Below are 264,950 nucleotides of genomic sequence, written 5' to 3'. Positions count from 1 at the left end.
TTATTATTTGGATCCGACTTCCGGAATTATGGGGTAAAATGTGCAAGAAATTGTGAAAATAAGTGCACTAACTTTTCTCAGAGATGGCTGGACCGATTTTCACAAACTTAGATTCAAATGAAAGGTCTTAAGGTCCCATAAAAATTTCTGAATATTATTTGGATCCAACTTCCGGTTCGGGAGTTATGGGGTAAAATGTGCAAAAAAAATAAAATATGTGTTTTATTTTTTCTCATAGATGGCGCGACCGATTTTCACAAACTTGGGTTCAAATGAAAGGTCCTGTGGGCGAATACGTAATTCCTGAATTTCATGCGGATCCGACATCCGGATCCGGAAATATAGGATAAAGTGGTTTAAAAATTTTATACCATCACTGAAAGTGGGGAAAAACCTTTAAAAAATTTCTAAATCGACCTCAAATCTTTTCCAACTGATAGTTTTTATCAGTAGACGGTCGAACAAACCGATTTCGGTTATTCTTTTAAGAATCGAAGAACATTGTTTTGAAAAATACCACAGTATTATACATGATAGTATGATTGATATGAGAAAGGCATCATTACACCACTAGGTGGATTAAAACAGGTTTTTTATAGTATCATGAATTGAAAAGCATCCATCGGAAAGGTGAGTGGATTGAATTTTTAAGAGGTGAAATCGATCGCGAAGTCGAAAACTGAAACGCGCGAAGTCAAAAACTAACCCGCGCGAAATTCGCACGGAGTTGAAAACCAAAACGCGCGATATTCAAGCGAAGCGTTAGACAACTATTTATATGCAGGTGATACTTTCCGCAAAACTTGAAAATTCACTTAAATATAATTTTAAAATCTGACATAAGTTTGTCATACAAACACAATAAATAAACCCGCATACAACACGTCAGTTTGAGAAACCCCATGAAAATGATTTAATTTTTATTCTCCATCTTTTTCGATGTCCTTAGTGAATTTATACTCTCTGATGTATGGAAAATGTTACAGTAAAAATAAAAATGTTTGCAATTGTGATTTTGAAAGAAGTTAAACAGATTTCAGCGAAGACATTTTTTTTGCTTCAACATGTGCTTGCACGGAAAGCAATTTTCTTCTTGACAAGAAGGATTTCAAGGTAGATCACATCGCATGATCTAATTTACTCTTTTAACTTCAGTTTCAATTATAATAGCGCCTTCTGCTGTTGTCAGATTTTACTGTGAATGTCGTTCTTTTCCTCCTAATCTTTTATTCTTTTATTTGGATCAGGGAAAAGCCTACTGGAACTAGTTTCTGTCAAACTTACTCTCCAGCAGGCATAAAACCTCCTCATCTTTTGCATCAATAGATTAAAATCATCCAAATAATACATTTATTTAAATCTAGTGCTTCTATAGTATCAACTAAATCTAATGAGACAGTAACATGAGAAACGAGTTCTTTATAAAATTACGTGATAAATGAATTTCGAAAGAATTGAAACAGTTGTTAAATATACGGCACATACTAGCAATGGGCTCATTATATCCATAATTAGTTTTAACATAGGGAATTCGAAAAAATAGGGTTGAAGATTACGATGTCGAATGTCAAATTGTAAAAATTGCAATTGCTCGGAGCAATCGATCTGCGACAGAAGTAGGTTTGCCATAAAACTAGCCTTACAAACATCGCGACGGACAAATAATAAATCGAGACTAATCTGTTTGCAGCGGTCATGGTAACTCGGTAAGTTCAAAGGATATCTCCATGGAAGACGTTGGAGAACTCGTTGGACAAATTTGCGTTGAATCGTTTCAACTCGTTGGATTTCGTTTTGATAAAAAGGTGACCAGATAACCGCAGCATATTCGAGAGTTAATTCATTTATTTATTTTTAATTCATCCGACAATAAAAGGTCTTGATGAATATGATGTAGTCAAGTTATGAAAATGTGGATCGTAACACTTTCTGTGCAAATTTATGTGTAGATTCGCCGAAATAGAAGAGGTGTTCAACAGTGCCAAATGTTCTGATGCATGCAATTATCGGTTCATAGAATCCAAACGTCGTTCGGTGAAATCTCAGTTGAAGTAAACCAGAAGAACGTAGCGATCGTTGTGAGGCACGGAAGTCAAGACTAGACAAGAGCTTCGAAGAATCAATATCGCCGTTGAGTATTTTCGCAACAAAAATTGTTTGTTGAATTTTTCTGCGCGGTTCCAGTGAATCCAGACCAATCAGGAAGGTTTCTTAGAGCAAGCCGAACAAATCTTTTCTGCACGCGTTCAATTCGTAAAGTCCAAGCTAGCTGATACGGACTCCAAACTATGCTAGCATTTTCAAGTACAGGCCGAACTAGCGAACAATATAATGCCTTCAAACAGTGAGGATCTTTAAAATCACATCTGATTTTAGCTATAAAACCTAATTATCGAGTCGCTTTTGTAATTAGTGCAGAACGATGCATATTAAAATTAAGTTTAGAAGCAAACAAAACACCAAGGTCATTAACACGATCAACTCTTTGAAGCGTTTGTGCATCAATTTTATAGTCGAAATGTAATGGATTCAATATTCGGTGGAATGTTATGATCAGGTAACGAATGCATCCAGAAGCTTTTGAAGCCGGACGCAGTAGTTAATAGAACGTACCTCAAGGTCCAGTGTCAAATCGTCGGCGTAGACTAATCGCAGCCTCCACTGAGCAACAAAGTAGCGTCATTAAAAAACAGCGAGAACAGAAGTGGACCCATGTTGCTACCTTGCGGTACACCAGATATGTTCGTGAACGAAGATGACACACAGGAATCTAACTTACAAAGTTGAGCTAACTAAAGCGCAATACAGAGCTTACAAGCAATGTACATCAGAGAATTTTTTAGTAACGCGAAAAATAATTCCTAATGGCGTAGATACTTGGGACATAGTAAGCTCTATGTGCTCTTTAAAATTTAACTTGGATTCCAGAAGAACACCCAGGTCCTTAACAGTTTGTGGAATATTTTCGTCGAACTTGAACACAGACCATTTTGAAATATGAAATATGAAAGTCATCGGCGAACAATAGTTTCATACACTTGATCGAAAAATTTAGATCGTTATATATGTTACAATAAACTAAACACCAGAGGTTGTACAGACACTTTTTTAAATGGCCAAAACTTATCACTTTAATAAATTGATACTAAAGTTTCTTCAATCGTTTCTTAGTCATTTGTTAGCTAGGGACTTTAGCTTTCCATTGATGTATATATGTCCGCATAATGTGCACTTATGTCAGAAGTTATAAGCTTAAGAGAAAAGGGTGCCAGTAACCGAACACTCTCCACTAATAGATTGCTAACCAAGATTTAATTAGCCACATGCACAGACGAGTGTGATTAACAACACGTCCGGTTTTTTTCTATCCCATTAAATTTGATTATTATTATTATATCTATCTCTCGACTAACCTGTTCGCTATGCACACCAAGAATGCCATTATTACCGAAGTATATTTCTATTTATGAGCTGTCCCAGAAATTAATAAAAACCATTTGTTTTGCATGGATGGAATGATTAATTCGACTCAAACTGATTTCAAAATAAGGCGCCTGTAAAATCCATAACAAATTCAGGGATTCCGTATGAAATTGTAAATCTTGAAAAAAAGTGAGTAAGATCCTTTTTGTAGTTTTTGGCCACTATTTCCAATACTTCTGAAATCGAATTTCGAAGACCGGAAGCCGAAGTTGGTTCGTATGACCAGCAACAAATATGACCCACCAATTGGAACAGTTTCGAATCAAGTTGAAAAGGATTTATCTCCCTTTCACTTCGTCGCTTTAGGTGGCGGTATAAATTTTTTTACGCTTAACCATCTCTGAGAAAATAGTCTGAGTTTCATTTCGGAGTATTTGAACACTATATTTTCGGTATTTCCAGAATTGGAAATCGGGTGCAAAGATAGCCGTATTTAATTTGATAGGTCGTCTACTCACAATGACTAACGGTTGAAATAGTTTCGAGCTCCGTTTAGAGATCCTTTTAAGTTTTTTGCTTCGCCACTGAAATTCTAAAGCTTTGTATGGGACCATCAAGGCTTTGATTTGAACCATAGTTTGTGGAAATCGGTCACACTATATCTCGGAAATCGGATCCAGATGAAATTGCACAGTAGCTTTTGAGACAATATGAGCTGTAATTTTAATCAAGATTTATGAAAATCGATTCAAGGATTGCTGAGAAATGGAAGTGAGTTCTACTTTTGGAGTTGTTCTTCACCACTTTCGGTGCAGCTCTAGTTCCGAAACCGGAAGTCGGATCCGGATGATATTTTCTAGAAATTTTTAAATAACTTCAATACCTTTCGTTTGAGTGTTAGTTTGTAAAAATCGGTAAAGCCATTTCCGCGAAAATTGAGTACACATTTTCCCTTAATTTTCACATACTGCCCTATATCTCTGGAACCGGAAGTTTAATCGGGATTACATTCAATAGTATGCTATGGGACCATTAGACATTTCAGTCTAAGTTTGTGAAAATCGGGTCAACCATCTCCGAGAAAAGTGAGTGCGTATTTTTGTTACATACATACACACACATACATGGTCATTTCCTTAGTACGTCGAACTGAATCGAATGGTATATGATATTCGGCGCTCCGAGCCTCGGATAAAAGTCGGGTTTCACATTGATCGCGTAGTCTATCTATATGAGAAAGGCAAAAACCTCTTCTTAAGGGGCATCCCGATAAGGGGCGATATCAGACCCCCTCTTAAATCACCTAGTGGTGCGATGATGCCTTTTTCTTGCCATTCGAACAGTCTCATTATTGGATATGTTTTTCAATAAGATAGTTTCTGTTACGAATTTTGACTGATTTTTTACACCAATCTAATTGTTTTGGTTTTTCACAAAATCGTAATTCTGAATGAATTATTGGGATAAAATTAAAATTCGTTTACGTCTGTGACGTCAGAAATAACCTGTGCATCCGTGCAATATTATTTAAGGGTTGCATAAATAATGCAAACTTTGTGTCTGTGACTTAACGGTTTAAATTGAACTGCTAGGCGCGAGATGGCAGTTCAATTTGAGCTGCTTTAAGCACTGATGAACAGAACGTAAAAAAATAGAATCAAAATATGTGCTTATTGAACAAACCAACAAACCATAATGTTCATGCGTTTTGTCGGTTACGTCACTTATATCATTATATCTCCGGAACCGAAAGTTACAGCGAACTGATCTTCAAACTTGATTTACAGTCTAAGAGTAGCTTCTAATTAAGTCCAGGTTTGTTGAAATCGGTTCAGCCAACTCCGAGCAAATTGAGCGGAGAAAGCACACACATAATCAGAATCAGAACTAATTGGGAACGTGTCACTTGAGCCAATTAGTTCTGATTCTGATATTTTATTTTTTGGTAAACCTAAGGTTGAAAATAAATCAATAAGGAACAACTATCCTGAAACCATCAGATGAATTTTCATGCTCTGATTGGGATGGGAACCATAACTCCAATAATTGACAAGTAATTCTCATCAAAAAAAAATCATTAAAAATCATCATACATCACCTAAAATCTAGCAACTCGTTTCACAATTTCAATCCGTTGATTAGCAAATAAATTTGAAATACACACAGAAGGTCGATCTTTTTTTCTCAATAGGGTTCTAAGTGCTAAGAACCACTCGTGGTCTAAGATTTTCTAAATCGGTTCCGATATCCTCGAGAAACTTTTTGCGTATTGAAAGAATTACAGGGTTGTGCACAAAACACGACTGATCATGATGACATTAAAAATGCACAAGAAACCTTCTCTAGGACATTGTCGAACCGCACCGAAGGCAAGTCGGTTCGACATTGATTCTAATTCTGTAGGAGCGTTTTTCTTACACGCGAACACACACATTGAAATGAATTTACGAAGTTACGCAGTCCCAAATTCCCAGTCGATTGAAAAAAAATCAGATTACATCAAATCTCAACGTTTCTAAGGCGAGCAAAAAGGTATGTAAGGTAACACCAGATCTGGACATTTCGTGCATTTCTAAGACAATTGGCATCAGAAGAAAATTTTTTTAGTATTGCGAAATATGATAAATCGACCGTACAGGTTTTCAACAATACCTTTAGCGGCTCTGTTAAATAAGAACAGCTGTTTTATACTGCTCGACGTTTCGAACACGTGGTTATGGTCAATTTCAAGGGAAGCATCTTATCGTTCCTCGTCTGGAAATCGTATGCCAACGAACGGTTTTTTTTAACAAAAGCTGTTTTTTATTCAAATATTATTTTTTATTCAGTGTCTTTTTAACAAAAACAAAACTAAACTGTCAGTTCGCTTTCACAACTCATCCAAGTCAGTCGATAAAACAAAACCGCTTACGTTCGGAACAGAAGAAACCAAGTACAGTATTGTGTAGTGAACAATCGAACGACCTCGAAATGAGTGAACCAAACGAACAAAAGCTACCACCGACACGAAAGAATACAATTGTTGTTGACTTCAGGTAGTGCAAAATTTGACCTTCGATACGAGAACTTGAAGGTTTGCTTAAGGAGCAAATGCATCTTGACATTAATTTGCATTTACTTCAATGCAATAAGACAAATAATGTTATTTATATCCAGTTTTATAAAGAGTTGGATGCAATTCAATTCGCAAAAGACAATAACAATGTGCACTATGTGGAGCACGATAACATTAAGTACAACATTCCGGTATATATGGAAGATAGTGCTATAGAAGTGCGTGTGCATGATCTTCCCTCAAGCGTCACCGATTCATATATTCGCAAAACTATGTCCCAATACGGAGAGATTCTCTCTATCGAAAAAGAAAAGTGGAAGAATTTATTCCCCGGTATTCTAAATGGCGTACGTTTGCTACGCATACGCTTGAAGAGGCCTATACATTCTTGTGTGTCACTTGTTACCTATGACAATCAGATGGCCACATGTCATATTACCAAAAAGCTGTTCACTACGGTAACCCATGTGATAAACTGGACAAGGAGACAACTACACCAAAGGACAACGGTGCTTCCTTCACACCAACCCCAAACAACCCCTGTACACCTGTGACAGCCACTGACAACAATGAAGCATCCCCTTCAATGAATCCATCATCATCCCCTATAGAACAAATTACACCAGCTGCAGTTAACAACTTACCCTCCAACCAACCAGCAATTGCAACCAATGTACAACAAGGTGCATCTACAGCAACTAGCAACGAAAAGAAGACGGAAATCGACTACAAAACCATCGATGCGGCAATGGATGACGAGACGAACCACGAACGAAGTGTCCCTCAATCCTCGCAGGAGGGAAAAGGAAGCTCCTCTCTCCATGGAAAAAGAGTGACAATGAGAGCCAACTCAAAAAAAAAATTATTTAAAAAATCGGCTCAATCGGCCACGTAAAACTTGTACGCAAATAGGCCTGAATAAAAATATCTTTTTAAATAAAAAAAAACTAAACTGAATGAAGGTAATTATCAACCAGCAAAACATTCGTCTTTTCGAATCCTTCATTGAGAAAATAAACCATTTAAAGTCGATTTACAAAACAAAAAAAACATTTTCGAATTCAATGAAATTTTGTCCCAACATACAAGATGGCGAGATGGGCATTTGTAAAGGAAAATAGTTTTTTCTAATGAAAACTTTTTCTTATCCATGAGTTATAATTTTTGCTCATATCAAGCAACTAGCAATAGAGTTTGAACAAGAAATAGTGCCCATCTTGCAAATGTGCCCATTTTGTAATGGGACAAAATTGTATCAAAATCAATTTTTTTTTATAAATTTGAAGTAAATTTTTTTCAGTGTAGGACTCGATAAGGATTGTTATTAGAGTTTTAATTTCGAAAATTTGACTGATTTTGCGAAAATCACTAGTACAATACTTTTTTGCAGGATTTGTAGTTTTTCCACTACAACAAATTGTAAACAATAGATTAAAAAAATAAGACCCTTTTCAAAAGACAGCCTAGATTAATTTTGGAAATGCAAAGTATGCAAAGCGGGTTTTTGTGACGAAGTGTCCAGACAATTTCATTCACATCTGAGAAGGTGTTGCCAATATTTGTTAGAGTTGACTCGAAATTCGTCACATGCGTCGTAGCTATGACAAAACCTGTTTATTATTTAAATAGCGTCAAGTTACAATATGAACGATATTGAGAACTTTCTCTCCTTATACAGTGATTCTCAAACTAAAAGAAAGTAAAAAGTACTTAGAATTAATGCTTCGATTTTTTTCAGTTTGTCATTCTTTCATCCCAGAAAGGATCAACGTCAACGGAAGCCACAACAAATACAAATTATAATACGGAATACTTCGACAAATTTTCTAGGACACATTTTGCATCGTGCGGTACACTGTCATGATACACTGTCAGAGTGACAATGTACTTTAACGAGTTTTCTATAAAACTAGCAACACTGAAGGGTAAGAACAAGTTCACCATAGTTACTGTTTATTATAGTGAAAAATAAATAAACAAACAGTTTTTATCTCATTATTTTTACGTTTCGTCTTTGACTCATCAGTGCAGAGCAGTTCAAATTGAACTGCTTAGTGCTAAACTCGGCAGTTCAATTTGAACCGCTAAGCAGACGTAAAGTTTCTGCTACTCACAGAACACTTTTTGTTTTGCAACGAAGTGCAATGTCTTTTCTGACGTGCCGAACGAAAACGTGTTTTCGACTATTTCTGGCCGATGCAGGTATGGTCATTTAGGGGTTAGCCAAATTTTGTGCTAGGGCACATAACCGTTTTCATTATTTTTACGTTTCGTCTTTGACTCATCAGTGCAGAGCAGTTCAAATTGAACTGCTTAGTGCTAAACTCGGCAGTTCAATTTGAACCGCTAAGCAGACGTAAAGTTTCTGCTACTTACAGAACACTTTTTGTTTTGCAACGAAGTGCAATGTCTTTTCTGACGTGCCGAACGAAAACGTGTTTTCGACTATTTCTGGCCGATGCAGGTATGGTCATTTAGGGGTTAGCCAAATTTTGTGCTAGGGCACATAACCGTTTTCATTATTTTTACGTTTCGTCTTTGACTCATCAGTGCAGAGCAGTTCAAATTGAACTGCTTAGTGCTAAACTCGGCAGTTCAATTTGAACCGCTAAGCAGACGTAAAGTTTCTGCTACTTACAGAACACTTTTTGTTTTGCAACGAAGTGCAATGTCTTTTCTGACGTGCCGAACGAAAACGTGTTTTCGACTATTTCTGGCCGATGCAGGTATGGTCATTTAGGGGTTAGCCAAATTTTGTGCTAGGGCACATAACCGTTTTCATTATTTTTACGTTTCGTCTTTGACTCATCAGTGCAGAGCAGTTCAAATTGAGCTGCTTAGTGCTAAACTCGGCAGTTCAATTTGAACCGCTAAGCAGACGTAAAGTTTCTGCTACTTACAGAACACTTTATGTAGCAGAAACTTTACGTCTGCTTAGCGGTTCAAATTGAACTGCCGAGTTTAGCACTAAGCAGTTCAATTTGAACTGCTCTGCACTGATGAGTCAAAGACGAAACGTAAAAATAATGAAAACGGTTATGTGCCCTAGCACAAAATTTGGCTAACCCCTAAATGACCATACCTGCATCGGCCAGAAATAGTCGAAAACACGTTTTCGTTCGGCACGTCAGAAAAGACATTGCACTTCGTTGCAAAACAAAAAGTGTTCTGTAAGTAGCAGAAACTTTACGTCTGCTTAGCGGTTCAAATTGAACTGCCGAGTTTAGCACTAAGCAGTTCAATTTGAACTGCTCTGCACTGATGAGTCAAAGACGAAACGTAAAAATAATGAAAACGGTTATGTGCCCTAGCACAAAATTTGGCTAACCCCTAAATGAGTTTTTATCTGATAATCAAGATCATAAGCGAAATGTAAGTTAAACAATAATCTAGAATGGTTAAGCCACCATGAATATACTACTAGCTGTATTGATATTTGTAGATTCGTGGGTGTTTGTGTTCATTTTTCATCTTTTGTGCTAGTGCCGGTGATATTTAGACTGATTGTTGCAGTTTAATACAGCAACGATAAACATAAACAAACAAGTTTGTTCTGCACCGTAGCAACTAGCATAAAGCGTTGCCAGAAACGATCTCCTTCCACATTTTCAAACTATCTCAATGAAAGGGAGTAATTTGCTAGGCTTACTTGTTCAGGCTGTGAACCAAACATTGGCGGTTCATGGCATTGTATAGGACTTAGGGGTATTATTATTTGTATTTGGCCACAAAACATGCTGCGCAAAATTTCTACACATGTTCACTTCCTTCCAAACTTGTATTGTTGTCATGGAATTTTACTAGCGCATGTCAACGCTACTTAAATTCTGTATAAAATGTTCAAAACGACGAATGTATCAATGAGAGATTCTCTTTGTTTACTTTCTTTTTGGATTATTACGGCACTCTTAGCAATCCTTCCCTCCAATTATTTACCGATAATAATAACTAAAGCTATCATCTTTTAATCTGCACTGAAGAAACTACCGAGCAAAGCAGGAATATTTTGCAATAACCGAAAGAGAGAATAAACAAAGAGTATCTCTCATTGTTAAATTCGTCGTTTTGAACCTTTTATATAGAATTATTAATTATTAATAAAGCTGCATAGTCTCTAAGTAACCGGAAATTTTAAATCAAAAATTGTTTCCTTGTTTGCATTTTTGTCAATAATAAATGCAAAAGACAAAATTACTACAATTTCACATAACTCGCTTGTGATGAATTCTATGAGGCGAAACATAGATAATAGTTAACAGAATCATAAGACTGATTATGCAGCTTTTGAAACTAGCAAGTGCTTTTTCTTCAGTGTATGTAGCCCACCAGCCGACATAGAACATGTCGCGCAGCAAGAATGTGTTTCACTGCGTAATGAAATTCTCACTTTCTGTCAGTACATGTGCGGCAAAGCTAACACTGTTTTGCCGAATGCTTCGATATTAAATAATTTTCTTAAATCCTCAAACATTACTTACCTGAAAATCTTGCACTGTTCGAATCAGCTGAGAAATTTATCACAAACACCTATCGCTAATCTTTAATCCACTTGTCGATAAAGGAGTGAAGTGAATTTTCGATCGCTGGTGTCACCTTAAGAGGCCGAAAGTGTACGGTAGTAATTGGCACACCTAATTTGCATTGATTTTCACACGTATAAAAGCGAATAACAAAAATCAGATGTTGCTACAGAAACTCGATCAAGATATGGCACGAATAATCGAAACGATAATGCTTATTTTATTGCCAGGCACTATCACAAGGCAGTTGCCTAATTTGGCGACAGCCGCAATCGCACGAAAAAAAACTGCTTCTCTTTGCTAAAAACAATCACTGAAAATCGTTTCGCTCTGGGTGAAACTAAATTTCGCACGAATGTTGGTACGCTTTCCTTCCGAACAAAGTACACGATCACACTGCATGCCAAAATTAACCGTTCGATCGTCAGTTGAACGAATTAATTGTTTTTGTTTGGTTCCGATGGATATTCTCTTGCACCCTGCCTGCACCAGATTGTGTTACACTTTTTTGTCTGTTGTCCACAAGAACCGCATGCAGAACTTTTATTGAAGTAAATGAACTCTGAAGGAACATAATATATGTAGCAAGCAGCGGTAGCAACACTTTTCGCTGTGGTGGTGTGCAATTGTTATACACCGGAATGTTGCGCGACACACACCAGGTGATACGATAGAAGGCTATCGTAAATCCTCTGATTAACAAATCAGTCACTACTTTTTTTTTTCTTTGCTCTGTCATTAGATGACTGGCTAAGGCCACAATGGGCCCATCTCGCCCAGCCACTACTTTTACTAAAAATAAGTTATATACCCTTCAAGAAAAAAACGTCCAACGGAAGTCCTCCGTTGGTACGATGAATGTCCAATAAATTTCCGATTCGGGACTTTCGTTTGCCGATTTTTAAACAGACCATTGTACCGGGATTATTTTTGAGTCATTTTCAATATGATAAGTTGGAGCCCCATTGGGCTAGTTTCATTGAAGAATTTTGGAAGTTTCCAATAACCTATTTTTTAAATTAACTCTACATACCTGTACAATACATCTATTTCGCAATTAATAACAACACATGCATTTTCTTCTTATATAAAGAAAACACTCAATTTCCACACTATTTTTGTTGGAAGGAAAACAACAACAAACCGTTCCAACAAACTGAACGAGTATTTCGCACTTTTATCGAATATGCGATATAAGTCATTTGCATTCAATATGCATTTTGTGTAGGATATAGAATTACTGAAACCTCCGACTTTTGATCGGACCCCCTAAGACGTTAATCGATTATTATTCGACTCAGCTCGAAGAGATCAGAAAACGTGCGTGTACCTTTCAAAGATATAATGGTAAATTCGACAGAATGATTTTTTCCCTTTAAGCAATTTCATCGGAGATAGTTAAACAACAGATATCTGCTATCTACTTCGAGTAATTATATCAGGAATGACTCGTTATTTTTACATAAAACAAACACTGTAGCAGATTCTAATGAAAAATAAGAATTACATATATTTATTTTTTTCAATAAGTTAGGAAACTGCCCATTTTCTTGTAAGAGAGCCAGTTTCATTAGCGTCCAGTGGGACTTGGGGTGCTATTGGTTCACAAATAGCGCATTCTTCCATCTTCGTTATAGCTATCGATGCTTTTGTTTTTGTATTATTTTCATCTTTATTATTTTTTAGAATGTTGATGACGTTATAGCATTTTATTGTTGTCAACTTTGTTTCCGAAATGATGGGATAGTATGTAGTCGGTATAAAACTGTTATCAATGTCCTTGGATGCAGAATCGCAGATCTCACCGAAATGGAACGGATTTTGACAGTATTAACATGTGACCCGTTTACCTTTGTATGTGATCAGCGATTTGTATTGGATACTTTCGCTTCTGAAAATCAACTAAGAAGGAATAGAATTCTCCAAACGCAAACGTAATACAATCCGTAAACCTGAAGAAAATTTCCTCAAAACTATCCTATCGTATAGAAAAAAACCTCACCGTACTGTTTCACGTGTTTTTGAATAAGGAATAAGCTTTGAAGGTCGAAGGAAGGTCATACACGCGCACATCTACGGCATTGACAGCCTTCTTCTTCTGCCACAGCAACTTAGGCTAAAGTGCCTGTTAATTTTCGTTCATAATCCAACGGATCTCACTATGTGACAGCATCGAGTCGCCAAAATACGGTTCAAAATTCATTCTTTCTCGCGAAATACTCGCATTTTCGAAGTGTGCTCACTCGTTGAGAGTTTCACCGGAAGTGACATTGACATCCATTGCTTTATCTAGTGAGTTTTGTCCGTTTTCCTCGCAAATTTGGTTACTCCCGCTTCGTATTTTACCAAGAACATTATGGCGTTATTAGACTTTTTCAACTGCACCTCCTGCACCTTTTTATGTCGAGGTGAATTTCATGCTTCAGCAAGGTTTCAATTTCGCTTATAGAAAGCTGCATACGGCTTTTACTAAAGTCAGTAACAATTGACTTTGGTCGCTTATTGTTCTTTATTTACATCACAGAAATCGTAGCGGCACGTCTATTTTGATCAAGGCACGTAAACGAACTGGAAGAATTCAAACAAAGAGCTTAATACACTTAAGAATTATGCAAATAACACTAGATCAACGAAGAGAGTATATTCCAGTTACTACCATTGACCAATGTTCGTTTGAAAGGAAAAAGCACACGATTACTTCTCATATACTTTATTAAATAAATCTAGGTAAGGTGGCATTTACTACAAAGTTTAAAAACTCTGGACATACGTTTGTCGAAACTAATAAAAAGGTTGAACGGAAAAACAGAACGGAAATATAAATTAGGCATTCCGGCCAAAAATTTAATCAACTTGATATTCCAAAACTTGTGTTTAAAATTCCATTATTAAAATCGAAAACTTTTTTTTTAATTAGCTTCTGGTGTAAGTTGACTATCAGGAAGAAAAGTACGTACGCTCTTTTAGGACAGCAATCCCTCAGTTGTCGGACTGCGAGAATTTGTAAGTGAGGTGTCTACGTTTGTTTGATTATATGCTTTGATATGAGCTCGGTCGCCTCGCTGGCATTCGGAATCAGAAACCGGTCCATATCGGTAATGACAAGATTTTCCTCTTCAGGATAACCGTACTTAAAGGTGATCAAATCTCTGTGCCGTTTCTTGGCCGTTATTTTTACGATGCTATGTAGTGCACGTCGGACCGTGATTCGTGCTTTGTCCTTGCGATCTAGTTCCCGTAGGACAATAATATGCGAAGCAGTCACTAGTAGAAAGCTGTCGTACATGTAACCGTTGGTGTGAACTTCTTGGCACTTGAAATGACGAATGACGTCAGGCCCTTTCAAGTAGGCTTGAATAGAAACAACGTCTTCAGGAGTTTCCGGTGTTCCTGCTTGCGAGCTGACCGAATCGTTGAATGATGAAGGCCCCAGGTCATCTTCGTCTTGTTCTTCGCCAATACTGAACACTGGAGGAACATTACGGTACCGTTTGCCATTCCGTTCATTTCGAGAAACATGTTTTTCTGTTACTGGCACCGACGGATTCGGGTTTGAAATGTAGTCAAATAACTTTCCTTTTACTTCGGCTGATTTTGATTTCATAACCAAAGACAGTTTACTGAATAAGTCAATGGTAGATTTCCGTTCTGGTATCTGTTCCGGGTGATTGTTATTCCGTCGATTTTCTGTTCGCTTTAGGCTGCCATCGGAGCCGCTGTTGTTATTGAAACGTTTTCCGTACGTGACCTGATCTTGATTGCACACGAGACATTTCAAAGGATCATGGTCTTCCAAACAATCGATCATGTGATCTCCAAAGTACTCGTGTATTGCCTCGTACCCACCTGTGAGCAATGATACATATTTGGTACTTTTTTGCAAGAAAGAAGCCACTACCATGTGGGTGTACTGATCTTCTTCAAGCCGACCGGATCCCAAGAAACATAGATGTTCTCCTCCGGCATTTGAATTAGCTTCAATCGCATTCTTTTGTGACCTTAATAGGCCCTGGACAGCAGTTTGAAAAGCAACCGGTTCTTGCAGCATTAGATTGCTGTCTAGATGGAAAGCCGTCGAGAGATGGCCCGAATTATACTGGTCAGCTGGTCGGCAATCGACTAGAAAGAATCTTACCGCATCCGGATGGATATTTTCGCTTGAGGCATTCTCGACTAATTCGTTAACGGAAACCGGGAGACAAAGTGCTTGTGAGGCAACATTTTTATCCGAAGCACTGCTTTGAGCCCCAAAAAGAACTTTCAGCAAGTCGCGTTTAAACGAAAGGGGCGTTTTCATTGAATAGTACTGCGCCAGGGAACAGAAGTCCATAACATCATCCGCTTCAATGTTGCACGGCATATTGACTAGAAAGTTTACCAAATCATCCTTCGAGGCACTCTTCATTTCAAGGATCTGTTCTCGGCCATTAATCAAGACGATTAAGCTCAGGAAGAATACTAAAAATGGGTCCGATTGCTGCAGATACAGATCCCACATAGCTAGTACGACTGGAAGGGTACAAGTCGAAGCAAAAAGCGTTTGGAACCAACACATCGAATACATATCTGGAGTTACCCGTTTCGTGTCTAATATGGAACACAGCTCTGGATCGTGGTACTGTAGTAACAATCGGAAAATGTGGAACACATTTCCGCTTTTGACACAACCTTTCGGAACATATGTGTCCCGAATCGCTTCAAACATGTTGTAGATTTCCGATCGTGGTAGCTTCAGCGATAACAACGGCAGCAGTAGTTCAATCCATCCGTTATTAGCATCGTATACTAAGTTTCTATTTTTACAGTAGAACGTTAAAATCGATTCCAAATCAGCAACAACTGCCACTTTGTCTTCCTCGTCATTTCCCAGTTTGTCTACAACATTTTGACATTCTTGTCGAAGTAATTCTTGGAACGGCAAGTCGAATATTTCATTGAACTGGGACAGCTGGTCTATTTTATTCCTTACATCGAGACAAACTTGCCAAACATCTGGCCTTAGCGACTCTGGGATGGCTTTACCTTGACAAATTGTGTAGATGTCATCGACTGTACAATCATCCAAAAGAGCTGATTCAAGTTCTATCAACCTATAACATATCACTTCGTTATCAATAACAATCTCTTATCAATCAAATCATCGCATTACTCACCATAAATCATCCATTCTTCCCAAAATATGTCTTATTCCAGCGAAGCAAATTTCAACAAAATCTCGCAATAGCTAGTTGAAGTCTACCAGTAGAAAAATACGATCGACATTTCTTTTTACAAAATATCTGCGAAGGACGAAAATTTATCATACAATACGTTAACCATCTGACTGTTTCTGCAATATTGCTAGATAGAGCTTTATTTACTTTTTGCTTATTCGAAATCGTTCTGCCAGCTACGCAAAAATATTTTTTTCTCGAATATTGACTGTGTGATGATGATGGGTGATGTGATGACAGTTTATTCTTTGACGCAGTCAGCTGACAGCTTTCGGAACACGGAACCGCAAAACTACTTACTTTTAAGTATTCTACAACTGATTTCGGGGTTCCGTTCACTAACTTAATTTTAGGTAAAATGGTTCTAAGTAGAGTTCCTATAACCATCAATTAATGCCGTTTTTGTTTTTAGCGCTACACCGGTGTAGTGTAGCAGTGACTATATTCGTTCCAATTTGGGTGTAATCAAGGCATCCTTTTCTTCCTTACACCGGTGTAGTGCCACCGCTAAAAACGAAAATGCCATAAGTAAATCTAGATTTCCCACTGTACGTGACACGCACAGCGCTCCAAGTGAGAAACGGGTGTACTTTTTTCCATTAGTTACTGTGGTTGTGTTAAATGCGAAGTATATCCAATATGTATAAATAAACTCATCAAGTAACACCCTTTTAAAATGTTATAGTAAATTATAATCATGTGACAGAGCCAGAGATCCGAAAATTTTGGTTACATTAACAATCCGGAATGAATTTCGCCGAAAACTGATCTTCGGAAATCCTCGAAATTAAGTGAAACAAAGCAAACTAAATTGTCGATTCATTTTTTTTCTTATTATTCATTTATTTTTCATGATTTCGTGCTGATTTCCTAGTTTTTCAGATTCATATGTAAACAGCACTTCCATTTAATATGCTTTTTCATTTCAATACATAACCAAAGCGATTTGTTTTAAGATTTCATGTGCCAGTTAACTAAGATTATTTTTTACTTAGCTTCGATGTGTTTTTCCTTCAGATGTGATGTGTTCGAATAGAGCTATATGTGTTAAACACTTCATTTTCTAGTGGAAATGAGTACAGTACAAATATATGTTCAAAATACTTAATTCGGTAAAATGTGTTCCAATTGAAATCTATGTGTTAAACAATGTGACATTCATATAAAATTCATATAGAATCTAGAGGTAACGATATATCTTAACGTTTTGATGTGCATTTTAGATAAATGTAGTATGATTTCCACTAGATATCAACAGTTTTTACACTCATTTCATGAGTTAAGTATATATTTTCATGAATTTCATGTGTTCTACAAGTAGTGATAGTTTAAATGCTTTGCACATGATGCTGGCGTCCAAATTATTTTCAGTGTATATTATTTAAGTCTGCACACTCACAATAATAATCAAGACACCAGAGACAACCTATTTTAAATATTTGTTGAAGAGAGGTTTTTTCAAATTTTCATATACCATGAAAAATAAAACATTTATTTCATAAAATTTGCATAGAATTTCAATGACTGAAAAACCAACCAGCAACTGATAACGCCGTTGAAGCATGAACGGATATATAAACTAGCCACTAACGATCTTTGTTTGATACCGAAGGGAATGACAGTAATTCATTTCGTTATTACTGACAAAATATTTATTCCACTTTGCAATACTTGAAACGCATATGTCTAATTTATCTACATATACCAATACCAAATACAAATTATAATACGGAATACTTCGACAAATTTTCAAGGACACTTTTTGCATACACTGTCATGATACACTGTCAGAGTGACAATGTACTTTAACGAGTTTTCTATAAAACTAGCAACACTGAAGGGTAAGAACAAGTTTACCATAGTTACTGTTTATTATAGTGAAAAATAAATAAACAAACAGTTTTTATCTGATAATCAAGATCACAAGCGAAATGTTAGTTAAACAATAATCTAGAATGGCTAAGCCACCATGAATATACTACTAGCTGTATTGATATTTGTAGATTCGTGGGTGTTTGTGTTCATTTTTCATCTTTTGTGTTAGTGCCGGTGATATTTAAACTGATTTTTGCAGTTTAATACAGCAACGATAAACATAAACAAACAAGTTTGTTTTGCACCGTAGCAACTAGCATAAAGCGTTGCCAGAAACAATCTCCTTCCACATTTTCAAACTATCGCAATGAAAGGGAGTAATTTGCTAGGCTTACTTGTTCAGGCTGTGAACCAAACATTGGCTGTTCGTTTGTATGGGACTTAGGGGTATTATTATTTGTATTTGCCAATACTATGATAAGTAAGCTTCCCTTTTCCAATTACATTGGGATTATTATTCATTTATCTAGAATTTTCATGAATAGTTTGTCAATTTATCGCTTGGTTACCATGATTACTGCTATGACAACTCATATAACAATATCGTTGTTGTAATGGACAAGGTAATTCCATGTTCATGTTCGAAAATATCTTGAAGCTGCTGGCTAGTTGGATTAATTTATAGTGAGAAAAATGATTAATTAATCAACTTATACTTGATTTTTCTCATATATTTTGTAGGAGTTGATTTATTGAATTAACTGTACAGTTACTAAAGTTATAAGTTCGGCTAATGCGACCATATATTAATATATTAGTAATTCCTGAAGTTTTTTGTGTGCAGTAACTGCAGGAGCATTTGGAATTTTATGAAGAACAAACATGGACGCTCAGTCTCTGATTAGAATACGTTTGATATAATGAAATTTAGTCCCATTCTGAAGACCACAGAAACATACATCATCAATTTAATGCGCGATAAGCTTCCCGAAGCTAAAAGGACTGTCGTTAATTTGGACAAAATTATATTAGATCACATTATGATCGCTTTCATGCATCTGCATACCTCTCAAAGAACATTTGCTCAAAACTTGGTAAACTGTTAATACAATATAACAATGTAATTTTTTTATTTGAAAACACTTCCTTTGTAGGATTGTTAGTTAAAACATGTAAAATTTTATTGTTACCATGTTTGACAATACAGGACATAGTGTTACAACTGTTATTACAATATACAATAAAAAAATGCGCATGTGATCATCATACACGTCGTGAATTACAATGATTGTAATATTCCGTTATAAATTAACTATCTGTTTAAATAAAATGAATACATTAACGGAAATGCCGGCTGTTTGATGGTTTCGAATAACTTGTTCTTGAAAACATGAAGACTACAAGGTCCCTTATTTACCAAATTGTACAGAAATCTAGAAACATTACATTAAACTACGATTTCATTCATTGTAGTCAAAATCATATGCTTTTGCAAAATCGTCTCTCTACACTTTGAAGTGCCAATCCGGGTTTGTTCCTACTATGTAACTATGCAATATAAGATATTTTAAAACTTATAAATCTGTCCTTTTTGTTTTGATTAAAATTTCTAGAAATCTCAAGACGCACCCGATCAAGATTAAAAGAGTTACGTGTCATCTGTAAAAATTATTCGGCGTTTAAATCATTCCATCATAAACGAGCAATCGACTTGATCACATATTTATAAACAACGTCATTAGTTAGAATTTTAATTGCGAATTATGAAACAGAGAAAAAAATCTCATGAAAACTCCACAGGTACCAATTTGTTGCTAAGCTGTCGAACATTTCTCTTGATAAAGATGTGTGCCGTAAATATATCTTTCGTTTGCATTAAGGAAGAATAATATACATTCTCAAGAATTATTACATTGTTTCAATTCATTGAAGTGAATTTTGCGTCTCAAAATTAGCTTCTTACTCGAAACCAGAATTATTTCAATACTGTCATCCCCCTTGTTTGATACACATCACGGTCCTCCATTAAACTGGCAACAAAGATGTTAAACTGGCAGCGCTGCTGAGTTTCCATATTTACAACTCATATGTCAAAGTAATTGAACTCTTTCAAGTTGCATGTATAACGTCTACAAATAGCTGACGATGATATAAGTTTCATTGTATCGAAAACAGCTTCTATTAAGACCCGCAGTTTTATCAGAACGATTGTTACTTTTACGAAGATCAACAATGTGCTATTCAGTGATGAAACTAACAGTAGAGAAACGGGGAAGCCAGCTCGTTTAATGAAACCGAAAAGCAACCGATTTACCGAATACGATTTAAATATTATTTTATTTTATATAAACTGTCTGGTCCTGATCAATTGGGAAGGAGTAACAAATTCGACTGTGAATCCGGGTTTGATGGACAAGTTTCCCTTTTTCATTGTTTTAAAAAATGTTTTGCATGTTCGACATTTGAAAACACTTTCATTAAATGTGCACGTGACTAGGACCAGGTGGTGGTTACGCCTAAGTATGCGAATATCCCACTGGCAGGTTCCCAACTGAACGAGGAGAGCTCAGGATTACCCTATTAAGACGTTACATCGAGCGAACAATCGAAAATTACATGTACGATGAGTGAGCGGTAGTAGTAAATCGCTGAACTAGACATAATAAACAAACATTATTGAAATACAAAACGGCAAATTTGAATAAACGTTAACGAATAAGAATAAGCGCAATGTTCACAATAGTGTTCTGCAAAGAAAGTCGATATAATTACAGTATCTATAGCAGATATTTAAATCAGAGGTGGAAATAAGCCCATTTTGCGCATGAAAAAGTGAATCAAAATTTCCGATTGTGAATCAAAAAACCGAACATCTTTCCAATTCGGTTTCGTTTTAAAATTGAAAGAAAGAAAGAAAAGTTAAAGATTTTCTACAGTTTTTTTTCAACATGCAGAGCTTCCCCATCTTTAATTTAAACACTTTGTTACCATAAGCGACAACGTTAACGTTCGTTTATTTTCACTCACGGTACACTCCCAATCGAAATGGTGTCAACGCAATTTTTCTTGAGCGCCGCCTAATGGTGAGTGCTGTAATTTTATAAGGTACCGAAAGAGCTCTACAATGAATCGCAATTGTTTCAATTGTTTTTTTGCTCCCTCATATCTTATTATATGTCTTTGGTTGAAGTTCGAATCAACAAGCAGCCAGAAATCGTTTTTGTTGTTACTCCCTAGTAATCGGCAGGCGCGGGCACACTTCCGAACTCAAGCAGGCACTCGGTCCAGTCGAACACATGGACTATTATATACTGAAATGGTCGGGTCAATGTAGTAAAAAACATTTCCCGCTTAAAAATACGAGTACTTAAAAACTAGCAGTCGACTAAGAATTTTAAGGGTAAGATAAACATGGGTGCTTTCGCTTGGCTATAATATCAGCATCGCACAAATGTTGAGACATTTTTTCAGCGGTGGAGCCGAAACGAATACATTATATTCGATTACATGAAGTTCGAGTACTCCGCAAAATAATATGGCGACAGTACTATTTAGATGACTATTGAAACAATAACTCTAATGGCCACCTATCAACATGCACTTCTGAGAAGAATTGCAGATGAACCATTGCCAGTAGAGTATAACTCTTAACACTAGACGAAAGAGAAAACTTTTCTTTTCCGCTTACTGTCATATTAAACTCTCATCAAGTATTGACGATATTATTAGAAAGCTAGACAAATTTTAAAATATTCATGATGACTTTCATGAATATTTTAAAATTTGTTCTGAACATTCTGAAACTTTATCAGATTGGGAGTTGAATGACCTAACTTTAGCTTACACACTAAGCGCTAAAACACCTTGTCAACTTACGAGTTCAACAGTTTTAAACTAGATAAGTATATGGAATGGTCGGCATTATGTTTTCCAATTGTTGAAGAAAAATTACAAGTAATTACAAAATTACTGCTGTGTATCTAACCAATTATTGTATGTATCATTCTAAAACCATAACATGTTGGAATAACGAAAAATGACGAAATAGTAACAGGTACAGATACTAGTATTTCAGTATGCTATTTGCAAACCTCATCAGAGTAATTTTTACTATTTCGTAACATAAGTGAGGAGATAGTAAAGACATTCTAGTGTAATGGAATTAAAAGGAATTTATTTGCTTTAAAAATGGTCTTTTCGTTGTAATTTTTTTTTAATTTTTAGTGTATATCGATAAATGCAGATTTTTTATTTAGGGTAATACAGATTTTATATGAAAATACCTGGCATCTCTGATCTGGACGAATTGAACTTGCATGCAGCTAAAGCTTATCTTGAACGAAACCTAAAGCTCGAAGTTTCCGAATGTCCGAATTCAATGCTACCAAATGGGAAAGCATGCACTTTTGTTGGATTTATGCTGTCAATCTCGTTTTGGGATAAGCTTTCCATGATACGACAACGACGGTGGCTCCAGGATTTGACATGCGGACTTCTTAGTGCATGCTCTGATGCAGAAGGATAAAACGCCTTGGAAGGGGATTGCCATTACTGACGGGGGGAGGTGACACGGGTGGCAAGTTGATTTCAGTTCGGGGTAGGCGCGCTATAGAAAAGGAAAACTCGCCGTGGAAAATGATTCAGTTGTGCGGTGCATTTCCACCAGTTGACATCTAGCGGATGTGAACTCGGAAACAGAAATTCGGGCTTAATTTTGAAACGGTTTGACCAAGCAAAGTAACGGTAGTTGGTAGTTCTAAAGAAAAAAACTTTTGGTTGTGCTGCTTTGCGGAAATAGTGGAAGTGAATTTACATGTGAGAATCGTTTTGTTTTGCTTTTTGGAAGAAATATGGAAACGGATCGCCCTCAGTGAAAGCACGATACTTAATTGAATCGTTTGATAGTTAACATCGTTTCAACAGTATCTGGTCCGGGCGATTTGCTGGCGGCACATATTTAATTAAATCTGCGTCGATTTTGATTTATTAGATATTTAGGTAGAAGTGTTCGCTTTGTGGCGGTTTAAATTTTCTGAAAGGATAATCTCCAGATGTTATTTATTACTTTCAACTTTTATATTAGCACATGTTGGCATTGTAGAAAACTAAACACCGTTTGAAGTTTTAAAATTGAATTACAGTGAAATTTGTATAGGAATTCAAAATATCGATAAAGATGAATGAGAAAACTTTTCAAAAATTATTTAATTTTTATAAATACCGAGCGTATTTTTACGGAATTTCCGAAACACAGAAAAAAAAGGAAAATCAATTTTAATATGAATTAAGCATCTTTCGAATCAAAAGTTTAATTGAAAATCACTATCGATCAAAAACTAAATGGAAATGTGTTGAATGTTTAATGTTTTCCGTGTCTGGGCATGATACAGAAGACTAAAAAGCATAGTTTTGGTGCTATATTGCGATGCGGAACATGAACTGTTGATTTATGAAGGTTTGTCAGCATACAATTGCTTCAAACTGCTACTAAGCGATATTCGTGGTGGAGACATGAACAATAACTGACCTTCAAGATCATACTATTCTACTTTGTCCTCTGAATCACAAACCCATAGACTTGATAATTTGTTATCCAGTTAATACGAGTTTACTAGACATTCATATAATTCGACATTATCGCTTCTTGTAAAAACTAAGCGTAATGAAGTGATGCATGATTTTTTCCCTTATTGAAAAGATATGTTTTGCTTAGTTCATCACTGGTTTTGTGGATTTCATGCAATCGTTTTATAGTAATTTGAATAAGATAGTTTAATATGATTGTGTTAACATTAGTTATACGTGACTTCGCGTGGAGTTGGAAATACACTATGAATAAAAGTCCTTCTACATTGAGGGGCCATTTGTAAACCACATAAACTCTCTGTGGTGAGGGAGGAGGTACATAAAAATCTACGTTTGTCTACGAGGTGGAGAGGGGGAATGGTTTAAGATTCACGTAGTCTCATATTTTTGTTTATTAAAAAAAAATCATCTTCGAAAAAAAACCAGCTTAGCTTTACTCAACGAAAAACGGATCTAAAACTAGCTACGGCACTAAGTCTTAACAAAGACTTAAATAAAAAGCGTTGAAAGTTTATATGGGCATCAACTGACAAACCTTATGTATTTGAACAGTTATAAAGAACATACGTTTTTTGTCATTACAAGGTTCGAAATTTGTAACACTGATCATCCTATAATAAAACCGTAAGCCGGATCCGGATACAATTCAATAGATACCTATGGGACTGTAAGTCGTTTTATTTTATTCTAAATTTATGAATCACAGTGAGTTCAGTTTTGGAAATTTTGACCATCGCAACCGGAAGCAGGATCCGTATACAATTTATTAGCAACCTATGAGAATAGAAGACCTTTTTCTGATGCTAATTTAAAAAAAAAAGGGGAAAACTGCTTTTCATTTATTTCTTTGGAAACCGAAAGTGAATTGAAATTGAGAACTATCCAATAATTTTTGAGTGTCAAATTGAAGAAAACTGTTCCTCCCCAGTTTTGCTTATCATGAATCTACAGACTAGTTAATACCGGTATTTAAATTTCGATAGACTGCATTCCCCGCTTAGAAATAAGTAGTACACGATGAGCCATTTTGTTAAGCTGTATTTTCCGGGTATATTTCAATTCAACACAACTTGACCTTAGGAAAAACTAGTATCACTGACGCTGTACGATATTTATTAATTCTACTTCTTTTTAAATTTTAGTTAGTCGTCAAACTATAATAGACCATTACATTACATTGATTACATTCTTTATTACATGTGATACTTTTTAAAATAAAATTCACATTAATCTAGTACCTAGATCGTATTGAATTAACATATTGTTTGAGCTGGGTTTTCGTCATTGTCAAGTAAATTGCTCCGCAATGCTTATTTTAAATTGACATCATTTGATTTAATGGGCCAAATTTTGCATAGTTGGTACGATAATGGTTCATATAGAATACAGCTCGGTTTCGTAATTGCCGGGAGGATATATAAAAATTATGCTTAGACAGAAGTCCTGATGAATCAACCTGATGTGTAACGACGTTATGCTCAAGGCAATGATTAGATTTAAATTTATTTTTTACGTAATTCAAGAAATACTTTGGGCAAGATTTGAGGTCACTCTCCATTTTTGAATTGGGGAAAACTACACTGAGCATAAAATATGTGTTTCCTCTGCCAGACGAGTTTTCACTCATGCGTGCTCGAATTCTTTGATTTTCCTAGTGGTTATGATCCTAATATTAAGGGGTTACACCACTATAGAAAAAAAGAGAAGTACTTTCTTTTAGAATTATTTTGGGATCCAAAAAAATGGAGTAATCCTAATTTTGTATGAAGTACTATCTAATATGTACAAAAAAAATTAACAGTTTTAAAAATTGAAAAACAAAATGGCAGCTAGGCGGCATTTCCGCGAAAGTGCTGCATTTTGACGGCCGGAAACATTAGTCAAGTAAATCTTGACCAATCGATTCAAAAATTTTACAGAATATTTTCGATAGTTATCTCCACAGAGGTACGTACGGGTTTTTGAAAATTGTAATTTTTTTTAACAATTTTGTGATGGTAAAATGTGGTTTTATTTTCAAAGAGGTGCCATTAACAGAAAATCAATTAATTGGTGCAATCTCTTAAGTTTTGTAGAAATAGCTACGAACGATCAAACAAAAGCCTTTTGAAACTAATCGCACAGATAACAGATATACAGGCTCACATATGAACTGTGTGTAAAATTTGCTCAATCAGCGTGGCGAACACTTGCAGATGTCACCACGATCGACACGAGGTGCCACCACTATTTGGGTGCCGCTTTCACATGAGCCACAATTTTGGGTGTAACATTCACTTTACGCTAAATTTTTGTTTTGCTGTTGGTTAAAATGACAAGTTTATTTTTGTTTTATTCCGATCGAATTCTCGTGTGATTTATGCGACATGGAAAAAAATTGTCTTCAACACTTAGGGAAATCGTGTGATAAGTGCTAAAATTGTTATAGTTGGAATTTTTCTACAACATGCAGGAGAATTTTGTTATCGTTCCGGAACGCAGTGGAATGTTTTGAAAGATCGCGGCGAACAGTCGAGTAGGTGGCAGTAGTGTTTCCAACGTACAGCAAATTTGAAATTTACACAGGATTTTGAAAAATTTTGTTCGAGCCTGTATATCTGTTATCTGTGCTTTTATATAAGTTTTATCCTCTTTTTAGAATTTAAACACAATCAGGATAATGTTTTCATTTTGAAAAAAAAAATCAATACCATTATTTAATACATTTTAACACGATCATTATAAAATTTTTAATCCACGCTATAAAAATCTTGGTCACAAATTTATCTGAAAAATCTGTAAAATGCAGATTAATCTGTATATGTGGCAACCCTGGCTACACCACCCGATCTCTTATCAGCCATTTGGAAATCACCTCTGATCACACTGTAATTATTGCCGAAAACTTCTTCACACCTAAAACTTTCATCCCCGCTTGTTTCTGTAACTATGATAATTGCATAAGAACTATTCAATATTTTATTACAAATTTCATTCATTTTCAGTGCACTTTTCATTTTATTAAAATGTTGGCCATAAACTATGACCTCTAATGGTGTCATTAAATTGTGCAGCAGTTGGAAGATATGCATTATATGCAACAGAGTTGTCATAGCTTTCTTCTCCTAAGGGGTGTGTCAATGACGCCAATGAAAATAAGAGAATTGTAAATCATTTTCAGAATTTTATCTTTGTTTATAATTTAATAATTTGTTCTTTGGACAGAGCCTAGAATTTCTGTTTATAAGAGGATATAAATATTCAATATATTTATTACACTTTGCCTGAATTCCTTCAATGTGATCCTTGAAAGTGAGTTTTTGTCATACGTTAAACCTAAGTATTTTGCTTGATAAGACCATGTCAATTCCAAGCTATTCAATTTGATGATGTGATTATTGTTTGGTGCGAGAATTGAGAATTGAGCACGTCGTACAAAGTAGCTGACGCACGTTCAGGAGTCATCGGGTTGCTTCGTAGTGGCGAACGTCGTGAGTCGTTTGCTGTATATGGATTCAATGCCTCACCTCTTTGGAACTAATTTTCTAACGGCCTTAAAAAATCTATAATTTTCTAACGGCCTTAAAAAAGGTCTTTCGCGATAAGCAGTCTGTATGGTGGCAGGAAGCTGTTGGATTGTCTTCTTATTAGCTAATCATTGTTAGGATAACAAGAGACACGATTATTGAAATTCACATTGTGATCACTATGATTTGTTGAATTGTTGTTGTTTATAGTTTGGTTGATTTCTAAATTCTGTATAAAATGTTCAAAACGACGAATGTAACAATGAGGGATTCTCTTTGTTTACTTTCTCTTTCGAATATTACGATAATCTTAGCAATCCTTCTCTCCAATTTTTATCAATGATAATAACTAAAGCTATCATCTTTTAATCTGCACTGAAGAAATTACCGAAAAAAGCAGAAATATTTCGCAATAATCGAAAGAGAAAGTAAAGAAAGATTACAAATACAAAGAGAAAGTAAACTATTGTTACATTCGTCGTTTTGATTATTTTATACAGAACTCTTACGTAATCTTTTTGCTTATTGCGACTTTTTGCTTTTGCATCTTGTGGCTGCTGATGTAAACCAAAGGTCTTGCCGAGTGGACTTCGTTTTGCAAACTGGTAGAATTTTAGGACAAAAATCATGGATTTTGTTAGCTTTCGTGTAAGAACTTCCATATTTTCTCCAAATAGAAAAACGAATGATCTGGAGAAAAGAATACTACTTAGTGGCATGAAATCAACAGAATTTTTGTTGCTGCTTTAGTTAAGTTTCATGTTTTGAAATTTAAAAACTAAAACGAGAGGAAATATTGAGATTTTGTTGTGCTATTAAAAGCAACAAAATGCTTTTTGAGAGTGATATAATTAAACAACAAAACTAATTATAAATTTTGTTACATCTTATTAGAAAAAAGATTATGCTTTGCAGATACTTTTCAAGATTTTCGATCAATTCATGCTGAAGGACTAGAAAGCGAATACTTGCAGATGTCACCGCGGTCGACACTATTTTGGGTGCAGCATTCACTTAACGCTGAACTTTTGTTTTGCTCTTGGTTAAAATGACAAGTTTAGTTTTGTTCTCGTGTGGTTTAAACGACATAGATATAAATTTGTCCTTGACACTTAGGGAAATCGTGTGGGAAGTGTTCGAATTGTTGCAGTTGGAAAATTTCTATAATAGACAGGAGTTTTGAAAGATCGCGGCGAAGAGTCGAGTAGAGTAGGTTGCAGTGTTTCCAACGTATAGCAATTTCGAAATTTGCACAAGATTCCGAAAAAAAATTGTTCGAGTCTGTATATCTGTCATCTGTGCTACTAATGAGCACTCATTGACTAAAAGATTTTTATTAACCGAAGAATCAGCTCGTTCAGTTTCCGGTAATGAGATCAATAATAAGTGTGTATAACTAAAAAGTACATGTGTTAGTACCAGGCGCGTAGCCAGAGAAAATTTTCGGGGGGGGTTTTAGAACATGGTGATAAATCAACACATGTACAATTTATATCACAATGTTTCCCATGGGTTATAATTTTTTGTTTCGTTGGGGGGGGGGGGGGGGTTGAACCCCTAAACTCCCCCCCCCCCTGTGTACGCTCCTGGTTAGTACTCAAATACGTCTCTAGAATCGGGCATTACAGCACAATTTATGTATGATTTGAAATGCCGAAAAGCCAAATGTAATTTTTTTCCAATTTCAACTCTACGGAAGACCAAAAATCGATAGTTTCAATTTTTATCATTAGCTTCCGATAAGTTTCTATCACGTATATTTGAAAATATCTATATTTTAGTGATATGATGCTAATTCAAGCGACACATTTTTTTCCTGTTGATAAAATCCTAAAACATTCAAACGCTCGAATTCAAATGTGCTTATTTTATGTTTTAATCAATTCCACCGATTGCTACGAGTTGAAACGAACGTGATTGGGTTGGTTTCAAGTTGTTCTTTACACAGCATTCAGTTCAATGATTTGTATCTTAGTTCTCATTAATGTGGCAAAACTAGGTCGATAAATTATACTCAAATGTCTATTGACTTGAAATTTGAAACACGGCCCGAGTTATGTGTGCCTATGAGTGTTTGTGATTCCGCGGCGAAAAAGTTTTACCGTTTTGGGAGAAGTTTGATTTCTTCGAATCGGAAGAAAACTTAGCAAGAAAAACAATCGTGCCTGTTCTGTACGTTTTAGTGAACTTTATCGAGTCGACGAGCACCAGTTTGTTTCTACAGTTTCTACCCCTCCGGAATAATTAGCATTAAAATTTGGCCGAAGACATCTCATTTTCAATTATTTATTAATTCTAGCACTCTACGAGTGAATGTAAGGTGCGCAGGGTGATTTGGGTATGTAGCTATAATTAAAAAAGGGTACCTTCCGGCAATTTGGTTTGTTTGTGCAAAAAGGCTCTGTTTATATAATTTTCCATCATTGCAAGTGACTGTTTCTGATCATTAAACAACATAAATTTGTTTTGTCTTGGGCAGGTCGTGCAATGTTTGGAAACAAGAATTCTATTGAATGGTTTATCTCTTTCTAGATGTAATATGCAAAACCAGCTTTTTGAGTGCGTTCTAAAATAGATGAAAATATTATGCAAAGCACAAAATCCTTAAAGAAAATTGAATAATTGCATTGCGGTACCCATTCCACTATTACTAACCTTTATATCATAAGTAACGCTCGCATATTTTTTTTGACAAAAAACAGTAAATTTTACAGTACGCATTTTTCTAAAAATAGTGAATAAAAACAAAAGCAAATAAATTTGATCAGCATTTTACAAGAAAAACAGATTGAAAAAATGACATGCGAATACTACTATGTAATGAAAACCATGAGAAAGCCACCACAAAGACGCGACTCGAACACGTAGTTAGCTCATATCCGGGTAAATCGTTTTGCCAATTAAACTATCCTGCATGTAAAAGACACGAAGAAACAGTCTAACTGAACCAACGAAGCGAGCTTGTTTAGCTGTACTCGGGCGCCACGGCGTTCATTTGTAGTCATTTTTCTATACCAACCTCTCCGCCAGTTGTTTCATCCCTCAATTTGTCTGTTTTTTCGTGAGTTTCACATGCAGGGTTCGAGTCTCGTCTCTGCGCTAGCTTTTTTTGCAGCTTTTTTTTAATACAGTTGTAGTCGTATATCAAATGCAAAACTAGCTCAATACGCCTCTACGCCTTAACAAGACAGATCGATAAAAGCAAATTATTATCAAATGATTAATTTTCATAATCTCGTTTTTTTTATTTCCTTTCTGGGACAATTCTAAGCTCGACAAAAACTTATAAAAACGCACGAATTATTCATCAAACACTTTTTGAGAAGCGTATGATTCTTCTTGGTTGGAACATTTTTCTTTTTTTAATCATCAAAATTTCGCTAAATTGTTGTGACGCGCTCTGAACAAGAATGATTAATTAATTAATTGTTGTTTGTATGTACTTACATTCACATTCACATCCACTACGTGTTGTCACTGTCCTTTCTGACGTTTTGTATTACCACAAATCGAAATTCGATGCATTGAAGATTTGGTGCATGTTGGCGGCTCGGTGCATATGGCGCTGGTCTTATAAGCCAACTGTCGTTCGAGCTCTGACCTGGAAGGATTCTAAGTGTCAATACGATCTTAGTACCAGTCATGCGAAGTCTGTTGAAACAGAAGGTCAAATTCCACACATGGAATGTAATACCAAGGCTATGGATTCTATCCAAGATGCAATTTTTATTCATTCAACTGTGCATTATTAGACGACTTGAAACTAATTACAATTACGTAATTAGGCTGCATGAAAAATTATAAACTTTTGAGTTTACTCCAGCTATTAGGGTATGTACCTCTCTGCAACCGATTTATCTTCTTTTATCCAAGATTTTCTAACTTTTTCTATAGTTGTACCTTGTTGTTTTTATTGAGAGAGTTCTCACCACGCGAAAGTCCAATACCGCTCAATAGGTTGCAATTCCGGGCAGTTAGGAGGATTCGTCCATTCGACATTCGCTTTATGACATTCCAAAACAGTTTTGGCTTAGTGACAAGATGCCAAATCAGGCCAGCATAGCGAGGGAGCGTTATGGCTGCGTAGGAATGGTAATAATCGTTCATTAGGCATTCTTCACGGTATACTTTCTTGTACACCGTTCTGGTAGTGATGAAGCCTGCCAAACTAAATATTTTCGGGTAACTTGGCCTTTTTATTCACCCTGAAATGTTCTTTTATGCCGTTTCGTTGCATGGCAGTATAAAAAAACATTCCAGGAAACTGTTCAAAATCTCGTGATACAACTTGCGAGTCAAGGTTTCACAGTACGTACCAAAAAAAACGATTTCTTCTGAAATATTTGCTTAACCTTCGCGTCCTTCTGGTGGTCCTGAGATCCGCTTTTGTTCTGCTCCCAGCCCTTCCTGGGTGTTACCAAAAGTGTATCAAAAGATTCAAGAATAGGAAAACAAAGTTTTCTTACCGACAGATCCAAATTCCAAACATTTTCATTTATGTTTCACGCGTTGTTGGAATATTTCCAGAGATATGAATACTTAGGGGTGTCCAGATTTTTTTGCTGTCCAGATCATGCCTTAAATAATTTAGTAATTATTTCACTTACTCCTAGAGTCCCAACAAAAACATACAATACTGGCTTGTTTTTATTTTTTATCGAACGATGACTTATTGGGCTACTAGCTACTATAATAATTACGATTAAAGTAATTTCTGTATTTTTCTAGATGTCTCCATAAATAAAATACATCTAGAGTGTAATAGTGATGTAATTGAGGCGTCCGTCACACCAAAAGCACCATATGGTGAAAAATGAGAGCGTAAATGCTCCTAAAATGCCTGTGTATTTCATACAACCACTGTAGCTATTGGTACAAAGTAAAAAGTATTCGAGATTTACTCAGCAATACTGTGGTGGTGGAGTAACATTATCAAAAAGCAGCAACTGCTGTGATTAATAACAGGTATACAAAATGATAGTGGAAACAATCACAGAGCATGTTATGCTGCTGATTAAAAATATTACCCAAGTTAACTTGAATATCATACGCAGAAGTAACAGGAGCGCAGGTTATGGCTTCGTCAATTCAAACGCACCAGATGCAGGCGCAGCGTTTGAGTGTTTCAGTCATGCTGACACTGCTGCGCTCCTGTTACTTCTATGAATCAAATTCATGCTAAAAGTGTTTTTGGGCTTAATCCAAATAGTGCAATGTAATCAGTCAACTGGAATTAAAACAGCCTTCCGTCGCTATAATCACTGTTTGGAATGTTACAAAAAATTGTGGTTTATATTGACCACCCCACGTGCATCGAAAATATTGCAGTAATTATTTCTTTGTATTTATTCAGTAGAGATTTTATTATCGCTGATAATATAATAATTAAAACTTGCACGAATCACTTCGGTGTCGAACTGAAGCAATCACTATGAAAACCGACTTTTGAACCGAGGCACAGAGGGATGAATGTTACATACCATTCGGCTCAGTTCGCCAAGTACGTAAAATGTACTTGTGTATGTGTGAATGTATGTGCACTTGATTTTCTCGGAGATGGCTGAATCGGTTTTACGAACTTCAAATGTAAGGTCTATTGGTTTCATAGCCTACTATTGAATTTTATTGGGATCGAGCTTCCGGTTCAAGAGTAACGGGGTAAAATGTGTAAAAAAAAAGAAAAAATCTACACACGATTTCCTCAGAGGTCGCTCAACCAAGTTTCACAAGCTCGAATTGAAGGTCTTACAACCGCATAAAATTCTACCGAATTTCACTAGGATTCGTCTTCCGGTTCCCGAATTACAAGTAGATAATTATAAAATTTTCATTTTCAAGAGCGTGCCTTTATACATAACATGGAAAAATCGCACCAAATACTTTGAACTAATAGGGTAAGGGCTCCCTATTTCATCTGAGCTCCTATTTCCATCTCATCCCTTCACCTCATTGCTTTGAACATGAATAATATCTTACAACGTACCTGAACCAAACTGGGAAATGTTTAAAAAAGAATATTTAAGCTATTGTCACACTTTTCCATTGGAAGAAATGGGTTTAAATTCTTCGTTGATTTATTTTTTATTTAAAACAAACTCGTTTTTCGATTTAGGACACGTTTTCGTCTCAAGATTTACAGTTCGCCATGTTTCTGAATATCTACTAAACAATTCGTCTCAAAACATGATCCCTGTTTCGCACAATTACACTACTATTGAACGCTGGATGACTTCATAATTAGTAATGTCCACTTGTCACTTGTTTAATTAACGATTAAAATTTCAAAAACTACCCGACAAGCATTAAAAGTCTTCAAAAATATGAGATGAATGTTTTTCACTTAGTTCACTTGATTGCGCTTTGTTTTCATCTCATTTTGTTTCGCAAAGTTGCCAGGTTTCCTCATAATGTAACAGAACAAAATTGTTTTTCTTTTTCAAATTATCATCAACAAGTTTTTTTTTGGTATCCGTGACATTAGTTTAATTATATTATTGATATTTATATTAAAAAAAAACTATTTCGGCTTTGAATATTACCAGAAAGAGCGTGTTAAATACTAATGAAATAACCATTGTGGAAAATTCAGCAGCACTGGTTTCTTTCCGCTATATGTCAACATAACGCTGTTAAGTGTGAGTGTTTCATCGGCTGTGCAGAGAGATGCCAGATATTTTCATAGAAAATATGTATTACTTTGCATAAAAAGTCTATATCTGCTCTATCTGTTTTCACTGATAAAATGATGTTAAAAGATAATTCTTCATATCTGCGAAGATTTCCATTTGAACATGCGATTTGTCCGTTGATTAATTAACTTTCAAAGAATCACTGCAATCAATTAGTAATAGATGCTCACAGAGAAAAGTCTAATTTTTGTCGTGAACACGACTTACTTTACTATGGGGCGCCTTTTCAAAATTTACCCTCTGAGAGAGTGATAAGTTTTTGATAATTTTTGCTACATGCCATCGGAAATATGATCACAATTTTATGATAAAATTTGCAGTTGTGTGACATAATCTCATACAATTCAAAATTAATTTTTTCTGAAATGTTAGGTATAAACGAATATCAAAGAGGATAATTCATAAGGCGCGTTTGCCTTTCTCGTATTTTTAAAGCTCATAGCTCAGTGATCTGTGAAAGGATTTATATAATCTAACTACCAATAGAATCGAGCTTTTACAACTTAAACGTGTATAGCAACATCATTGAAGTATTTCAATAGTACACTATTGAAAAACCTGTCTCATTTGACCCATGTCAAACCAGCCAATCAGAACGCGTTCTGAGTTAGAGAACAAAATATCTGCTGCTGTACAACAAATCGTTCAAGAAAAATGTTCAGAACAGTGCTTAATATCGTAGTGAGTTCCATAATTTGGTCCTTCTGGAAGGCAGGAATAAATCCCGTACAGCATCCTAATAGTTTCTTTCAATGAAATGCAAATCCGAAATGAAATGATCGATATTAAAATTCTATATGCTGCTATTTGTATAGCTGTTAGGACCGCCCATTAGTGAAAAAGCTGCAAACAAAATCACGTAAAAAGAAACCTCTTAACAAAAATTGGATCAGCCACTGCGAGCAGATGTATTCTGTGTCGTTTGCAAAGCTAGTTTCGCTTCCGACAAGAGCGATTACGTCACAGCTGCTAGTCGTTTGCATTGCTGAAAAACAACGAAAAGAGTACAACGGTGGGAAGCATCACACAAAATCAGCTGTTCTAATGGCTCTAAACGTTTCCTAAAGAACTATTTGGATTTCTTCTTCGTAAATCGAAGGCAAAAAACCTCAGTTTAGTGCAAATCTAGAACTGTTTGATTAGATTTGTGCACTTTTCGCTGTGTGAAATTCACAGTAATCAAGATCAAGTAAAGCCTTCTTTGTTTTTGCGATAAATGTGAAAAATAGGAATGCTTGAATAATTCATACGATTGATCAACTAATTGATATTCGGAAGTGTTAAGGAAAATGTCAGTTGTTTTCGTATTCACGACATCCAGTTATGTCTCTGACATTAAAAACGACCCAAAAATTTTTAAATGTCGAAATGATTCAAAACTGGTTCTAAAAACATCGTGTGTTGTCTTATAGTTGGCATCAGGCTATTTTTAAGAAAAAATCGGACATTTTGAACCTGAGAGTGTTATAGTGCAATGTTTTGTTTTGATTGCTGTCGCCATTACTAATTAATAGAATGAATAAAAAACCAACGATAGGATGAATAAAAATCCTTTGAGATGGAATGAGGAGCAGAGTAGAGAACATGTTTTTAGCTGTGTTTTGAACAGAAGTGTTTTTAGCTGATGTTTTGAACATTATTTGAATTTCGAAGGAATGTGAATCAATTCTCCATGTGGAGCAAGGCGAATTAAGCAGAAATATTAAAAAATCATAGTGATTTTAGTGGCTAAATCAGGTTTTTAAGGTAACGTTCTCACAAATGAGATGAAATAGGAAGCCCCTACCCTAGTATAATTGGGCAGGTCTGGCTAGTTGATGATCAAATACATTGATTTTGGTATATCGGATAATCGTTCCCTGTTCCGAAAAAACCAGAAAAGTGATCACTCAAATCCGGCAGATTTTTACAAACTTAGATTGTAATGAAAAGTAGTATGTTGCCTTTAGTTGATGTAGTATTTTGTCCGGATCCGGTTTTTGGTTCCGGAAATAGAGGTTGAAGTGTGTAAGTAATTGCAATTCGTTATTAAGAGCGATAAAACAAAGATTGGAAAAAAATCTAAATGTAGATGAAAACAGTCTCAATTTATAGAACATAGCGAAACGAACCGATTTCAGTTATACCGGTTGCCAGTTCCCGGTTCAAGAAGTATCAGAAATATTTCTCAAACACTCAAAAGACGGAACTCTCTTCATTTTCTCAAAGACGGCTGTGTAATTTTTCACAAACTTAGACTCAAATCAAAGTTTTTGCGGTCTCAGAGACTGCTATTGACTTTTGTTAGGATCTAACTTCCGGTTCCGGGACAACAACGTGAAGTTTCGAATATATTTTAAAGTGTAAAAGTATGTTATCTGGAATATCTGGAACATTACAACCTTCTACAAAAGAGCAGGGTCACTGTTCTATAATCATAAAAGGATGTTTTTAATTTTCAGATTTGTTGTTTGATGGGCCGCAATTTTTACAACACAACTACTTTACTAACAAGTCGCATCTCGTCCTGCATCATTTTTATTCTGACACTGTCGAGGCAGATTTAGCATGAAGTTTTCGACATACATCTTTTTTTAATAGACTCTCAAATTTTTTAAATTAATCAAGGAAGTTTCTCAACATTTCACAGCTTACATTTGCGAAGTTGCAGTTTTGTTGGAGCCCTCAAAATAATGAATCTAAATCATTTTCTCTTAAATTTGTTTTCAGTTTCTGGTGACATCCCCATTTAACCCTTTCACTCTGTAAGCGTTTGTTCCCCAAGGATCCAGCATTAATTTTTATTCATAAACCGATGCTTGACAGATGGTAACGTAGCCTTTTGATAGATTTCGAACTTTATTTTTATTTACAAACAATTTTATCGCCAGTTAAAGTGTTTGAAAATAAAAATAAAGTTCCGAAACCCTTTTCTGGGAATCTTATCCAATCATAGATTTCGACGGAGTGTTTAACAGTCTTTTGGAGCAGTCCGCAGTCACTACCCTGTTGTCCTGTAGTGTTTGATGCTAGAGAATGTCCGAAATGGAGATATCACGAATCTTCAATCCAAGTTGTCCTTTGATAAGCTACATGTATTTTAACGTGTTTTCATTTAGCATATAGTTTTCCAAAGTACTAAAATATTGCACATTATTTGCCAGTAAGTTTCTATGAATCCTCCCGTATGATCTTTCACATCTTTGTTTGTTTCACTGCACCTTCATGTAGAGTGAATACTGAATTCTACTGATGTGTCTTTTTTCATCCTTTGTATGTAGAAGTTGTGAATAGCAAATCTTACGTCAATTGTATTCTGAAGAGATGTATAGGAAACGAAAACACTTTTTGAACCTAATGCAACATTTTTGCTTTTAATAAATCAAGTTCTAGTAAATAAGACATTGTTTCAATAAGCTTAATTCCAAAACGTCATAAACACAAACTCTTAGATTAGAGCCTTGATAAGAAAAAATAAAAGGAGACGTAGGACGTGCCGCAACGATCTAATTAGGCCTGTAAATGCTCCAACCGGAAAATATGAAACTTGAACAAACGGTGTGTAATATCTTGATAATAGTCAATTGAAATGCAATCCCAATGCCACACAGACAATTCTTTACCACAGTTATGCACACTAATATTGTGATTCGCATATAGCATTGTAGTACAGGGACCAAAACAAATCCGTTTCCAATTTCATACTTCAACTATCTCCGCTTGCGATGAAAACAAACTGGTAAACCCATCCCGCAAGTACTGAATAAACCGTTGTCATCTTTTTGCGATTCAACAGGGTGAAGTGGAAATCTGCGAAGGGCACACGTGACTCCACAGGCCAACAGTGAAAATGAAACCCGCCCACACAGCGTATCCGGATGGGGTGACACGCGGCACTGGACCGGGACTAGTTCTGGTGGGACTGTTGCTGTCCATTACCGTAGTAACCGTCGTTGGTGGCATTCCGACGTCGGTTCTCGCCAACGTGAAGGATTCCAATGGTAAGTGCTCTAATTAGGGTGAAACAAAGATGGGGTCATTTTTTTCCTAATGAATCCACCGTGATCAAATGAGTGTCAAAGTGGCAAAAGCTGCTGTTATGGTCACTGGTTGTTTGTCGGCTATAACTACAGGGTGTCCCATGAATATATGAAAAATGGATGGTTATGATAATTTACATTTAGTTATAGTAATAGCATCGATTTGTAATAAAACATAAAAAAATCTTGCATAAATTAATTCTATTCAGTTGACACTTTTTTTGGTGAAATCACCTCAAAATCCAACAGCTTTTCAAGTTGACTTGATTGTTTTCGTCCGATATTGGAAACAGAGGATTTGAAAGAAACATTATTCCACTTGAAGCAATCGTATTGTTTACTGTTTTAGATGGCAAATAAGAATCCGATCATACTGACTACTAAAGGGTGATTTTTCTGCTGGTATCTTTTTGGCAACACTGTTTTTTAAGATCACGTATGAATCGTGTCTTGTATTTTTGTCAAACTTGTTCTGTTTGGTCTATGATTTATTCATGAATCGACTTACGAACGAACAACGCTTGCAAATAATTGAATTTTACAATCAAAATTCATGCTCGCTTAAGAGAGTGTTTATCGAAAAAGTGTGTTCAGCGACGAAACTCATTTCTGGTTAAATGGATACGTCAACAAGCAAAATGTCCGCATCTGGCGTGAAGACCAGCTAGAAGCATTGCTAGAGCTACTAATGAATCTTAAAAAAGTCACTGTTTGGTGTGGATTATGGGCCGGTGGCATTATCGGGCCGTACTTCTTCAAAGGCGACGATGGGCGGAACGTTACTGGAAATGGCGAGCTCTGCCGTGTTTGCCCAAAATGGATGAATTGGAAATGGCTGACATGTTGCAACAAGACGGTGCCACATCGTACGTGGCACGCGAAACAATGATCAAATTTTGAGTCGCCTTTGGTGAACAGTTTATCTCACGTTTTGAGCCCGTCAATTGGGCGCATAGATCGTGTGATTTAATGCATTTGGACTATTTCTTGTAGGGCCATGTTAGGGCTCATGTCTACAAGGATAAACCAGTAACGAATGACGTAATGGAAGCCAATATTGAAGCATTTGTTCATGAAACATCAACCGATATGTTGGAGAGAGTGTTCCAAAATTGGACCTTGTTTTGTGTTCTATACCTCTTAAAAAATTACCCTTTATTAAGGCTAATCTTGTTTCTGAAAATCATCACATAGACGATTGATGCAAACAAATTTATTTTAGATGCATTTTGAATTTTTACTTTCTTAAACGTGATTAGAAAGGTTAGTTGAAACAAATGAGTATCATTTCTTTCGAAGCAGAACTTCATATGAACGACTGTTTGCAGAAAATTGTATAAGCACAGCTTAGTTTGGCAACCCCGCTGAAGTATTTTTCAATGCAATAGGAACATTTAAAATGCAAAAACCGGATAAAACTTAACCAGTTCTTCAAAAAAAAATGTTTTTATTCGTTTTTTTTTGCATTCAGAACTTTTTTGGTCAGTTCTTACAAAAAGACGTTTTAAACTGTTTGTGCATTGCAAAGTCCGTATCCGGATGTTTTAACCGGTTCGTGCATTTAAAATACTTTGGCGGGTTTTTCAAACTAAGCTGCTTTTATTTGATAATTGCATTAAGTTCATTTACATTGGGTCATCCGATTTTCGAAATAGTAGACTTGGAAGGAGCATTATGATTTCGGCAGGAATATTTGTAGTATTGGCAGATTTAGATGACAACTCCGGATCCGATCATACAGACAATATATTTTTCTCATAGTTCAAAAGCCCCGTTGAAAATTTCAGTACGAAAAGACCTTCATATATTGTTTATTGGGTCACGAGTTGATTTTAGTTGATTGAATGAAGATTTCTACCCGAGATCAAATGACTTGTATCATTACTTAATAGAGTGTTCTGGCACCAAACGGATAGATTCGGAAGATCAGAGATAACAAAATTGTATAAGATTGGTGGTTGAGGAATATTGCTTGATTAGGATAGCTTATCTGAAGAGCACGATCAATTCAATTGTGTTGTATCATGTTATGGCAAAATGTCGAGATACTTTTCCTATGTCAAGTAGAACAAAGGCACATTCGCACATTTCACTTCTTCTTCTTGGTATCCCCTCACTTGAAATGACCCCGATTTATGGCATAGCAACATAACTTAGCTTGCCAGCGATTCATGTTTCATAGTCCAATGGACTTTTATTTCACTGGACTTCCAGTGAAAACCTCACTGTGTTGCAACATCGAGTTGCCAAAGTACGGATAAAAATTCTCTCTTTCTGTATTTTGAATTACTGTCTGATACTGATAAAGATATCGCGTTCGATTTCTGATTTGTTCAAGGATCTTCCCGGATAGGAAATTTTCTTAAATAACACTGAATAGTAAATCGGAAACATTTGAATATTTTCTTGTTCTTCAGAAGGAGAATCTGTACCTGCTGGATTAGTTAGATCGTTTTTTATTTAGTTTGCCGGTTGAAATATTTGAAGCAATATTTATTATCATTTAAATAAATCGTCCAGTTCACACACAGTTCGAAAAAACCTTGTGATTTTACATCTTATAAGAGGCACATAAATGGAGCGTCGTATTTCACACAAATTTATATACAAGAACATGTAAAATTGTGTGATATGAAAATTACATGGCTTGAATTCGAATGAAATAAAAAACAAAAGATCGACAACAACAGCGCGCGACTTGAACCGAGAAACATTAGATCACAAGCACATCGATAACTCGAACGAACCACAGAAGAACATATCTGTTCGTTGAATAATTGATACATATAAATCCATACAGCGGTAGTGGTAGCCAAGTGCAAATTACGCTCGGAACGTGTAAAATTCTGTGCGAGTGGAATATTGCGTCATTTGAAAAATTAAATAGTAGTGAATTGTATCGTTTGTAGAAATATGTCACCAGTAAAATTCATAATTTTTTTCTGTGCACCTTTGTAGGGGTATGAGACCAGAAAGACTTCAGCCAACTAAGAAGAGCTCAAAATGTTATGTCGTTTTCGCTGCTGTCAGACCGTTTGTTTGTTGTTGAACTGAAAATCGAGTTATGTCGTTTTCGCTTGAGAAAACTGAAACTGACCCAGGGTAGTTTCATCAAACAAACACTTTTCACGAAACTGTGTTGATTTCGTACTTAGCAACGGGGTTTTGGGCAAACCTGATATAAAAATCAGGTTTGAAACTGACTTTATTATTAGTTCAACAACGTTAAAACTAGGTTCGAAATTAGCTTCAAACAAACAAACAAACGGTTTGACAGTTAGTTTCGAATCTGGGTTTTATATCAGGTTTTCTCAAATCCCCGTTGCTAAGTGCGAAACCAAGACAGTTTCATGAAAAGTGTTTTTTATGTAAATACCTAGGGTCAGTTTTAGTTTTCTCAAGCGAAAACGACATTAGTTTCGTTACCGACACATCTCAATTAGTTCGCTTTAGAATTAGTAGTAGAGGCTGAAACATAGGGTCTAACCTTTCGAAAAACACAACCGAAACATTACAATAAATAACAACTCATCTAGATTGTTCAACAACGGATATATTCTAGCGCCTCGTTTTATTCAGTAATAACAAAAAAAATAAAACAGATCGTAGAGGAGAAAAACATCATGATGTTACAGTACATCGTTTCACTATTAACTATTAACTTAATAAACACTTTTTTCTTTTTGCGATATTCACCTAACCAGGGGCCATTTTGTAGAAACAGGAAATGAAAAATATAGAATGATAGTACTCAAGGAAGAGCAAGGATGTGAATATATAGAACGCAATGGTGATACATGACAAAAGATCATTTAAGCAAGCAGAAATCTTTTAGTAAATTAATTTTTATCTACTACCAGAGGAGTCGGGCTTAGACATCTGATCAATGCGAATCACCCGAGTCTTTGGCTTGTTAAAGTGTTAAAGGTGTTCGTAAAAGAACGTCAGAGAATAGTGATAAAGGTCTTGGTAAAAGATGGTTTTCACAGTGATAGTATGGTCCTTCTGTATGAGTAAGGTAAAAATTTAAAGGTGTGGTTTTGTTTTAATTTCGTTTTTCCTGCTAGTTTTAGAAAAAGTTAGTTTTAGAAATTTTGTTTTAGTGCATGTTTTTCTAAAGTGCAAAAGTACACCCGATGTTTTTTCATTTTTTTTGAGTGAAGTATTTACACACAATGATTTTAAAGATATCCACATGTTTGCTGCGTACAAAATGTTGGAAACCCAATGTAGTAGCAAACGCCTTTGGAACATCAAAAATCACTTGATTATCACATAGAGCACAAAATTTGAAGAAAAAAAAAAATGAAACAGAAATAATACAATCACACAGGTGTCCTATAGATCAAAGCCGGTTAATGAACCCAGTGGTTCGAAATACCCCATAATTTGATTTTATGTACTTTCCCCTAAAAATAATGTTTTTCTGAAAATGTGTACAAAGTTTCATCCAGATCGGTGGTTGTGAAGTTGGATAACTCGTTACTCATTCATGGAATTACTCTATATGAGAGAGGCAAATGTCAATATAACTTTTAATTACGATTTTTAGTGAAATTTGAGCAAAATTCGAGTAACGTAGACTAGTTTTCTTCATTCGAATCATTTGCTTTGCGAAAAAAAGTTAATTTTAATTGATGTCAAAAAATGTTTATAATGTTTGAACTTCTTCGGGGACACACTGTGCCACTTGTATCTTCGGTTCGAAAAATTTTCCCATTATCTTTGCCGTTATCCATTAAAAGCAGCACGTTGTCTCGGAAAAATGTCGAAGAGCTCTTGTTTCTTCATAGTTGTATTGTGCGTGATGGAGTGACAGCATTCAATTTTCCAGATCAATGAATGATATCGAACAGAGACATTATGCGACAGAAGTATGGATGTTACCAAAGTCCTACTGATCTGCAATAATTAAACTGTCCACCTGGGATTAGTTGTTTTATTATTATTTCATTGGAACATTGGAACTTATGTAGTTTAAAGTTTTATTTATTTGGACCGTCGTTAAAGAATTAAAGACACGTTTGTGTTTCCAACTTATGTCGGATGTAACGCTTAAACAAAAACAATCCCACAATGTGCTTTAGGGGATAGAATACCTATCCATATGTGTAAAAGTTAAGATTTATCGTGTTTTGAAAACATCTGTTATTATTGTTGCTTCATATTGGATATTTTTCAAGCAAGACTCAGAGGTTTGCTCCGGATGGATAGTGCTTATCTCAACTTGAGTCGCATTGAGGTTCATAGAACAAACATAGCCAGAGTTTGCTCAATCATCCATTGGGAATAAATTTAATTTCGCATTGGTTTACTTCAATCGTTGAGTTTGTTTGTTTCAGTGCATGTGGATGGTGTTCATGTCGTTTTCGGGTTATTGTCTTTTCTGATTGAGTATAGACACTTTTTTTATTGAACTCGACCCAGTCCATCTTTTTTATCTCATAATTTTTGACCAATGCATTGAACTGGACTTTAGCGCGAACAACAAATTGATTTAATGAATTTTGTGACCTTGATACGTTAGATTTGTCTCCTAAGGGGTTACACCACTGTAGAAAAAAAAAGATAAAGACTTTTTTGGGGAATTATTTTGGGATTAAAAAAATGGAGTAATCCGAATTGTGTATAAAGCACTTTTTAATATGTATATTTAAGTACAAAAAAATGATCAGTTTTAAAAATTGGAAAACAAAATGACGGCTTGCCGGCATTCCCGCGAAAGTGCTGCATTTTGACGGCCGGAAATTCAGCTCCCACAATTTTAGATCTAGAAACAAAAAACAAAACATTTTCTAATTTCATATTACAGTGTGCATAGAGGTAGGTAGGGTTTTTTTTTGTAATTAATTGATTTTCTGTAACCGCATTTTTTCATCACAAAATTGTTCATAAAAAAATATTCACAATTTTCAAAAACCCCTACGTACCTCTGTGGAGATAACTATCGAGAATATTCTGTAAAATGTTTTAATCGATTGGCTAAGATTTACTTGACTTATGTTTCCGGCTAGCTCAAAAACGTGGTTCTGAGATAAACGCGTTTGAAGTTTTCGGTGCCGTAAGATCGTATCTCATACTCGAAATTAAGACGTCCAGAAATTTTTCCCGCTTTTCATCTTTTGGAATATTATTTTTAAGATCATACATGACAATTTGCAATGATAAAAAAATTTCCGATTTTTTTTAAATTCTACAGTGGAGTAACCCCTCAAAGGAGTTTCTATTTTCTGGGATAAAAATTCACCATTTATTGGGGGAACGGGTATAGTGTGACGGGTTAGTCGATGCCTTACATGCAGCCCACCTGGGTTCGATTCCCAACCCCGAACATAGAGTCAGAAAGTTGATCTGCCCCGAAGAAGCGAATGACCGTAAGGTTAAAACCTCTATAATGGCTACAAAAAATCACCATTTATAATGTTTAGAAACAGTATGAGAAGAGAATAAATGAGATAAACACATTTGTTTTGTCTAATTTGCAAATCGTTTTTACAAAGGCCTTCCCTAGGAGGACATACCTTTCGGCGTGAGAAAAAAAGTTCACATCTCTTTTCTTTCTAACTTTTTTTATCTGTTCTGCGAGAAACAGAAATGTTTTTAATATAAGCTACCACTAAAAAATTATGATTGTTTTTTAATCGAAAACTAGTCATCATTCAATTATCAATGTTCAATAGATGCCAGATCGATAAAAAAGTCATAAAAAAGGGAACATCGCAGAAGAAATTTCGTAACTCATTTGAATTAGTATTAAAAATGGCTTAAATAAATAAAAAAATTACCTAACATTCAAACGCCATCATGTAACCTTCAATAAAACGATGGTTTCAAATGAGTCCTACAAGTTTCTCATACATAACTTTTTTAAAAAAATTATACGTAAAATACTCCTGCCGAATACAGATTTTTCTGCTAAGCAATTTGAATCAATTTATTATTTGATCAAATTGGTACACCGAAAATCTTTTATAACTATGAAACGTATGAGTAAAACTACCCGAAAATTTGAGTTAAATCTTATTCATAATGATTTGTTTTTATTTGTCATGTTTCATGGTTATTTATACAGTAGTTCCGGATATTTAAACAAGAAATTGTCCGTGAAAAAGTTTTGTACATTCAAAATCCAGAGGCGCCTCACCGATGTATCGCTAAAAGGCTTGGAATTGCAAACACAATTATTTCTCGTGTGATAAGAATGATGATGACCAGAACCGTTCAAATATATCGATTTGAGATTTCATTAGAAAGGCAACAGTGTCAGTAGGTTTTGAGCAGCAAACCATGAAACGTACAGGGTTTCATGTTTATAAGGTGCGCAAAATCCCAAACTTTTACACGAAGTATGATTCGTTGTCAAGTATAAGTTCTACCATTCGGAGGACGATTGAAAGAAGAAATTATCGAAATTCACAAAAAAAATTTTGATCTAGCAGGCGATTTGTGGATTTGTGTATGTATCTAAAACGTTTTTGAGCAAGCATGGTAAGACCGTCAACATCTTTTATTTAAGTCTATTGTTTTATCTATCTAGATATAGTTTTCATGGAGTAAAATTGGTGAAGGAGCTAATTTTTATTTCGACCATTGTTTACTGCAAAGTTTTAACATTTTTAACATAGCATATATAAAAATTTTTTAACATATTTTAGAAAAAAGAGCATTTTTTAACTATTGTTTATTGGAAAGTTTAGCTAAGTATTTTTCTTTTTTAGTAATATTCAGAAAGTGTATTCTGTTATAAGCAAATTAATATATCATTTGTTAAAGTTGGACAACAATTGCGGAAGTTAAGCTATTATTTCGCAAGTAAATTTGGCTTAGCATGTAAATAAAATTGCCATCCGAGGTATTCATCATTTGGGTATTACCCCTCAACTAAATTAAAGGTCCCTTTATTTTTATTCAATAATATAATGTTTAAGGCACACTGCTTAAGCTCTTAGATGCCAAGGGCTTTTACTAATTTCAATTTACGACTAATTTAAAACTAGGGTTGTATCATTAGGTAATGTCATATTGGGGTCGCAGTGGTCGACTTTGGCAGATCCAGCCTTCAGCTGGCGATCGGCACCGGCCGGTGGATTGAATATATCATGAGAGTCTTCCAGATGACGTTAGTATGTATCGATGTTGGCCGCATTCTTCGGTCCATGCGGGTCCGCGGGAAACTAGAGAGGCCTTCAGTGGGCGATAATGGAGTTGTTACGGAAGAAAATGAAAAAAAAAATATAGCGAAGTAAATATTGCGAAAAACGGAGTAAAAAGGGGATATGGGAATGAAATGACTAGGAACGACAGAGATCTAATTAGTTGACATCGAGATGGTGAAGAGACGGGAAGGGGGGAAGCGAAAAGGATAGTGACAGCAAAAAGATCTTGTTAGTTCCGATGAAGATGGTGGACAGATGAGAAATCGGGAGAATCGGCGGAAGTTAGTGTCGAACCTGCAAGTGAAGATTATTCTTAGCCACAGTTGAAACAACGTCGATAAATAGGAGGAACTTTCAAAGCAAGATGTAACAGATTACACTTGTATATTAATGTGTTTAAGGCATATGATATATGAGGAGCATATAAAAGGTGATTTTTTAAGAGCTTGAGAACTTTTTTAAACAATAAAACGCATAAAATTTGCAAAATCTCATCGGTTCTTTTTTTTAAACGTTAGATTGGTACATGACATTTACTTTTTGAAGATAATTTCATTTAAATGTTGACCGCGGCTGCGTCTTAGGTGGTCCATTCGAAAAGTCCCATTTTGGGCAACTTTTTCGAGCATTTCGGCCGGAATAGCCCGAATTTCTTCGGAAATGTTGTCTTCCAAAGCTGGAATAGTTACTGGCTTATTTCTGTAGACTTTAGACTTGACGTAGCCCCACAAAAAATAGTCTAAAGGCGTCAAATCGCATGATCTTGGTGGCCAACTTACCGGTCCATTTCTTGAGATGAATTGTTCTCCGAAGTTTTCCCTCAAAATGGCCATAGAATCGCGAGCTGTGTGGCATGTAGCGCCATCTTGTTGAAACCACATGTCAACCAAGTTCAGTTCTTCCATTTTTGGCAACAAAAAGTTTGTTAGCATCGAACGATAGCGATCGCCATTCACTGTAACGTTGCGTCCAACAGCATCTTTGAAAAAATACGGTCCAATGATTCCACCAGCGTACAAACAACACCAAACAGTGCATTTTTCGGGATGCATGGGCAGTTCTTGAACGGCTTCTGGTTGCTCTTCACTCCAAATGCGGCAATTTTGCTTATTTACGTAGCCATTCAACCAGAAATGAGCCTCATCGCTGAACAAAATTTGTCGATAAAAAAGCGGATTTTCCGAATGGACCACCTAAGACGCAGCCGCGGTCAACATTTAAATGAAATTATCTTCAAAAAGTAAATGTCATGTACCAATCTAACGTTTAAAATAAAGAACCGATGAGATTTTGCAAATTTTATGCGTTTTATTGTTTAAAAAAGTTCTCAAGCTCTTAAAAAATCACCCTTTATGAACTATCCCGGCTCGCCAACACATCCCGAACCGGAACCTCAGGGGGTCTACCTCGGGCCCTGAGGGATTCCAGTAGCTTCGACCTGGCGTCGCGATACACTATGCACGACCACAGGACATGCTCGATGTCCTGATAACCGTCGCCACAGGAGCAGAGCCCGTTCTCGGGAGCGGGTCATTGCGCCGAAAGCCATTTCGCCGAAAGTCGTTTCGCCGCTTTGATGATTAGTAATCAAAAAGTTTCTTTGGGTACTTCGTACTGAATTTGTCTTTATTTTAAATCGATTCCCATTACGATTTTAAGACAATTTCCGGAATCGGCGAAAAGACCCTTAAGAGAAACGGCTTTCGGCGAAATGACATTCGGCGAAATGACATTCGGCGAAATGACTTTCGGCGAAACGGCTTTCGGCGAAATAGCTTTCGTCGACATGACCCTGATCCCCCGTTTTCCACGATCCCGATACACCGGTGGTGTGCGGTGTATGTATAGTGATTTGACATGAGCCGTGACATAACGCGAATGAAATCACGACTTACGTTCATCCCCTTGAACCAAAGTTTCGTCGATACCTTTGGGATAATGGAGTGTAGCCATCGTCCCAGTTCGTCATTGCTCCATGAAGTTTGCCAACTTTGGAGAGTTTTTTGACGAGAGATACTGAAGAATTCATTGAAGCAGATTGGTCTTTCATAAATATCACCTTCTAATGCGGCCACCTTAGCCAATGAGTCTGCCGTTTCATTGCCCAGACTAAGGATATTAAATAAGACCGTCCAGATAAAGTTCTCAAGTGTTCCCGTATTTTTACTAGGGAATATCGGGGATACTTTCCTGGCTTCACTGCGCGGAGAGCTTCTATTGAACTTAGACTGTCCGTGACAATGAAGTAATGGTCTTTGGCAAGGTTTCAATGATCTCAATGGTGTACTGAATAGCAGCTAATTCTGCGACGTAAACTGAAGCCGGATCACTGAGTTTGTACGAAGCGGTGATGTTCTGATTGAAGATACCGAAGCCTGTGAACCTGGTGATGTTTGATCCGTTAGTATAAAACATCTTTTCACAGTTGACTGTTCTAAATTTGTGATTAAAGATAGTAGGGGCCAGTTGAGGGCGTACGTGATCCGGAATTCTATGAATCTCTTCTTTCATGGATGTATCGAAAAACACAGCAGAATCAAAAGTATCCAAGAAAAGAGCACGGTTGGGAGCAAACGAAGAAGGATTAATATTCTGAGCCATGTAATCAAAATACAAGGACATAAAACGGGTTTGAGAATTGAGCTCAACTAACCTTTCGAAGTTTTCAATCACCAGAGGATTCAAATTGTCGCATCGAATGAGCAAACGATATGAGAGATCCCAGAATCGGTTTTTCAGTGGAAGAACGTCCGCCAGCACTTCGAGGCTCATCGTATGAGTCGACTGCATGCAACCTAAGGCAATACGCAAACAACGATACTGAAATCTTTCCAGTTTAATGAAATGAGTGTTCGCCACGAATCGGAAGCAGAAGCATCCAAATTCCATTACGGACAATATCGTTGTTCGATACAACCTGATCAGGTCTTCTGGGTGGGCACCCCACCATGATCCGGTTATTGTACGAAGAAAGTTGATTCTCTGCTGGCATTTTTGTATCAGATATCTAACGTGACATCCCCAGGTGCCTTTGGAGTCGAACCAGACCCCGAGATATTTGAATGTGAAGCCCTGAGCTATGGTTTTACCCCTTAGTTGAAGCTGTAATTGTGCTGGTTCTCGCTTTCTCAAAAATACAACCAGCACAGTTTTCTCGGTACAGAACACGATACCCGTTTGAAGAGCCTATGTGGATAAGTTGACAAGAGTATCTTGTAACGGCCCTTGCAGATCGCCAGCTTTGGGTCCTATAATAGAAACAACGCTGTCGTCGGTAAGTTGTCTTAGCGTGCAAGATGTGTTGATACATTTATTTTGTTGATACATTTATACAGTAAGCCATTAGTCTCGGCCCAATTATCTAGACGAAACAGAATCATTTTTTCGAACAATTTCCGGATACAGGAAAGCATAGCAATCGGCCGATACGAATTGTGATCGGTGGCTGATTTTCCTGGTTTTTGAATGGCGATCACTTTCACTTGTCTCCAGTCATGTGGAACAATATTGTCCTCAAGGAACTTATTGAATAAACTCAACAAGCGCCTTTTGGTGGGGTCAGGCAGATTTTTCAACAAGTTGAATTTTATTGTGTCTAATCCCGGGGCTTTATTGTTACATGACAAGAGTGCAAGTGAGAGTTCTAGCATCGAAAAAGGTATTTCGTTTGCATTTGACGTCGCAGCGCGGGAGATCCTCTGGTCCGGAGCAGAGTCTGGGCATACTTTTTTAGCGAAATCGAATATCCAGCGGTTAGAATATTCCTCGCTTTCGTTCGTTGTGTTTTTGTTGCGCATTCGTCGGGCTGTGTCCCAAAGAGTGCTCATTGATGTTTCTCTCGATAATCCGTCTACGAATTGACGCCAATAACCGCTTTTCTTCGCTTTAATCAAGCGTCTAATGCCGCGTAGTTTCTAAAATTATCAGGTGTTCCGTTTTTCCTAAACTCGATAAATGATGAAGCTCTCTCCGCGTTTAATTTTGAGCACTCTTTGTCCCACCACGGGTTGGGAGGACGGATGTTAGTTTTCGCGCCGGGTACACGTTTCGTCTGAGCTTGAATCGCGGTGCCGAGAATCAAGCCAGCCAAAAACGTGTACTTCCTCCGGAGGAAGTTCTTGTGTTGTTTCTAGTTTCTCAGATATCGAATTTGCGTAGCATTTCCGATCAAATCATATTTCGTGTGAGGTCATACGAAACATTGATTGTCTCTGATGGTCCTAATCCGCAGGCGATCACCTTGATTTAATTAATTCGATAAAAAGAATAGCACTTTTTGATCCCCAAAAGTACTCCTCCGTAGGGATCATCTCGATCCAGGCGAAGCGATAATGTTAAAATCGTGGAAGTTTAGGGATATTTCAGAAGTTAGCCAAGTTTCGAACAATGCAAATGCGTCACATTCCAGATTATTTACTAGAAATTTAAAAGAATCTATTTTTGGGATGATACTTCTGCAATTCCATTGTAAAACAGTGATTAGATCCGTGACCTCGGTGGATGATTTACCCATCGAAGGTAGCTCTTTTTACAGTTTTACTCGACGAACAGGAACTTCTAGATAGTTTTAATAATAGACAAAAATACATAACTTTAAAGGCCGAAAACGCGTTATCCATATATTAACGTATGATTTTTTATAAATGTAATTTGAATTACTCATCTGTATATAAAACCTCCACCATATCATTTCTCGGGTGTATAAAAAACATTTTTTTTCATGGCACCGTGTTATTTTGGATTATTATCTCTAACGCATTTGAAACATGCATATAAGATACTTTATATGCCCAGCAGAAATCGTAAATGCAAATCAATGGAATCAACTTTAAAACTTATTCCGAAGATCGTCTGGTTAGTGGAGTTAAAGTTTCCGATATACTCCAAATCATCAAACTATGCTTTGCAAAACTAAATGCAAGCGGAAAATTTTATTCTCCCTTAGAGTGATACTAGAAAACTTTGCCATCAAATTGAAACTTTTTTCGATGTATGGATAAAAATTGCACGGTACAGTAATCGAATTTAACAGATTCGCTTTGCCTTTGAGGTTCTATAAATATCATATTTAAAATCGAATCGATTGCCCCAGTTTAGGAGGATGGATTCACTTTACTGTCCCGTACGAAGTTTGTGCCATATCGTGAAAATTAGGTGAATTCAATAAAAGCCTGAAGGACACTTAGTCTGTAGGCTGTATTGCCTTTACGCAACGGTTAGTGTTTTGGTTCACTCTACTGGAATGAGCCAATTTCAAAAATGGTATTGCTTCTCCCCCCTCCCCCGTAATTGGAAAAAGTCCGTATCGAATGCTTAATCAAGCTAACGATGTTCTTTTGAGGATGAGCACCGTTAACTTCGAGTGGTAACAGAAGCTGCCCGAATGGGGGTTGGTGAAAATATTTCGATTGGGCTTGGTTTGGGCTGGAAGAAATCGTATATCCTTAATATGTTCAGTCAAAAGTATGGTTACAAATTCTTTCGTTGCTGTGACTGAATTTTTTTGATTCATTGGAATGCGATACATTTATTTCGGGACTGTCGTACTGGAAGGAGGACATGTGTGTAAAGATATTGCTGCGAATAGAATACCTGTTTTTCTTCTGCAATTTTTTAACGAACCGATTACATGTTTATTTTCGAAGTATCCTGTGGCCGTTCACATTCTTTTGTTTCATTACCTTTGATCAAAGCAGAATTTTTCGGGTGGATATTTAATGTTTTAGAATCAAGTTTTTTTGCACTCCAATGGGCACAACTACTCCTAAGACTGTTGTTCTTTATTTTAAAAAGATTGCAGTCTCCTTTTCAAATATATATACACCCTCAGAATACTGTATGGAAAAGTTTCTAAGTATCAAACTGGCAACGTAATAAAAATAATTACGCGAGAAATTCAACTAAACTTTATTGCATAACATCTTTGTAGTTCAGTTTGCAGTTCATTGCATACCTTTTCGAAGGGTTTTCTAGTAGCCTTATTTGGACGACATGAACAGGATGTATAATCGGTATTTGCACGACCACGTTCAAATTCAGCACTGAGCCCGGATAATTTTTACCAAGCCATTTGTTTTCTTGAAAAGCATATTTTAATTCTCATTCATCCAATCAGTGTTTTATCAAACGATTTTTTTTTCTCAACTGGTTCTAATTTTACAAAAATAGCTTCACTGAAGGAAAATAACTACTACACTATCGATTTTCAAGATTACATCTGACGGATGTCTCTGTTGAGCGCAAGATGGATTTTTAACTAAGGCCTGAGGACAGTGGATCGCGTATAGATTTTGAATCTCCCTCCCTGACTCCCTCAATGTTCTCTGCGTCGGTGTCTTTAAGAACATTGTTGAGTAGATTTTATTTCTCTCCTCTCCTCTTCTATTCCCGAACACTGTCAGGAAATTGAAGCGAATAAAATGGCGGACGCATTGAAACTGACTGTGTTTCACAACAAAATATAAGACTTCATTTTAATCGCGACAACATATATGTTTTTATGTACTAATCGTATCTAAACTAAATTATCTAGACTTTACCACGGTAGATTTAAGATATTACCCTTCAAACAAGTATAAGTATGTCATTCCCAGTGTTGCATTTTTCAGCAGTTCTTCAGTCAGAATCGGTAGCCTCAATGAATCTTTTTGAAAATTTCACAGAATATTCTCAACTAAATTTCGAAGACATCGTCAGATGGGTTTTTTAATATTCTTCACCTTTTCCAAGGAAATGTAATTTGAAACAGGAAAATAGCCAAAATTCTTAGCCCAAGGCCATTTGAATATGAGTCAATTGCCTTACGTAATCAGAACCTTGTACTTTAAACCAGAGATGGCATTTCACCAGAGTTATACACGCTAGAGTCAGATTTTTGCCACACCGAGGATGAAAAAAACGAAGCACCGCACAAAGAGGAAGGCGCACTTCTTCTCAGTGTCGAATAGACAGCATTTGAGTGTGTGCTTGAAATTAAAGCAGCTGGCGCGAGTGAAACACATTCTCTTCGCATGAATCGCTCACACGCGCTCTCGTCTAAATACACCCAAGTGACCACTGGCGCGTGATTGTGAGCGAACACTTCTGTGAACTTCAATTAATAGAGAGTAGATCTGGCCTTGCTATGAAAAATTTGCAAGGAAAACCGAAAATTTTACGATAAATTGTTTTATTTTGCTGATTTTGCGTGTCCACGCTTCATCTACGAAAACCATACAGCAGAGTGCTCACCGGCGTGTACACCTCTGTGAAAGTATCTGCATCCTCCTCAGAGAATTTATTAGCTAATGCTCTAGCACTTTGGTGCGATTCAGTGGAAGAGGTAAAAGGAAATAAACAAACGCACTCATGATGCGTGCACACTTACACAACAGTGGTGTATAAATGTGAAAGAGAAGAGCTCTCGTTGAAGTTGTCAGTGCGAGGGAGAAATTTTGCTTGCTCTTCGTCACACAGAGGAGATAGACATCTCTGCTTTAAACTATCGACCATGGGCATTTTTTGTTGCATTTTCATAAAAATATCAACAGTCTTACACCGTTTTATTTTCCATGGCAAGACGAAATTTTCTTCAAGTATCTGTGATCATCTTTTGAGCACTCTGTTCATTAGCTTTGTGCTTCGAGTTGGCTCCTCAATACCTAGGGTCTGACACTCCGGTTGTCATATGTTCGAGGCCAAACCAGGAAGGATTTCGCTTGAAGTTTGTAACCAAACGTTACAGGAATCAAACTTATTTTTATTTGTGCTATACAAATGTGAAAACACGTTCACTCACGTCACTAACAAACACTACATCCTATTCAATTACACACTACTGGGTCAAAACTATTATACTGGTAAGCAGCCATTTTCCGATGATTATTCGCGGGGAATTGGAAAACCCCGCGAAGAAGGCAACCGCAGATCAAACAGTGAACTTTGAAACAGGCGAGCGAGTGTGTAAGACGCGTCTTTTTAGTAGTGTAAAAAAAGGTGAAGTGAATTCAAAACTACCCATTCAGATAAATAGAGTGGAAAACCATTTTGGTAATATCTATGATTGGTAAATTCAGCATTGGTAACGGAAGAATGATTATCTTCACTTCACATTGCTTTAACCGCAGTAATCGGCATACCCGGTAGTTGCGAACTCCGGTAGACGTATGCGGGGTACGCATCGGTCTAGACGACTTAACAATTAATCCTCTGGTCAACCGCGACCATAACCGCTAAGGAGAGTATCGCTTCTCGGCAAAAACAGTACCGTCCGTCGCCAACCGATCCCGCCAACGAAGGAAGCACCTGTGAACGATTCGCTCATAACGCCTTTCTGAGCAAGCCACTTCATCACCCACACCAAACCAAATAGTCTGCTCCCAGCCACAATCATTTTTCACCTAAATTCATTGGTACCATCTACAGCCAGTTCTCGCCAGTCCAGTCCACCGTTTGGTATGTACCAATGACATGTAGTGTTATGTACCGAAAACAAATATGACGAATATTCAAGAAACTTGAGTCTTTTAATGAAGCAATAGATCCGCGAAATTCCTCTAGTTTGCCCAGTAGCACGCCAATCCTGTGACTAAGTTCGAGTCACGTGCTGCTGAAACTTGTCGAGTAAATTGAAAAGTTACAAGTTATCAGTAGGATCGTAGCACCAGTCTTGGAATGATTCTGAGCTCTAAAAATCGAATGCAAAGTCTGTTGGAAAAGGAAGATGAAATTTCCCTAAAGGAATATAACACACTTTGACTGGTTTTGTCAACGTTTATTCCACCAGCTTTTCACATATAAAGTATCTCGAGTTATTTTTAAATTTTTCCCAGTTTCCATTTCTAGATTAGGCATATTTTTTCCAGAACGAAGCTTATGACAATTTGGTGCGCTATGTTCACCGACTGTACAGGTAATGGGAGATAACCATATCTTTACAGGTTCTTCGTTGATGAGTTTCGAGCCCATGGACTTATTTTCGTTCTAAACTGCAAATCGCTTATCAAGTCTCAATATTTATATTGAACGTATCAGAAAAAAAACTCGATTTTAATTCTCATGGAGATATCTTCTCAAGTCATGGCCAAATAAAACATACGCCTTTGGTGTATCCAAGATAATGTTTACATACGTTTCGTATTGTCCCATGCATCTTAGTGAACACCTCTCTATGTCCTATGTTTTAACCATTCTAATATGTTTAAGTGCCCAGTTTGACTGCTTGCTGTCTTCGCGTAGATGAATCTTCAGGACAGTGCTTTGGTTGGAACTGTATTCTACGGAAATGTATGAATTTGTGTTCATGGTAAATTTGGATTGAAACTCTTTCCATTAGTTGATTGTGTTGATTGATAGCTAAACGAATTAACTTTGAAGGAAGAAGGAAAAATAAAAAATTACGGCTCTAATCTACAAGTTGGAACTCCTATTGTTTTGTCTCATTTTCGAATCTTTCGGGGAATACATAAACACATACAAGTTATGTTTGTGCAAAATTGGTTTATCCAAACTCCTCTTCTGAGCTAACTGCCTGCAGTTTTGACTTGAGGATACTCATCAAATTTTATACAAAACTTGCACTATCTCTCTTACACACTTCAGTTCAGACTTTCTTCAAGTCCTTAGCGTTTTTTTCCTTGATTTCCGAAGCTTTCCATTTAAAACTGTCCAGAATTTTTCTGTTGAGCATTCATGTATTTGGTCGTTTATGGTGCCGGTCGTTATGTACGGCTTGCTAAAGTTGTTGCACTTACAAATCACCTGCCACATCAAGTACCTCTTGGCAAATTGAACGACTTCCATCTTCCAAAACTTTTTCGAAACATCTAGGTAGGACTAGCCGAAAAAAACTCCAGTCTGGGATTATTCTAGGTGTCCGCTTTAATGTCTTGTCGTCCATTTCGACGCGTTAGGGTTGCACCAACCACTCCTCCTGGTGCGTTTTGTTGATTTGATTGAACAAGAGAATGCTATGAAGATATGACGTCCGTCCCGCTGGACGAACCAGACAGAAGAATTGACCTTTTAGGCCACGTTCTGAATCGAAAGGTTGCGTTTGGAGTAATCTTTAATCTTCTTTGCGTTTATGGGATTACATTTTTTCGCTTTTATCTCGACGACCCGTCTTAGTGTCGTTGAACGATTTTACCGCATGGAATACAGCCGAATTCTCCATTTCCAACTGTTTCACAACCCATCTGTGTAACGTGCCTGGATTTTCCATAACCACACTTTTTGCATGGATTACATATCGATAATCACTTGACAGATTGTGACGGAATTGTGCACTTAGAAAACATTACACTCTAATCTAGTTTCACCAAGATTTGATGAATGTTTGCCCCTGCGACAAAAAAAAGTGTTTCGTTTTAATCGAGTAGTGATGTCAATTGTAACAATAATAATAATAATAATAATCCTACTACATGTTTTATACTGCTGATTCATGTTGTTTAGCTCGACTTACATATGCAGAAGTAACAGAAACGCAAGTTCGTTTCGTTTGTTAGATTTCGTTTAATTGGTTTAATCGTAATAGAGCATGAGACAGCAAGGATAAGTTTTAACTACGTTCTAAACTGTTCCAATTTGTATGTCATATTTGTTACTGGCAAATGAACCCTCTTCGGCTATTCCGGTCATCTGAATCCGGTTTCGGAAGTATTGAAAATAGTGATCAAAAAGAGCAAAAAAGATTTCACTCACTTTCCTTTGAGGGGCGGGTAGGGTCTAACACTTTTAAAAAATCATTTATTATTTTCTTTATATTTTCGTATAGTAAAACATTTTAAGAATTTTCTGTAAATTTCCCTCCCCCCTTAATCGATTTTCACAAACTTATAGGTACAAAGGAAAAGTCACTTTCATACGGAATTTCTAAATTATGGATACTACTTCCAGTTTCGGACCCACATTTGTAGATTTTGTTAGATTAAGTTCAAACAAGCTCTCCTATTTCTATTCCATAAACAGTTGTTTTTGCGAATTCCACAGTAATATTTATGATGTTATGAGTATTATGGGTAAGTCATCATTACACTAGGAAGATTAAAACATGTTTTCGATCTCTATTGTCAGTACTTTCGGAACTGGGATTAGAGATCGAAAGCATAGTTAACAAATTGAAACATCGATGAGGCAAATAATTTGTTCGTTTTTTTTTGCAGCGTCGCTCTAAATTACGGCTTAAAGTTGTAAACACATTTCACCCTGCGATCTCGGAACCGGAAGTCGAATCCGGATGAAATTCAATAGCAGCCTATAGGATTATCGTACCTTATATTTGAATCTAAGTTTGCTGCGTAAATCGGTTTAGCCTTCTCGAAAAAAAATGAAAGACAATAATGGACAAATACACACTCAGATATTGCTCAACCCGACGATTGGAGTGGAATGGTATATGTCACGCTAGTTTTAGTTTTCGCTAGTCGAATTTTAAAGTGATTGCAAAGCCTTAATATATTAGAAAGGCAATAAACATGAATCAATCAAAATTTCTATTGGCACAATATTCATTGAAATTAGAAATGATCAGATCACAACAATTTTTTTAGCTCATATCTGTGTACCATACAATCTAAAAGTGTTTGTGTGTAAGAAACTTAATACTTAAGTGTAGTGTGGTAAAATGGAAGGGTAAAATATTTTTCGAGGTGATGTTTCACCTCATTTCGAACAATATTTTGCTTACACAAAAGAACGATCAGTTTAATAGTTTGTTATGGCTAAAAACCGCCATGAACCTAGTCAAACTCAACGAAAAACAAACTGGAATATCGATGAATGAAGTAGCAGCAATGTCAACTCGCGAAAAAAATTCATTAAAATTACTTAGAAGAAGCTGCAGTCTAGTTTTTCATTGGGTACTGAAGTTTTATAAAAACCTGTCTCAATCCACCTAAAAGTGCGATTTCTTCATAAATATTGCAAAGGGGTTTAAAAAAATATCATAGAATCTTGAATTAAATCAAGAATGAAATTTGTTCCATTTTCGAAGTTTTTGGTCTCTATTTTCGATACTTCCGGAATGGAAAACTAGGAATCGATACAGCTAAAATCGGTTCGGTTAGCCAGCAACTCAATAAAATACAATTAGTAACTAGTTTTGAGCAGAATTTAGAAGAATTTTCCATTCCATTTTTCTTGCTTCGTCGCTCTAAATGACGGTTTGAGATTTTAAACACACATCGACCTATAATTCTTGAACCGGAAGTCGGATATGAATGAAATTTAACATTGACCGCCACAGCCTTATTTTGAGCCAAAGTTTACGAAATCCGGTTATGGTATCTCTGAGAAAATGAAGTGAGTTCCGTTTTAGAGTTTTTGACCACCATTTCCGAGACTTCCGGAAACGAGAACTGGTAACCGACAAGAGTTGTATAGCTAGTTCAAAGGTTTTCATTCGTTTTGTCGTGAATACGACTTACTTTACTATGGGGTGCCTTTTCAAAATTTACCCTTTGAGAGAGTGATAAGTTTTTGATCGTGAATATCTCTTGTTGTATCTAACGAATCAACATAATTTTTGCTACATGCCATCGGAAATATGATCACAATTTTATGATAAAATATTCAGTTGTGTGACATAATCTCAAACAATTCAAAATTAAACTTTTCTGAAATGTTTGGTATAAACGAGTATCAAAGAGGATAATTCATAAGGCGCGTTTGCCTTTCTCGTATTTTTAAAGCTCATAGCTCAGTGATCTGTGAAAGGATTTATATAATCTAACTACCAATAGAATCGAAATTTTTCAACTTAAACGTGTAAAGAAAAAGCATTGAAGTATTTCAATATTACACTATTGAAAATCCTGTCTTATTTGACCCATGTCAACACCAGCCAATCAGAACGCGTTCTGAGGAAGAGAACAAAATATCTGCTGCTGTACAACAAATCGTTCGAGAAAATGTTCCGAACAGTGTTTAATATCGTAGTGAGTTCCACAATTGGATCCTTCTGAAAGGCAGGAATGAATCACGTACAGCATCCGGATAGTTTCTTTCAATAAATTATGCAAATCCGAAATGAAATAATCGACATTAAAATTCTGTATGCGACTATTTTTATAGCCGTTAGGACCACCCATTAGTGAAAAAGCTACAAACGAAATCAGGTAAAAACAAGCCTCTCAACAAAAATTGGATCAGTTTGGATTCTATCGTCACTGTGAGCAGATGTATTTTGTGTCGTTTGCAAAGCTAGTTTCGCTTTCGACAAGAGCGATTACGTTACATCTGCCATTGGTGAAAAAGCAACGGTGGAGAGCATTACACAAAATCAGCCGTTCTAATGGCTCTAAAAGATCGAAGGGAAATATCCTCAATTTAGTGCAAATCTAGAACTGTTTGATTTGAATTGTGCACTTTTCGCTGTGTGAAATTCACAGTAATCTAGATCAAGTGAAGCCTTATTTGTTTTTTCGAAAAATGTGGAAAAGGGGAATGCTTGCATAGTTCATACAATTGATCAACTAATTGTTATTCGGAAGTGTTAAGGAACATGTCAGTTGTTTCCGTATTCACGACATCCAGTTATGTTTCTGACATTACCTACCCGCCTTTTTTTGCAACCATGTATATAAAAATATTTGCGAAAACTAGGTTCGAAACTGATTCGATTTTCAGTTCAACAACGTTAAAACTAGGTTCAAAACTGGCTTCTAACAAACGGTTCGACAGCAGTTAGAGTGGAAACTGGGTTAGGTTTGACATCAAGCGAAAACGACATAAGTTTGCGTTTACCGCAACTATAGCAATGTCACATCGAAAAACGAAAATAAAAATCGGTGTAGCCTAGTGAAGACATGCAGAGAGGTAAAAATCGTTACGACAATGGATTGACACTCTCAGTTTACAGATGCCAATCTTATTGAAAATGCGTTGAGGTCCCAAATCGCGGGGAAACCATTGCACGATTAAAAGTAGTTGCACAGTAACGGAAAATTCGAGAAAATTGACGGCGTCTGTCCATAGGCTAAGAAAAAATCCAGTAGAGAGAAACCACTAAGCTAAAAAAAAATTAAGGCGATCACACTCATACACACTCACAGACACTTTGCTATCTCGACGAACTGATTCGAATGGAATATGACACTGTACCATCCGGGAATCGGATCAAAAGATGGTTTTCACAGTGATTGCATTTTCTATATGAGAAATGATAAAATGGTTACTTGTCCAAACCTGTCGCAGCTCGCTTCAATCACACCGACGACATCGCACCCTACCGAACCCTGCCGCATCATACCGATTCCCTCGCTCGGTGCACTTTGCATACAGCGCGCGTATACAAAAAATCAAATATTTCAAAAACCCTATTTGAGCACAAATTTTTTGTTGTTGATTATGAAAACCAATAATATATGCAACATTTTAGTATTTAACAGAGACAAAAATCGCGTGAAGAAGGTACTTTAATATCGATTTCTTTGGAAAGTTTAAGCAGAAATTTTAGTAAAATTGAACATTTTTAAACAATTTCTTCTTCATTCTATGCCAAAAATAGTTGTTTATCCATTTGCAAAGTTTCGTATAATTCGAAAGAAAACTTGAGTTTCAGGAAGCATTACAATGAAAAGGTATATAAATGTTAATGTAACTAAAAATAGTATGAAAAATACGAATATCGACGAAATATTTCACGAACATGTTCTTAGATACTAATACTACAAAACAATAACACTTATTGTAAAATCGGTTACCTCGTGAAAAAGGGGGGGGGGGGGGGGGTGTTCACTTCAGAAATTTTTACTTATAAATTAACAAAAGTATTTGGTTGGAATTGATGAAACATTTAAATCATCTGTTTTATTCCTCCTAGGGGTACACAGATATATTATTGTTTTAGGTAAAGATTAATATTTCCTTAGTGTAGCATACAGGGCTGAGAAAATAAAGACCAAAACCTCATCAAAATGAGATCACTGCCGGAGAATCTTTTCATGATCAGTTGATCAGTGTATTTTAAATCACATCGATCAATATCGGTACTGATCTTCCGTCATACAATGGGTAGTTATTTTGAGCTAAAATGATTCTTGATTTATGTAAGTTCAATCATTGGATGATTCGATAAGCTTTGATGTTGGTGGAGGAAAATCACATATGATCAAGATAAGACATGACATGATCTTTGATCTCCCGCCGGTTTTCAAATGGAGTACAATTGAATAAACTGCATTAGAATCAGATAAGAGAAATTCTTATGATATACTATTATCAATGCTAGAAAATCAAATTACTAAAAAAATTGTCAGTGTATAACTTAAGTTAAACCGTTTGAAGGCATCTTTTTCTTTTTTTACTCATATTAGGCAAAATTTCTTAATTTCGCTATTTACTCGCTCCTCCGTGCACTTTTGCTGATTATAACAGAAATGATTTCCTGCATCACTCATTTCCGAATTTACGAATAGAAGCTATGGAATGTAAACGTTTATTGTGGAGATTTTTTCAGGAAATAGGGCAAAACAGCAATATAATTAGGTATTTCAAAAATGCGCTCATTGAAAATATTGGACGTCATATTCCAAAAACTTGTAGTGTTATTCTAGTCACTCAGATTACATATTTCCAATACTTTCAGAGATGGATTTCCTAAGACTGTCCATCTTGAAGCAGTGACAATGCCATTTTTTTCTGCTAAACCAATTTACTCCTCACTATCTGATGATCGCTGTCCAATCGGCAATTCCCACAAGTTGGTAATACATTAGTGTCCAGTGGAAAACACAGTCCTCCCCAGTCCAGAGGGCGTCACATCGCTCGCAGAAGTTCAAGCACTCAGGTGGCCAGGTGGGTGTGTTGTGTTGTTTTGTACATAGGTATCACCGGCGCAAGGATGAGGCATGACGTTGTTAATGGGCAGCTACTGGATATCAACAGGTTGGCGAGTGTTGGTCGTTATTATCCGCATGGGAAAACTAGAAAATGGGAAAATGAAATAATAAAATTTAATTTACGCTAGAGTTTTTTATCATTTGTCGTGTGTCTGTCCAGTGCGGGCATCTGGTGTCCTTATATTCCGGTCCGGTGACTGGGTGTTCATAAGTAAATGGCACTCTTTGTACCTACGTCCATATGCCATGGAAACTGATTGCATAAATCGGTAAGGAGGGATTTCTCGTCGTATGAATGATCATGCTAGAGAAAAAAAAAATGACTTAGGAGATTAGCCACTGAAGAGGCTCGAGTCACAACCAATATCAGGTTTAGCAACGGGTCGTACAGTTTGAAATAGATAGTCATTCCATTTCATATTGATTTTTTGTAGTGGTTAATACTTGCTGCCAGCTCGTGGAAAATGTAATGTCGGTTATATTTCGTTTAATTTGTGGACAAAACTACAAAACTAGTAGAAGTGCAATGTAAAAGTGCAGATTCTAAAGACAACCTCTGCGGTAATGATTAAAATTTGTTATGTGGAGAGAATCCATCGTTTCAAATGAGAATAATTTCAGCCACGTGACAGTCAATTTGCGCAATAAGTCAACATTCCTAGAGATTCCATTGCTACTGAGCGTGGTCATAATATTTATATAACGTAACGAACAAGGAAGCTTGATTCTGAAGGATAAATCTGAAGCGAAGGGAAATGTGACCTGGCGGACAATCAGAGATTTACACCATTTTCATTAGCTTCTAGACAAACGTGACTTCAATGTTTTGCGCAACGGTCACCACATTCCCAATCCCACAAGGCCAGGATTGCTTGCTGCACAATGATGAAGTTTTATTCTCGGATGAAATAAAATCATTTGTAATTTGTTATTTGATGGGTTTCAGGTTGTTGAGCGTGAGACACGATCCTTGCACTTAATAAGTGGAGAACATTTTCAATTGATTATATAAATTTTTCTCTGGACATTTGTTGTATTGATGGGTGCTTTGACAAACCAAGCTGTTCTTTTGATTTGCCAATTGCCCTCCGTTAGAAATTGAAATAAGTGCTAAGTACGCAAAGATTCATGAGGCTGTATAGAGCAGAGTGTTATAATATGCCCCCTTAAGGTAATATTGAGATATTTCTAAATGTATTAATATATTTTCTTCGAGAACGTAGGTATTTCATTGCAATACGACTGAGAGACATAATTTTAAGAATTCTGGAAGAAGTGATGTAAATTGGTTGATAAAAATACATTTTTAAAAACGACCACATTCTTAGATTTTTCATTTGCCTTGGACATAATGCCCCAGCAGTCGTATAAAATGCCCCACAACAAAATACATTATGCCCCACAGCGATGATGCATTATGCTTCTTAAAATATCGATATAGAAGAAAAGCAGGAAAAAGAAGAACAAAAAAGGAAGATGAAATTATTTGCGTAATCAATTAATTGCAATTGGGAACCAACATTTTCGATTCTCCCATTGTGACCTTTTGCCTTAAGAATTGTTATAAATCTATAAAATAATATTTTAAAACGGAGCTCACTGCTGAATCCAGAGTGGAGTATTATGTCTATAGAGAGACTATTACAAAAAAATGATATATCAAAGTGGCTTAGTTTTACCTTTTCCTATATATATAAAAAATAGATATAGAATTCGCTCAAACTTTAGAAACATTTTTCAAGGCCCTGAGGGCCGAATGTCACATACCAATCGATTCAGCTCGACTAACTGAGCAAATATCCGTGTGGGTTTGTATGTGTGTTGTCAACTAAAAGGTCGAGATCTCAGAGATGGCTGAACCGATTTTAATCAAACTAGTTGCAAATGAAAGGTCTCCCTGTCACCCAGAACGCTATTGAATGGTTTTGAGATAGGATGTTTACTTTTTGAGTTTTATGTCAAAATTTACAGTTTTTTGACAATATCTGCCACAACTAACTGTGAAAACAGAATATGTTTTTAGACTTAGATTTCGCACGGTAATTGCTATCCAACAAGCCATAGATTGTCAAAATTCGTTAAATTTTTAACGGAGATATCGATATTTTTGTGTAAACGACTTTTCGCCTTATTCCAGTAGTAGGAGTTTTACGCGTTTGATGATAAAGCGCTGTTTCGGAGCCAAATGAAAAACGATTTTTTATACTGTTACATACAATTGTTTCTATGTACCAAAAAGACTGTGTACAGCAACCTTTTTCATGACATTTTGCCTCGAACCGATTTTAGCACGGTTCGTTTTTGGCAACATAATCGCTCGAATATGGCATATGTAAACCAAATGATGGCAACATTTTTGAGTTGAAATCAATTTCATAATTAAATTGATTTTAACTACTTACAGCAATAAATGCTGGAAGAGCATAACACCCATATACCATTCGAATCAGTTCGTCGAGATCAGCAAATGCGTGTGTGACAAATAATTTCACTCATTTTTTTCGGAGATGACTCAACCGTTTTCTACAAATTCAGATTCATATAAAAAGTCGTATGCTCCCAAACAAGGTTCCTTAATTATGTTTGGTTCCGACCTCTGGTTCCGGAACTACAGGATGATATGTGAAACGAAATTAAAATTGTGTAACTAATTTTTCTCGTAGATGGCTGAACCGATCTAAGATTCAAAAGAAAAGTTTCAAGATCCTATAAAACATCTTGCTTTTCAGTCAGATCTAACTTCCGGTTTAGGGGATACATGGTGATTAGTTTAAAAATGTCCATTCCACATACATTAATCGGGTTTATCGGGTTTGCAGATTTGGATAGTCGATAATCATTAAACTAGATATGTTTACGTTTCGTCTTTGACTCATCAGTGCATAGCAGTTCAAATTGAACTGCTTTATGCAAAATTCGTCAGTTCAATTTGAACCGCTAAGCAGACGTAAAGTTTCTGCTATTTGCAGAAAACATTTTTTCTTTGCATCGAAATACAATGTCAATACTGACGTGCCGAACGAAAACGTGTTTTCGACTTTTTCTGGCCGATGCAGGTTTGGTCATTCAGGGGTTAGCCTAATTTTGTGCTAGGGCACATAACCGATTTTGATATGTTTACGTTTCGTCTTTGATTCATCAGTGCATAGCAGTTCAAATTAAACTGCTTTATGCAAAACTCGGTGTAAATAGACGTAAACTTATTTCAGTTTTAGTGGTATTCAGGATTTAATTCGCACTACGATTTCTCAAAGATGTCTACACTGATTTTCAAACATTTTGAAACAAATGTAAACTATAAAACTACCAAAGTGAAAATATCTGACTTCGGCTAAACCGATTTTCGGATTCCGGTTCCAGTATCGAATCGTTTCTCAAAGCTAAATCGTTTTCTCAAGAAAATTTAAATCGACAAAGACATGTCCATGCAGTGAGCACTCTGGTGTACGGTTCGCATAAAAGAAGCGTACCGCACGCATATTCAGAAAAAATACAGTTTATTTAGTGAAATATAGTTTTCTTTGCTGCGAAAAGATTGTCATTGCAAGGCCATCGTTACCTTCTATAAATTGAAAAATTAAATCACAAAAGTGTTCGCTCACCAGCACGCACCAGTGGTCACTTGGATGTGTTTAGGCGAGAGCGCGTGAGAGCGATTAATGCGAAGAGAATGTGTTTCCCTCGCACCAACTTCTTTAACCACAAGTACACACACACACACTCAAATTTTGTCTATTCGACACTGAGAAGAAGTGCGCTTTCCTTTTTGTGCGATGTTCGTTAACGGCCTCCCCTGTGTTGAAATGGAACTTACTCGATGGTGTGTCACTCTAGTGAAATGCCATCACTGTCTACCAGATATTTCTAATCATTCTTACCTACATTAAATTGTAGAGCATATGATTCTCAGAACGCTGGTCTTACCCCTTAAGCAAATTTAAGCATTAGAGACCACCCGTGTGTTGCTACTCCGTCATTGATCAGAACCAATTAAGCTAGCAAAATGTTTTTCTGAAACAACTTGCTTGGGAGTAGCACGTAGTTTCACATTGTGTACGCTGCATTGATCCCTGTATGCTAATTAATATCGATGCCGAACATGTCCGAAAGCAGATCTACTTGGAAAGGAAGGATTATTAGTTCAATGCATGTTGTTACTAGAAACCGAGGAATCCTTTGCATCTTTCCATACATCACAGGAAGGGGGTGTTTGTTAGTAAAGTTTCGAATAATATTATCATGTGTTTATTGCTCTGGGTAGCCGGCTACCGAGAATACGTTGCAATTTTATCGCGTGTGGTAATAACATGTGCCGCCTATTTATTTCGAAACTCGAAAAACTCCGGACAGCCGGCTGTCGGGAGGATCGCAATCAATTCGTTCCCCGAAAAATCGATGGAGTTTAGTCTTGCCCGATTTTTAGTAAGGAGAAATATTTCAAATTTCACATTAATAAAAATGTGAAATATCTGACACACTACAACTAAAAAAAATAAAATAAAATATATTTAATGTTAGATTCAATAAAAAAAACTTCCAACGCTTTTCACTAATCAACACACACTTTCCACGGCCGCACTACCACATAAAATAACTGTTTCGACCAATTACTTCACTATAAGTTGTTTGATATACATTGAAATTAGACTTTCTTGAAAACAACACTTAGGCACCGAATCGTACTTCCAGTGATGCCAACTCTCCCATGACCCCTTTAAAAAATTTAAGTGAATGGGGAGAAACTCGTATTTTCGCGATCGACAATAAAAGGATAAAACCATTGCCAAAAAAATCTCTTGTTACCTAGACCCAAGCACCTGAAATTTTGAAAGGAATTGCAATAGACTTAAATCCGGGTTTTGTACAACAACTTAAACAGAACCAAAAGTCACTGACCCTTCATTTCTGATGAAAATAGTCTGAGCCGTTTGTAGTTGAATTAATTTTTTGCGACGAAAAGTTTTGAATCATCGAACGCTAGTTCATTTGATTTCTCTGTTCGGAATCTTTTTGACGAACAATTTTCAGTGTCTTACAAAATTTTTGACAGCATTATTCTTGATGTAGTCATGTAGTCGGAAAAGAGAAGTGGCACGTCAGACTAAAAAATAATAGAGTGGCCAAAACACCTCCGTTCCCTTAACTTTTCTTACAGAATATTTTTACAAGTGACTTGTGGAAACTATTTTGAGACATTTTACCTAGAATGAGATTACTGAACGGAACTCCAAAGTTAGGTGAAAAGTAGCTGCTTAGTTCCGCTTAGTTCAATAATGTTGCTTCACTTTATTGTTCGTAATAACATCATCGTAATATGAAGAAAAGCAATTAACTCCATTACTGAAATGAAGAATGTAGTTTCATGGGTATTCCACGACCAATTTAAAACAATGACCAGTTTACATATAGTTCATCAACCCCTCAATTACTCACGAAGTTGAACTTTTCTCATGCGTGTTTGATCCATTCGTTACGGGAACCTCCAATTCAACAATATCGAAATCAAACAGTTCAAAAGAATTCGCGAGTCAACAAAAAGAAGGCAAATATGTTGCATAGAACTGACGCGGTGCCAGGTAAACATGCATCGAATATTGAAGTGCAAGAACGATATACGTTCTTTGGTGCAGTATGCTAATTTTCAGAAGTACTTTATTGAAATGTTGACAATCTCTTTTGTTCGGGTTTTAAAATCCGGCAATGCTATCTGAAACACGATATTTCCATTTGATGCTGGGCTTTCAGGATAAACATATATAAATGAGAGAAATTATTAAACCCGCATTCAGTTGAAATCTAAATCTTCACTCAATAACTTCAAGAATCACGTGTTTGAAATGAAGAATCTCGGAATTTTAGTAGCTCTGTTTGGTGTAGCGATCGCCCAGAGGCAACCATCAAAAGAAGTCATCAACAAGTTTAAGGAGATTTCCCCCCAATACATGAGTTTTCTGGAAACAGGAGAAACTCAACTAGCTAAGGTTCGCAACGATTCTCTGAGCATCGTCATTAAGTTCCACGATGAAATAATTCTAGTCAAGGAAAACTACGTGTTGAACGCCATCGAGAAGGAGAGTGAGTTGCACTCTCAAATCACAAGTCAGCAAGAATCAGTAGACTCAAATTGTGTAAGCTTCCTGAATACCACCCTTGATATGAACATGAACTTGGTCGGTGTGGGATTTACCAACTGTATCAATAACGCTGATGAATCCTTCGAGAAGCTAAGTTCCGAATACTACCGGAAACTCGGAATGCAGGAAGCGTTAATCGCCGAGATACGTCTTCTAGATGTATTTCGTGGAAATAACGTATTTTATTCCCCGGAGAAGATCATAGAAAACTTGAACAAAAAACTATCCGATTTGAACATCAGCCCGAATGAGATTCAAGGGGCGCTCGAGGAAGCTAAAGAAATTCTCGTGAAAGATCTGGACGCAATTCGCTCAACTTACGTTGAATGTATGACGCAAGGAGAGCGGTTATTCGATCGAAGTCTCGAGGTGATAGTGCAGCAACTGACTATAGTATGTTTGGCGCAGACCAAGGAACTCACTACGGAACCTGGTACACCGAGGCCTATAACTATTGAGAGTGACGAGATAGTCAATAGGAACTCCTCTTCGATTATAGAATTACCGGTACCGAACACGGTACCAAATAGGTTCTTCAATCCAGCAATGAAACATTTAATTGCTCGTTCTCCGAAGTAATGAGCAATAATTGGAATAAAGCTCGATTCATTTAATATCCGCACGTCATAAATAAACTTAAAAGTTTTGTTGAAATAAATCACTTGAACAATCAAAATGAAGGTTTTTATTGCAATCCTAATGGTTATTAACTTGAATGATTCATAAATTTGATAAGTTTTTAATTCAATTCTGAACATATTTTTTACGTCTTTTGAATCGTTGCTTTAGTTGATCGTTTGAAAGTTAAAGTTCCCGTCACCTTGAAATTTCGGAACTGGAAGTCGATTCTGGATTAAATTCTGGAGAATTTTGAGATATGACATTTTAATACTTTCCATATAAGTTCATGGAGATATCTGCGAAATCGGAGTTAGCTTCGTTTGGGAATATTAGACTATAATTTTCGGTACTTTCTGAACTGAAAACTGGAAACCGGTATGGCAAAAGTAAGTTTTTTAGCACAGTCCTGAAGAGTTCTTAGGTTCTTTGCATCGTCACTTTGAATTACGGTATGAAATTTGAAACAATCATCACATGGAACCGGAAGTCGGATCCAGATAAAATTTAGAACGTATTCAAAATGTTTTAAGACCTTTTAGTTGAGTCTTAGTTTATGTACACTTTTTTTATTTCCGTTTTTGAGTATTTGACCGCTATTTTTATATTAACTGAAATGAGATTATTACCATGGTCATTTATGAAAAACAACCTTTCAATCGATATTTTCACTAATCACCATTTAATGCCAGAACCGGAAGTCGATTTTGGTTCTTCTTAAGGTCTTCTATTTAACCCTAACTTTGTGAAAATCGGCTCAGCGATCTCTGAGGAAAGTTAGTGCACATATTTTCATTTTTTTTTTGCACTCTCACTCTGTAATTCCCGAGCTGAAAGTCATATTTAAATAAAAGTGAGGAATTTTGTATGGGACAACAAAACCATTTATCGCAATCTAAGAAAATCGATTAAAGCATCTCAGAGTAAAGTGAGTGCACAGAAATTTCACTTACATATATACACACATAAACGCACACACGTACACACACATACAGACATTTTGAATCCTCGACGAGCTGTCTTGAATGCTATGACACCCGGCCTTCCCTTCGGGCCATGGTTAAAAAGTCGATTTTCGTAGTGATTACATAACCTTTCTATACCATAAAGGCAGGAACAAAAAATTCGAAATAACTAAAACCACGTCTTGAACCGAGAATCATTAGATCACAAAGTACATCTGTTAATTCGTACATATGAATTTACTAGCAGAGTTCGAATTACAGTCGGAGCTTGTAAAATTTATTCAAATACGACCTAAATTTATTAGGAATGAAATTTTCCGTCATTGGACAAGTTAGGCTTTTACGAATAGCATAGTATGTGGAATTACGTTTCCTGTAATATTTATAACTTTTTTGTGAGTATGCCCAACGTGTTGGACCAAAGAATAGGATTAAAATGGAAGTATTCGTTTTGAATTTTCGCTTCGCTATAAAAGAGGTACTAGGCATTTTTGACTTAAGCTTTTCTGTGATACTGTTTAATCGTTAATTTTTGTCGTGAATACGACTTACTTTACTACATATGGGGTGCCTTTTCAAAATTTACCCTCTGAGAGAATGATAAGTTTTTGATCGTGAATATCTCTTGTTGTATCTACATGCCATCGGAAATATGATCACAATTTTATGATAAAATATTCAGTTGCGTGACATAATCTCAAACAATTCAAAATTAAACTTTTCTGAAATGTTTGGTATAAACGAGTATCAAAGAGGATAATTTATAAGGCGCGTTTGCCTTTCTCGTATTTTCAAAGCTCACAGCTCAGTGATCTGTAAAAGGAATTATATAATCTAACTACCAATAGAATCGAAATTTTTCAACTTAAACGTGTAAAGAAAAAGCATTGAAGTATTTCAAAAGTACACTATTGAAAAACCAGTCTCATTTGACCCATGTCAACACCAGCCAATAAGAACGCGTTCTGAGGAAGAGAACAAAATATCTGCTGCTGTACAACAAATCGTTCGAGAAAATGTTCCGAACAGTGTTTAATATAATGAATAATGAGTTCCACAATTTGGTCCTTCTGAAAGGCAGGAATGAATCCCGTACAGCATCCGGATAGTTTCTTTCAATGAAATGCAAATCCGAAATGAAATATCGAAATTCAAATTCTATATGCGGCTATTTTTATAGCCGTTAGGACCGCCCATTAGTGAAAAAGCTACAAACGAAATCAGGTAAAAACAAGCCTCTCAACAAAAATTGGATCAGTTTGGATTCTATCGTCACTGTGAGCAGATGTATTTTGTGTCGTTTGCAAAGCTAGTTTCGCTTCCGACAAGAGCGATTACGTCACAGCTGCCATTCGTGAAAAAGCAACGGTGGAGAGCATTACACAAAATCAGCCGTTCTAATGGCTCTAAAAGTTCGAAGGGAAATATCCTCAGTTTAGTGCAAATCTAGAACTGTTTGATTTGAATTGTACACTTTTCGCTGTGTGGAATTCACAGTAATCTAGATCAAGTGAAGCCATTTTTGTTTTTTCGAAAAATGTGGAAAAGGGGAATGCTTGCATAATTCATACAATTGATCAATTAATTGATATTCGGAAGTGCTAAGGAACATGTCAGTTGTTTTCGTATTCACGACATCCAGTTATGTCTCTGACATTACCCACCCGCCTTTTTCTGCACCCCTCGAGCCAGTAGGCTAGCTCGCGCAGGTTGCAACATTGTCCTTACGTTCCAAAAGATTTCAAAAAGATTTCTTCAAACGTAGCCGTGTCGGTTGATGATTAATTCGTCTTGTATCCCTGTTCTCGTTGTCCTTTGTTATCAGTCATTTTTGTACACTGCTTTACCATTGATGCGATCCCTTCACGGATAGAATTCTGATTCTAAGAATGAGTAAAATGAGTCATGATTTCCGAAAATGAGTGTATTTTCATCCTATTTCGACACACCATGGATAAAAGTTTTCGGATCATGCATTATTGTAATTAATGCGTACCGTTCTTCACATCGGATATCACTTCAAGAGTATTTCTTTTATCGTGGTCTTTCTTCCAGTATAAATTCAGGCGTTATGTATTACAACAACGCTTGCATTAAAAAAAATGCACTTTTTCCAGATGGTGATAAAAAAATTGCTTTTCATAATTATTTCCATGGAAAGTAATCACTTCCTCCACAGTTTTCGCGAAAAAATGGTTGGAGTAGATCTTACGCTAGAGGTTGGCCCAGAAATTCTCGATGGAATGCAGCTGTGGAACTTTGGACGGGTTCGCTGACTTGGGTACCACTCCCGACAGTCGATTCGAGTAGTGGGCAGACACCAGATCCCGCCAGAACACCGTGTTTTCACTCTTTTGGTATTTTATGATGAACGACGCAACTTCCGGCAGACATTTCATACTATGAATTTCCCTGTTTACAGCAAGTCCGGAGCGAAAGCAGAGCGGCTCCAACATTTTCTAATTGTCAGCCACAGCAGCACCTTCTTGGGAAACTTGATTTACGAAATGAGCTTCACCTCGGAGTTTACTTCCTTCGAGGGGGAAGTAAAATGTGAAGTGCTTTCCCAGTCGTAGTCATTCAGGGATAGATAGGTCTCGTCGTCCATTACTACCGCCTCATTGCGATTCGCCGGATAAATCGAGCTGACCATCTTATTCAGGCGCTGCCGCTGCGTCATTGCCTGCAGCTTTGAAACCACTGGACGTGACTTCTGCTTCCAGACATGCATGTTCCTGTTCGCCAGGTACTAATTCGCTGTTTGGCCGGTTGCATCGACCTCCCGGCCAAGCACACGCAGCGATGTAGCAACTTTTTCCTTGGTCTTCCTCTTCAGCTTCCTTTGAAGCTGCTTGTCACTCAGGGTCGTCGGCCGTCCGGAACCGAGCTCTGATTGTTGTCTAATAGTGCCAAGATATTGTAGATGCCAAAACGGGCGTATCCGACGTCCACAAATTGCCGCACGATGTTCGTTCTGAACGGAGTTGCTTCACTGTTTATGCCATCACGGTTAGAGTTCGACTGATAGAGCTGTCAATTTTTGTGTGCTGATTCGTGAATTATTAACAGTTCGGCTGAAAAGTTCGTATCGTTTAATAGAAACACACATTTTTTTGCCAAAATTCGTTTTTATTATTCAACATAATTGCCATCAGAGGCGATACAGCGATTATAGCGATCTTCCGACTTTTCGATACCATTTTTGTAGTACGATTTGTCCTTTGCCTCAAAATAGGCCTCAGTTTCAGCGATTACCTCTTCATTGCTTCTAAATTTTTTACCAGCGAGCATTCTCTTGAGGTCTGAGAACAGGAAAAAGTCACTAGGGGCCAAATCTGGAGAATACGGTGGATGAGGGAGCAATTCGAAGCTCAATTCGTTCAATTTCAGCATGGTTTTCATCGACTTGTGACACGGTGCATCTGTCTTGATGAAACAAAACTTTTTTCTTCTTCAAATGAGGCCGTTTTTTGAAATTTCGTCCTTAAAACGCTCTAATAACGCTATATAATAGTCACTGTTGATGGTTTTTCCCTTTTCAAGGTAATCGATGAAAATTATACCATGCGAATCCCAAAATACAGACGCCATAACCTTACCGGACGATTGTTGAGTCTTTCCACGCTTTGGGTTCGGTTCATCGCGTGCAGTCCACTCAGCTGACTGTCGATTGGACTCCGGAGTGAAGTTATGGAGCCATGTTTCGTCCATTGTTATATATCGACGAAAAAAATCGGTTTTATTTCGATATAACAGCTCCAAACACTGCTCAGAATCATCAATTCGTTGTAGTTTTTGATCGATTGTGAGCTCACGCGGCACCCATTTTGCACAAAGCTTTCTCATATCCATAAATTCGTGAATAATATGTCCAACACGTTCTTTTGATATCTTTAGGGTGTCAGCTATCTCGATCAACTTCACTTTACGGTCATTGAAAATCATTTTGTGGATTTGTTTCACGTTTTCATCGGTAACAGCCTCTTTTGGACGTCCACTGCGTTCATCGTCTTCGGTGCTCATATGACCAGTACGAAATTTTGCAAACCACTTACGAATTGTTACTTCGCCCGGTGCAGAGTCTGGATAACACTCATCAAACCATTTTTTGGTATCGGCGGCACTTTTTTTCATCAAAAAGTAGTGTTTCATCAACACACGAAATTCCTTTTTTTCCATTTTTTTTCACAATAACAATAGTAGCTTCACTCAAAATGCAATATCTCACAAACTAATAATCAGACAGCTGTCAAATTTATACGCGTATCTTTTGAAGGTTGGTACTAACTGAAAATGGTATGGATTTAATTCTAGTGGCGCCCTCTCATAGAAACGATACGAACTTTTCAGCCGATCTGTTATGATTGATGCTGCATGGGTAGTTTCGTAAGTGCGGGTGAAGTTAAACCCATAAAAAATCGGCAATGTTTGTCCATTTTTTTAAATGCAAACGTTAGGAAGGAAATGAGTTCGAATATGAAACGAAATGGTATTATGGATATATTATTTTACGTGTGATTCTAACACTTTTTAGAGTTCTTGACACTTAAAGCTTGTGTTCTCTATATAGTTTATAGCTACGAGTATGAATGTGTGTATGTATTTTTTCAAATTATCGTTTGGAAAATCGTCTTAATCATACATAAAAAAATACAACGCTCAAATATAAATCGATTATGATTGAATCATACAGATGTACACAGAAAACTAGATAGGTCAATCAATACAGCCTGTGCTATTTTTATGAACATTGAACAACATGATCAGCCAAGGTATTTCCTTCTAACTTTTATTAGATGTTCTAATATTTTTGGTCGAATGTACTCTCAGATGTATTCATTTAAAGCATTACTTTAATGTATGTCGTGCTTGATCCGTTCATGAACTTATATGATGTTAATTTTCTATCAGTCAGTGAATCGATAAACACAATTATGAAATTAATATTTCTGATAGTCAAGGATTTTGACAATTTTGGGAGTGCTTTTATTGCAATGACTACTTTTAGCCCATAAATTATTCACACAATATATCACATTATCATTCGATTAAAGTGGTTCAAAATGGCAAAAAAATTAAGTTACAAGTTTCAAATGAAATATATTCCTCAGGTAACTCATTTTACGATTATGATGGATTTTCATGGGAGAGGAGTTATTGTGAATAATTGTCATAATTTCCTAGGAAGATAAGATTTCTTTCCATGTAGTCTTGTTTCGTTTTCCTCCGCCATCCTTCATGCGATTCCGTCTTTAAGATCCGAAGTCCTTATATCTTATCAGTACTCATAAGGCGGTAGAATTACAGATTTGTTATATTTTCCCAAAACGTGATAGAGCAGGCACGGATTTTCCATGTAAGCATAATAATTTTCTCCCGCGTCTCCACTTGATACAATTCAATATTGACTCCAACTAGCCACAATTCTATGTACGCAATTACCTGTATGTAAATAATACAAAGAGAAACTGCAAAAGTTCAATTTCTGTTCAGTAGGAAAAAATTACAGCCGGTTGTGTTTCGTTTCGCAATAATTTCGTATTCGCCAATTACTTTTCCCGTGAAATTCACACCCTCGCCCCCTCGATGTACATTTCGTTGTACATCGGTATGCATACTGGGAATATTGCAAGAACCTCTGTATGTAACTCATGAGTTGGTCACTCGGCTCTGTTACGGTTTCCGGTGAAAAGAAACGATAGTATTCGCGTGGGTTTGATTCTGAGGACGGCGTAGTTCAACTACGAGACTTGCGAACAATAGTTTTCCTGCACAGAAACTGCAACGTTGAATTTTCAACGTGGATATTCAATGTTGTTCGGCTTCTATATTACACCACTTTTTGAATGCTGAATAAATCTCAACGAAACATTGAGCACTGAAAGAGAAGAATCGCCCAAACAAAATACTGTCTAAACAGTACCAGAACTAGCCCATAGAAGCGCTCTAAGTTTAGTTGTGTCCCCAGATATTGAGAGAATTGAACATTATGGCAGTACAGACTCGCATTAGGGTTGGAAAAAAATTAAGATTTCAGCTCCACCAAACTTTTCGTGTATCTTTTGGGTTCCATATAATAACCCGAACCCGACCCGTACCCGATAAAAAAATAAAATTCTTTACTCGTACCCGAACCGAATCCGAAAAAAGTCCCGAAACCCAAAAAAAAACAAAACCCGATCAACATTTTTTAACCTGAACCCGACCCGTACTCGTTGAAAATGAAAAATCGGCATCCGGAACCCGACAAATACATATATCTTTTTCTGTACCGGAATCTGACCAATTCAATTATCAACTACGCATATAGAATCTGGTCTGCGAATAGAGAATAAGCGACCGTGTGTTGCTTCAGAGAGAATCCCCACAGCAGCGTGCTAACTCGTGATGCTCAGACAGGTCATCGAGAGAAATTCGCTCTCGCACTGGTGTCCATTCTATGTTAAGGGCTGAGGCTAGTAGATCGCGTTAAAACCACGTGGCTATGCGTATTATATTTCTCTCCATGCTGTCTCGCAAATGTGCAAAATGACTCTCGATGTGGCCAAGAAAGTTTTGATATTTTCCGTTACAAGTAAGACTACATCACATAAAATACAATAAAGCTACCGCTTGTTTGGCAGCCTTTTTGAGCCGATTTTATTTCTCTTTCATGTTTCGTTACGTTACTAGTGAACTGGAGCAGAAAACAATGGCGCCGCCATAGAAATCGACTTACCTTCACAAAAATAACATTCACTTCATTTTTATCGCGACAACATAAATGTTTTTATGCACTAAACGCATATAAATTAAATTATCTAGACATTGTCAGGATAGATTTTTGATCCATGCTTTTGAAGGCGATATGTTCAATGAACAAGTTGAAAGACGGCGTTTTCAGCTATGCAATTCTTTCTTCAGAAAAAAGACTTACTCGACCGCTAAAGCCAATGAATCATTCTGAAATTTTCACAGAATAATCTTAACTAAATTTTTAAGAGATTGTCAGTTGGGTTTTTTGATATTCGTCACCGTTTCTGAGTAAATCAGATTTGAAGCGTGAAAATAGCCCTCTAAAACACCCTAAAACACACTGACCTCAGCCCTTAAATGAATCATGCCGGTTTTTTGTTGCTGAGCTGATATCCGTCTCTCTTTGATGGCACTGATTGAATCGTGTGAAGAGTTGGTAGAGAGTGTTTTTTGATACGATAAAGCCATCCTTGGTCCGAACAATGACTAATTCCATAATATATGAGGTAGAGAGTTTATGTTTTCGACAAAGTAATTAAATTTGTATTTATCTAAAATATTGTTGAAGACACTAAAAACCTTTTTTTTTCAAATTGAAAAGTTAGATGTTTTGTGTCTTTACAGTGAATTAAAAGATAACAAAAACCTGTTTTAATCCACCGAGTGGTGTTATGATGCCTTTCTCACATATAATATTGTGGTATTTTATTCAAAATATTCCTCTTCGATTTTTGAAAGAAACCAAGGGATTATTTGTGCATTAACTAGTATAACATAGATCATGAAAAAGTTCTCTGATCGGTTAGGCCATCCATTAGAAAACGAAGTGGGTTCACTATTATATGTACTTCCAGCACCGGAACTCGAGAACCGGTATAATCGATGTCGGTTCGTACGGCCACCAACTAACATGACGTACAAAGTCTACTAGTTTATATTCTAATTTTGAAGATTTTATACGATTTTGTGATTGTACTTCAAACGGCGATTTAAATTTTTGTTGTAACCGAAAATATGCAGTAATTTTTGGTAGGACCTTAAGACCTTTCATTTCACCCTAAGATTGGGAATAACGGTTTTGAGTCCAGTTTAGAAATTTTTTACGGTTTTTGTTTCGCCGGTGTGACGGATATAACTCGGATCCGGATGAAATTCAGAAATTCCGTCTAATCATCGCTGAGAAAAGCGAGTGAGATCCATTTTGGAATATATGACCACTATTTCCGGTGCTTCCGGAACCGGAGACCGGGAACCAGGATAGCCGGAATAGGTTTGTTTGATTACCTACTTATAATAGCTATCAATTTGTGTAGTTTTGAAACCAGTTTAGATAATTTTTACGTGTTTGGTTTCGCCGGTTTAAGTGACGATGTACAATATTGAACACACTTTACCCGCTAACTCCGAAACCGGACGTCGGATCCGGATGAAATTTCACAGTAGCTTCAAAGATAATATGAGCTTTAATTCAAATCAAGATTTGTGAAAATCGGTTCAAGCATCGCAGAGAAATCGAAGTGAATTCTATTTTTGGAATTTATCATCACCACTTTCGGTGATTCCGGAACTGGAAAAGAAATGACCAGTTGTGCCGAATTAACTTTTAATGTGATGTGATGTGAAGTGAAGCCACCATCAGTTCAAGGACTTGCCAGTGGATCCGGGTAGACTTACAGTAGCTCCGATATGACTCATCCATTCACCTTCTTACTAAAACTGTTACCGAAAAGCGAACAAAAAGGGTTGGGAGGATATGTAAGTAGAGTCACTTACTCGTATTCCGCGGAAATATTAGATGCTCTTCCAACCATAATATTCAGTGCATGGATGAAACATATCGCTATACATGCTTGAACCCGCCTGATGGTTTGTTTGAGAAGGGCGCGTCAGACTCATTTCAAACCTTCAGAAGGAAACAAGTTTCCTTCAAGTGACTTGGACTGGCTATCCACAATCCCTCGTCTAGTCATCAATTCGTCTGATGCCCTGATGCTCCCTTCCCTTTACGCCCCCGTGCAAAATGTTTTATATTGGTAAATACAATGAAACATAGTGTAATTAAAATAATATAATATAAAATTATATAATAGATTACAAAGTAATATAATTTAACATAATATAATATAATATAACACAATGTCATACAATATAATATAATATATAATAAAACAATATATAAAATAACAGTTAATGTAGAGTGTCAGTTATGCTCTTCTATCTTCGCAATACTGCAGGAAGTAGAATATTTCTCTTCTAATAACAATGATAATATCCACATCTATAAAAATAATAAATGTTATTATTATTGATGACAAACTAATAATAATAACAATAAATATAATAATGAAAATAATAATGAAAAACAATATTATATAGTACAATGAAATATATTATAAATAATAGCATGAATAAAATGATATGTTGCGATATGCTATGGTATTATATTACATGAATTTATATGTCATTTCTCATCCTCTCATTCTGCCATCAACGCATTCCATCGACCAATTGTCACCACAGACACACGTGTAAGCATGAAACAGGAACCAGTGAGGACCAAGCTCACCTTGTCACGACCTTGATATTTGGTTAAAAAATTACTTTAAAAATGATATCTTATAAGGAAAACAAATTTATATTTTGCGCAGAGGTACGTAGTACTACTCATAATAAACCCTATAATATAATATAATACAATATAATATGATATAATGCAATGCAGTATAATATCATACAACATATTATATAATAACATAAAAGACAAAAAAACATGTAAGACGATTATATATGAAATAATATGCTATAATATAATATAACAGTTAATGTGGCAATGTAAGTTACGCTCTTCTAATAATAATAATAATAATAATAATAATAATATTAATAATAATAATAATAACAATAATAATAATAATAATAATAATAATAATAATAATAATAATAATAATAATAATAATAATAATAATAATAATAATAATAATAATAATAATAATAATAATAATAATAATAATAATAATAATAACACATGATGTAATAAACAACAGAATAATATGTTGTAATATACTATGACAAACATTGCATTTTAGGATGGGCTTTAACTTATGAGTCAATTCGCACCCTCTCATTCTGCTACTAACACAGAAGGCGATAGCACCCAGTCGACGCCGTTCTATTGACCAAATGTCATCATAGACACACGGGGAGGCATGAGATAGGAACTTGTGAGAACTTAGTTATCTCACCATTTGACGACCTTGTGCCGAAATTCATGCTCACAAACTAACAAGCTCTGCAAACTAGAGGAATTTATCAGACAGTTTTATGGGATTTGTACCTGTTTTTAATCATCGTTCGTGAAAAAATACTAATGAAATGTGTAATTTTCCACTTATCACTTTTTAGTTCCGGAACCGGAAGTCGGATATAGATAAAATGTTCTATAATTTTTGAGGAAACTATAAAATCTTTCATTTGAATCTTAGTTTGCGAAAATCGGTTGAGCTGTTTCAGAGATAATTGAGTGCAAACTTTTTTTCAAATTTTCACATATTACCATACAACTCTGGAACCGGAAGTCGAATCCAAATGAAATTCAATAGCAGGCTATGGGACCATAGCACCTTCTATTTGAATCTTAGTTTGTGAAAATCGGTTCAGCCATCTCTGAAAAAAGTGAGTGCACATTTTTTCCATTTTTTGATACATATCATCCTATATCTCCGGAACCAGAAGTCGGATCTGGATGAAATTCAACCGATTTTCTCAAACTTAGAATCACTGAAAAGGGCTTATGGTACTTTAAAGAATTAAAGAGTTTTAACCGGGTCTGACTTCCGGTTCCGGAATTACAGGGTGATGAGTGTTTGAAATTTCAAGCCGTCGTGTAGTGCGACGATGCAAACGAGGAAAAACTTTGTACAATTTGTAGGTCATGTAAGTTACTTACCATATGAATCGACTTCGGCTATACCAGACCCCGTAAACCGATTCCGAAACTACCGGAAAAAGTCTTCAATAACTCCAAAATGGAACTTTCTCCGAAATGGTTCAACTGATGTTCTCTAACAATAAGCCCAAATAAAAAGTAATCCAGAACTACAGGAAGAAGTCTGTTTCAAATTTTCTAATATTGGTACGAAAATATTTTTAGGCATTGCTAGTTTGATAAACCGATTAATTTATGTGAAATTGAAATTTTTACACTAATAACTCTGTACCTTCCGAACCGGATGTTGGACCTTATAAAAAGCAGGAAGTTTTAACAGGATCATGAGATCTTTCATTTGAATCTTAAACAATATATTAATGAAAACATTTTCAAACAAGAAAACACATCATATAAGCAAAGTGTGATTCTCTAATCAAACATTTTATATGAGACCACGAGACCGTTTAGTTTGAATCTAGTTTGTGGAAATCAGTCTAACCATCGAGGAGCAAAGTAAGAAGAAAGAAAAAGAGAAAGAGCCGGAATCGGTTTGTTTGGTTGCTTTTAAGCCAGTTTAGAAATTTTTTACGTGGTTTGTATCGCCGCTTTCAATTACTGTATAAATTTTTTAGCACACTTTACCATATAATTCCGGAACCGAAAGTTGGATCCGAATAAAATTCAGAAATCTCATATAAGATCACGAGACCTTGTGGAAATTGGAAATTGGCCAAACCATCATTGGGGAAAGTGAGTGAGATCCATTTTGGAATATATGACCACTATTTCCGGTGCTTCCGGGTCCGGAAACCGGTAACCAGGATAGTCGGAATCAGTTTATTTAGCTACCTACTGACAATGGCAATCGATTTATGTAGTTTTGACTCCAGTTTAGAAGTTTTTTACGGTTTTCGATTCGCCGCTTCAAATGACGGTGTACAATAGCTAACACACTTTACCCTGTCACTGCGGACTCGGAAATCGGATCTGGATGAGATTCAGGAATTCCGTATGGGACCACGAGACCTTTCATGTGAATATCGGTCAAAATAGATTCAGCCATTACCGAGAAAACCTAGTGAGATTTTTTGACACACACACACACACTCACAAACATACATACAGACATTACTTAGCTTGACGAACTGAGTAGAATGGTATATGATAAACGGCCTTTCGTCGATTTTTCAAGTGATTGCATAACCTCTCTATATGAGAAAAGCAAAACAGTACAACAACAATGTTTGCTAATTGTGTGTGTGAGAGTGGCCAAAATACCTCCGAATAGCAAGCCTAAGTAGTGTTCACGAATTAAGGTGCTAACGAAGCAGCCTAATAACGAATAAACACTATGCATTTTATTTGCCGTTCCACGCCTAATTGTCCCAGATTCTATTGGGTTTCCTGCATATAAGGTATATTTTTGCGTAGAACGGCAGTGTACTGATTAGAGAAACGTTTCACTTGTAAAATTGGATGAATTCGGAATCCATAATAAATGCATTCATTCACAAGCACATTTTGAAGTAATGTCTTTCGGAACTGGGTTGCCAGAATTGTGGCTCTTGCATCCGCTGGTCTTTTAAGATGAGAGTCTGGATATGGAAACATTCGATTCAAGAAAATCAAAGTTTGTTTTGACAGGAGAATTTATCTGTATAAGTTTATTTCGAAATAATAATAATTTGGCGACGACAAATATTACTCATGATTCTTCCTATTTTTCATGTGTGTGTAACAATCAAATTAGTTTTGAACCAAACTAACAATAGTTTTTTAACCGAGTTATGATCATTTTCTCTAAGCATAAAAAAACATGGAATATCTGTCTTTAAATACTTTTAAAGATGCAGTAAGTTTTAAGGACAACAGAATTTTTTCATCCTTTTTTATTTATATTTTCAATGTTTCCAGCTTCAGATACAGAATTGAATTCATAAATTATTGCAACGGCGAAATGGTTGTAATATCAATAGGAGGGTAGGTTTCAGTTGGATTTAGTTGTCCTAAGCAGACGAGTGTCAGTTGCTTAGTTGTAATATCCAGGGCACTCTGCAGCAGTTGCTCTCCTTCGGTTAGGCAACCCACATAAGTGGTACGAATAGCATCCAAATCTTTAAGTAGATTTTCCTTGACCCGCTCAAAGCCGGACATAATGAGTTCTGGATCTACCTTCAAATTGGTCAATTTCTTGTTCAATTTGTCAATGATGTTTTGCGGTGTGTAGAACACGTTATCCCCACGAAACACATCCAACAGACGCATTTCGCGAACGAGAGCTTCCTGCACTCCCAGCTGTTGGTAGTAGTCAATGGCTAGTTTGTTGAAGGCGTCGTCGACATTGTTGATGCAGTTAGTGAGTCCAACACCAGCGATATTTATGTTCGAATCCAAGCTAATGTTCAGGAAGGTCAGGCAGGTTCCATCGACTGATAGTGGCTGACTTGCGATTTGGTAGTGAAGATCACTTTCCTTCTGGATAGCATTCAGCAGGAATGTTTCTTTGATTAAGATGATGTTCTGATGAAACTCCGCTACTATGTTTGTGGATTCGTTGCGCACTTTAGCCAGTTGTAATTCGCTCTCATTAATGAGAGATAGGTACTGAGGAGCCACCTTCCGGAATGTGCTAATGACGTCTTTGGCTGGTTGTCTTTGTGCCAAGGCGGCAGCCAAAAGAGCGAGTAGAAGAATTAGACGATTCATTTTATTTTGCCGAAAATTACTTCCGAAGCTGATACTTGTTATTTAGTAAACTACCGTAGAACAGTGAATGAAGGCTAATCCGCAGATTCCACTTTATATAGCTTGAATAGCTCACGACTTTACGTTGAATGTTGATTTATCCACCGGATGAATTTATGATTTTGAGAATTGTTATCTATTATCACTCGCGAAATATAGCGTTGCTTTCTGGCATTGTTTCATTGAGCGAATAAAGGGTGTACCTGATGAAAATGGTTAACACTTGAATGCCAGCTTTAATTGACCTTGAAAATCGGATTGGAAACAGCATAATTATTTTCTAACAAATCTCATTTTCCTCCGGTCTGCATTATTACGATTACTTCGTCTATCCTTGTTTTCTACAATGTAACATTTTGATACATATTGGAATGCCAGATCTGGGAGAACAGATTAATTATTTTTTATAATAATTCATTTACTACTTTATTTACTTGGTCCAGAGGAGTTGGTGTCTCGAAAATACAACTGATAGACCGATATAATCGAATTTTCAGGCTACAATGATACTGACATATATGAATTAAGCGTTGATTACGAGAACACCCTTTACCTTACGATTTGGGGTACGCTGATCCATATGATTTACTGCATTGCTGCATACACATATGATCATTGATAAAAAAATTGCAAGTAATATTCTCTCGGTAGCAAGGCGAAACTTTTCTAGGAATCGGATAAGATGTTGACAGTATTTGTATGTTTGCTGTCTGATACTAGATTGTTGAATAGCGAAATGGTGGTTTTGTTGAAAGAAGGATCAGCTCATATCCGGTCTACAATAAATTCAAAAGGATGTCAGAAGAATCCCCCAATTCATTCAGTCGCCGGTGGAGAATATTCGAGAAGGGCTGTATTCTTTTGGTGCAAATAACTTTGATTTTTTATTGGGTATTACATTTTTGACATTCCTTAAAAAGCCTTGGTATTACATTCCTGTAGTGGAATTTGACCTTCTGTTTCAACAGACTTCGCAGCCGATTCAGAGTGTACAGAACCATTGCATGGCTAGTGCTACGATTCTACTGACACTACGAATCCTTCCGAATCGGGGCTCGAACATACGACAACTGGTTTGTAAGACCAGTGCCCTATGCATTGAACCGCCAACCCGGGGTGACAACCTTTTTGACATTCATACATACATTTAAGTCTCTTTTAAAGCGGGTTTTTAACGATATTTACATGGGAACTTTCGAAATTATGCGAATTTTCAAAGACTCGCAAGTTTTCAGCTAAATTTAAAAGACATGCGATTTTTATGAGATTGGGCGATTAATTTACCTCGTAAGAAGAGTAATTTTTCGGAAAGTCTACTGCATTGGTGATCTCCAGGTATGAGCGGAGTTTTTTTTATTGAAGAACACAACATCCTATAAGGTTTGCAAACAGATAACAGCTCACGCAAGCCTAATCGGGCGAATGAGGTGAATGGGGAAGCAATTTAAGGTTTTGTTCGTTTCGTGTGAGATCGTTTCGCAACGATTTCGGAGTTAGCTTCAGTTTATTGTTGAATGCTTCTTTTGTTTTTTGATGTGCAATAGTGAATCCAAAAGCAAAGCCATGGTATTACATTCCTGCAGTGGAATTTGACCTTCTGTTTCAACAGACTTCGCAGCCGATTTAAAGTGTACAGAACCATTGCATGGCTGGTGCTACGATTCTACTGCCACTAGTGAATCCAGGTTTCCTCAATAATTATCAATTAATATCAAACGTCCACCCGAACGATTCAGAATCAATATTGCCGAACAAGCTTCTGAAGTGCGCTCGCATTCATGTTTTGATCTGCAATCAGCGTACACTTATCGATTAGATAATGTTTTTGTTTGAAAATCCTCGCCCAAAATATAACATTCAGGTGGTTAATGGGGTCAAATTTTGCTTGTCAGCTGATAGAGAAGTACGTCTCCAGTTCTCGATTCAGAATCTTTGCATTGCAGATTCGACTGGAGCTCCCATGCTTGCTAAAAAGTGTATCACTTATGATTTGTTCGTAAACTTAAAAGCTGAATATCTGGGTATTTTTTTTATTTAATAATATAAGTTTAAAGGCACACTTCTTAAGCTCTAAGATGCTGAAGGCATTTTCTAATTTTAAATTAGTATTTACTTAAAACTCGCATTGAGGTAACGGTGATCTACTTTGAAGAATCCTGCCTCCAGATGGTAGTCGGCAATGGTTGATGGGTTGAAGCTTATCTCGATAACTTTGACACATATCGATGGTGACCGTATCCTTCTGTCCGTGTGGGTTCGCGGGAAACACCCCCGGGTCACAAAGAATCGGCGAGTGGCCCGCATAAAGACTGTCCCAGAAAGTATGAACGCACTTTGATTTCGCTGTAAATAATTCACAAGTGTTAGATATTCAAATTTTATTCGATATATCGATAATCATTCCATGATGTATATTTCGCTGTTCATTGATGATGAGGGTTTCGAAATCTTACCGCAGCTACAAATTGCTTGCCAGACCATAGCTTTCTTACAAAATTTTTCGACTTCAATCGATGTCTCGGACTGGTTTAACACTTGCCCTTCTCGCACCGTATAATATTGTGGTCCGGCAAGGATTTGTAATCGAGTTTCGCGTAGGTTTCGTCGTCCATGATTATGCAGTTCAAATTTCCAGCAAGAATCGTATTGTACAGCTTTCGAACTCTCGACCTGATCGATGCTTCTTGTTTCGGACTACGTTTTGGTTGTTTCTGCTTCCTATAGGTTCGAAGACTCAAACGTTCTTTAGCACAAAGAACATTTGACTTCGAAGTGCCCACTCTTTTGGCCACATCCCGAACTGAAACCTCCTTCTTTTGCTCGAACGCCTTCAGTATACGTTTATCCAACTGAGGGTTAGCAGGACCTTTTTTTCGACCCGTTTTCGGTTTATCCTCAAATCATTCTCACCGAACTTCCTGATTGCATTTTGCACGGCTTTTTCACTTACTCCTTTCATTTTTGCTATCTTTCTCAGTGACAATCCGCGTCCTGTGCACCATTTGTACACAATTTTTCGACGTATTTCTGCTGAAAGTCCACGCATTTCGAAATAAACTAATGAAAACGAATAAACAACTGCACAAGTGGTTAGAGAAGAATGTAAACACCAGGACGCAGCCATAAAAATTTACAGATTCTGAACCATTGCGAAATGGCAGCGGTTTTTGGTTGCGTCCATACTTTCTGGGACAGTCTTTACTGGTCATTGTAAAGTTCTAAGTTCAATCAGTTGGATAAATGCACCTTTCAAAATATTGATTAGCTGATTACTGGCGCTTAATTACAAATTTCGAAGTAGTAAGTGTCGAAATCTTTTTTTTCCTAAGAAATAATACCACAGTAATGGTGTAAACGAATTGCAATTAAAGTGAACTATTTTTCACCTTAATTACAGTGAAATTTCGAAGTGATTGAATTTTTTTATATTATCCTTCAAGCCAATGTATTGGGCAGAAATGGTAAATATCACTCTTACTAATGGGATAAATAGATGAGATAAATCGTGGATCAGGTGAATAGATGCTTAACCAGTTTAGAGATATATTTCAGCAAAGAAATAATTCTCTGAAAAATCTTATGTTTCATTTAACAATATTGTTCATAATATATTTTGTCTGACTTTGTTAATTTATTTATACTGTTTTATAGATTGGTTTTCTATCTGTTGATACAACTACATACTACAAATTTATGCTCTTGAAACCGATTTATTTTTAGTTAATGACTCTCAAAATGCAAAAACATTATTACTTTCAACCACAGCCATTCAATACTCATCCTTCTTGCACAAACAATGATTATCGTTAGTCGTCTTTTCTTAGTTTTTATGTTGAAAAATTAAATAATTGGCGAACAATGCTTGCTTTCGTTGATCCTAGAGTGAATACAAGAACGTTTGTTGTTTTGATACGGTTTCGCACTTTTTTAGCATTCAAAACATTACAATTTCGGTACCGGGAGCTGGATCCGGATTAAACCGAATGGTAGGGTTTACGACATTGCAGCCTTTAATTGGAATGTAATATTCTGAGAAATCAATTGATTCGTATACGAAAATCGATGTAATTTACATTGTAGAATCTTTGATTACTATTCATTCCTTCAGGAACCGGAATCCTGTAGACAACTAATAATACCGTTTATACCTTATGATAAAAAAAGAACCGGAATTTTCATTTTAAAATTCCCGCGCTTGTCTAATCGGTAAACTTTTACTCTCTCAACGTTGGCAACCCTTTTATACACATTCTGTCTAAATTTCGACGCATATCGTACGATTAGTTTTTGTTTGGCGTCTATACAAAGAATTTGAAAAATTTTCGTGTGGCGATTTTTATAACGGATGAAAATTTAGAACAACGGCTCGTCTTCGAAGCGCCATTCGGTCGATTGTTGTGCGGTTTCGACGTCATATTCATAGATCCACACCTCATCACCAGTTATGATGCATTCGATGAATGTGGGGTCACTATCTGCGTTGGAAATCATCGCTTTGGCCACATCAACACGACGCTGTTTTTGAATGAAATTCAGCTTTTTGGGCACCAACCGAGAAGCGACGCGTTTCAAACCCAAAATATCAGTTAAAATGTGTTCGGCTGATCCATAAGAGATGCCCAACAACACAGCAATCCCTCTAATCGGTACAGAACGATTGTGCAACACGATTTGCTTCGCCGATTCAATGTTTTCTTCAGTAACAGATGTTGTTGGGCGGCCAGGGATCTCATCATGATCCAAGCTTGTACGACCACCTTTGAAGCGTTTATACCACTCGTATGCTTGTGTTTTTCCTAGACACGATTCACCAAAGACCTTTTCTAACATTCTCAACGTTTCGGAACACTTAAATCCCTTTGCAACACCAAATTTGATGCACGAACGTTGTTCTAAAATTTCATTTATTATAAAAATCGTCACACGAAAATTTTTCCAATTCTTTGTATAGACGCCAAACAAAAACTAATCGTACGATATGCGGCAAAATTTGACAGAATGTGTATAAAAGTGTTGCCAACGTTGAGAGAATGAAAGTTTACCGATTGGACAAGGGCGGGAATTTTAAAATGAAAATTCCGGTTCTTTTTTTTATCATAAGGTATAAGCTCACGTTTGTGATAATTGGTTCTGCATGTCAAAAACGTTAGGTTCAAAACCAGAAATAAATATTTACGTACTAAAAACCTGTTTTAATCCCCCTGGTGGTGTGAATGGGTGTTTCTCACATTATTCATATTTTCATAAATATAACTTAAACTTAAACTTAAAAAAAACTTAAAAATTAGAATTATTTTGAACATCAACTAGCACATCAACAACATCAATTTGTAAATAGTAATCATTGTGAGTACCGACTTTTGAAGCGAGGTCCAGAGAGTCGAGTGTCATATACCATTCAACTCAGTTTGTCGATATCGCAAACTGTCCGTGTGTATGAGACCATTCAGGGACACGAACAAAAATGCGTAAAAATTTTTCTAAACTTCACTTAAAACTATACAAATCGGTAGTCATTTCTAATAGATTTGCCAATTTGTAAGTCATATTTGATGCTGGCCTTTCGAACCAACTTCGGTTATACCGGTTCTAGGAATCCGGCTTCGGAAGTACCAGAAATAGTGACTCAAAAACTGCAAAACCTGTTTTAATCCATTTAGTGGTGTAATGATGCCTTTCTCAAATTATTTACATTTTCATAAATATCATTAGAAGATACTTCTAAAAAAAATTTTTTGAAACTTGAATAAAAACTAGAAAATTTATTTGGATGTAAGCTAAAATCGCCTTTTCAATTTATAGGAAATAATGCCAATTTAAAAAATTTCCCATTTTTTCAGCTTCGCTCGGTTTGAAATTTTTAGCACACCTAACTATCTAGTTCCAGAGCCGTGAGTCGGATTCGAATGAAATTAAATAGCAGCTTATGGAACCACAATTCCCTTACATTTGAGCCTAAGTTTGTGAAAATCGGTTCTGCCATCTTTTTTACCACTATTTCCACTATTAGCAAGCAACTATCAAATCATATGAAAACTATGAGCCGATTTTGCAAGAATTTTTCCCTTTTTTGCATCGCTCTATGCGACGATTCGCGATTTTCAACACATTTCATCCTATAATTCCGGAACCGGAAGTTGGATTCAAAAAAACAAAATAAGACCAAATTTGAGAAAATCGGTGGAATAAGTGATTTAGTTCCAATTTCGGGGAACCGGTATGTTCGATGTAAGTTCGTGTGGTGTTCAACTTACAAGACCTGTTAACTAGAGAAATTAAGTAATAATTTGGGAAAAATTTGATCATATTTATATCTACTTTTACGAAGGAAAACTTTTGAATTTGCAGTTTTTTCACTCATCAACCGGAACCGGAAGTCAGATCCATACCAAATTTAAAACGTTTCTCTCTCTCTCTCTCTCTCTATTACATACACAGACATTTTGCGATCTCGACTAATTGAATCGAAAGATATATGCCTTGGTTTAAAAGTCGGTTTTCTTAGTAAAAACTATACGAGAAAGACTAAATTAAAATGTTTGTTCTTTTATAGTACCATTATATTAATAAATGATGATAACTAATTTGCAGAACATGTATCAAAACTAAATATCCTAATTTTCGATTCTAAAAAATATTTTGTTAGACAATTTTTCACAAAGAAAATAAATTCAAGAATTTTTATTAATGTCTGTTCACACGTCTCCAAAAAACCTAAATTAACCACGGAGCCAGAGCCATGGATTGGAGTTTCATTTTTTTTCACTTGGTTCAATTTCACTGTTTTATTTTTGTATTGTTCTTAATCTGTTTCGCGTTGGTTTTCTATCGAAAAAATTTAACCAATTTCGATTATGACATAACGAATGAAATATGGTGGACTGTGTAGAGTTTTTTATAATTTAAGTCTCATGGATTGATTGAAATTGATTGATAAAATATACCGAAAATTTTGACATCATCGGAATAGGACAAACGAAGCAAAACGAATTAACTCAGGATCACGACATACGGCAATCTCACTTTGAATCATTTATGAGAAACACGTAAATGCGCACTATAGCATGTTCGATATTTTCGCAAAAAGTATTCTATTCTAACTAGCCTTTCGGTAAAAAATTTTACAGCACAACTGGTAACTCCGGAGAACGGTAACTCTGTTAATCGAATGTATTATGTTGTTTTGTTTCAGCAGTTCACGTTCAGTAAAGAACTAAAGGTTTTGCATGACGCTTACTTGTGATGTTAAAAAACATTTTTTTCCAAAAATCTTATATTCAATTTATTACATCAATAATACATGTTTGATTTATTGTATGAAACACCGAAATTTAATAGCGAATAATGAGTTTACTAATTTATTCGTTCAATCATTTTCCGTCAGAAAATAATTCCCAAGCAGAGTAAATTATCAGCCTCCGGCTGAGGCTCAATTATATCCAGCACCTGTTGTTCATCATCGATGGCCAAATTCGCAAAGTTTTCTTTCATCTCGGAGAAGTGAGCTTGTAGCATGGGAACTAAAATGGAACTTTTTCGGATCAATTATCCGGTGTTCGACGTAGCAACTGACCATGTACGGTTAGGCTTTTGGTTCAAGTTTGTCTTAATGAGCTCGACAGCTTCAACTATAATTGATGAAATATGAAAATGATATTTGTTTTCTTTGTTTTAGGGGCGGGTAGGGTCTAAAACTTTTGAAAAATCATTTATTATTTTCATTTGAAGAATTTTCTGTGAAATTTTCAAGCCTATTAGAACGAAACTCTGGAAGATATGGACCTTTATCTATGGTTATCTCATTTTACGAAGAAGCAAGAGCTCGGCGCACAAGCCCAAGATTTCTATTTCGATTGACTTCAAGACTTGACAAAACATTCTAGAAATCATTAACTTTTCGTTTGAGTGTTTGAACAGAATGATTTTACAAGGATAAATTTTTAAATATTACCATTTAATTCTGTTATAAGTATATCACGTCACTATACAAATTCACTATGTATCTCACGACACTATAAATCTTGTATAATAAACGTCACATCACATATGCACATTTCGAATACAATTTATATTCATCTTCAGTGTGATAGTTTTGTTTAGTTATGTTTAGTTATAACTAAACAAAACTATCACACTGAAGATGAATATAAATTGTATTCGAAATGTGCATATGTGATGTGACGTTTATTATACAAGATTTATAGTGTCGTGAGATACATAGTGAATTTGTATAGTGACGTGATATACTTATAACAGAATTAAATGGTAATATTTAAAAATTCTTGAAATGTTTCGTTGTAATAAATTATAAAAGAAAAAATATATTTTTTTGAAAATGTTAGACCCTACAGGCTCCCTGGAGTAATTAATTGTTTCCATTGATTTTATAGACAAAAACCTTTATACGCGTTTTCTTCGAAAGCAGGTTTTGAAAGCCCGTGTCCATCGTCATTCAAAAACTACTGCACCATTTTTTTTCAAATTTTGCACACACTTTCTACATATAAAAAACCAGACCCCGACGTTTTCTTTTTCGTTATTTGTTACTTTGGGAAGGTTTAACAGCTACAAAATGGCGGATGTTTTCGTAAAAAATCGTAGTTTTCACTTTGAACAACCACCAAAATTTTATAAAATTAAAAAAAAATCAAACAGAAACGTTGGGATTTTGAAAAACTTCTACTCTAACTATGCTGCGTTCATTTGTTCACTTCTGATTAGTCTGCGCTGAGATACAGTGGACACCGCAAATCATGATTTTTAAGAAGCGTTCTAAAAAATACCTCTTCACCGACTTATTTCTCAATATTTTTCCACGAAAAAATTACAAAATGTTTTTCGAATGATGCTTTTTATCATGCAAAACATTTGAATTTATTTTGTTGAACGATAATTCTGGAAAAAATTTGCAAAAATGATGATTTTTTTCATCGTTTAGACCCGAAATTTACGAAAATTGATTCTGCCACCTTCGGAGCTTTCAGAACCGGTAATCTAACACCGGCAATGAAAGGTAATTAAATAGCTTGAGCTTAGAAAGATAATTAAATAGCTTGAGAAACCGACTTTTGATCGGTGTTTCGTAGACCCCTAGTTTATATACCATTTCGAAATTTCGAGAGTTCAAAGATTAAAAGTCTATCACTTCCGGTTTCGGAGATATAATGGTATACGTTACGTATCCAACAAAACTATTTTTTTCTCTCCGCTCTATTTTCTTGGAGATATAATCGTTAAAGTAACGTAATCGACGCAACGCGCTCATTTTTCTATACGTTTCGTTTTCAACTGACAATCTGTTAGAAAATTAATTTAGATTATTCTGTGAAAATTTCAGAATAATTCATTGACATAAGCGGTCAGGGAAGTCTTTTTTCTGAAGGAAGAATTGCATTACTGAAAACGCCAACTTTCAACTTGCTCATTGAATATCTCGCCTTCAAAAGCATGAATCAAAAATCTATCCTGACAATGTCTAGATAATTAAATTTAGATGTAATTAGTGCATTAACACAAATATGTTGTCGCGATAAAAATGAAGTGAATGCTATTTTAGTGAAGGTAAGTCGATTTCTATACACGCGCCATTTTTTCTGATCCAGTTTCCTGGTAACGTAACGATTTTTTTACACATACCAATCTGTAATTCCAGAACCAGAAGTAGGATACGGATTAAATAAAATATTTTTTTGAATGTGACTTTAGTTTCTCCGATTTGAAGCTAAGTTTGGAAAAATCGGTGCTGTCATATTTTGAGGAATTCCAGTGATAAAAATCCTGTATACACATACATACACACATACTCATACACACGCCCACATAGGCAATTAGCTATTTCAATGACTAAGTCGACAAAAGGTAATGCTTCTAGCAAGTTCAGACATAATTTAGGTAAAAATAAAAAAAATTAAAGATGATATTTATTGGAAATACAGTAGTTCAGTCCATTTTCAAAAGATGGCTCTAGCTGTTATGAATATTGAACAGTAACAGCTGATGTCGATAGTTCCAAGAGGTTAAACATCTGTCATTAATATCCAGTTCATATTGCTTCAGATTTAACAAAAACAAACAGTTGGAGGCATTACTCGATGAAGATCCGAGTCAAACGCAAGAGGAGCTTGCAGAATCATTGGAAGGGACTCAACAAGCAGTTTCTGTTGGATTAAAATCCATGGGAAAGATGAAAAAGCAAGGCAGTTGGGTGCCTTATGAACTGAAACCTAGAAACATTGAAAGGCGATTTTTCACTTGGGAGCAGCTGATTCAAAGGCAACAGAAAAAGGACTTTTTAGATCGAATTGTTACTGAGGATGAAAAATTAATATTCTATGATAACCCCAAGAAGAATAAATACTACGCCATGCCCGATCAATCATTGCCATCGACCGCAACATGAACACCAAAATCGAATATTCATGCTTTGATGGTCATGTTGTGCATCTGGTGGGACGAAAAGGGTGTGAGCTGTTACAACAAGGAGATACTATAACGGGCATAGGTATAGGCTGCAATTGATGCATTTGAGCTGTGCATTACGAGAAGAACCGCCGGACATGATAAAGTTATTCTCCTGCATGACAATGCTCGACCTCAGGTCGCAAAAGTATTTGAAAACGCTCAAATGAGACATTTTACCGCACCCGTCGTATTTTCCTGACATTGCTTTTTCTGATGACTGGTTGTTCCAACGGATGCTAGCAGATCAGCGATTTACTTCTTTCGCAGAAATCAAAAATTGGCTTCAAATCTGAATCCCCTTAAAAGACGAGACATTTTTCGAGATAGAATTCGAAAATTGCCTGAGAGGTGGAAGAAAGTAGTAACGATGGACGATACTTTGATTGATCTTAATTTTTTTTATTTTGAAATAAACGCATTTTTGACCACAAAAAAACGGACCGAATGGCATAGATCACAATTTTCCCTTAGACGTAATCCCATGTATGTACTTTTTCTTTCCCAAGAATGAATCTTCTTAAATGATACAAGCCATTGGATATTTCAGTAAATCACAAAGTATAATTTATTCAATCGATCCCGTTCCGCATTCTATGCGATTATTTCATCAAGCAGACGACGGGTGGTAAGTAAAGTTTATATTTGTTTAGAAGCTTCACCCGCACAAATTGCTTTTACCTGCTGAGATGTATAATTAAGGGTATCGGTTAGTTTCGTTTGAGCGGAGTTCATACATATGCGGAAATTTGCTTTCAGTTCTTCTAATGTGGTACGCAATGCGGTTTCCGTCTCGGGAGCAACCGTCGGTAAGTTTATCGGTGCTCGCATTCGGGTTGTCAGTTTATTCTGAATCGTAATTGGATCAATAAATATGTTTTCCCCTCGGAAAACTCCCAGCAGATTGTATTGATCGTAATCCGAACGAGTCAATTCAAGCTCGGGAATTTTTGAGAGTTCTGCAAACATTCGATTATCGGCATCATTAAAACAGTTGGTGTAGGCAATACCAGCGAGGTTCATCAACAGATTGACACTTTTTGTAATGAAATCCAGACATTCTGGGCCGCTCGCTTGAACGTCACTGCCGGTCAGTTGATTCAACAAGGCAGACTCGTCTTGTAAAGTTTTCTGTATGAAAGTCTCTTCCGAAAGTAGAACTTCCGTCTGTGCAGTTACTAGGAGGTCGGCAAACCCGTGAATTGTTCTCCTCGATCGTTTCAACTGTGGGAAGATTTTAAGAGGATCTTCTCGTACTGCCAGCGCCATCTGTAATGATAAGAAGTTGCTTGAGGGCTTGTTGAGTTTCTCTGAACTATTCAATAACATACATTCACTACTAGTAGAATCGCCACCATTAGCGATAAGGCATTTGTGGATCCCATACTGCCTTAGCCGTTCTTAATTCAGGTTATTGGTAGCTGCCAATGAAGCTGGTATATTGATCAATAAAAAGAAGTACACTACTTTGCAATATAATTTCTTTACTCCGGGTAACGTTCATATATGAATGATAGCCAATTTCGGGAGGTAGTACTTCTTTATAATTGATAACGGCTACTGGAATACACTTATCGTTTGCGATGATGGAGTAGCTACTGTGGGGACCGAAAAGAATCATCATTATCTGTTATCATATCATAGCACAGTGGGACTTTTCATAAACCACTCTAGACCAAAATTACATAATTTTATTGCCATCCCATCTCGTAGTTTTTGGAAGACTTTTTTTCAAAATTCCTCTCCTTCCATTATTGAAAGTCTACGGAGACTTTTCAATTTCACAAAACTTGATTATTTTTTACCAAATCTTAAAGTTTATTAAGTCAAACTGCTTCCGCGTCTACGGAAAATTACCATTGATTCCATATGTTTTTGTATTCATCGCATTCAGATTACAAATACCACATACGAAGATTATAATAGAAATAAATATTTGCAAAAAAAAGAGACCACAGATATGGGATTCGTAATTGTAACATTTCCTACCTGGGAGTTAAATTTCATCAAATTCAGTAGTTCAACCGACAAAACGATTTCTGTGTTTCCGTACTATTTTTTCGGTAATTTTCAGTGCTACTGTTCCCTTTGACAATCTTTTTTCTACTCGAATTTCCCGTGGTGTACTGATGAAATGTTATCTGTTTCATTTGTTTTTGTGTTAAACTCCGGTCGTGAAAGACGCCTGTACTTTAAGAAGTAAAATGTTTCGGCGTTCACAACAACACATAAATATATCGTAGAATAAGAAGTAGCTTATAAAACTTACAGTAATGTAAGCTCAAATTGATCTCAGTCCAATTTTAAATTTAGTTTTTTTCAAGGAACTTTTTTATTTTTAGTTGCAATTCGTGTTGATATCTTTAGATTAACTTGAAAATTGTCAAGGGCGCATTTCGCCTCCTTTCGGTTTATTTGTTCAAGTTTGCAAGCAAATCGTTGCAAGTGTTTCACGTTACGCCTTAGGCTCATTAGTGCATTAGTAAGTTAAGATTGGACTGCTAAGGCCACCTTGCAAGATCAACATAATCCGCTAAGTAGGCGTAAAGTAAATGCTATTTTCATCTCACTTATTTTGCACCGTAGTGCAATGACTATCCTGTCGTTTCAGGTGAAAACAAATCTATGAGCTCATGACCGCAAACGTATAGTAGTTTTTTGGTTTTTGATACTTCAAGGGTCGTCAGTCATCTAAAAAACTATTTACTTCAGCCATAATCGTCTGTGTCGAATTCTCTGGAACTAATTTAGCTGCTCTTGCCCGAAATTTTCGAAATTTTTCTATGGTTGTAGCTTGTTGTTTATATTTAGAAATTGTATTCTCTCTTCACCAGAGCCCTACTACCACTCGATAGGTCTCAACTCCAACAACTCTTCGACCACAGCTGCATATTGCCTGCCAAACCAAATATTTTTTGGGAAACTTGGAATTTGTCTCCGTCCTGAAATGCTCCTCCACGCCATTCTGTTGCATGGCTGTATAAAAAGACATAAAAGCAGTCTTCCAGCACATAAGTTTTATCGTCCATTGTCATGCAAGAAAACTTCGTCAAATATTCTCGATACAATTTGCGAGCACGGGTTTTAGCCGTCAAATTCTATTTATCATTACGGTTCGGTACAGTTTTCATCTTGAACGACTTCACACTTTGCCGGTGCTTGGAAAAACTTACGAAAGTTAAAAACATTTTTATTTCTTCTAGCCACAGTACGTACTGAAAGATCTGAAATATTTTCTTTACCTTTGCGTCAGAGTTGCCATTTTAAAATCTTTGTTTCATGTTGAAAAATCTGTGTTGCATATTTTCGATCACAATCTGTAAAAAATCTGTTAAAAACATTTTGAAAATCTGGCATTTTTATGAAATATTCATAAAAATCTGTGAATTTTGATAAAATCTGTGTTCTATGACACAGAATCTGTGTGGCAAAATAGGCAACAAATTTGTGATTTTACAGAATAGTGAATATGGTAACTCTGCTTCGCGTACTTCTGGTAGTTCCTGCGATCCATTATGTTCCGCTCTCTGCCTTTCTGGCTGTTGTCAAACGTATATCGAAAGGATTAGGAACGTTATGAACAGTGCTTGCGGGAAAACCAAACTATTTTTGAATGTTTTTTTACTGACAGATCCGGATTTTCAATGCAATCGCACACAATTGCTTCTCGCACTTGCTTTTCTTTCGATCTAATAGCTTGTAGTATCATCAAAAATTGATTTTACACATTGAACAGACATTAGTCTGCCAAGTATTTCCAGAAGGGTGTTTAGAGGTGTCCATATTTTTTCGAAAATAAAGATAATAAAGGTGGAGATGAATTTTGTTCAAATTTGGATTAGTGAGTCGCCGTAATAGTTTCGCAGTTCTCAAAAAGTGTCCGGATTAAGGTGAGTGACTTTCAAAATCGCACCCGATAATAATAATGTAAAAACGCACTTAATCCACCTATCAGTGAGATGACACCTTTTTTTTATCAATCCGCATGTGTTTTTTGCATGAATATTCTTCGGTTTCAGTTTTCATGACATTGTTCTAATGTCCGTCGTTTTAAGTGGCAATTTGAGATTTTAATCACTCATTACTCTGTAATGTCGGAACTGCAAATCAATTAAACATTCCATGATATGTCGAAGTAATTTCCACTTTAGAGTTTAGGGTAATTTAAAGTACTTCCAGAGCCGGTATTCAGGAACCAGCATAACTCAAACCGATTAGTATGGCCATATGACGAATAAATTGCCATATTTTTGAGTCCAATTTTAAAACCTTTCGGGATTGCCATCTTCTATATCGCTTTGAATTTCAAAAATTCATCATTCTACAATTCCATAATCGGAAGTCAGAATTGGAAAAAATTCAATTTATTTTAATTTGAACTTTTGTTTCTGAAATTCGATTTTGCTTTTTTTTGAGAAAACGATTGAGCTTCGAGAAACGATTCGATACTGGAACCGGAATTCGAAATTCGGTGTAGCCGAAGTCAGACAAATTCACCTGAGTAGCTGTATAGTTTACATTTGTTTCAAAATGTTTGAAAATCAATGTAGACAACTTTAAGGAATCGTAGTGCGAATTAAATTTTTCTGTGTCTTTCGAAGCGAAAACTGAATACAACCAAAAATGAAATAAGTTTATTTGGTTATCGACTATCCAAATCTGCTAACCCGATAAACCTGATTAATTTATGTGAAATAGACATTTTTATACCAATCACCAATCCCCGAAACTGGAAGTTGGATCTGACTGAAAAGCAAGATGTTTTATAGAATCTTGAAACTTTTCATTGAAATCTTAGATTATTCTTAGATTTCATTTGAATCTTAGATCGGTACAGCAATCTACGAGAAAAATGAGTTACACAGTTTTAATTTCGTTTCACATATCATCCTGTAGTTCCGGAACCAGAGGTCGGAACCAAACATAATTCAGAAACCTTGTTTAGGAGTATACGATTTTTCATATGAATCTGAGTTTGTAGAAAACGGTTGAGTCATCTCCGAAAAAAAATGAGTGAAATTATTTGTCACACACGCATTTGCTGATCTCGACGAACTGATTCGAATGGTATATGGCTGTTATGTTCTTTCTGCATTTATTGCTGTAAGTAGTTTAAATCAATATAATTATGGAATTGCTTTCAACTTGAAAATTCTACCATCATCTGGTTTACATATGGCATATTCGAACGATTATGTTGCCAAAAACGAACCGTGCTAAAATCGGTCCGAGGCAAAATATCATGCTGTACACATTTTTTGGGTACTTAGAAACAAATGTATGTAACAGTATAAAAAACGTGTCTTATGTTGCTCCCACGCATTTCTTTGCCAGACAGCGCTCAAAACTTCTACTGCTGGAATAGAGGAAAAAGTCGCCTACACAAAAATTTCGATATCTCCATTAAAAATATACGGATTTTAACAATCTATGGCTTGTTGGATAGGTATTACCGTGCGAAATCTAAGTCTGACAATATATTTTGTTTTCAAGGTCAATTGTGACAAATACTGCCAAAAAACCGAAAATTTTGACATAAAACTTCGTATAACTCAAAAATTGAACATCCGATCTCAAAACCGTTCAATAGCGTTTAGAGTGACGGGGAGACCTTTCATTTGCGACTAGTTTGATCAAAATCGGTCCAGCCATCTCTGAGATCTCGACCTCTTAGTTGACAACACACATACACACACACACACACACACACACACACACACACACACACACACACACACACACACACACACACACACACACACACACACACACACACACACACACACACACACACACACACACACACACACGGACATTTGCTCAGTTCGTCGAGCTGAATCGATTGGTATATGACATTCGGCCCTCCGGAAAATTTTTCTTTCAGCCCTTGGAAAAGTTTTCTAAAGTTTGAGCGAATTCTATACCTATTTTTATATTTATAAAAAAAGGTAAAATATATACCAATATATGTCGAAAAACAATTACCTGGAATGGTGGAATTCGTTCAGTCGACAGGGAAAGTAAGATTGTTCTTTCCGAGTATATATACGTGTGTTGCATATGCGCTTGAAGGAGCTTTTTTCTGCTTAATTGTTCTTTCGATAGGTTACAAGGTACCCAGATAGATCGTTGATCACGTGTAAAAAACAACTGATTACATGTTAATACTGAGAAAAAGGTGTTCATTATTACAGATCTTAGGAGCATCTTCAATTATTCTGCAACAATCGGTATACATATTTTGACTACTGACAATAAAACACTAAGCTATCAAAAATCAACAGAAAACATTTTATTTGTTGGATCAAAGATGTATCAATTCTGTATAAAATGTTCAAAACAACGAATGTAACAATGAGAGATTCTCTTTGTTTACTTTCTCTTTCGATTATTACGGTACTCTTAGCAATCCTTTTCTCCAATTATTTACCGATAATAATAACTAAAGCTATCATTTTTTATTCTGCACTGAAAAAATTACCGAAAAAAGCAGGAATATTTTGCAATATTCGAAAGAGAAAGTAAACAAAGAGAATCTCTCATTGTTACATTCGTCGTTTTGAACATTTTATACAGAATTGAAACATATTAATAATACGATTTTTACGAAAAATACCACTGTGCATCTTGACCGACTGAGCCATACATATATTCGCGGTCCAAATGTAAGTGATATGCGTATATCATAATGAATAGCAAACAATAAATCCATCTGCTGGTTCTTGGAACATGTGTTATCTTATTGACCAACGGAAATTATTTCTTTAAAATCCGGGCAAAGACATGTCCACTGGCCAGCTTTGTTCGGCAACCAGTAGCACTTGTTTTGGCTGGTGTAATTGCTCCGTAAACAGGAAGCCGTTGTCGGCTGATTTACAATTTCCCGTATTTTCAACAATTTATCTGTTTGATAACTTTACTTCGTCTCGGAATGTTTGTTTTCGTTAAAACTCAAGACCATTGTCTAGCCATGTTAAGTTGAATGAATTTGAATCGGATATGATCAGTTTTGAGACGCCCATACATTTGAATGTGTTTTTTCAACAATCACTAAAAAACTAAGCGTCTGTCACCTAACCACTGGATAAATATTGAAATTGTAACTTCAATTACATAAGCAATCTATCAAATGATATCAAGCAAAGATATGTGCTAGTCTTATGCTTTTTAGAATAAACAAATCAGCATTCAAGAGTTCGATCAATAGTTCTGATAACATGATTATTGTGTTGTTTTATGATGACACCCAAAGCCCGATAGTGACTGCCATCCAAAGTAGCATTTAAAACTTGTTGAAATTATTATGATTCAAAATTGTAACAGAATGCTTGTTTTTGTTGAGTATATTAGACGAGTAGTTTGAAGCGTAATTGTATATAATATGCAACTCACAATAAAATAACAATTGCAGTTTGTGAAACTTAAAAAAAACTGATAAAGCTATGTTCCAATTCGATTTTTCAACTATCCCTTCAATATGTTCACAGAGATATTTTCATATTAGATTCTCAGCAGAATCTAATATGAAAATATCTATGTCTTTCTTTCTCAGCCTTGTGTTTGATTACTAACTAATTTGTTTAGTGAAGTGATTGCCGTTTCGGTGAATTTAGAATGCACGAAAAAGTAATCTTTCGCCTATCCACATGACAATTTTACGTCATTACCCAGTCCTTCAACCATTGATGTTGAACAGTTGTTACCAGAGATGCCAGATCTGCAGATTTGTCTGTAAATCTGCAGATTTGGGGTAAAGTGCTGCAGACATTTTTAGTTGTACAGACTTTTGCAGACTTTTGAAAATCGAGTTTTTCGCAGACTTTCGTCCAAATTTACAGACTTTAGAAATTGTCGAGCCTTGTTTTTTTTTGCTCGCCAAGTCAGTTTTGCGTGTCATACTTATTAGACATTTACAGACTTTTGAAACACTGTCTGCAGATATTTGAATTTTTTACCTGGCATCTCTGGTTGTTACTGGAGACATTTTCAAAACCTAGTGAGATTATTTGACACACACACACACATATTTCTGAAAAATTATAGTAATTGGTTTTCAAATTTTTCTCTTGATGTTAGCTTCTGATCACTAACAATATTTTGTAATGTAAGAAAAAGATGGCATTCGCCAGATGCCAGGTAAACTATAAGCGTGTTTGGACTGGCGTTGTAATTATGAAACACTACACCTCTTCCGTTGTCCAATTCAGAACGATTCTGGTCAATAGCTTCAAAAGATTCAGTTGTTAACAAGTTTGTGGTCATACGGAAGCAACTCATAATAAATTATCTATTTCCGCTTCCACCAAACGCATAGCCGTTATTGCTGGTTTGGCCACCAATTTAGTTACTTCGCCGCGCTTTAACCACGACAATTTTGTCTTATGAGAGTCACTTTTCAACCCAGTCACCATGCGTTCAAGAAATGGGTCGAATTAAAACCTTTTAGCCATCCATAATGTATTTTTGAAATAGTTTCAAAATTATTTGGTCGATACCTTCTCGAAATATCCATCACTACAGCTAATAACTGAAGTATAATGAATTTGTTTTTCCTATGCAAGACATTTTCGGAAGGGCATTATTCATTTGAACCTAAGCCATATAATATTGGTACTATTACTTTCGAAGAACGTTAGTGATATTGATATGATCATGAAACTGAACAGTTTCTTGTTCCATTCAGCCCAAGCCCCAGACCCTAAACCCTCTTGTGTTTAGACCATCAAGGAAAAGATAACTGGGCACTTACAGGTTTTAATTTGATATCTGCAACGTGCGCTGAGAGTCGACTTTAATCTTGGAATAGATGATCCGTCCTGTAGGTCAAGTAGTGGGGTTTTCAGCTGTTGTGCTGAATTTGTTTTATAATATAGAAAATCGTTCGAATACCGATAAAATCCCCGACGTTCATTGCTTTTTTTAGAATCGTTCATTGCTTTTTTTTGTTTCGCTTTGTTACAATGTGAATATTATACAAAATCGTGGGAATCAAAAAAGTTCATTCAATTTGAATAATATGAAAAATATTATACAAAAACTTGTTTCGAATTTTAAGTAAAGATAAAGGAAATAAAGGCCAGTTATTTTTTAACCGGTTTTTGCTCTGAAGATTTTCATCCGATTCTGTTACGGTGAAACATGAACGTACATTATTAGCTAACTTTACTAGATGTGAAACGCTTTTCTTTAAAAAAAACATTCTTACTAACCAACTATTCCAACTCTTGCGAGCTAGAGCTTATCATTCCCGTGAGATATGTATTAAGTACTAGAACTATGTCTTCCTCATAAACTGCTTGGGATCGATTCCCATCCCCTTGTGATAGACCATTTTTCTGATCCGAGTGGCGAATGATCACATGATTGAATCCTCTACAATAGAAATGAATAAAAACTCAATAACTACGTACTACTTAGAAAAGGAAAGAATGGTAGTCCAATACTAATTGTCTCTGGACACCTCGGGTATCACTGTATCATCACGAGAATAGAATTTTTGAACAAACGCAGTGTCTTCTACTAATTCTACTGCGGAATCAAACTAGTCGGGGGTATCAGTAAGTAGTAGTTAGGACCTGAAAATTATCTTGTAGTACGGCAGTGTTCCAGCCCGCCGTACATTTGAGATCCTTTTTGGACTTTTCCATAATGAAATGTTATGCAATCACTGTAATAATCGATTGTGTAACCAAAGTCGGGAACAGAGTTCTATTCAATTTGTCGAGATCAGCAAATGCCTGTGTGTATGTGAATGAGCACTCTTAAATTAGAATCAAGGATTTCGTAGTCCCATAGCCCATGAATTATATCCGGATCTGACCACCGGTAAAATGTGTAAAAATGGATAGAGGGCACTTGATTTTCTCGAAATGCGCTGGAATATTTTTTGCATACTAATAAATTGAGTTTTATCGCAATCAATTACGCAATACTTTCATACCAAATTAAAAAGGATTCAAATAGAATGAATCTTCAAAATTGCTATATACTTTCCACTATTTTGATATTCAAAGGCATAGCATTGGAATCATTGGTGAAAAATGATTCAAATGCTATGCCTAAATGAAGGATTTGCGTAAAAAAGTCAGAGTAAGGTGTGTTAAGTATTGCGAAATTAGTTCAGATGGTTCTTGATCCCAGAACTTTTAATCGTTAGCATTCACTATTGTTCTTAAATCATGACTCTTTCTGCTCATTTTTAGAATCGGAATCTTACCTGTGTAATGATGTATTGATGACTTTCTCATATCACTCATATTCTCATACATAATAATGAGGTGTTCTTCACCACTACTAGGGTAACAGAGGTATTTTGACCCACTTTAGGATTGATTTTATTTTGGCCCACTTTGTAAAAATATCCACCAAATGAATTATTATCTCTGAAAACCCCTTCCGCAATAGGTAATTTAGAGTGATTAGCTGCAAATTGATGCAACATGGGTTACTTGACATCGATTAAATCCATCAAATTTTTTAGGTGGGCCAAAGTATATGAAGTGGCCAAAATACCTCTGTTATTACCTCTGTTATTACCTTATAACCAACAAATTAAAACAGTTGTCTGTTCGGTAAGACATTTTTGAAAAAAAAAAAAACGAAGTTAGTTACACTATTTCAGACAGTTCCGGAACCGAAACTCGGGTGTCGGTATTTCCAAATTCATTTCGTATGGCCATCAACTTACATTACGTACAAGCCGGATTAGTTTTATTGAAACTTAGAAATTCTTTTTTTTTTTGCAGCGTGCTTTGAATAATGTTTTGAAATCTTGATTTTTCATCGTGTAATTCCGGAAGTCATATTCAAATAAAATACAGGCATTTTGTATGACACTACAATATCTAAGTTTGTGAAAATTGATTCAACCATCTCCAAGAAACGTATTGTACTATTATTACAATATTGTACATTGGTGTGATATTGTTTCTCATTTAATCAATCTAAAACTAAATTCTAGATTTTAAGTCCTGTGCAAAAATTTTTACCAATTCATAGTCACCGTAAGTAAGAATAATGTACAATTCGTTTTCCCAATTTGCATAGTGTAACATATATTGAAAACCCATTAATGTCTTACCGTGAACATAAAATACGTTCCAAACGAATCATGGTAAACATTCTTACATTTGAACTGGAATCCAAATTTGGTATGCATATAATCAAATAAACTGTCACTCTGAGTTCGAAATAGTTATCTAGTCAGTTCTAGATCGATGACCCAACTGAAGTCACTAGGTAAACAGAATTTGATTCAGTGCTTCAGTACGAGATAGCCATGCTGGTATCGAACATTCGAAAGCTATCGCCATCAATAAGGCAGCAGATAAGACATCGAGAGTGCTTGAGAATGGTGCATTTCTGTGATTGAATGCATGAAGATTAATTGATATAAAAACAGAATCAATCAATTAGCGATGTTGTAATTAGCATCGAACAACGCAGCTACTGATTCCAAACCGAGCAGACGTAATTCGGTTGTCGTATGCAGAACACCTTGGAACACATCATGAAACCTATCGTTATACTCATTTTCGCGCTAAGTGTAAGTTAATGGGTTTCGATGCTGAATTTCCCACTATAATACGAAAATACGATTACAGGTCACAGCGGCTCAACGAGAGGACTCCCTGCGAGTTCTTGACAGCCTACGGCAACTTCAGCCAGCCTATCGGGACTTACAGAACTTCGTCGTTTCTGCCGTGGCAAATGCTAAACTCAACAGTACAGCTGCAATTTACGATTTCCACAATGAAATTTTCGAAGCTAAGGATAATTTTCTGCGTTCAGCCATCAATTTGGAATCCAATACTCTTCGTCACATCAACGGGCAAACTTCAGACATCGATGGTAGCTGTTTGGAATTCCTGCGTAGTAGCGTCGATGTGAACATTAATATAGCCGGTGTTGCCTTCACCAAATGCATTGACGCGGTAGATGCGCGGTTGAATGCAGAATTGGACCAAGTCTACGAGGACTTGCTATTCAATGAGTCAACGTTTGTAAACACCAGTATTTACAGTGTATTTCGAGGACAAAATATTTTCGTAAATCCACAAAACATTATCGAATTATTGCAATCTAATCTACTGCAGCTGCAACAAACTCCCGACAACCTGGTGGCTGAATTGGCTCTGGTGGTCGATGGATTTCGAGCTCGCCTGGATGTGATACGTGGTAACTACCGTCAGTGTCTAACAGTTAGCGATCAAATTCTGCAGACCACAACCAACACAGTCCTGATCCAGCTGCAGCAGATTTGCTTGGGTGCACTAATACCAAATGACACCCCCGAGGAAACCGAAACGCCACTAGCGCCACCATCTGTCCAACCGACCGAAAATTATTGGAATTTTGTTGAAAGTCATTAATTTGTAGGAATTGTTTCATCCTAAATCGAATATAAATGTTTCATTCATTAGTCGTATTTTGAAGTAGATTTTCCGAATTCACGCAAGGTAATTCGGATGCTAAATAGGCTAAAAATTGTATATCTTTGAAATGGCTCTGTTCTGTTGGTTTAAAATTTTGCAAGATGCCTTTGAAACAGTTTAATTTAGTAGTCCAGCACAGTCAGTAGAAGATCAATATTAGTAGATCTATTTGTTTTCCTTGTTGAGCCGAATTACTGTTGCGAGATTGCCAAAGCATATTGATGACTCACAGGGCTGGTCATGTTTGCTATGATAATCCAATACAGAAAATCAATAGCTCGTAATTAACAATTTAGAACCAATACTAGCAATGATTGTAGAACAGACTTTATTTCTTGAATCTGGCTCATACACATACAAGAGTCAAAACTTGTCAAATCTACCAACAATGTGTTGGTAGATTCCAGAAAACATAACAAGAAGCTTTAAGGTTTTCCAAAAAAAATCTTAACACAACACCACAAAATCAGCAGAATGAACGTCGTTTGTTGTAAGTTGAATATAATTGAAAATATAAACAAACCAGTGCTAGCTGCCAAACAAAAGCTTCATTCATCGCGAGTTCATACATAACGTTATCTTGTAAGACCTTATTATGATTCGCGGACCCCTTCGAAACCATAATAGCTCTCCGTGAACCCCCACGTTTAAAATTGACTCAGTCCAAATGAATTTACTTTCTCTATCGAAAATTGCGTAGTATCAACGAAAAAGGACAGACAAGTTTTAAAAAACGACTATATGACTATACGATTTTTTTTGCAAAAACAATAATTATACTAAAATTAAAGCAACACAAAACATTTACTGCTAGAAACAATTACTGACACAAAAAAACAGTTACTTAGGAAAATGATTCGTGGCTCCTCAAAAAATACATTGCGGATCCCTAGGGATCCGCGGAGCATTGAGTGGGAATAGGGCTAGAAAACGACCTCTTGTGTCCGAGCACCTAACTTAAATCTTAACAATTTAAGTTTAATTCGTATTGCAATAAACAGTACATTTAACAAACTGAAACTTTCAAGCCTGAGCGTGTATATTATGGAATGAACATGTAAACAGAGCACTCATAGCTATCACTCGGTGATCGTCCTGCCAATTTTTGAAATTAATGTAATTTCGTGTATCTAATTTGGTTTTAGTTATCGTGATGTTGTAGTTATCTCATGCCGTTTTTCATTGAAAAACACTGGTGGCGTGGATTGCTCTGGTTTTGCACTTAGTCTATGAGAGAAATACTCCTTGAAACACAAGAAAAAGACCATTAAGTGCAAGCGAATGCGATGAACTACATTTGCGAAAGTCTATGAAGTTCGATTTTTATACAAAGGTTAGTTCCTCATTCATACTTAGTTAATACATATTTCAATTAAAGCAATAAAACGATACGATTTTCCAAACCTGTTTTATAAATGGGTCCTCTTCAGGGAATAGTAAAAAACATGTTGTTTGTATAGAAAATCGACGATGCTAATTAATACGTTCTTTTTGGGTCTTCGGGACTTGCTGCAAGCACTTCGACATGATTTCTATCAGGTTTAATAGTATTTCTTAAGACTGCTAATAGCTAACCTCGAAACCTCCAGACTATCCCGTAAGATATTGAAGTTAGAAACGAATTGCAACCGTTCGCCGGCACACATGTTCACTAATGCATTCCCTACATCATTGCTTGGTAAATCGACCCAGGCGTGCGGGCGTATGTAAATAACATAAGAAATAAAATTATTTTATCATTATTAATCACGTCAATACTCAATCCCTGAACTCAAGTTTTAGATGGAAACCCATGTTATTTAGTTCTAAGGGCTTGTGATATATGATTTTAGAACTAAATACCATACGTCTCCATCGGATGATGACAATTTGATGGAGACGCATGGTTTTTCAAATGATTTTTTTTAATGATATTATACTCGCACACCTGTTTTAAAAAATCTGAAAAAAATACTGCGTAATGAACTCATAAATGATTTATTTTTTATGTACAATCTAAAGTGGTACCAAAATTGCAAGTGCAAATAAAAAAAATTCGCAAATTTTGAACATTTTTTTTCACGTGAAATACATTTTGAAAAATTCTGAAGAAAATCAAAAAAGTTTCCCATAATTCCTAAAATATTCCTGTTTTGTTTGCTTAAGAGGTTTATGAAAAATTTAAATAAAATGAAAATCATAAGAACCATTCTAACTTCACCACTATGGCCGTTAAAGGGTTAAAATTTTAGGAATTTTCTTCAATGTAAACCCTTTCGAACATTTTTTCTGTTTGGGAGCTACACCCTTTATGAAAAAATGCTCACTCAATTTTCTCGGATTTTTTCAAATTAAGAAGCAAATAAAAGCTCTTGAAATTCTTTAAAAAGTCCCCGAAAATTTGTTCTAGATCCGGCTCCGGTATGACAGTGCTATTAGTGGAAATTTTCAATTACATGAGTAATTTTTCACAAGCGATCGCGAAACGAGGTGCACTGTTCTATAAAACTTACTGCTAAATTCATCTAGTTGGCAGATATTGTTAGTTAGAGACAGGCCCGTGCGCAAGAATCCTTCAAGGGAGGGGTTCAGAAAGATTGGTGTTAAAAGGGGGTGGAGGTTCAAGGGAGGGAGAGGGTTTTTAGAAGGTGTGGAATTTAAAGGAAAGTGCGTTATCCACAATATTGATACTGTAAAACAAATTCTGAGAACGAAGTATGAATTATCTGCACTTTTAAATAATAAGTTCTCTGTTGTTCATGGAACTTCATGTGGAAAAATCTTCAAAAAAAAAACAACTAACCCCACGCCCACCCCTCCACCCTGCGCACGGGCCTGGTTAGAGAATACATAAAACAAAACTACTTTCGGATTTCCGCTTCCGAAAGCACCGATAATAGTGAAGAAAAGTTCCAAAAACGGAACTCACTTCAATTTCTTAGCAAAGGATAAACCGATTTTTACGAATCATGATTCAAATTAAAGCTCCCATTGTCTTTAAATATACTGTGCAATTTCATCCAGATCCGACCTCCGGTTTTGAAATTATACGGCGATGAGTGTCAAAACATTCAAATCATCATTCAAAATGACAATGCAAAACTGGTACGCGTCGGTCCGTGCGGTACGGAAGAAGGAAACTACCCCGGATTTGATCCGTTCGCAGCATGCTTTGTTCAATTTCGTATAGCGTGCATGGTTGCCACATTTAAATCTATAATTTTCAGGTGAAAAATATGTAAATTTGTTAATCTTTTATTCAATTTGTACCTACTTGTTAGTATTATCACAAAACCATTATGAAGATGCTTTTATATAAAAGTACACAAGCTTGTACAATCACTTGGAAAATTGACTAGTGAAAATTGACCCGAATTTCTATACCATTCGACACAGTTAATCGAGCTGAGCAATGTCTGTGTGTGTATGTATGTGTGTAAGTATGTGTCAAATAATTTCACTTATACTATACTATCATTCTACACATTTCATTTCCACTTTCTACAAAATGGTCTTTGGTTATCTGAAATTTGCATAGAGAAAAAAGAAATATTGACTATTATACTTAGTCGTTAAAAAATGCATGACAATTTGAAAAAATACTAACAAAGAGAACTAACCAAAGATCTAGTACTCGTCTAAAGTACAACCTTCATATTCCATTACTCATTTTTCTATTTCAAGTGTTTTTTTAAAATACTACCGACAGGCGCGTACCCAGAAAAAAAAAATTGGAAGGTGTTTCCATAATATAGGGGAGACCGGGGCTAAATCGGACACTTTTTAGAAATTGAAAAAAAACATCTTTAACACTGGGTTTTTACTCAAGACATCTCTACCGGGTCATCTTCAAACGCTATTACAAAGTCAATCCATGAATCGAAATAATAGCAGGTTTATAATATATTTTAGCTGTTCGGTTTAAAAAAGTCCCCTATTTCCCCTAATAATTTCTTGAGTTGCTCAGAAGGGGGTGGGTTGAACGTCTAACACACCCCCTATATACACGCCTGACTACTGACGATACTAAAAACACTTTGTATATAGTAATATAAATTACATACTTATTTATGTCATTTTCTACCAATCATGAGTTAGTCTAAACAGGCTCGAAAAATGGATTAACAGTTATTTGGCCCTGTGCTCGCAGAGAATCAAAAACTGTGGTTACGAGGGAGAACGAAGGGGGTTGTCAAGTTGTAGCCCGGTTGATGAGAATAGACTGCATCAATAAATAAATAGAAAAGCGACATCGGAACGGATTTCACGAGTAGTTTCCGGAAAACGATGTTTGAAAGGTGTTTTAAAGTGAGAATTTATGGTTTATCGAAATTTTCCCTATCAATAAATTTGTTTTTCCGTTTCCAGCAAAATCTATTTTCCGAATAAAAAACATTGATTACGATAAGCCAACATATCGTAATCAATATTTTTTATTCGGAAAATAGATTTTGCTGGAAACGGAAAAACAGATTTCTCTGCTGGCGTTGAGTGAGAATTCAAAAAGAAAATAATATAATTTAGTTTAATGCATTTTTATAAACAGAATGATGATTTTCTCGTGAAGATTGATTGAGTGGCAGCAAAGAAAACTGACTTTTCTGTTTTCGTTTGCTCTTAAACCTCTTAATTTGCCTTTGTTGTTAATTGTTTTCTCCTTTTACGAATGATGTACAGACAACCAATACGTATTTATAAGTACAGTTTATTTCTTAGTTAATATCATACTATTAGTTGTACACTAAAAAAATTACATGTTTATAAAAATTAATTCTACCGCTATTGGACCGAAATGTTCTTTCTATTAATTGCTTATCATTCGGTAGTAGCTGATGATTCCGGATAGCTAGTAGTCGTATCTTCCATTTCGGTGGTGGTAGGCTCCGCAGTACTAGCCGTAGTAGTTGTAGTTGTTTCTTCGGGAACAACTGTTGTGACGTCCAGTTGTCCATGGCAAATATTAACAATCTGTGTACGAGCCAAATCCAACGCGGTGTACAGCATTTGAACACTTTCATCCATGCACCGTTCATAACGTTCCTTGAGAGGTTCCAACTCTTTTTCGAAAGCTATGATCTGGTCGAAAATTTCATCTGCTATCAAGGACGGTTTGTTGGTCAGTTCTTCATTTCTGGCGTCTAGTTTTGCCAGAATGATCTCTGGATCATGGAATATGTTCTCGCCATCGAAAATGTCAAACAATCCCAATGCACCGTACAGGTTCTCCCCGTTTTGCAAGGCGCTGTTAAATCGAGTCATCGTTTCATTAAAAGACTGGTCCACATCTACGATACAGTGTGTGTAGGAGACACCCGCAAGATTTACGTGCATATCGGAGGTGGAGCGAATAAATCCCAAGCACAGCGAACTGACAGTCTCGGGCTGAGCCTCAATTATGCGCAGCACCTGATGTTCTTCATCAATGGCCGCAACAACAAACTTTTCCTTCATCTCGATTACGTGTGTGTGCAGTTGATAGACTAAAGTCGAACCGTTCAGCCTCGCGTCGGTCATCTGGGTTGCGATGTAATCTTGGAGTTCCTTTTGTACCGGATTCAACTTTTTCATCGTTTCGATGACTTGCAGTGAAGATTCGCGTTGACCGTAGCAGGCAGCACAGAGTGCCAGGATAATCAAGGATATTTTCAGCATTGCAACGTGGGACGATTTCAATGTTCGAATCAACAGCCACTAAACGATGGAAAGAAATGAATGTAAATGGCTTGGGATTTGCATTTTATTTATAACACTGTTCTGAATGGGACTTTAATCATTGATAACTGCAACTTCGTTGACAGATTTAGGGCAAACTGCTGCATTTGCAATGATTCATAACTAATCGATGTCTAGCTCTATAGAAAACGTTTTATACAAAGCTTTCACATCGAATCAGGGCACAAACAGGTCGAGGTTACGTTGAGTGACAATAAATCCTGATTTCAATAATAGGCTCTAGTGAGTTGCTTGGTTTCTTTAAAATTGAGCTATCATATTGGTATACCACGAGCTACGCATAACATCACCTTATCGATCAAGTTTTCAACCAAGAAGCACTGTGCATTTCCGTATCTATCAGTTCGTCATCGGAAACTGATTTCACTTACTCATTTCATATCAATCCTAACGTGTTCTTTGTAGTTGGTGAATGTGCCAGGTGTAATATTCAGTCATTCTTAGCATTTTGATCAAGATGCACGATTTGCATTTTAAGACGAATTATTACTCAGTGTATTACTTTCATGTTAATTAGAAGTTTAAGATACATCACCATTAAGCGAGAGTAATACTGAACGAGTTAACGAATTATTGAAGAGATAAATAATATTTTTACACATATTTTTACCGGCACACAAAACTAGAAACGAGCTTATTATTTTGGCAGGTATTAATTTTTAATCACAACGGGTGTGAATCACGAAAATTCCCAATTCATGAAGATCCTTGAACAAATTATAATTCGAACCCAACATCTGTACCACAAGGTCCGTCCGCTGAACCAGTTCATCGTTTCAACCACCAGTGACTATGGAATATCGAAAATGTGGATAAACAGAATCTTGCCAAATACTAGCAACTGTAGATCTTAGCTACAAGTAGAAGTGGAAAAAATAGTATTCATTTATAAACAACGCTCTCAAAAACATCTTTCTATTTCAGTCTCTTTTTCAATTGTACCAATACTAATCTCATTAGTGGAGTCGCCATATTATTTGCAGATCACTCGAAATTGAATTAACAAATTGTGATAAAATCGGATACAATATTTTTGCTTTGTGTTCTAAGAAACAATACCGCAGAGAAAATAGTTCGAAAATTTCTGTTCTGACATTATAGCCACGAGGAAAGTCCAAGCGGATGCACCTATTTTCATCTGTCCATAAGGCCAATCTATCAAACAGAAAAACCAGATCTCATTCTAACTAATGGATATTTTTAAAACTCTGGAAATAAATTCACACATATTTGCTATTTTTTGGCAAAGTTTGTTTATTCAGCTTCCTCTTTTAGAGTAAATACCCGCAACTTGGACTTTTGACACAACCCAACAAATTTTGTGCAACACTTGTGCCATCTATCTTACAGATTTTCATTCACTCTTTCATCAAATACTGGTCGGTAGGTCTTCAACCTACCCTGTTTTCCGAAGCCTTGTTCTCATAATCGCCTAAAATTTTTCTATTGGGCGAAGCTCAGGCGAGTTTTGCGGATTTGGCAACATTCGACACAAAAATAACATCGTTGGATTCGTATCACCACCACCACCGGTTTTGTAAATTGGCAACAGTACGGCTTTCTGAATTTAACAAATCCGCACCATGTACTTCTTGTCAAATTATTGGCCCTTCTTCTTTCGATAATTCTCCGGAACATCAAGGCTGGACACGATTACAGGGCTGAAAAGTCACCACTTGTGGCTGAACACCCAATTTAAATCTTAATAATTTAATTTTCACTCATATTCCAATAAATAGTTATTTAAAAAAAAAAAAGGCTGGACACGTCGACGAAAAACTTCAGGTCGGGGCTTTAACGTACGTCTCGTCGTCCATTACGACGCTTTTCAGCTGCGCCAACCACTCGCGGTACAGCTTCCTGACGCGGGATTCTGCCTTCGTATTCTGTTTAGGGTAAAGTGTTATAATATGCCCCCCTTAAGTAAACATTGAGATATTTCTAAATGTACTGATATCTTTTCTTCGAGAATGTATGTATTTCTTTGAACTACGTCTGAGGAACATTTCAATTTTCAATGATTTCGGTAGAAGTGATAAAAATTGATTGATATTTTCCAAAACGACCACATTCTCAGTATTTTCGCTTGTCGTGGGCATAATGCCCCTGCAACCGTAGAATATGCCTCCCAACAAATCAGTGGTATGCCCCACAACAATGATGCAATATGCCCCTTGAAATGTCGGTATAAAAGAAAAGCAGATAAATAAGATTTTCTATGCATCAGAAATCAATTGCATAATTAATTAATTGCAACTGGGAACCAACATTTTTTATCCTCCAACGCTACTTTTTGTTTCAATAACCGTTATAAATCTTTAAAATAATATTTCAACTCGAAGCATACTGTTGAATCGAAGGTGGGGCATAATGTCCGTAGAGTGACTGTTATGAGAAAATTCGTATATCAAAGAAATGGCTAAAAACAAAGCATTTACAGTACATTTTTATACTGTAAATAGAGACATTAGTACTGCTGAAAGTTAATTACTAAGTAGCAACCGACCAAACGCGCTCTTGAAATCTTTTCCGCTTATCCGTAATTTCGAACCCGGTAACTAATCCGAAAAAAATCAAAAGCATTCTTTAAGTTTCAAGTTGTTTGGATCGACCGTAATATAATTGCTTCATTTGTTTTAGCCTTGCTCATATAGAAAGGCTTTGCAATTACTGTTGAAACTGACTTTTGAACCGAGGCCCGGAGGGCCGAGAGTCATATACCATTCGAATCAGTCCATCGAGATCGCACAATGGGTGTGTGTGCACTCACTTTTCTCGAACATGATTGAACCGATTTTAAAAAGCATATACTAAAATGAAAGGCACTATTTTTCAATTGGATAACATGGATTTACCTACGAGACGGCTGAACCGATTTTCTGAAAAAAGTTCAATACTGCTTCAAAGGAAAGGGTTCAATACTGTTTCAAGTTATAGGTCATGTTACATACTGGTCCTGTGAATCGGCTTCGTCTATACCGGTTCCTGGAATTCGGTTTCAGATGCACCGGAAATGCTGGCAAAGAAACTCACTCATTCATTAATTTGGGAGTAAGGAAAAGCCCAAATGAAGGTGAAATTTAGCAATCTCTCTCTCCAGCAGGCATAAAACCTCCTCATCCTTTGTATCAACAGATTACAATGATCCAACAGACATTTAGACTTAACGCTAACATATAAAACTAACAATTAAAACTAAATCTATAACCCTATAACTAGTTGATGACATCAAGCATTACAGATTAGTAATTGTGCTCTTGCTTAAAAGGCGTAAGAGAAAAGTGGATAACATAAGTAAACGGAATACAAGGGTTGGTGGAGGGTTAGAATCGGCTTGTAGATCTAATTAGTGATTAAAAATAGATGGTGGAAGACAGAGATATTAGTTTCCATTAGAGATAAGGAAGTCGAAGAAAATGAGAGGAGATGCGAAAGGGTTAGTTACGACTAGCGAAGCTAGTTAGTTTCCAATGGAGATAGTGGAGAGACGGAGTGGGGGTTGAACGAAAATACAACATTAACGATTACAAACAAATACTGATCTTAGAGCTTAGAGCAAGAATAAAAATGGTTACAAGTGACTGCCTTGAGGGACTCCAGAGCCTACGGCAAACGGTGTTGTAGTGCAGTCATCGATTTTCACTGACATTCCACACAATTTTTACAATTAGATAATAAGTTTGTTGTAGTTGATCGTTTTGGCATAAAACCGTGTAGTGTTTCCGAGACGTAGTTATTTCAGTTACCATGCTTGATAAAATTCAGAACTATATTTTCAAGTCCCTTAGACACAATAACATTTTTTCAGACGTTTTTATCTATTGTTGAGGAAGAGATAATGCGATCTCATTGGTGTAGTTGTTAGTTGTGGCTCGAAATGACGGTGACGGAAGTTTGACGTTTTGAGTAGCGATGCTGGTGGCATAGGTGTTGTGATCACAGTGGCATTATCATCAGCGGGAATGGTTATTGAAGCGTTGGCTCTCGGACTTTTGTCTGGCTGCGATAGAGATGATCTGCTAGTGCTGCTGGTGTGAGGCCGTTTATTTGTATCTTCAAGTATAGATTCAAGAAGACTAGTTAGGTTAAGCTGTAGGTCATCCAGACGTTCGATAAATGGAGTGCTATCGTTTACATAATGCACAATTGGCTCCTTCAACCCAGAACGATGAAAGCATTTAGATCTAGTGCAAACATTCGACTACATTCTGCAAAAAGATTACATGGTGTCCGTCAACGTACCGCTCATCTTCAGAGCTGAAGTAGTACGTTGGAGAGTTAATTGTACAGGGTCATCAGATAACTCGTTGCGACTGGAAATTTTACGGTACGGGCACAACCAGAAAATTCCTGGGAATTCCCGAATGGATTTAGATAGCGAGTTGTTTAAGTTAAAGCACTTTACGTGAAAACATTTGAAGTAAAATCGGCAAACTATTTTGGTGCCTTGGGTGCTAGAGGAACCAAAAACAACAACGGCATCACATTTGCTTTTTACCATACTGTTGGTATCGGCGTAAAGCGAATGTCAAATATATGAGTACCCGAGAGAGCCTGTGATTCGATAAGCTAGGCGAGAACAGCAGTTTTTTTTATTCAATAATATATATTAAGGCACACTGCGTTAAGCTATAAGATGTCGAGGGCATTTTTTTACTACTTAAAATTAGAGTAATTTCTTCAATTTCGTGATCTGATTTCGAGGAGATCAGATTTGAAAGATGTATTCTCCAACTAGTCATCGACAGCGGCTGGTCGGTTGGAACTTGTACGCTGAATTAACCTAGTGACGTTGGTATCCATCGATGGTGGTCGTATTCTTACGCGTGGGTCCGCGGGAAACACCCCCGAGCAAAGAGAACCCGGCGGGTGGCCCACGTGTTGATCATCGACTGGAAGGAGTGAAACAGAGAGAAATAAATGTTGTTGGAAAAGAGGTAAGAAAGCGAAATTACTTAGCTAAGCGAAAAGATCTAATTAGTTCACGTCAAGATAGTGAAGAGACGAAAGAAGGGGAAGCAAAAAAATTAGTGTCAGCACAAAGATCTTGTTAGTTCCGAAGAAGATGGTGAACAGATGCTGGATGAGGAGTTGCGAGCGGATGTTAGGATCGAAGATGAACTGAAATATCATCGTGGGGTAAAAGAAGACTTTCTAAGGAATACTAGTTCATTTTGCAACAAAGCAAGGACTCGTTTTGCTTTTATTTCATTGGCTTGGCTTAAACATCCACTTGGTATGGGATAAAGGTTTCTGAGAGAACACAGATCAAACTTGTACGTTGATGATTTTTATGAACTGGTATAAGAGTGACATATAGGGAAGGTTTCGATGAGCCAACACGTCTCGTACTGGAACCCCGGATGATATATTACCTCGGGCCCGAAAGGAGTCCATTAGCTGCGATCTGGCGCCACAATACTCGGTACATGCCCAGACAATATGTTCGATGTCGTGATAATCCTTACCGCAAGTGCAGAGACCGCTCTCCACGAGGCCGATACGCCGGGACATCACACGAATGAAATCACGACCCACATTCATCCCTCTGAACCAAGGTTTCGTCGATACCTTCGGGATAATGGAGTGTAACCATGGTCCCAGTTCCCTATTACTCCATGAAGTTTGTCAACTTTCGAGAGTCCTTCGACGAGATATACTGAAAAATTCGTTGAAGTAAATTGGTATTTCGTAAATTTCACCATTTAATGCGCCCGCCTTAACCAATGAGTCTGCCTTTTCGTTGCCCGGAACAGAACAATGCGAAGGGACTTTGACTAAGGAAATTTTATAAGACCGTCGAGATAAAGCTCTCAAGTGTTCCCGTATTTTCCCCAGGAAATATGGGGGATGCTTTTCTGGCTTCATTGACCGGAGAGCCTCTATTGAACTTAGACTATCCGTGACAATGAAGTAATGGTTTTCGGGCGAGGTTTCAATGATCCTAAGGATATACTGAATAGCAGCTAATTCTGCGACGTAAACTGAAGCCGGATCACTGAGTTTGTACGAAGTGGTGATGTTCTTATTGAAGATAGCGAAGCCTGTGGACCCGTTGAGATTTGATCCATCAGTGTAAAACATCTTTTCACAGTCGACTGCTCTAAACTTATTGTAAAAAATATTAGGGGTCACTTGAAGGCGTATGTAATCCGGAATTCTACGAATCTCTTCTCTCATGAATGTGCCAAAAACACAGTAGAATCAGAAGTATCCAAGAAATGAGCACGGTTTGAAGCAAACGAAGATGGATTAATATTCTGAGCCATGTAATCAAAACACAAGGACATAAAACGGGTTTGAGAATTAAGCTCAACCTTTCGAAGTTTTGAATCACCAGAGGATTCAAAATGTCGCATCGAATGAGTAAACGACATGAGAGATCCCAGAACCGGTTTTTCAATGGAAGAACGCCCGCCAGCACTTCGAGGCTTATCGTATGAGTCGATTGCATGCAACCATATTCCATTACGGACAATATCGTTGTTTGGTACAACCTGATCAGGTCTCCTGGGTGGGCACCCCACCATGATCCAGTTATTGTACGAAGAAAATTGATTCTTTGTAGGCATTTTTGTTTCAGATACCTAATATGACATCCCCAGGCGCCTTTGGAGTCGAACCAGACCCCGAGATATTTAAATGTGAAGACCTGAGCTATGATTTCCCCCTCTAGTTGAAGCTGTAATTGTGCTGGTTCTCGCTTCCTATAAAACACAACCAGCTCAATTTTCTCCGTAGAGAACTCGATACCCATTTGAAGAGTCCATGTCGACAAGTTGTCGAGGCTATCTTGCAATGATCCTTGGATATCGGCAGTTTTGGGTCCTATAATAGAAACAACGCTGTCGTCGGCAAGTTGTCTTAGCGTGCAAGATGTGTTGATACATTCATCAATATCATTTACGTAAAAATTGAACAACAGTGTCTTTACAAGCAAATGCCATTTGAATTTCTGTTGTGAGCAACGCATGACAATCGTTCGTTCCTTTGCTTTGCTGAAACCAAATTGTGTATCTGAAAGCAAGCCATTAGTCTCGACCCAATTGTCTAAACGAAAGAGAATCATTTTTTCAAACGACTTCCGGATGCAGGAGAGCATAGCAATCGGCCGATACGAATTGTGATCGGAGGCTGGTTTCCCAGGTTTTTGAATGGCGATAACTCTCACTTGTCTCCAATGATTGCCAATGAAAAACTTTTTAGCACTAGCGCACTATATGTTTTGTGGGGCGGTTAAAACTACTGAGATTTTATAGGTTTGTGGTGGTTTTACCCTTATTTGTGGGCAAATATCACTAGAGCGGAAAAGTAAACTTCTATTGGCTCGAAATACACTGAGCCAAAGCTCTCGGGAATGGTTAAACCGATTTTCTCTAACTTAGATTCAAATAAATGGTATTCTGGAACTACAGTGTTAAATACTCCACCAGGTGGATTAGAACAAGTTTTTAATATGTTTTCATTTAGGTTATTTCATTTTTCAACACTCAACTTTCAATCCTGATAAAATTCAATAGCGTTCTGGAAAAGTAAGGCTTCTAATATGGATCGAAGTTTATAAAATTATACCCAGCTATCTTTAAAATGTACATACACACAAATATACACACAGACAATTCGCGATCTAATCGAAATGATTTGAATAGTATATAATTGTTCAAAGATAGATTTTAACCAAGTTTTCTTATCCCTTCTACATGAGAAAGGCAAAAAACAACAGTACAGTGAATAGTAGCGAAGAAACACAAACGAGCTGCCGTAAATCATGTCAAAGGCCAATATGAATCAAAGATAAATAATATTACCTGTGTGATATAATCTCAAACGGTCAACTCAGAACAGTAATGTCGTAAGCAAACTAAACTATCGGAAGTAACCAAATTAAATAAACAAATTCACCCAGGACTGGTAAATGGTAAATGGTGACATTTCCATTATTACATCGTTGAACATTCTTCAAAAATTGAACCGGAAACTGGATCCAGACATAATTATGCATCAACTTATGGAAACCCAAAGGATGGGTTTGGTATAGACGACCAATTTTTCCGAAATTTCCAGAACCGGAAACTCAGATCTGATAAACCAGAAATCAAAGTATTTGATCAATAACTAACCTAATCTGCACAATTGATGAATTATTGAAATAATGGAAAGTATTTTGTTCGGTTTTCAGCGTCATGTATAGAAATACACTCTTGAAATTGAAAATATATGCCTATCAACCTGTAACTCCGAAACCGGAAGTCGCATCCCGATCAAATTTGACAGGGTCTTACAAGATTGTAAGACCTTTCATTTGAATCTAAGCTTTTGAAAATTTGTCGAGCAGTCTCTGAGACAAAATATTTGAGAACATCGCTTCTCCGGAACCGGAAGCTCGATCCGAATAAAATTCAATAACTGTTTATAGGATCACAAGGCCTTTCATTGGAATCTAATTAGTGAAAATCTGTTCAGCCATATCTGATAAATTCGAGTGAAAATGATTGTTATATAAACACAAACATACGCACACTCATACACACCCACATACATTTACCAGTTTTTATGAGAAAGGCAAAATAAACAAAATAAATGTCAGTTTTTTGCAATCCGCTGGGAGTGCAAAGGTTTTCCGTCAGAAGTTTAAGATTTGCTACAATGTTTAAAGAAATCTGATGCATACAATGCATTGAGACGCAGACGCTCGACGGAATTATGCCTTCGGAACACGACTTGCTCTGTATAGGGAATAGGTTTAACATATTTTTTGGGTCTGCAGCATTAAATCATCTATTAGTTTTGCTTATTTTGAAAACAAAAACTATTAAGTAATTCAACGAGATAGTAATTGAGAACGAGCAAAGCAAAACCGCCTTCCTCACATCCTGCCTGGGTTCGACTATAGTTCGATTCTCAACCGCGCACATAGAGTCAGGATGTTTTTTTTAATCCGAGTGACGAATGAGCATAAGGTTAAAATCTGTATGATCAATAAGAAGAAATTCAATGATCCAAACTGTTTCTGTGTATTTCAAGCAGTATTTCTAGTTTTTAATAGCAAAAATCAGATCATGATTCTGAATACATGATTTAATCACTAGACCGATTGTGTATTCTGTGTTATAAACAAAATTCTTGGAAACCGTAACAATTTCCTAGAATATCTCTCTCCGCTTGCTGTATCCTTGACTTCGGTTAATAGATGAATACAGTTGTTACAGAACAAATAGCAAATTAGGGTAAGAAGCCTAAGTTCTTAGAAGAAAACTGAAGAGATTTTTTATACACACTAGTGTAAAAAAACAAGCTTACTATAAGCGTCTAAAACAAAACCCTCTTCAAAGGTAAAGACTAAAAGATAACAACCCCCAAAATCATAAATTCATCCCAGCGAAGATTGCTTGTACAAACATCCAGGGGCAGCTTTGGACTGGTATAAATAAGTAGCCCGCGAGTGTTGAGGAAAGCTTCAAAATCAGTGTGACCACTCTCCCGAAATATAGCAAAGCTAATTGCGGATAATCAACATGAAAAGTTTAATCGTTTTCGTAGCGCTGCTGTGCGCTGGATTTGCACAGCGACAGTCTTCGAAAGATGTAATTATCAAATTCAGAGAGATCGCACCGCAGTACTTAAATCTGCTACAAGGAGGTGAAGCTGTGTTGGAGAAAGCTCGTTTGGATGCATCCAATATAATTGCCAAATTCCACGACGACATAATAACTGAAAAGGAAAACTACGTACTGGAGGCGATCGGCAAGGAAGAAAGGCTGCACTTTCAGATTGCAAATCAACCGTTCAATGTGGATCGTACGTGTCTTGGCTTTCTAAATGGGAGCTTGGAAATGAACATCAATCTAGCTGGTGTTGGGTTCACGAATTGCATCAACAACGTGGATGAGTCGTTCGATAAACTCGCAATCGAGTACTATAGACAACTGGGAGTCGAAGAAGCTTTCCTTGCGGAGCTACGTTTATTGGACGTGTTTCGCGGAGATAACGTTTTCTACACTCCTACAAATATCATCGATAAGCTGAACAAAAAATTGACTGATTTAAAGGTGAATCCTGCCGACATTGACAAAGATTTTCAGGCTGCCAAAGAAAAACTGTTGGCTGATTTGGTCGCTGTGCAGTCAACCTATGGTGCGTGTATGGCACAGGGAGATCTGCTGCTCAAGAATGGAGTTGACATGATAATGATGCAACTGACTGCTATTTGTTTGGGACAGCAGATCCCCTGAAATCTTTACCGACATTCGAGAAAATAAGTTTCTATACACCAATAAAACTAAATAAAAATAATCAAGTTGAAAAAGTATGAATTATTATTATTATGATTATTATTATTATTATTATTATTATTATTATTATTATTATTGTTATTATTATTATTATTATTATTATTATTATTATTATTATTATTATTATTATTATTATTATTATTATTATTATTATTATTATTATTATTATTATTATTATTATTATTATTATTATTATTATTATTATTATTATTATTATTATTATTATTATTATTATTATTATTATTATTATTATTATTATTATTATTATTATTATTATTATTATTATTATTATTATTATTACATTCGCAGGCACGTACCGAGAGGGGGGCTCAATCTGAAACCAAAACAAAAAACCCTCCTTAATCCACCTAGTGGTGTGATAATGCCTTTCTCTTCTTTCATAACAGTCTCATGAAAATGTATTTCATAATTTTATTAAATAATTTCGGATACTAATTTCGAAACTAATTCATTCAGATTGATTCGAGTAGTTCACAAAAGCATGCTTCAGTGTTTATGTCACACAGTCAGCATCATTTTTCCAAATTAGTGCTTGACATTTGCGTTGCCTATTTGTAATCAGTGATGCTAATCTAAAAACCCTTCTTAATCCACCTAGTGGTGTGATAATGCCTTTCTCTTCTTTCATAACAGTCTCATGAAAATATGTTTCATACATTTATTAAATAATTTTAGACGCCAATTGATTCAGATTGACTCGAGTAGTTCACAAAAGCATGCTTCAGTGTTTATGTCACACAGTCAGCATCATTTTTCCAAACTAGTGCTTGACATTTGCGTTGCCTATTTGTATGAGAACAATGATGCTAATCTAAAAAAAGCCTTCTTAGTCCACTTAGTGAAATTTTCATATATCTTGAAAAATCACCATAGGGGGGAGTACATGAAATTTTCAAAATCGAAAAAAAAATTTTGATGCCAAAAGGCTTAGAATTGCATGAAACGTCGAGATTTAGTGTCATCTCGAAAAAAAATTTTTTGGAAAAAATCGACTTTTTGGGACTTAGAAAAAATATGAAAATTTTTCTAAGTCCCAGAAAGTTGATTTTTTCAAAAAAATTTTTTTTTGAGATGACACTAAATTTCGATGTTTTATGCAGTTTTAAGAGTTTTGGCATCAAAAAAAATTTTCGATTTTGGAAATTTCATGTACTCCCCCCTATGGTGCTTTTTCAAGATCGATAATTGTCAAACCTTTACCACCGGGCAGCACCCCTTAAGCATGTCCGATTTAGGTCAAATTTTGCATGAAGGCTTTTTTCGAGGTGCTTAAACTTTTGAGCACTAGAACTTTACGAAAATAGAGTTGATCCCAAAATTTTGGCACCCTTATATATACAAGAGCGGTAAAAATCAACGTGTTTTGTCGGTTACGTCACTTATACCATCATATATCTGGAACCAAAAGTCACAACCATTTGATCTTCGAACTTGATCAACGGCCCGACAGTAGCTTTCAAACGAGCCCAAGTTTGTTAAAATCGGATCAGCCATCTCTGAGAAAATTGAGCGCGTTCAAATACAACGCTTTTTGTCGATTACGTCACTTATACAATCATATCTCCGGAACCAAAAGTCACAGCCATTTGATCTTCGAACTTGATCAATGGCCCGCCAGTAGCTTTCAAACGAGTCCAAGTTTGTTCAAATCGGTTCAGCCATCTCTGAGAAAATTGAGCGCGTTCAAATACAACGCTTTTTGTCGGTTACGTCACTTATACAATCATATCTCCGGAACCAAAAGTCACAGCCATTTTATCTTCGAACTTGATCAATGCCCCGATAGTAGCTTTCAAACGAGCCTAAGTTTGTTAAAATCGGTTGAGCCATCTCTGAGAAAATTGAGCGCGTTCAAATATCTTCGAAAAGTGCACACACATACACACACACACATACACACACACACACATACACACACACACACACACACACACACACACAGACATTTTCCGATCTCGTCGAGCTGAGTCGAATGGTATATAACACTATGGGTCTCCGAGGCTCCGTTCGAAAGTCGGTTTTTCCAGCAATTCTAATACCTTTCTATAGAGAAAGGCAAAAACCCTTCTTAATCCACCTAGTGGTGTGATAATGCCTTTCTCTACTTTCATAACAGTCTCATGAAAATATATTTCTTTTATTAATTTTTGTTAATATTTTTAAGACTTTTATTATATTTTATTACTATTACTATATTACTATATTTTATTACTTTTATTAAATAATTTCGGATACTAATTTTGACACCAATTGATTCAGATTGATTCGAGTAGTTCACAAAAGCATGCTTCAGTGTTTATGTCACACAGTCAGCATCATTTTTTCAAACTAGTGCTTGACATTTGCGTTGCCTATTTGTATGAGAACAGTTATGCTAATCTAAAAAAAAACCCTTCTCATTCCACTTAGTGGAATTTTCATATATCTTGAAAAATCATCATAGGAGTACATGAAATTTTCGAAATCGAAAAAAAAATTTTGATGCCAAAAGGCTTAGAATTGCATGAAACGTCGAGATTTAGTGTCATCTCGAAAAAAAATTTTTTTGAAAAAATCGACTTTTTGGGACTTAGAAAAAATATGAAAATTTTTCCAAGTCCCAGAAAGTTGATTTTTTCAAAAAAAATTTTTTTTGAGGTGACACTAAATTTCGATGTTTTAGGCAGTTTTAAGAGTTTTGACATCAAAAAAAATTTTCGATTTTGGAAATTTCATGTACTCCCCCCTATGGTGCTTTTTCAAGATCGATAATTGTCAAACCTTTACCACCGGGCAGCACCCCTTAAGCATGTCCGATTTAGGTCAAATTTTGCATGAAGGCTTTTTTCGAGGTGCTTAAACTTTTGAGCACTAGAACTTTACGAAAATAGAGTTGATCCCAAAATTTTGGCACCCTTATATATACAAGAGCGGTAAAAATCAACGTGTTTTGTCGGTTACGTCACTTATACCATCATATATCTGGAACCAAAAGTCACAACCATTTGATCTACGAACTTGATCAACGGCCCGACAGTAGCTTTCAAACGAGCCCAAGTTTGTTAAAATCGGATCAGCCATCTCTGAGAAAATTGAGCGCGTTCAAATACAACGCTTTTTGTCGGTTACGTCACTTATACAATCATATCTCCGGAACCAAAAGTCACAGCCATTTGATCTTTGAACTTGATCAATGGCCCGACAGTAGCTTTCAAACGAGCCCAAGTTTGTTAAAATCGGTTGAGCCATCTCTGAGATAATTGAGCGCGTTCAAATATCTTCGAAAAGTGCACACACATACACACATACACACACACATACACACACACATACACACACACACACACAGACATTTTCCGATCTCGTCGAGCTGAGTCGAATGGTCAGGATGTTTTTTTTTAATCCGAGTGACGAATGAGCATAAGGTTAAGATCTGTATGATCAATAAGAAGAAATTCAATGATCCAAACTGTTTCTGTGTATTTCAAGCAATATTTCTAGTTTTTAATAGCAAAAATCAGATCATGATTCTGAATACATGATTTAATCACTAGACCGATTGTGTATTCTGTGTTATAAACAAAATTCTTGGAAACCGTAACAATTTCCTAGAATATCTCTCTCCGCTTGCTGTATCCTTGACTTCGGTTAATAGATGAATACAGTTGTTACAGAACAAATAGCAAATTAGGGTAAGAAGCCTAAGTTCTTAGAAGAAAACTGAAGAGATTTTTTATACACACTAGTGTAAAAAAACAAGCTTACTATAAGCGTCTAAAACAAAACCCTCTTCAAAGGTAAAGACTAAAAGATAACAACCCCCAAAATCATAAATTCATCCCAGCGAAGATTGCTTGTACAAACATCCAGGGGCAGCTTTGGACTGGTATAAATAAGTAGCCCGCGAGTGTTGAGGAAAGCTTCAAAATCAGTGTGACCACTCTCCCGAAATATAGCAAAGCTAATTGCGGATAATCAACATGAAAAGTTTAATCGTTTTCGTAGCGCTGCTGTGCGCTGGATTTGCACAGCGACAGTCTTCGAAAGATGTAATTATCAAATTCAGAGAGATCGCACCGCAGTACTTAAATCTGCTACAAGGAGGTGAAGCTGTGTTGGAGAAAGCTCGTTTGGATGCATCCAATATAATTGCCAAATTCCACGACGACATAATAACTGAAAAGGAAAACTACGTACTGGAGGCGATCGGCAAGGAAGAAAGGCTGCACTTTCAGATTGCAAATCAACCGTTCAATGTGGATCGTACGTGTCTTGGCTTTCTAAATGGGAGCTTGGAAATGAACATCAATCTAGCTGGTGTTGGGTTCACGAATTGCATCAACAACGTGGATGAGTCGTTCGATAAACTCGCAATCGAGTACTATAGACAACTGGGAGTCGAAGAAGCTTTCCTTGCGGAGCTACGTTTATTGGACGTGTTTCGCGGAGATAACGTTTTCTACACTCCTACAAATATCATCGATAAGCTGAACAAAAAATTGACTGATTTAAAGGTGAATCCTGCCGACATTGACAAAGATTTTCAGGCTGCCAAAGAAAAACTGTTGGCTGATTTGGTCGCTGTGCAGTCAACCTATGGTGCGTGTATGGCACAGGGAGATCTGCTGCTCAAGAATGGAGTTGACATGATAATGATGCAACTGACTGCTATTTGTTTGGGACAGCAGATCCCCTGAAATCTTTACCGACATTCGAGAAAATAAGTTTCTATACACCAATAAAACTAAATAAAAATAATCAAGTTGAAAAAGTATGAATTATTATTATTATGATTATTATTATTATTATTATTATTATTATTATTATTATTATTATTATTATTATTATTATTATTATTATTATTATTATTATTATTATTATTATTATTATTATTATTATTATTATTATTATTATTATTATTATTATTATTATTATTATTATTATTATTATTATTATTATTATTATTACATTCGCAGGCACGTACCGAGAGGGGGGCTCAATCTGAAACCAAAACAAAAAACCCTCCTTAATCCACCTAGTGGTGTGATAATGCCTTTCTCTTCTTTCATAACAGTCTCATGAAAATGTATTTCATAATTTTATTAAATAATTTCGGATACTAATTTCGAAACTAATTCATTCAGATTGATTCGAGTAGTTCACAAAAGCATGCTTCAGTGTTTATGTCACACAGTCAGCATCATTTTTCCAAATTAGTGCTTGACATTTGCGTTGCCTATTTGTAATCAGTGATGCTAATCTAAAAAACCCTTCTTAATCCACCTAGTGGTGTGATAATGCCTTTCTCTACTTTCATAACAGTCTCATGAAAATATATTTCTTTTATTAATTTTTGTTAATATTTTTAAGACTTTTATTGTATTTTATTACTATTACTATATTACTATATTTTATTACTTTTATTAAATAATTTCGGATACTAATTTTGACACCAATTGATTCAGATTGATTCGAGTAGTTCACAAAAGCATGCTTCAGTGTTTATGTCACACAGTCAGCATCATTTTTTCAAACTAGTGCTTGACATTTGCGTTGCCTATTTGTATGAGAACAGTTATGCTAATCTAAAAAAAAACCCTTCTCATTCCACTTAGTGGAATTTTCATATATCTTGAAAAATCATCATAGGAGTACATGAAATTTTCGAAATCGAAAAAAAAATTTTGATGCCAAAAGGCTTAGAATTGCATGAAACGTCGAGATTTAGTGTCATCTCGAAAAAAAATTTTTTTGAAAAAATCGACTTTTTGGGACTTAGAAAAAATATGAAAATTTTTCCAAGTCCCAGAAAGTTGATTTTTTCAAAAAAAATTTTTTTTGAGGTGACACTAAATTTCGATGTTTTAGGCAGTTTTAAGAGTTTTGACATAAAAAAAAATTTTCGATTTTGGAAATTTCATGTACTCCCCCCTATGGTGCTTTTTCAAGATCGATAATTGTCAAACCTTTACCACCGGGCAGCACCCCTTAAGCATGTCCGATTTAGGTCAAATTTTGCATGAAGGCTTTTTTCGAGGTGCTTAAACTTTTGAGCACTAGAACTTTACGAAAATAGAGTTGATCCCAAAATTTTGGCACCCTTATATATACAAGAGCGGTAAAAATCAACGTGTTTTGTCGGTTACGTCACTTATACCATCATATATCTGGAACCAAAAGTCACAACCATTTGATCTACGAACTTGATCAACGGCCCGACAGTAGCTTTCAAACGAGCCCAAGTTTGTTAAAATCGGATCAGCCATCTCTGAGAAAATTGAGCGCGTTCAAATACAACGCTTTTTGTCGGTTACGTCACTTATACAATCATATCTCCGGAACCAAAAGTCACAGCCATTTGATCTTTGAACTTGATCAATGGCCCGACAGTAGCTTTCAAACGAGCCCAAGTTTGTTAAAATCGGTTGAGCCATCTCTGAGATAATTGAGCGCGTTCAAATATCTTCGAAAAGTGCACACACATACACACATACACACACACATACACACACACATACACACACACACACAGACATTTTCCGATCTCGTCGAGCTGAGTCGAATGGTATATAACACTATGGGTCTCCGAGGCTCCGTTCGAAAGTCGGTTTTTCCAGCAATTCTAATACCTTTCTATAGAGAAAGGCAAAAAGATGAATATTATGTGGCTGTTGATCCTGTAGATCACACCGTGAGATAGTGGTTTTGAAAACTTCGTGCTGGTCGAAACTCCACTGTCACTAACAGTGTAAAACCTACATAAAATAGAGGTTAAATCTGAGGCAAAATAAACGACAATAATAATTGTACTGGATGACTAAGTACGTCTCAGTACGCGAGCATTGTTGGGCAAGATTGTACAGATGAGAAGATATCCTACCGCTGGATCCCGCACATATTTATTTAGGACCAAAAAGACTGTTTATTATAAGCCAGAGAACAGAATGATTATCCGTAAATAGACTTAAGTCAGCACGAGTGCCTCAAAGTAAGATCGGAAAGATAATGATGTCGCATTTCTGGGATTGCCATGGTATTATTTTTTTAGGACTACCTCATAACTAAAATGCAAGGTTTAGTGTGCATTAATTGAGCGATTGAAGTACGAAATCACTGTGAAATGGCCTTACCTGGAGCGTATGAGCATCGCTACTTTTGGTAAAATCAACGATTTAAAGTTTCAATTACTTGCCCACCCACGTTGTTCACCAGATTTGGCTTCCTCGAACTATTATCTGTTCCCAAACCTTAAATCACCACCGAGAAAACGATGTGAGTTTCGTTTTGAAATTTAAGACCACTACTTCCGGAACCTGATACCAAAACTAGTATAGCCAAAGTAAGTTTGCATGGTCATCGAAAATATGAACTATAAATTAAAAAGGTATTTTCCGTTCTGCATGAACTGGAGTAAGGGAGCTATCTTGGACCACCTCTCAAAATCTATCGCATCATCACAAGTCTTGTGGATTGTTGTGCTCTATAAATGGACATTTAGAAGGTCTTAGGCATGTGTGACAGAAATGGCATTACAGTAAACGTTAAGAAACGTAAAACAATAACCTGATCTTGGACATAGTCACGAATTCTATTTAAATACTCAATAATGACACTGCCAGTGGGAGAAGTTCTGTCTGTTAAAAAAGTGAACATAATTCTTGATCGTGAGCTCTACCTGTCTCTGCACAAGTTTTTATAATGTTTATTGTCCCAAGAAACTTTACAATGCACTAAAAGGCCCATACCCAGAGGGGGCGCCCTCCCGAAATCAGAAACAGAAATAAAAAAAAACTTGAGAAATATTATGGGGCTTTTGATTCTGTAGATTACACAGTTAGATATAGGTTTTGAGAGTTACGTGATTATCAAAACTCCACTGCCAAGAAAACAGGCAGCGGCAGGTCTTACGAAGTAGAACAGAGTCAAAATCACATAAAATGGAGGACGAAACCGGGGTAAAATAAATGACAATAATAATAATACATAAAATTGTACTGGACGACCAGAAAGTGAGAGTGCGCGAGCATGCCTTAGGTAATCAAGATTCTGTAGATGAGAAAGCCGCTGTATCCTGCACATACTTATTTAGGGCTAGAAAGACGAACGGAAGCGCACTTCGAGTACATGTTTGACTGAATCCATTGTTATACGCCGGAGAACAGAATGACTGGCCGACAATAGACTGAAGTCAGCACGTGTGTTTCGAAGCGGCACGAGTGCCTCGATGGGCGTCTCATCGGCATTATTGTATACTAAGTATTTTGGAGGAGTACATCCAATCAGAAAAAAGTCAGTATTAGTGTGCCTTAATGAAGCTATTGAAGACCGAAATCGCTGTTAAATGGCATGAAGAACATAAGCATCGCTACCATGATTAAAATCAACGGTGTAGGTTTCAATTACTTGGGCACATCCTCGTTCACCTGCACACTTAAAAAAAATCCTGTGATTTTACATCTTATTAGATGCACATAAATGGAGCGTCGCAGCTCACGCAAATTTACGTGGAAGAACATTTAATATTGTGTCTAAAACTCCATGACATGAAATTCATTGAAATAAAAAAAATAGAATGCTGATAGCAACCGCCACGACTTGAACCAAGAATCATTGGATCGCAAGTACGTCTGTTAATCGACTGAGCCACAGAAGCATGCATCTGCTTGGCTGGTAAAAGGTGTATTTAAATTCATACAGGTGCTAGCAGAATGCAAGTTACAGTCGAAACCAGTGAAATTCAAGCTCATCATTAAGTCATCACAAATAAAATTTTTCATCATTTGACAAATTAGGTCTTTATGAATTACATCGTATGACGGATTAAGTCACCTGTAAAATTCAATTTTTTTTAGTGTAGGTCATATCAGTAGATGGGCATACATTCCAAAACGAAGCTCACATAAATTTCTCAGAGATTAATTAACGTTTGAGCACAGATAATAGTATGAGGTAGCTAAATCACACTCCAAAAAAATTAGAATTTTACAGGTGACTTAATCTAATAACATGTAAAATCACAGGATTTTTTTTAAGTGTGTATAAATTTAGAAGATGTTTTCCGTTCTCCACGAATCGGCTGTGCTACTCTATGCAGTGAATTGTTGTCAGTTAAAGTAGGAACGTAAATGATCTTAGAATATATGGCATCATCAAAAGTCTTGTGGATTGTTGTGCTATACAAATATTTCGAATGTCTTAGACATGTGTAACAGAAATAACATGACAGTAAATGTAAAGAAATGTAATACAATAACCATCTCTCGGGCACAGTCACAAATTTTATTTAAATACTCCATAATGACTGTTCCAGTGGAAAAGTTTAAAGTGTCTATTACAAACGCAGGTAAAAGGCACACCAAGAATTAGGTACATAAGAGTCTTCAGTAACATTCAGTTTTTGCAATGACTGAGCGGAAACATATATTGGAGAAACCAAATGAATGAAAAACTAACAATGCCCAGCCATCGATTGGCACCATTAAAGAAGGTGACAAGCGATTTAAAATACACTCTCCTACTCAGTGCTTGAGCGAAAAATAGGTATAAAGCGAGAAGACTAGTGTTTGCTGGACAGAGAAGATGTATGGTATCGGTCGAGAATTTAATGTAGACCTTGTTCGATGTACGTTCTACCATGTCTGACTGGCGTTTTAGAGTGCCTATAAAAAGATTCAGTGTGGCGAAATGGTAGCGTGTATGCACGGAATGCATAAGAACGCAGGTTCCAGTACTGTCTCTGAACGTATCTTTTTCCAATAAATCATCTTTTCTGTTAGTTTTTCATTCATTTCGCTTCTCCAATATATGCTTCCGCACAGTCATTGATAAAACTGAACTTAGTTATGGCGGCTTTACGTCAAACCAACTAAAAATTAATAAATCGATCAGTAACATTATTTTTTTATCTGAGGGCCCCTCCCGAAACGAAATCCTGGGTACGGGCCTGCGCTCTAATACGCAAAAAGCAAAGCCTTGGTATTACATTCCTGTAGTGGAATTTGACCTTCTGTTTCAAAAGACTTCGCAGCCGATTCAGAGTGTACAGAACTAGTGCATGGCTGGTGCTACGATTCTACTGACACTACGAATCCTTCCAGGTCGGGGCTCGAACATACGACAACTGGTTTGTAAGACCAGCGCCCTATGCATTGAACCGCCAACCCAGGATGCGCTCTAATACGCTGTATTCTTGAATACGGAGTTACAATTTGAGCTCATGTTCGCATCGAACTTCATCAAATCGTCTTCAATTACCACGTTACAGGAATCGCTGTGCCCTTTTCAACCCTACTTCGACGAGTACTTCTTCAACTGTTATAGAAATCAATGAAGAAATATAACTTGTTTAAGATTTTGAGCACTCAAAATTTTGTATTCCTGAAACCAGAAACCGGTTTCGGATGAAGACTTTTATTTGAATCCCTTGAAATTCGGCCTAGACATCTCAGTCAAATCTTTACGCGTTCTGTTTTGAAAGTTTTAATCGCTACTTTATGAACCAAGTTGAGAAGATTTTTCTGTATTTGTAGCATCATTACGTCCAATGAAGATTTGAAATTTTCATCGCTCATCGTCCTGTATTTCCGGACCTGGAACTTGGATCTCGATGAAATTAAATATCATACGCGATAACACCTTTCATTTGAATATAAGTTGGTGAAATAGGTTAAATAATATCTGAGGAATCGGTGTGAGTTCCATTCCGACATGTACGGTGCTTCCGGGACTAGTAAAGTAAACTGGCTCTTCACAAAACGAAATCCTGTGTACGGGCCTGACCCCTGGCATTTCGTATGAATCGTTATAATCAGTTACTTTGTTAAAATTGATTTGGAAGAAAATCATAATTAGCATTTGCTTGTTTTCATAGCTCGATTATTAACCTTTTTCAAGTTGTAGTAGGATTGCAGAAAATTGTCGAGAATTTGTGATCAAGTGTTTTTTCGATAAATTTATGGTACAAATTGATCATTTGTTGTCTGAAGCGATTGGTATTGACAGTTTTACCAGGTTTAGCAACTCATGACCTTTCTGATCCCATAACTTTCAAACGGTTCGACATTGTTTGTTGTGCAACATTTAACATTGCTACCATTCGCTTTTGATTAGAAGTATCATCTTCATCGAATATTGCTTAACATACAATTCGATGTATTCAATTTTGTGTGATCTGTCACGTTCTTTGTTTCTCACATCAAAATCATTGGGCCGTATGAAAACAATGTAGTAAAGTCTGTTGTTTGTAGTATCTTCTCAAAAACAAAGTTCACAGAGTATAACGCGGTTTGGTATGAATAAAAAACAAGTTCGAACATGTAGTTAATGCTACTTCCGAATTTTAGCATTTACTGCATACCGTATCGACACAGAGCCGGAAAAGCTGGCATAAGCATGCACAAAGCAAGAAACGTACTTACATCTGTAAAAATGTCACTTTTTTAGTTTCTGTACTTCACTTTATCAGCAAACACAAGAGTAGCAACCTCTAGAGCTACCTACCGAAAACTTGTAGTAAATACTACAGTTTGTAGCATGTTTTAAGAGGAACGTGATCCACTCGTAGCATTTACTACCGAAATTCAAGCATGCTACGTTTTATTCATACGGCCCATTATCTCTGAACCGTTTAAATCATTTTCTGTATATTGCTCCTGATAGAGATTGATCACCATTGCCTTGACAAGCATTCGATGCGACTCTGGGGTACTTTTCTTCAAACGAATTCTTTCTGGTACAGAATTCGACATTTTGAACACGAGGAATGTATATTAAATATTTTTGGAAGATGTCATATCAACCCAACAAATGTTATCAAATGTTTATTCTCGACATATTTCTATCTTCAACGTTCACTTTATACCGGCTCATCAGATAATTTCATGTTAATTTACTTTAAAGAAAACTGCCCACACTGTCCTTATGAGGCGGTCGAAATTATGCTGGTTGGGAAGAAAATTACTCTTTACAGTAAGATAATCAGCATGGTTTGTCATTTTTTTTTCTCAGGGAGAGCATCATTGACATATTTTTTCCCACAAGATAGTAGGCCGAGTGATCAGTAAAATAATACTATTGGTACAGTTCCCCTACATACATTCAACACGTTCGTAAAATAAGCATCATTCTCAGAAATGTGTAAATCATCATATTTACTATTAATTTTTAAAACTGGTGCTAAACTACACGTTCGCAATTGTTGTGGAATTGATCATATTTTTCACCAGTCTAAAAATCCACATGGTTTTCTCAAAGGCCGCTCTACTACATCCAATTTACTACAATTTATGACATTCACTTTCAATGCAACAGGGTGATGGCAACAGTTTAGAAACATTAGACACTGACTTCAGTGAAGCATTTGACTGCATTGACATACCGTTGCTACTATTCAAACTACTAAAACCTGTTTCAATCCACCTAGTGGTGTAATGATGGCTTTCACGGTGATAGTCTTCAAAATATTTTTCTTCGATTCTTGAAAAATTAACCGGAATCAGATTGTTTGACCGTCTACTGTCTACTGGTTTAGAATTTGTTTATGCTTTTTGTTTCGCCCCTTTAAGTGATGGATTTTTTAACACACTTCACCCTATAATTCCGAAACCGGAAGTCGGATCCGGATGAATTTTATGACCACAGGACCTTTCATTTGAACCTAAGTTTGTGAAAATCGGTCAAACGCGATGGCTAAGAAAAGTGAGCAAGATCCATTTGGGAAAATATGACAACTATTTCCGGTGCATTCGAAATCGTAAACCGGGAACCAGGATACCAGGTTTGTTTGGCCGTCAACTGATAATAACTATCGAATGTACTCGTTTTGAGGCCAGTTTAGATTTTTTTTACTTATTTTGTTTCGCTCTATATGAGAAAGGCGAAAATTGTGTAGAATCAAATCAACAGAAATTGCTAAAATCATAATTCTCATACAACTTTTTTGATTCAATCTATGTTACTTTTGGTGTTCCGCAAAGTTTGTTTTTAGATCGTCGTTTCTCTCTTGATTTTGTATGTTAATGTTATTTTCTTCATATCCAAATATGTAAAAGTATTTATTTATGCAGACGACTTTATATGGAAATAGGAAACGTTAATGATGCAGAAATATTATAGAATGCGATTAATTCGTTTTGCACATGGTGCAGCAAAATTTTACTTGAGCTTAACAAAAAAACATGCAGTTCCATATCATTCAGCAAGAAAATTTAAACACAATCTTTGAATATATGTTAATATGTGTCATCTAGTACAAAAATATTGAACTGTGCGTGATTTTAGACTCTAAATTCACATTTTTCGAATACTTGCCATATAACTTGGCTTGCCATATAAAACTCGTTGCATGCTTATCAATATACAAACACTTAAGAAACGCCGAGAATTTTCGAAGCTCTACCCTTTTACCCATATTATTTCACAACGCATCCATTGTGCAGCATTACTTCCTCAAAAAAATTTGTATGCACCTATCCGTTACTTAACATCGTAACTTGTCAATCGAATGTTGCGTTGTTGCAATAAAAATAGCAATGTAAATTAATTCAGTATGACAGTATGTTTACAGTTAAAATCACATGTAAACCTTCAAAATAATGTCGAGTATATAAGTAATTTGTAACTGTGAATTATTACGGAGGAACAAATAAATAAACAGGTTATCCGATTAACAAGTTTTGAATCTAAAGAAAAACAATCTGCAAGGTTCAACATTCAAACTTTCCATTTTTATAGGCAGTACTCAAACTCTGTTTTTTGCTTTCTAATAAAGGAAAGCCATGCAATCACCAACTTTTAAACCGAAATCCGGAGGGCCGAGTGTCATATACCATTCGATTCAATTCGACGAACTGAGTAAATATCTCTGTGTCTGTATGTGTTTGTACGTGATCAATATATGCACTCACTTTTCTCCTAGAAAGCTACTATTTCAACCAATTTTAACAAATTGATGCTCAAATGAAAGTCCCTCTTGCTCCATAGAATTTGTTTTAGATTTCGTATTTCGACTACTGGTTCCAGAATTACAGGGAAGCAAGCTCAATATTTTGCTTTTATAGAAGAAGGTGTAAAAATGTGCTCATTTCTCAAAAATAGTAGATGAATTTCTCTATTTCACCGGTCTAGCAAGTTGACAACTACACAAACTCTCATCAGATATACCAGTCCGGAATCCGGTTCCGGAAGTACCGATCAAAAACCTCCAAAACGGAACTCGCTCACTTTACTCCGAGATAACTCAACCGTTTTACACAAACAAAAGGCCCAAAGAAAAGGTAATCCGTAACTACAAGGAAAAGTTTGTTCAAAATTTCAAAACATCATTTAGACCGATACTTGAAAAATAAAATGAAAAAAAAATCTTCTAATTTTGGTTCGATTTCTAGGCTATGCTAGTTTACGCCCGTGCAAACTGTTGTTTCTTTTCAATGAGCAGTAAAATACTGCTCGGATGAATACCACAATAATATTGCAATAATGGGCACACAAGTCACATGAGAAAGGCATTGTCACACTACTAGGTAGATTGAAACAGTTTTTTCGGTTATCCCCGGTGAACTATCTATAAGGTTAAAGCCGGGGTAAAATAAACGATATAATAATAATGTATTCTTTGTATTTATAAAAAATGTTTCTTGTGAGTAGAAAATGTTGTATTATTATTATTAGTTATATTATTATTAAAATTTCCATCATGATCAAGGCTATATAAAAAAAATTGTACGGAACAACGACTAGTATCTCATTAATGCATGCCACGGTGCTCGCGGTATGCCTTTAATATATCAAACTTCTGCTCAGAGGGAACGAGTTCTTCATTCTCCGCTTCAGGATTCTCCTCCGAAATCTCTGCTGCCGATTCATCTTCCGGGTTTGTTTCCCCAAGGGAAGGCAGAGTAACGATATCATGATTTATCACACCACCACACGCTTTCACGAAATGTTCCAACGCACTTTCGACATCCCTTTTTAGTCTAAGGTCAGCATCCGTCATGCATTCGATATAGATGGCTTGTAAATGATTAAGAATGTCACCAAATGTGCTAATAGCCGAAGACATTTCTTCGTATAAATCTGAAGGTAATTGTAGACGCGAATCCTTCTCGGCCAAAGTTGCTAGAATAGACTCAGGCCTACTGAAAATATTCCCTCCTCGGAATGAGTTGAACAGGTCCACCCAAATAAAGTCGTCGTCCTTTTTTATCTGGTTGGAGATCTTGGAAACCTCAACAGTGAGAACATCACTGACATCAGTGATACATTTTGAAATTGCACTTCCAGCCAAAACGATTGCAGTTCTCGATGATTGTTCTACGGCTTCCACACATTCACCCCCATCTTCTGCTTCTGGTTTGTTGCTAATATCTTCAAGAAAAGCTTCCTCAATAAGAATTGTGTTGACTACGAATGTTTCCTTGATCGTCAAAATATCTTCATGAAAGACGTTGACTTTTTCTGTAGTTTTCAACTGGGCCTCACTGATAGTTTTAATCACGAAATCTTGTATGTCTTTATACTTCGGATGCAGTTCCTTCAATTTCTGTAGCACTTCTCTGGTCTTGGCACGATCAGCGAGAGTTACCTGAAAATGTCACATTCTCTTGACATTAGTTCTTTAGGTGATAATAAAAATCAACATACACTGAATACACACAGGACTACTGCAATAAGTACTAAGGACCTCATCACTAATCTGTTCCGCTACCTTCGTTCCACTTGATAATAAAGATCCGCAGTGGTCTGTGAAGGATTTTATACAAAACTTTTTTTTTTTGATAGGATTTTATCAAAGAATGCTTTATCTGGCTCAAAATTAAAGTGAAGATTAGCTGATTCTTTCAATAAACGAGTGCGTGTAATTGTTATCGTCATTTGTAGAATGGTCGATTTCCGTTTCTGCAGACTGCTGATTGTTTATCAATTCGTAGTCAAACATCTGACATCGAAATCATATGGATTGAAGAAGTAAAGTTCATCTTGTAAACGTTGGAGCAATTCCACGAATGGGAAACAAGTCAACAGAATTTACATAATTCGCTTAGCATGAAACTTTGCACACATCTTTGGTATGATGAACCGTGTGTTTTGGACGGATAGAGACTCAATACGGATTTTTAAATAAGGTTGAATGTGTTTTGGGCCTGAACTTTCTTCAAATAATTGCAATTAGAAAACAGATACTTGTTTAGGAAATAATTATAAGAAATCGATTGGGATATCTTGAAAAGGTATCCATTGAATAGCAAGATGAATATACATTGAAGAATTGGTAAATTCAACGAGAATTGAAAAAAAAAAGCTTTTTTTATCCACCTAGTCGTGTGAAGATGCCTTTCTTGTATTACTTATAATCTCAAAAACGTCACTACGAGATTCAGTCGAGAATTTTTTTCCCAACTTGAATACAATCAAAAACTTTTTTTGGGTATAAACTACCATAAACATTTGTTTGAGTTATTTAATGTAATTTGTATCTGACTGTTTTAGAATTGTTTCTGTAATGGAAGTTTTTGAGAAAAAAAACAGGTTTTGTGCCTATTTGAAAATTGTACATTGTACACCAACTCAAACGGGTGTTTCCCTGTCAATAGTTATTATTCGCAGTCTTGATCTCGTTGCTAGTTACTGTAGAAGCGCCTTGTTGTACATTGGTTGCAGTTGCTGTTAGATGGTGAAGGTGTTTTTGAAACAGGAGCACTGCATTCACTAGTTTCCATTGTTGAGCGGTTGACCTTGTTTTTGATTGTTTTGTTTGTTTTCGCAGTTTCAGTGCAAGGTTTGCCGTAGTGTGCAGGTTGTTCACAAAACTGACATGTAACCAGTTGATTTTCATACGTAATCAGCGTTTTACACGGATGTATTCCATATTGACCACAAACGATGTAAGATGGAATTGGTTTACGTAGTTGCATACGTACCACTCGCACGCCATTCCAGATACCGGGTAAAAAATTCCGCCATACTTCCCTTTCGATGGAAAGAACTTCACCGTACTGCGACATGTTTTCCCGAACATACCCATCGCTGGTCTGCGGGGGAAGGTCATGCACGCGTACTTCTATTGCATTGTCCACCATGTACACAGGAATTTTATATTTAAAATTGTCATGATCAACACTATGCACCTCGTTGTTAACCGAAGCGAATGCAATGGCATCTCTTTCACGTTTGAACATAATGTACACACAGTTAGACGCCTTGTTGAATTGAATTTCACTTACATTATTAGCGTCTAGATGCATTCGTTCTTCAAGTAACATTTCAATTTCATTTGCTGTTGGTCTAACTTTGCAGCGCTTGAAATCAAGACAAATTGAATTTGGTCTTGTAGGCCAAGTTGCAGGCTTTGTTAAATCGTATTTACCCATTTCGTACACTCTATTGTATTTGTTTCTGTTGTCTCGACCGTAAACTGCGACTGTGTCTGATGAGATGCGAGCACGAACTGGATCTATGTCAAGTTGAAATAGATTTAAATGTGACAACCCTGCGATGCGTACCAGTTTATCATCATTTTGTATGACAGTTTGACAGTTTTGACACTCATCGCCCTATAATTTCGGAACCGGAAGTCGAATCTGGAAAGACTTTTCGTGGTTTTTTAAAACAATTCAAAACTTTTTATTTGCATTTTAGTTGCTAAAAATCGGTTAAGAAATTGTGAACGCATTTTCTCATAGATTTGAATATATTACTTTGTAATTCCGGAACCGGAAGTCGGATCTGAGTTGAATCTGAGTTTGTGAGAATCGGTTCTGCCATCTCTGAGAAAATTGTATGACATTATTTGTCACATACACACAGACATACATACAAACACTTTTACACATACAGACATTTTGTGCTCTCGACAAACTGAGACGAATGGTACAAGACACTCCACCCTTCCGGTTTTTTTTGTGATTGAAGAGACGTGCTTTAAGAGGCAGGTAAACAAGTAGCAAACTCCTACATCATCTACGTTTGAGCTCTCTGCTCGGGTAAAATCGTGACTGGTTGCGAACCGAACATAGACAAACTGCGTGAAAGGCGATAGTATTACCTAGCTTGCAATGCCCGTTACTGTAGGTGAACATTCTTTGGTACAGAAAAATGTACTTAGTGACGAAATATTCCTGCCCTTGATCATCATCATCGCAGCAAGAAATCTCTAAATTTACATGTGACGCAAATTCAAATATGAAGGAATCAATAAAAGTGTGGTTTGCTTAATGCTTAGGTTTTACAAGAATGATTTTAAACTATTGCAAGCATAAAAAAATCTTTCACGAAACCACGTAACATTACACGCTTCGATATTTATAATTATACTCAATCAATCTTAAATATATGCCATATTTGACGCTTGAATGTGTCAGTCCCAGAAAAGGTAAATTTATACGATTTTTCCAAGTGTGTATACTCTGAGAGAATTGGGGTAGAAAATACTATATGTTTTTCACGCATTCACTACCAAAACTCAAGTTTGCTACGTTTTATTCAGACAACCCTCTGAATGTGATATCTGTGGGGAAATTACCACACTTTCAACAACGGGGGCTACATTATATTTTTGTTCAATAGGAAATTCATAAGTGCAAGAAACGCAATCATACTTGCTGAACAATTCGTATACAGACAAGTTGTGCTTGCAATAACTTACAAAAATAAAAAGCATTGTTATTGAATTGTGAACAGAGCTGCTAAATGTCAATGAAGATTGGAAAGCTTATGTCACTGGACTGCTGCCAACCAGGCTCTACCAATCATCATAGGTATATTGAGTGTCTGAGAGCCGATCTGTCATAACTTAAATTCTCTTGATATTACACTCACCAGGGAGCTCATTGATTGCCGATGCGATTGATATTATCTTCAAACCTCCTATCACTACTTGATTACGATGTGACTAAATATTAATCAAGCAGCATAAACATTGAATTAAATTTATTTACACCAATAAACTCCGAAGTCCGATGACTTTTTGCAAAGAACAATTAACTTTATCAATTTATGTTTATGTTGGTATTCTCATGCAATTTTTTTACTTCAACAGGGAATTGGTCATAGAACTATCGAGTATCTCATTTGACAGACACTTTGACCGTACCGATTACAGTTGTCGATGATTTTAGTCAGTCTGTCAAGGTCATTTGAAATGACTGACAATTTGCAGCTCTGATTGTGAGATATTTTTAAAAGCCAACGTTAAAAAATCGCTAATCGTCCGATGAAAACTGTCTAAATTGTTTACGAAACTCCTTATCGAGCAGGCGATTTGTGGGTGTGATTCACGATTGGTACCATCAACGGGAAAACATGCATGCTTTCAGAACCTTCAAGCCATACAGGCACCAATGTATGAGTTTAGCGGGAAATAGAATGATTAAAACATTCGAAACAATTTGGCTTCACCATTACCAATATAAAAATAGATAAGAAAGAAGGTCACAGAGAAAATAAGTTCAGACGACTATTTTTGTTTTTAACAAAGTGGTTGGAATCGAAATATATTCAAGGGTCATTAAAAATATATTGATCATATCGGATAAATCTTATTTTCATGTTTGAACACAACATTATGAATATATGAAATATTTGAAGAAATATGTTGTTTTTATTTTCGAAATTTTTATCTAACCGTTATTCGTCTCTTGAATCTTAAAAAATCACTTATCAAACAATACCCACCGTTTTTGAATACACCATAATAACGTAGGCTTTAGTTCATACAAATAATCTGTTTCGAAGGCAGTTGTATTATCAAGTTGTTAATCCGAAATCTTATCATTTTTTAATTGTACCTAAAGTTTGGTCGACTTTTCAATTATTTGCTGTCTACCTAGATTGTAAGGTAATCATAAAAATGTTTATGAAGAGCTTGACAGACAGACCTACGTATTTCCATTGTTTTAAGCAAGATTGTAGTTTTCACTAAATTTTGTGCTTTCTTTTACACGAAGGGGTAATAAAAATGCGGATAAGGAAGTCGAATGAATTTTCAATTATTTGTTTTATTGTTATCTTGGAATATGTGAACAAATATACTTTTATAATACATATCACTATTGTGTTTGTCTTAAATACTTAACTTTATTCCGAGCACGACAAAAATAAAACATACAGAATAAATTAAAATATCGTACCTATAACCGTTCTAATGTAAATAAACGAAACGAAATCTTTGAATCAGGTTGAGCTGAACGTGAATCAATAATTCATTTCCAAACAAATGGTTTTATTGTCTAACACAAAATACTTCACAAAAAGAAGGTATGGAATGGGCAAGCCTTGAGTTGACGAACAGAATCAGGAAATTCCTCCAATTTCCTGATTCTGTTCGTCAACGCGGAAAAAGAGTAGATGGGGAGATGAGACTTGAATCAAGGTATAGCAATGTATAATTGGACTCAAATCGGGTTTTTCCGTTGTAGACACCAATTACTTGATACGGTTTTTTCAGGATAACGAAACATGTACATCCTTATAAACATAGAAGTAATTATGTCGTGACTCACAGTACAGTATACAGTTACGGAACGAATAGTGTTTCTTCAAGGGAAACCCAAATTTGTGGCGAGTCAGGAGCCGTTAAACTTGGACTGAAATTATCAATTCCAGCACAGAGAAACCCAAGATAACAATATTGCATATTGTAATTGTTGTTTCACGCCCTGATTAGTTCAACTAAACTATTTTTGAATCAACTAACATATCTGTGGTTTTTTCCATTAGCATTTACTCGCAGAAAACCCCAGGTTATTCAAGACAACAAAACGTTGCCAATCAAACCAAAAAAAAAGTTGTTTCAAACAGAGATATCGCAGACTCAAACAAAATATGCCTGTTTCAAACTAGAATATGGTTGTTCCAAACAAATGTTGGTTGCTAAAAAAATCATTTGAATCGAACCAGAATTGTTATTTTCACTATATCAACAAAAAACTCTTAAGTATTTTCCGGAAATTATTTATTTTTACAATATTTTTTCGCAGCGTTTACAAATTTCAAATGACAATAAGACGCCGTTTCATGTAAGTGAAAGCATATAAAACAACATAAAAACTGATTGTAAAATAAATTTTCATTGTCTGAATAGACATTTCTGCAATATAATTGTTTAAAAGTTCATCTACGAGTCTTTCTTTTTTTGGGACAGCTCATGTCAATGTAATTCGAATACCTATCTCTTAAGAAACTGCTGCTGAAGTGACGTACTTGTATTTTTTTGAAAATGCATCTCTAGTATCATATTTGAACACGGAATTAGCAATGCTTTTCAAGCGAGCCATTTTACACTTGAAGTAAAAACTGATTATTGCCCTCCCCTATAAACAGCTCAGGCAAAATTACGTTGCTCAAACGGTGTATTTTGAACCACCGTTTAAGGCAAAAAATATTAGATTTCTCTTTTTGGCATGATATAATAGAGACTTCTGCACCAAATCGTGGCGGGAGATGAAGAATTGATTTATTTTGAGAATTCTAGATGGAGAAAATCATGACCAATCATCGACATCAACTGCAAAACCTAATCGCAACGTAAAGAAAACAATGTTGTACATTTGGAACGGAACAAAAAGGTGTCATATAATACTAGTTTCTGAAACCAGGCTAAACTAATTTTAAATACTAATAGCTACAGACAACAAATTGGGAAACCCAATCAAATATTGCTCGAGAAGCGACCAGAATGCTTCACAAGACATGAATACATCGTTTTACTGCACGACAACCCCCCGCACACACAGCGAAAGCGATCAAAAACGTTACTTCTGAACCCAGGTGTGTTCTTTTGTGGTACACGCAATAATCCCCAGACTTGGCCCCTTATGACTATTATTTGTTTTCATCGATGTCCCCCACACTTGTTGAGCAGCACTTCACTAGTTATGAAGATGTGGAAAGATGGTTTCACGATTGGATCGGATTGAAAAATTATAGTATAAAAGTGGTGGAACGTCGTTGGAACAAGAAGAATTGTTTGCAGAATAAAATCGAAATTGTCAGAAAAAAGAGTTGTTTTGTTTGTTTTCGCTCAATGCTTCGAGTTTCAATATGACGAAGCTACCGCCTGGTGAACGACTCAAGAGGTTGAAGCCGGGATGAAAGAAACGAAACGCTTGTAAAATATTGAGTTATCTATACTTTTGTAAAAGCAAATATACTTTATAATTGGTGTTGTCTAAATTTTATAGGCTCGTTATTCAAAGCTGATCGAACGTTTTACACAAGTTAATAAGTTTAGCTACTTTCGGGGCCATTATTTGAGTATGAATTCAAAGAATGCAGTGATCTTTGTAGTGCAATTGTACAAATGTTAGTTGAATATTGTTAGCAGAAAGAAAAACTTCAAAAAATCTCTCCTTAAATTCTACTACGTATTTCGTCTGCTATTTGTCAGCTTCTCCAGTGTCCGAAGAAGGTCTTTTCTAATCTTTGATTACTGAAGCCTTTTTGCTTACACACCTAACCAAAGGAACTGTTTTTTTTTTGCTGTGTTTCTTTCGATGGAGCTCTTCCGATCGTGAAGGTTTAACGGCATGTTTGATGAACGGAGAAGTGGTCGGAGTACCATCAAAGAAATCAACAACTTGTGGACCAAGGTCACGAAAAATTCTTAAATTAAAGCAACTCATAAACTCAGTTGGACGAGAATATCACGGTCGACCAGTATGCAAATTAGGGAAAAATAAATTCGGAGTGACTTGGAATGAAAAAGGTTCGATGTATTCATCAAGCCTAATTAGGCCTTAAAGCAAACGATTCAAGGAAAAGTATTTGAATAATGTCTTTAAATATTAAAGTTCCCGTCTAGTGTTTAGAATGTTAAGGATATAAAACTATTTTTACGATAGGTCATGATATTCATCACAGAGTTAAAACCTTACAATTGAAACAATTAAAAAAAATAAAAATTGAAATTATTTTCGTTTCAGCTACCGCACGGACTAATCAAGCCATTCTTGATGAGGTTGAGAGTATCGTTTACATTTACAAATATTCACTTTATGCATAATCTTATATTCAAATATTCACTTTATGCATTATCATTGTTTATTCGTTTTCATTAGTTTGTTTCGAAATGCGTGGACTTTCAGCAGAACAACGTCGAAAAATTAAGGAGTAAGTAAGTGAAAAAGCCGTGCGAAATGCAATCAGGAAGTTCGGTGAGGATAACACCTTTGAGGATAAACCGAAAACGGGTCGAAAAAAAGATCCTGCTAACCCTCAGTTGTATAAACGTATACTGAAGGCGTTCGAGCAAAAGAAAGAGGTTTCAGTTCGGGATGTGGCCAAAAAAATGGGAACTTCGAAGTCGAATGTTCTTCGTGCTAAAGAACGTTTGAATCTTCGAACCTATAAGAAGCAGAAACAACCAAAACATAGTCCGAAACAAGAAGCATCGATCAGGCCTAGGGTTCGAAAGCTGTACAATACGATTCTTGCTGGAAATTTGAACTGCATAATCATGGACGACGAAACCTACGCGAAACTCGATTACAAATCCTTGCCGGGACCACAATATTATACGGTGCGAGAAGGGCAAGTGTTAAACCAGTCCGAGACATCGAATGAAGTCGAAAAATTTGGTAAGAAAGCTATGGTCTGGCAAGCAATTTGTAGCTGCGGTAAGATTTCGAAACCCTTCATCACCACTGCTTCAATGTACAGCGAAATATTTACAAAAACGACTTCTACCCATGATTCGAAGCCACAAGGATCCTGTTGTCTTCTGGCCAGATCTTGCTTCTTGCCACTACTCGAAATCAAATTTCAAATATCAAGGGGAACGTGCCATTTGAGCCAATTTGTTCTGATTCCTGATTCCACAACTTCGACCAATTGAGGAATCTTGGGCATTGACGAAGGCACATCTTAGGAAACATGTCTCGGCAGTTCGAACAACATGTCAACAGTTCGAAAAAGATTGGAAAAAAGTGTCAAAACTGGCTAAGTAGCAAATGTTGAGAATAATATTCTGTTGTTGTAGTCTAATAGTATCAGTGTATCGAATAAAATTTAAATATCTAACACTTGGGAATTATTTATAGCGAAATCAAAGTGCGTCCATACTTTCTGGGACAGTCTTTAAAACCTTCCAATCGAGAACCCCACTCCTTGCAATACCTATAAGGTCCACGTCTAACCACGATTGGAAAACAACAATAACAAAATTTTCGTTTCATTGTTCTATTCTCTATTATTTATACGCCATTATACTTTTTCAAAAGTTGTAATGAAATCCGCTGCCTTGACATATTACCGCAGCCATACCTTTGTCAGAAAGTGTCTTTTGGTCTGGTCTGTGGACGATTCGGAGGATTCGTTCTTTGGGTACGAATTCGATTCCATAAGCTTTGTACTAAGCCACCGTGACATTCGCATAATGTATTGATTCCAAATACGGATTATGATGTTGTCGTATTATACCACTGCAAACATTCTCAAACGTAAGCATCATCAAATCTGTTGACACAAATGTCTATCGGAAGCATTCCACACTCACAAATTGTTTTCCAAATACTTGCCTTTCTATAGACTTTTTCTGTGAAATCGGCCTATCAGCATCTTCATTACTTCGTCTAGTTATGTCTTATTATTGAATTTCACGTAGGATTCATCATCCAAGATAACGCAAGCTGATTTTCCACACAGTAGTTTATCGTATAACTTAGGTACTCTTGGAGCGAACTGTATTTCATTTCTTTTTGGCTGTTTCATGTCTTTGCTCTACCGACGGTACTCTTGGAGGTTCTCAACTTTTTGGTCACATCTCGTACGGAAGCACTATTTTTACGGATTTTTAGGTTTGGTTTACAGGGAAAGATTAACGTTTCTCATCTTGGAAGGTGAACTCCCCACCATACTCCCGAATAGCGCTTCGAACTTTTCCTATGCTCATACCTTCAGCCAGCTGACTCAGCAAAAAGTTGAGAATAGTGCACTATTTGTGTACGATCTTTTTCGGGGAAATGCTTTGAAAGCTAAATGGACCGGCACTTAAGACCAGAGATGGCATTTCACCAGAGTGATACACGCTGGAGTCAGATTCTTGTCCACACCGAGGATGCAAAAAACGAAGCACCGCACAAAGAGGAAAGCGCACTTCTTCTCAGTGTCGAATAGACAGCATTTGAGTGTGTGCTTGTGGTTAAAGCAGCTGCCGCGAGTGAAACACATTCTCTTCGCATGAATCGCTCACACGCGCTCTCGTCTAAATACACCCAAGTGACCACTGGCGCGTGATGGTGAGCGAACACTTCTGTGAACTTCAATTAATAGAGAGTAGATCTGACCTTGGTATGAAAAATTTGCAAGGACAACCGAAAATTTAACGATAAATTGTTTTATTTTGCTGATTTTGCGTGCCCCATGCTTCATCTACGCAAACCATACACCAGAGTGCTCACCGGCGTGTACACCTCTGTGAAAGTATCTGCATCCACCTCAGAGAATTTATTAGCTAATGCTCTAGCACTTTGGTGCGATTCAGTGGAAGAGGTAAAAGGAAATAAACAAACGCACTCATGATGCGTGCACACTTTATACAACAGTGGTGTATAAATGTGAAAGAGAAGAGCTCTCGTTGAAGTTGTCAGTGCGAGGGGAGAAATTTTGCTTGCTCTTCGTCACACAGAGAAGATAGACATCTCTGCTTAAGACGCACAGATTTACAGATTGAAATGTAAATAACACTACACACTAATCATCAGTTGTTTAAACGTCATCCAAAAACAACAAAAACAAAGTCTTGGCATTACATTCCTTTCGTGGAATTTGGCCTTTCTGTTTCAACAGACTTCGCAGCCGATTCATAGCGTACAGAATCATAGCATGACTAGTACTATGGATCCTACTGACACTAAGAATCCTTCCAGGTCGGGGTTCAAACATACGATAACTGGCTTGTAAGACCAGCTTCCTATGCATTGAACCGCCAACCCAAAACAAACAAAAACAACAAAGTCGCCCCAAATTAATGCCTAAACTTTCTGGGACACTGGGAGTTATGAGAGAAAAAAAATCAGCGAAATTTTGTATTTTAGCAAACGAAATAATCTGAAAATTAAAACTGACATTCGAAAGATGACAAAATAGCAGATCTTCAATGCTACTACACTTGAAACAAAAAAAATGTGCTATTATCTATTCCAAGTGTCGTCTTGTTCGTAGTAAATTTTATCGCAAAACCGAAATCACGGTGGAGAAACCCACCTAGTATAAATGTATCTAGTCATATCGTACCTTGTTATCATCTGTGATTCATCCTAAAAGCAGCGTTTTATATTAAACCTAACAGCGGAAAATCCCTTCATTATCGGAAAGCAAACTAAATTTCATCTTATAAAAGTCAAATTCGAAATCAGTTGTATTCAGTTCTACATCCATTCTCTTATTCTGCATGTGATATGTTTCAATTTACAGAAACAATGTTGAAGACATCTTGTATCGTTTTGGCACTTTGTGCTGTAGCCTACGGTCAGCGAAACTCATCACTTGAAGTGATCAAAACTATTAGAAAGTTGAATCCCCTACTTAAGGACTTTCAATACAATATCCTAAACCAGATGACCGAATCGAAGCTGAACAGTTCCACTTTAGTGTATCAACTGCACGAGCACGTCATCGATATGAAGGAGAAATTCGTTATCCAGGCCATAAATGAAGAACAAGAGATTCTTAGGATAATAGAAGACCAGTCCAAAACTGTTAGTCCTGTCTGTTTGGGATTCATTCGTTCCAGTTCCGACATGCACGTGAATCTCGCTGGAGTTTCCTACACGGATTGTATCGTAGAAGTGGATAAACTGTACAACGATACGCTTACTCGGTTCAATAGTGTTCGGAATAATGAGGAACATTTCATCTCTAATTCAGGGTTGTTTGATGTGTTTAATGGAGAGAACATTTTCCACAATCCAGAGAACATCATTAAGAAACTTAATGCAAAAATGGAGCAGCTCTACACCCAACCGCCACTGATTGCTATCCAATTTCTTGATCAAATCAATATTTTCCACAAAGAGTTGAACGACATTAAGATACGTCATGAAGGATGTCTGGAAGAAAGTATTCAACTGTTGAACAAGGCGTTGGACTTGGCCCGTACACAAATTATCCAGATTTGTCGTGGACAGCTGAATATTAGTTCTGAAAACAATACAACTGTTTTCGTGGATCAGCCAACAACTATTATCTACACTAATTCTTCTTAATCAATTGCTTTAGATTACCATTAACTAAAGAGAAATATATCCATTCACATTATGTTATAGCAGCATATGGGAGCTCTTTTAATAGAAAACACATTTGCCTTTACTTTTGAAATTACAATCGAATTATTAAAATTAGCATTAAGGGGCGGATAGGGTCTAACACTTTTGAAATTTTTTTTTCTTTATATTTTCTTATAGTAAAACATTTCAAGAATATTTTACCAAATTTTCCATCCTAACGGAACAAAACGGAAGTTATGGGCCTTTATATTTGTTTATCTCATACTGCGAAGAAGCAACAATTCGGCGCACAGGCCCAAGAGTTCTGCTTCGATTGACTTGAAAATTTGACTAAACATTCTTGAAATGTTTTATTATTACAAATTACAAAGAAAACATATGATTTCTCACGCGTTTTAAACGCGTTTTTCTCGAAAGCAGGTTTGGAAAGAGTCCATTCAAAGAGTGTTTCGCCATTTTTTTTTTCAAATTTTGCACATATTTTATACATGTAAAATACCAGACCCCAAGATTTTTTTCGGATTATGTTACTTTGGGGAGGTTTCACAACTACAAAATGGCGAATTTTTTCGTGAAAAGCAGTAGTTTTTATTTTGAACAACCACCAAAAATTCAAAAAATTAAAAAAAAAATCAAGCAAAAACGTAAGGGTTTAGAAAAACATCTCCTATAACCATGCTGCTTTAATTTGTTCACTTCTGATAAGTCTGCGCTGAGATACAGTGGACACCGCAAATCATGATTTCTAAGAAGCGTCCTCCTTCATTGGCTGATTTCTCAATACTTTTAACTGAAAACATTACAAAATGTTGCTCGAATAATGCTTTTTATTATGCAAAACATTTAAATTTATTTTTTTGAAAGAAAAATACAAATCACTTAATAGTAGCGATTCTTTCATCCCCGAGAAATTTTGTTGCATCAAAAACCACTGGGATTTGTCGGCTACGTCACATGTATTATTGAACCGAGAGTGTTCGCCTTAACTCTTCCAAATTATTGTTAACATTGAAATAAGCCTAAGTTTATCAAGAAAATTCAGTCGATACAAAATGTGCGATTAGTCGGTTACGTCACTTATATTATTATATTTCCGGAACTGGAAGTGTCAATCATTTGATCTTCGAACTTGATCCACAATTCAACAGTAGCTTTTTTGGATTAAAATATACAGTTTTACGATCATTTATTGTTTTTTTTTTGGTTTGTACAACAAGCACATATTTCATTTCGGAATTCTTCACGTTTTATCAGCGCTTAAAGCAGTTCAAATTGAATTTTTATTTCTGCCTAGTCAATTAACATTGATCTTGATGTACTACCAAATGCGGCAAACATTTCAAATCAGCCTACAGCGGGAACAGAAGGTGGGTAAACTGATCTGGCGATATCGTGGTTTGTTGTGAGAGAATTCCACATGGGCAATGACAGCTATTTGAATTTCGTACCGGTTGTACAGGGTCCGCCATGTAAATTTTTTTAAAAACATGCAATAAAACACAAACGGTTCATCCGATTTCAAAATTTATTTTCTCATATTAAAGTACAATCCTTCCGGTTAATTGTGGAATATAATTTCATTCAAATGGCTGCCTCTGCTGGCCTTGCAGTACGCCATACGGTGGGTCCAGTTTTTTAGTACATTTTCGATTGTGTGCAGCTTTATTTTAGCTATGGCTGCACGAATGTTGTTCTTCAAGGCTTGAATTGTCTCTGGCTTGTCCACATAACACTTATTTTTGACAGCCCCCCAATGATAATAGTCTAAGGGTGTCAAATCACAGATCCGAGGCGGCCAAACGACAACCGAATTTCGACTGATAATTCGATCTTCGAAGACTGTGCGTAGAAGATCGATCGTAGCGTTGTCTGTGTGGCACGAAGCGCCGTCTCGTTGGAATCAAATGGTGTCCAAGTCTTCCTCTGCAAGTAACGGGAAGAATCAATCGCTAATCGTGGCGCGGTAGCGCTCGCCATTGACCGTTGCGGCGGCTCCTGCCTCATTTTCGACGAAAAATGGCTCAATGATGCCGCCAGACCAAAATCCGCACCAAACCGTCACTCTCTGAGGATGCATCGGCTTCTCTATGATAACGTGCGGGTTTTTCGTCCCCCAGATGCAACAATTTTGCTTAATAACATACCCACCGAGATGAAAATGTGCCTCATCCGAGAAGATGATTTTTGGCAAAAATCGGCGTCTTCTTCAAGCTGATTTTCAAAGTAAACCTGCACTATTTTCACGCGTTCCTCAAGCGAATACACAATCATTTTCGTTCAGCGGAAGGATAAAACTAAGTTTCTGTCAAATCAGAAGTGACATTAAGGTTACCAATATCGAAACAACCGCTAGTTAAAAAAAAAAGTTAGATGGCGGACCCTGTACACAGATGAACATGTACAGCAGTTTTGTTAAATTATGTTGACTTCTGCATGGTGTTTCACACGCAGGGTAGTTTCATATGATATAGTACTTTCAATAAGTGGTACAATCGTATTTGCTGAATTTATTATTGCATTTGTTATAATAATAAGATTTTGAAACAATTTGAGGCTTCCCAAGTAGCATATGCTACATAATGATCGCATGAAAGACACAACGAAACAAGCCGGATTATGATGATGAGAACGAAGTCCAAATAAGGTCACGAATTCACATCTCATCATACTACGCTACAATAAGTTCCAACGTGACTTTTTGGTAATCTAATTCTTAAGATATGTATCGAGAAATCAAAAATCTGTATTGAAAATCTGCATGGGAAAATGATAAGAAAGCACAACGAAATGAAATAGTCTTTAGAACCCAAATTAAATGACACCAAAACTTTTCTTCGTCTAGATTCTATGATGTAGATGAATAAACGTTGGAAATGATATTTGCATTTAAACGTCTCGAATGGGTTTACCTTGAAAAAATAGTGCAGATCATTATTAAATTTTCAATTCACGCTATCAAAAATTTGTTAAATTTGTATTCTTGGCTTAAAACCTGTAATCTGCATATACAGAATCTTGGTCACAAATTTATCTGAAAATTCTATAAAATACAGATTAATCTGTATATGTGACAACCCTGACTACAAGACAAAGTCAAGTAATGATTTCATATCAGTTACCGTATTTGTTATGATTCAAAACAGAAAAACAAATACAGTGTCGATTGAAAGTTTCCGTACGTTTTACCGAACAATAATATTACGTCAATAAGTAAAAAAAAATTACTCAATTTGAAAAGAAACAGATATGGTTGGGTCTGCGATTATACGAAACGCTATTGGAATTCCGGAGATTTAATTCTGGTATTTGTTCGAAACAATTTTTTGTTGCTGTATATTTTCTTTACCAAAGAGAATATTTGTATGCTTTGTCACGGCAGTGTATGTTTGTAAAAACTTATGCAAATGGTTATCATTATGACCAGTGAATTAAATAAAATTTAGATTTTGAAAAAATGTATGCTATTCATGGCATTTGGTCAAGTGTTTTAACATCGATATACGAAAAACTAATATTATTAACAAAAAAAATCTATTCGAATACGTTTCGACTTTTCAGCTCTTAATTGTATATGATGGGAATAAAAGTATGAATATATAGTGTTCGTCGTTGTTCTAATACCCAAAATATCGATGGCGCACACGTTTTTAATAAGTACCAATTTGGCAAAGTTTTGTCTTGAACTCATCAGCGTTTAACAATTATCCCGAGAACAGTAAATGCGTATGCTGAAATTTCGGAATATTTGTTAGTATTTGCCAAAATTCTGTTAGACAGCTGTCATTTTCGTTTTACATTTTCGCGTGACACTACACAGTTATTGGCTGATGAACTGTTTCGGAGAAATTTTTCGGTGGCCATTAGAAAAAATGAAATTAGTCTAAAAGAAAGACGTGAGAAGTTACGATCTCTTCAGTGAGTACAAAAACTACAAATTATTGTTGATTATTTATAGTAAGCTCTATAGGACATTCCGAAGAACTTCAACGACATGTTAACTAACATATTCGGCACTCGTTGTTTAGTCCAAATAGCAATTACGTACTCGAAACATAAGTAATGTAATGTATATGTTTTGTACATTTTTATACAAAAATAAAATGAAATCTTGATTCCCAATTGGATGTTCATAGTTAAAAACTAAAAACATTTTTTTAGCACTTCGTTGCTTTTGCCGAACATTCAGTACAGGTAATGCCGAACAGACTTTTTGCTGACTTCCTCGACAACCAATCACTTATAATGGAATATTACACCGACGACACGACCTGCCACTCGCTATTCAAAACTGTATCGCCAATTTAATTACCCCTCAGTAACTGATAATGTCAAAACGAAATTGCCTGAAAATTTTCGGAAACTGGCAACACAAGTGCATAAATTGTTGATTTTGAAAAATAGTTACTATAACCTTTGGTGATGAATGTAAACAAAATAAATTCCGAATCGTTTGGCAAATCGCAAAAAAATTAAATTAGTTCGTATTCTCGCGATAAGTTGCAAAAGTGCTCCAACATCATTAAATGTCTGAGCAGTAGATCGATTGGTCACTCGGCTCTCTAAAGAGAAGTTATAGGAATTTATCGGTGGACATGGAAATCGTTTGTGATTACTCACTATGATTTATTCACTCGCTGGACGACCACGTTAAAGCTGGGGTTGATTCGGTTAGTTAAAAATAAAGAACCAAGTATATTAAAAAAGGAAAATATGTAATTCATTACTGTTCGTTATTAAAGCTTGCAGTGATAATGGCTGAAGCAATTGGTTGATCCCTATTAATTAGTGCATTAGTCATTGATTCACCGAAGTGGCACAGAGGACACAGTATTTAGAACTATAGTAACGACTCTCTCACATCCTTTGAAAATTATCTCAATATTAGGAGATGTCTTCTCCGACAACTGTTCTAAAATCACTCACTGTGTTCTCACCTTTCATATGCCGTAAAAACGTTGAAACCCTAGGGCCTAGATCACCACAAAAACCGAGTACTCCATATAAGCGACCGATTTTTTTCTGTGTGGATGTATTCGTTTCTTAGGAGATTGAAAGTCTTCAAGAGGCTTCATGTATTAATTTAAATTCAAAATTCTTGATGAATTGACAAACTGAATATTTCTCATTGCATTAAAACTTCTTGAATTTGCTGGTAAATTCTGAACATAAGAATATATATTTTCCAATGACGATCATCTGTTAATATTGATTAATTTTAAAGCGTTGTAATAGTTCACTTCGTCTTTCCAATGCGGGGGTGCCCTGTGTACCGGCGTTCGTAGGCAGCAAAGGTCCAAAAAGCCAGGGTTGTGTAATTTCCCGTTTCTAAGTCAGAATTTTCTGCTGTTGTTTCCTCCATAAAAATGAATTTTGATGTTGTTGATTCATCCACGACAATAGTTGTATTGTTTTCAGAACTAATATTCAGCTGTCCGCGACAAATTTGAACAATCTGTGTACGAGACAAATCCAACGCCTTGTTCAACAGTTGAATGTTTTCTTCCAGATATCTCAATGTCGTCGAACTCTTTGTGAAATAATGATTAGATTGAGAAGTTGAATCGCTATCAGTGGTGATTGGGTGTAGAGCTCCTCAATTTTGGGATTAAGTTTCATTATAATACTATCTGGATTGCGGGGAATGTTCTCTCCATTAAACACGTCAAACAATCCGGAAGAAGTGGTGGAATGTTTCTCATTGTTCCGAACACTATTGAACCGAGGAAGCGTATCGTTATAGAGTTTGTCCACTTTTAAAATACAATCCGTGGAGAAGACTCCAGCGAGGTTCACGTGCATATCGGAACTGGAACGAATGAATCCGAAACTGGCAGGACTAATAGTTTTGATAACTTCCAGTGGTGAGTTTTGCTGCCCATAAGCTACAGAACAAAGTGCCAAAACGATGAAAGATGTCTTCCACATTGTTTCTGTAAACTGGAGCCCGTTGAAGTTAGTGCATGGATACTATGAAGAATGGAACTGAATACAGCAGATTCTGAATTTGGTTTTTATAAGATGAAATTCATGCGATGTTAGTTTGCTTACAGATAACAACTCGAATTTCCCGCTACAGGTTTAATATAATACGCTACATTAACGATAATTCACTGATACTAACAAGATAGGATGTCATTTAGGGGTTAGCCAAAGTTTGTGCTAGGGCACATAACCGTTATTATTATTATTACGTTTCGTCTTTGACTCATCAGTGCAGAGCAGTTCAAATTGAAATGCTTAGTGCTTGGCAGACGTAAAGTTTCTGCTATTTACAGAACACTTTTTGTTTTGCAACGGAGTGCAATGTCTGCCCTAGCACAACATATTAGGTAATGTTAGAACATGCATTTTTTTAAAGTGTGTTTTCATATAAATTTAAGTTGTGATTACTAATTTTTCTACTAGTGTTCTAAACTTTATTGAAATTGGTTCCACATATTTTTACATTTTCGAGATATTGATAAGTGAATATGTAGTATTTTGTAATTAAATTGTATAAAAACTTTTAGTTTTTGAATTTTACCATATGCAACCTTTGACAAAAATATGCATTTTGATAATTGATATATAAATGTAGAACATCCGAAAATTCTTGGCATGTTTTCTTGTTTCATTATGATCTACAACTTTTCCAAATACATGAACACTCTATCTCGTATTGTATGCAAAATATTTTGTTAAACTCACTTGTAGGTGGATTAATGACAAGTTTGATTATATTACAAGAAGCGGACTATTTCAAACAGAAATTCTTCTGAAGACATGAAAGCTCCAAAATTAACCTCTGAAATGCAAATAAAAAACGCGTGTTTTGACATGTTTGGGACCACTGTGCGATGGCTTGACCGATTTGCACAAACTCGGGTTAAAATGAAAGATCTTATAGTTCCTGAATTTCGTCCGGATCCAACTTTCGGTTCCGGAATTGCAAGGTGAAGATTGTTAAAATATTTACACCGTTACTAACAGCAGCGAAGTAAAAAACGTAAAATAATTTTTAAACTCGCCTCAAAATTATTCCAATCGGTAGCCATTGCTGGTAGACGGCCTGACAAATTAATTTCGGCCTTCCTGGTTTTCGGTTTTCAATTAACGACCCAAGATTGTAGATTGTCCTTTTCTCGAACCGACTTCGATTATACCGGTTCCCGAATTCCAGTTTCGGAAGTGCCTGCTTAAGTGGGACTTACTTCGTTTTCTCAGATACAACCTAACCGATCGGAGTACTGATTCACTCTGTAAATTATACTAGTTTAGGGACAATCCTTTTTGTTTATCAAGAATTAAAGAAAATTAGTTTGTAGAATACCACACACTTATTTATGAGAATATGTGAGATATGAGAAAGGCACCACTAGGTGGATTGAAACAGGTTTTATTTATAAAGTGACACATGCAACCTAAGCACCCACGAGATTCTGCGAGTTTTTCCTCGAATATACTAAGAGTAATCTATATCTATATGGGTCATGGAAAAATTCATATAACTTGACAAGAATCGATACGTTTTTAAGACCGTAGAACCATTTTGCATACCTTAGATATGACTATATGGGGGGTGGATGTAGCAAGTGCCTTTAAATAGGGGGGTGTAATGTTTAAAACGGCATAACTCCAAAACTACTGAACGGATTTCCACCAAACTTGGCACAGATACTTCTTGCTCTTCTGAGATGGTCATAAGCGTATTTTTATGGGGAGAGAGCGTAGCAAGTGTCATAACCAAGGAGGGGTCATGAAATAATTCATGTAACTTGATGAAAACCGATATTTGTTGAAGATCTTAGAAACATTTTGCATACCGTAGAAATAATTTAATGGGGGATGGATGCAGCAGATGCCTTTAAAAAGGAGGGTGTAATGTTTGTAATGGCATAACTTCAAAACTACTTAACGGATTGCTATCAAACCTGGTACATGTACTTCTTGCTCTTCAGAGATGGTTATAAGAATATTTCCATGGGGGGAGGGAGCGAGGGAAGTGTCCTTAACAAAGGTGGTCATTAAAAATATTATCTAATTTGACAAGAATCGTTACTTTTTGAAGACACTTTTTGCACAACTTAGATAAGATTATAAGGATATTCTGTGAGAAGAGGGTGTAGTAAGTGCCTCTAAAAAAGGAATGTTTGTAACGGCATAACTCCGCAACTATTGCACGAATTGCTATAAAATTTAGTGCAGTTATTTCTTGCTCTTCAGAAATAGTCATAAAGGTGTTTTTATAGGGGAGGAAGCGTAGCAAGTTTCATTAACAGGCCATGAAAAAAATCATAAAATTTGACAAGAAACGATTACTTTTGAAGATCATGCAAACATTTTCCATACCTTAGATATGATAGATATAGGGAGTGGATGTAGCATGTGCATTTAAAAAGGGGGATGTAACGGCATAGCTCCGATACTACTGAACGGATTGCTATCACACTTGGCATAGCTGCTTTTTGCTGTTCAGAGATAGTTGTAAGGGTATTTTTATGGGGGAGAGAGCGTAGCAACTATAATTAACAGGGGTCATGAAAAAAAATATTTAATTTGACGAGAATCGATAGGGTATTCGTGTTGGGTGGATGTAGTACATCCCTCTAAAAAGGAGATGTAAAGTTTGTAACGGCGCAACTCCGGAACTACTGAACGGATTGCTATCAAATTTGGCACAAAGAAGCTCTTCAGAAATGATCATTAGGACATTTTCAGGGGGGAAAGTGTGTAGGAAGCGTCCTTAACATGGGGGGAGAGGGTCAATAACGAAATTTGAAGACAATCGACATTTAGACTAGAAGGAGGGGTTTTTGAAAATAAATTTTAATCTCCCATTTTTTATAAAACAAGAGAGTGGCAAGAATTTCGAGGTCGTATTTTTCTTTAAATTATTACAAAAGATCTGGTTCCATTTTGCCGGGGAATTCAATGAACTAAGGGAAAATAATCTTTGTCGGCCTATGAACGTGAGTGTATTCAAGTCTCAGCATAACTACAAAACAACTAAACGAATCGCCACCAAGTTTGGCACATGTACCATCGATGGGAATCGATATTTTTTGAAAAGCAAAGATACTTTCTACACTACTCAGGGTAATCATGAAGGAGATCTACAGTAAGTTCACTGACAAAAAGTAAGTTGAATAAAAATAGATTATAAGGTTATTTAGAGGTTGCGAGAGTGGAGTAAGTGCCTCGAACATGGAAAGTGAAAGGGAAAATTGATGGGGTTTTACGAAAAATTGGTACAGTATATTTCTAGCAACTAAGTGAGGTTCACAAAAATATTCACAAGAGTGAGGGGGAATATGTATTCTCAACATTGATCTGAATTGACGAAATCATATAACCAATGTGCATTTTATTATGTAAATTGAAAAAATTATCGACTCAAGGTAATGGAAATAAGTTTACAACAACATTTGTATTAATTGAATCGTTATTCCATAAGTTTTCCTCCCCGATGAACGGCCAAAATGGTTAAAGACTTGATAAAATAAATTATATAAAAATGTTATTCTATAGTACGAATGTATTTATGATGTTACACAACCATTCGTTATAAAATAATCATTATCAAATGGAAAATTTTGAACAATTCATGATGTCATAAAATTTTTATAAAGAGGAGTAATTATGTTGATCGAGAGGACCGTTCATAAATCTTTCCAATGCGGGGGTGCCCTGTGTACCTGCGTTCGTAGGCAGCAATGGTCCAAGGTGCCAGGGTTGTGTAATTTCCCGTTTCTAAGTCAGAATTTTCTGCTGTTATTTCCTCCATAAAAATGAATTTTGATGTTGTTGATTCATCCACGACAATAGTTGTATTGTTTTCAGAACTAATATTCAGCTGTCCGCGACAAATTTGAACAATCTGTGTACGAGACAAATCCAACGCCTTGTTCAACAGCTGAATGCTTTCTTCCAGACATTTTTCATAACGTATCTTAATGTCGTCCCACTCTTTGTGGAAAATATTGATTTCATCGAGAAGTTGAATCGCTATTAGTGGTGGTTGGGTGTAGAGCTCCTCCATTTTGGCATTAAGTTTCATTATGATGCTCTCTGGATTGTGGAAAATGTTCTCTCCATTAAACACGTCAAACAATCCGGGAGAAGTGATGGAACGTTCTTTATTGTTCAGAACACTATTGAATCGAGAAAGCGTATCGTTATAGAGTTTGTCCACTTCTACGATACAATTAGTGTAGGAAACTCCAGAGAGATTCACGTGCATATCGGAACTGGAACGAATGAATCCCAAACAGACAGGACTAACAGTTTTGGATTGCTCTTCTATTATCCTAAGAACCTCTTGTTCTTCATTTATGGCCTGGATAACGAACTTTTCCTTCATATCGATGACGTGCTCGTGCAGTTGATAAACCAAAATTGAGCTGTTCAACTTCGATTCGGTCATTTGATTTAGGATATTGTATTGAAGATCCTTGAGTAGGGGATTCAACTTTCTAATAGTTTTGATCACTTCCAGTGATGAGGTTCGCTGCCCATAAGCTACAGCACAAAGTGCCAAAACGATGAAAGATGTCTTCCACATTGTTTCTGTAAACTGGAGGCCGTTGAAGTTAGTGCATGGATACTATGAAGAATGGAACTGACTACAGCAGATTCTGAATTTGGTTTTTATAAGATGAAATTCATACGATGTTAGTTTACTTACAGATAACAACTCGGGTTTCCCGCTACAGGTTTAATATAATACGCTACATTAACGATGATTCACTGATACTAACCAGATAGGATATGACAAGATAAATCAATGTTTGAGTTTTTACTAGATGGGAATTCCCACAGATTTCGTTCAACGATCAAATTGATCGCTGTAAAGATGAAAATTCGATATTATAGCTTGTGCAGGCGTTAATGTGTAATGCAATATACATTTAATTGTAACCATTGCTGGTTTTCTTAGGCTATATAATCCATCAATCTAAATTCAACATAGCTTGCAAATCACAACTAATACGACCATTTTTCGGAGACACTGCATTTCCGATGAAAAAGAGAAACGTGTGGAGAGGAAACTACTTTTTTCAGCAGTCGTTTTGAAACAGAAAACTCTTAAATATAAAAAAATCTGGGCGTTACGCTATAGTTTCCGATTTTAGCAAACTCCACGGGTTTTTCAAACAAATAGCTTATTCGCCCTCTATAATCCGAAAACAAAACACGTAAAATAATTTATAATCTGACCTGACCTTCTAATCGGTAGCTATTATTAGTAGACATCCAAACAAATCGACTTCGGCTATTCTGTAATGGTTATATATTCCAAAATGCATCTCACACACTCTTCTCAGCGATGGCTTGACCGATTTGCACAAAATCGGGTTAAAATGAATGATCTCATAGTCCCTGAATTCCGTTCGGATCCAACTTCCGGTTCCGGAATTACAGGGTGAAGATTGTTAAAATATGTACACCATCACTAAAAGCGGTGAAGTAAAAAACGCAAAATAATTTTTAAACTCGCCTCAAAACTATTCCAATCGGTAGCCATTACCATTAGACGGCCTGACAAATTAATTTCGGCCTTCCTGTTTCTCGGTTTTCGATTACTACCGAAGATTGTGGCCATAGACTCAAAAATGAATCCCAGCCCCTTTTCTCGAACCGACTTCGATTATACCGGTTCCCGGATTCCAGTTTCGGAAGTACCTGCAATAGTGGGACTTACTTCGTTTTCTCAGATACAACCTTACCGATCTGAGTACTGATTCACTCTGTAAGTTATACTAGTTTAGAGACAATCCTTTTTGTTTTTCAAGAATTAAAGAAAATTAGTTTGTAGAATACCACACATTTATATATGAGAATATGTGAGATATGAGAAAGGCACCACTAAGTGGATTGAAACAGGTTTTATTTATGAAGTGACACATGCAACCTAAGCACCCACGAGATTGTGCGAATTTTTTCTCGAATATACTAAGAATAATATAATAATAAATGTTAACTTGAGTATAAGTTACAAACCTTGGATTTAAATATTGTTATGGTCCAAATATTAAAACTATTATATTGTTAGTTTTCATACAACTGATGTATGAAATAATTGAAATACAAAATTTATTCTGTCTACTTCTCGATCTGAACAAATCTTTGTAACAACAGGTTAATTGACTAGTAGTCAATTTACAACAAATGATTGTTATTAGAACTTGTAATATCTGTATGCTTTATCTTTAAGATTGATTCCACTTATTAAGTTCGGCACAGTCGGGGAGTCTTTTCTCGTTTTAAACAGAATCTTTCCTTTTTGTTTCCTGTCCTTCCGATTTCCCAAATTTTTACTTCTCAGTATAGGGTAAGGGCTCTCTATTTCATCTAATTTGTAAGAACGTCGCCTCAAAACCCCGATTTAGCCACTAAAATCACTATAACTTTTTCATATTACTACTTCATTCGCCTTGCTCCACGTTGAGAATTGATTCACATTTCTTGAAAATTTAACCAATCATCATAAAACAGCTAAAAACACTTATGATGTGTTCACTACTCTTCTCCTAATTTTATCTCAATGGAATAGTCCTTTATTCATTCTATAAATTAGCAATGGCGACGGCAATCAGAACAAAATATTCCACTATTACACTCTCAGGTTCGAAATGTCAGAATTCTTCTTAAAAACGGCCTAATGCCAACTATGAGGCAACATACGATATTTTTAGAACAAGTTTGAAATCATTTCACCGTTTAAAATTTTTTCGGTCGTTTCCGTTACCTTTCACTTTAAATTTAAAACTTTTCTGTAAAGTTAATTTGTTGAACTTTAAATAAAAACAAAAAAGTAATTGTTACTATTTAGGCATTAGCCCTTCTTAAAACAAAATGCAGAACAAGATATGCCATTTATACAGATTTATCTGTATTGTATAGATTTTAGCGTTCGCATACTGATTTAAATCGAAGTACACATTTTATATAGATTTCCTAAATTTAATACAAATTTGTACAGGTTCATAAAAAGTGAGAAGTAAAAAATTAGACTTTTCTTTCTGAGTATCTATTAGTATTTGATTGCAGTGATTCATTAAAAGTTTATTAATCAACGGACAAATCCCATGTTAAAGTGGAAATCTTTTATGCAGATAATTGATTATGATTAACACCGTTTTATTAGTGAAAACAGATAGAGCAGATATAGACTTTCTATGCAAAGTAATACATATTTTCTATGAAAATATCTGGCATCTCTGTGCACAGCCGATGAAACTCACACACTTCACAGCGTTATGTTGACGTATAGCGGAATGAAACCAGTGCTACTAGATTTGCCACAATGGTTATTTCAATAGTTTTTAACACGCTCTTTCTGGTAATATTCGAAACCGAAACAGTTTTATTGAAACATTAATATCTGTAATATAATTAAACTAATGTCACGGATACCAAAAACATACTTTTTGATGATAATTTGAAGAAGAAAAACAATTTTTCTTTTGTAACATTATGAGATAAATTGGCAACTTTGCGAAACCAAATGAGATGAAAACAAAGCGCAATCAAGTGAACTAAGTGAAAAACTTTCATCTCATATTTTTGAAGATTTTTATTGCTTGTCGGGAAATTTTTGAAGTCTTTAATTGGTAATTAAATTAGTGGTAAGTGAACATTACAAATTATGAAGTCATCCAGCATTCAATGGTAGTGTAATTGTGCGAAATAGTGATCATGTTTTGAAACGAATCGTTCAGTAGATAATCAGAAACATGACGAACTGTAAATCTTGAGACGAAAATGTGTCCTAAATTGAAAATGTTGAAAGAAAGAAACATAGAGAAGTAAATGTTGTTGAAAGCGGAGTGTAAAAGGAGGTATAAGAACGAAATGACTAAAAACGACAAAGATCTAATTAGTTTTCATCAAGATGGTGAAAAGACGAGGGAAGGGGGAGCAAAAAAGTTAGTGATAGTAAAAAGATCTTGTTAGTTTCGATAGAGATGATAGACAGGCAGGAGATCAGGAGAAAGAAATAAACGTTGTTGAAAAAGGGGTAAGGAAGCGAAATTACTTAGGTGAGCGAAAAGATCTAATTAGTTCACGTCGAGATCGTGAAGAGACGAAAGAAGGGGGAGCAAAAAAATAGTGTCAGCACAAAGATCTTGTTAGTTCCGATGAAGATGGTGAACAGGTGTTGGATGAGGACTTCCGCGCGCATATTAGGAGGAGATTATTCTCAGACATAGTTGAAACATTATCGGAGGATAGGAGTAGTCTGAGGAATACTAGTTGATATTGCAACAAAGCAAGGACTCGTTTTGCTTTTATTTCATTGGCTTAAAAATAATGGGATAATGGTTTCTGAGAGAAAACAGATCAGACTTGTGAGTTAATGTTTTTTTATGAAGACCGACATATAAGGAAGGCCTCGATAGGCCATCACGTCTCGTACTGGAACCCGGGTGATATACCTCGGGCTCGAAGGACGTCTATTGGCTGTGATCTGGCGCCACAATACTACGTACATGTCCAGACAATATGTTCAATGTCGGGATAACTCCACGAGGCCGATACGCCGGAGGTGTGCATTCAAGATGTGGTGATTAGACATGAGCCGGACATCACACGAATGAAATCCCGACCCACGTTCATCCTCCGTGAAGTTTGCCAACTTTCGAGCGTTCTTCGACGAGATATTCAGAAAAAGTTGTTGAAGCAAATTGGTCTTTCATAAATTTCACTTTCTAATGCGCCCGCCTTTGCCAATGAGTCTGCCTTTTCATTATCCAGAATAGAGCAATTTGAAGGGACCCAGACTAAGGAAATTCTATAAGCCCGTCAAGATAAAGCTCTCAAGTGTTCCCGTATTTTCCTTGGGAAATATGGCGGATGCTTTTCTGGCTCCATTACCCGGAGAGCCTCTATTGAACATAGACTGTCCGTATAAGACCTTATGAGTAATATTAAGAGAAAGGTTCGGTCATTTGGATATCGTGTAAAAATTGAACAGAACTTACATGGAAAACGTCAAACAATATCTTTGATTTGATTTCCAAAAACTTTGACGATGATCGGTTGAATGGATTAATTCTATCGAATGTTTTCTCGTGACGCAGTTCGATTCTGTATTCCCTTCTTAGAAAAGTTATGCCGTAAAAGTCTTCGAAACTATGTTCAGAACTGTTCCAATTTGTTTGATTCCGAAACATTGTTCCAAATCTTCAAAATGGAACTCCCTTCGTTTTATCAAAGATGGCTGAACCGAATTAATAAAATTTCAAATTGTAAGGTGTCATGGTTGGATATAAAATTCGCTGTATTTTATCAGTATTAGGCTTCCGATTCCGGGATTACAGGACAATGAGTGTTTAGAATTCAAAACAGTCTTTTAAAAAATCTTCTTAATTGTGCTTCAAACTGTTCCAATTTGTAAGTAATGTTAGTTGATGACGAACCGACTCCGGCTCTACTGGCCTAAGCATGAAATTCGGTTTCGATAATAACGGAAACTGTGGTCAAAATCTCCTTAAAAGGACATAATTAATATTCTATCTACTAAGTTGAAGGGTGAAGAGAAAAAATTTTTGGTTTGTCACATTTCTAGGATGGGCATCATTACTGCACTAGGTGGATTAAAACAGATTTTAACAGAGATAAAACAATGTTTATTCTCAGCATAGTAAATAATCAAATCAGTAAAAATACGCTTATACAATGATTCAATTCCCCTCTGTAGTAACCTGCAGAGATAACAGATATACCGGGGAAAACCACCTGAAAATTTATGTATGTGTATTGCTTCATAAGTCATTTTCATATTTGATCGCAAAAATGCCGTCATCCATTCCCCACACAGGAATATATAATACCTTTTGTTAAAAACATTTCATATTCTCTCATTGCAGCTCATGTCAATGACCCAGCAACTGGACCAGTACATCAATCATTGACATCACATACCAACGGCGCATCAATTCCCATGGAAAGCCAAAGCCAAATATCCGTTCTCCAGAAACGCGGAGGTAAAGTACATTCGAATTCCGCCCATACAAACCATTCAGTTCCTGCGGCGTTAAGAATTTCAATCGAATTTCGTTTATTTTTTCCATGACAATCGGTTTCCTCATTCCTTTCGGTTGCAATTTCAGTGAACCCACTGGTGTACAACGATTTCGACTACTCGGGTAACTCCATTCCTCGCGGTGGCACGTGGGATGAACCGGATGAGCTTCCACCACTTGCTGCAGCATCTCTCTTCACCGATCAATTGCTTAGCGGAGCTGGTCGGGACAATCGGCTAAGGAACTATGACCTGTTGGCAAATTTGCTCAGCCAACCAGCGACCCAAAGATTCTATGGTGAACCGGTTGTCCCATCTAGTCACTATCCGGTAGCGTACTATGGAACGCTGGCCGATCGAACCAAGCGCATGGCGGTGGATGATAAAAATCGTCATCGATCGATGAGGTGAGTGCTAAAACGAAGTATAAAATTTACTACTGTAAGTACGTTATCAGCCGAATTGAAATGAAATGTCGCTTAAATTCTCTATCGAAAATGAATCACTACATGAATGACCAGTTCAGGTGCAATCGAAATACTAATTGCTTGGGTAGCAGCAAAAAAATTATCTTTATTGCAGACAATCACATGCATATGAATTTAACACTAACTGGAACCGATCTGATTTACCGCTATGATTAAGATAAGCTATAAAAAATTGTTTATATTTTTCAATGGTGAATAGTTATCGTAATACTTGCTGATGCTGCAAAGGACTGCATGCTGCAAGTGGTTACTTGAGTTGTCGGTGGTGAAACTACATATTTGAAACATATAGTACATCACAAACTCTCGAATCATCAGAAATTGAATATGAAATAAGATTTATTTAGTTAAACAGCTCGTAGAAGTGTTTTACAGGAAACATACCGCTATGTTTTCTCTTGAGAGATTTATAGAAGCCATGCAACGATGAGTGAAAGTTTCCTATTTTTATGTTATTTTTAGATATAGATTATAAAAATGAAACAAAATTAAAATTTAACAAATCTCTTTAAGTTAGCTCGAGTTTTCGCGTTGCTATACGGCAGAATTGCACAATCGAACATTTTGTTCTACATTGTTTCTACGAGCTGAAGCGAAGATATTGTGTTTATTTTGTCACGATTTGTTGATTTGATCGTCCCGGGTTGGCGGTTCAATGAATAGGGCACTGGTCTTACAATCCAGTTGTCGTATGTTCGAGCCCCGATCTGGAAGGATTCGTAGTGTCAGTAGAATCGTAGCCATACAATGGATCTGTACACTTTGAATCGGCTGCGAAGTCGGTTTTTACCGTTCTTATATATATAAGGGTGCCAAAATTTTGGGATCACCTCTATTTTTGTTAAGCTCTAGTGCTCAAAAGTTTAAGCACCTCGAAAAAAGGATTCATGCTAAATTTAAGCTAAATCGGACATGCGTAAGGGGTGCTGCCCGGTGGTAAAGGTTTGACAATTTTCGATCTTGAAAAAGCATCATAGGGGGGAGTACATGAAATTTCCAAAATCGAAACTTTTTTTGATGCCAAAACTCTTAAAACTGTATAAAACATCGAAATTTAGTGTAATCTCAAAAAAAAATTTTTTTCTAATCATCAACTTTCTGGGATGACACTAAATCTCGACGTTTCATGCAATTCTAAGCCTTTTGGCATCAAAAATTTTTTTTCGATTTCGAAAATTTCATGTACTCCCCCCTATGGTGATTTTTCAAGATATATGAAAATTTCACTAAGTGGACTAAGCAGGCTTTATGCCTTTCTCTATAGAAAGGTATTAGAATTGCTGGAAACACCGACTTTCGCACGGAACCTCGGAGACCCATAGTGTTATATACCATTCGACTCAGTTCGACGAGATCGGAAAATGTCTGTATATATATATATATATATATATATATATATATATATATATATATATATATATATATATATATATATATATATATATATATATATATATATATATATATATATATATATATATATATATATATATATATATATATATATATATATATATATATATATATATATATATATATATATATATATATATATATATATATATATATAATTTAAAATATCTACCCTCGCAAAGGGGTTTTTAAAAAGAGAGAACACTTTTCACTTCTAAGGTTAAACTGAAACTAAACTTTATTTTTGTTCTAACTTTACTCTAAGCCTAACCTAGCTAGCTGCCGATCGTGAGAACCCTGTCGATTTGCTATTCCCTAGCGCCGGTAACGCGATACAAGATTTGTTTACCGTGTACGTGACTGATGCTGGGGCGACGATTGTTGTTGATGCTGCGGTCTTCATTCTGTGGGAATCTCGATCGTCTGCTATTGGTGACGTTCTTGGGAAACGCTGGCTGTTAACTCCTCCATCCCTTAAAGAAGCACGACCCGTGCGTTCGACTAATGCTGTTGAAGATATTTTGGTTTTATGATAAACGATGCCTAGAATTGTTGTAATCAGGATAACTGCGCATATGAAGGAACCAATTGATAAATGTTGTTTCAATTCTAAAGATTGAAGGTTCTTCCTGTTTTCGATATGTAGGTCATGTAACTGGGTTATGTTGACGTATTTTTCCAAATGTGTTTCTGCGATTTGGTTTGACCTTAGTGGTGCGATAATAGGGTGACGGAATTGAATTTCATAGTTTTCGAATAATTTGTTTCCAATAATGATGGTACAATTGTGGAATGAGACGAGAAAAATGCCTTTCAACTCTTTTTGATTAATTCCACACGTGCTGCTCAATGTAATTTTGTTGGTGAGCGCTTTGACTATTATGGTACCAGGTGCGGGTAATTCATATTCGATGGTTTGTGGCAATTCTGAGAAGGGACATTTTCCGTTCAAACCTCTAATCAATGGTGCGATGCAATCATCTGCACTGATGTTTGTCAATAGTTCTCGTTTACAGATAGTAATTTTGGGCGTTTCTTGGCATCCTGTAGAAACGGCTAACGTCTCGTTTACATGTTTGAAGATTACTTTGTGGTCAATGTTCACTGTTTTGTTGTTCACAGGTAGCGGTAATAAAAGCATTTTGTCAAACACAATAGGCTGTACGTTAGGGATATTGATGCTGATAATGATGTTATCTCCTTGATAAAACGCTGTAGTTGTCAGGTACACGCAAACTTCGTCTAAACTATCAATCTTGAATCCTTGCTTGGTTAGCTTTGCTGCTATGACCTCTAGTTCACTATTTGATAAAATTTGTTTGTTTATTATGTTGACCTTGACGAGTGATAAGCTATTTTCTATAGAATGTAATGAGTTTAAGAGCATATCTAATTGAAATAAGATTGAAATTTTAGTGGATTCAGTTATGATATAATCTTCTTTAAGTAAAATTTTAGCTAAACTGTTCTCATGATCCTTGATCTGATTGTTTACAATATTAATTCGTTCTTGAAAATTTGCATTGATAGATATTTGTTTGTTATTTTCATTTAATAAGCTATTTTCATTGTTTTTCAGTGCATATAGATCTGCATTAATATTTCTCAAATCCTGGGCGTCTAAATTTCCGGTGATTAGTTTGATAGTGCTTCCTAACACTTCTATTGATCTTTTTACCTTTCTGTTTCTTGGGAGAAGGCTCATGAATGTATCATTTATCATTGAAAGCTTTAATTCGATTAAATTTGAAAAATCTCCTGTTTTATTGTTGATTTGATTCAACACATTTTTAATTGTAGTAATTGAATTCTGGAACTGGTTTAATTCTATAATGTGCAAAACCTTATCATAGCCTGAACTAATTCTACCTTCTCCAACTTTCATAATTAACGCACCCGGATTATTCGAAATGTCATGTATTTGAATGAATTGAGGATAGGAAAAGGGAATGAGAGAAATGAGTGCGATGATCCGAAAGTCCATCCTGAAAGAAAGACAAATATTAATTTCAAAGTCTTTTTATGTTTTCTTTGTGAATTTCCCGGCCGGACCTATCGAGGATCGTTCTTTGTTTGTCCTCCATAGCTTCAGTCGGTGAAAATCTTTCTTTAGTTTTCTTTTTGATTCCTTGAATCCTTTTGAAAACTATTTCTTCGTCTGCTATGTGAGGTGCTTCTTCTCTTCCTTTATTGTGGAAGGATAAATTTTTTGATCGTGTCTTATCGTTTGCCAAAATTACCTCATCATAGAAGTTGTCTCTTTCTTCTATCATTTTCTGAATGTCAAGAGGCCGTTCGTGTTCGTCCTTTAGCCCAAAGAAAATCTCTCTCGGTTTGAAACTGGTGGCTGAATGAATCGTGTTGTTGTACAAAGTACAAGCAATTAAGAAAATTTCTTTGTGCGTAAGGTCATTGTACTGGGGCTTTATACATCGAAAGATTTCTGCAACTGTTGAATGAAATCTTTCGACCAAACCATTACTTTCACTGTGATTAGCAGGCACGAAATGCATCTGTACATTCAAATTATTTACCATACCTCTTATGTCGGCTGATCGAAATGCAGGTTCGTTATCACTTACGATAAGCTCCGGTGTACCATAGGTTGAGAAAAGTTTCAGCAGGCCTCTTCTAACATCGACTATATTCCTGGATTTTATTGGGATCAATATTCCGAATCTAGAGAACTTATCTACTGCAGATAAAAAGATGTACGGTTGAGTTAAAAATATGTCAATATGAATTATTTCTAATGGTTTTTTCGTGTTCGGTGTTGAGCCAAGTTTAATTTTGTATGGGTGTCGGTCATATTTGTTTCGATTACATATTTCGCAAATTTTGATGAACTGTTGAATTTTATGCTTCATTTTTGGAAAGTAGAACCGATTGGATATTTGTTTTTCGTTTTCCCAAACTCCTCGGTGGGCTGATTCATGAGTTTGTTCAATGGTGGCACTTTGTTCCTCGAGGGTTTTTAAGTCAACCAAAAGTTTCTGCGTGATGAAAATTTTGAAAGTCTTACATCGACTAAAGTAATTTTTGTATACTATTTGAATCGTATTTATCAAACTTTCGGGACACAATATGCAATTATTGCGTTTCAAGTCCACAAAATCTTTAAATATTGTTATCAATTGGGGGATACCAAATATTAATTTTGTAATGGTTCTTCTATGAACTCTCGGAAAAACCTCTTCGTGAATATTATCTTCTTCGGGGCCAACTTTAAGGATTATTTGATTACTGAAATAATTTAAAGGTTTCTCTGTACACGGAATGTATTCGGAATCATCCGTGTCTGCGGAATGTACTGTTGCGTTATCTGATGATAGTTCGTTTTCGTTAACGTTAATTTCTTGAACAACTCTAGACAATCCGTCTGCTACGACGTTTTGTTTTCCAGGTTTGTATTGAACATCGTAATCGAATTCTGCTAAGCTTAAACGCCAGTGGATCAATCTTTGATTCGGTTCTTTTAAATTCAAACTGTAAGTTAACGGTTTATGATCGGTGTAGAGCGTAAATTTTCTTCCATAGAGGTACGGTCGAAAATGTTTACAACTCCAAACGATCGCCAAGAGTTCTTTTTCGATCGTTGAATAATTCTCTTCAGATTTATTCAATGTGCGTGAAGCAAACGCGATGGGTTTGTCTTTACCCAAAGGTCCTTGTGAAAGAACAGCGCCAATTGCATGATTAGAGGCGTCTGTAGTTAAAATGAAGGGTTTATCAAAATCTGGGTATTGGAGTATGTCATTACTAGTGAGAATTGCTTTACATTTTTGAAATGATTTAATGAATTCTTCAGAATGAATGATGGTTTCGCCTTTCCTAAGTGAATTTGTTAGAGGTTTCGCTATTTTCGCAAAATCTTTTATAAATTTTCGATAGTAACCCAAAATTCCGAGAAAGCTTCTAAGTTCTTTTTCGCTCTTTGGCAATGGCCAATTTTTAATAATATTAATTTTGTCTGGGTTTGGCTTAACTCCTTCAGTAGTAACGATGTGTCCTAAAAATGCAACTTCTTTACATAGAAACTCGCACTTATCTAATTGTACTTTCATATTGCATCTAGATAGTGTATCGAAAATTTTTCCCAAATTATCCAGATGTTCTTGAAGACTACTTGAAAAAACGATGATATCATCCATATAGATGAAACATCTTAGGCCAATGTGTTCTCTTAGAACGTTGTCCATTACTCTCTGAAACGTAGAGGGGGCATTCTTTAGTCCAAAGGGCATTCTCAAAAACTCATAGTGTCCATTCTCGACATTAAAAGCCGTTTTGGGAATGTCTGATGCTTCAACTTCGATCTGGTGGAAACCGGATGCTAAGTCTAGCGTAGAAAAATAATTGCATCTCCCGAGTTTATCGAGGATGTCGGTTATGTTCGGGATTGGGTATCGATCATCGATAGTCTTTTCATTTAACTTCCGATAGTCGATTACCAATCGCCATTTCTTTTGACCGGAAGCGTCCATCTTTTTCGGGACGATCCAAACCGGAGAAGTCCAAGGGCTGACAGAGTGTCTTATAATACCCTGTTCAAGCATTTTGAGAATTTGTTTTTGTACTTCCTCTTTATGACAAAAAGGGTACCGATATGATTTGGAGTAAATAGGCAAATCATCTTTTGTTTTGATGCTATGTTTTATTGCGTTAGTAAAGGTAAGGTGTTCCTCTTCTAACAAAAATACACCCTGATTTCTACTGATGACGTTCAACAATTTCGATTTTTCTTCTGGGTTAAGGTGATCCAATCGCAATTGATCGAATAAACGCTGGTTTATTGGCTTAGCAAATTTTGGTGAAGGTTGGGTTTCAAAATTATTTAATTCAAATTCCATGGGTTGACTAATATCGATTCGCGATATTTCGTTCGAACTATTTGATATGGCTAAACAAGCTCGACTATTCACTGCGCTATACAAGCCTGAGTGCAGGAGTATATTGTTGCAAATAAAAGTATCTTCTGATACTAGGAAATCGCCGTTATTGATATTAACAGGAAAGCTTACGAATTTCGTCTCGTTAGAGTTTAATTGTATTCGTTGAGAATGAGGATATTTTCGTTGCATTTGAATTTTTCCAGAAGCAAATTGAAGTTCGTTACTAGCAGTAAGAATATTGGCTTTCAGCAATTGTAACGCCTCGTATCCAATTAATCCATCGAAATAAGGATGAAAATCAAAGATATAAAATTTCAATTTTTGTGTGCCAGGAATCTGAATAAAGGGGTTAAATTCAACAAATTGATTTATTTTATGACAACCATTGATATTTTGAACAGAGGTTGGCTCGGTAAATCTGCATTTTTGAAGGTTTACGTGCTTGGTACTAATGTAATTCTTGTTTGCACCTGTGTCTATGAGAAATTTTAGTAAGCCTTTGGAAGTGTTTATTTCGATGTAAGGGATGAAATTATTTACGTCGGATGAAAGTCTGCCGCCACTTGATGAAAATTTAGATCATCAATTTCGGCTTCCTTGCTATCGGTTTCTTGATTGGATTCTAAATGTTGGGGGTTTGTTTCGACTGGTGGAGGTTCGTTAGTGTTTTCATACGCAGTTTGATATTGTTGGTTATAATTATCGTAATAATAATATTCATTGGGATCATAGAAATAGGAATCATCACAATTTGTTGGAAATTCCTCTATTTGAAAATGTGGACGGTTCATATAATTTATCTGCCTACTTCTAATGGAGCTATCCACTTCCATTGGAGTTGGCTTTGGTTGTGGGTTTTGAGTCACTCTTTGAGGAAACGGAAATGGTCGTTGTTGGGGATTTTGAAATTGTCCTTGCGGTGAGAAGGAAAATGGTCGTTGTTGCGGGAATTGGAATCGTGGTTGTTGGAAGGGAAAAGGTCTTTGTTGTGTGAATTGAATTGGTCGTTGTGGTGGAAATTGAATGGGTTTTTGTGAAAATGGTGGAAATTGTAATCTATTGTTAAACGGTTTAATGGGCCATTGTGGAGATGAATTTGGCTTTTGTGGAATTGGTGGAGGTGTGCCAAATGGTTTATTTCGTGTGTGAGAGTAATTGCCTTCTTCGATGCATAATCGAAGAGCATCCTTTAAATTTGTTGGGGCCTGAGCCCGGATTATTGGTCCTAACGGATCCTTTAATCCTCCCAAAAATACTTTTAGTCCTAGCTGCTGATAAAAATTGTTCTTCGCTGCTTTCACAGCTGTGTGCTCTTCACTGATGTTTAGCAAATTCACTAACAGAGACACCACATGCGAGATTTTGCTGTAGAATTCTTCTACAGTGTTCACTTGGTGAATAGCGAAGAGGTCGCGTGTCAAAGACACCTCATCCCGTCGGTCGCTATAATGTGTGATTAAATTTTGCTTTATGTCGGTCCAATTCAAATTTGTACCGTACAATTCTAGAATATTGTCTGCTTCTCCCACTATTTTGGTTCGAATTGCTTGAATCCAAACTTGGTGGCAATCTGTTCCAACAGCTCTATTGATAGTTGGCATTAAACTATCAATGGCTCTAATAAAAGAATGCAATTTTATTGGGTTTCCATCGAAACTGGGAAGGTCTCGAATGATCTGGGGAGTCTGGAGAGATTTTAAAATACTCTCGGGATCTCCTGCAGCTCGAGGTAGCATATTTGTTCTAGCCTCGGCAGCTGCTACTTGAGCCGCTTGGGCAGCTTCTGACGCACCTAGAAGCTCCATTCTTAATTGTTGAATTTCGTCCTCCTGTGAGGCGATCTGTTGATTGAGAGCAGCGATGTGCTGTTCCATTTTCACTGATTTGTTTAACTAAAATTAATTTCACTTCACTACAATGTCAATAGCTCACTTTTAGGCAATAGCTAAGAAATGTTAAATGCGTTAAACTTATGTGATAATAGTTAATTAAAAGATTAAAATTACTTACGGTTAGGTTGCGATATTCTCTCGCTGTTAACTAGATGATGGGTCCGGTGCAGCTTCTTCTGGATCTCTTCACTAATCACCGATGTACATTCGGGGATGGCTCTTCGTGCCGAAAGAAATCACTTGAAAAAAAACCGCACTACAATCCGAACGACTGCGCCATTTAAAATATCTACCCTCGCAAAGGGGTTTTTAAAAAGAGAGAACACTTTTCACTTCTAAGGTTAAACTGAAACTAAACTTTATTTTTGTTCTAACTTTACTCTAAGCCTAACCTAGCTAGCTGCCGATCGTGAGAACCCTGTCGATTTGCTATTCCCTAGCGCCGGTAACGCGATACAAGATTTGTTTACCGTGTACGTGACTGATGCTGGGGCGACGATTGTTGTTGATGCTGCGGTCTTCATTCTGTGGGAATCTCGATCGTCTGCTATTGGTGACGTTCTTGGGAAACGCTGGCTGTTAACTTATATATATATATATATATATATATATATATATATATATATATATATATATATATATATATATATATATATATATATATATGTGTGTGTGTGTGTGTGTGTGTGTGTGTGTGTGTGTGTGTGTGTGCACTTTTAGAACATATTTGAACGCGCTCAATTTTCTCAGAGATGGCTGAACCGATTTTAACAAACTTGGGCTCGTTTGAAAGCTGCTGTCGGACCATTGATCAAGTTCGGAGATCAAATGGATGAGACTTTTGGTTCCGGAGATATGATTGTATAAGTGACGTAACCGACAAAAAGCGTTGTATTTGAACGCGCTCAATTTTCTCAGAGATGACTAAACCGATTTTAACAAACTTGGGCTCGTTTGAAAGCTGCTGTCGGACCATTGATCAAGTTCGAAGATCAAATGGCTGAGACTTTTGGTTCCGGAGATATGATTGTATAAGTGACGTAACCGACAAAAAGCGTTGTACACTGAAGTCTTTTTTTATGCGAATTTACGTACCGCATAAAAAAACCGCATAAAAAAAACCGCATAACTCTGAAAATTCGCATAAAAAAAAACCGCATAACTCTGAAAATTCGCATAAAAAAAAACCGCATAACTCTGAAACTTCGCATAAAAAAAACCGCATAACTCTCAAAATTCGCATAAAAAAAGTCGCGTAAAAAAACCGCATAAAAAAAGACCGCATAAAAAAAGACCTCAGTGTATTTGAACGCGCTCAATTTTCTCAGAGATGACTAAACCGATTTTAACAAACTTGAGCTCGTTTGAAAGCTACTGTCGGGCCACTGATCAAGTTCGAAGATCAAATGGCTGTGACTTTTGGTTCCAGATATATGATGGTATATACGTAACCGACAAAACACGTTGATTTTTACCGGTCTTATATATATAAGGGTGCCAAAATTTTGGGATCACCTCTATTTTTGTTAAGCTCTAGTGCTCAAAAGTTTAAGCACCTCGAAAAAAACCTTCATGCTAAATTTGAGCTAAATCGGACATGCGTAAGAGGTGCTGCCCGGTGGCAAAGGTTTGACAATTTTCGATCTTGAAAAAGCACCTTAGGGGCGAGTACATGAAATTTCCAAAATCGAAACTTTTTTTGATACCAAAACTCTTAAAACTGTATAAAACATCGAAATTTAGTGTAATCTCAAAAAAAAAATTTTTTTTTTAAATATCAACTTTCTGGGACTTAGAACAATTTTGATATTTTTTCTAAGTCCCAAAAAGTCGATTTTTTCAAAAAAATTTTTTTTCGGGATGACACTAAATCTCGACGTTTCATGCAATTCTAAGCCTTTTGGCATCAAAATTTTTTTTTCGATTTCGAAAATTTCATGTACTCCTCCCCCCTATGGTCATTTTTCAAGATATATGAAAATTCCACTAAGTGGACTAAGAAGGCTTTTTTTAGATTAGCATCACTGTTCTCATACAAATAGGCAACGCAAATGTCAAGCACTAGTTTGGAAAAATGATGCTGACTGTGTGACATAAACACTGAAGCATGCTTTTGTGAACTACTTGAAACTATCTGAATCAATTGGTGTCAAAATTAGTGTCCGAAATTATTTAATAAAAGTATGAAATATATTTTCATGAGACTGTTATGAAAGAAAAGAAAGGCATTATCACACCACTAGGTGGATTAAGAAGGGGTTTTTCTTTGTGATTTTACGAATTCTGACCGCATTGCCAGTAGACAGTAGACTAATGGTTCTCAGTTTCCGAGTGGTCATATAATCCAAAATGAAATTCACTCACTTTTCTCAGAGATCAGAGCTGTACCTGAGAAAATAGAAAATCGATTTTTTTAAAATTTTAGAAATTTGACCCTCCTACTCCGGCGCCGAAAGTTGGATCCGGATAAAAGTGTATATTTCTGTTCAAAAGTCGGATGTCATGGTGATTGCCAGGGCTATAGCTAGCATAGGGCCCCAAAGTCTTCGACGGAAAAGATCCCGACAATTATTTCGTTGGCCCTGAAAGAGCAAAACCTCGGCTAAGATTTTGGGGGCCCATGAAAATATCTCAAAATAAACAATTTTCTGTAGACAACCCTAGGTGTACTTTGAAATTTGAAAACTGTTTTCCGTATGGGGGGCCCCAAATTCACTTGTTGCCCCATGACTCTAGCTACGGCCCTGGTGATTGCATAGGCTCTAGCTACGGCCCTGGTGATTGCATAGGCTTTCTTTATGAGAAAGGCAAAAAGTATACCTCTCCGAAAGGTAAGGTATCCCTTTCCCGGATAGAAACTACCCGGGTAGATGTAAATAACAAACAAAGATCAAAATAATAATTTTACCATCATATCTTGTCTTGTTGTTTCTGTGCTGTCCTAGCAATACTTGATATTTCTGTGATATTTCATCGAAGGAAAACAGAAATTGTACAATATCTGTTCAGCATCAAAATTAGTTATTATATTTTATTTCGTAATTGATGAATTCCAACTGCATTAAGTTCAATTCATCCAGTAGTTATATCTTTAAATAAAATATTGTTGAATAAACTGCAGAATTAGATAAGATAAATGCCTATGATATTATTTTATTCTAAATGCTAGAATACTAAAAAACCAACAAAATTCTATAAATATTTTGTCCTTGCTTTTTTTTATTCTCATGCAGACTTTGTTATGAATTTTGATATTTTAGCTCTCATTTTATATTTAGTTTATGTCAATGTCAGATATTTGATTCAAATAAAAAAAATTGTTATTGGTTTGCAAATCGCTTCTGCCCGTATAGTTACGGGTTCGAGTCCCGTCTCTGAGGCAACATTTTAGCGGCTTTGATTACATAGTTGCATTCGCATGCCATTTTTTCAATCTGTTTTCCTTGTAGGATACTGATCAAATTTAAAACTAGCTCAAGACGGCTCTACGTCTAAACGAGACTAAAACAAATCATTGGAAGTCAATGGAGATTTGATTTGTCCTTCAATATATTGTGTTCGAAATCACAATGGTCACTGCTGCGACCACACAACAGCCGAGATTAGAGCTGTGCGCCGATCAAAATTGTCAACATCGGCGGCTGAAACGTCTTTTTGACCAGCGGCGGCGGCGAATCGGCGTGACGCTATTTCCTGAAAACATCGGCGGCGGAGGCGGCGCGATTCGGCGTAATCAATTATATACATATTAAAAATTTTAATATTGATTCACACAGGACAATTTCTCTATCTTATTGTTTTGTCGACCTACAATCAAAGATCCTAATGTTTATGTGATCCATTAAAGCCAACGTGGTGAATAGAGATGGTAAATGGTTTCGAATGCATCGAATTAGAAGAGAAATTGAGATGAGTATAAGTGCGATTATTTGGAGATGGTTGACTATTGTTTAAATAAATATTTCATTCATATATAAAGGGTTTTTTTTATTATGAGCAAGAAATATGAAGTTTTATTCGGAACTATTTATCAAATCGCTTTTTACATAGTTGATAATTATCATGTATAAAAATCGTTTTATCAACTTAAAAAATAAGTATATCTTTTTCGTACGTATGTAATTAACATAAAATCGATTTGGCGCTCAAATTCATTCAGATATCAAAAATAATATCAAATTAACAAATTCAAATTTTAATTATTTCACATTTGTAACGATTTCTTATAAAAACGGGTAAATTCATTTGAAAAGTCATAGTAGAAGTAGAAGAAAATGTTTTTACTTTGAGTTGGTAACGTTGATCTTAATTTATCGTGCGAAAACTAACGTTTATTCAGAATGGAGCATGAAACTTTGTTCAATACCATTTTTCAAATGCCCGGAAATAACAAATAAAGTATCCAAAATAAATGGTACTGGATCGCTAAACATTCTAGTACCCGAGAAATCAACACTACACTGGTTTCTAAAAAAAATGTTAATCCGAAAAAACCTAACATTATTTATTTTTTTCGGAAGAACCCTCCTTTTCTTGGTTCCATTTTTCATTTTCAGATGTCGCGACCGAAAATGTGCCAATAGCTCAAAACCTTTTAAATAAAGACAGAAAATAGACTTTGAACCAAATGACATTGGCTTCGGTTGACAACGGTAGTACTGATTTTCAGTATAAGTAGGAGGAAAGTGACTGTACTGTAATTTTCAATGAATTTTCATGAAAACTGTAAACAATTTTCCACATTGATAAAATCATATTTTCGGCTGATGTAATATTATCGGCGGCACGATTAAAATGGGATAACCGGCGCGCTGATCATCTTTTTCTTAAATTGGCGGAGTGTCGAAATTATCGGCGGCGGCGGCGTGGCGCGGCGGCGCACAGCTCTAGCCGAGATCATCAAATAGAAGATGATGCTGATTTACCCCAAAAGAGACATAAACAAAATGTCAAATGAGCCTATGACGGCAAAGCAAAAATTGAAGATTGATTTGCGGTGTGTGTGTTTTTCTGTCGGTTGTGTTTCCATAGAGATAAGACTATAATTGAATGCTGTGGCGGACGAGTAAAGTGAAGCATGCTCGGTTCTTCTAGTCAATTAGGCTGTCTCTTTATGCGATTTCATATGCAGAGTAGTTTAATAGGCAAAAACAATTCCCCGGATAGGAGCTAGCTACGGGTTCGAGTCCCGTCTCTTTGGTAATGTTCGCGGTTTTCATTCCATAGCTGAATTCGCATGTCATTTTTTTAAACTGTTCTCCTCGCTTGATACTGATAAAATTTAGGTTATTTTACTTGATACTGATCAAATTTAGGTTCATGAAAGTATGAGTAATATGAGAAAGGCATCATTACGCCACCAGAAAGATTAAAACAGGTTATTATTTTTGCAAATGCATCAAAGTGTCTGTATTTTTTTACAACTATTGATTGCCCCGGAAAACAAGAATCAACATTGTCGTTGACTCGCCGTTAGTTTAAAGGCCAGATAATCATAGTATTTGATTACTACCTTCTAACGGCACTGGGGATCTGGTTAGTCTTGTTTATGTTTCGGGGATCTTGAGGTGGAACGCACATTGCCAATGAACCATCAACATTAAAATAAGTGTTGGTTTTATACCTAGAGGAGTCATCTAGTATGACAGCTGTTTTCTAAAACTTTCTTGGGGATTGTTCATTTGAAAACCGTTGATACAAAACAATTCTTCTACGTGGTATATTTTCAGACAATCTTTGGGCATTTTTTCTAGTCATGAACAGATGTAAAAAAAAGTGCTGTGATTATTCGAAGTTTTCACGTCTTGTATACTTGTTTCAGACGTGATTTATGAAAATATCGATTCTCTTGATCTGACGCACTAAATAACCTCCTGAACTGGTAACTGAACTTTGCTAACAATCATTGTTTATGCTTAGCCCTCTCATACTCACGGTATTTCAAGCTAATATGTAACATAGAGGCAACGTAAACAGATGCTTCGGTTGAAGTGCAAGTGATTCAGTAGTTGGTAATTTATTCATGGTATTTGAACGCGAAAACTAGCACTTGGACCTCAGCTCTAAGTATCATATGAAGAATTAAGACAGTTAATGAAATTTTACAAACCACTATAGACTTAGTTCTTAGGTTTCAACACTTCCTATTCCATGTAAGCGGCTCGTAATCTCTGAATAAATATTCACCCTCAGTAAGACACAAAGCAAACAAACTTAGAAAACGAGAAGACGTTTCTGTTGGTTTACTCTAGCTTCAAGTCGAGGGACAATGTTTACCGGAGTAATATCCGGCTTCCGTTTCGCCTATCTTAATAGGCATGGTAGCAAACGACATGTTATCATAAGCATTATATCGTTGAAGTATCTATTGGGATATTTTTTGAATAAAACTTCACTAATGAGACAGACACATTTTTTACGAAACATTTTCACCGCTCGCCAATAGCTTTTTGTTCGTTGACATTTTTCGGCTATCCAAGAGTAGATTCTCGTTTTCTATTATCTTGATGGTCCAAAGAGTTGATTGCGATCAGGCTTAGACTATTATTTGATAAGCCATAATCAAAGCTTTCAATAATTATCAAATTAAGATAAGTAAATGAATAATAATAATAATAATATATGAACAATTCCAAACGAAATCGAAGGTCGATTTTTTCTTGTATTTTTTGGCTCAAATTTTGCATATGCATTCTTTATGATCAAAAGAAATAATTTGCATACTTCATTTTTACTCTAGTCTAACTTTTGAGAAGGTACTAAACAAAAATCCCTTAGATATATTCAATAATATATGTTTCAGAAACGGTGGGTCCGATCGATTTAGTGTTTTTAGGTAATTATAAGGACTATGTAAAAAATTAGTACTGCTGAAATAAAATGATTTTTATTTTAAAAAGAACACTTAAATACAAATTAAAATGCTGCCAAATTTTTAGAATAGAGAAATAATATTTGAAATATGAGAACAATATGTTAATTTTTGAAAATCATGAAAAAAAATTTGATTTATTCCTCAACAAAATTTTATGAAAGAACGCTAAATTTCCAATTAAAACAATGGTAATCAAAATTTTGCTATATGTTACCGTTATGCTCGAGATACAGCGGTTTGAAAAAACCTGTTTTAATCCACCTAGTGGTGTAATGATGCCTTTCTCATATATAATATTGTGGTGTTCTATTCAAAAATTTGCTTTGCTCGCGTAGGTCATCCTTAAATAAACGAAGTGGGTTCACTACTATATGCACTTCCGGCACCGGAACCCGAGAACCGGTATAATCAAAGTCAGTTCGTACGGCCACCAACTAACATGACATACAAACTGACGGATCCTGATGAAATTCAAGACTTCAGTGTGGGACCGGAAGACCTTTCATTTGAATCTAAGTTTGTGAAAATCGGTCAAACTATCGCTGAGAAAAGTGAGTGAGATCCATTTTGGTATATTTGACCAAATTTTCCGGTACTTCTGAACCGGATACCGGGAACCACGATAGCCGGAATCGGTTTGTTAAGTAGCCTACTAATAATGACTATCGATTTGTGTAGTTTAAAGACCAGTTTAAAAATTTTTTACTTCTTTTGTTTCGCCGGTTTAAATGACGGTGTACAATATTGAACACACTTTACCCTATAATTCCGGAACCGAAGTCGGATCCGGATGAAATTCAGGAATTCTGTATGGGACCGGAAGACCTTTCATTTGAATCTAAGTTTGTGGAAATCGTGAAACCATCGCTGAGAAAACCTAGTAGGATTATTTGACACACACTCACACACTCACACACACACACACACACACACTCACACACACACACACACACTGACACACACACACAGGCACACACAGATACACGCGGACATACATAGACACACACACACACACACACACACACACACACACACACACACACACACACACACACACACACACACACACACACACACACACACACACACACACACACACACACACACACACAGAGAGAGAGAGAGAGAGAGAGAGAGAGAGAGAGGAGAGAGAGAGAGAGAGAGAAGAGAGAGAGAGAGAGAGAGAGAGAGAGAGAGAGAGAGGAGGAGAGATGAGAGAGAGAGAGAGTGAGAGAGAGAGAAGAGAGAGAGAGAGAGAGAGAGAGAGAGAGAGAGAGAGAGTGAGAGAGAGAGAGAGAGAGAGAGAGAGAGAGGGGGAGAGATGATGAGAGAGAGAGAGAGAGAGAGAGAGAGAGAGAGAGATGAGAGAGAGAGAGAGAGAGAGAGAGAGAGAGAGAGAGAGAGAGAGAGAGGAGAGAGAGAGAGAGAGAGAGAGAGAGAGAGAGAGAGAGAGGTACATTTTTGTAAGATCAGTTAAAATATAACAACAGGCTTACCCTAAGAAAATAACAGGTATATTTATTTCAGAAAACTCTGAAACATATTCTTCATTCTTCACGAACACTGGGATACATATATTTTGATACCTTTTCCATACATTCTGAAAACTATAACATGGAATGAATACAAGCATTTGCTTAACAATTAGTTACTGTTTTTTTTTGGTTTTTTTGCAATGACTGAGCGGAAACATATATTGGAGAAGTCAACAACTAAAATTAATAATAAATCGTTAATTAGTTACTGTTTCAAAAAAAATTGCAGTTATGTTAACAACCCGCATGAACGATTACCATAAACCATCTATAGCAGATATCGTCAAACGTTAAGGAGTATGGTTTGGATGATACATGGAATAGGTTGTTAGGCAGGTCTGATGGTACTTCTACATGCGGGAAGATTCAAAGATAATCCAAAATCGTTACAAAAAAATCCCCATTTTTTTAAAGCGTATCTCGAGAACCATAGCATAGCCAAAATTTTGATTAACATCTTTTCCATTAAAATTTAACGTTCTTTCATGAAATTTTTGTTGATAAATCTATAAAAAAAAAAACAAAATGTTTGTTATGATTTTCAAAAATTTACATTATTTTGAAAATATGTAACTTTTTCAAACATTATTTCTCCATTCTAGAAATTTGACCGTATGTTAATTTGGACTTCAGCTACAAAAAATATTAAAAAAAAACAATTATACCTATTTTGAGATATTTGAATGTCAAGTGTTCTTTTCAAATTTTTTTTTCAGCAGTGCTAGGTTTTTTACATAGTCTTTATAATTACCAAAACGTGCTTAATCTACCTAGCAGTGAGATGATACCTTTTGTATCAATACGCATGTGTTTTTGCATGAATATTCTTCGGTGTTTTAGTTCTCATGATATTATTTTAATGACTGTCGTTTTAACCGGCAATTTGAGATTTTAATGACTCATTACCCTGAAGTGTTGAAACTTGCAAATCGGATCGAATTTCAATCTGAAAGTGTGACAATCGGTTAAACATTTCATGATATGTCGAAGTAAGTTTCTTTTTAGAGTTTACGGTAATTTCAGATACTTCCAGAGCTGGTATTCAGGAAACAGCATAACCCAAACCGATTCGTATGGCCATAAATTAATATGACGAATAAATTACAACAGTTTTGATTCCAACTTTGAAACTTTTCGGGATTGTCATCTTCTATGTCGGTTTGAATTTAAAAAATTCAAGAACCGAAAGTCATAATTGGATAAAATTAATTAATTTTGTATAAAAGTTTATTTTAATTTGAATTTTTGTTTCTGAAATTTGATTAGGCTTTTTATAAGAAAACGATTGAGCTTTGAGAAACGATTTTATACTGGAACCGGAATTCTAAATGGCCGTAGTCAGATAAATTCACCTGAGTAGCTGTTTAGTTTACATTTGTTTCAAAATGTTTGAAAATCAATGTAGACATCTTTGAGAAATCGTAGTGCGAATTAAATTTTTCGGTACCTTCAGAATCGAAAACTGAATACCACTAAAACTGAAATAAGTTTATTTGATTATCGAGTATCCAAATCTGCTAACCCGATAAACCTGATTAATTTAGGTGAAATAGACATTTTTATACTAATCACACTGTATCACCGAAACCGGAAGTAGGATCTGACTGAAAAGAAAGATGTTTTATAGAATCTTAAAAATATTTATTTGAATCTTAGATGATTCTTTGAAAACGGTTGAGTCATCTGGTTCACATATGTCATATTCGAGGATTATGTTGCCAAAAACGAACCGTGCTAAATTCGGTCCGAAGCAAAATGTTATGTTATGCTGTACACAGTCTTTTTGGTACAATCGTATAAAGTATAAAAAATCGTGTTTCACGTTGATCCCAAGCACTGCTTTGTCATGAGCTAAGTCCTGGCATCACATTCCTTTTGTGGAATTTGGCCTTTCTGTTTCAACAGACTTCGCAGCCGATTCTTAGTGTACAGAATCATTGCATGGCTAGTACTATGGATCCTACTGACACTAAGAATCCTTCCAGGTCGGGGCTCGAACATACGACAACTGGCTTGTAAGACCAGCGCCCTATGCATTAAACCACCAACCCGGGCTTTGTCATACAATGCTCAAAACTCCTACTGCTAAAATAGGGGGAAAAGTCGCTTGTACAAAAATAACGATATCTCCGTTAAAAATGAACGGATTTCAACAATCTATGGCTTGTCTGAAAACATATTCTGTTTTCAAGGTCAAGTGTAACAGATACTATCAAAAAATTTAAAATTTTGACAAAAAACTTCGTATAACTCACAAAGTAAACATCCGATCTCAAAACCATTCAATAACGTTCAGGGTGACGAGAAGACCTTTCATTTGAGACTAGTTTGATCAAAATTGATCCAGTCATCTCTGAGATCTCGACCTCCTAGTGCAAAAAGGGAAAATTCATGATGCAAATTGTTTCGTTTGGCCATGAATAACGCTTATGCAAAATTTGAGAAAAATAATAAAATACAAAAATAAATTTGCGGTAGAATTGCTCATATAATAAATATTTTGAAAGTGGAATTTTAATTATAGAATTTTTAAAAAGCCTTCTAGAAATTTCTTAAATTGCAGAACTAATGCAATGAGAATATGAGCCAATTCTCCTTCAGGAAACTAGAACATAGGTTGGAAGATTTTTTTCCGATAACTGAAACATTCAAACATTCATTCTGATAAATAACTTAAAAGTTTTTTGAAAAGAGGTATTTTGATTCAAATTTGATTTCGTTTATTTATAACTATAAATAACTGTTATAATCCACCAAATAATGTGAAGACACCTTGCTCACAAACTATTACTGTGTTCAGCGACGAAGTTAATTTTTGTTGAACAATTTGGATTAGCGCTTATAATATCATAGTTCTGAGCTAGTATTGCTATCAAAAGAAATTTACATTGGCTTGACAAGCTTTCAAACATCTAGCTGCACATTAGAAAACCAAATTTACTTAAAGTACGAGTTATTTCTCCCCCCTCCGACGTTCTCAAGTTATTATTTTGATTTTTTAACAGTTCGTAGCATATTTAGGCAAAAAGCGCGATATTACGCTAAATTTTCCAACAATTTCGAAGTAAAAAACTACCTTAATTTAAAAATGGAAAAGTTTCAAAAACATAGGGGGAGGCATTTTATACCAAGAAGCTATGTTCCAAGTTTGAAAAGAATCGGTTCAGTAGATTTTGCAGGATCGTGTTCACGGACTTCGAAAATTTGGTTTAAAAAAAACGCATTTAATTTTTTTTTCTCAAAAAGTGAGCAGTGAGTTTTGTTCCGATTGATTTTAAATTTTGACACAATATTTTTGAAATGTTAAACTACAAGAAAAGGTAAAACAAAAAATGATTTTCCGAAACTATTTATCCCTTACCAATCTTTCAACGCTCATGAGAGCTAGATCGGGCTAATTATTTTAACTTGTCAATCAACGTATAACAATAACAATATTGCTTCTATTTTGTTTTGTTTTTAAAGATTCGTTTCAGTGGAAGCATTTTCTTCGGGTATCTTCTTTGGATTGAATGTACATTAATAATTTCGCAAGCTCTCATTCCGAACAATTTGTTACCAGCCATTGCAACGAATGATATTATATAGGGTTTAGTCACTACCCTAGGTTTCTCGTTTTGCAATCCATGAAATGTGATACAATTGGTTACAATATCTTCACTTCGTATCAATTAGTTTGATAAATGCAATGTACAATACTGCTGTTACATATAACGACGCGGAAATTCGAAGCGAATACACTAATTTTCATCGTACCCTTTGTCCCAATGCATCTAACAGAGAGAGCAGATCTCATTCTAACTAATGGTTTTAGTATATGAGATGAATGGGGGTACTGTTACCCTAGTCTTATTTCAGAAACGGATAAATACGAAGCTATTCCATTCAATTTGCTTATGCAAATCGTGGTTTCGTCACATTGTCAAACAGTCGAACGTTTTGCTAAATGTGCTGAGGCACTCCAAAAGAAAGAATTAGCATAGTGGAATGCTGGGTGGCATGAATAGATCCAAAGTTTCGTTTAACAGATTTGTATGTTTAGCTTCATACTTATCTGCATTCGAAAATTCAGTGTTGCTTCAACATTGCTGCTCTTAAATCGCAATTGAAGCATATGTAGGACACTGAACAAAAGATCTCAGAGGCATAATGAGATCATTTTGGCCTCGAAGATTTGAAACTGAAAATCCCCATTTGCAGCCAACACATTTCGTGGTTTAATTTGCAATAAAATAAGATAGACAGACATCACGAAGCATTGCTGTGAGTATGAGAAAAGTGCTACTTCAAATAACACTTCTACTTCTGCAACAGCATTGACAACTTTTAATGGATCGAATCGATTACCAATGCTTTTAATGTGCAGTATAATACGTCGGTACCTGTTTGATCACAGTCAACATAACACACGTACCTTTAAGAGATAGCACAGTTTTGCACGGTAAAGCAAAATCGTGTTGTACCAACGCAACGTCAAAAACCAATAAACATTGATATCATAATGCAAATCACACCCATTGACAGCCGGTTCAACCTCATTTGCTCGCGATGAAATGAATATGAATATGAATGTGAATAAACATCCTCTTCAAGAGCCAAAACGCCTCACTCACCGTTTATTCTCAGTTACTTAACCGGAAGCGGCAGCGGAGAATAGAGAGATTGTGCCGGTCGCTGCAAAGGCATAATTTGAATTCCGAGCTATAATGTGCGGGATGTCAGCAATGTTCAACGACACAGATTCGCGATTGACGTTAGCATGACAGTCTATTGTGACAGTGTTTCGAAACAGCGCACCGTTCAACTGATAAAAAATGATAATAATTTCGGTTGAGTACATCGTCAGGCAGTCGACGAGACAAGGCGCCACAAGTCCTTCCTGCCTTCTTCTTCTGGACGGATCGTACCATCAATGAGAACACGCGTTACAGTAGCCGAAGGGAAAGCAACAAGTCGTCTAGCTTTCAAATACACAACATTACCTAATAGCAACGAGCGGGAAAACATACCCATAGTCATCATGATTTTCATATTGGCTTTGCCCTTTAATCCCGCCACTCTTCCGTTCCGTCCCGTGTGAATTGAAAAGCTCTCAGCTGCTGGGGCCGATTTTGCGATTCAAGCAGCATGAGAAAATTGAACTAACGATTGTGGTGTACGTGCGAGTAGCATATATTATTATGTTTGTAACAAGGATTGAAGGGCACAGTGACACTAGTGGCATTTCAGGGATGATTACATTCCACAAATTCTGAAGGATTTGAACGAAAGAGTGAATCTTTCCTTACATCAAAGCGTTGCTATGTCACAAGAAAATTTGATTATTTCCTCATGTTATGATTGGAGATCTTTTGGTTAGTTTACTGTATGTTCGAGTTTCCGTATGAAGACGAAGAGAAATATAAACAATATGGTTGACGATTGATTAATATTATTTCTTCAGTTCAAGTTCACAGGTACAATGTTTACAATACCCGCGTTGTCTTCAGTTCGTCTGCTCTGAGTGATCGATCCCCTCAATTGAAATTGACGTTCAAAAAGCATCTGAACTTTCACTCGTCTCTGGAATGTGTTAGTGTGATTCTCAGGCGACCTTAGATTGATACGGGTAATTTACAAAAGTTTCCTTTCGTCTATAATTCAGTAATATTTCTAGAACCGAAAGTATTTGACCTCTTAGCAGCTTTCTAACAAACCCAAGTTTGGCCAAATCGGGAAATCTTAGAAAAATTGTGTGGATAGAAGGTTTGTCGGTTACGTTATTATACGATCATGCTACGTCTTCGACTCATCAGTGCATTAGTAGTTTATGTTGAACTGTATTACCACCTCGTAGAGTTGACAAGTCAGGACGTTTCACTTCGGTGCAAAATGTATTTTACAAAAAGTATCAACTTTATGTCTGTTCAGCGATTTATGCTGAATCGTACATAAACTGCTAATGCACTGGTGTGTCGAAGACGGAACGTAAAAACAAGTAACTAAATCATGTGCATTTAACACAAACCGGCTACCCATATGATACCAACACTCCTAAATGACATTTTATTTTTTAAATAGCACGATTAAAGCTTTTAAACGAATCGGTTTAGCCATCTCCGAGAAAGCTGATCAAATAGAAGAATGTGCGGTCTGTAGCCTGACATATTTTCCAACCGAATCGGTTGAGACAATGGAGTCCGAGTTATCTCCGAGAAACTATAAAGCACCTTATTTTTCTTAATTTATACATCCGAAACCAGAAATCCGAGAGAAATGCGATATCAGACTGTAAAATCATAAGACCTTTAATTTGAATGTTTCGTAATTTATAAAAATCGGTCCAGCCATCAAATATTCGGAGAGAAGTATAATTCCGAAACCAGAAGTCGGATCCGGTTAAAATACAAAAGTAGGTTTCGGTAGCATTAGACCTTCTATTTGAAATTTAGTTTGTTGAAGTCCGCCGTTCCCTAGAAAGTGACTGCATAAAAATGCTACATACACGCATACACAAACAGAGAGGTGATTTATGTCCAATTGTATATGACACTCTTCCCTCCGGGTTGAAGAATCGGATTTTACAGTTTTATGATCCTTTCTATTTGAGAAAAGCAAAAAAGAGGCGGGTGAGTAATGTCCGAGACGTAACCGGATTTACGTGAATACGAATAATTTTCTCTAATTTAATGTAGATGTAACAAACAATAAAATCTCTGACACCAATTGCATATCCAAAACGGTTTCGAGTCAACACACACAATGCATTTTTCTGGAACGCAAGACAGCTGAATGGTTGTTGGTTTTATTTGTACTGGTTTGGGACAAAGTTCTGACTGTTTTCTCTTCCGATCAGCTTAATTCAACAGTTGAAAAAATTCGTATATCCCTTTTATACACATTTATAGCCCTTAGAAGGACTGTTTTGTAGAATTTTCTCCGTCATTGTTAACTTTTCGGTGTATTTTGGTCCAATGCAAACGACCGCAGGAGAGTTGGCATCACTGGGAGTGCGATGCAGTGCCCTGGTACTGCTCTCAAAAAAGTATAATTTCAATGTGTTGTTTGATACGTATAGTTAAAAATTTGATTGAAATAGTTATTTTAAGTGATAGTGCAGGTGTGGCAAGTGTGTGTTTAGTCCAAGTCCCAAAATTCAACAATGCTAACCTGTTAACCGATCAAAGCGCCGTCAGCATCTCATTGTGTGTTGTCGGATTTCAATGTAATATGTGAAAGTTTACAAGTCGATCGTGTCATTCAGACTAAAGGTTGGTCTGCAGCGGACCCATTCGCGATTGTTTTTCACCCCTACTCTGTACGTATTAACTCGAATATCATTTGTTCGAGTTGTTAAATTTTCGAACATTACTCGAAAGTGGTGTTGACAGCTTTGATGGTTAGTGTTCAAAATTTCAAGTGTTCCCGAGTCGATCGAATCATACAAGTCGAACGGAATGAAAAATGCAAAATTCGAACTCGAACGAAAGTGTGATTTCGTTCGTACCACAAATCCATCGGATTGAAGAATTGGGGTGTTTATTTTATTCTTTCAGTGGTCGTGTTTCATCTCGCGTTGCTGAGCGAGCAGGAGAAAAGGGATACTGGTGAGATCGTTCCTTGGAGATATTTTATATTTTTCTTACATATTATTTTTCTCCTGAGTATCGAAAATCAGGTTTTGTTGAGATTTTTTTTATATCGTTTATTTTACCCCGGCTTTAACCATTTTGGTCGTTCACCGGGGAATTGTTGAGATCATATTGTTAACCAAAACATATCCGGATTTCGTTCCCTCCCTACTAACAAATCTCCTATACCGTGATGCTCGTGGAGATACAGTGGTACCAGCGGTTTCTAGAAACAAAGAGTATCGGACTAACAAGCTTCATTTTCTTCGTTCATTGTACATTTCTACTCATTTGGTCAATCACGAAGTGCAACTTCGGGCGATCCATTTCAGCTCAGCTATTTTGGTCCAATGCAGTAGCTCTTGTTCGAAGCGATACTTACACTGCGAACGGTACACGAAATAAATCCCGACATATTTTTCTTACACCAGAGTGAATACTGCGTGAACTGCGAACGGTGTACAAAACATATAATCAAAACACCGATTTCATAATACCAAGGGACGAGAATATCGTGATTATATTTCGCAAAAAAATATGGAGGATCTGGAAAAGCCTATCAATAAAGTCACTTCGATGGTCCACAATATTGAAATCATTTCCGTCTAATAAGCAAAACGCAGGAACAGCAGAATATTCCTTTTCCATTTAAGACTGAATGCTTGATTATGGCACTGTAACTATATTCTGGAATTCTTGATACTGAAACTAGATTCTGGAACTGAGTTCTGGAGCTGAACCAACCGAAAAGCTGTGATTAAGATGCACTTACTTTACTTCCTGCTAAGTCAACTGCGCAGGCTAGAGTGGACGGAATATATCAAGTGTTAACCTTCTATTGGATGTACCCAGTAAGTAAAGCTGATATATGTCACTATCAACAAAGACATCATATTAACAAGATATCCAGCTCTCACATTTCACGAACAAATCATTGGCAATATCCATTTTTGTGAACATGGTCCATTCAGGCGAGTCCGCATCGAATCTCATACATAGAAGTAGGGAAGAGAAATGTCAAATTCGTGCGCGCCAAAATAGCAGCACTGCGCACCCATACAATTGACATGATATGTTGAATGTGATGCCGTGCGATGGCGTTGCTGAATTGAAGATTGATTTCGCTCCAAGCTGACAGGGTCTGCTATCAACTAGCAACATTGTACGATAATGATTGGATAACTTATGTCACTGGACAGGCTCTACAAATCATTATGTATTGAGAGCCGGTATGTCAAACCTAAAATTCTCTCGATTGTGTTTCACAGATTTTCAATTTTCTGCACAAATTTTAAAAATGACACAGATTTTCACAGATTTCTGAAATCGATCACAGATGAGCACCAAAAAGTTTTCAATTTGCTAAGGAAAACTGAGAGAAAATAAATATCCGACAGAGCAGTTGGAAGTAGCAAGACCTTTTTTCGCTCATCAAAATGATTCCGATCGGCTGTTATGTTACGGGAAACGTGCACAGATTTTGCATAGACAGTTTTTTAGCTTGATCACAGATTTTTGAAAAAAATAACCCGATATCCTTGTATTTCACTCGTCAGGACGCTCATTGATTGAGCCTCTCGGGACCACAACCACCACCCCCCTCGGTACGTGACTGTTTACTTGGTGATATAACTATCAAGTATCTCATTTGACAGCCACTTTCAGAGTATGACGATGATTTTAATCAGTCTGTTAAGGTCATTCGACTTGACTGACAACTGGCAAGTAAGTAACACAAAAAAGGAAATTTCGCTAACTACCTGTCACCACGGGTACGAGTAATGTACGATTCAGACGATCCGTCTCCTTCCGTCACAGTCAACCTCCGTCACCGTCAACTTTAATTACATGCATTCTTATGGAGACATTCACACGTAACGTCACCGTCACTGAACTTCTTGACGGACGGAGCATGTGAACGTTCCGGTAAAGAAAGCATTAAACTAATTTTGACGAAAGCGAACGTTCCGGTGACGGTGACGGAAGAAGGCGGACCGTCTGAATCGTACATAAGGCAAACATCCGTTATAAGTTTTTGTTACTCGTTTATACCAAACATTTCAGAAAACTTTTTTCGAATTATTTATGGTTATATTACATTACTGAAAATTTTAACATAAATTGATGATCATATTTCCGATGATTCAATTCGTTTTTAGCGGTGAATTGGAATATTTTCAATGGCTGTCAATTTGTTATAATTCTATTATATGAAAATATCTTTTAGCACAATTATATGAAAACAAATAGTAATTTAATGTTTCTATCCTTCCCCATCGATGATGTAAATGAGGACCATTTGATTAATAATGTTTCCAGGATATCCCTTCTTGAGAAACTTCCATTAGTCTGCCTATAGGAAGCAAGATGAAAACAGTGAAAAACCGTTAAGACCATCGACAAAATACGACACGATTGTTTCAATCATGTATATTACAATAAGTGCGCCTGAATTTAATTTTATTCTCACTTAAATTTGCTCACTGTTTTACTAAATCATAAACAATATTTTTGCTCTTAGAATGTTTGAATTAAACTGTTTATGATCAAATTTTAAATGGAATAAATTATTTTTGAATTTTGAGTTTTCTGTAAATGTTACAACCAACTGAAAGGCTTTCAATTGATGCTTGCATAAGCGACTATTTCGCGTAACGTGCTATTTTGCTGAACCGGTATAAAACTATTTTTCAGTAATGGTTGTTTTTTTTTAGAGTGAAGTGTTACCATCATACTACTCGCAAATGAAATATCTCTTGAAAATTTAAAAACTTTTTACTTTTTAGATCTACGTAATTTGACAATAAGTAAGTGGTGTGGATGGCGATATGTGGGTTAGGAAAATTCACCAAGCCGTTCGTAACTGCTTCGTAACGTATCTGCTGTCCATAATCGAGTTTCACGAACGGTAAAAAACAACGCGTTTTGTCGCTTACCTCAATTACACCATTATATCTGCGAAACCGCAAGTGCCAACCATGTGACCTTTGAACTGGATCCACAGTTCAATAGTTGCTTTCAAACGAGCCTCCGAGGAACTTGAGCGGTAAAATACTTTAATATCTCCGGAACCAAAAGTATCATCTATTTGATCTTCGAACTTGATTCACTTTCAAACGAGTCCAGGTTTTTTAAAATCTCTTTGAAAATTGTGTCATAGCAATACTTGATAATTTCTTGACATTTTATCAAATGAATCAAGCAATTGTACAATATTAGTATAGCATCAAAATTAGTTATTATTTGTTATTTCGTTATTAATGAGTTCCCCAATTTCATTAAGTTCTAGAGATCCATTTGCTCTATCTTCTAATAAAACACTATTAAATAAACTACATCAGCATCAGATAAGATAAATGCTTCGTATTAATTTATTATTATTTATTAAATATATTTATTTGTATAAGATTTGAGAATTAGATCTGTCACCTCCAATAAAATTTGGTTCAGATCATTACACATACACAGTGTTTACATTCCTTTTTTGTGATAAAGACAAAATACATTTTAGGTTTGTATCCAGTTGGCAAACAATAACCTGTTGATATTCCATTAGTCTTCTAACTTCTTTCTGGTGGGAAAAGACACTCCAATCAGCATTCAGTGAATTTAAAATAAAATCCATTCATCTTCGTTTCGCTCATGTCGTGTTCTATTACGGGAAATGATTGGCCACAAATCTGCTGGTCGTTACGGCAGTGATTTTATTTTCATTTATTTCCACTCCCTCTACTTCCGGCCAATCGAAAACAGACGCTCTTTCAACACAATCAATAAGTCGGTACGTGAACTAATAAATATTTCCGCATCGAAAATATCGGTCGAAGGCATGCAGACGGAATACCCTGTAACTTGAACGCCTTAAAGCTAATCATTGTATTTCACTGAAATAGACCTTTAAAATATTGCTTTTTTTTTAAATGCCGAAGGCGTGAGTTAATTACAATACTCCTACGAAAAACAAAAGGTTTACACAATTTAAATGCAATTCACTAGAGCGTAAGGTTTGCATACTTCATAAAAAAAAATTCCTCCGTCATTTTGCATATTTATATTACATGTCAGAAGGTTTGATAGATTTACTCTCGATTTCCTCAGGGAAATTCAAGAGCCATGGCTGACTTTAGCTGTTTTGAGTCGGAACGGCTTATCACGTATTTAGGTATGTCTTCAATCTTGTAGCAGTACATCATTGATATTGTATGTACATTGAAGTCTATTTTATGCGGATTTTTACTGATGTTTTTGCGAATTTCCGAATTTATATATTTTTATCCGAATGAAGAGTGTACGGACTCGAATTACATCACCTACAAATCACTTTTTACTAATTGGGTATTTTCAATTAGAATTTGGGGTAAAATTAGTGCAATGTGTAATGTGTGTAGCGAAGTAAAATAATTTTTCACACGCACCTTGAAACGAACAGTATAAAGGGCTATCCACTCTATGCCGACCCGACCGATCCGAGCTTTCTGGCACCGACTTTTTTTCTGCTTCGGCTATGGCGGAGCTGCACATGCACACAGCTAAATCTAAATCGATTATTCTAAATGCTAAATTGATTATTCATCGAGTGCCCTCCTTAAATAATATCTTTGAGTTGATTCTCACAAAGTTGTGAGATGATCGGTTGAATGGGTGAATTTTGCCGAATATTTTCTTGTGATGCAATTTAAGTGCGTTTTTTTTTTTATTTAATAACATATTTTAAGGCACATTGCGTTAAGCTATAATATGCCGAGGGCATATGTTTAAACTACTTAAACTAGATTTTTTTATTTTTATTTTCACACCATATGAGCTTTGGGAGATCTAGTCTTCAGCGGGTGGTCGGCAGTGGCTAGCTGGATCTTGTACGCTGGAGTAAACTGCCACGACGTTGGTACGCATCACTGTTGGTCGCATCTTTTCGTTCGTGTGGGTCCGCGGAAAACACCCCCGACTACGGGGAGCCGGCTGATGGCCCGCATAATCATCGACTTGAGCGGCTCTCCGTGGTGGTGAATTTTGTGGAAGAGCAGGAAAGAAACAGAGAGAAGTTTATGTTGTTGAAAAAGGTGGTAAGGGAGCGAAACTACTTAGGTCAGCGATAAGATCTAATTAGTTGACATCGAGATGGTGAAAAGACGGGGACGGGGGAGCAAAAATTAGTGACAGCAGAAAGATCTTGTTAGTTTTTCGATGAAGATGGTGGACAGACGACAGTTGGGGAGGTTCGAGCGGATGTTAGGGTCGAGGTAGAAGGAGGATGTTGTGGAACCCTTCAGCAGATCAGACTTGTAAGTTAATATTCTTTATGAACTCATATAAGAGCAGCATATAGGGAAGGTCTCGATGGGCCAACACGTCTCGTACTGGGACCATGGGTGATATACCTCGGGCCCGAAGGGAGTCAATTAGCTGTGATCTGGCGCCACAATACTCGGTACATACCCAGACAACATGTTCAATGTCGTGATAACCCTTACCGCAAGTGCAGAGACCGCTCTCCACGAGGCCGATACGCCGGAGGTGCGTATCCAAGGTGTTATGATTAGACATGAGCCGGGACATCACACGAATGAAATCCCGACCCACATTCATCCCTCTGAACCAAGGTTTCGTCGATACCTTTGGGATAATGGAGTGTAACCATCGTCCCAGTTCCCCATTACTCCATGAAGTTTGCCAACTTTCGAGCGTCCTTTGACGAGATACACTGAAAAATTCGTTGAAGCAAATTGGTCTTTCATAAATTTCACCTTCTAATGCGCCCACCTTAGCCAACGCGTCTGCCTCTTCATTGCCTGGAATGGAACAATGTGATGGGACCCAGACTAAGGATATTAAATAAGACCGACCAGATAAAGTTCTCAAGTGTTCCCGTATTTTCCCCAGGAAATATGGGGGATACTTTCCTGGCTTCATTGCCCGGAGAGCTTCTATTGAGCTTAGACTGTCCGTGACAATGAAGTAATGGTCTTTGGGCAAGGTTTCAATGATCTCGAGGGTGTACTGAATAGCAGCTAATTCTGCGACGTAAACTGAAGCCGGATCACTGAGTTTGTAAGAAGCGGTGATGTTTTGATTGAAGATGCCGAAGCCTGTGGACCTGTTGATGTTTGATCCGTCAGTGTAAAACACCTTTTCACAGTTGACTGTTCTAAATTTATTATAAAAAATATTTGGGGCCACTTGAGGGCGCACGTGATCCGGAATTCCACGAATTTCTTCTCTCATGGATGTGTCGAAAAACACAGTAGAATCAGAAGTATCCAAGAAATGAGCACGGTTGGAAACAAACGAAGAAGGATTAATATTCTGAGCCATGTAATCAAAATACAAGGACATAAAACGGGTCTGAGAATTGAGTTCGACAAGCCTTTCGAAGTTTTCAATCACCATCGGATTCAAGATATCGCATCGGATAAGCAATCGATATGAGAGATCCCAGAATCGGTTTTTCAACGGTAAGACGCCCGCGAGCACTTCGAGACTCATCGTGTGAGTCGACTGCATGCAACCTAAGGCAATACGCAAACAACGATACTGTATTCTTTCCAGCTTAATGAAATGCGTATTCGCGGCGGAGCGAAAACAGAAACACCCATATTCCATTACGGACAATATCGTTGTTTGGTACAGCCTAATCAGGTCTCCTGGGTGGGCACCCCACCAAGTTCCGGTTATTGTACGAAGAAAATTGGTTCTCTGCTGGCATTTTTGTTTCAGATACCTAATGTGACATCCCCAGGTGCCTTTGGAGTCGAACCAGACCCCGAGATATTTAAATGTGAAGACCTGAGCTATGTTTTCACCCCCTAGTTGAAGCTGTAGTTGTGCTGGTTCTCGCTTCCTTGAAAATACAACCAGCTCAGTTTTCTCCGTAGAGAACTCGATACCCATTTGAAGAGCCCATGTTGACAAGTTATCGAGGGTATCTTGTAATGGTCCTTGGAGATCGGCAGCTTTGGGTCCTATAATAGACACAACGCTCTCGTCGGCAAGTTGTCTTAGCGTGCAAGATGTATTGATACATTCATCAATGTTGTTTACGTAAAAATTGTATAAAAGGGGGCTTAAGCATGAGCCCTGAGGAAGACCCATGTAACTGAATCGTATTGTCGACAAATCACCATGCACGAAATACATGTATTTCTCGGACAATAGATTATACAAAAAGGTATTCAAAATTGGTGAAAGACCATGCTGATGCAACTTCTCAGGTAGGATGTTTATTGAAACTGAGTCAAAAGCCCCCTTGATGTCTAAGAAAACTGATGCCATTTGTTCTTTACGAGCAAATGTCATTTGAATTTCTGTTGAGAGCAACGCAAGACAATCGTTCGTTCCTTTGCCCCTGCGGAAACCAAATTGTGTATCTGAAAGTAAGCCATTAGTCTCGACCCAATTGTCTAGACGAAACAGAATCATTTTTTCGAACAATTTCCGGATACAAGAAAGCATAGCAATCGGCCGATACGAATTGTGATCGGAGGCTGGTTTTCCTGGTTTTTGAATGGCGATAACTCTTACTTGTCTCCAGTCATGTGGGACAATATTATCCTCAAGAAGCCTGTTGAATAAATTCAATAAGCGTCTTTTAGCAGAGTCAGGCAAATTTTTCAACAAGTTGAATTTGATTTTGTCTAACCCCGGAGCTTTATTGTTACACGACAAGAGCGCAAGTGAGAACTCTACCATCGAAAAAGGTGTTTCGTTTCTGTTTGATGAGGCGACGCGCATGATCGTCTGTTCCGGAACAGAGTCAGGACATACTTTTTTAGCGAAATCGAATATCCAGCGGTTAGAATATTCCTCGCTTTCGTTCATGGTGTTTTTGTTGCGCATTCGTCGGGCTGTGTTCCAAAGAGTGCTCATCGATGTTTCTTTTGTTAATCCGTCAACAAACCGTCGCCAGTAACCTAGTTTTTTTGCTTTAACTAAGTTCTTCATTTGCTTTTCTAGCGCCGCGTAATTGCGATAATTATCAGGTGTTCCATATTTTCTGAACTTTTTGAATGCTAAAGATCTTTCCGCGTTCAATGATGAGCACTCTTTGTCCCACCACGGATTGGGAGAACGGATGTTAGTTTTCGCACCGGGTACACGTTTCGTCTGAGCTTGAATCGCGGAGTCGAGAATCAAGCCAGCCAAAAATTTGTACTCTTCCTCCGGAGGAAGTTCTTGTGTTGTTTTGAGTTTCTCAGACATCGAATTAGCGTATTCTTTCCAATCAATATTTCGTGTGAGGTCATACGAAACATTGATTGTCTCCGATGGTCGTAACCCGCAGGTGATTGAAATTACGATAGGTAGATGATCGCTACCGTGGGGATCAGGGATCACCTTCCACTTGCAATCCAGCCGTAGTGATGTCGAGCAAAGGGATAAATCCAGCGCACTTGGTCTTGCTGGTGGTGCAGGAATCCGTGTCATTTCTCCCGTATTAAGAATTGCCATATTGAAGTTATCGCAAAGATCATAGATCACGGTTGATCTATTGTCATCATGAAGACAACCCCAACCCATACCATGTGAGTTGAAGTCACCTAAAACTAACGTTGGTGTGGGAAGGAGCTCAATGATATCGCTTAGCCGCCGATGCCCAATCGAGGCCCTTGGAGGAATGTAGATGGAAGCAATGCAAAGGTCTTTGCCTTTAATTCTGACCTGACATGCGACAACTTCAATACCTGGTATCGATGGGAGGTTAATTCGGAAGAAGGAATAGCACTTTTTGATCCCCAAAAGTACTCCTCCGTAGGGATCATCTCGATCCAGGCGAATTATGTTAAAATCGTGAAAGTTGAGGGTTACATTTGAGGTCAGCCAGGTTTCACACAAAGCAAATGCGTCACATTTCAAACTATTTAAGAGAACTTTGAAGGAATCAATTTTCGGGAGGATACTTCTGCTATTCCACTGTAGTACAGTGATTGCATCCTTAACCACGTTCGATGTATTAGCCATCAAAGGATACAATCTCTGAAAGGAGGGGCCATTTTGCAGTCAACTGCTTCAAAAATGTTTTAATTGTTGGCATAAATGTCATCAACAGACTTTTGAGAGGATCAGTGACGTTGAAGGTTCTAAGAATCCAGTCCACAATGTTAGAGAATTTCAGTATTCCAGCACTTGATTGATTCTCAGTTTGAATTTTAGGGGTACTCGGGGTATTTGGTGTATTGGGAAGTGCAGGAAACTCTTGGTCTGATGCTAAGTTCGCTAGACCAGGAGCCTTTTGCTTCGGTTTTTGGGAAGCACTTCGACTATTTGTAATTTTTTTAGTCCCCGCAATGGATATCCTTGGGCCTTTACAAGGCAGTTTAGGAGATGAGATCGTCCTTCTTTTCCTAGAACCGCTAGGCATAGTAAAGGATGATCCCTCTTGAGGGTCATCGGAATCATTCTCGTCGGTAGGCAAACAATCAAAGAGATTCATCGATTCGACAGGTGGCATGGTGTTCTTCAGCATCTCTGCGAAAGTTCGTTTGGAACGTTCTTTCAGAGATTGCTTCAACTTTTCTCCGCGCAGTTTGTACGCGGGACATGAATTCAATTCATGTGGGTTTTCCCCACAGTAAAGACACTTTGAAGCTTTTTTGACACATGATTCGTCTGCATGTTCCCCTCCACATTTAATGCATCTTTGCTTATTGCCGCAGTAGGTGGCTGTGTGACCCAGCTGCTTGCAATTGGTACAATTCATTACCCGCGGGACAAATAAGCGTACAGGTAAGCGAACCTTGCCCAGGAGGACGTAATTGGGAAGAGCAGATCCAGCGAAAGTTACCCGAAATGAGTCTGATGAAGAATAAGTTTTTGTCTTATCTTCTGCAATTTTTACTGAACTCAATTGCTTGCAGTCCAGTATTTTAACATTCTGAAGAGCAGGATCTCTGAAACAGCCAACCCCACTCTTCAGAAGGTATTCGCAGGTCAAACTCGCCTCACTAACCACGCCGTCAATCTCCACTTCCCGATCTGGTATGTAAACGCGGTAATTCATCGTAAAGGCATCATGGCGAACGATCTGATTTGCCTGCTCGAGGGTTTTCACGACAACTTTCAACTTTTTCGCTCGAACTTTTGCTATCTGGATAACGTCCGAGTAGTACTTAGCCAGCTCACTTGATATTTGCATCAAATTGAGTGATTGTTCTTTTTTGGACCGGAAGTATACCACATAGGGCCCCGTAGAACCGGTTGGCCACACGCGTGTGCGAGAGGGGTTATCAGGGGAAGATAAATTTTCCAGGAGTTCTATGCCATCCATTTTTATGGAGAGATTATCATTTGAGGGAGGACGCCCTCCGCCCTCGTTCATAGTAAAGTAAACACACGCTTTATTGAGATATGTTGAGATAAACGGGTAGAATGATAAAAACAAAACACTAGGATTATACTTAGCTAGACACCACTAATCCAGTTCAAGGTCAGCAAGATGATTGTCTCTGCTGCTAGTGTGCGGAACCTTCGCACGGGAACAATCACTAGCACCGCAAACAAAGAGCAAACCCTCTTGGATACACAATAGAATAACGGCAGTTTTTGATGATATGCACCGTCTGATCACTATTATACTAGTCTGGTAAACTATCGAATGTGTGAGAAAAAAACCTTTAGCAAGAAAAAACACACACGGCACTGCTTAAGAGCACGAAATAACGTCCGATCGATCGGAGAGAAATTCCGAAATTCGAATTTCCAAAGTTTTGAGGCGTTTTATGCGAATGTCTGAGATTGTGCGGTTTTTTATGCATCTTATTATACGGTGCGCACCCCCGCGTGATTTTAGTGTATTCTTCAGAAAGTTTTCATGCGGCTCCGAATAAGGTATGGATGATATCCACAGCACTAGGCAATGTAATTTTACTAATTCCATTCAGAATTCTTGTTTTGATAGCGATAATATATCTATCAGACTCGGTTTGAATTGAATATTTATTGGATATAGAAGGAATTATTCAGTTGGACCACTCCAACTGAGCCGTATTTCTAAACGCATGTTTAATTTTTTTCAATCCCTTATTAATTTATTTATTCATTCATTTTATTTGATTTTCATACTGGAAAACTCATTTTGATGCGAAACTTGACCTTTTATATTATGTGTATTGTATTATGTGTATTGTCGAAATAAAATCAGCAGCGCCGAGAGAATAATGTGAGAAAGCGTCCACTAGTTTTGAATAAAACGAAAAGGATGACTTTCACTAGCGTTAAATTCTAGTATTTTTAATCGAAGTAGAACCCGAACGCAGGATTCCAGCTATCAAAACTTGTGAAACTGTTGTCTGAAAATGCTAAACTAAAGATACTACAATATAATACAGTGCACAGTGGTCCGGATCCACAATTTAGGGGGACAAAAACATTTGTGGCTTAGCCTTATACTTTAGAGCTATGATGTCTTCGGAACAAATGATCAGTGAAAGATAAGCCATATTTTGAAGCATATGGTATTAGGGTGGTTCTAATTATTAGGGTGATCCAAAAATTATTTTCCGTATGTGTTGAGATAGAGGACTTCATCCTTCGGCAAAATTGTAGGAAAACTTATATCAAGCAACTTTGCCGAGAACACTATTGTAGTATCTCTAACGGTTTTAGTGTTACAGCTATTTTAATAGATCAACTTAGGGTGTTCCTAAAAAAATCAGATTTTTTGCTCTAGCTTTCTTAATATTCACTTCTCGATTTTGGTGTCTTTGAATATCTTTTAGAGTTTGTTGAAACCAATTTTTTCATGACTAGCGCATTCAGGTAGCGTTTTCTGAACCGAAGTTATGAGCAAAACTAGTTCAAAAACAGATCATTTTTAAATTGCTATATCTAACATTGTTACTCTATTCGATAATACTATTACAGGATCAGACGTTGAAAGAAATCGTTTGAATACATCCTCTAGATTCACTAAACGATTGAAGTTCTGCGGATGGAACTGCCTATACTTGCGAATTGATTTATTTCGACTCTCTTGCGCTTCCTTACTGTACAATATTTTCTATCTGTTTGGTTCCCTTGCGATTGATTGTTGAGCAAGAAGGCTGGATAATCTGGAACAACAATTATCCTTCATCTGTTTCCCTTTGCTGCCCAGAATAATAATCCTTCAAAAGGAAAACACGGAACTAACAGCAGGAAGTGGACAAAGTAAATGCAGAAATTGCAGAGCTTTCTCCCACAGTACTGGGGAAAGTATTTGTATCAACGAAGCTAGTGTTCTGCCTGAACGATACGAAAGTGTTAAACGACATAACAGGCATACACTCCCAAGCTTGGTACATATGCAAGCGCTCAGGAAAAGCTCTGAATTTTTCAAGAACTGAAACAAATGAGAATAATCCAAACAAATATCAATTTGGAATTTCGCTTCTGCACGCAATGATTCGATCTATGGAACTTTGGCTAAAAGTGAGTTATTGTTTGCACATTGAGAAACCGACATGGCGCGTGTCCCGACAAAATCAGCATGTCAAGGAGCAAGAGACAAACATTCTAACGGAATTAAAAGAGCGGCTAGGGTTACGTAATAGCAAAGACATCATATTAACAAGATATCCAGCTCGCACATTTCTAGAATAAATCATTGGAAACATCCTTTTTTGCGAGCATGGTGCCCTCAGGTGAGTCCGCATCGAATCTCGTACATTGAAGTAGGGAAGATAATCGTCAAAATCTTGCGCGCCAAAATAGCAGCACTGCGCACCCACACAATTGACATGATATGTTGAATGTGATGCCGTGTGATGGCGTTCCTATACTGAAGATTGATTTCGCTCCAAGCTGACAGGGTCTAGCATTGGTGAACCATTACCTAGAGGCGGCAACTCGAATGATGGTATCTGGGCCCGTAGATTTTTCAAAAAATATAACACAGTAGCGCAAATCATCGAGTTAAATGGAAATATACTTGAACGGTTTTTTATAATCTTAACGTTGATAAACAGCAATGTGAAGATTTCGGTTCTTGCTTTCCAGGAGAATTCGTTTTGTGGAGCTGTATGGATGGTATGCTCTGTCGCCAACCGTGCATAAACTTCTGGTGCATGGGACTGCAATTATAAAACATGCTTTGCTTCCTATTGGTATGTACAGTAAAGAAGTACAAGAGAGTCGAAATAAATCAATTCGCAAGTATAGGCAGTTCCATCCGCAGAACTTCAATCGTTTAGTGAATCTAGAGGATGTATTCAAACGATTTCTTTTAACGTCTGATCCTGTAATAGCATTATCGAATAGAGTAACAACCAACGTGAGTGTACTTCATCTTTCCGATTATGCAGCAGAATTAGTTTTAGCACGCTAGAAGACAGCAATACCTTATTTTAATATGTATAGCTAATAAATGTCTTACATGAAAGAGCATTTTTCAATGAAAAAACCCAATGTTTGAACACAATTTAAAAAATTTAAAAAAATATCTCTTCCGCCATTTTTTTCATAAACATGTTCGAAAGTATTTTCTATCAAATGAAACAAACCGATTTTTTTTCGTTTGCTCCAATGTTAGATATAGCAGTTTAAAAATGATCTGTTTTTGAACTAGTTTTGCTCATAACTTCGGTTCAGAAAACGCTACCTGAATGCGCTAGTCATGAAAAAATTGGTTTCAACAAACTCTAAAAGATATTCAAAGACACCAAAATCGAGAAGTGAATATTAAGAAAGCTAGAGCAAAAAATCTGATTTTTTAGGAACACCCTAAGTTGATCTATTAAAATAGCTGTAACACTAAAACCGTTAGAGATACTACAATAGTGTTCTCGGCAAAGTTGCTTGATATAAGTTTTCCTACAATTTTGCCGAAGGATGCAGTCCTCTATCTCAACACATACGGAAAATAATTTTTGGATCACCCTAATAATTAGAACCACCCTAATACCATATGCTTCAAAACATGGCTTATCTTTCACTGATCATTTGTTCCGAAGACATCATAGCTCTAAAGTATAAGGCTAAGCCACAAATGTTTTTGTCCCCCTAAATTGTGGATCCGGACCACTGTGCAGTGTAACCTCAATTTACGCTCACAGCCGAGGATGCGTAAATTAAATAAAATATCGCGCTGTTTCAAATATTTCGCGGTTTTTCAAATTTCATTTGATTTTAGTGTAAATAACATGAACAATTCTACTACATCTGATGCTTTAGCGCCTGAGGACCCTTTGAATATGTTCTGAGACTATGGAAATGCTTAAGAGGTATTTCAATATCCAAGAACTACTTGGTGTATTGTCCTTAGGGACTACACTGGGTCACAGCAAGAACTACAACGGCTAATGCCTTTTTTGTTTGCGGTTCATACTTTTAGAGCTACACATAGCTTACCTGTCTATTTATAGCTGCTCCAGGAAGGATACCAGTCGTCCAAGAACTTCGATGAAAACAGGTCTTAAGATCTACTCGAGCTTTCAGCAGTCTATGTATAGTTTTTCAATGCTACTCATTGGCTACATACTGCTTCCTTGTGTATTTTGACCTTTTCTCTGAACATTCCTAGTCGTCCAAGAACTTCAGTGAGACCAGGTCTTAAGATCTTCACGAACATTCAGCAGTTTATATATAATTTTTCAATGCTGTTCATAGTCTTAGAGCTACAACTCCAGGTAGTTTTTAGATGGCCTAAAGCAATCACAATTGTTCAATTGATCGCATGTGGCATCACGAATATGGACCGAGAACGATAAGTTCGTTAATCCAGTTTATTACACTTTTAGATCTTAAGGCATGAACTTCAGGTAGTTTCTGAATGGAGCATCGATTACGTTGGTAGACCTTAAGGCCTTTTCCGAGAAGGTTTTGAACGTGCAAGTCCATCTACTGATCTTATCACAGCATGTCAATTATCTGTGCATAGTACTACGAGTACATACCGCACTCAATAGTCATATAAAAGTAATTATATACAATATTTGCTTTCCAAATAATTCTTAGATGCCCTCGATCTTATTTAGATTCTTTGAAACTAAACAATTCATTAATGTACATTTCACAATATACAATTCCCTGAAACATGTTTTTGTATGTGTGTATAAATTGAGATTTCCTTCATTATGCAAAAACCGTTTTTTACGCGATCATCGCGTAAATTAAATGAAAAATCGCGTTATTTCAAATAAAACGCGTAAAATGAGGTTTTTGCGTATTAAATAATTACTAACCTTGAAAATTTTTCAAAACATTTTTTTAGGTGGAACTTGAGCTTGAAGCTCCACCAGTATGTAGAATCGTTCTGAAATTGAATTCAAGAAACTATATTTCGAAAAAAAACGACCATTATATCAGGTCGGTTTTCGAAATATAGTTACTTACCTTACCTTACCTGTTATGCTCTTTGTTGAATCTAGAAAACGTCTCCATGTAGCTCGATCCATGGCCACTCTTCGCCAGCCCCTCAGGACACGGACACTTCGTAATTCACACTCCACTTGATCGATCCACCTTACTCGCAGTGCTCCTAATTTTCTTGTGTCTTTCAGATCAGATGAAAGATAGGTAGTTCTCAAAGTACCTTATGATCAAAAAAGAACCGGAATTTTCATTTTTAAATTCCCGCAGCTTGTTGGCAACACTTTTATACACATTCTGTCAAATTTTGACGCATATCGTACGATTAGTTTTTTTTTGGCGTCTATACAAAGAAGTTGAAAAATTTTCGTATGGCGATTTTTATAATGGATGAAAATTTAGAACAACGTGCGTGCATCAAATTTTGTGTTGCAAATGGATTTAAGTGTTCCGAAACGTTGAAAATGTTAGAAAAGGCCTTTGGTGAATCGTGTCTAGGAAAAACACAGGCATACGAGTGGTATAAACGCTTCAATGGTGGTCGTACAAGCTTGGATCATGATGAGATCCCTGGCCGCTCAACAACATCTGTTACTGATGAAAACATTGAATCGGCGAAGCAAATCGTGTTGCAAAATCGTTCTGAACCGATTAGAGAGATTGCTGTGTTGTTGGGCATCTCTTATGGATCAGCCGAACACATTTTAACTGATGTTTTGGGTTTGAAACGCGTCGCTTCTCGGCTGGTGCCAAAAAAGCTGAATTTCACGATAATGCGCTGGCTCACACAGTCGCAGTTTTTGGCCAAAAACTCAATCAATATCATCAACCAAGCACCGTACTCTCCAGATATGGCCCCGTGTGACTTTTTCCTCTTCCCCAGACTCAAATTGCCATTGCGGGGAACGCGTTTTGAGACCATAGAGACCATAAAAGAGAATTCGCTGCGTGAACTAAAGGCCATACCTTCGGCGGCCTATAAAACTTGTATGGAAAATTGGATGAAGCGTTGGCATGCATGTATTAAATTTTGCGTTTTTTTTAAATAAAATTCCGGTTCTCTTTTGATTATAAGGTAATTGTTCAAATCGTGATTCATAAACCCCCTCCACGTTCCGTTTTACATCTGCATTCCGCCATAGATGTTACCCAGCAACTTTATTTCGAAATAACTGAGAGTGCGTTGGTTCTCTGCTAATATAGTCCAGATCTCGTAGCCATAGAGAACAACCGGTCTTCGAGCGTTTTATAGATGATCAATTTCGTGCGGTTTGTTGCTAAAAAACGACCCCGTACTTCGCTACTGGTATCAAATACACGAACACGTCAACCACCTCGATATCGTCGCCGTCTATCAACATTTGTGGTGGAAGGCGTAGTATTTCTTCGTCAGAGCCTCTTCCTCTCAAGTACTTTCGGCTTTCAGCCCGGTGTATATTTCCATAATCTTCTCAAACTTACGTGTCACGATGTCAACTCCGTCTGCTTTACGGACTTTCGGAAGATCGTACCATTCGTGTCGATGCTTGCTCTTCGAGTCGCACCTTCCAAATCAATATTGAACAAGAGACAAGAGAATCCTTCACCTTGTCGTAGCCCTCGCCGCTCAAAGGGGATCGAGAGCGTCCCAGATACTAGGACGTAACACATCACTTAATCCATCGTTTCCTTGACCAAGAGCGTCTATTTATTCGGAAAACCGTATTCGTGCATAATTTGCCATAGCTATTGTCGATCGATTATGTCATATGCTGCTTTCATTCATGAAGAAAACTCAGGGAAAAAGTTATTAGCAAGGGGTAGGATGGCCGAGTGTGGTAAAATGTGTGAAAGATATGAAATGCCTCATTGGAAAACGTAGTAAAAAAAAACTTTACTTTTTATTCTATTTTAGACGTAGTTTCAGCAGCTTTAGTGAACTTTCTACAACTCTCGTTACTTTTTTTCCGCCGCCAAGGATTCGGTCGAAATTTGAGACAATCGGCGTTTACTACCTTGACGCTTCATCGTATCAACCTATTCTATACTGATGAACGAGTTTTGTATGTTACTCATATATTTTGTCATTTCCGTACAGTCATCGATATTTTATCACCATTTTTGTGGATCGGATATACAACTCCTTCCATCCATTCCTGCGGTAGAATCTCCTCCTCTCAAATCTTAGAAACCATCCAGTGCAGCGCTCTAGCCAGGACCTCTCCTTCATATTTGAACAGCTCTTCTGGCAATGGGTGATTGTCAGCGGCTTTGTTATACCTCAGTTTATCGATCTTCTCACTTATTTCCGATAGATCTGTTGCCTGAAATCTGTAATCGGCATGGCAGATTGATTCCTGGGTCGTTCTCTGGATCTTGTGCTTCGCCTTTCAGATGCTCGTCATACTACTGCTTCCACCTGTCGATCATCTCAAATTCGTTTGTGAAAAGGTTACCACTGATATCTCTGCACATTTCAGCCTGTGGCACCTGACCTTTACGTGAGCGATTTACCTTCTCATATTTCATCATTTCGCGATCACGATCTTTCTGGTTGTGCTCTTTTGCTCTGTATGTGTTGCAGCATCCTTGCTCGTGCTGCATTCTTCTCTTCGATCAACTGCCGTCAAACCAGTCATTTCCTCGATATAATGCTCTCATACTTTATCTAGTAAGGTAGCTGATATACATTGTATACGCCATGTTTATAATATCCTGCTTACTGAGTAACATATATCGTAAGGAATAGTCACATCTAAAGGGTGATTTTTTAACAGCTTGAGAACTTTTTTAAACAATAAAACGCATAAAATTTGCAAAATCTCATCGGTTCTTTATTTTAAACGTTAGATTGGTACATGACATTTACTTTTTGAAGATAATTTCATTTAAATGTTGACCGCGGCTGCGTCTTAGGTGGTCCATTCGGAAAGTCCAATTTTGGGCAACTTTTTCGAGCATTTCGGCCGGAATAGCCCGAATTTCTTCGGAAATGTTGTCTTCCAAAGCTGGAATAGTTACTGGCTTATTTCTGTAGACTTTAGACTTGACGTAGCCCCACAAAAAATAGTCTAAAGGCGTCAAATCGCATGATCTTGGTGGCCAACTTACCGGTCCATTTCTTGAGATGAATTGTTCTCCGAAGTTTTCCCTCAAAATGGCCATAGAATCGCGAGCTGTGTGGCATGTAGCGCCATCTTGTTGAAACCACATGTCTACCAAGTTCAGTTCTTCCATTTTTGGCAACAAAAAGTTTGTTAGCATCGAACGATAGCGATCGCCATTCACTGTAACGTTGCGTCCAACAGCATCTTTGAAAAAATACGGTCCAATGATTCCACCAGCGTACAAACCACACCAAACAGTGCATTTTTCGGGATGCATGGGCAGTTCTTGAACGGCTTCTGGTTGCTCTTCACTCCAAATGCGGCAATTTTGCTTATTTACGTAGCCATTCTACCAGAAATGAGCCTCATCGCTGAACAAAATTTGTCGATAAAAAAGCGGATTTTCCGAATGAACCACCTAAGACGCAGCCGCGGTCAACATTTAAATGAAATTATCTTCAAAAAGTAAATGTCATGTACCAATATAACGTTTAAAATAAAGAACCGATGAGATTTTGCAAATTTTATGCGTTTTATTGTTTAAAAAAGTTCTCAAGCTCTTAAAAAATCACCCTTTATATACACTTGTATTTCTACATAATTGGCAATGTAGAGATATTTAAGGCTTATTCTGTTTGCTGAGAGCTTAAGTTCTGTTAGTAACTTATAGGTAAACCAACCAAGGAACTTTTGAAATCTTTAAGAAAATGAAATCGTCATTGCTTTCAATCGTTTGTTCTATATTTTCGTTTATGTCTTGGGGACTCTAAGCATCGGAATGATTTATGCTCAGGAATGACTTAAAGGTGAGCAAAAAGCAGAAAATGCCCAAACAAACTACAGAACAAAAGTATCGTTCCAAACCCAGGGCTCGACAAATGACCAACTTCATTTAGGACAACGTTTTGATAGGTGACGAAACATATGTTATAGAAGATTCATAAACACTACCTGGCCCTCAATTTCACTGAACCTTTCAAGAATAGTGTACTAACGACACATACGCATATTGCGATGGCGAATGGTCAAATGTGGCTCATTTGGCAGACTATTTGCACTGTTCAATTTTCTGTACTACGTATACATGCAGAAAATTATCAATACGAATGTTTGAAAAAGGGGTGATTGTCAAACGTATCTTCAAGACTTCAAGACGGATGGTACAGTGTTTTAAAATATTATCGATTTTAAGTAAAATTGCTCATTGGCATCTAGCAAGCGCATAGAAGCTATAGTGCCGAATTTGATGGGAGGTGTCAAATCCAAATCACTAGCACGAAAAATCTGTCTAGTTTTATTGACTCGTAATTTAGTAAGCATGTTACGCTATAACAAACTGACATATCTTGTAATTTTTAACAGTTAATTTTTATTTATACTCGGCTTCGACCGTTAGGTCTTTCACCGAGGGTTTAAATTGCATCCCAAGCTGCCGAGCAGAAGCAGATATTCAATAATGAATATGAGTGGGATTATCTTTTTCTTTCTACTTATATAATCGTTTGCCAATCTAAATGCAAGTCGATACAACAGGGAATGGATTACTGAAATGAAGTACAGAATGAAGTATAAATCTAATAGTCGGTTAAGGCATTCGTGTAGAGACGTTCTTTTGCCAAGCGTTCAACGTGATTTATGAATTATAAATACTACTACATAGAACGGCTTACGTCCATGTCTGCCTGTAACACATGCTCTAGATCTTACATACATAACAACCGCCAAGAGCCATCGATGAAGGCAAAACAGACAGAGTCTGGCCACCATTCGGTTCGGTTTGTTGGAGTATATTAATCCTTTGTTGACCCGTCCGTTGTGACTTTGACTACCGTTAAACTTTGATTCTCTTGGTAAACTGGTTACGCCATACCAACCATGCTCTCTGCACCATTGTGACTCTTATCTGGAATTAAACGGTTCACATATGTACATCACGTGTGGAAAGAAAAATAAGCAGATTTATTAGCTATATGAATCGTTTAACGAGATTATATCACAGTAAGGATGTGTCTCTCATTTGGTTTCCTGCGAATATTACTGGGCTCATACGAGTGATATAAAATTTAAATTTAAGTTTGTAATTATGAAACATTACGTAATGAAATCCTTCACGGCTATGCGTTGTGCGAAATAGAATTTTGCCAGGCGTCATCTGTCTATCCAATTGCGAGAAAAGTTGGGAAGGATAGTAGTTATGGGTAACAGATAGCGTTTCTAATTAGTGATGAGTTAATTAACAGGATAGGACTATGATATAAACCGAGCAGAGCAACTGGTGATAAATCATGGAGTTTGCTACTGTTGGGTGGATTCAATCAACGTGGTTTGTTTCTTTTTGTACTACATGATGTTGCAAATGACCACTGTACCATATATTTCTCAATAAGTGTTCCACAGGATCATTTTGGTGGATCCGGTCGTAGTCTCTTTTTGGTAAAAGAGACGCTTCCGTCACCTTCCAATGAAGTTCTTTCTTGTCATCGGAAGTGGTATTGAATTATTTTATTGTCAGCTGGTCGTTTGTATTGCAAAGGCAAATTATGGTATTTTTGTTGCTATCTTATTAGCAAAAAAAACCATTTGTGAGACTTGCTTGTGTCGGGACATTTAGTTTTTGTTAATAGCTGTATAATTCTTTATAGCAACCTACAACCATTGTGTGACATGAGTTTTCAATTGAATACGATCAATAAAAGCCTGTTAGGCCGTGATGAAGTGTCAAGTCTGAAACATCATCTTGGATCGCCATCTGGAACGTTTGTCAATTTGTTCCAAGTTGAATTAGGTTTTGCACGAACATAACATAACCTCACAAAAATGAACAGAATGAACTTTTTTGACAACCGCCGTGTATTTGTTTACAGTTTAATGGCGTTTTTCATTGAAAAACACTGGTGGCGTCGATTGCTCTGCTTTTGCTCTTTCGAGCAGAAATGGCAATGAAACACCGTCAGAATATTGCATTTCTGCTCGAAAGTGCAACACCAGAGCAATCCACGCCACCAGTGTTTTTTTAAGAAAAATGGCATAAAAGTTCATCTGAGGTACATCATTTGAATTTAAAAATTGCAAGTCGCCTCAAACTAAATAGATTTATAGAAAAATCGCTTCTTGATGCTGGAAACGCATACAGGGCTATCTTTTTTGTTCTTTTCATTGTGGAACACGGTTTTAACAGGCACTTTTTCGTCATTTTTCAACTTTGAATTTGTAGTCGCAAAACAAAACAACCACAAGGCAACTGTCAAAAATGAATTTGATCCATCGACAGTTCACTTGTGTCGTCATCGTGCAAAACCTAATTATTCTTCCAATGGTAATCAATATTCAATTGTTCTCAAGGGGCGGGTAGGGTCTAACGCTTTTGAAAAATCATTTTTTTCTTCATATTTTCTTATATTAAAACATTTCTAGAATTTTCTGTGAAATTTTCAAACCTATTAGAACGAAACTCTGGAAGTTATGGACCTTTATCTATGGCTATCTCATTCGACGAAGAAGAAAGAGCTCGGAGCACAGGCCCAAGATTTCTTCTTCGATTGACTTCAAAACTAAAAGAAAAAATTTGTTTTTTTGAAAATGTTAGACCCTACGGGCTCCCTGAGTAATCAATTTGTCCATTGATTTAATAGACAAAAGCTTTAAACGCGTTTATTTCGAAAGCAGGTTTTGAAAGTCCGTTGTTTGTTACTTTGGGAAGGTGAACAATGACGGATTTTTTCGTGAAAAATCGCAATTTTCACTTTGAATAACCACCAAAAATTAAAAAATTAAAAATCAAACAGAAACGTTGGGGTCTAGAAAAACTTCTTCTTTAACTATGCTACGTTCATTTGTTCTCTTCTGATTAGTCTGCGCTGAGATACAGTGGAATCGTGATTTTTAAGAAGTGTCCTCAAAAATACCTCTTCACCAAATTATTTCTCAATATTTTTCCACGAAAAAATTACAAAATGTTGTTCGAATGATGCTTTTTGTCATGCAAAACATTTGAATTTTTTTTTGATGAACGATAATTCTGGAAAAATGTAAAAACTTGATCAATGTCCCGACAGTAGCTTTCGATCGAGTATAAGTTTGTTAAAATCGACTAAGTCATCACTGAGAAAGTTGTGCGCATATAAATATCTTCAAAAAGTGCACGCACACACACACGGAAAGACATTTTCCGATCTCGTAGAACTGAGTCGAATGGTATATAGCACAATGGATCTCCGAGGCTCCGCTCGAAGGTTGGTTTTTCCAGCAATTCTAAAACCTTTCTATAGAGAAAGGCAAAATAGTTTTAACTTTAAACATCCACCAAAAATTAAAAAATAATCAAATATAAACTTTGGGGCCTAGAAAAATATCTACTGCAACTATTCTGTTTTGATTTGTTCACTTCTGATTAGTCTCCGCTGAGATACAGTGGACAATGCAAATCAAAGATTATATAACATTGGTTATAGACAAAGGCAGCAAACACAGCACAAACCTTTCACTTTTCGTAAAGTAGCAAAAAAGCTGGACAATTGAACTTTCATTTATAATTCAATGTATATATTTAAAATTACATACCAGAACAGCACGGTATTAAAAGACTATGTAAAATATAGGTATCAGATTTTAGCGATAATTGAAATAAAAATAATATTTAATCACTTTTTCCTCGACCGCGTTTAATTTTCGACTAATCAGTGCATAAGCAGTTCAAATTGGCTTCTCATTTCCATCTACCAGTTTAACTTAAACCGTTTATTTAGTAAATTGTAGTATCTGAAACATACAGCAATATATAAATCATAAATTAAAAATAAGAGCATACCCTTCCTGGGTCGACGGTTTAAGGCATAGAGCGCTGGTCTCACAAGCCAGTTGTCGTATGTTCTAGTCCCGACCTGGAAGGATTCTTACTGTCAGTAGGATCATAATACTAGCCTTGGAATGATTCTGTAGCCTAAGAATCGGCTGCGGAATCAAATAAAACAGAAAGGCCAAATTCCACAAGAGGAATCTAATGCCAGGTCTTCGCTTGGCTAGCATACAATAAAAAAAAATTATTAGAATCTGTTCGGTTTTGGCTGTTTGAATTTGGAAATTGGAACTTCATAAAAATATTTAAAAAAGCAATTTTTGAGATTCATAATAACTGCTCGGATTTGTTAACTCATAAAGTTGTAGTGTTTTGAGAAATAGCCAAAGTTTTGCTACTCGTATTGTCTATGGGAACTACAATGTATCTGAGTATGACGAAGTTTGTAAACAAAGTCTTGACCTGGTATTACATTCCTTTTGTGAAATTAGGCCTTTCTGTTTCAACAGATTGTCCCGGGTTGGCGGTTCAATGCATAGGGCGCTGGTCTTACGAACCAGTTGTCGTATGCTCGAGCCCCGACCTGGAAGGATTCGTAGTGTCAGTAGAATCGTAGCACCAGCCATGCACTGGTTCTGTACACTCTGAATCGGCTGCGAAGTCTGTTGAAAAAGAAGGTCAAATTCCACTACAGGAATGTAATACCAAGGCTTTGCTTTTGTTTCAACAGATCTCGCAGCCGATTCTTAGCGCATTCACATCTCTCGATTATGAACCGAATGAGTAGTATACAGCTCTTGCCAAAGATTTCGATGTGGAACAGACAATGAACAATTTCGCTATAGGCGAGAAAATTAATTAAAAAAAGAACATATTGGTAATAAATTAAATGACTAAATTGACCGTCTTAAATAACATGCACAAATATGTCTCTCTCAAATAAGTCCAATGAAAACAATAATGTTTTTTTTTTGGTCCCATCCATTTTATTAGCAAATTTTATTGATCACAGATTTTTGGAAAAATGACCTGGCATCCCTGATTGTGAGATGATTGTTTCAATTCATGTGTTTGAAATTAGGCGCACCTTATTTTGGCACTGAATTTCACTTTAATGCTCGTTCATACCAAACGTTTTAGAAAACTCCACTTTTGCGTTATTTCTGGATATATCATATTATTCAATTTTTAATCATAAATTGATGAACATATTTCCGATGATATGGAGAAGAAATTATGTTGCTACCTTAAATACAACAAGCGATATTCACGATTAAGTTCTACCCATTACTGTACAGGGTAAATTTTTAAAAAGCGCCCAATAGTAAAGTAAGTCGAATCCACCACAATACTATCTAGAGTATCGTTATATACTGTAATCTATCTGTAAAACCTTTCTCCACATTACACAGTCTTAAAATATTTGAATATTTGCGGATTTATACTCGAACATGCGAAATGAAAGATGTGTGATCCTCATAGAAAAATAATAATTTTTCCTATGACCAGGTGTAGCTAGCAAATCAATCCCTTAGTACAACTTTTTTGCCTTTCTCATATAGAAAGGTTATGCAATCACTTTGAAAACTGACTTTTGAAAGGAGGCCCGGACGGCCGAGTATCATATACCTTTCGACTCAGTTCGTCGAGTACGCAAAATGTCTGTGTGTGTTCTCGGAGATGACAGATCCGATTCTCACAAACTTAGATTCAAATGAAAGGTCTTGTGGTCCCATACAAAATTCCTGTATATTATTTGGATCCGACTTCCGGAGTTATGGGGTAAAATGTGCAAAAAAATGAAAATATGTGTTCTAACTTATGAGAAAAGATGGCGCGACCAAGTTTCACAAACTTAGGTTTAAATGAAAGGTCCTGTAATCCCATACGTAATTCCTGAATTTCATTCGGATCCAAATTCCGGATCCGGAAATATAGGGTAAAGTATGTTATTTTATTTTTTTGTTATTTTTTTTTACAATATTTTACACCATTACTAAAAAGGGCGAAAACCCGTAAGAAGTTTTCTAAATCGGCCTCAAAACTTCTCCAATTGATAGTTTTTTATCAATAGACGGTCAAACAAACCGATTTCGATTATTCTTTTAAGAACCGACGAAAATTATTTTGAAGAATACCACAGTATTATATATGATAGTATGATTGATATGAGAAAGGCATCATTACACCACTAGGTGGATTAAAACAGGTTTTTTTGTGTTATATTAGCATTTTTTTTAACAGACTTTCGATTCTTGGTGTACAGAACCACAGCATGACTAGTACTGTGATCCTTTTAACACTGAGAATCTATGCAGGTCTGAACTTGAACATACGACGAATGTCTTGCGAAACCAGCGCAAATTGCTTTGAACCGATATCTCGGTAATTACATATCAACGCACTTTGATTCAGGGAGAATTCTATATATCATACTGGTCTGATACATTCCAAGCATTTTTTTTAAAGTTTAATGGAGCACGTTAAGTTTTGGCATAACACAAAATGAACATCTAAGTTGCGCTCCGAACTGAAAGGTGTAATCGAAATTTTATATCATTCTGGCTTTCACCAGCTCTGTAGATTTTCGTTTCCTGCTTGTTCGTCGAATTATCCTTGAATATTTTGATCTCGTGGGATTCCGTTGATTGATTAACTACGAGCTGGTTTTTGATCCATTCATGTGACTCATTTGGATTTTCGAAGTTAGGTTACATATTTTATCGCACATATGATTGTATTGTTTCGACGCAATCGTAGTTGACACTTTTCCGATTGTGACAAAACTTTGTTTGTGAAGTGGAGTGCTAGTGAAAAATGCTTCGTTTGTAGTATTTCAATGAAAATCTCTTATGCCGTGGATTGTTCTGGGTTTGCACTTTCAAGCACAAATTACAAGGAAAGACCAACAGAAGATTATATTTCTAATCGAATGTGCAAAACCAAACAAGTGAATATTATCCAGATACCTGACTTCAATTGTTCATCAAAGTGCTGTCTGTGACTCTGAAGACTTTATCTGGTAAAAATAAGTATCGGGACGCGCAAGTAAGGTATGTTCTACTTCATTGAAATAGGAGATTATTAAGCTTCTTCTGTTGCTTCTGTTTTAAATGTGGTTGGTCACGAAAAATGCAGTCCAAATTAAATAGCTGATTATTGAGCAATACTTAATATTTGAAGCTCTAGATTGACAAAAAATAGCTCAAAATATAATTTTCTCTATAGGGTAACCGCACACCTAATCATATCAGCTCCATCGTTTGTTTCATATGAGGAGTAAATCGCTCAAACTTTAAAAATTAAATTATGTTACTTTTTCAAGTTGAGAACAAAGAACAGATATTTTTTTTCAGCGAATGCGATTTTAGGATTTTTTCGTTAGACTCCTTCAATCAAATATTGCATAGCCATCGTAGTCCCTTTCCTCACTACAGATCGCCAGTTTACCTTAAATTGCATCTTGCTGAAGACTGTTTTTTGTGTCGTCTTGAAACGCAACCTTTTCACGATGAACCAATATTTGTTCATTATGTGGAGTACCGCGTGCTGGGAGGTTTAATATTCTTGGACGATGTTTTTGTAATGGCAAGATGCCAATCTCGACCAAAACGGAACGGAAAAATCGTGTTGCTTGAGGAAAGGCAACGGACGTTTTCGCTGCCACTCCTACTCATAAATTTCGATGCTATTTAAATGTCGCTTGTCAAGCCTTCTGCTTCGAGTTTCAAATTCGGCTTTCACTGAACAAATATTACTGCTATGAAACATATCAAACTCTTCATGATGTTTAATAAGTTGCATATTTGCTACTAGGAATATAAATAGAAACACTTTTTTTTCAGATCAAATAATGAATGACCGCTTTCCTAGTCAAACAATGGTTACAAGAAATGCAAGAAAAACAATCCTGGAACAATGTGTTATTTGTGATCACCAAGTTCTTGTACGTCGACAATCCAACTATCTTAAAGAAATACCAGATCTCTTATCGACGTTTTTACGGCGTCCGGCTTTCGATTCATGAAGTTTACAAAACCAAACGTTTATTACGTTGGTGCTAGTTGATATCGTCATGTCTAATTGAGATTTGCAATATTTGATCGTAGCACTTTTACAACAATTAGTTCCATTAGTCCATACCTATTCATCGCATTGTACCAAAGAATGAAATGAAATTTGTAGTATTCACTTCGAATTTACTTGTCGCTATAACGGAAGTTTTCAGGAAACGAAGGCATTGGCTCCGTATTCATCGCATTTTGTTGATTGTAGTCCTAGAAATAAGTTTTTTACTATAACTTTCGATAACTTTTCCGGTTCCGGAAGTAATGCAACCGACTAATACTACTTTTTTTCTATCCATACTTTTTTTCAAATATATTATTTTCAAAACATTTGGTTTCAGAAATGTTGGTGAATATTTGACGTTTGCGATGAAGCATACTGTTTGTATCTACCCGAATCAATCTGAAAGAATTTGTATAACAAATTAGTCGAATTTCGTGTTAGAAATTCATTTGAATATATTATATTGAGACTTTGTAAATGATTAAAAGAAAGCATTATCACATCACTAGGTGGATTAAGAATAGTTTGCTTTATAAAAAACCTGTTTTAATACACCTAGTGGTGTAATGATGCCTTTCTCATGTACATATAATATTGTGGTATTCTATTCAAAAATTTAATTTTTAATTTTTGAAAGAAACCAAAAGATTGTTTGTGCATAAAATACAGAATAAAACAGTGCTTTGATTGCGTAAGTTATCCTTAAGAAAACGAAGTGGGTTCAGAGGAGAGTTGGCATCACTGGGAGTGCGATGCAGTGTCCTGGTGCTGCTCTCAAAAAAGTATAATTTCAATGTGTTGTTTGATACGTATAGTTAAAAATTAGATTGAAATAGTTATTTTGAATGATAGTGCAGGTGTAGCAAGTGTGTGTTTAGTAGTGAGAGTGCTCTTTATTGAATAATATTGATCCGCGAAACTAAAGATGCTCAAGAGGCGGATACTGTGAATTTGCCGCCCCAAAATTCAACGATGTTAACCTGTTAACCGATCGAAGCGCCGTCTGCATGTCATTGTCGGTGTTGTCGGATTTCTATGCAATGTGTGAAAGTTTACAAGTTGATCGTGTCATTCAGACCGAAGGGCTAGGGTTGGTCTGCAGCGACCCATTCGCGAGTGTTTTTATTTTATTCTTTCAGTGGGCGTGTTTCATCTCGCGTTACTGACAGCAGAGCGAGAAGGAGAAAAGGGATACTGGTGAGATCGTTCCTTGGAGTTATTCTATATTTTGCTTACCTATTATATTTCCCCTGAGTGTCGAAAATCATGTTTTGTTGAGATCATATTGTTTACCAAAACATATCCGGATCTCTTTCCCTCCCTACTAACAAATCTCCTATCCCGTGATGCTCGTGGAGATACAGTGGTACCCGCGGTCTCTAGAAACAACGAGTATCGGACTAACATTCCTTCCTTTCCCTCAGTAGCACAGCCTTTGGTCGTAGCCAGCGTCGTTATTGATCATTTAATAAAAAGTTAGGAGTGAGTGGGTATGTACAGTGAAAATGATTTGCTTCTCCCAAGCTTCATTTTCTTGGTTCATTGTACATTTCCACTCATTCGGTCAATCACGAAGTGCAACTACGGGCGATCTACTTCAGCTCAGCTCAGCTCAGCTTAAGAAAACGAAGTGGGTTCACTATTATATGCACTTCCGGCATCGGAACTCGAGAACCGTTATAATCAAATTCGGTTCGTACGACCACCAACTAACATGACACACATACTCTACTAGTACGCACTCTAAATTACGATTTAAATGTTTGTTGCATCCGAAAATATTTTAAGTGACGGTGTACAATATTGAACACACTTTACCCTATAACTCCGGAACCAGAAGTCGGATCCGGATGAAATTCAGGAATTCCGTATGCGATCGGAAGACCTTTCATTTGAATCTAAGTTTGTGGAAATCGGTCAAACCATCGCTGAGAAAAGTGAGTGAGATCCATTTTGGTATATATGACCACTATTTCCGGTACTTCCGGAACCGGATACCGGGAACCAGGATAGCCGGAATTGGTTTGTTTAGTTGCCTACTGATAATGACTATCGACTTGTGTAGTTTTGAGACCAGTTTAGAAATTTTTTTACGTTTTTTGTTTCGCCGGTTTAAGTGACAGTGTACAATATTGAACACACTTTACCCTATAACTCCGGAACCGGAAGTTGGATCCGGATGAAATTCAGGAATTCCGTATGGGATCGGAAGACCTTTCATTTGAATCTAAGCTTGTGGAAATCGGTCAAACAATGGCTGAGAAAAGTGAGTGAGATCCATTTTGGTATATATGACCACTATTTCCGGTACTTCCGGAACCGAATACCGGGAATTAGGATAGCCGGAATTGGTTTGTTTAGTTGCCTACTGATAATGACTATCGATTTGTGTAGTTTTGAGACCAGTTTAGATTTTTTTTACGTTTTTTGTTTCGCCGGTTTAAGTGACGGTGTACAATATTGAACACACTTTACCCTATAACTACGGAACCAGAAGTCGGATCCGGATGAAATTCCGGAATTCTGTATGGGACCGGGAGACCTATCATTTGAATCTAAGTTTGTCATAATCGTTTCATCTCCGAGAAAACCTAGTGAGATTATTTGAGATCACACACACACACACACACACACACACACACACACACACACACACACACACACACACACACACTCACACACTCTCTCGCACACACACACACACACACACATACACACACACACACACACACACACACGCACACACACGCACACATACACACACACACACACACACACACACACACACACACACACACACACACACACACACACACACAGAGAGAGAGAGAGAGAGAGAGAGAGAGAGAGAGAGAGAGAGAGAGAGAGAGAGAGAGAGAGAGAGAGAGAGAGAGAGAGAGAGAGAGAGAGAGAGAGAGAGAGAGAGAGAGAGAGAGAGAGAGAGAGAGAGAGAGAGAGAGAGAGAGAGAGAGAGAGAGAGAGAGAGAGAGAGATTGCTCAGCTCGATTAAATGAGTCGAATGGTATATGAAACTTGGCCAAGGCAAAAAGTTTATTCAAAAATAAAAAAAAAACAAGTGACTGTAGTCTAAATATTCTTATAACAAAAAAATGGGTTTCGTCTGGTCTTACATAAAAAAGTTTGATTTCAGTGTCGGTATATTCCATTTACTTTGCTCTATATAGTGCATGACATTATCCCATAGATCAACGAGGTTAACTTTGACAATTTTCGGATAAAAAACTTCGACAATTCGGATAGAAAAAATTGTATGCAGAAGATTATACTTCGGATATACCTTGTATATTTCCCGCGGAGCTTTCAGTAGGAAATTGCTTTGGTCACCTCAACAACGTGTGTTTTGAAAATGACACCTTTGGTCACCCAGCAGAAACATCAAGTTATCGACCAATTAGCTTACTTTCTTCTATCAGTAAACTTTTTGAAAAAAATATCTTGTTGAGAATGATGACTCATATAAATGAGAATTCAATTTTTTTACCAGAGAAGTTTGGATTTCGTCATGAACATTCAACTACTCATCAACTTGTCAGAGTAACGAACATGATAAAAGCAAATAAATCTTCTGGGTTATCCACAGGAGTTGCTCTTCTAGACATAAAAAAAAGCATTCGACAGTGTTTGGCACAAATGTTTAATAGCAAAAATGTCTTATTTCCAGTTTTCAGTTTACCTATCAGAATTGTAAATCTGAATTGCTACCCGTACGAGCAAGTGTTCCGCAGGGTTCGAGCGTAGCTCCAATCTTGTGTAATATTTTCACTTCTGTTCTTCCATATCTACCCGTTGGTTGTCAGAAATCGCTATTCTGTGACGACACAAGTCTGTTAGCCACAGGGAGAAATCTAAGAGTGATCTGCAGTCGCCTACAAAGAAGTTTAAATATTTTCAGTGATTATCTGTCAAAATGGAAAATTAAACCAAATGCAGCAATTAATTATCTTTCCTCATAAGCCAAGAGCTTCTTTTCTTAAACCAAACAATAATCACATTCTCAAATTGAATGGCTTGGAATTGACATGGTCTGATCAAGCAAAATACTTAGGTTTAACGTATGACGAAAAACTCACTTTCAAGGATCACATTGAAGGAATCCAGGCAAAGTGTAATAAATATATTAAATGTTTATATTTTCTTATAAACAGAAATTCTAAGCTCTGTCTAAAAAACAAATTGTTAATTTATAAACAAATTTTCTGACCAGCCATGCTTTATGCAGTACCAATTTGGTCAAGTTGTTGTTCCACCAGGAAGAAAACGCTTCAAAGGATTCAGAATAAAATTCTGAAAATGATTTTGAAGTGTCCTCCCTGGTTTAGTACAAATGAGTTACACAGACTCACAAATATAGAACCATTAGATGTAATGTCACATAATATTATAAGCAAATTCAGACAAAAATCGATGCAATCTTCAATTGAATCGATTCGCTCTTTGTATTAGTTAGTAAGTTAGTATATAAGTTCCTTTTCCCCATTACACCATACAAGTAGGTTTAGAATTTTCCATACACAAAAATCACAGAATTGCGGAAGCAAATGATGTCTTCATTAAAGATGGGGAATTCGTTCGCGAACGGTTCAAAAGAACTAGTTCTTTTGAAAAAATGAATGACCGATAGTTATTTTTTGGAGAACGGTAGTTCTTCAGTTCAAAGTCGTGGATCTTTTTCGAAACTACGAAACCTCAGTTCTGAATGGGATCTCGGTTAGTCATTCAAAAAGCAAATTAACTATGAAAATAATGAACGAACCGCTCTCGAGAACTAGTTCTTTTAATTGAACTCTGCATCACTGAACGTGAAATGAACTGCTTTGCCCATCTCTAGTCTTCATAGTAATAACCAAATCATGTATATAATAGGGCTGAAAAGTCACCACTTGTGGCTGAACACCCAATTTAAATCTTAATAATTTAATTTTAACTCATATTCCAATAAATAGTTATTAAAAAAAACTTCATTGGTCACCTGGCATCTACCTTGAATTCGGCTAGTAAATCATTTAATTTATGAAGTCAAAAAAGACAGTTCAACTTAACTCACAATTTTTTATGTATGAGAATGAAAATTGCCGGTGCTAATCGATTTGATGTGCAAACAGTGTGTTAAGTCAGTGCTGGAAACGGTCCCTTCACGTGACAGTTTTAAGTGAAATTCCTATGTTGGTACCTAAAACTGTAGATGTTTACTTTGAATGTCGTGTGCTGGAAACTTTCATGTTGCCTACTATTCGGGCTGTCACACATGAATGTCGCATGAACCATCGAGATGAAAGTCGCATGTGACAGTCATGAGCGAGCGTTTCATGAATGTAGTGGCGGCAGTATTACTCGTGTTGGACGATGAATGTAACGAAAGAATGATAGTCCTCAATAGAATCGGCTGCATTTTGTCTTCGGTGCAAATTTCATTTCTGGCAATAAACTTTCATGAAGAAATCCAAAACGCCGTCATTAGTGATAGTTTTCATCTCGATACTGTTCCATGAAATGGTCAAATTTCATACCATTATTGCAAAAGGAGAACGTCAATGTCAATGAAAAAGCGCGGGTTAGGGTTGTCAATCAACGAAAATTCTTAATTTTTTAAAAAAAAAACATGAATTAAATGGAAAAAGAAGTGAATATTAATCGAAAATCACAACATTCAAACATTTACTAGATGCATAGGGTTGTCAACTAGCGCAAATTTTCAATTTATGAAAAAAATGTAAAATAGCAATAAATAAAAAGTAAGTCTTTAGAGTACAAAATTTACTATATTCATGTACTTTAAAAGGGCATAGAGTTGTCAACCAGCAAAAATTTACTACTTTTGAACAGTTTCTAGTTTTGTTTCAATAAAAAGTAAAGTCAATAGTTAAAGAAATTTACCAAGAAAAAATTCAAATTACTTTCGTAATAATCGAGGATGTTAACAAAATCAAGAAACGAAAAAAGTTTATGTAATTTAAAATTCATTACGTAGAATAAGTTGACGATATTTCAGATTTTCCACATATTTTTTATCTTATGTACATTATTCGACATAATATAATGGATATTCATATCGACATTTGTAACAAACCATAGCAATATGAGTATTTTTCGAATGGATTTGATAAGTCGATGTAGGAAAACGACGTTAGAAACCGTTTCAAAATCCCAGATGGCGGCTTCCGGCATACCGATGTTCGTTATAAACCATCACAACATGAGTATTATTCGAACGGATTTGATGAATGGATGTTAGAAAACGACGTTAGAAGCCATTTCAAAATCCAAGATGGCGGCTTCCGGCATATCGATGTTCGTTATAAACCATCACAATATGAGTATTTTTCAAGCGGATTTAATGAGTGGATGTTAGCAAATGACGTTAGAAGCCGTTTCAAAATTCAAGATGGCGGCTTCCGGCATACCGATGTTCGTTATAAACCATCACAATATGAGTATTTTTCAAGCGGATTTAATGAGTGGATGTTAGAAAATGACGTTAGAAGCCGTTTAAAAATTCAAGATGGCGGCTTCCGGCATACCGATGTTCGTTACAAACGATCACAATATGAGTATTTTTCGAATGGATTTGATGAATGGATGTTAGAAAACGACGTTAGAAGTCGTTTCAAAATCCAAGATGGCGGCTTCCGGCATATCGATGTTCGTTATAAACCATCACAATATGAGTATTTTTCAAGCGGAATTAATGAGTGGATGTTAGAAAATGACGTTAGAAGCCGTTTCAAAAATCAAGATGGCGGCTTCCGGCATACCGATGTTCGTTACAAACGATCACAATATGAGTATTTTTCGAATGGATTTGATAAATGGATGTTAGAAAACGACGTTAGAGGCCGTTTTTAAATACAAGATGGCGGCTTCCGGCAAATCGATGTTCGTTACAAACCATCACAATATGAGTATTTTTCGAACGGATTTAATGAGTGGATGTTAGAAAACGACGTTAGAAGCCGTTTCTAAATCCAGGATGGCGATTTCCGGCATTTTGATATTCGTTACAAACCATCACAATATGAGTATTATTCGAAAGGATTCGATGAGTAGAAGTTGAAAACGGTACTTACAGTCGTTTCAACATCCAAGATAGCGGGAATGAGAATAAGTTGCATTATATTTTTGGTGCAAATTTCATTTTCGTTATAAACTGTCATAAAGAAATTAATAACGACGTATTCGTGATTGTTTTCATTTCGATACTCTTATAAATCTTATATTCCTGCTGTGGAGGCGATCAAAAACCGCAGTGGTTTTTCAAAAAGATGTTTTTTTGGCACAAGCACACCAGCATGATGTAATCGCTTGCCTACTGCTGGTTGTCACTAGTATCAAAATTTTCGATCGTTCTGAATTAAATGCTAGCGAGTGATGCTGGTGAAGAAATTCAAGATATCGACAGAATGAAAATCTTGCACTTTTTAACGGAACTCATGATTTGTTCCGATAAATGGAGACAATATAAAAAATTAGGAATACAGATAGTAGTATTATACAGCAATATTAGTATATATTAATACAACAATAAATTTCACAACAAATGCGCATCTTGTTTAGAACGATTCAAGTAGGATTTCTTATTGTTTGTAATATGACAAATGCTGATTCAAAAATATTTTTAAGAAGTAATAAGTTTGGAATGATATGTTATTGCGTGCAACGACTCTGTTTTTGAAATCCAAAGATAAATTTTAAGCAAAGTCGAAGTTTGCTGGGACAGATAGAAGAGTATAAATTTAAAAACCCGAAAAAAAGAGAATTTTTTTATTGGTATGACTGTTGACAAGTGTCTTCTTATTAGACTTTATCAAAATATGCGACAATTTTCTTATTTCGCTCTTAAATCGAAATTAGATTATAGCAATAAAAAGTCCATTTGAAAAAATATGATGTTTTTCTACTACAAATCAAATCAAAAATAAATTCAATCGTATCGTGCAACATTACCTGGAGCGTTGCGATGTATTCTTAATATTACCAATTGAAATCGATTTACTTTCCGATTAGCGTGTACGTGTTTTATAACAGCAATAGAAGACATCATATAATCGAGATATTCAGCTCTCATATTTTCCGAACAAATCATTAGCGACATACTTTTTTGATAGCATGGTGCTGCCAGTCGTGTCCGCATCGTAACTCGTACATACAAGTAGATGAGAAAATGTAAAATTCGCGCGTGAAAATAACAGCACTGCATACAGGGCTTGTATTGTGAATCCTCAAACAAACGAAGCAACAAAAAAACACCCGCTGAGAATACTTTGCTTGACATAACTGAATGAGAGTCCTATATTAGAGAGAAACTGGATGCGTGAGAGTATATGCTACTGAGCAGACCAGTTCCCTTGTTTGGTAAATTGCCTGTGCTCTTAGTCTCAATTAACACATGAACTAAGCAATCCATGGCAATGCAATGAAATGAAGGGTTCGCTCTCGTTTGTACTGTACGAGAATGAAGAACTTTGCTTCACGGCGTGCTACAAGATGCGAAGCAAGGTCATACAGGCAATATTTACGGTGTCTTTTTAGTGTAGGTTTGCAGAAATCATTTTTGAACATAACGTTTGTACTCCAAGACCAAATTTGATCACATTTCAAAAATATTTCAGACATTTTATAGCATAAATTTTGCATTTGAGTCCGTTTTCAAACGATCCATTTTTTTCTTGGAAGATTATACTGTGTATATATCCTACAAACAGCAATGTTTTTTCAATTAATATTCATTGGAACTAAAAGTTATCAATCTAGTTTTCTCAAAGGCATCTTCAATATGCGAACCATTCATCAAAGGCTAACCTCATGAAGCATACTCATCAGCTGGCAGACATGTTCAGGAACTAATGAACGTACGAAGCAGCTCTCCTTGCTTGGGTTGAGCTGTGAGTTCTACCTAACATACGAATGTATGACATACACTTGACATGATATGTCAGCTGTTTTTCAAAGAAGGGCGAATCTTACATAAGTAAACAAATCGAGTTGGCAAGCGTTTAAATTATGCTGGTGTGCTTGTGCCAAAATACTGGCAGCCAACAGAAATGCAAACTGGCCATATCGTAGTCATAGGTCAATATTGGCGTTCTTTTCCATTCAATTCATGTTTAAATTTTTTTTGGATGGTTGTAAATATTCGTTGGTATGAGCAAAATCTAATGATTTTCGATCCCTTAATCCGTAGTTCAAATATTATTACAATGTTATTTCTTCAAGAATTGTTTGCTTTCGAAAAAGTACTACGATTTTCGATCGCCTTCATAACAGCAATATAAGATTTGGAAGAATATCGAGATGAAAACAATTTATGAATTTCTTTATGACAGTTTATAACCAAAAACTAAATTCGCTCATTCTGTCCACCATCTAGGATGTTGGAATTACTGTAAGCATCATTTTCAAGTTCTACTCATCGAATCCGCTAGAAAAATACTCATATTGGAATGGTTTCTAACGACTATCGATACGCCGGAAGTCGCCATCTTGTATTTAGAAACGGCTACTAATATTGTGATCGTTTGTAACGAACATTGATATGCCGGAAGCCGCCATCTTGGATTTTAAAAAGGGCTTCTAACGTCGTTTTCTAACATCCATTCATCAAATCCATTCGAAAAATAACCATATTGTGATCAATTGTAACTAACATCGATATGCCGGAAGCCGCCATCTTGGATTTTGAAACGGCTTCTAACGCCGTTTTCTTACATCCATTCATCGAATCTGTTCGAAAAATATTCATATTGTGATAGTTTGTAACGAACATCGATATGCCGGAAGCCGCCATCTTGGATTTTGAAACGGCTTATAACGTCGTTTTCTAACATCCATTCATCAAATCCATTCGAAAAATACCCATATTGTGATCAATTGTAACTAACATCGATATGCCGGAAGCCGCCATCTTGGATTTTGAAACGGCTTCTAACGCCGTTTTCTTACATCCATTCATCGAATCTGTTCGAAAAATATTCATATTGTGATAGTTTGTAACGAACATCGATATGCCGGAAGCCGCCATCTTGGATTTTGAAACGGCTTCTAACGCCGTTTTCTTACATCCATTCATCGAATCTGTTCGAAAAATATTCATATTGTGATAGTTTGTAACGAACATCGATATGCCGGAAGCCGCCGTCTTGGATTTTGAAAAGGGCTTCTAACGTCGTTTTCTAACATCCATTCATCAAATCCATTCGAAAAATACTCATATTGTGATCGTTTGTAACGAACATCGATATGCCGGAAGCCGCCATCTTGGATTTTGAAACGGCTTCTAACGTCGTTTTCTAACATCCATTCATCAAATCCATGCGAAAAATACCCATATTGTGATCAATTGTAACTAACATCGATATGCCGGAAGCCGCCATCTTGGATTTTAATTTTGGCTTCTAACGCCGTTTTCTTACATCCATTCATCGAATCTGTTCGAAAAATATTCATATTGTGATAGTTTGTAACGAACATCGATATGCCGGAAACCGCCATCTTGGTTTTTGAAACGGCTTCTAACGTCGTTTTCTAACATCCATTCATCAAATCCATTCGAAAAATACCCATATTTTGATGGTTTCTAACGAATATCGATATGCCGGAAGTCGCCATGTTGTATTTAGAAACGGCTTCTAACGTCGTTTTCTAACATCCATTTATCGAATCCGTTCGAAAAATATTAATATTGTGATGGTTTGTAACGAACATCGATATACCGGAAGCCGCCATCTTGGATTTTGAAACGGCTTCTAACGTCGTTTTCTAACATCCACTCATCAAACCTTTTCATTTTATTATTCAATTAAATTTTGATTTTTTTTTTTCAAAATATCCCTTTTTGCATTCGTTGACAACCCTACGCACCTTGACAAAGTTAAAAGCTACGGTATTTGATCCCCTCCACAGCAGCAATTTGCAATTCAACCATTTCATGGAACGGTATGGATATGAAACCCGTCACTAATGACGCCGTTTTGAATTTCTTCATGAATTTTTTTTTTTTTTTTCATAAATACGTTTATTTCATAGGCAATATACATAAGTTTTTCTTCGCCGTGGCATCCACAATACATAGTAGTTTAAACCTAATACATTTCGAATATCATATTAGTATGTTGGTACTCATTAGTTAATCTAAACACTGTTTTTATCAAGCGAGTTGCTATTTTAATTACATTAAATAAAATACATTTATTTTGTACATGATCTTATAACTATTTCAGGATTGTTTGTATCAGTTCACCACTTATATTCAATATCCTATAGTTGGCTATTGGTTGAACTCATGGAAGAGAAAACAGTTTAACATAAAATAAAATTTAAATTGGAACTCCAATGGATTTAATGAAATGATAAAGAAGTTTCATGTATGGAAGGTCACGACAAGCAAGAATGTCGCGAACTGGGACATTGGATAGTCTACCTTGGGTACGCAAGGAGTTTCTTCATGAATGTTTATTGCCAGAAATGAAATTCGTACCGAAGACAAAATGCAGCCGATTCTATTGAGGACTATCATTCTTTCGTTACATTCATCGTCCAACACGAGTAAGACTGCCGCCACTACATTCATGAAACGCTCGCTCATGACTGTCACATGCGACTTTCATCTGTATGGTTCGTGCGACATTCATGTGTGACAGCCCGAATAGTAGGCAACATGAAAGTTTCCAGCACACGACATTCAAAAAAAATGTCAGCAGTTTCCAGCACTGGTGTTAAGTGAATATGTGGTTTGAAAATATGTGGTTCGAAAATATGAAATTTCTTCTGTTGTACAACATAATTTTTATTTCCTTTATTCATTCGAAATCGTTTTCGAATATTTTTTTTCATGAAATTCTTCTACTATATAGACTAAGAAAGTGTGGTAGAGCTTATTAATTCCTTAATGAATTTTCCAAAATATACATTACATTACATCGAATATAGAAGGTTTGGTAATGAAATATTCATTTACCTGTCAAAAACAGTCAGTCAATTTATTACTACCCACTAGTGGATTAATTTCATGCAATTTTCGAGCATACACTGAGCTAACTAAAAATAGGATCAAAAAATATTTCAAACACTGAAAAGTGTCTTTTAATATATAGGTATTCATATGTCGATGTATATCAGACACTTATCCGAATGATTCTCCCGATATCGAAATCATGTTATAGCCTGATTAATCTTGTTTTACTCAAACAACTGCAAAACTGATTAAGGTTATTTAAAATTTACAAAGTGGTTTCGTTGAACCGCAATAGTCTAATCTCTTCACGTTTCGTCTTTGACTCGTCAGTGTATAACAGTTTATGTTGTACTGTTATGTCACCTAGTAGCTTAGCATAAATCGCTAAACGGACGTAAAGTTTGTGCTATTTGCAGAATACGTTCTATTTTGCACCGAAGTGCAATGTCTTTACTGATGTGCCGACCGAACCAACGAATTTTCAACTTTTACTAGCCGATTCAAGCCTGGTTATGTAGAGATTAGCCATATTTTGTTCTTAGGGCACACATTTTCTTTTCATTATGTATGCCAGTTATGTGGCCTAAGTGCAAAAAAAACTCCTATTAGTAGTAATTGATTAACGAAATTACAGAAGCTCGGTACAAGCAATTTAATTTCCCTATACGAGGTCTGTTCAAAAAGTACCCGGAATTCTCATTTTTCTAAAAAAATATTTATTTATTCGTCTACATCTATATGGTCCCCTTCAAAGTAATCCCCCTAGATATAATACACTTATGCCAGCGTTTTTTCCAGTCTTCGAAACACCCTTGATAGTCACTTTTTGTAATGCTCTGTAACACTCTCAGCGATTCTGCCGTTATCTCTTCAATGCTTTTGTTTCGACATCATAACCGTACACCCATGTTTCATCACCAGTTATGACCCTTTCAAGTAAATTTGGATCGTTGTTGACGTCGTTTAACAGCGATGATAATGCGTTTGTTTTTTTTTTACCAAAATTCAGCAGTTTTGGAACGAATATTGCTGCCACTCGTTTCATGCCCAAAACATTTGAAAAAATATGATGGCATGAGCCAACTGATATGCCAACTTCATCAGCAACTTCTCTAATAGTGATTCGGCGATCATCCATTTTTTCCACTTTGCCCACATTTTCATCGATTATTGACGTGCTGGGTCGACCGGAGCGTTCGTCGTCTTCAACGTCTTCGCGGCCATCTTGGAAACGCTTATACCACTCGTAAACACTTGTTTTTTTCATAGCAGACTCACCGTAGGCTCTCTGTAACATTTCGCACACTTGGTTACACTTTATTTCATTTTTCACGCAAAATTTAATACAAATTCTTTGACTCTTCAATTCTTCCATTGTTTAAACTAACAAAAATCGCCGAGCTCAAAAAAACATGTCTATACCAGCCGCTACAAGACAGAATGTAAACAATGAATACAGCTGAAAATTTCACCATACATTAGGGACATATGTACCAACACAATAAAAAAAAAATTTGACCACCGGACTCTCCAGACGCGCGCAATTAAAAAATTCCGGGAACTTTTTGAACAGACCTCGTATGTATTTTCAGATTTACCGCATAAATTTTTTTTTTTCGCATAATTCTGTAAACCATCAAGTGTTCATTGTTAACAGATGTTTACTGAATTTTTTCGACAAACAACGAAATCAAATCTAAGCGTGAAAGTATAAATTATGCTGATTTTTTTTTTTCAAATCTAATGCACGAGTTTTGAAAGTGTATTACATTTTCAGATAGCATCGTTGCAGTAGAGTCTGGTTACACTTTTGTTTGTTGCGAATCTACACGAGCCAGTAATGGCATTTTTATTGATCGACTAGGTAATGACATTCCAATTTTGTACACTGATTTCGTCATAACTGCCCTTACAGGTTCATTAAAAATGACATTACTTTTTTTTTTATTCAATATTATAATAAAATTTTAAGGCACACTGCTTAAGCTCTAAGATGCCAAGGGTATTTACTAATCTTAATTACGACTAACTTAAAACTAGAATAGTATCACTATGTAATGTAGTATCGGGATAGCGGATTCTCGAGAATTCAGCTTTCAGCTGGCGATCGACAGTGGCCGGTGAATTGAATATTGCATGAGGGTCTTCCATATGGCGTTAGTGAATATCCATATTGGCCGCATCCTTCGGTCCGTGTGGGTCCGCGGGAGGAAAAATGACATTACTTGATATAAATGATATTATTGGTTCTCCTGTAAGGTCCCCTTATATGTTACTAACATCAATCTCAACCATTTCAGAGTTATCAGAATACCGAAGTATCATCCGACATTTTCCTAAAATTTACAAAACAGTAACGTTATCGATTTGTATTTATATATCTTGTAAATATGACTGTACTCAGTCCAAGAAAATATTCTTCTTACTTTCGTATGGGTTTCGTTTTTTTTGTGGCACCCAAAAGAGAAAGAATATGACATGATAAGCTCCTCTTATAACAATCAAGCGATTGGACTGCGTTCGGATCACTTATTCTCAGTCACTTGGAAGTTATGAGTTCTTATACAGTTCTCTACTACCGACATTTTTCGCTTCTTTTTTACGCAGTTTGTCAAAAAAGGGAAATAAAAATCAATACAATACTCAATTTGTTTGATCATTCTCGCCCTAAAACATCACAAACAGTATTTTAGATCTCCTTGAATCGTAACTGATTCAAAGAATCATTTTTGAGCAGAATTGTCTATTGCTGAAGTATTTTACTGTCACTTTGTTATATGAACACTTTGTCACCGTTAACAAAAAAACGCATGGACCGAATCAAATTTAATTATTAATATATAAATTAAGTACTGCTGAATCCTGGGAACCAATCGAAGCAGCGATCCGGGGTTCCCATTTACAACAAAAGGTAGCCAGAGATAATGGTAACATAATTTGATTGACGGACTTCACTTGAAATTACATTTATTGTGCATAAAGGTGGTGTTCAATTGTGTTTCTCTTATCACTTTATTGCTGTATCGGAGAGTGGTTGTTGTAAATCAATTATCAGTGGATGTATTAGGATCTGCACAATTGGTAGAATTAACACTGCTGGTGACATCGAACCAAATCAGAATTGCTTCGCACAATCAATGACATCACGGATAGTGTTCCCAATTAAATTCACTGCAAAACTTGATAACATGTTTATCTTATCATTTCGAAATGTGTGTTCTTTGACTAATCCAAATTTTTAACCGTTAAGTAAAGGTTGCAATGAGCAAGCAATACGATGGATATCACAAACTGCGTTATTTTGTTCGTCGTTCGCAAATGCTAAAATTGCTAAATGTCTTACGTCAATCCCGCACCTATGTTAGATACTGATTCTTTTCTTCTTCTATATGACTGAAATTTCAGGTTGAAACGTAGTCCAGGGAAAATGTCTCAAGCTGATGCTCTGTCGCTACTTGCACTGCTAGAGTCCCGTGATCCTTACGCCGTCGACTATTACCCGCTCATTCCACCGGCCAACGGTCCCAATGATGTTCTACCCTATTCGGCAAACTTCTACCAAGACGTCCCCCTTGCACTAGCTCTAGCCCATTCTCCTGAAAACGCCGGTCAGTTGGCACCCTACAGCGACGCAGACGGTGATTGGATGAACGCGTGGACCGAGCCGGCCGTCGACTATCTTGGATTCCCGTTGGACATTGACACCATTTCCCGACTGGACGGATATGGCGCCAAACCTACCAAAACCGGTGAGTGAAGTGATGGGTTCTTGTGTTGCTTTATCGTGGAGTTCGACAGCTGGAGCATAATATAGTTATGGATAGAACCGATAAAGTTCTCGTATCAAAAGTCTTTCTATTTGATGATATTATATGTGCCTTCATTATTTGTAAGCAGTTCATTAATAACAATATTCAGGAAGGAAATGTTTGAATTTCTATTCGATTCTCGATTCTCTCAACTAGGCTTTGAATTACACACATTCTCAAATGCATTGATACACTGAGCAAAAACGAAGTTTGTTTGTGAAAAAAAAATTATCTTTTTTTTGCTATAAAATAACAAAGTTTTCTAAACAAAAATTATAATTTGATTTGTTGATGCATTAGGTTTGGATTTCCTTTTCAAAAAACGAAAATATGCCAGAAAAAAAGAAAAATATGCCAGATTACACATAAGCGTTTCTAAGACATTTGGCATCAAGCAAAATATTTTGGATTCCAGAAACTTCTTGATCCCCTGACTTTAAAAAAATGAAAATCTTTGACCAGGCAGTACATACCCACAATAGCTCTAATATCGCACAAGCACTTTATTGAGGTGCTGAATCTTTTAGCCCCAACCATTTTGTGAAATTGGCACACCAATGTTTATTGTTGATCATATGAATCATCAATGCAATTATTTTGAACTCATCTGTTTGCTTTATGTCTGGTAGAAATCAAACGATTTGTATTTTTGGTGTCGTTAAATCACAATAGTATAAGAACTATGAAACCCAAACTCATTTTTGTGATTTTATTTCTACAGTTGTGTCAGCGCCTAGGAGAGGGAATCAACGTGCTATGACCTCCAAATTCGAAGTAAATCTCTTTCCAGCAAGCTTCTTTTTAAATAGTCAAGCAAGCTTCTTTGTAAAATAGTCGCTGGGGGCTAAATGTGGCATTTATGGTGGATGCGGTAGCAATTCTAATTTTGATGCAAGAAATTCAAAAACACGGCACCTCATTTGCAAAAACTTTTTCATATTCAATATCTTTCATATTCATATTTTTACGATTCCCGCTATCCACTGAGCAATTCCAGAAATTAACAGCATGAAAAGTGGCAAAATCAGAATGAATCGTAGCATGACAAAACATCTTAATCGTTTTCAGTATGATAAAATATTTGTTTTTCACGGATGGAGAGACAGATTCGACAAAAGACTGTTTTTTAAAAAGGGTGTATGTATACTTTCTTCAAATCATGGTAACTTGCACTTTTTTTTCAAATCTTGGTAGAAACTATGAATTGTACATATATTATGTCCTATAACAGTAGGAGATAGGTTTTACATTCTTAAAATTATATACACTGTAAAAAAGTTTGATACTTTTTAAGAATAAGAATACTAACCGAAAGACTAAAATTTAAAAGGTTAAGTTAAGGTTTAAAATAAAATTATTAAAAAATGTATAAAAGAGACGGTCTCTTTTATACATTTTTTAATAATTTTATTTTAAACCTTAACGTAAAGCATTGAACATTTTAGTATAAATTTGATAAGAGTGAATTAAAAAAAGGCGAAGTTACAGCTAAAACATCTGCAAAAGTTTAAACTTTTGCTTTATCATTTAGACACTTTAATGTTATTCTAACGAACTAAAAGAAATAAACTAGCTAATAACGACGTTTCTCCTAGAAGCAGCCAATCGCGATATAATTAGGTATGAAACAAAAAAAAACTGTGACTTCTGTAGATTGCCGCTTAAAAGCGTCGCTTTAAAAGGAAATAAATTCCATCTCCGCCTAACAGTCCAATTCGAACCACTAAGCAGACGCAAAGTTCATACAATTTAAGGAGCAAGACACCTTGCAAGTGTTGACATTTATGTGTGCGTAAAAAGAAATTCCATAAGCAGGTTTTTTCCTGTTTTCAATCAATAAATCTTGCATATGGTTGAAAAATAAACAAATCAGTTCATTCTGTTCAGAATTGCAATTCAAGAAAATCGAAAATCTTAGTCTAATACACTTCCGTTTTTCTGGAAACTGCTCGAGAAAAATTATTTCAGTTTCAGTTTACTTCCACTAACACATTTGATTAGCAACATACACATTTGTGTAATTTTCGAATTCCTGGAATCTCCAATATGGTCTGTCCAACACGAAAACGTTCTTGTCTCGACTGTGTCCAATAATAATGATGATGCAGATGTCAAACGTCGCAAACGGTTGCTGTGATGGAGATGCACTGATTGCTAATGGTCACGGAAGGTAACGGCGAAACGTGGTAATTAAGTTGTGGTCTAGGACCACACAACATTCCTATACGGATTTTCTTTTGCAGAAATTATTGCGAAATAAAGATTTACGTACCTTCTATAAGTTTAACACGCGAAAGGCGTGGTTATGGAATATTATCAAAAAACTATTTATTTTTCCGGAAAACTGTTTTTGTAACAGAAAATATTTAATTTTGTTTATTTTGTGTAGCGCAATCTAATACAAATGCATTGAGGCAGTGTTGTTAACTTTTTTATTAGGGAATTAAAATTTACATTCATAAAATGTAAGTAATTTTTCATCAAACGTTGGTGAAAAATTGTTCAAAACTGATATTGCATTCAAAAAGATAGGCTTAACATTCATTCGCTATTGCTAAAAAAGATTGTTTTAAACTCAATCGTTCAGGCCACTTTGATAAACTGGTTGCATTGCATATATGAATACATAGATATGACATACGTACCAAATAAAATGTATGTAATACACAAAGAAATTACCAATACAAGTTAACTTGGTTTACTCTTGATCCTTAAGGATATTTTATTAGGTGTCATATCCTATCTGACGTCTCGGTCGAAAACGTGTGACGAACGACTACTGGCCGTCGCAGAATTTGAACATTTATGGGTTTTTGGTATGTAAAAAAGTACACATTTTGTTTCGATTTCTTCGTGTTTCGCCTTCGGATCATCAGTGTTTAAAGCAGTTCAAATTGAATTGGAATTATTTTATTGCAACTTCACTTCTCGGTCTTCCAAAATGACGGAATAAACATTTGAGACGATTTCCGAAGCAACAGCCTTATTTGGACGACCAGAGCGTAGAGCATTTTCGGTGTTTGGACGACCACTTTTAAATTCAGCGATTTGCTTGAAACAGAGCCAGGATAATGCGAGTCAAGCCATTTGTTTACTTTCGCAGTATTATTTTCAATAGAAAATAGGGTTCTAATTTTCATTGTTTTCAAGTTTTTAAAAGTAGCGACACTGAAAAAACAACGATCAACACATCAATGAACCGAATGTCATGAAATTTTGACAGATGGCAAAAAAATGCTTTGTCTGGTACAACATATGTCTCAAAGACGCCACCAAATCTCTTAATACACTGATGGATGTATGGGAAGTATTGTTTTCTGCTAACTTTACACATAAAACTATTTAACACCTATCGCTCTGTAATTTCCTGTGTATGTATGTGACAAAAAATGTTACTTGATTGTCTTGAAAATAGCGAAGCCGATTTCTACAAACTTAGATTTAATAGATTTAAATGAATGTAATATTCATTTAAATCAATTATTGTTTTACTTTCATCTGAATTACAAAGTTATATGTGTAATGAGAGTAAGGGCATGTTCAGGAGTGTTCCAGTTCTAGATGCATAATTTATGTCATTTTCAAAATTTAAATCTAGAAATAAAAATAAGAAAACTAGCAACTGGGGATACGTTTGTTTCAATTTTAGTTCTATTGTAGATCGCCCATATAAAACTTGAAACTGCTGAAGTTGCTCTAATGTCATAAATTTTCTCAAAGATGGGGCAACCAATTTAAGCAATATTTGAATTAAATGAAAGGTCTGACAATTTCTTTTAATTTCATTCGGATCTAACTTCCATCTCCGAAAATCCGAGGCGATGAGTGAAAAATCTTCCACTTCAAGAATGTGTTTTATTAATGAAGATGTAACGAGAAACTAATCTTTTAAAACCAAAGGTGTTATCAGTTGTGATCACACATTTCGTGATCCAGTTTTCGGTTATAGAAGTCTCCAAAATAACGATGGAAAATCCAAGATACAACCAATTTCACTTTCTCAGAGATGACGGAGTAGATTTTAGTTAACTTTGTTTCAAATGAAATGTGTTTGGAGATTATTTCTATTTGTTGGCATTGGTTGTTGACCAAATTCTACAAGGTAATGAGTTTTAAAATTGTCAGATCATCATATAAAGTGACGCAGCATAAAAAGTATTTAAAACTTTTCCATTTTCCTGGTCTTGTTAGTTTATGGTGAAACAAACTTTCGGCTTTAAACAGACTCGGTTATACACGTATAAAATTCCATTCTCGGAATCAGTAGCGTACCTAGGGGGAGCGAAGGGGCGCAACATTTGAAGGGGCGGCAAAGTCATCTTTGCGACATTTTTTTTTTGCTCGTCGAAGATCTTTGCAGATATCCGGATTTTTTGTTCACCTTTTTTTTTTTTGCTGTCCTGCTTGTTTTTTTGCTCACTAATCCAACGATGGAGGCGGCAAAACTCTCTTTTTTCGGGCGCCAAATTTCCTCGGTACGTCACTGCTCGGAACCATGATTAAGAAATCTTTAAATCAAATAATGACTCTACTATGATTAAAAAACCATGAAATCATGATTGTTTAATCATGATACCGGCAATGGATTTTTCTTCGTGTATCGGACCCCGCCAGTTTTCAATTCCGGTTTTATTGACATTCAAACAGCTGCATATTCAGTAGTCAGTTCAGTAATTGTTACATTTACTGAACGATCAGTAGAGTTGCTTTGAACATCTTCATGTCATAATTACACTGACTTGTTAATTTTTCATTACCAACGTTCGGTGAAATTTACAAACATTTCGTAAATATATGAATGTTCGTTTGTTGTTACTAGATTTTAGATGACTAGTACTTACTGTTCAATAATAAATAAAACTTATATAAAAAATACAATCATTGATCATCGTCGGAGGTTCAGATCCAGTATCATTGATCATCGTCGGAGGTTCAGATCCAGTCAATTGTGTGATCGTCATCACTTTTGTTTAAGAGTAGCAATATGAACTCTAATTCGCATAGGGTAGAGTGTTATAAAATGGCCTCCTTAAGAAAATATAGAGATATTTATAAATGTATTAATATACAGGGTGCTCCATATTTTATGTCGGTATGTAAACGTTGAATAACTTTAAGGAAAAAATTCCGATTTCTATAAATCATGAATTTTTATGAAAACAATATCAATTAAGTGGCCACCTTGATTAGCAATTAAAAATGACTTCTTTTTTCTGTGTTTTCCATTACCTTTTCGAGCATCACGGGTGTTATAGCGTCGATTTTAGCACGAATGTTTGGCTTGAGCTCGTCAGCCTAGTTTGAGGCTGGTTGGCGTAAACCTTGTCCACAAAAAGAAGTCCGGGGGTTTAAACCAATAGTATTGTCAGAAGAAGCCTTTTTTCCGATATGCACTATCACTATCACTATCACTATCAAAGATATGGCAATATTACTTCGCATGGCTAAACCATGAATATAAACATTAGAATAGCTAAAAGTTTGTTATTGAACGTCGAAAGCCGACTATTAGACGTTTTATACGGAAAAATGTTTATTTAGTCAACGTTAAATCTCACGCCGCATGATATTTTAGGTTTATTCATATTGTATATCAGACTAGAAAAATCCTACAAAAATATAGTGTTAGTGATAAAACTTTTGTTTAGAAAAGTCATATATGCTTAAAAAAGGAAAGAAATCATATATGCTTAAAAAAGGAAAGGCAGATTTGATTTTTACCCATGTAGTCAGTAATGTTTACTGAAATTCTGCATTATTATCATTTGATTCACAGGAAATGAGCAAAAATTTCACTGAATTGGGAAAAAGTAATGACATTCCATTTTTTTATCCAAGCCCTAAGGGTGTTTTTTACCTACGCGATAAACACATGACTTTACGTACTTGCTCGTACCGCTTGATTATGTGCCTAATTTATTGAAGCAATATTTTCATCTCATTCCAGGATTCTCTCACCAGAAGCGATTTAGGATTACAAAGCGAAAACGTAGCGTGAGTCAGGACAATAGCGATGATTGTAAAAATGACAAAAAGTCATGTCTATTGCAAAAATACGCCCAACTGCCACCCAACAAAGTCTCATCGGATTAGGTTAGGTGGTAACGGAATTCGACCTCGGCACTTCCCACATTGAACACAGTTGCATTGGTGAAACATTAATCGTAAACGAAACTCATATATATGGATCCACAAAAACCAAAACCCGCAAGCAATGGAAAGTCAGGCGGAGAAAACGACTTGAAGGAAATTGAGTAAGATCACACTCTTGAATGCTTCCATACTACGCGAAAAAAGAACGGTAAAACGGCAACCAACAATCGGATCAATGGACATTGGATTATGAATATAGCTAAATCATTGTATTTGTCAGGATTTTCTTAGTATATATACATATATATATATATTTCTCCGTAATTTCGTTGAAAAATATTCATGGGAATGGAATATTACATTACATTTTTGAAATAAAATGAAACTTACATTATACAAACAAATATTTAATCAAATTTGAATAATGATGTTTTCCCGTTCAAATGGTGTTTAAAAATAATCAAAATATAATACTTAAATATTATGACTACCATTGCAAATGATTGTAATATCAGACACCTTTCAGAAAGCCGCTAGAGAGAACACTCAAGATCTAGAGTTCTCCAACACGGGGGGCTATATCAAATAACTTGCTGTATTGTAACTAGCAATGATACATTAACATCACAATTGACAAAATGCGATAAGATACGGTTCAGAGGTAAAAGAATAGTATTAGTTTAAAGAATTAAACTTAATTAAAACTTTAAACAAATATATAGTATACATATATATTTATCACAAGACAATGCTGATCGTTCAAAATCCACAATAAACATTACTAGCAACTAGACGGTGTTATTTTGCACATCAAAAGTGAAACGGAACAAAAATCTACAAAAGCCGTGATTGTTTTCTTACGAATCGAGAAAAGTTTTACTCCTAGGTTTCCTAGTCGGTTATACCAAACAGTCGCTGTTGCAGATGCCAATTGAGGGAGACAGCAGTGCTGTTGAACACGAATTTCAAATAAAAAATTCTTTGATTGGAAAACAATCTCGTATGGTGACTTTCATTATTAGATGTACGTAATTTAGCAGTAGGTGTTGTGTTTCAAGAATATATTTAATTCAATAGGCGATGGTTTTTGAAACATTTGTTGACATGCTTCAGTCAACGAGCCATTGATAGTGATTTGTTTCTGCCCAATAACTTATCATTACGAGTTCAGTTCAAAAATCTGTTCATGGCCGACGGATACTGTATAATATGTGAAAAGGGTGTTATTGCGAGACATTAGATTGATTGACTATACTTATCAGTATGAAACTAAATTCAGTACACTGAATTTTTTTTTATGCGAATTAACGTACCGCATAAAAAAAACGCATAAAAAAACCGCACAACTCTGAAACTTCGCATAAAAAAAACCGCATAACTCTGAAACTTCGCATAAAAAAGACCACAGAAGGGAAACCGCATAACTCTAAAAATTCACATAAAAAAACCGCATAACTCTGAAACTTCGCATAAAAAAAACCGCATAACTCTGAAAATTCGCATAAAAAAAGTCGCGTAAAAAACCGCATAAAAAAAACCTCAGTGTATATCTATTTTCGTCAGTTTCCATATGTTGGTTAAGAGTTAGAAGTAAAATACTCAACATTCGCAATTGACGTTCTTCATCGGAGCCACTTCTTCATCATTTCCATTCCATCCTCTGTTTCTCCTTTGTTTTTTTTTCGTAAGTCGCGAGTGCGGAACAGTTTGATGAGTTAATTTATTTCCGCACAAAATTCACCGGCTCTGGTGAATACCATTCTTACACGGTTCGTAGTAGTGGCATGAAGACAAACCGAAGCCTCTGCGTTTAATATGACTTTGTTTACTAATGGTTTGCTCCGTTTGCGCATTGCTTGCCGAATCAGATAATTTGAATAGAGTCAGACAGATCTCATGATTAAATGGCGCAGCACCGCACAACAAATTATTCAGATCATTTAGGGTTTTCTTGGTTGGTGAAAAAAAGCACATATTGAATTTGGATCTTTACGTTTCGCCGGCCGGTTTTTAAAGCTTCTATAAAACCCTTTACCTCGACTAACAACTGGACCAAAAATAAAACAATTTGTCAGTTAAATTCTTAACATTTCCTTTAAAACATTATTGTCAGTTTAATTCTTTCATAAATCTAGTTTTGTGTGTGTGCGTGTTCATTGGATGACAGTTTCACTTAGAGCAAATTTGATGGTTCTAAAGCACATTTATGACACATTTGTTGTGGGCCATTTGATTTATTGCTTCTTAGGTTAAGTTTAATTTGCATTAAAGAAAATTTCATAGCCGCCATTATGATGTTCTTTGCCGTAGACTTTATTGACATCAAATAAACTTCGAAATGCAAAAACGAGGAAATGTGATGGACTTTTATGATTCATTTTCAGAACGTATGCACAAATGTTAACGCCACGAAATAGTTTTATACCAAAAAGACGATGAATCACAAAGAATAATTTTCATAAATCATGGAGACCTTCGCAAAAACCGCATTTATTTCAAGGCGACTAGTTATAATTCTTATTCTTAACGGGTGGCATCTAAAATTTAGGAATTTTTTCGAGGCCTGTATGCTCAACAACAAACGAGCTCAGAAAAAACTAAGAGGGTGTATGTGTTAGCTCTCTTTCTCCTCTTTCTGCTAGTATTTTGTTTTGTTCATGCTTGTTCAGTTTTGCTCAAAATGCCGTCGAAACAAGAAGTATTTCACGAGTGCATTGTACAGTTCTACGAACTGCACAGAAATCTCGGCATATAGTATATGGTACGACATTTTAAAAGCAAAAATGTTGCTGCTGCGACAGTTTAAAATATCCTAAGATGCCCAACAACTGCTCGTAAGGAAGGTAGTGGAAAACCAGCCAAAATTATGGACGCCAAAGGACTTCGTTCTCTTTCTCGTGCCTTCAACAACAAGGATTCACTGAGTCAAAGGGATGCCGTAAAAAAAGTTCAAATGTTCTCACCAGTACATCTGCAAAACATTGAAAAGACTTGGAATAAAGTGCCGAAAGAAGACACGAGTCCCGAGATATATTGACGCACAGATTTCAACGCTGAATTCCCAATGCCGCTGGTTGATTAAAAAATTTTCCGGGAAAAGTTTTGTTTTGGACGACGAAAGTTACTTCCCTCTTTCGAAGACGCAGATTCTCGCAAACGATCGATACTATTCAACGGATAGTTCTACTGTACATCCGAACATAAAATATTAGTTTAAACATAAGTTTGAACAGAAAGTGATGCTGTACATTGTCATTTCCGAGAAAGGCATCGATCAAGATGTGTACCAGAACGAATGTTTGTAGAATGTTTTGGTACCGTTTTTTCAAAAACATCATGCTGATGGACAATACGTGTTTTGGCCGGATAAAGCGTCATCGCATTGCGCCAAAAAACACAATCGTTCCTGAATTCCCATTCGATCCCATTTGTACCCAAAAACCACAACCCGATAAATCTACCTCAGTGTCGCCTAATCGAAGATTTCTTCGGGGTTTTGAGCTCCTTGGTGTACAAAAATAACAAGAGAGCTACGAATTGCTAACAATTGATTGGTAGAATCAAAAGATGCATTCGCAAAGTTGACATGAAGGCCGTACAACGCTCCTGTCAAACATCATCAAACGGAAGCTTCGCCGAACATCCTATTACGGACCGTTTTCAAATGTTCACTAATTTTTTTTTCAACAATGAACAATGTATCTTTAATTTCAATAAATCAGATCTTCTCCAAGTATGTTTGTCTTTTTTTGACAGCATGAGAAAGAAGTTCCAAAATTTTAGTTGCCACCCGTTATCCTTACATTCACGATAAAATAAAAGCGTATGAAGTTTTTACGTTCGATAGAATCCTCAAACTTGTAAATAAAATCAAATGTAGTCTTACTGATTGCATTCAAAGCAGACATTACACACACATAGTCAAAAAATACCATCAAAACGACAGTTTATTCATAGCGGAATTGATTTCATTCGAATAAATTTAATGTTGATCGTAAAGCTGGTTTCTAAATTTTCTTGAAATTGGAGTTTTAACGCAGGTTTATGCTGATTCTTCACTTCGCTTTATAAACCTTATGAAGAATGACCCACTTGGCAGGAACATGCTCTTATAGAGGTTTATCAGTAGGCTACCGTGGAGTTCAAAGTTTTGATGCAAGATTTATTATAAGATAGCTTTAAGTATTTATTAATATTAAAAATGTTACTTGGGTGGTGTGCCATCTCCTTCCTGATACCTCGTGCGTAAATGAGTGCCGCATAATGTTGAACATTTAAGATTTTTTTGTTTGTACAAAAAACACATATTTAATTTCCAATTTACTATTCGTATAATTGTTTGGCCAGAAAGCAGTTTCTAGTTAACTTCGAAACAAACCGAATGAAACAATTTTTGGTTCCAATAAAGCGTACCTATTTGGAATACAATGAATGGTCAAAATGAGTGTTAAGGATCAAGAGTAAACCAAGTTAACTTGAGTTGGTAATTTGTGTATTACGTACATTTTATTTGGTTAAGCCAGACTTTTTGGATGAAATGTAAGTTTTGATAAATTTTTCACCAACGTTTGATGGAAAATTGCTTACATTTTATGAATGTAGATTTCAATTCCCTAATAAAAAAGTTAGCAACACTGCTTCAATTGATGTCTATTAGATTGCGCTACACAAAATAAACAAAACTAAATATTTTCTGCTTCAAAAGCAGTTTTCCGGAAAAATAAATAGTTTTAAGTCAACATTCCATATCCATTGCCTTTCGCGTGTAAAATTAAAGGTTCCTATTTTGCGGGTTTACTTATAGAATGGTACGTTTTTTTCTTTTTTATTTAAATGATATTTTTATTCAGGCCTATTTGCGTACAAGCTTTACGTGGCCGATTGAGCCGATTTTTTAAATATTTTTTTTTATTTTTGAGTTGGATCTCGTTGTCACCCTGTTTCTTCACTTCACTCACTTCGTTCATGGTTCGTCTCGTCATCCATTGCCGCATCGATGGTATTGTTGTCGATTTCCGTCTTCTTTTCGTTTCTAGTTGCTGTAGATGCACCTTGTTGTACATTGGTTGCAATTGCTGGTTGGTTGGAGGGTAAGTTGTTAACTGCAGCTTGTGTACTTTGTTCTATAGGGGATGATGATGGATTCGTTGAACGGGATGCTTCATTGTTGTTGGTGGTTGTCACAGGTGTACTGGGGTTGCTTGGGGTTGGTGTGAAGGAAGCACCGTTGTCCTTTGTTGTAGTTGTCTCCTTGTCCAGTTTATCACATGGTTTACCGTAGTGAACAGCTTTTTGACAATATTGACATGTGGCCATCTGATTGTCATAGGTAACAAGTGATTTGCGCGGAATTCTTGTATCTTGGCCGAAAATCACATAAGAAGGTATAGCCTTCTTCAAGTGTATGCGTAATAAACGTACGCCATTTAGAATACCGGGGAAAAATTCTTCCACTTTTCTTTTTCGATAGAATTTTGCGAATATATGAATCGGTGACGCTTGAGGGAAGATCATGCACACGCACTTCTATAGCACTATCTTCCTTATATACTGGAATGTTGTACTTAATGTTCTCGTGCTCCACATAGTGCACATTGTTATTGTCTTTTGCGAATTGAATTGCATCCAACTCTTTATAAAACTGGGTGTAAATAACATTATTTGTCTTATTGCATTGATGTAAATGCACACGTTTAATGTCAAGACGCATTTGCTCCTTAAGCAAACCTTCAAGTTCTCGTATCGAAGGTCGAATTTTGAAGGTCGAATACGCTTGCAAAGAGTCTTGCTCCATAAGGGGAACTTGTTAGCACAGAGGTTAGTTTGGAGTTTTTCACATAGAATTCGAATGCATCGAGAATATTTGAAATTAACAAACGAAGCCTCATTAATTCTGCAGCGAAGATTTGAGAAATTGAGTCTTTCAGGAGAACAATGACCCGATTCTTCGAAGCCATATTTGTTGCACTTGAAAGGAGGAAAATATCATTCCAACTTTGTACTAGCACTTCCGATCTCCTAATGTAAACCCTAACGAAAATGTCTGGGTCATCACAAGGGTGGGCCTTTTCACAATTTGAGACAACTATCACGGAGAGTTCGAAAGGCTTGCCGTTCTGCCCCAACAAGTTTGTTCTCCACGAGTTTTTTGTTTTCTTCGAGAACGTATCTCGAAAAAGCCAGAAGTCCCGCGTCCAGGTCTCTCTCTCTCACACTCGCTTCGTTCGGGTTTATGTATATATGCAACAGTTTTTCCAAAGCGTCTTGTTATTGCAATCGGTTGTACGAATTATCATTCTCACGAAACAATTCCAATTCAAAACGACTAAACGCATACTCAAAAAAATTAACATCAAAAATCAGTATTGTATAACATTGTCAGAACATAATGGCACATCGTTTAATTTTAGCATCAAAACGACTAGAATATTTACCAATCTCGAAGTAATGTTCCGCAGCAGTGGATGTAATTAATCATGCTGAAGTTTTACACGTTAATTTTGTTTTAATGATTATAAAATCATATTACAAAAACTATGCACTCGCTTTTCTCGGAGATGGCTGAACCGATATTCACAAACTAAGATTCAAAAGAAAGTTCTTATAGTTGTCTAAAAATTTTATCCGGATCTGACTTCCGGTTCGGAACTAAAGTGTGATAAATGGAAAATTACCAATTTATTGAGTACTTTTTCACGAACGATGGTCAAAAACAGGTACCAATCCCATAAAACTGTCTGATAAATTCTTCTAGTTTGCAGAACTTGTTAGTTTATGGGCATGAAAACTTAAATCAGTACTACTGGTCCTCCCTTTTCCTGTTCCGGAAGTACCGAAAGTAGTGTAGACAAACTCCAAAAATAGAACTCACTTCGATTTCTCAGCGATGTTTAAACCGAATTTCACAAATCTTGATTTAAATTAAAGCTCATATTGTCTTTGAAGCTACTGTGAAATTTCATCCGAATCCGACTTCCGGTTCCCCAGTTACAGGGCGATGAGTATCAAAGTTTTCAAACCGCCATATAGAATGGCAATATCTACAACACCGGTACATGCAACGTGGAAGAAGAAAACACAAAACGAACGGTACGTGCTTTGCAGATTCACTTCGTTTGTTAGGGCATGTTCAGGAGAGTTCTAGTTTTAGATCCATGATTTATGTTAGTTTTAAAATTTAAATATGGAAATTAAAACAAAAGAAACTGGCAGCTCCAGCAGCGTTTTACTCGTGTTTCAAATATAGAAAAAAAATAGAAATTCATCGTATACCAATTTTAAATTTGACAGTAGAACTTTTCGAATAAATAAAACTAGAACGGCTCGCTGGGGACACATTTGTTATTAGTTCTATTATAGATCGCCCATATAAAACTTCCACCATGAGATAGTAAGTATAGGTTTAACTAGGTTCAAAACTGTTCCAATTTGTAGCTCATATTTGTTCCTGGCAAACAAACAAACTTCGGCTATTCCGGTCATCTGAATCCGGTTTCGGAAGAATTGGAAATAGTGATCAAAAACTGCAAACAGGATCTCACTCACTTCTCTTCAAGATAGTCAAATCGATTTTCAGAAACTTATAAGTTCGAAGGAAAAGTCTTACAGTTTCATACGGAATTCCTAAATTTTTTGTATATACTACTTCCAGAACTACAGGGTAGACAGGTTTTGTAAATTTGGTTAGATTGAGTCCGAACAAACTTTTCTATTTCTATTCTATGAACAGTTGCTTTTGCAAATTCCACACTAATATTTACGATGTTATGAATAAGTATGAGTAATATGAGAAAGGCATTACATTACACCACTAGAGGGATTATTTCGTCCTACACACTTTAAACCATTTCTCGAGCTCTGCACTAAGAAAGCGGTTAGATATTATTGTGCGTTGAGTTCTTTTTTTGACGAAATAATCGCTCAGCTTGCTATATTTTTCCTACAAAAATAATGTGAAAATCGGATGTTTTCTTCATATAAAAAAAATCTTTTATTCTACCCGAAGTAGATATATTCTCCAGATATCTAGTGTTTATTTAAAAAAATGGTAATAAGTAACTTTCAAGTTTCTCCAGTAAAACTATTGGACCGGGGCTCCAATTTAAAATAGTCAACGATGGATCATTGAGAGAAAAATATTGCGCGTGTTTCAATGATCTGTTTCAAAATCAGTAAGCGGAGGACTTCCGTTGGATGTTCTACTCTTGCAGGGTCGCTAATCCGCTCATCCAATTTGCACAAAATTAGATTCAAATGAAAGATCCTACAACCCCATGTAACTCTACCGAATTTCATCCGGATACGACTTCCGGTTCCGGAACTACAGGCTAATAAGTATTAAAATTTCATTTCCAGGAGTATGTTTTTATACCTGACAAGGAAAAATCAAGCCAAATACATTCAAATAGACAAATATTTTCAAATATTGCAGAAACGGCCAGACCGATCTTTGCAAAATAAGATTCCAATGAAAAGTATGTATTATGTTTTCATAAGTTGATGAAGAATGAAGATTTAGTCTACGCTTTTGGAAATATCGGGTAGTGTGTATGAAATTGTAACCTGTCAAATATTCTTCTGAATTTGGTTCAAAAATTTATGTTTTACATTTACAGGTTATACTAGTTGCTGGCCAAACTAACCGATTTCAGCTATACCGGTTCCCAGCTCTTCGTTCCGGAAGTACCGGAAATAGTAATCGAAAATTTAAAAAAAAAACCTCCTTTAATCCACCTAGCTGTATAATGATGCCTTTCTCATATAACTTATGTTTTTTATCACTAGAAGAATTCTGTCAAGATTTTCTTTTTCAAACTTGAATAAAATCAAAAAAATTTTTTTTGTGTAAACTATCATCACCTTTTCAATTTGTAAACAGTTACGTCAAATTAATATAGATTTAAATTTGGCAACCCTGCACGCTAGGTGGGTGCGTTTTCTTCTTCTTCCGTACCAGCACGTACCGATGCGCACCGATTTTGCATCATTTTGTATGACAGTTTGAATGTTTTGATATTCATTGCCTATAATTCCGGAACCGGAAGTCGGATCCAGATGAAATTGCACAGTGCATTTAAAGACACTGAAAGCTTCAATTTGAATCATGATTTGTGAAAATCGGTTTAACCGTTGCTGAGAAATCGAAGTAAGTTCCGTTTTTGGAGCTTTTCTTTACTATTACCGGTGCGTTCGGATGCGGAAACCGGCACTAGTAGTCCCAAAGTAGATTTATACATCCACCAACTAACAATATCTGCCAACTAGATGAATTTGCCAGTAAATTTTATAAAAATGTGCTCCTCGTCCACCACTGCACAGTGGTCCAGATCCACAATTTAGGGGGACAAAAACATTTGTGGCTTAGCCTTATACTTTAGAGCTATGATGTCTTCGGAACAAATGATCAGTGAAAGATAAGCCATATTTTGAAGCATATGGTAGTAGGGTGGTTCTAATTATTAGGGTGATCCAAAAATTATTTTCCGTATGTGTTGAGATAGAGGACTGCATCCTTCGACAAAATTGTAGGAAAACTTATATCAAGCAACTTTGCCGAAAACACTATTGTAGTATCTCTAACGGTTTTAGTGTTACAGCTATTTTGATAGATCAACTTAGGGTGTTCCTAAAAAAATCAGATTTTTTGCTCTAGCTTTCTTAATATTCACTTCTCGATTTTAGTGTCTTTGAATATTTTTTAGAGTTTGTTGAAACTAATTTTTTCATGACTAGCGCATTCAGGTAGTGTTTTCTGAACCGAAGTTATGAGCAAAACTGGTTCAAAAACAGATCATTTTTAAACTGCTATATCTAACATTGGAGCAAACGAAAAAAAAAATCGGTTTCTTTCATTTGATAGAAAATACCTTCGAGCATGTTTATAGAAAAAATGGCGGAGGAGATATTTTTTAAATTTTTTAAATTGTGTTCAAACATTTCATTAAAAAATGCTTTTTTCATTAAAAAATGCTCTTTCATGTAAGTCATTTATTAGCTATACATATTAAAATAAGGTATTGCTGTCTTTTAGCGTGTTAAAATTTAAAATGTTAATTCAGCTGCATAATCGGGAAGATGGAGTACACTCACGTTGGTTGTTACTCTATACGATAATGCTATTACAGGATCAGACGTTAAAAGAAATCGTTTGAATACATCCTCTAGATTCACTAAACGATTGAAGTTCTGCGGATGAAACTGCCTATACTTGCGAATTGATTTATTTCTACTCTCTTGCGCTTTCTTACTGTACATTATTTGCTATCTGTTTGATTCCCTTGCGATTGATTGTTGAGCAAGAAGGCTGGATAATCTGGAACAACAATTATCCTTCATCTGTTTCCCTTTGCTGCCCAGAATAATAATCATTCAAAAGGAAAACACGGAACTAACAGCAGGAAGTGGACAAAGTAAATGCAGAAATTGCAGAGCTTTCTCCCACAGTACTGGGGAAAGTATTTGTATCAACGAAGCTAGTGTTCTGCCTGAACGATACGAAAGTGTTAAACGACATAACAGGCATACACTCCCAAGCTTGGTACATATGCAAGCGCTCAGGAAAAGCTCTGAATTTTTCAAGAACTGAAACAAATGAGAATAATCCAAACAAATATCAATTTGGAATTTCGCTTCTGCACGCAATGATTCGATCTATGGAACTTTGGCTAAAAGTGAGTTATTGTTTGCACATTGAGAAACCGACATGGCGCGTGTCCCGACAAAATCAGCATGTCAAGGAGCAAGAGACAAACATTCTAACGGAATTAAAAGAGCGGCTAGGGTTACGTATTAGCAAAGACATCATATTAACAAGATATCCAGCTCGCACATTTCTAGAATAAATCATTGGAAACATCCTTTTTTGCGAGCATGGTGCCCTCAGGTGAGTCCGCATCGAATCTCGTACATTGAAGTAGGGAAGATAAACGTCAAAATCTTGCGCGCCAAAATAGCAGCACTGCGCACCCACACAATTGACATGATATGTTGAATGTGATGCCGTGTGATGGCGTTCCTATACTGAAGATTGATTTCGCTCCAAGCTGACAGGGTCTAGCATTGGTGAACCATTACCTAGAGGCGGCAACTCGAATGATGGTATCTGGGCCCGTAGATTTTTCAAAGAATATAACACAGTAGCGCAAATCATCGAGTTAAATGGAAATATACTAGAACGGTTGTTTATAATATTAACGTTGATAAACAGCAATGTGAAGATTTCGGTACCTGTTTTCCAGGAGTTTGCTGAACAAACAAAAATTCGTTTTGAGGAGCTGTATGGATGGTATGCTCTGTCGCCAACCGTGCATAAACTTCTGGTGCATGGGACTGCAATTATAAAACATGCTTTGCTTCCTATTGGTATGTACAGTAAGGAAGCGCAAGAGAGTTAGTGAATCTAGAGAATGTATTCAAACGATTTCTTTTAACGTCTGATCCTGTAATAGCATTATCGAATAGAGTAACAACCAACTTGAGTGTACTCCATCTTCCCGATTATGCAGCTGAATTAACATTTTTAATTTTAACACGCTAGAAGACAGCAATACCTTATTTTAATATGTATCCAATGGACTTTCTTTTCACTGGACTACAAGTGAAACCCTCGCTATGTGTCAACGTGGAGTCACCGAAGTACGGATGATAATCCTTTCTTTCTCACGAAATACTCGAATTTTCACCGCACTAACACGATACGACGTGTTCACTCGTTGAGGGTTTCACCGGAAGTGAATTGTGCACATAAACAGACATTTCCGCGCGTGAATAATACGAAAACAATAACAACTGACACTGAAACGGCAATGACAATTCGTTAGGCACTGTACACACTCACTTTAAAGGCATTATTATCTATGTATTTTGACCAGCGTCAGCCGGTACAGCCACCTATCGGAAAACGGCGAAAACAAAGTTGTACACCTGATACATAACAGTTCGGCTGAAAAGTTCGTATCGTTTAATAGAAACACACATTTTTTTGCCAAAATTCGTTTTTATTATTCAACATAATTGCCATCAGAGGCGATACAGCGATTATAGCGATCTTCCAACTTTTCGATACCATTTTTGTAGTACGATATGTCCTTTGCCTCAAAATAGGCCTCAGTTTCAGCGATTACCTCTTCATTGCTTCTAAATTTTTTACCAGCGAGCATTCTTTTGAGGTCTGAGAACAGGAAAAAGTCACTGGGTGCCAAATCTGGAGAATACGGTGGATGAGGGAGCAATTCGAAGCCCAATTCGTTCAATTTCAGCATGGTTTTTCGTTGTTGTTTTTGATCGATTGTGAGCTCACGCGGCATGAATAATATGTCCAACACGTTCCTTTGATATCTTTAGGGTGTCAGCTATCTCGATCAACTTCACTTTACGGTCATTGAAAATCATTTTGTGGATTTTTTCACGTTTTCATCGGTAACAGCCTCTTTTGGACGTCCACTGCGTTCATCGTCTTCGGTGCTCATATGAACAGTACGGAATTTTGCAAACCACTTACGAATTGTTGCTTCGCCCGGTGCAGAGTCTGGATAACACCATAAATCAAATAAACATAGATTTCCCAGTGTAATAGTAATGTAGTTGAACAACCCGTGACAGCAAAAGCACCGTCTGGTGGAGAATGGGTGCGTAAATGCTCCTAAAATGCATGCAAAAAGTTGCCTGCGCATTTAACACAACCACAGTAGCTAATGGAAAAAAGTACACCCGTTTGTCACTAGAGGTGCTGTTAGTGTCACCGTACAGTGAGAAATCTATGTTTATTTGATTTATGATAACACTCATCAAGCCATTGCAATATCTCACAAACTAATAATCAGACAGCTGTCAAATTTATACACGTATCTTTTGAAGGTTGGTACTAACTGAAAATGGTATGGATTTAATTCTAGTGGCGCCCTCTCATAGAAACGATACGAACTTTTCAGCCGATTTGTTACATACACACATACACATACAGACATTTGTTCAGTTCGTCGAGCTGAGTCGAATGATATATGACATTCGGCCCTCCGGGCCTCAGTTAAAAAGTCGCTTTCCACAGTGATTGTATAGCGTTTCTATATAAGAAAGGCAAAAACAGAACTCCTTTCATTTTCTCAGAAACATCTGGGTCGATTTTCATAAACTTAGACTCAAATAAAAAGGTCAAGGACTATAAAATAGAAATAGACCGTCATTTAGAGCAAAAATGCAAAACAAAACGAAGAATTCCTATTAACTTGGGTCAAAATTGTAAAAAATTGAAAAGGTTATGGTAATGTATGCCGAAACAAACTGCTTCGTTCTAATTCAATATTTGAAGGAAAGTTTTTTGAAGAATTTCTTAGTAATAGTAATAGTAATAGTAATAGTAATAGTAATAGTAATAGTAATAGTAATAGTAATAGTAATAGTAATAGTAATAGTAATAGTAATAGTAATAGTAATAGTAATAGTAATAGTAATAGTAATAGTAATAGTAAAAGTAATAGTAATAGTAATAGTAATAGTAATAGTAATAGTAATAGTAATAGTAATAGTAATAGTAATAGTAATAGTAATAGTAATAGTAATAGTAATAGTAATAGTAATAGTAATAGTAATAGTAATAGTAATAGTAATAGTAATAGTAATAGTAATAGTAATAGTAATAGTAATAGTAATAGTAATAGTAATAGTAATAGCAATAGTAATAGTAATAGTGATAGTAATAGTAATAGTAATAGTAATAGTAATAGTAATAGTAATAGTAATAGTAATAGTAATAGTAATAGTAATAGTAATAGTAATAGTAATAGTAATAGTAATAGTAATAGTAATAGTAATAGTAATAGTAATAGTAATAGTAATAGTAATAGTAATAGTAATAGTAATAGTAATAGTAATAGTAATAGTAATAGTAATAGTATTAGTAATAGTAATAGCAATAGTAATAGTAATAGTAATAGTAATAGTAATAGTAATAGTAATAGTAATAGTAATAGTAATAGTAATAGTAATAGTAATAGTAATAGTAATAGTAATAGTAATAGTAATAGTAATAGTAATAGTAATAGTAATAGTAATAGTAATAGTAATAGTAATAGTAATAGTAATAGTAATAGTAATAGTAATAGTAATAGTAATAGTAATAGTAATAGTAATAGTAATAGTAATAGTAATAGTAATAGTAATAGTAATAGTAATAGTAATAGTAATAGTAATAGTAATAGTAATAGTAATAGTAATAGTAATAGTAATAGTAATAGTAATAGTAATAGTGATAGTAATAGTAATAGTAATAGTAATAGTAATAGTAATAGTAATAGTAATAGTAATAGTAATAGTAATAGTAATAGTAATAGTAATAGTAATAGTAATAGTAATAGTAATAGTAATAGTATTAGTATTAGTATTAGTATTAGTATTAGTATTAGTATTAGTATTAGTATTAGTAATAGTAATAGTAATAGTAATAGTAATAGTAATAGTAATAGTAATAGTAATAGTAATAGTAAAAGTAATAGTAATAGTAATAGTAATAGTAATAGTAATAGTAATAGTAATAGTAATAGTAATAGTAATAGTAATCGTAATAGTAATAGTAATAGTAATAGTAATAGTAATAGTAATAGTAATAGTAATAGTAATAGTAATAGTAATAGTAATAGTAATAGTAATAGTAATAGTAATAGTAATAGTAATAGTAATAGTAATAGTAATAGTAATAGTAATAGTAATAGTAATAGTAATAGTAATATTAATAGTAATAGTAATAGTAATAGTAATAGTAATAGTAATAGTAATAGTAATAGTAATAGTAATAGTAATAGTAATAGTAATAGTAATAGTAATAGTAATAGTAATAGTAATAGTAATAGTAATAGTAATAGTAATAGTAATAGTAATAGTAATAGTAATAGTAATAGTAATAGTAATAGTAATAGTAATAGTAATAGTAATAGTAATAGTAATAGTAATAGTAATAGTAATAGTAATAGTAATAGTAATAGTAATAGTAATAGTAATAGTAATAGTAATAGTAATAGTAATAGTAATAGTAATAGTAATAGTAATAGTAATAGTAATAGTAATAGTAATAGTAATAGTAATAGTAATAGTAATAGTAATAGTAATAGTAATAGTAATAGTAATAGTAATAGTAATAGTAATAGTAATAGTAATAGTAATAGTAATAGTAATAGTAATAGTAATAGTAATAGTAATAGTAATAGTAATAGTAATAGTAATAGTAATAGTAATAGTAATAGTAATAGTAATAGTAATAGTAATAGTAATAGTAATAGTAATAGTAATAGTAATAGTAAAAGTAATAGTAATAGTAATAGTAATAGTAATAGTAATAGTAATAGTAATAGTAATAGTAATAGTAATAGTAATAGTAATAGTAATAGTAATAGTAATAGTAATAGTAATAGTAATAGTAATAGTAATAGTAATAGTAATAGTAATAGTATTAGTATTAGTATTAGTATTAGTATTAGTAATAGTAATAGTAATAGTAATAGTAATAGTAATAGTAATAGTCATAGTAATAGTAATAGTTTTTTTTTCCATAAATACGTTTATTTCTTAAGGCAGTTTACATAAATTTTTCTTCGCCGTAGCATCACTTTTACATAATATTCTTATCCTAATTTAATTCTAACATAGTCACAACGTTTTGCATTTATTAAAACATATTCTCTTATTACTTAAATATCATCTTAGGTAACTCGTCATTAATTATGAAATCTACTCGGAAATATTATTTGAACCAAACGATTAACTTCTATAAATTATAAAATAAGCTGTTATTTTCAGACATTTTGTTAATAATTTCATAAACTGTTTCGAGTTTGTTTGTATCATTACATTATTTTTATTCTAATTTAGCTATTGGTTGAACTCATGGACGCAGCTGGGATCAGAACTAAGTCTTGAAAGGGGCCTTTATTAAATTGAAACTCCAGTTTTCTTTATGAAATGATAAATAAGTTTCATGTATGAAAGGTCACGACAAGCAAGAATGTCTCGAACTGGGATATTGGATAGTCTACCTTGGGTACGCAAAGAATTTATTAGTTGAGATCTGACATCACGATACTCCACGCATGTCCAAACGACATGATCAATATCTCGATAACCTTCGCCACAAGCACAATGATTAGTCTCGGAGAGCCCAATTCGAAGGAGATGTGCATCTAACGTGTAGTGATTGGACATGAGTCTGGACATCACACGAATGAAATCTCTACTCACATCCAGTCCCCTGAACCATGCCTTTGTCGATATTTTCGGAATAATTGAGTGCATCCACCGACCCAGATCATCTTTATCCCAAGAAGCTTGCCAGCTGGCAAGTGTTCTTTGGCGAGACGAGCTATAGAATTCGTTGAAAGCAATTGGTCTCTCATAAATTTCACCCTCAATAGCACCACGTTTGGCTAAAATATCGGCTCTTTCATTGCCAGGAATGGAGCAATGAGCCGGGACCCAGACTATAGTGATTAGATAATTATTGTTCAATATGTCGTTCAGGCACTGTTTTATTTTGCCCAGGAAAAACGGTAGTAATAGTAATAGTAATAGTAATAGTAATAGTAATAGTAATAGTAATAGTAATAGTAATAGTAATAGTAATAGTAATAGTAATTTTTTTTTTTTTATTCAAGAATATAATGTTTAAGGCACACTGCTTAAGCTCTAAGATGCCAAGGGCTTTTACTAATTTAAAATTTACGACTAACTTAAAACTAGGGTTGTATCATTAAGTAATGTCATATTTGGGTCGCAGTGGTTGACTTTGGCAGATCCAGCCTTCATGTGGTGATCGGCCGGTGATCTGAATATTTCATGAGAGTCTTCCATATGGCGTTGGTGAATATTCATGTTGGCCGCATTCTTCGGTCCGTGTGGGTCCGCGGGAAACACCCCCAGGTTACGAATACCCGGCGGGTGGCCCGCATGCTGTTGATAAGTTTCCGTGGGCGATGATGGTGTTGTTACAGAAGAAAATGAAAAAAAAAGATAGCGAAGTAAATATTGCGGAAAACGAAGTAAAATGGGGATATGGGAATGAAATGACTAAAACGACAGAGATCTAATTAGTTGACATCGAGATGGTGAAAAGACGGGGAGGGGGGAAGCGAAGGTTAGTGACAGCAAAAAGATCTTGTTAGTTCCGATGAAGATGGTGGACAGATGAGGAATCGGGATAATCGGCGGAAGTTAGTGTCGAACCTGCAGTTGAGAAATAATTCTTAGCCACAGTTGAAACAACGTCGATAAATAGGAGGAACTTTCTAAGCCAGATGTAACAGATTACACTTGTATATTAATGTGTTTGAGAAACTGGTATATGAGAAGCATATATGAACTATCCCGACTCGCCAACACATCCCGAACCGGAACCTCAGGCGGTCTACCTCGGGCCCTGAGGGATTCCAATAGCTTCGACCTGGCGTCGCGATACTCTACGCACGACCACACGACATGCTCGATGTCCTGATAACCGTCGCCACAGGTGCAGAGCCCGTTCTCCACGATCCCGATACGCCGGAGATGTGCGTTGAATGTATAGTGATTTGACATGAGTCGTGACATAACGCGAATGAAATCACGACTCACGTTCATCCCCTTGAACCAAGGTTTCGTCGATACCTTAGGGATAATGGAGTGTAGCCATCGTCCCAGTTCGTCATTGCTCCATGAAGTTTGCCAACTTTCGAGAGTTTTCTGACGAGAGATACTGAAAAATTCATTGAAGCAGATTGGTCTTTCATAAATATCACCTTCTAATGCGCCCACTTTAGCCAATGAGTCTGCCTTTTCATTGCCCGGAATGGAACAATGCGAAGGGACCCAGACTAACGATATTAAATAAGACCGTTCAGATAAAGTACTCAAATGTTCCCGTATTTTCCCCAGGAAATATGGGGGATACTTTCCTGGCTTCATTGCCCGGAGAGCTTCTATTGAGCTTAGACTGTCCGTGACAATGAAGTAATGGTCTTTGGGCAAGGTTTCAATGATCTCGAGGGTGTACTGAATAGCAGCTAATTCTGCGACGTAAACTGAAGCCGGATCACTGAGTTTGTAAGAAGCGGTGATGTTTTGATTGAAGATGCCGAAGCCTGTGGACTTGTTAATGTTTGATCCGTCAGTGTAAAACACCTTTTCACAGTTGACTGTTCTAAATTTATTATAAAAAATATTTGGGGCCACTTGAGGGCGCACGCGCACGTGAGCCGGAATTCCACGAATTTCTTCTCTCATGGATGTGTCGAAAAACACAGTAGAATCAGAAGTATCCAAGAAATGAGCACGGTTGGAAACAAACGAAGAAGGATTAATATTCTGAGCCATGTAATCAAAATACAAGGACATAAAACGGGTTTGAGAATTAAGCTCAACTAACCTTTCGAAATTTTCAATCACCAGAGGATTCAAAATGTCGCATCGAATGAGCAAACGATATGAGAGATCCCAGAACCGGTTTTTCAATGGGAGAACACCCGCCAGCACTTCGAGGCTCATCGTATGAGTCGATTGCATGCAACCCAAGGCAATACGCAAACAACGATACTGAATTCTTTCCAGCATGATGAAATGAGTGTTCGCCGCGGATCGGAAGCAAAAGCATCCGTATTCCATCACGGACAATATCGTTATTTGGTACAGCCTGATCAGGTCTCCTGGATGGGCACCCCACCACGACCCGGTTATTGTACGAAGAAAGTTGATTCTTTGTTGGCATTTTCTTTTCAGATACCTAATGTGACATCCCCAGGTGCCTTTGGAGTCGAAGCAGACCCCGAGATATTTAAATGTGAAGACCTGAGCTATGGTTTCACCCCCTAGTTGAAGCTGTAATTGTGCTGGTTCTCGCTTTCTTGAAAATACGACCAGCTCAGTTTTCTCCGTAGAGAACTCGATACCCATTTGAAGAGCCCACGTCGACAAGTTGTCGAGGGTATCTTGCAATGGTCCTTGGAGATCGGCAGCTTTGGGTCCTATAATGGACACAACGCTGTCGTCGGCAAGTTGTCTTAGCGTGCAAGATGTGTTGATACATTCATCAATGTTGTTTATGTAAAAATTGTATAAAAGGGGGCTTAAGCATGAGCCCTGAGGAAGACCCATGTAACTGAATCGTATTGTCGACAAATCACCATGCGCGAAATACATGTGTTTCTCAGACAATAGATTATGTAAAAAGTTGTTCAAAACTGGCGAAAGACCATGCTGATGCAGCTTCCCAAATAAGATATTTATAGAAACTGAGTCAAAAGCCCCCTTAATGTCTAGGAAAACTGACGCCATTTGTTCTTTACGAGCAAATGCCATTTGAATTTCTGTTGAGAGCAACGCAAGACAATCGTTCGTTCCTTTACCCCTGCGGAAACCAAATTGTGTATCTGAAAGTAAGCCATTAGTTTCGACCCAATTGTCTAGACGGAAGAGAATCATTTTTTCGAACAATTTCCGGATACAGGAAAGCATAGCAATCGGCCGATACGAATTGTGATCGGAGGCTGATTTTCCTGGTTTTTGAATGGCGATCACTTTCACTTGTCTCCAGTCATGTGGAACAATGTTGTCCTCAAGGAACTTATTGAATAAACTCAACAAGCGCCTTTTGGCGGGGTCTGGCAGATTTTTCAACAAGTTGAATTTTATTCTGTCTAATCCCGGGGCTTTATTGTTACATGACAAGAGTGCAAGTGAGAGCTCTACCATCGAAAACGGTGTTTCGTTTGTATTTGGTGTCGAGGCGCGGGTGATCTTCTGTTCCGGAACAGAGTCTGGGCATACTTTTTTAGCGAAATCGAATATCCAGCGGTTGGAATATTCCTCGCTTTCATTCGTGGTGTTATGATTGCGCATTCGTCGGGCTGTGTTCCAAAGAGTACTCATAGATGTTTCTTTCGTTAAGCCGTCTATAAACCGACGCCAGTAACCGCGTTTCTTGGCTCTAATCAAGTTCTTAGTTTTAACGTCTAACGCCGCGTAATTCCGGTAATTATCAGGTGTTCCATTTTTTCTGAATATTTTATACGCGGAGGCTCTCTCCGCGTTTAAATTTGTGCACTCTTTGTCCCACCACGGGTTGGGAGGACGGATGTTAGTTTTCGCGCCGGGTACACGTTTCGTCTGAGCTTGAGTCGCGGTGTCGAGAATCAAGCCAGCCAAAAACGTGTACTCTTCCTCCGGAGGAAGTTGTTGAGTTCTTTCAAGTTTCTCAGATATCGAGGTCGCATAGCTATTCCAATCAATATTTCGTGTGAGATCATACGAAACATTGATTGTCTTCGATGGTTTTGAGCCGCTGGTGATTGATATTACGATCGGTAGATGATCGCTACCGTGGGGATCAGGAATTACCTCCCACGTGCAATCCAACCGTAGCGATGTCGAGCAAAGGGATAAATCCAGCGCACTTGGTCTTGCTGGTGGTGCAGGAATCCGTGTCATTTCTCCCGTATTCAAGATTGCCATATTGAAGTTGTCGCAGATATCATGGATCATAGTTGATCTGTTATCATCGTGAAGACAGCCCCATCCCGTACCGTGTGAGTTAAAGTCTCCTAAAACCAACGTCGGTGCAGGAAGGAGCTCTACGATATCACTGAGCCACCGATGCCCAACCGAGGCTCTTGGGGGAATGTAGATGGAAGCAATGCAAAGGTCCTTACCTTTGATTGTAACATGACATGCGACAACTTCAATACCTGGTATCGAGGGGAGGTTAATGCGATAGAAAGAATAGCACTTTTTGATCCCCAAAAGTACTCCTCCATAGGGATTATCTCGATCCAGACGAATAATGTTAAAATCGTGAAAGTTTAAGGGTATTTCAGAAGTTAGCCAAGTTTCGCACAATGCAAATGCGTCACATTTCAGATTGTTTACTAGAAATTTAAATGAATCTATTTTTGGGATAATACTTCTGCAATTCCACTGTAAAACAGTGATTAGATCCGTGACCTTGGTGGATGATTTAGCCATCGAAAGATACAATCGCTGAAAGAAGGGGCCAATTTGCAGTCAACTGCTTCAAATATGTTTTTACTGTTGGCATGAAAGCAATTAAAATGCTTCTAAGAGGGTCTGAAATATTGAAAGTTGTAAAAATCCAGTCCACAACATCAGAGAACTTTATAAGTCCAGCACCTAGTTGGTTCTCTGGTGGATTTTCAGGGACGCTTGGGGATTTTTTAGTCCCTGGAAGCGGTGGGAATTCCATCTCGGAATTGAGTTTTCCGAGACCAGGAGCTTTTTGCTTCGGTGATTTTTCCCGATTCCCGTTAGCTGTAACTTTTCGAAGCCCTTCGGAAGACACTTTCGAACCCTTACTAGGTAGCTTATGAGAAGATTTATTCATTCTTTTCCTACAGCTACGAGGGACCGCTGAAGATGGACCTTCCAAAGGGTCGTCAGAATCGCTCTCGTCAGTTGACAAGCAGGCATATGGATTCGTTGCCTGTTTAGGAGGGGTGGCACTCTTAACCATCTCGGCAAAGGAACGCTTGGAGTGTTCCTTCAGGGAACGCTTCATCCGATCTCCTCGCAGTTTGTAAGCGGGACAGTCAGAGAGGTCATGCGGACCCTCCTTACAGTAGAGACACTTTTCAGCATCCTTACCGCAAGAGCCGTCCGCATGAGCTTCCCCACAGTTAGCACAACGTGGCTTATTGCTGCAATGGGTAGCTGTATGCCCCAGTTGTTTGCAATTGGTACAATTCATTATCCGGGGTACAAATAAACGAACAGGCAAACGAACCCGGTCCAAGAGGATGTAGTTGGGCAATGCCGAGCCGGCGAAGGTCACACGATAAGAGTCTGATTGGGGATAAGACTTTGTTCCATCCCCGGCGATCGATACTGAATGCAATCGCTTGCAATCCAGTATCTTGACATTCTTAAGTGAGGGGTCTTCAAAACAACCCGCCCCGTACTTAAGAATATCCTCGCAAGTCAAACTCGAATCGGTGACCACACCGTCGATTTCGTCTTCACGAGCTGGCACGTAGACGCGGTACTCCAGCGTAAAAGGATCATTTTGAACAAGCTCATTAGCCTGTTTTGAGCTGGTAAACAGGACCCTGAGCTTGTCTGGCCGTATTCTATCTATACTTTTTATGGTATTATATCGCGAATTCAGGTCCCGCGATATTTTTAAAATATTCAGTTTTTTTTCCTTTGATTTGGTCCGGAAATAGACCGCGTAAGGCCCGGCCGGTAGTGCGAGCCCATCAGGATAGCTCTTTATGCGGGACTTTTTACTGACAAGGGAAGTCTCCATTTGAACATCGGGAGCGGGGGGGCAGGTTTTAAATTAGACATAGCGGAACTACTTCCGCGCAAAAACAAATGATTCGGGGGGAAATATAATGGTCAAATAAAGAAATAAAAATAAACGAAGTAAAGGTACTTAACTAAGATCCAACGGGGGACACCAAGCTGGACTTCGTCGATCGGCGTATCGCCGCTTTGATGATGTGCAAAAAACCTCCGAGAGGAAAAGGCACACTTATTTATAATCCTCACACAATGGCCGCTTGTTTATAATCCTCACACTTGGCCTTGATCGGCGAAACAATAATCGGCTAACGGTACCGTTTCGATCGACCGCTCGCAATAAGGCACTGTTCTATTATATAATACGAAAAAAAAACCTATCAGAGGAAAAAGCACTATTGTCTATCACACAATATCGTCCGACCACTTTATCACACACACACAACTGGTTTTCAATGCTTTCGCAGTAAATCCAAATCACGTCCGTTCGCTCGGAAGGTTGAAATGGCAATGAATAGTAATAGTAATAGTAATAGTAATAGTAATAGTAATAGTAATAGTAATAGTAATAGTAATAGTAATAGTAATCTAAATAGTAATAGTAATAGTAATAGTAATAGTAATAGTAATAGTAATAGTAATAGTAATAGTAATAGTAATAGTAAAAGTAATAGTAATAGTAATAGTAATAGTAATAGTAATAGTAATAGTAATAGTAACAGTAATAGTAATAGCAATAGTAATAGTAATAGTAATAGTAATAGTAATAGTAATCGTAATCGTAATAGTAATAGTAATAGTAATAGTAATAGTAATAGTAATAGTGATAGTAATAGTAATAGTAATAGTAATAGTAATAGTAATAGTAATAGTAATAGTATTAGTATTAGTATTAGTATTAGTAATAGTTATAGTTATTGTAATAGTAATAGTAATAGTAATAGTAATAGTAATAGTAATAGTAATAGTAATAGTAATAGTAATAGTAATAGTAATAGTAATAGTAATAGTAATAGTAATAGTAATAGTAATAGTAATAGTAATAGTAATAGTAATAGTAATAGTAATAGTAATAGTAATAGTAATAGTAATAGTAATAGTAATAGTAATAGTAATAGTAATAGTAATAGTAATAGTAATAGTAATAGTAATAGTAATAGTAATAGTAATAGTAATAGTAAAAGTAATAGTAATAGTAATAGTAATAGTAATAGTAATAGTAATAGTAATAGTAATAGTAATAGTAATAGTAATAGTAATAGTAATAGTAATAGTAATAGTAATCGTAATAGTAATAGTAATAGTAATAGTAATAGTAATAGTAATAGTAATAGTAATAGTAATAGTAATAGTAATAGTAATAGTAATAGTAATAGTAATAGTAATAGTAATAGTAATAGTAATAGTAATAGTAATAGTAATAGTAATAGTAATAGTAATAGTAATAGTAATAGTAATAGTAATAGTAATAGTAATAGTAATATGACGAAGGCATCATAACACCACTAGGTGAATTAAAACAGGTTTTTTACTTGGCATTCACCGTATTTTGCATAAATTTTGAGCCTACTCACAAACTTAGCAATTTTTATTCAAAGCAGTATGTTTTGTAAGTAGAGTAACTCATAAATTTATCTCGTCGATTCAGTGGAATAAAAGTGTGTAAAAACAAAAATTTCCAACATTTTCCTATTAATATTAAATTCCATTTCGATATTAATGCAAGTACACTGTAACAGCGTTTCGACGGGTTCGGTTGACCAATTTTCTAAAGGTTCTAATATTGAATCATGACATGCGCTTCAACGAGCGTCGCGTCACCAAGGCAACGTGTACTCAATAACATAACCAGCTATAGTGATTGAAAAATGAAGTTCAAAATTTATCAAACCAAAGAACCCAATTCAAAGGAGGCTATAGCTGCGATAGGATGGTGCAACAATGAGGAAATTTACAGCTGCAGCGATGACCATCAGCTGTACAAATGGACCACAACAAACAGGAACTTGATTCAGGTGGCTAAACTACCGGATGACTTCAGTCCCTCAGATTTGCATTGGTTGTTACCGAAGGGTGCCGTCGTGACGGGTTCGGGTGGTTCTGGTGGTAAAGGCAGTGATACTTTATTAATTTGTAGTGCTGATGGTAGATTTATAATTTTGAATAAGAGTGCCCGGGTGGAAAGAAACGTCACAGCACACAATGGTACTATAGTTTCTGGACGATGGAGTCCTGACGGCTCCGGTTTGCTGACTGCAGGGGAAGATGGTATCATCAAAATTTGGTCTCGTTCGGGAATGCTACGTTCAACGGTAGTGCAACATGAAGGACAAATTCGATGCGCGCGCTGGTCACCAAATGCATCAGCTATTCTCTACTGTCAGGGACCGTTCGTTGCTGTTAAACCACTTGCAGCCAACAGTAAGCTAACAAAGTGGAGAGCTCACGAAGGATTGGTTTTGTGCATTGCGTGGTCCAATAATACGGATACAATAGCGTCTGGGGGAGAGGATTGTCGATATAAAATTTGGGATTCTCAAGGTGCCAACCTATACACGAGTGTCAGTGATGATTATGCGATCACTTCACTCGATTTCAGTCCCGATGGGGAACTGCTGGCTGTGGGAGGCTTTAACATGCTGAAACTTTGTCACTATTCTGGGGTAGGCGTCACGTAACATTTGTTTTTGCTTTTAAAAACTTTTTTTTTTCAGTGGAGTCACAGCATCAATCGTTTCAATCAGGAAGTTATTGGATCGTTATTCAATTTAACTTGGTCATCGGATGGAACTCAGGTGACCGCTGGAACGAGCACCGGAATAATTATTTTTGGTCATATAATCGAACGTGAACTGCGCAATCGTAATTTAAAGGCTTTAACCAGTGGTCGGAAGACTATTTTGCTACAGGATATTGTAGCTAGGACCACGGATACTTTAGATTTCTCGGAACGAATTATAAAATGGGAACTTGGATACGGTCACCTGGTTGTGGCCACTACTATGCAAGTTCACATTTTCAATGAAAATTATATCAACACTCCTATCATCATTGATGGACGAACAGATATAAAGATCATCATTTTGGGGAAAAAGTAAGTGATTCAATATCGTTGCTATAACTGGGATTAATAATTTCGTTTCCAGAAACTTTATACTTGTTGACAACACGTCCTTATGGATATACACTTACACCGGCCGCTTACATCTGAATCCTCGCTTTCCGGCATCACAGTCGCAGATTCCCCATCTCAATCGTCACTGTATTTCTCTTGGACTGGACACGCTTGCAATACGAGATCATTCAGATCAATCGATAATTCATGTATTTGATCTATTACCTGGTGCCAGTAGACAGGAAGATGCTTATACTATACATAACAAATCTCATCTCGTGGAAGTAGCCGTTTGTCATGCGGGCAATCCTGATGATCAATATTTGGTCTTCATCGATGTAAACCGTGACCTGTTCATAACATGCGTACAAGGTGGTCCAGACTTCGTAATTCATAAGATTGGAACACAATTGTGTACTGTGATGTGGTCCAGTGACTCCAATATTCTGGTTGGACTACACGACTCTTGCTATAGTGTTTGGTATTGCCCGGGTGAAGCATGTACAGATCCAACCTTGATCGCACTCACAACGTTGACATTCGATACGGCCGAGTTCGGTAAAAATATAGCTCTGGAGAATTTCGAAGGGACGAATGTGACGCTACGAAGCTCCGGAGCAATCTTCACAATTTCGGTGAAAACATATTGTGTTATTTTGCACAAACTTTTCGTTGAAAATGCATGGGAACGGGCGTTGAAATTGTGTCGTTTAGTA

The 264,950-nt window shown here is 36.3% G+C and overlaps 8 protein-coding genes across 10 annotated transcripts in view; 4 read left to right on the top strand and 4 right to left on the bottom strand.

Moving 5' to 3' along the window:
- LOC131427249 (protein pinocchio) overlaps window positions 1-11,534 on the bottom strand; it is a 97,300-nt gene extending 85,766 nt beyond the window's left edge. Inside the window, exon 1 of the mRNA XM_058590262.1 lies at window positions 10,957-11,534. The gene's annotated coding sequence lies outside the window, so the exon portion shown is untranslated. The remainder of the gene's footprint in view (window positions 1-10,956) is intronic.
- A 2,158-nt stretch (window positions 11,535-13,692) lies between these two features.
- LOC131427246 (TBC1 domain family member 23) lies at window positions 13,693-16,484 on the bottom strand. 2 transcript variants are annotated; one of them, XM_058590258.1, is made up of 3 exons: window positions 16,359-16,484; window positions 16,152-16,277; window positions 13,693-16,088 (listed from the first exon to the last, which is right to left on the bottom strand). In XM_058590258.1, the coding sequence occupies exons 2-3, from the start codon at window positions 16,163-16,165 to the stop codon at window positions 14,015-14,017; spliced, it is 2,088 nt and encodes a 695-aa protein (XP_058446241.1). In that variant the 5' UTR covers window positions 16,166-16,277; window positions 16,359-16,484; the 3' UTR covers window positions 13,693-14,014. The 2 variants fall into 2 exon arrangements, with proteins under 2 accessions (XP_058446241.1, XP_058446242.1); XM_058590259.1 differs by lacking the exon at window positions 16,359-16,484 and having other exon boundaries at window positions 16,152-16,349.
- Window positions 16,485-22,654: 6,170 nt separating this feature from the next.
- Window positions 22,655-239,849, top strand: LOC131427241 (uncharacterized). 2 transcript variants are annotated; one of them, XM_058590251.1, is made up of 6 exons: window positions 22,655-22,841; window positions 37,583-37,787; window positions 164,894-165,010; window positions 165,137-165,455; window positions 232,357-232,700; window positions 238,708-239,849. In XM_058590251.1, the coding sequence occupies exons 2-6, from the start codon at window positions 37,637-37,639 to the stop codon at window positions 238,851-238,853; spliced, it is 1,077 nt and encodes a 358-aa protein (XP_058446234.1). In that variant the 5' UTR covers window positions 22,655-22,841; window positions 37,583-37,636; the 3' UTR covers window positions 238,854-239,849. The 2 variants fall into 2 exon arrangements, with proteins under 2 accessions (XP_058446234.1, XP_058446236.1); XM_058590253.1 differs by having other exon boundaries at window positions 22,667-22,769.
- Window positions 67,603-68,603, top strand: LOC131427243 (uncharacterized). The gene has a single exon (XM_058590255.1). The coding sequence runs from the start codon at window positions 67,641-67,643 to the stop codon at window positions 68,514-68,516; it is 876 nt and encodes a 291-aa protein (XP_058446238.1). The 5' UTR covers window positions 67,603-67,640; the 3' UTR covers window positions 68,517-68,603.
- LOC131427245 (uncharacterized) lies at window positions 93,924-104,593 on the bottom strand. Its single transcript, XM_058590257.1, has 3 exons — window positions 104,467-104,593; window positions 94,718-94,984; window positions 93,924-94,655 (listed from the first exon to the last, which is right to left on the bottom strand). Exons 2-3 carry the CDS (start codon window positions 94,769-94,771, stop codon window positions 94,026-94,028), a joined length of 684 nt encoding a protein of 227 aa, XP_058446240.1. The 5' UTR covers window positions 94,772-94,984; window positions 104,467-104,593; the 3' UTR covers window positions 93,924-94,025.
- LOC131427244 (uncharacterized) lies at window positions 104,769-105,807 on the top strand. The gene is made up of 2 exons (XM_058590256.1): window positions 104,769-104,931; window positions 104,990-105,807. The coding sequence occupies exons 1-2, from the start codon at window positions 104,872-104,874 to the stop codon at window positions 105,755-105,757; spliced, it is 828 nt and encodes a 275-aa protein (XP_058446239.1). The 5' UTR covers window positions 104,769-104,871; the 3' UTR covers window positions 105,758-105,807.
- Window positions 136,422-137,550, bottom strand: LOC131427242 (uncharacterized). Its single transcript, XM_058590254.1, has 2 exons — window positions 137,464-137,550; window positions 136,422-137,404 (listed from the first exon to the last, which is right to left on the bottom strand). Exons 1-2 carry the CDS (start codon window positions 137,506-137,508, stop codon window positions 136,568-136,570), a joined length of 882 nt encoding a protein of 293 aa, XP_058446237.1. The 5' UTR covers window positions 137,509-137,550; the 3' UTR covers window positions 136,422-136,567.
- A 23,091-nt stretch (window positions 239,850-262,940) lies between the features above and the next one.
- The window catches only part of LOC131429101 (intraflagellar transport protein 80 homolog), a 2,400-nt gene continuing 390 nt past the window's right edge, over window positions 262,941-264,950 (top strand). The window contains exons 1-3 of the mRNA XM_058593150.1: window positions 262,941-263,782; window positions 263,834-264,213; window positions 264,266-264,950. The exon at window positions 264,266-264,950 is cut by the window's right edge and continues 390 nt beyond it. Coding sequence (XP_058449133.1) covers window positions 262,988-263,782; window positions 263,834-264,213; window positions 264,266-264,950 — 1,860 coding nt within the window. The 5' untranslated portion in view covers window positions 262,941-262,987. The remainder of the gene's footprint in view (window positions 263,783-263,833; window positions 264,214-264,265) is intronic.

Source organism: Malaya genurostris, chromosome 2 (genome assembly GCF_030247185.1).
Source record: "Malaya genurostris strain Urasoe2022 chromosome 2, Malgen_1.1, whole genome shotgun sequence".
Classification (NCBI taxonomy): domain Eukaryota; kingdom Metazoa; phylum Arthropoda; class Insecta; order Diptera; family Culicidae; genus Malaya; species Malaya genurostris.
Note: the sequence above shows the minus strand (reverse complement) of the source record. Positions and strands in the feature narration are given on the sequence as shown.

Coding starts and splice junctions, on each gene's coding strand:
- LOC131427241 (XM_058590251.1), top strand. CDS start 37,637: ATGAAACCCGCCCACACAGCGTATCCGGATGGGGTGACACGCGGCACT. Junction 165,011..165,136: donor CGTTCTCCAGAAACGCGGAG/GTAAAGTACATT, acceptor TTGCAATTTCAG/TGAACCCACTGGTGTACAAC. Junction 232,701..238,707: donor CGCCAAACCTACCAAAACCG/GTGAGTGAAGTG, acceptor ATCTCATTCCAG/GATTCTCTCACCAGAAGCGA.
- LOC131427245 (XM_058590257.1), bottom strand. CDS start 94,771: ATGGGATCCACAAATGCCTTATCGCTAATGGTGGCGATTCTACTAGTA. Junction 94,656..94,717: donor CGATTCTACTAGTAGTGAAT/GTATGTTATTGA, acceptor TTATCATTACAG/ATGGCGCTGGCAGTACGAGA.
- LOC131427242 (XM_058590254.1), bottom strand. CDS start 137,508: ATGAGGTCCTTAGTACTTATTGCAGTAGTCCTGTGTGTATTCAGT. Junction 137,405..137,463: donor TAGTCCTGTGTGTATTCAGT/GTATGTTGATTT, acceptor TGACATTTTCAG/GTAACTCTCGCTGATCGTGC.
- LOC131427243 (XM_058590255.1), top strand. CDS start 67,641: ATGAAGAATCTCGGAATTTTAGTAGCTCTGTTTGGTGTAGCGATCGCC.
- LOC131427244 (XM_058590256.1), top strand. CDS start 104,872: ATGCAGAACACCTTGGAACACATCATGAAACCTATCGTTATACTCATT. Junction 104,932..104,989: donor TACTCATTTTCGCGCTAAGT/GTAAGTTAATGG, acceptor ATACGATTACAG/GTCACAGCGGCTCAACGAGA.